The sequence below is a fragment of the Nothobranchius furzeri genome, chromosome 2 (genome assembly GCF_043380555.1).
Source record: "Nothobranchius furzeri strain GRZ-AD chromosome 2, NfurGRZ-RIMD1, whole genome shotgun sequence".
Lineage (NCBI taxonomy): Eukaryota > Metazoa > Chordata > Actinopteri > Cyprinodontiformes > Nothobranchiidae > Nothobranchius > Nothobranchius furzeri.
Window position 1 is genome coordinate 94,388,515 of NC_091742.1, and position 288,358 is coordinate 94,676,872.

Consider the following 288,358-nt stretch of genomic DNA (forward strand, 5'->3'; position numbering starts at 1 on the left):
TTTTTTATATGTGCCTTTAATCAGTGCAGCCTAATGATTCTCACATATCAGTTAGGATTTTATTTCTTTTATTTGTGTTTTCTCTGCATCATGTTTTCACATGACATGTAGAACAGGGTGCAGAACATTTCTCCTTTAGATAATTCACAAAATGCCTTCACATTTTCCCAGAGGTACCCATAGATAGGTTTTTGATCATTTCTTTGATTTGCATAAAGCGCAATCTATCGTATGGGCTGTCTCACTGTCTCCTTCTCCGAGCTCGTCCGGCCTTCGATGTCTGCTTCCATTCCATGGGGGTCTCCGCCATCAGAGGGTCGTCTTCACCTTACTCCACCTGGGTTCCTGTCGCATGGGGCTTCGGTCGTGGTTCGAGAGGAATCAAGGTCGTCCCTGGACTTCACCTGGACTACGCCCGGGGATTACATCACCTGCCCAGCTCCGTGTGGACACACGGGCTACCTTATCCTTTGAATATACCTTTACATTATTGCTGATGAAAATTAACTGCTAGTGAAATAGCTTTGCTTTCAAGATTTCCTAAGTGGATTACTTTACAATGATTTGCAACAGTTTTGGCCTTAATCATCTGATCAGGATATACTCCTTTCTACACGAGACCTGTGGAGACACTTCATCGCTCCTGCCTTCATCTGGAACATGCATGTCTACCTTCATGAGTTCATCACGTTAATGAGGTCACGACGTCAGGTGGTTTGTGCTTGACCACCATGTCGTCGCGAAAGGGGGGAATGTAACGTGAGGAAATATGGGTTTTCTGTGCCAAAGGTCATTTGACTCGGCTGGGTCAAGTGCTGGGTCGCTGAGAACTTTCACCCACAGATTGAGACCTTTGCAGACATGAAGTCTGCAAGAGTCTGCTGGAAACCATAACTGTCATGAAGTGAGGGTGGAGATGGTGGACCAAGTGTGGTGGAGGGTTCCAGGAGGCAGAAGAGCAGGCACGGATGAAATAAAAATGGATTTAATAGCAGGCTACGGCACGAACAACACGACAAACAACAATGATCCGACACCGACACATACAAGACGGGAGGTATAAATACACAGGGGAAAATCAGGAACACATGGGCAGGTTAACAAGGGGCAGGTGAGACCAATAAACAACTAATCAGGGGCAGGAGAGAGTAGGAGTCAGCGGGAGGTAGGAGCAGATCGTGACAGTACCCCCCAACCCCCCCCCCCCCCCAAGGGGTGGATACCAGACGCCCACAAAACCCACATAACTCGGAAGACCAGGGGACCAGGGATCCGGAACATGGAGGCACAGGGACCTCGGAATGCAGACACAGGAACACTGGAGACTCGTGACGTAGACTCGGGGAAGCTCGGGGAAGCACTGAAGACTCGGGACCTAGGGGGCACTCTGCAGACAAAGAGACTCTGGAGACTCGGGGGGGGTGGGGGTGGGGGGGGGGGGGACTCTGGAACACAGACTTTGAACTTTGAAACCTTAGCCTTGAACTTTAGAAACGTGTTTTTTTTCGCTAGCGATCTTTTGCTCAGATTTTTGTTCTCGTTTTGTCTCAGGCTCAGTCATCTTTCCATACACCACCTCCTCGCTGAGACCTTTTGGATTTACTACTCGACCATACTACGTCTGGACTTCACTCCCGGTTCCCGTCCTCCTCACGGCACTAACTGCTCCCAGCACTACAGGCTCTCTCTCTCCTTCCCTCCGGTTGTAAAACCTCGCCGATCTTCATCACCCCGGAATACTCATTCACTCTCCCAGCTCACCCCTCCCTGGAGGTCCTCCACCACGCTACGTCTGTAAGTCCTCCTACCAAACTCATCCTCTACCACACTACAGTATCAATCAAGGACTCACCTCTGTTTCCCTTCCCTCAGACGCTGCTCCCGTTTACCCATTCACTGGATTTCCAGTGCACCCTAAGTTCTAGTTACCAAATAAATCTTTATTTTTTCACATCCTGCTCCAGTGTGTTGATTCTGCATGTCTTGGGTTAAATCATTACCTCAGACCATGACAATAACATCTGCCACCTGCAGCGCCAGACGATGTGTTCTCATGGAAAAGTAGTCATAACATAACAAACTTTCTTCCCTTTATTTTAAGTTGTTAAAAGAATCATTATTATCACTTTGCTCATTATAAATGTGTCTTAATCAAATGAATGATTATTATGCTTTGGGTAATCATAATAACTAATGAATCACTGCTTAATTAAATAATGTTCTGAGGATGTTTTAGTGGTGACCTTCACACACTCACACACACACATCTGCTCTCACAGTAAACTCCAAAACACATTTGCTGACGCACACGTTTTGCTTTGAGAAGAGAAAGGCTTTTGGTAAGTTTTCAGTTCATGATTCAGTTCGTGCTGGACAACGAAAGAGAGAAGACCTGAATAAACGCAAAAGGGGGGACAGAGCCGATCGCCTCATTTCTCCCCCCCCCATCACGCTATTCCTAGGAATAGCTGAATTGCAACAACTAACGCGGACTCGCCTCGAGTCCTTTGATTTCTGAGTAAACTAAGCTTAAGAAAACGCATCTGCAAACGTTTTTCCATCAACGTGTACCGCGGGCATCTCCGTCTCCTCTGCCAGCCGCTGGTGTCACCTGGATGCAGAGGTGGAAAGAGTACTAAAATGTTGTACTTAAGTACAAGTATAATTACTTTCATGAAATTTTACTCAATTACAAGTAAAATTACCTGCCTCAAAATGTACTCAAGTAAAAGTAAAAAGTAGCTTATTTCAAATGTAGTCAGAGTAAAAGTTACTTAGTTACTTTTTTGACTGTGCAAGGACGGGCTCTTCTGAATAGTTAAAAAAAGACAATGGGGTATAAATGTCAAAGTGGCCATTTTTTTATTAAATGAACAAATATGCATATTGAAGTGCAAAGGCAGTTACACTGCAAACTAGTAACATAAATTAGGTTATAGTCACAAGCCCATGACTTTTCCCTGAATGCTTACTTAGAGCAGCTGATTTTTAAAGTTAGCAGAGTTCATCCTTGGTAGTGGGTTCACTCACTCATTTAAAGATATCGGCCAGAGGCAAAATTAGTTTGAACAGCATGTGTAAATGTGTATTCAAACCTTAGATGAAAAAGGTTTTTGGATTTTGACGGCTGGAATTGTAAGAAAATATGATGTTTGTGACTGGCGCAGGAAAAACAGGAACTAACTTCCAGTCTAAGCCCTGCAGTTGACGTTTCACATGGAGCTCTGCTGAAACAGCTGTAGTAAACAACGCCTGGCTCCGGTGTTTCTGCGTTAGCGTTATAGCAGAGAACAATGTGTCATCAATCAGATGTAGCTTCTGAAGCCTCTACTAGTCCATCAGATTTGTTTTTTCTCTGGGATACGGCGACGAGAACGGATATTAGATTACTGGAGAAGTTCAACCGAACTCCGACCCCGCCAGCTGGATATCACTACCAGAGGTGCAGACATGTTTTAGACCGTTGACTCAGAATACCTGCGACCTGATTTGGACATAGAGGAGGATTCTGTTCATCTTCAGAACCAAAATCGGTACAGTTTGTTTACTTTTCTTAAATATTTCATTTCTGTGCTCCACTGGGAGCTCTAAGCTGGTCTTAGCTCCATCATGTGTCCCAATATAGTTCAGTAATCTACAGTTTTACTGCTGTGTGTATTTATTGACATAACTCTGGAAAATATTTAACCATCAATTTACCAGAATAAATCTTCCTGATGCTGGAGTAACTCCTTAGCTCAACTCGTTGTTTGCACTAATCCAGGATGTCATGGAGGTTTTAATGTTGAAATATAGAGATCATCTTTTAGATTATATCTGTGTGTGTGTGTGTGTGTGTGTGTGTGTGTGTGTGTGTGTGCGTGCGTGCGTGCGCGTGTGTGTGTGTGTGTGTCGTAGCTTTCCCAAAGGACTTGTTCTTTCCTTACCGGAGCGAACACGGTTAGTTTTGCTGCAGTCATGCTAACGGGACTCGTCTGGAGTCCAGAAGTAGCGGTGCGGTTCTAGATGGATTTATAGATGTATGTTATTATTTTCGATCAGACCTGTTATTTAAAAATGCGTGTAGGACACAGACACATGGCTCAGACCTTTTGCTGCAGCTGTAAACGCAATTTTACGTAATAATTAGGAGCATGAAAGTAAACAAATAACAGTGATTCACAATATCACAATATCAGCAGCTAGCTTGTTTTACGTGCTGGAGTGACATAAGCGAAACACAGTTCTTCACTGTCTGGGGGAGAGGATTTGGATTTTCTGTAATGATTTATGACAAAAGTCCTTAATAAAATAAAAAACTGGACCCAGTACATGTTTATATGGATAATAAAGTGTAGTTATTTTGCATTTCTACAATTTTAATGCCGAGACAATACCTTTAACCCTTCACCACTGAAACCAGTTTGTTCATCCCAATTCTCCTAAATAATCCTCCAATCATCCAACTGGAATCCTTAAGGGTCCCGTAACGTACATCCTGTCAGAATAGGCCTTGGGAGCCCAGGTGTTACTAGAACTATCGGTGTCTCCTCACCAGCGTGAGCCTCCAAACTGTGAAGGTTGGTCTCCAAACAGTGGCGGCTGGCCAGTAGAGGGCGATAGGCCGCCGCCCTCCCAGTTTCCCCTGTGTTTTTAATTTTTATTTAAAAAAATAAATAAATAAAATTAACAATAATCACATATTCTAAGTTAATTGTGTGTTTTGTAACAAAAATAAATCATATATGTATATATATATATATATATATATCTATATTGGTCTCTGCCGGTCTCTGCCGAGCGGTGGAGGCTGTGTGCTGTTTTTCAATCGCCCAAACAGGACGGGACCAGTTGTCCAATTGCTGACAAGAAAATCAAAGGGTAGGAATGGGAATGCATCCAATCAACGTCGATGTTGTTTCAGAACGTTTCAGAAGCATGATGGGCGATAGAGCTACCGCCAAGGCTTTCGTTGATGTTCGGTAGAACTCGGAGAGTCTCGACTCCAGCACGTTTTGACGGTCATGAAGCAGATGTAGACAGTGCGCCTACAACATGGATACCGGATCTCAGCAGCCACTGAATTCAGTTCGGTCTCCTCCAGTATCCGTTCGAGAGGAGAACTATGGTGGAAAAACTTAATGTCAAAGAGCTTGGACCAGATCAGCCCGACGTAAAGATAAGCCAGCAGGAGAAGGAGAAGGGTAAACTGTACACACGAGGCTTCTCCCGAAATTGGTACACCAGGAAGCAGTGGCTAGCTGGATGCAATCACGCTAATGCGTTATTTTGCTTTCTGTGTTTGTTATTCAAAACGACTGGGATCCACAGAAGGTGGATGTGGAACTTGTGTCTCATTGGGGACTCCATTCATTCTCTGACTGAGGAATGCAGCGCATCAGTGCAGCAGCCAACACAGAAACGGAGGACGTTTGGACAGGGAGAACAGCAGCTGGGTGCAGAGGTAAGCTGTACATTACATTTCTGTAAACAAGACAATCAGAATCAGAAATCCTTGGTTGTCCCACAAACCGGGACATTTGTTTAATAACATGTACATTGTTTAATGTGCAATAACTGTAAAAACTAATTTCAACACACATACCTATTATACATATTTAATCATGTAAATGTGTATTTCAAGTAAATTTGTACATACATCAATCTGATTCCATTTTACTTGTTACACTTCTGCTGCAGCAAACAAATTTCCCAGCTTGGGAAGTGGGAAATATGACATTTGTAAGAGGATACTGATGACATTATTTCCTATGAAAGTGTTTCCACTTTCCATAAGTCCTAACAGTGTAAATTTCTGGCATTTTGTCTAAGTAGTGTTTACTACCATTACTGTAACAGCTCATAATTTTTCGTGTTCACTCAAATGTTGAAATTAAACAAAATGTTTTTGTTACTTGCCTCTTGCATTGCCTATTTACCATTTATGGTCATGTTATTTTATGTGCAATTTAATGCAGTATTTTTCAATCTTGGTCCGCAAGGCAGCGTGCCAATAGTCAGACACACCTGGATTAATCAGTTTGTCCAATGATGTAAGACAGGAAATAAAAGAGCTGTGTTTAATTCAGGAAATAGTGAAGTTGTGCACAAAGATCAGAAAGCACAAGTTTATTTAAAAAAAAATAGCACAGCCCCACCAAAAATATTTTTCACCAGCCGCCACTGTCTCCAAATATGAACTTCAAATTCATGCATTTATCACCTCCCAGACCAAAAATAGGTCCAATATAAGATAAAACATTATCATAAACAATGCAGAGACGTCATTGTTTATTAAATACAAGTTATTTTCCTGAGCCATTACTTCAGCCAAGATATAGGATGCATGGATTTGATGAAGCCATGCTGTCTTATGCAGTCACACACACGCACACACACACACACACACACGTTAGAATCATTTGATTGACTAATTTAACTACACTGAACTGCTTTTGTAATAATTGAATCTCTTATTCTGGAGTAAAAAAAAGAAACAAGCTAAATCATCACATATCTGCGGCATCAAGAAGCATCTTCTGAGTTCAAACACAGGGATGGAGCACAATGTTTACAACTGAACAGTATCAGGATTAACTCACAGAGGCCTGCAGGTCTTCTGTTATATGAGCAGAGCGCTGATAATCGGCTTCTTAGGAGCGCTAAACGTAATTTTGCCGCTTCCGTACGCGGTAAGGAAACACATTTCAAACACGGAACCGAGTGGTTGCCGAACCTAGCAGAATTCTGATGACGTCACACCGGTGCGCGAAGGTGCGGGATCCAACCCACAGGAGAGGAGGGACAGAGGAGGTAAACAGCGAGTGAATCACAGAACTTTTGTTTTTGAGCAAAACTGCGGTAAAAATGGCTGTTTGTCCTCATCATAAAGCGTGTAGCCCCCCACCCCCCCACCCCGGTTTAGACGTGGAGCTCATGCAGGTGTCTTTCTGTTCCGACGCTGCTACACGTAATATTTTTAATTTATTAAGCCTACAATTTATTTTTACTCAGTAACGGATATGATTTAAAATGTAGCGAATTACAATTCTTTTTTAAAAACTTACTCAAGTAAAAGTAAAAGTACAGATTTTAAAAACGACTTAAAAAGTATAAATTTACAAAAAAGCTACTCAATTACAGTAACGTGAGTAAATGTAATTCGTTACTTTCCACCTCTGCCTGGATGAAACATCACCATCCTCTGGCGTCCCGGATCTAAAGAGGGTCCGACTTTAGGTGAGGCAGTCCACGGCAGATAACGTTTGATGCGTCTTTTCCAATAAGACCTAAGTTTATCCAAAACATCACGTTCACTCAGACACCTGTTTCTTCCTGAAGCAAAATCTAACGCACACACACGCACTCAGCTCACCTCATGTTCAATCTTCACACATTCACCACAAGGTCTATTTGAGTACAATATCAGCTGTTAAAGATTGTCCAACAAAGTTGCCAATGTTGATTGTCATTTCCATGTTTGTGATTTCAAAATCATTAGTTTAATTTGAAGAATTAAAACTTTTAACTTTCAAACTTGTTTCTTCATTGAACTGAAACACAGACACACGGATATTATCGTCAGTTTATCGATGAAAACAATCTTTGAGTCTTCTTAAAACTATACAATTTGGTTATTAATTTAATAAAATTAATATCACAAATTAATATGTATAATGGTTCCTCTTTCATAAAAGAGCATAAACCATAACGCTACAGGGGTAACACTTATAAAACATCTATTGCGCCCTTGTCTATCATACAGAAAAGAGCCCTGAGAGTCATTCACAATGTTAGATTTAGAGAACACGCTAATCCGTTATTTATATATTCTAAAATACTAAAATTAAAAGATTTACTTCAACTATATACAGCGGCGTTCATGTTTAAAGTGCATAGGGAATTATTACCAAGCAAATTATTAATGCTATTTATAAAACCAGATAACCTATATAATTTCAGATACAAACTTCATTTTAGGCATACATATTTTAGATCAACATTGAAGTCATTTTGTATTTCTGTTACGGGTGTAAGAGTTTGGAATAAGCTAAGTGAGGATCTAAAGCAAAGTCCCTCATTGCATAAGTTTAAAAAGAAGTATAAAAAATTATACCAATTAATTACATGGAGGAGGAGGAAAAGTTGTGAGGGTGCTGCATTCGATTATAATTGTCTATTGTTGGTGAACTGGGAGCTGTGAACATGGGGGGGGGGGGGGGCATAAGAAAATGTACATTTTGTTTGTGTGATTGAGGATAAAACATGTTATAGGAAAATGGCAATGACACAGTGTAGGGAAAATTTTTTTTTTTTTGCTTTATCCTTCTTGAAATTTGATTTGGGGGGGATTATATAAGCTACCAGAGCTTCGTTCCCTTCCCATTGAACATGTTCTACACACACACACACACACACATATATATATGTGTATATATATATATATATATATATATATATATATATGTGTGTGTGTGTGTGTGTGGGTTTCTTTTTGGATACTTTTTGAATGCTATGGGTTGTCTATTGATTTGCATGTTCAATAAAGAAAGAAAAAAAAACAATTGAGATGTTCATTCATGAATTCTGAATACAAATAAATATTACTTAAAGATTAAGAAAAAACTGTTATACCCTCCTGTATTTAAGAAATAGACAAGGTAACAGGCATGATGGTTGTAGTACATAACCCACTGCAATTTAAAGCTGTTAGATCCCGGTGGCGTCTGCTTTAAACAATTTATATGAATATAAAATAATAGCATACAATGTTGTAATAACTGCAACTTAAAAAGAATGTGTCTTTATTCATTTGGAGCCCCTAAGTAGAAATCCCACCTTAAAGGCTGTGGAGAGACAGCTGGGACTAGAGCCCTGCACTGAAGCCCTAGGCCCTCGGGTCGGCTTCGGGCCAACTACTGTGTAATTACCTCGGACACGGGCCGGGCCGGGCGCCTTTTTTTTTTTTGATCGAATTCATAAAAAATTGAAACACTTAAACCAGGGGTCGGCAACCTGTTCCCATCAAAGAGCCATTATAACACTGGGAGCCACAGCAGCCGCGGCGTTGTGGGCGGGGCCTACCCTCAGACAGCAGAGAGCTGCTCACAACAGGTGACAGCAGCCAGTACCGGTCGCTCGTGTACGTCAAAGTTATCTCTCATAAAAAGATAATCAATAAAATGATTTATATAAAGTGGATCCAGAAGTTGTAGCCCGTCTCTGCTGACAATATTTTGATATTTTTCACCCTGTTGGTGGTTTTACTGAGCAGATGCCACTTTTGTCATACGTTTCTTTCTAAAACATGTTTAGACTGTTCAGAATACAAATCCAGGCTCTGTCACGTTTGATTGTTGTAATTAAACTTTGTAGGTGGGGAAGGATCCGATCATTTTGTTTTTCCCTCATTTACAGTGACGGAGATAACGGCGCAGTGAGCCTGGCTCTGGTGTTAATCAAGTTTAATCTCTTTGCAGCAATTTTCACAAGAAAACAGAACAGTTAAAAGCAGGGCTTGTGTTGACCGGACAGTCGCAGAACCAGAGCGCATGCGGGAAGATTCCTCCGACTGAATTCAGTCGGAGGAATCTTCCCGCTGATCTGAATCTGATGCGGCTCTCTGTGCTTGTAAAATAATGAATGGATATTTAAATAAAATGCTTTATATTTTACTGAATTAATTTTATATCTGTAAGTCAATTCTATGTAAAGATTGTCTGCGTAAACCTGAACAGGCCCAACCCGGTCTCACTGTGAGACCGAGACCGGGTTGACGCGTCACGCTTGTGCGTAATCATGTGCGCTTCCTGAGCTGAAGAGGATGTGAGATTCTGGGATTCTCCTCAGACGGCTCCTGGATGTGTCGCCACATTGGAGACAGGAACAAGCACTATTCAGCCAAAGTTTCGTAATCAGGGAACATTTTCTAAGTGACAAGTCTCTCTGAGAGACAGGCAGGCCCGGAGTGGCTAATCGGGAGGGTCTGGAGAATTCCCGGTGGGCCGCGCGATGTTTGGGCCGCATGGGCCGGTGCTCTCGTTTTTGTTTTTTATCATTTTTATTTTTTTTGTGCCGGTGTTCAGTCATGGCACTGAGGCCGCCGGGCTGATCTCATACGCTCCTCCCGGCTGTCTCTGGCTGGCTCTACCTGCAGGCTGCTGCTCTTTTTTTTTTTCCCTGTATGCGCCTGTGCGCACCACGTGACCATGCAGTTGCTGGAAAGATGGAAAGTAGAAAGAGCAAGGGTGGCGCGGAGAAGGCAAGAATTAAAAAGAGGAAAGCGTTGGAAACAGATGCAGCTAAATGTGCAAAAATGAGCACCTTTTTTCCTCAAACAAGCTTGCGGTCTTTAACTTCAAATGAAGATAAAACGGGTAAGGCAAGTCAAGATGTTAAACTTTACCGGCTGCAAATCACCATTCTAGTTAATTAAGCATCAATAATGAATTATATGGCGTCATGACATAACGTTATGTAATATAATTAACAGTATGATGTGACTGATGCCACCAAACTGTCTTGTCAGAGTCAAACACAAGATCCAGTAGGCCTAATAAGCACCAGGCAGAAACCCACCATTCCAGAGCGGACATGTACAGGTAGGATTACTTATTGAGTCAGTAAACTGAATATTATTAAAATTTATATGATGAAAACTATCCTGGCTCTATATGAAAGTGTTCTAAAATGCTAGATGATTCAGCATTGATCAGAAAGCGTGTAAAAAAGGAAAATGAATGCTGAATTGTGACAATTTTCACACAATGTAGTGTCAGAAGAAGAGCCAGGAGCCAGCAGTGAGGGTATTGCTCCTGTTGGGATAGAAGGAATAGGTGAGCCAACTCATGTGCAAACATCAGTTTCATTATAATAATTTTAATGTCCAAATAATAGTAGTGACCTGATGTATTTTTATTAGTAAATGCACAAAGCCCACAACAGATCGCTATTAGAATGAAAGTAAAATTAAATAAGCCTGCATATTTTGCCATAGAAAATATTTTAATTGGTTACAAAAAATGTGTTTTCCATATCAAATGTGCTAAAGCTTTACAGATGATTATTTTAATTGTGTGCAGGTGAGTCTAGGGAAACTGGAAAAAGTGTGAAAGGGAGTGCTGAGTCATTTCATTTTAAAGGTTTGAAAATCTCAGAACAGCTGTTTGAACAGAAGGTAGATTGTTATATTGTTAGAGAATGTGTTGTAAAGAACAATGTTGGAGATGTGCACTGATGTTCAAATAAACCTACATTGTAAAGCAACTCTTTCTTGCACTGAATTACAAGGCTTTACCGAGTAGTGTGCTTTAGTAGACTATACATATAAAGTTCTAACATGACTTTAATAATAATTCGTTAAGTGGGCCGGTCTGGGGTCTGAAACTCCAGGGCTGAAAATGTGTCCCACTCCGGCCCTGGAGACAGGGTTTGGAAAACACTCGCTTCAGTGGGAGGAACCTTCCCGCATGCGCTCTTCTGCAACGCGCTCCAAGCCAATCTCCACAACTTCAGCTCGCTGTGCACATATGCGCTGACAGTGAGCTGCGCTGAGCAATGTCCAGCTCAGATGTTCAGATGGGAATCTTTTCTTGGGTGATTTAGCTACATCTGCGATGTGCGTATGTCAGTTCTTCTGCATGCGTCGGGGTAATTCTTTCTATTCTTTCTCCGTCAAATTAAACTGTCAAATACGGGAACTATCCGGTCAACACAACACAAGCCCTGCTTTTGACTGTTTTGTTTTCTTGTGAAAATTGTTGGAAAGAGATAAAATTTAACTTGATTACCACCAGAGCCAGTGCGCCGTTATCTCCGTGACGGTAAATGAGGGAAAAACAAATTGATCAGATCCTGCACGTCTTTTAACACATTGGTCGGGATTGTCACACTTTGTTTTCATTTAGTTGGTTAAAAAAAGTTGGACTCGGGTCGAGCCAGAGAATCCTGAAAACCTTTTCGGGCCGGGTCGGGCTGGAGCTCCACCCCCTCGGGCCGGGCCGGACACGGGCTCAGATTTTAGGCCCGTGCAGGGCTCCATTTCTCCTACAATAGCATTTTGCTATTCTAAGCAGGCTTAGGAATGTGCCTGTACCAGAGTTTTTAGGGAGGCTGTTGTGGAGTTATAAGCAGTGGACAGATGCTGGAAAGACAGAACCACTGTTGGGCTGCATGGTTCTCCACCGGTGTACCGATGCTTGTATTAACATGGACTAGATTGTAATAAACTGATTATCTTTTTTTAACTCAAACTTTGCCATGATTGAGTCATAGAACGCCAAGAAACAGCTCAGCATGAAAATTAACCACATTGCCTTTATTTCTGATGACACAACTAATCACTGCTGGTGGACAATTAATCACAGACACTTAGCACTTCTTCATGCGTTCTGTATTCAGTGTGAACAAGGCTTCACGCCCTCTCTCAGTAGTGCAGCATCGTGCGGTTTTCCTGTTCTGATTTTTTTCATGTAGTTTTGGTTTATAAACGTGGTTGCGCGGGCAGCATCCCAACTAGGGTGCTCCAGACCGTCCTCTCTGGCCATCTCCACCAGCTCCTCCGGCAGGAGCCCAATGCGTTCATAGACCAGATTGGAGATGTAACCTCTCTAACGTGTCCTGGGTCGACCCGGGGACCTCCTGTCAGAAGGAAATGCCCGAAACACCTCCCCAGGGAGGCGTCTGGGAGGCATCCTGACCAGGTGCCCAAACCACCTCAACTGACTCCTTTCGATCCGGAGGAGCAGCGGTTCTACTCCGAGTCCCTCCCGAATGTCCAAGCTCCTCACCCTATCTCTAAGGCTCAGCCCGGCCACCCTACGGAGGAAACTCATTTTGGCCGCTTGTATCCACGATCTCGTTCTTTCGGTCATTACCCAAAGCTCATGACCATTGGTGAGGATTGGGACGTAGATTGACCGGTAAATCGAGAGCCTGGCTTTCTGGCTCAGCTCCCTCTTCACCACGACAGATCGGCTCAGCGTCCGCATCACTGGAGACCCTCCTACCCTCACTCGTGAACAAGACCCCAAGATACTTAAACTTCTCCACTTGAGGTAGGACCTCTCTCCAGAGCCAGAGTTGGCAAGCCACCCTTTTCCGGTCGAGCACCATGGTCTCAGATTTGGAGGTGCTGATCCTCATCCCAGCCGCTTCACACTCAGCCGCGAACCTACCCAGCCAGAGCTGAAGGTCAGAGCTGGATGAAGCTAGGAGGACAACATCATCTGCAAAAAGCAGAGATGAGATTCTCCTGCCACCAAACTTGACACACTCCACACCATGGCTGCGCCTAGAAATTCTGTCCATAAAGGTAATGAACAGAACTGGTGACAACGGGCAGCCCTGGCAGAGTCCAACCCTCACCAGGAACAGGTCCGACTTACTACCAGCTATGCGGACCAAACTCACGCTCCTCTGGTAAAGGGACTGAATGGCCCTTAACAGAAAGCCACCCACCCCATACTCCTCGAGCGTCCCCCACAGGGTGCCCCTGGGGACACGGTCATAAGCCTTCTTCAAATCCACAATGCACATGTGGATTGGTTGGGCAAACTCCCATGCCCCCTCCATCACCCTTGCAAGGGTATAGAGCTGATCCACAGTTCCACGGCCAGGACAGAAAACACATTGCTTCTCCTCAATCTGAGATTCAACTATTGATCGGACCCTCCTCTCCAGTACCTTGGAGTAGACCTTTCCAGGGAGGCTGAGGAGTGTGATCCCCCTATAGTTGGAACACACCCTCAGGTCACCCTTCTTAAAGATGGGGACCACCACCCCAGTCTGCCACTCCACAGGAACTGCCCCCGATGACCACGCAATGTTGCAGAGACGTGTCAACCAAAACAACCCTACAGTATCCATAGCCTTGAGATACCCAGGACGAATCTCATCCGCCCCCGGGGCTCTGCCGCGGTGTAGTTGTTTCACTACCTCAGCAACTTCTGCCCCCGAGATTGGACAGTCCATCCCCAGGTCTCCCGGCTCTGGTTCCTCCTCGGAATGTGTGTTGGTGGGATTGAGGAGCTCCTCAATCCCACCATCCGACTATAGCCCCAGTTGACGTCAGTAGCTCCCCATCCCCACTGTAAACAGTGTGAGCGAGTTGCTGCCTTCCTCTCCTGAGGTGCCGGACAGTTTGCCAGAACCTCTTTGGAGCCGATTAATAGTCTTTCTCCATGGCCTCACCAAACTCCTCCCACGCCCGAGATTTTGCCTCGGCAACTGCCACTGCTGCACCCCGCTTGGCTATCCGGTACCTGTCTGCTGCCTCCGGAGACCCACAGAGCAGCCACGCCCTGTAGGCCTCCTTTTTCAGCCTGACAGCTCCCCAAACCTCTGGTGTCCACCAGCGGGTACGGGGGTTGCCACCACAAATGGTGCCGGCCATCTTGTGACCACTGCTAGCAACAGCCGCCTCATCAATCGTAGAGTGGAACAAGGCCCATTCAGAGTCAATGTCCCCCACTGCTCTCAGGACGTGGTCAATGCTCTGCCAGAGGTGGGAGTTGAAGACCGTCTTGACAGGTTCTTCTGCCAGGCGTTCCCAGCAGACCCTCACTATGCGTTTGGGTCTGCCAGGTCTGCGAGGCATCTTCCCCTGCCATCTGATCCAACTCACCACCAGGTGGTGATCAGTTGACAGCTCTTCTCCTCTCTTCACTCAGGTGTCCAAAACATATGGCCGCAGGTCAGATTATACGACTACAAAGTCTATCATCGACCTGCGACCTAGGCTGCCCTGGCACCAAATGTACCGATGGGCATCCTTATGTTCGAACATGGTGTTCGTTATGGCCAAACTGCGGCTTGCACAGAAGTCCAATAATGAAACACCACTCGAGTTCAGATCAGGCGGGCCGTTCCTCCCAATCACACTCCTCCAGGTCATGCTGTCATTGCCCACATGAGCATTGAAGTCCCCCAGCAGCAGTCCCCTGATGGAGCACTATCTAGCACTTGTCCCAGGGACTCCAAAAAGGGTGGGTACTCTGGACTGATATTTGGCCCATTAGAACAAACAACAGTCAGGACCCGTTTCCCAACCCGAAGGCGCAGGGAAGCTACCCTCTCATTCCCCAGGGTAAACCCCAACACGCAGGCAGAGTCTTGGGGCTAACAAAAAGCCAACCCCAGCCCTACACCTCTCACCCAGAGCAACTCCAGCAAAGGAGAGGTTCCAACCCCTCTCAAGGACTCGGGTTCCAGATCCAATGCTATATGTTGAGGTGAGTCCGACTATATATAGCCGGGACCGCTCAACCTCTGCCACAAGCTCCTGCTCCTTCTCCGCAAGAGAGGTGACATTCCATGTCCCAAAAACCAGTTTCCTTGTCCGGGGATTGGACCGCCAAGGCTCCCGCCTCTGTCTGCTACCCGATCCACACTGCACCAGACCCTTCATGTTCTTCCTGTGGGTGGTGGGTCCACAGTTGGATGAGCCCATGTATCCGGTTCAGGCTGGGCCTGGCTGGGTCCCATGGGCGACATCCTGGCCACCAGGTGCTCACTCACGGGCCCCAACCCCAGGCCTGGCTCCAGGGTGGTACCCCGGTAACATTCCGAGCCAGGTACTCTGACTCTTTGATTGTAAATCCATGAAAGATCCTCTGAACCGTTCTTTGTCTCACCCTTCACCTAAGACCAATTTGTCATGGCAGACCTTACCAGGAGCACAAAGTGCCCCAGACAACATAGCTCCTAGGATCAATGAAGGCAACTCCAGGACTCTGTTCTCAATAATGCGCAATATTTTTCATCCCCCGGACTTTCTACTCTAATCTGCTGATTCATGTAACTCTTTAATAACCTTCTTTACTCAGAAAATTGCTTCCATACACCAACAATTAATTCCAAGCTCTTCCCCTCCCCCTGGGATTTTTTAACCCCGCCAGTCATTTTGTTCCTTTCTTCTTCCCACCTCATCCGAAATATCTGATCTTATCTGTAAATCCAAGCCCACCACCTGCTCTCTCGACCCACTCCCTACAGTTTTGGTTAAAACATGTCTCACCTCCCTTCTCCCTCTCATAACCGCCATAATCCACTCCTCCCTCTCTACCGGTATTGTTCCCTCACTTTTCCAAACTGCATCTATTACTCCAATATTAAAGAAACCCGGCACTGATCCCAATAATTTCAATAATCTTCGTCCCATCTCAAATCTTCCCTTTCTTTCAAAAATCCTAGAAAAAATAATCTCTGTTCAACTTCATGCTCATCTCACGCTCAATAGCCTCTATGAGCCCTTCCAGTCTCGATTTCGACCTGGCCACAGTACAGAAACTGCACTCATAAAAATCACTAATGACCTCCTCACTGCTGCCGATACTGGACTGCTCTCCATTCTCATCCTCCTTGACTTGAGTTCAGCCTTCGATACCATCTCTCACACCATCCTCCTCCATAGATTGTCTTCCCTTGGCATTTCTCATACCCCGCTTGATTGGTTCCGTTCATATCTCTCTGGCCGTACTCAGTTTATTCAACTCAAATCCTTCACTTCACGTCCCTTCCCTGTCACTACTGGCGTCCCCCAAGCCTCTGTTCTCGGTCCACTCCTTTTCATCACTTACTTTCTTCCCCTGGGAAATATTTTCCGTAAATTTGACATCCATTTTCATTGTTACGCGGATGACACCCAGCTCTATGTATCCTCCAAACCCTCCTCTTCACTCCCTCCTTCCTCCCTCACCAATTGTTTATCTGAAATCAAAGACTGGTTCACATCAAACTTTCTCAAACTTAACAGTGATAAAACAGAATTGTTACTTGTCGGCACTAAATCTTTACTATCCAAAATCCACAGCTTTACACTTACTGTCGACAACTCCTTAGTTTCCCCCTCTTCTCAGGTCAAGAGTCTGGGTGTCATCCTCGACTCCTCACTATCCTTCCAGTCCCACATAAACAATATTACCCGGTCTGCCTACTTCCATCTACGTAACATTAACCGCCTACGCCCCTCCCTCACTACTCACTCGGTCGCCATCCTTGTCCACAGCCTCATCACTTCCCGTATTGACTACTGCAACTCTCTTCTCTTCGGTCTTCCTCACAAATCCCTCCATAAACTCCAACTTCTCCAGAACTCGGCAGCCCGCATCATTTCCAGAACTCCCTCCTTCCACCACATCACCCCTGTTCTTCAGCAGCTCCACTGGCTCCCAGTCACTTCCAGAATCCAATTCAAAATTCTGCTATATACACTCTAAGCCATCCATAACCTAGCTCCCCCGTATCTCTCAGACCTCCTTCATCCTTCAACCTCCACTCGTTCCCTCTGGTCCTCCTCCTCCATCCACCTCTCTGTCCCACCTTTCCGTCTGGTCACTATGGGGAGCAGGGCCTTCAGTCGCTCTGCTCCCCAGCTCTGGAACTCACTCCCTTCTGACCTCCATAACATTCATTCCCTCACTCTCTTTAAAACCAGACTCAAAACCCACCTGTTCCGTCTAGCATTCCAATAGTTACTCTCTCTGCTCCAATCTGTCTGTTTGTTTTATGCTGTTCTATCTTTTATTGTTGTGTATTTTATCTCTGTCTGTAAAGTGTCCTTGAGTGTTTAGAAAGGCGCTGTTGTAATAAAATGTATTATTATTAGGGCACTAGAACTCCTCCACCACGACAAGGTGACAGTTCAAGGAGGAGATCTCATTATCTGAATTTTCAAACTTGTTGGATTGTAAATCTGTTTAAAAAAATTTGCTCTATTGTCACAAGGGGCAGTAACCCAATCGCAGGAATAACAGTCATTAACCTGAGTTCAAAAAGTGTTTTAATAACTAAACTTCCTCCACTGACTGTGGGAACCAAAAACAGAAACCAAAATCATTCCATAAACAGACAACTAGGTAAGACAACTCCACGCTGAGGACTGGCAGCAGTGGCCTGAAATAGGGTGAGGGCAATCATGGTCAGTCAGCTGCAGCACTCCAGGAGGTTCACAGGGAAGGGGAGGGCTCCTGAGAGGAGCTGCAGCTGACCTGAACAAAATAACAGAAACACGGTTAAACAAACACAAAAAGGGGCGAATCATATCTATATGTGCCCTTTTTTTTTTACTTTGACCACCTGCCCCTTCAAATGTCTTTGCACGGCCCTGCTCACGAGGCGCTTTATAAGAACAACAAAACTAAAAAAAAGGATGAACAAAGACCATAATAAAATTACAAAAAAGGGAAATTTTTAGACTATAAATGAATCCTGAAAAAGACGAACCTGACAGAGCCAGTAGTGTGAAAAAAGCTCCTGAGGAAGAATCATGAACAATGTGTGTTTAGATGGTAAATGACAGAGTTCGGAGCGGTTCTGGTTCAGCCCGCTGTTGGATCATCAACACTTGACAGGAGACATGATCGTCTTTTATACAGAATGTCTCGTGTCTTCATCTGTCTAGGGCTGTTATGATGGTTTAATTTTTGAATCATTTGAACATTAAAGGTTCTCTGCAGACCTGTTAGAGTGTCCTCCATCATTCAGGTGTTATGAGTGTGTTCTGTTCTTCGGTTCCAGAATGATTTGTAGTCGGTCAGATGATTTCCTCATCAGGTTGCAGCTTTCATGTCATTTCTTGTTGATTCTTGATCTTCAGTCTCTCCCTGTTCAGATCAGAACCCATCAAATGTCAAATCAATCAAATTTTATTCATATAGCGCCTTCCACCAACCTTGCGGGGGACCAAGGCGCTGAACACGACAGAATAAAATCACAAAAGAGCAGTAAGGATAGTCAAAATGTAGGGTATTACTACATACTAGAATCACACTGTTTGCTATCAGTTGTAGATTCTGAGAAAAGATCCAAACGAGTTAACAATGAAGCTTCTGTTATATATAAATATCTAGGATATTATATATATATATAGATAGAAGTTCATACGCCAACCTCTTTGGTCTATTTTTAATCCAAAGATTAACGTTTAATTTAAGATAATTAAATTTAATAGCAAAAGTTTATTTTTGAATCAGAAGTTAGGAATCTTTGCTTTTTCAATAACCAGAAATATTTATACCGTTCTGTGTTTCATTTAAAAGAATGAGGCAAAGTTTTTAAATGCAGAATTTATTACTAACAATTTTAAACTTGACTATATGAAATGACAATTTATGACAATTAAAAATGACAATTCATGGATGACAGTTTACCAGCTTTGATATTAAACTTGTTTAAAAGCTTTACCTGTGTTGGGATGGAAAGTTAAAATGAAACGAGAGTTTTGGATGCGTGGATGTTCTCAGAAGGTTTCTTTCAGAGAGAGAAGCGCGTTCTGGGTTGGAAATGATGGTTTTGCAGCTAACTGTTGTTTACATAGAGAGAAACACATCAAACACAATCTGTCAGAATGTCTACCTCACCCAGTATAGAAGACCCTCTTTTGGATCCGAAGTGTCAGGTGGAGATGGTTTCCTCCAGGCACGAGGTTGGTTGATGGACCTCTGGTGCGACCAAATCGGTTTTGAGATGTCTCCTTGGGTCACTCGACTGGTGGAACTATTTGCGTCTCAAGTCAATAACTCTGAAGGAGTTTTGGCGTCAGCTGGTTACAGTTGTGTTTATTCGTAGCTATTCTTTTCGGCATGACAGAACAGCAGGTGGAGGTTAGGGACGGCCGTTCCCGTATGCTCAGTGATGAAGGTTGGTTCACGAACTGAAGTTTCTCTGCTGGAAAATTAGTTTAACAAACTCCCCAGAACACGCCCACTCTCAGAGCAAGAAAGCTTTGGTCATGAGTCAAGACACGTGACGGCAGTTACCCTTAATCTTGATAAACTCTGTGTTAGATGGATAAGTGGAAGTTGACCTTCTGATTTGCTGAACACACATTACTAACCATCAACCATAATCATAATTATACCCAAAGCATAATAATTCATTTCAGTAATTAAAAATACATTTATACTGAACCAAGTGATTATTTATGATGATTATAATAAACCTCAATAAAGTCAGAGTTTATTAAAATTATTATTTAAATTATTATCGTGAAACTTGAAGTGTCCTTCTTGTACCCTACAGGGTACTGCTGTAGATCATTTTTTACTGTATATCTTGTATATCATATTTTTATTTCACCTGTTCCTTTGTCTCTCCTACTGCTTTGAGCATGTACATGACACAAGAATTTCCCTCGGGATAAATAATGTTGTTCTTATCTTATCTTCTGGGATGGAACAGCAGCAGATGAAGGATGGTATTCTTCAGACATCAGGGCTCCTGGGTTAATCTGTGGAACTAAAAGTCACACTCTGACCAAGCTTGACCCAGCTGGGAAAATGTGACCTTTGTCACCAATTAGAGGCCCTTCATGACGCTGCAAAAACAACATTAAAACAAATAGATAAAAAGGTCATAACACAAGTTATTAAGATAAAAACCCATCACAGAAAACCAGACGATAAAAACGAGTCTTCTCTTAAAAACCTGCAGCGATGGTGACGGTTGAATAATGAGCGGCAGCTCATTCCAGAGAGACAGATGTGTGTTTCTCTGTAAGTGGGTCACTCTGAACATCAGAGCCTGATTTCGTCAATCGTAGATTATGTTAGATGTTTGTAGCATTTAAAACATTAATTATGACCAATAAGATGTGATATTCCATACAAATATGAAATATCAATCTGATCTTTGAATGTTTAATCAGAAGATTCTAGGCTTCTGTGCTTATTCAGGGATCATAAACACACGTCGTATTAATTCAGACAGAGTCAGTATATAGTTTATAAAATGAATTTAGTTATTTTTCCTAAACTAATGATACATGACAAGATATGAATAATGGGAGGTGGTGTGGTGGAAGCTAGATGTTGTAGCAACCGTTCTTTGTATCTGAGAGAAATTGTGAAATCTGAGCTCCAATTCTAAAAGTTCAATAAATAACAGTAAATAACAGTGTTAAAAAGGCTCGTGGTTACATGTTTAAAATGGGGATTCTCAATTAAAACACATCTCAAAAGCTCTCAAACATTCCAACACAAAGGTCCACTGACCATACGGAGCTAAGAGGGAGCCAGCACTCGGGTCCCTCGTCTGTTTTAAAAGCCTACAAGTACTCTTGCTTTCACCTATTAAAACGTCTGGACTAAAACCCTTAAAACAGTAATGGAGCCAACAGTGAGACGTGGCATGGATCCGGCCTCCTCTGTTGTGTTCTACTTGAACTAGAAGACATGGGACAACTGTGTGCCGTGAACTGGAGCTCAACTTTGTATTCACACTTCCCTCTCCCACACACTAACACACCCCACAGTCCTGACGTGTCCACTGGCAGCAACCAAACAACATCAGCTGAGGCAAGATGACTCAGGTAAGGGCAAAGGAATCAAATGCAAACGAGTCCCTGTGGCAAGTCCACCCTATAAGACCTGAGTGAGAAATGTTTTTGGTTCAGAATACCTGGTGTCTTCACATCTGTCACACACACCCGATCATCACGCAACACTTCACTTAGCAGCTTTGCCCGATGGCGTCTGTTGTAGTTCTGTGCATTGTACGTCCTCTTGTCCTCCTCTCTTTGCACAAGCATTGGCTGGTCAGGCAGCGCAGGATCCAACAGTGAAGAAATACTACTTGGTATGTATACTGTATGTTGTGTGTGTGTGTCTGCTCTGTCTTCTCCAGGATCCTCTGGAGGTTTCTTCCTGTTAAAAGGGAGTTTTCCTCTCCACAGTCGCTACATGCTTGCTTAGTATGAGGATGATGCAACCTGCTGGAGACATCTCAAGACTGGACGGGTCGTATCGGAGTTAATCTATGAAATCCCGGTGCCGTGAGGTCCACCCGACTTCATTCCATCACCTCACATGGGGTGAGCTCACATTTCTGTGCCATTGTTTTTTTTTGCTCATTATTCATATCTTGTCATGTATAATCATTAGTTTAGAAAAAAATAAAATTCCTTTTTAACTAAATACCTGACTCTGTCTGAATTAATACAAAGTGTGTTCATGATCCCTGAACAAGTAAAAGTAACTAGAATCTTCTGATTAAACATTCAAAGATCAATCGGGTTTATATTTCATATTTATATGGAATCATCACATCTTATTGGTCATAATTAATTTGCAGTCGTCACGCTATAATGTGTGACCGCTACAAAGGGAGCCCAAAGTCATGCCCATCTATTTCCAGAAGTGTCATTTAGAATCGAGGGATTAAATAAATAAATAAATAAATAAAACATTTGAATAATTTTAGGATGATGTCCCAAGAAGGTCCCAGATATTTCATTTAGCAGCAAAGCGCCTCGAGATTTTTATCTTGACAGGCACTTTATGAAAGATTGTTTTCTTTCTGTCTTTAAGGTAAATGTGGTGCAATAACATTTGTCTTGTAGAAAACAACAGCTACACTTACTCAAAATCGTAGGTACAAGTACTCAAATTTGCAAAATATCCTACAGTTACAGTTTTGCCCCAGTTTATCCAAAAGATATGGTACAAAAATATTTGTGTCTCGAATCTGGGAACTTGAAATCACAGAGAAAATTTTTATCTTTCACAGATACAAAACAACAGCTGCACTTGATCAAAATCTTTGGTAAAAGTAGAAAAATTGGATTAGTTGAGTCACACGTCAAAAAATTGCTACAGTTACACTTTTGCCCCAGTTGATCAACAATATATGGTGCAAATAGAGTTGTGTTTCGTCACTGTGAGCTTGAAATCAATGAGACAAATCTAGAAAAATCCTGTTTCACAGATACAAAACGACTCCTTCACCTATTCAAAATTTTTGGTACAAGTACACAAATTGTATTCGCTGACTGAGTCCCTTATCTTTTTGGTGAAGAGGGAGCGTTTGTGAGGAGAGCGATTCAACCGAAACAGCATTCAGGATTTTATGTTGAAACCTATCCCGGCCACTCGTTAATTCATTTAGAAAAATTACAGCCGTAAGCATGTTAAATGACAGCTACATATGAGCTATAGAGAAATAATTAATGATTTTACGCAATATTTTATACTGAAACCTATCAATTACAAACGTAAGTATGGTTGCCGTTTTATTTTGTAATGTATCCCGTGCATTTCCCGTCCTGACAGTGGAGCCTCCACCGGAAGCAGCCTGACAGTGGAGGTCTGCAGCCAGGTGCTTTTGGAGAGAGGAACAAAAAACATTACGACAATTATTTTGTCTGAAAAACCACCAGCGGAAGTTATGTATGAGAGCCAGGTGTGTTTTATTCTATTCCAACAGGTGGCGGTAGTGCACCTTTACGCTGGTCATTGACCACCAGAAGAAGCAGAAACCGGAAGCTGCTAGCAGAGCTAGCTTGTTGTTCTGGTGTGTGAGGAGAATATTTGAGGCTCTGCAGTAAAAACGTCTTCACTTCAGTCTCTGGGAGAGTTGATCAGCTAAAGCGACTAACTGCTGCTGCTGCAGAAATCTTCTCACCAGGCTGTGGAAACTTTCTTCTCCTCCTCAACAACTTGGTGGAGTTCTTTCCAGAACCAGAGAAGATATTCTGCGGTCTTCGTGACGATCGGAGCTCCAGAATCAGGTTGTGGGTGAGAAAAGCTTTTCTCTAGACTTCCTGCCCTCTGGATCTGCTGCTGTTCCTTTGGCCAGAACCAAAGCGTTGGATCTTTAATCTCCTGCGTTGTTCTGAAGCAGCATCTTAATCAGCTCTCCTGCTTTGTTTCTATTGCAGCTGTTAGCTAAACACGGCTAAAGAAAACCTGCTACCACTTCAGGATCATCCATCAGCTGGGACTGATTCATCGTGTGTTCTTCACCACCTGGACCTGGACAGCATGGACACAGGTACTGGTGGATGATTGAATATATTGTCAGTCTATTGTAACCCTGGCGTCAGATGAAGTTACCACTTATTCAAAAAATAATAATAAATAGGCCAGACTCTAGGTCCAACAGGATTACCTTACAAATTACCAGTGAGTGGGAAATGGAATAGCTGGATCCAAAGAATGAGCAAAAGAACACAGTTGCACCAGATTTGTAATTTTATATAGAAATATGAAAATAGAACAAAAATACTGCAGCTGCAATAGACATATAATTAAACAATTAGGCATTTCCCCCTATATCAGTAAACCTAGTCAGGTTGAGCTCAAAGTCAGTCTTCTATTTGGTCGTAGTCTAGTCAAAAAGAAAGTCTCCTCGGTCTTGTAAAACTCAGGTTCAGTGGTCTGAGTGGTTACCACTGGAATGTTGGCTCAGTATAGAAGAATGATGTTCTCCTGATCGGGATTCAGTTCAGTTCGGGCACAGGCTCGCCATCTCCATCCGGAGAGAATCCAGGACTCCAATCCACTTCATTGGTATTTAATTTTTCTTGGCGTCTGGAAAAACATCTCCTTCTGCCCCCTTTATTTAGGTCCAAGATCATTACTGGGCTGGCCCTATTAAACACCTTCTACACCCCTGCTTAGTAGACTTAATGAAGGATTTTTAAGCCAGTATAAAAATGACTGAAACACAAATCTACATATTTGGCATTATTGATCAATATCTTTGATTTAACTTATTGTTAAGAACATCAAGATGCATTACAGTGAACATTATAATAAAGTACATGTTTCTAGTGCAGAGAGGAGACAACCCATAGAAGCACTGATTTGATCTCATTTCAGAGAAAAATAGAACAGGTGTTCTAAAATAAAATGTTTTATTTTATTTTAATTACCTTAAAAGACTCAAAGTCTCTTTTTACACTTTATATTTATTTAATCAGGATCGTTGTCAAGTCGACGCCAGAAACAATGAAACACAACTTGAATATTAGAGGAACAACAAGGCTTTATTCAACCAGCATTCATACAAGTTATCAATCATGAACAAAACATTTCTCTTACCGTTGCTTATGGGTGGAGAGCTGAACACCCCAGTTAGAAAACGTAATCCATGAACCTCGTCAAATAGAATCCTTCAAACAGCTCTAACCGCTCTGAGCTCTGCTCTGCTCCTTATACATTCCCTGATGTGCGTGCAAAGCTGCACACCTCCACCAGGATTACCTTGATTACATCCTCATGATCACATTATGTTCGGCTCTCCTTGATTACATCCTCATGATAAGTGTGATTGACAAACAGTAGTGATCAATAACTTGTATAAAGCAATTATACAACAGATGACAAGTTCATTTTTATTACATTCCACTCTTGAACTTTTCATCTAATTTATGTAACATATCCATCACCATTTCCCCATCAAAACCAACGTCATTTATAACATACCTTGTAGTTCCACTTTAATTTTCATCGTAGTCTTTGCATTATTACCCAATTTATTTCTCTTCTTAATCGAATAACATACCAACAAATAATAAGATTACACAATGTTAGAATGCTGATTATAATTAATGCTGCAATCATAGGTGGAATTAGCACTTTATTAGCGGTACTCGACATGCCTGTAAATATATCCCACCAATGATGAGCGGAAGCCTGTTCAATCAATGTAGCAACATGTTTTATTTCCCCTTGTGCCACAAGAGTAGACACCATAAGCCTGGAAAGGTTGGACCTATGAGAGTCAATCAATTTTGCCACTTCAGTGGAACCATCCAATGCGCATTTGAATCGTTCCAGTGAGAGTGTCCAAGGGGCCCATTGTATCTTAGTCAGCCGACTAGATACAGTGTAATTACTCAACCAATAGGTCACGTTATTCCATTCCCACATATGTATACCCTTGAGACAACCTGAAAAGGGAACTGAAGGTACCTGTGGGGAATTGGTCATTGTAGCCACGCATAAGGTGTTAGGACCCACCTGCCAAAACTGTTCCTCTGGGGGTGTGACCGTCCAATCACAGAGTACGACCCTTGAATCAGTGAAACATGGATTGCTATGTCCTTTTACCAATGGGCAGGCTAAACCCTTATCAGTCTCATCACAGTGTTTTACTTCATATGTTCGATTTGTTTTAACATCCCACCACTCTCCACTAACATGGAGATACCAAAACCCTTTAGTGGTTATCACCGGCAGTATCTGATATCTACACACAGTCATTACTGATGTCATATTATACTGATCCCAGTATCCAGTACACATAGATTTATTACAAATCGTCATTTCTGCATGTAGCTGTAGCCATAATGAACTACTGATGTTCCATAATGTTCGCCATGCATGATAGTTATTACTCATTACCTGTATTTGAAACCTATTTCTCTGTGTCTCAGCATGAATAGTCTGCAAGGAACAGACTGTCCAATTACCTATGTGTGACAAATTATGCAATGCATCATAAGTTTCATTCCAAAGCTTTAGATTCCATTTAAATACACTTTTCCACACATCACTTCCTTCTAACTGACTAGATACAGTCGAAGGCATCCATTTTGCAGTCTTGGTGACAGCTTGTGCGGTGTATTCTCCAGTGTTGGTCAGCATAGTTCGTGTCACCTCATTGTCTGCTGTGTTAGCCAGACCATACAAAGTTCCAGTTCCTCCTAGCACGGTGTCATACCATGCTCGCCTCCTCCTGTTACAAGGCAGAATAGGAGGGAATTTCACAGTCCATCGCACATATTCGGCTACCCTTATTTGTCCCATTTGTTGACAAGTGTGAACCAGGGGAGCTACAGCTGTCTGCGTAGCTCTAGCTGTGTCGGGCAGCACCCAGAATATGTACAAATAGGCGTATCCTCCTGTGATTACAGTTCCATTCCTGATCCGGAAATCGCGATCAACCTTCATACTCCAATTTGTGCCATTTTGTATGCAAGTACCATTCCCCTGATGGTATGCACAGATGCGCGCTGCAGAATTAAAGGTTACTGTTGATCCTTGAACCAACACCCCCGGGCTGATCACCCTTCCTCGGATTTTAAGACATCCTCTGCACCGGTACATCTTACCGGTAGATGTTAGGTTTCCCAAGTAGCAAGCGTCATTTGCTCTGCATGTGAATGTGCCTTGAGTGCGGTTGGACATACTGCTAACCAATTCCAGATGGCCCATGACCCCTTCTTCCAACACTTGTCCTTCCGTGAGCCCCCAACAGAAATGTGCCCTCAGTGCGATGACAGCGAGGACATGGAGGACGATGACCAAACATCCGACACCACCAGGTCCGTGGAGCCCATCCATCGCCTCGACAAGGGTTCAATCCTTTTGTAGGGGAAGGGGACCCAGTCAACCACCGTCACTCAGACACCCGCCTATGGGATACATACAAAACTGCAGATAGAATGACAAGCATTAATTTTCTCTCCTGTAACATTTGTTTATCGGAATATTAATCCATTTTTCCTCTCCGGGGAACAATACACTTACCACAGCATCTTTTCCCTGTGCAATAATCTCTCCAGCTCTGGGAGGACCATTGAGCTGCTCCACCCACACTTTTGCCCCCGCAGTAAAGTCTGATGATCCAAACCCAGTTTCACCCCTCTGAGTGATAGTGGTAGGTTTAGTAATCTCTTCAACTTTGGACATTACACACCGTTTGATTACTAACTGAGCTATCTTGTCTCCTTTTTCCAGTACCAACGGTTCTTTACCTGTATGCTGACACACCACACCTATTTCCCCTTGATAGTCTGAGTCTATTACCCCAGCTAAAATGGTTAGACCCCTCAAAGCTAAACCACTTCTTGGACACACATGAGCATAAGTTCCTGGTGGACATTGAATTCCCAATCCTGTTTTTACCACTGTCACTTTATTGGTTACTAAAGTGATGCTTTCCAAGATTTTAAGATCTAATCCCACAGAGCCCGCAGTTGCTCTAACAGGGAGTTCTGCCTCAGAAGTTAGTTTCCACATTCGTATAGGAGGGTCAGTAGAAGTTGTTTCCCTTCCTGCCCTGGCAACCATTAGCATCAGTGGAGTAACTCCATCCCCCACGGGTCTGTTATTTAACTGATGTACTGCCCTAGTCAGATTTTCTCTCCATTTGTCCAAAGAATTAGTAACCGATAGTTTCCTTAGTTTCTCTTTCAGTAACCCATTCATTCTCTCAATGAGTCCACTAGCTTTCGGGTGATATGCTACATGATAGATCCATTCTACCGCGTTGTTCTCTGCCCATTCTTTGATCTTATTTCCAGTGAAATGGGTACCATTATCAGTCTGAACCTGCAAAGGTAGTCCATAATAGGTCTCTATTAATGACAGACATTTCAATGTAGCCTCCTGATTGGCGTTATGACACGGATGCACCACCAGTACCCCTGACACCGTATCCACGGCTGTACATGCATACTTACAGTTTTTACTTTTTGGCAATGGTCCAATGAAATCAATCTGCCAACACTGTCCCGCTTGTTTACCTCGATGTATCTGTCCCTGTATATGTCGAGGGATTCTCTTTTTCTGATGTTGACAAGGTTCACAATCTTCTATGGCAGTTTTAATATCATCAATGATGAGATCTATTCCTCTGTCCCTCGCCCATTTCAATGTTCCCTGCACACCCCAATGTCCAGCAGTAACGTGAGCCCATTTGGCTAATCCAGGACTTGATTGTCTTACAGCCTGAATTTTCACTATCTTATCTACAGTCTGATTATGCAGGGATTCAGGATCATTGTTATTAGTATGAGCATCCACATGTAATACTGACACAGGAATATTTTGGCATTTCTCCCAAATGTCCTTCCATAGGTCAGCTCCCCAAACCTCTTTTGAATGTATCTTCCATTGTGTAGCATGCCAAGTTGGCATCCAAGTTAACATTCCTTGGGCTACTGACCAGGAGTCAGTATAAATACTTACTCCCTGCACCCCAGCCGCCATTATTACCATGTGTACTGCTTTCAACTCCGCCCATTGACTACTCTTTCCTGTCCCTGTGAGTTCCATAACTTGTTGTGTACCAGGGTTAAATGCCCCAGCCTTCCATTTCCTGGTTCCTGCCACATATTGACAGGAACCATCAGTGAACCAGGCTCGCTCCTGCTGCTCTGGGGTGAGTTCGCTCCATCTTACCCCCAGTTTCACAGGAGAATCCTGGATTGGTTTTACCTCAAAAGGCACTTCATCCATTTCTGGAACGTCTGCCACTTGCTCGTGGAGCATTGATACTCCTTTTTCTACAATGTTTCCCTTTATTTTATCAGGATTGCCATGAATTACCGAGGCCTCCGCCCCAGTGTCAACCAATGCCATTACTGTCTGTACTGATTTTTTCCAATAAATCTGTAATTCCACATGTGGTCTGATATCATTTATTGACCATCCTGAGGCACTGGCAACAACCTGAGCTTGACCTTCATCCTATTCATCATCATGTTCCCTTCGGTGCTGTTTTTTCTTTCTACGCTTCACTGCCGCCACCTGATAACACTCATCTGAACTCTCCTCCTCTGAAGATTCCTTGGGAGGGGCGGAAGGTTCAGCAGGCTTCGACGCCACCTCCCTGATCACATTCTGCAACATTCCAACCAATTCTGACACAGACATCCTGTCGTCCTTTTCAGGACAATGTCTGAACTGACAATGGACCTTCAGTCCCATTTGGCTGCATTTCTCCATCAATGCATTAGTGGGCAATCCATCAATCTCCTCAAACGGCACTCCCGCTTGTCGCAGTGCCCTCCACAGATCTGTTCTAGAGGGGCCCATTGCCCCCCCTTTACGACCCCTTGAATGTGGATCAATCCTGGGTTTATTTTCAGTTCTAGCTCCCTCTCTCCTCGTCTCAGACCAATCACCCAGCGTGGTGAGTTCGCCAAGACGATCTTTTATCGCGGCAAAAGTCTGGTCTGCCGCGCCAAACAACAAGCTGGTCACCATGGGTTTATAATGTGGTGGGGCATGTCTGATGAGGTGATCTCTAGTTGCCTTAGAGATGTTACAGTCCACCACTCCAGCTCCCCCGTTTCGAGCCACTTGCTCTCTAATAGTGAGTCTGGTGAGCCGCTGAATGGCATCTCTCACTGTCTGCCATTGCCCTTTAATCTCAGACCAGTCCGCCGTGGTAGGATAGATTACATGACATGCCAGAGCATATGCATCCCCCACATTGAAATCTTCATCAGCTGGCAATGCCCGGACTGTAGCCCTGTATTCAGCATTTATCTGTGCATCAGTACTTAATCCTGAAAATCTCATGGCATCACCGGCATCTATGGCTATATCACACGCGCCATCCTCCATAAGGCGATTAAGCCAGGAGTCAGTTGGTTCGCCTGGGCGCTGTTTCAGCTTCCCATTCATGTGATTTAACTCATCTTGTGAATAATCCTCTAGCGTTGTTAGCAGCCTAGGGGCGGGTTGTGGCTGCTGTTGTAACATCCTTCTTATATTACCCGCCTCATCGAGTTCCGGCCGTCCCTGATCATCCACCATATCTACCAGTATTGGTGGAATAATTTGCTGTTCTCGCCGACGCCTAGTAATAGGTCTTTGTTCTGACATCTTTATCCTCTGTAATGATGGATACAAGGGCTGAGGTGGTGGGTCAGGTTTAATCACCCACTCCTCCTCCTCATCATCCCCCCAAAGATCCCCGTTCCATTTCTGTGGGTCCCAATCTTCACCAACATTCTTTACAAACGCCCGGATCTGAGCAGGACCTGTTCTACGAGGTCGCTTCTTTTCCTTCCTTTGCGCTCGAGACACAAAAGTCAGCGTTTTATCCAAAACATTCTGAGCATGCTTTAGCTCTTTCCCCATCACACACACTCTCTGCTCAAACTCTGAGCATGATTTCTCAACTTCTTCAGCATGGATTTTCTCCTGCGCCGCTCGCTCTCTACAACTGCTCAATTCTAACTCCTGTTTTTTCCATGCTTCTGCAAAAAGCCACATCATATCTCTCACTCCTGCCAGCGGCGCTTTTTTTTTAACTTCTATCCGCGTCAAACGGTCCAGCACCACGGCGGGGCTGACCACTCCATTTAACTCTCCCCACGGCCCAGGGCGTCCACCGCGCTGCCTTAACATATCACCAATGGATCGGAACTCCTCCGTTTCCCAGCCGGGAATCGGCACGGGAATCGGCGTTCCCTCCCCAGAAGCACTCGGCTCCTTTTTGCTTCTCCAAAAACACTTCATTGTTGCTGGAATAGCTTGACTGATCCTGTTCGTGACGCCAAAAATGTTCTAAAATAAAATGTTTTATTTTATTTTAATTACCTTAAAAGACTCAAAGTCTCTTTTTACACTTTATATTTATTTAATCAGGATCGTTGTCAAGTCGACGCCAGAAACAATGAAACACAACTTGAATATTAGAGGAACAACAAGGCTTTATTCAACCAGCATTCATACAAGTTATCAATCATGAACAAAACATTTCTCTTACCGTTGCTTATGGGTGGAGAGCTGAACACCCCAGTTAGAAAACGTAATCCATGAACCTCGTCAAATAGAATCCTTCAAACAGCTCTAACCGCTCTGAGCTCTGCTCTGCTCCTTATACATTCCCTGATGTGCGTGCAAAGCTGCACACCTCCACCAGGATTACCTTGATTACATCCTCATGATCACATTATGTTCGGCTCTCCTTGATTACATCCTCATGATAAGTGTGATTGACAAACAGTAGTGATCAATAACTTGTATGAAGCAATTATACAACAGATGACAAGTTCATTTTTATTACAACAGGTCAGATACACCTAATAAATAAAATTACTAACATAAACTCAGGAATCTGTTTCTTTGCTTCATTGTTCTGGTGCTGAAAATATCACTAATGCGGATCAAAGGAGATACACAGATGAATGCACCTCTTATTTATTATTTGGAAATTAGTGGGTGTGGTTTACATCAATACATTATTTTAAATGTGAAATTGATAAGGATTGATCAGAAGTTGCTATGTGTTTTGTTTATTTGAAAACTATTTACAGAGCAGCCTCAGAATTTAGATTAAATATTTTTGATCACAATAGTAAAGGAACTATTACAGAATAGGGTTGTCACGGTAACCGGTGTAGCGGTAAACCCCGGTAAAAAAGTTGACAATAATGATAACCGTCTTGTTTTTAAAAATAAACATTATCTTGGTGGATTACCGTGGCTGCGGTGTAGGCGCGGTGACCCTTACCAGCCACCGTATCATCTGCTGAAGTTGCCGGCGGCACATGCGCGCTTTGATGTTTACGACCAAAACTTTCTTGAAGCCAAAGCTGAAATAATGGTGAAAGGAGGAGACGGCAGCGCTCAGGACATTTGTCATCCCTCAAAGAAGACAAAGTGGGAAGTACGGGCATCTTTTGGATATTTGAGGAATGCCGAGGGACAGCTGATAGAAGACGGCTATCCTGTTTGCAGCACGTGCAGAAAAAGTGTCTGTGAAAGGCAGCAACGCTTCAAATCTCATGACACATCTGCGTGACCATCACCCACAACTCTACAGTCAACGCAAGGCAAGCTAACGTTAGCGCTTTAGCTAAAATGCGTGATCCGAGGATTTGGGTTGAGGGAGAACGCAACGAGTCGCTATATAAAGCAGCCGCAGCGCCGCTACCTGCATATAAACCGTGTCGCGGACACCCCCATGTTGAAATGACGCTATGCATTACGGGGCTCCCAGAGGCAGATAAGAGTTGGTCTCTCTCCGAGAATAATTATGAATTTAACAACGATTACTGCCTGATGACATTTTCCCACATCTGCAAAGCTCACTGGAAGGACACAAACCGAGGACAATATTTTCCTGATATAGGGTTTATTACTCAAGTAAGGGTAAAAAAGTATCTGATTAGAAGGCTACTTGAGTACTGAGTATCATCTGATCTAATATTGTTAAAATGATGACATCAAACAGACAAAAAATAAGAAGTTATGGGCAAATATTGGTATTTTAAAGACTAAAGGAAAAAAATGTAAACAAATAAACAATATAATTACTAAATAACTAATTTTAGGCTAAATTTAGACACAAACTGAGGACAATATTTCCTGACATACAGGGTTTATTTAATTGTGTGAAAGTGTAACACGTTTAAAAAAAAAATACCGCGATAATACCGAAAACCGTGGTAATTTTGGTCACAATAACCGTGAGGTAAAATTTTCACACCGTGACAACCGAACAAGTTTTCAGTAAAATCAGAACATTAATATTTAAGTTTATGAATTAATACATCTGAACTCATGCAGTAGGAACAAGGAAATATGAAATACTAGAACCATTTTAATTTGATTAAACTGATTTTTTTCCTAACATTGTTGGAATTTTCCCCACACACAGTTAAACAAAACAATGTTGATTGAGGTGTGTGTGTGAGAGAGAGGGGGAGAGAGAGTTAAAATAATAAATAAATAAAAAAACCGACCGGAGTGGAGGCAGTGACCGACGCAGCACGAGCCGTTTTCAGCTCTGTCTTGTCAAATGCACCACGTACGTTACGAAAAAAGTAACTTTAAACTAGGGCTGCACGATATTAGGAAACCCTACGATAATCAATAACAGTGCTTAATATTGCGATATCGATATTACTCACGATAAATGAACAAATACTAAAGTATGCAGTGTTGATGTCGTCTGGCGTGTGACGTCTGCTCTGGGTTCAAAGCAAACAAAAACTAATGCATGAATTCCATTACAACATATATTTTTATTGTAAAAATATGCAGCTGCACCTGCTACTGTATTAGCAGCTGCACCTGCTACTGTATTAGCGGCTGCACCTGCTACTGTATTAGCGGCTGCACCCGCTACTGTATTAGCGGCTGCACCCGCTACTGTATTAGCGGCTGCACCCGCTACTGTATTAGCGGCTGCACCCGCTACTGTCTTAGCGGCTGCACCCGCTACTGTGTTAGCGGCTGCACCCGCTACTGTGTTAGCGGCTGCACCCGCTACTGTGTTAGCGGCTGCACCCGCTACTGTATTAGCGGCTGCACCCGCTACTGTATTAGCGGCTGCACCCGCTACTGTATTAGCGGCTGCACCCGCTACTGTATTAGCGGCTGCACCCGCTACTGTATTAGCGGCTGCACCCGCTACTGTATTAGCGGCTGCACCCGCTACTGTATTAGCGGCTGCACCCGCTACTGTATTAGCGGCTGCACCCGCTACTGTATTAGCGGCTGCACCCGCTACTGTATTAGCGGCTGCACCCGCTACTGTATTAGCGGCTGCACCCGCTACTGTATTAGCGGCTGCACCCGCTACTGTATTAGCGGCTGCACCCGCTACTGTATTAGCAGCTGCACCTGCTACTGTATTAGCAGCTGCACCTGCTACTGTATTAGCAGCAAAACAACAAACTGCACGCATGCAGTTTCTCGGTGACTTTAAAACATCACCTCCACCATAAAACTTTTTCTGATGCTCCAATACAGAAAAACATCCCTTACCAGGGTTTTTGAATAAATAAAAAAAATCAGAAAATAAGTTTAAATGTTAAATAATAGTTAACATCACTTAAATGCAACAGCAAATTCTCTCATTGCTACTGAACATTTTCTCCACTTATGTGGTTATGATATAAGGCTGTTGCTGTAATTGGGAAGTGAACTGTGCTGGGCCAAACTAGGAGAATATTAAGATTTTCTGAGGGAAAGAGAAAAACAATTGTCTACCTTTCAGAAGAGGAACTGGCAAAAAAACTACATGGAAAATGTGAAAACGTTTGTTTTTAACCCCAAATTGAACAAGTTTACCTAGATCTTAAAAAGCAGCTCAGATGATGAAACTGCAACTTTGATTCTGATAACAAGCTAACAAATTGAACTAGCTCCTCTAAGATAACCGGCTAGCAGAGCTTCTGACTGACAGTTTATGTGCAGCAGCAAATCAACTATCCTGATTAACAAGGTTATAAAAGCTCATAAATGAAAAATCACTTTGGTGTGTGGGGGAACTTTTCCAGGCCCTCTTTAGCAGCTCAGGGTGGGACTGGGAGGAGAGAGCTGTAGCCTTTTAGCTGGAATCTAACCGGAGCCAGAAACCTCAGCACAAAGTGCGTTCGTTAATCTGAGCCAGCATGACGAACAAGGGAAGCGAGCGGCAGCGGGGGCGGAGCGGAGATAGTGGAATTTTGGGGATACAGTCTGTGCTGGAGCGGGTGAACCAGGCGGCGGCACGGCGGCCCAAAGTAAGCGCAGCCCGGGAAGCTCCGCTCGGCAGCACCGTCTCCGACGCTCCGATGTCGGCGTGTGGAGGAAGTGGTGGTGCCGAAAACGAGCGGTGGCTGGCAATAAACATCTCGACCTGCGGATGGAGACAGCCGAGCAGCGCGGGGCAACTCGTAGGGGGCGGGCATATTACGTGAACGGACCCATCTGATTGGCCGCATATCAGAAGGACTACATTTGATTGGTCAAATAATACTTCATTTTAACAAACAGAGCTGGTTTACAAAAAGTTGATGTATGACACGGATGGAAATGTTTGAACCAAACATTTATCGCCGTTTTTGACGTGCTTTGCGATGGGCCTATCACACGTCCTGTTATCCCGATGACGATAATTTTTCGATATATTGTGCAGCCCTACTTTAAACCTTAAACTGAAAAAGATGCGAGCTGAAGAAAACCTAGGGAGTTCTGAAGAAACATGAGCAACAGTGAAGCAAGCACAGAGAGATCCGTTACTGTGTGTGTGTGTGTGTGTGTGTGTGTGTGTGTGTGTGTGTGTGTGTGTGTGTGTGTGTGTGTGTGTGTGTGTGTGTGTGTGTGTGTGTGTGTGTGTGTGTGTGTGTGTGTGTGTGTGTGTGTGTGTGTGTGTGTGTGTGGCCGGACGGACTGAGCTCCTGGCTGCAGTTTTGTGTGTAGGGAGGGGCGGGCGCTCTATGTGACTGGCCAATCACAGAGCGTGAAGACAGTCAGTTACCCAATGAGGATTTTCCTTCTGCTTTATCCGATACTCGTCTGAAATGAGTATCCGGCTCATCCCTAGCTGTAACCACCCTGCCTCCTCCTCCTTGCTGCCTGCCGGCTGTGATCATAAGCAACAACAGAGTAGTTCCCGCTGCTTCTTGGGGAAACAGCACGAAAGAAAAAAAAATCAATAAAACTTGGGATCTTGTAGGCGTGGCGCTGGGATTTCAGCCGTGGTGGGCCGCCACGGCTACGCCAATGTAAGGGAAACACTGTTTTTTACCTCAGAGAAATCTCAACACCCACACTTTTAAACACTGTGTGTGTGAACGGGTTATTCCAAATGTTTCAGTAACAAGAATACTGACCTTAAAACCAATCAAAACCCGAATAGTGGCTGTGTGTAAACAATGTGAGGCCCCCCCCCACCACACACACACACACACACAATAATTTTCAGTCAGATGAGAATTTTTTGCTTTAATCCCTGATCAAGAGTTAAACTACGAGCAAACTACTGAATTGGCTGACTGAGTGGAGGTGGTTCATAGATGTCGCAACCATTATGTCAGAAGGGAATGCCCCTCCCACTTTTTAAAAGCATGCATTTGGGCCACACACACACACACACATTCAGTTCACCTTTTGCTCTTTCGATTGTTCTCAAAGAATTCCACTTGATTCATTAGAAATGACTCCGTCTGCTGAAGTCCGTTCCACGTTTTCCTGGTTGCTCTGCTGCACGCATGGTGGACGTGACCGACATGGTTGTCAACAAAGTTAGAAAATAAAAGACCGAACGAACCAAAGTGAAACTACAGGCTTGTCGAAGCTGGAGGAGGAGTCAGTGCCATTACTATCCCATAATAAGCAGTGTCCATGTCTGATCCCTCCACAGACATGGGGACATGAGGACATTTCTCACAAAGAAGCATAAATAAGTAAAACTGTCCAGAATGAATGCTGACAGATGCTTCTGGTTAGAACTGGGTTTGCCCGCGGGTGATCTGGGTGAGGCCACAGAACCTGCAAAGACTCTCAAAAGGTCTGGAAAACGACCGGTTCGGCTGGCTCCGGTGAAGTGGAGACGGTCATACTGGGAAGTTTCGGTAATGGAAACACACCAGTTAGTGCCTGGCTGGTTTATAAAAGACACCCGTTCCTCCTTTTGGTGTGAGGATGCCAGCTGGTCCTGTTCCACTGCAGATAGCTCATCAGTACTTAATACAAGTTGTTTATTGTGTATCTACGTTGGTGTTAGTTTGGGATGTTCTGATCATACCAGCAACCAGGGACGAAATTTTGATTTCAGAAGTGGGGGGGACACAGCAGGCTTGTGCGGATTTGGGGTGGGGGGTGTTATGTAAAGACCCCTTGACACGTCACGTGCCCATCTCAATAATTTTCCATCCTCAATATATTTATATATATATATGTGTATATGTATATATATATATATATATATATATATATATATATATATATATATATATATATATATATATCAAAGTTAAAAAATGTACAACTCTATTATTATTTTTATTTATTATCATTATTGAAGTGCAGTTTTGGCTGTTGACAATGGATAGGCCATTGTATTTATTGTTTTGGGTCTTTTTTATTGTTTTTGGTGCAACATTTTCTAACAGGGAGTGAGATTCCTTTTTTATTTAATTTTTGTTTGTTATTTTTATTCATTTAGAAGTTCTGGTTCTGGACATTTCAATGTTAAATGAAGGTTTATTTGTTGCATTTTAAAGGGTGTACTTGCATTATTATGATATATTAACATTATATTAGTGGTTATTTTGGTCTAGATAATGTTGACAATGATATCGTTTATCATCAACAATTTGTTGGACAAAATATCGTCCAGCAAAATGTGTTACTTTCCCAGGCCTAGTCAAAAGTATAAAAATTATTTATACAAAAACGGTCCCTCCTGAGATCTGGCCGTTTGTTCATTTGCTGTGTTAGAGGACATGCTGAACTAATGTTTTACACATGATCATCACCCTAACATTTGAGTGTATAAAACATTAAATATGTTTTTTCCCTTAAAAGTGTTTAAACAGTTGTTGCATTTCAACACACAAAAAATAAATGGAAAAAATAAGATAAATCTAATAAAAAGTGTACATCTTTGACATTAAGCTTAAAAAAATCTGTTGAAATCTGTTGACGATGATGATACTGTTCATTTTTCAGAGCTTTTTAATGTGAAAATATACATTGCAATAGATAAGTTTACAATAAAGTTAAATGATAAAAGTTTTGAAGTTACACTTCTACCACTACTACTAGTAATAATAATTATGATGATAATAGTAATAATAATAAAACAATAATTATAATAATACAAATAAATTGTGTCTGAGGAGTCAGTTATGTGGAGGAGATGAGTTTGTAAAAGTTAGTTTTGAGTATGTTTGTGAAGGAGGAGGTGAGTCTGAGCTTAATGCAGGGGTGTCACATGTCCAACTTACGTTTTGACTTTGAAAGAAGTCTCTTCTATCCACTTTTCGTTTTCTTGACATGCTGCCTCCTGGCTGTGCCTAACTACCAAAGACTCACAAATGAACACTTATTCAAATGTTATATAATGGAAGCTGAGCTGAGCTCTGATATTACACAGCGTCTAGTTGACGATGTGACTCAGTACCGGTGTTCCCTAGCGGCTCCAAACTAGCAAAACAACGTGAGCACGTTCTGACTGTTTACAACTTGAGTGACAGCAGCAACAGCCAATAATACGTTAGCAAGTATCAGCAGAGCCAATAGATTAGCTTTTGGGCGGGTCTAATAGGAAACCGGTTTCCGTTTCGGTCCTAGTGCTCAACCAAATCCATTTAATGGAGCATAACATTGTTTTTGGACGGAAAAAAGTGCAGGGGACCAAAACTGCCTTTTGAAAAAGTGGGGGGGACATGTCCCACCCGTCCCCCCCCAAAATTACGTCCCAGCCAGCAACACCTGTGTGAACCCTGTGTGCAGCACTTGGGGTTCTTCCCCTTTTCCTTCATGCTGTGCAGGACAGCAGCAACAATGTAAAACAACATGTCTGCCTAACTTTAACTCCGTCTGCGAGAGTGATGTAAGCTTTGAGTCCTGCAATGAAAAGCTTCAGCTCCTGGGGAAGCTGATTACAGCTGGTTTAATACGACATAAAGAACAAAGTCTGGGTGGAGTGAGGTGAGTTTCCAGGGATGGCTGCAGAGATCAACACCTCCCAGTCAGACGCAGCTACGCTCACCAACACCCGTCTGTATGAGCGTCAGAAGGCTCAGCTAATAACCGGACCATAAGGAAGTTCATGATGCTGGAAGAGCAGCCTTTCTCTGTGGTGGAAGAAGAACCAAGTTTATTCATACAGCACGTGTCCCAGACCGAGGTCACGAAAGGAATCACAATAAAACGCTGAAAAATAATACAATGAGTAGAAAACAACAGGCTCCGCCCACTGCTCAGTCACTAAGTAACCCACTACTAATAATAGTAATAACAATAAATCTCCCAAAATGCTAATTAGTAAGATTCCTTTGCTTTGTAGTGCTCTAGCCTGCTGAGAGCTTAAAAGTGAAAGATTGTTACTGACAGCAGCTACATCTAAGTGTTTATTCATTTTCCTTTTGACTGAATAGTTGCTGATTTTATCTTGGAGACGTTTCTCCTCACATCAGCTTCAGATCTAAAGCTTGGGTTGTGAGTAGGAGGCTTAGAAGTTCTGGTCAGAAACAAACACGCTGATTGTGATGGAAGTTTTTATTGTTCCTAAAGTAGAAATCTGTTTTTATCTAAATGAAGTTCATGTTCTTGTTCCTTTTTCCCACATCATGTCGCCAGTATCACTCATGGTGTAAATATAAAGGTATGGTGGCTCTGATTGGCTGCACCTGGCGGTAAGGCGTTTCCGGTTTCCTGTTTTCAGTGTTGCACTTTGTGAAGCTGTTTGGTGTTTGGGGCTCGCTAAAACCGATTTAATTTCTCTGTACAAGGATATCTCTGAGTTACTGTAGCACAAAAGCACGCTAAAACACACATTTTCTGTTGTTCCACCTAGCTTTTAGGGAACATTTGAGTTCGCACGCAGTTTATTTGGTGTTGAACAGTTTGCTCGTCCAGTTAGCTTAGCCTCAGCACGGCTATGGCTACTTCTGTCTCTGCTTCTCCGTCTCCTATCTCTTGCTCTCTGTGTCAGATGTTTAGTTACTCCTCTGCCTCCTTTAGCGATAATGGTACGTGTAATAAATGTAGCATTTTTGTAGCTTTGGAGGGGAGGGTGTCGGAATTGGAGTCCCGGCTCCGCGCTGTTGAAAACCCCGTAAACAGCCGTAGCTACTTAGCTAGCGTGGGGCTAACTAGCTCAGAACCTCCCCATAGCGATCCTCCAGCAGAACCCTAGCAGCCGGGACCTCAGGCCGGCTGGGTGACGGTACGCAGGAAGCATAGAACCCAGCCCGTGGGCCACCACCAACCCGTCCACGTTTCTAATAGATTTTCCCCGCTCAGTGACGCACCCACTGACAAGCCGACTCTGATCATTGGCAGCTCCATAGTCAGAAACGTGGCATTAGAGACTCCAGCAACCATAGTTAAATGTTTACCTGGGGCCAGAGTGGGCGACATTAAATCTTATCTGAAACTGCTGGCTAAGGGTAAGCGTAAATACAGTAAGATTGTTATTCACGCTGGCGGCAACGACACCCAGTTACGACAATCGGAGGTCACTAAAATTAATGTTGCTTCGGTGTGTAAGTTTGCCAAAACAATGTCGGACTCCGTAATTGTCTCTGGCCCCCTGCCTGATCGGACCAGTGACGACATGTTTTGCCGCATGCTGTCCTTCAACCGCTGGTTGTCTAGGTGGTGTCCTGAAAACAATGTGGGCTACATTGATAATTGGAAAACTTTTTGGGGAAAACCTGGTCTGATGCGGAGAGACGGCATCCATCCCTCTTTGGATGGAGCAGCTCTTCTTTCTAGGAATATGGCCAGTTTTATTAGTCCTCCATGACAACCCAGGGTCCAGACCAGGAAGCAGAGTCGTAGTTTAACACACCCCTCTACAGCTTCTGTACTGTTACCCACCCACTACCCCATAGAGACAGTGTCCTGCCCACGGCCAAAATCACACAGATTAAATATCAGGCTTAATAAAGCAAACCATGGAAATCTCGTAAATATTAGAACAAATTCAAATGAGCAGAAAACTAGAAAAATTAAATGTGGGTTATTGAACATTAGATCCATTTTTTCTAAGACTTTGTTAGTTAATGACTTGATTTGTGATAATCAGATCTCTTTGCTCTCTCTCACAGAATCCTGGCTGCAGCAAGAGGACTATGTTAGCTTGAACGAGTCGACTCCTTCAAATTATTTAAATCACCATATTGCTCGAAGTACAGGGCGAGGAGGAGGAGTGGCAACCATTTTTCATTCGGACTTATTGATCAGTCCCTTACCAATTAATAGCTACAGTTCGTTCGAACATCTTATTCTTAGTTTTCCTAATCCAGAGTGCAAAACTGTAAAACCACTCTTGTTTGTAGTTTTATATCGTCCACCAGGCCCTTACTCTGAGTTTTTGGATCAGATCTCTGATTTTTTATCAGATTTGGTGCTAAATACTGATAAGGTCATTGTAGTGGGGGATTTTAACATTCATGTGGACATTGAAAATGATAGCCTCAATGTAGACTTTAGTAATATCTTGGACTCAATTGGTTTTACTCAAAGAATACATAGCTCCACCCACTCCTGCCATCATACATTGGACCTTGTGCTGACTTATGGCATAGAGTGAGGAAATAACGATCTTTCCACATAATCCGGTCCTCTCGGACCACTTTCTGATAACCTTTGAGTTTTTTATAACTGAGTTCTCGAGACATGAAAGTAAATTTCACTATAGTCGGTCTCTATCTGACAATGCAGTTGCATCTTTTAAATCAACTGTTCCATCTTTACTGTCCTCAGCATCTCAGAGGAACGTAGCAGAGGGCAATATTTTCAGTTCTAACCCCTCACAAATTGATGCCTTAGTTCATCATGTTAATTCCTCTTTACATGTGGCATTAGATGATATTGCCCCTTTAAAAAAGAAGATAATTAGGGACAGGAAGTTGGATCCCTGGTTTAATTCTCATTTACCAACCTTAAAACAAAACTCTAGGAAATTGGAGAGAACATGGCGCTCTACGCACCATGAGGAGGCCTACCTATCCTGGAAAAATAGTCTTGTGCTTTATAAAAATAAGCTTCGACAAACTAGAACTGCTTATTTCTCAGCATTAATTGAGGAGAATAAGCATAATCCTAAATTTCTTTTCAGTACAGTTGCCAAACTTACACGGAATCATAGCTCTGAGCCATCTGTAGCGCCAGTGCCCTATACACTGGCACTACCTGGTAGCTGTTGCGGGTGGTCTTTACGTGTGCTTTAAGAAATGCAGCTTGAGTTTATTTCTGATGATGTTTATTACTTGTCTTGTTCCAGAATGTCCAGGATCCATTTACAGCAGTTAAATTGGTTTGCAGTGAATGCGTTACTTGCCCCAATGACAGTCCGCAGAGTCCTTTACACACAGCCACAGTACTCGCCACACAGTAAAAAACTGTTTGTCCCATCCAGCCACACCTGAGTCCAATCTGTGTAGGCTTAAGTAGGCTGGTGCTTCCACAAGCAATTAACCAATAACATGAGGCCAAGCCTCCTCTCAAGTGCACAAAAAGAAATGACACATATGCAGTGATCCCTCGCTACTTCGCGGTTCGTTCATCGCGGATTCGCTGCTTCGCGGATTTTTTCTTTGGAGCATTTTTCAGGGGGAATTCGCAGATTCTCGGTATTTTTCACTGATTCGCGGTATTTTTCTATGCGAAATATCGAGAAATTCTTGTTTTTTTCATCAATTTCATCATAAAATGCACTTTTTGTAATAAAACTAAAAAAAAACAAGTAAAAAAATTTTTTTCTTGAGTTTTACCCACAAAAAGTATGTGATCATACGATAATTCAATAGGGAGCGTGGTTTCACAGACGCGGAAGTGATAGCGTCGGTGAAACGCCGGCTGATCTAGGAAGCCCCCGAGCGTTCGAGCGTCAACGAAGTGACACGGAAATGCCGGGCTTTCCAGAAGTAAGTAAGATAACTTACTATGAGCTGATAGTTCGTTGGATTGATCGGTAGGTTGGAAACTCTGATCATGAATCTGAAGAAACGATGACTGAGTGGTGAGCTGGAAAGGCGACTTCCGTTTATAGCCGCGGTTTGTGACGTAGATGCAACGTGGAGGGAATCCCCGCGAGGGGCATGCTGGGAGTCCCTACTTCGCAGATTTTCACCTATCGCGGCCAGGTCTGGAACGCATCTACCGCGATAAACGAGGGATTACTGTGGCTCCTACACCATCTATTCCCTTAGCCCTCAGCAGTAATGACTTCATGGGATTTTTTACAAGTAAAATTAATTCTATTAGAAACAAAATCTTTAACATTCTCCCTAATGAGATTTCTTCTTCCACCGTAAGTGAGGCAGCATCAGAGGTGACTTTAGAACCTCATCTGTGCGTGAACCGTTTTGATCTAGTTGAGCTTTCAGAGTTATCAAAAATATTAGCTTCATCTAAACCTTCAACTTGCATTTTGGATCCAATCCCAACCAAATTATTTAAAGAAGCATTTCCTTTGGTTACTGCCCCCATTCTAGATATAATCAATCTATCCTTAGTACAGGGTATCTGCAGGTCCTTAAAAAGTCTTAAATTAGCTTTTCCAAATTTAAGGCCTTAAAAATGACAAATAATCCTTAAATAGTTTCCAAAGGTCTTAAATTACCAAAGGCCCAATAAACAAGATTCTTTTATTTCTGTAAAATTTTCATGAATTTCTAGTTAGTTTGGCATTTTTTGTGTATGATATTGGCGTAAGTGGAACCGTACACATTCGGTTGGTTGTGAAAGGGGGCTATTTTTAGATGAGCATGCTAGTGGGAGCTTGCGCTATGGGGAATTGCAACATTAATGGTAACTGGATGGCTAATCCCACGTTCACGACGTGGTTAGCACCGGTTCCAGGCAATAGCTGGAAATTATAGCTTAAATTAATTTAAAAAAATACCTTAAATTTGGTCAAAGTGGCCTCAAAAAAGGTCTTAAAAAGTCTTAAATTTGGTTCCCTTAAACCTGCAGATACCCTGTTAGTAAATGGGTATGTACCACAGGATTTTAAGGTTGCTGTAATCAAACCTTCACTTAAGAAGCCTTCTCTGGATCCAGATGACCCAATGAATTATAGACCAATATCTAACCTTCCATTTTTATCCAAAGTCCTGGAGAAAATAGTGGCCATCCAAGTATGTGAGCATTTAAACACTAATGCTCTGTTTGAGGAATTTCAGTCTGGTTTTAGAGAGTATCACAGCACTGAAACTGCATTAGTGAGAGTTACAAATGATATTCTCATGGCCTCAGATAAGAATCTTGTGTCTGTTCTAGTCTTGTTAGATCTTAGTGCTGCCTTTGACACAGCTGATCACAATGTTTTTTTAGAAAGACTTGAACATGTTGTAGGGATCAAAGGAACAGCGTTAGGCTGGTTTAAGTCCTACCTGTCTGACAGATTTCATTTTGTAAATGTACATGACAAAGTGTCTTCATACTCCAGGGTTACTTGTGGAGTGCCACAGGGTTCAGTGCTTGGACCAATTCTTTTTACTATATATATGCTCCCAATTGGTAAAATCATTAGACAGCATGTGATAAACTTCCACTGTTATGCTGAGGATACTCAGCTATATTTATCCATTAACCCTGATGAACCTAATCGTTTGGGTAGACTACAGGCTTGTCTTGAGGACATAAAACATTGGATGACTCTAAACTTTTTGCTTTTAAATCAAGACAAGATGGAAGTTCTCATCTTTGGACCAGAAATCCAGAAAAGGAAATTGCCTAGCCAATCGCCTGACCTGAATGGCATTACATTAATCTCTGAGAACAAAGTAAGGAACCTTGGTGTTATCTTTGATCAGGACATGTCTTTCAAATCCCAGGTTAAACAGGTTTGTAGGATTTCCTTTTTCCACCTTCGGAATATTGCTAAGATTAGAAGCATCCTTTCCAGGAGTGATGCTGAAAAACTAGTTCATGCATTTATTACATCAAGACTGGATTACTGTAATTCATTACTCTCAGGAAGTCCACAGAATGTTGTTAAGTCTTCAGCTTGTCCAAAATGCTGCAGCTAAAGTTCTGATGAGAATTAAAAAGAGAGATCATATCTCTCCTGTCTTAGCTTCCCTACATTGGCTACCTGTTAAATTCAGAATAGATTTTAAGATCCTTCTTCTCACATACAAAGCTCTTAATAATCAAGGTCCATCATACATCAGTAATCTGATTGTTCCATATGTTCCTAACCGAGCACTTCGCTCTCAGACTGCAGGTCTACTGGTGTTCCCAGAATATCTAAAATTAGGATGGGAGGCAGATCTTTTAGTTATCAGGCTCCTCTCCTGTGGAACCAGCTCCCAGCTTTAGTCCGTGAGGCAGACACTTTGTCTACTTTTAAGACTAGGCTTAAAACATTTTTATTTGATAGGGCCTATGGTTAAAATCTGATGTTAGCCTAAATCTGGACAAGTGGGGGAGTAGAGGGAGGTGGAGTGTATAGTCGGTAAAGACGACTCTCCCTCGCTGTGCCTCCAACATGCCTCCATCTAAATAGGATAGGTTATCCAGAGTTATCTCTGTAGTTATGCTGCTATAGGCTTAGACTGCTGGAGGATACACTGACCACTTTCTACACTCTACTACTTTCTTCTACTATCTGCTCTTTAACTGTATTACTTTCTGCAATTTCAGCTGTTAACTTTATTTTCTCTCTAAGTGTTTTTCTCCCCAGAAGAAGCTACAACGACGTTCTGCTGAGCTGTGGTGGCCTCATTGAGGGGGCCAACGTCTAACACACTGCTGCTAACCACTTAAACATTCTCCCTCTCCTGATAATAACTTTTTGCTTTCCTTGACATTGGACGTGTTACTGCTAGTTTACCTCTTTAATCATAGATCCACTAGGATAAATACAATAAAGTTTATCTCACCAAATAGAATATTTACTAAGACATCACAATAGAACTGTAGACACATTATTGTGTGTGTGTGTGTGTGTGTGTGTGTGTGTGTGTGTGTGTGTGTGTGTGTGTGTGTGTGTGTGTGTGTGTGTGTGTGTGTGTGTGTGTGTGTGTGCGTGCGTGCGTGCGTGCGTGCGTGCGTGTGTGCTCTGTCTTCTCCATCCCCAGTGAGTCGTGGAGGATGGCTGCTTATACTGAGCCAGGATTCTCTGGAGGTTTCTTCCTGTTAAAAGGGAGTTTTCCTCTCCACTGTCGCTGCATGCTTGCTTAGTATGATGATTGCTGTATAGTCACTGACACTAGTCAGTGACTTGATGCAATTTGCTGGGTTCCTTATATAGGAAACATTATTCCTGATTGGCTTAATGAACTGTGAATTGGAATGTTTATTATGTGAAGTGCCTTGAGACGACTCTTGTCGCTATATAAATAAACTTGAATTGCACTGAATTGTAACATCATGTGTCTGTGTTTCCTACAGATGTTCCACAGCTGGCGCTGGTTAAAGAAGAAGCTCCTGAAGAACAGAGTGCTGGTGTGGACCAGCAGGACCCAGAACACCTCCACATAAAGGAGGAACAGGAGGAGCTCTGGACCAGTCTGGAGGGAGAGCACCTCTGTTTGAAGGAGGAGACTGAAGCTGTCGGGTTTCCTGTTACTGCTGTTTCTATAAAGAGTGAGGATGATGAAGAGAAACCTCTGGTCTCACAGCTTCATCAGCAGCAAATAGAAGACAGAGATGTTCCAACCAGCAGCTCAGCTGACCAGATGGCAGCAGAAACTGGTGGAGGAGCAGGAACTAGCAGGAACCCAGATCTGAACCCTCATGAACAAACATCTGATTCTTCAGAGACTGAAGTTAGTGGAGATGATGAAGATGGTGATGATGATGGTGTGAATCTGGACTCTGAGCTGTCAGACTCTGGGTCTGAAACTGGAGATGAAGATGATGACTGGAATGAGAGCAGGTCTTCTGAGTCAGATGGTAAGTCTGTCAACAAGTTCTTCACAAGTGGTCTCTCCAGAGACACGTGAGGGAGACAAGTCATCCAGCAATAAGGTCTTCAGGCTGTTTGGTTCATAAGAAATGTGTTAGAGTGAAGCAACATGTAGACTCGTGCAGGAAAGTCCAGAAGAAACCTAAATCATTTAGTCATGATGAGTGTGGAGAAAGGTTTACTACAAATGTAAATAAACAAATCACATGAGAGTCCACACATAGCAGCTGCTGTTCCAGAGTATGGGCCAGCCTCATCCCACCCATACTCTGCTTCTGGCCGCTAACAAGATGGCGCCTGTGTTTGGAATAGCCACAGGTCCGTTTCCACATTCCCGCCTGGCCACGGGGCAGCGCTGTGTCTCCGTCCATGTTTCCTCGGGTCTGTTTATCCTGGTTCTTCAGTGGTTTCCCTTCCTGTTCCCTCCATGAGTGGACTTTACACACCGTGGATCTGACCTGCTAACTCCAGCTGTTTCTGCTTCTGGCAGGATCCTGGTGTAGGTACCCAGGAGTCCAGATGCTGCAGGATGAAGTGTAGAGCCATGCTGATGGTGTAACGTGATGGAAGTGGTTACTTTTACTGAATGATCAATAAGATGTGATATTCCATCTAATTATAAATGATCAATCTTATTGGTCTTTGAATATTTGATTTAATACGACCTTAGGAACACACACTTCATATTAATTCAGACAGAGTCAAGAATATAGTTTATAAAAATTAGTTTAATTCTATATTTCTAAACTAATGATTACATGACTGTTAGGGATTTTATCAATAACCCAATACCTGCAGCTGGAGAGAGAGGAGAGACAACAAGCAGACAAGTCACCAAACTGCAATCAGGGGCAGAAGCTCAAGGCAACTGCCCCGAGTTTCTGCTCTCAGAGTTTATTTATAACAAAGATAAGACTGTGTGTGTGTGTGTGTGTGTGTGTGTGTGTGTGTGTGTGTGTGTGTGTGTGTGTGTGTGCTTTCAGGCATAGAATAATACATTCAGTTAATAATAAACATAACATTTCCATAACATAATCCCTCCTGTTTATCGTAAAGAACAACGGGAGGGGGACATTGTAGTTGTCACCTTTTTCCACACCCCGAGTTTGCAGGTATGTTACCACCAGCGTAATTAGCAGTCTTACTGTATTTACGCTTATCCTTAGCCAGCAGTTTCAGGTAGGATTTAATGTCGCCCGCTCTGGCCCCAGGTAAACATTTGACTATGGTTGCTGGAGTCTCTGCCACGTTTCTGACTATGGAGCTGCCAATTACCAGAGTTGGGTTGTCAGTGGGTGCATCACTGAGTGACCCCAGCAGGGTCTAAAAAATCCTGTCACAATCTATTTTTATCTGTCAATGTTTTTTTTTTTTTTTTTTTTAACATTATGTTTATTGAAGTTTATAATACAGAACACTCAAGAATAATAGTACAGTTAACATGGGATTTATATTAAAGAACATAGTCCTCAAAATAAACAACTATATATAAAAAAAAACAAAAAAAAAACCAACAGTAATAAACAACAAAAGAAAGAAAAGGGGAAAAAAAAAATATATATATATATATAATCAGCACCAAGTATCACTTTCCAGATTAATTCACTTCATAATGTCTCAGAAACTCAATTAGAGGTAACCATATTTCTTCAAAATATGCCCCCTTTCCCCTGACAATATAAGTAAGTCGTTCCAATGCAATACATGATGCCATCTCCTTGACCCACATATGGCTTGAGGGTACATCCATTTTCTTCCAATACAAAGATATTAAGCGCCTCGCTTGCAGGAGTCCAAAATCAATTAACTTTATCTGTCTGATGCTAAAGTCACAGTTCTTTGGATATATACCCAACACACACAATTTTGCTTCAACAGGTATACTTGCTCCAACAATCTTCGATAAATTTTGCGTGATTGATACCCAGTACTGTTGTAATTTTGGACAGCTCCATACACAGTGAAGCAGAGTGCCCTTCCCATCTAAACATTTACTGCAGCTATCTGGAATGACAGGTGACCAGCGATTCAGTTTGACTGGGGTTATGTAAGTTCTCATCAACCACTTATATTGTAGAAGTTTCATCCTCGTATTAATTGATTGTCTTTGGGCTTTTAAACATGCAGTTTCCCAGTCCACCTCCTGTATCTCCTCTTGGATGTCAGCTCTCCATGCGTCCAACTTGTCAATGGCAGATTCCTTATCATGTGTTAATAGAGCTGTATAATCTGAGGAGATATGACCTCTACCCACTGGCATTTGAAGTATAACATTCTCCAAGTGTGATAATGGTGGCTCAGAAACAATCTGTTTATATTTTGACATAATGAAATGTTTAACTTGTAAATATTTAAAAAAATGTTTTTTGGGGATGCCGTATATTCGGCATAGCTGATCAAATGTAAGAAAACTGCCATCCTTATAAAGATCTGCCACCTTCTGTACACCTTTATCTGCCCAGATTTTGAAACCCCCATCCGCTCTTCCTGCTTTAAAACATATGTTGCCCCAAATAGGTGTGAAACGAGAGATAGAAGACTTATCTCCCATATACTGATGGGCCTTATACCAAATATCTATTGTGTTTTTTAAAAAGGGGTTATTTGTCATTTTTTTAAAATTGTTTAAGCTTGCAGAATATAAATACAAATTCAACTGAAGATTTGTTACTGATGTTTGCTCAATTTGTAACCAGGCCGGGGGTGTCTCAGTGGAAAAGTAAAACATGGCTGAGCGCAGTTGTGCAGCCCAGTAATACAGTCTAAGATTAGGGAATTGTAATCCCCCTCTGTCATACGGCAGGTACAACAAGCGAAGTCTTAGTCTAGGTTTTTTGTTATTCCAAATAAATCTATTAAAGATACCATTTAGCTTATCAAAGAATTCTTTTGGAAGAGGCAGAGGAAGTGACTGGAAGAGATATAAAAATTTTGGCAATATATTCATTTTAATCATGTTAATACGGCCAATCACTGATATGGGCATTGTCATCCATTTATTTAAAGATTCCTCCACTTCACTTATCAGTGGATCATAGTTTGTTGCTACAATGGTATCAATGTTCGGGGTGATTTTAACTCCAAGATACACAAATCCTTCTTTTGCATTAATAAACGGGGTCTGCATAATAGGATTTAGCCTTTCATCCTTATTCAGAAATAGAATTGAGGATTTTGAATCATTTATGTTATAGCCAGAGAATTGTCCGAATACCTCCATTTGTTGAATTAATTTGGGTATACTAATGGACAGCCTAGTCATAAACACTATCAAGTCATCAGCATACAGAGCCAATCTATGCTCCTGATCTCCTAACTGGACACCAAATATATCAGTTCTCATTCTAATTGTCATCGCCAGGGGTTCTATAGCTAAGATAAATAGCATTGGAGATAATGGGCACCCCTGGCGAGTGGAACGCTCCAGTGTGATGGGGTTAGAAACTATGTTATTTGTTAAAACATTAGCTTTAGGATTTGTATACAAAAGTTTAACCCATCTGAGAAAATTGTTTCCTAATCCATATCTTGGGAGAACAGTAAATAAATATGACCACTCTATTCTATCAAAAGCTTGACGAGCGTCAAGTGATAATAATGCTGTATCTTTAGCATCAAATTTCTCGTGAATTATATTTAGAACCCTTCTTATATTGTGAAACCCTTGACGTTTTGGCACAAAGCCATTTTGATCGTTATGAACTAAATGTGATATATAGGGGTCTAATCTTCTTGCTAAAACTTTACAAAGTATTTTAGTATCAACACTCATCAAACTTATTGGTCTATATGATGAACGCTCTGCAGGGGGTTTACCAGGTTTCAGTATCAAAGTAATCATTGCCTGCCTCAGAGTGGGTGGGAGAGCCCCATTTTGATACGCTTCTTCATACATGTTAAAAAGTGGAATTAATAATTTGTCTTGGAAAGTTTTATAAAATTCAATCGGGAAGCCATCTGGCCCAGGCGTTTTACCACTGTTAATGCTTTTGATAGCTTGAGATATTTCCTCAATAGTTAGACGTCTGTCTAATTCCTGCTTTGTGTTTTCTGTTAGCGTCTGAAACTGAAGTTGATCTAAGAATATGTCCTGTTCTTCTGAGGTTTGAGCGCATTCTGATTTATACAATTTTTCATAAAATTCTCTAAAGCTGTCATTAATTTCCAATGGATCTACCGTTACATTCCCTGAGGAGGTCTTTATACTATTAATTGCTCTTTCACTCTGCATTTTCTTAATTCTCCATGCCAAAAGTCTACCTGCTTTCTCTCCTTGGTCATAGTAAGATTGCTTCAGCCACATTAGACTTTTTGCTGCTGCATCAGATGATAATTTATTATATTCAGTTCTCAAACTTAGCAACTCACTTTGTTTTGTTGAGTCATCGCTAACGTTTAATTCTAATTCCAAAGATTTAATCCGTTTATCCAGGGTTTCCATTCGCTTTCTTTGCTGTTTATTCTTTGTACTCGTAAAGCTAAGAATTTCACCTCTAATATATGCTTTGAATCCTTCCCATCTCACTGAGGCAGAGGTTTGATCTGTGTTTAACTCAAAGTAGTTTTCTATATTCACCTCTATAAATTTAACAAATTCCGGATTTTGCAGCCATTTTGTCTGAAGACGCCAGTGGGGGGGGGGGGGTTATGAATAAACTTTCCTAGATGGATACTCAATGAGACAGCCGCATGATCACTGATCACTATGCTATCATACTGACACTGTTTGATCCTTGATAAAAGTTCCCTTGAGACAAGAAAGTAATCTATACGCGAGCGGGATTTATGTATACTTGAATGACAGGAGAATTCTATTTTATCAGGATTTAGTTCCCTCCACACTTCTACCAAATTGATATCTAATATAAATTGATTTATTAGTCGTCTGGTTTGCGCTTTATATGCATCTGAGCCTGTTGAGCGATCTATACTCGGATTAAGAGTACAGTTAAAGTCTCCACCAATTCTATACAGTCCTTGCAAAGCAGATATAGTAAGAAACAGATCTTCAAAAAATTTGGGCTTATTTTCGTTTGGGCCATAGAGACTCACCAAGTTTAAAGTAATAGAAAGGATGGTACCCTGAGTGATTATATATTTACCAGCAGGGTCTTTTATTATTTTCATCAGTTGGAATGGTATGCTTCTATGAATCAAAATAATTACACCTCTCGCATAATTATTATATGATGCATGGATCACCTGACCAGGCCATCTGTTCCTCACAGACTTTAATTCACAGTCTGTCAAATGTGTTTCTTGAAGAAAAACTATTTTTGATTTCAATTGCTTGATCCTGCTTAGAGTCTGCTTCAGTTTGATTAATTTCCTGAGACCCCTGACATTCCAACTAGTAACTTTTATATCAGAGAGATTACAGGTATATGGTTGGTCCATACTTGGAAGTTTTGTTCTGTAATATTAAGATAACAACACGTGATGCTGGTGTCGAGTAAACGAAAATAACAAGTGAACTTTGAACAAAATAAAATAGAGAAGAGAAAATAAAATAAAAAATAAATAAATAATAAAAAAAAAAAAAAAAAAAAACTGGGATTGACCCATAACACAAGTCCCCCCCCCTCCCTTATTCAGAATAGTAAACTAGGGGCTGTGCTATTCCACTACTAAGGGGGAATAGCTGAACTATGAGCACCCAACCCAGCGCAAGCAACAGTGGTGTCCGTCAACCATGCACACACCATATGCAAAGACATAAACATAACAAGCCCACATGTGTTAACATATCAGATCCACGGCCGTGTCCTTTTAGTGACTTACAGAATCCCTCTTGAAAAAATAAAAATTAGACCAAAGTAGATAACATTGTTGCAGTCAAGATGAATTTAACTGAGCGAAAGTACAGATTTCTTACAGCCCGTCTATCAGCTACGAGCAGTTGGTTTTGCAGTTCAAGGAGTGAAACACTCACCGCTACAGTTAGTCCTGTCCAGTGTGTCTATAGTGAAAATCCCTGGCCTCCTTTGGAGATGAAAACAGGTGGATCTTCCCATCGTGGAGGATCCTCATCTTGCATGGATTATATTGAAACCCGCGGAACATTCCTTTATCGGCGAACAACTTTCTGATCGCGTTGAACTCGGTTCGCTGCCGGATGGTCTCAGCTGAGAAATCCTCGGCAAAGAAGAGTGCGTTTCCATCGTGTTTGATGTTACTGTGTTTTGTGAAGCGGAAAACAAACTCCCGATCTTGGAAGTTCAGAAATCGGATGAGGACAGCTCTGTGTTGGTTTGGCTTTGGAGGTGCTAGGGTACGGTGAGCCCTCTCAATAATGAACGATCTGTCGGTCTCAAGCCAGCGCGGTAACATCTTCCTTATAAACTCCAACAGTGGTAGCTGACCCTCGGCGCCCTCCCGGAGGCCAATTAGCCGCAGGTTCTTCCTTCGGCCCCGGTTCTCCAGGTCGTCGGTCTTTGCCTCCAGGTAGGATATCCGTTTCATGGCCTTGCTGAGATCAGCCACGCTCTTTCCCATGAGCTCCTCCGCCGACATTATTCTGTTTTCAGCTTCCTCCAGTCGTGTAGCGTTTGCAGCAACATTTTGCTTTAACTCCGTCATGTTTTTCTCCAAAGCAGCAACTGACTTCGTCATTTCGCCCATACGGTTATCTATGCTGTCCAGTTTAGTTCCGAAAACACTGAACTCGGAGCGCAATGAGCGAAGTTCAGCTAACACCGTGCTAAGCTCACTCATGCTACTAACGCTAGCAGCTCCCTCGTCGTCGTCAGGCGTTGCCAAAGTATCGGTTTTAACTGGTTTTTGGGAACCACGTTTTCGGGTGAAAATATCACAGTCCTTGAGATTAGTCGTTTTTGACATTTTCCAATGACAGTTAAGTTTCTAGTTTTGGGTTGTTCTAAGTCTTTAGTGCAGGTTACACGGAGCAGCCACTTTATGCTGCCATCTTGGTCCACGGCTCCATAGCGCCCCCACCTTTCACCATCTGCCAATTTTTACTGCAGTTACGTTAATCACTTCAGACAAAAAGTTGGGTTGGGCATCGTTTGAATTTGAACGATTCCCCTGTTTCGATTCCAGTTCCTAACGATTCCTGATTCTTTCAAGGTCAAAAACATTACATTTTTCAAATGAGCCAACTAACCACAGGTCTTACTTGGACTTGAATTTTTATTCTATGAACAATAACATCACCTTTGTTTAGACTAAAACGTTTTCAAAAGAGAAACTAAAGAAAGACCGTCAGTGTGTTTATTTCTGACCATAACTCACAGCCTTCTACTCACAACCAATGTGAAGAAGCCTCTAGGATGAGAAGAAAAACGTCTTCAAGATAACCAGAAATGTCCAGCTGTTTTTATATTAAAGCTCAGGATGATCATGTCCAGGATGACAGAGAATCTTCACCTAATGCAGGAAATGTGAGCAGAAGTGGAAGAAATCTAGGTCACAGCCCTCATTTGAAGACGTGAGGTCTGCATGGTGTTCCTATCAAATGGCTGTAAAAAAGGCAAAATCCACGTTTTTATCTGATATTATTAGCTCTAATGAGCATAGCCTAAGAGTACTATTTTCTACCGTGGATGAGATTTGAAATCCTTCGTGTGCAGGTGGACTTAAAGTCTCCTCGACTACTGCTGAGAGGTTTCTGACATAATTTATAGGCAAAACTGAAACTATTCAAGCTCAAATTCCCCAGCAATTTAGTTTTATTGATGAAGAAATCTGTTTTGATTCAACTACTTTAAATTCTTTTGACTCTGTATCCCCAGATATGTTGGATGAAATTGTTGGAAGGATGAAACCATCCAGCTCTGCACTCGACATCATTCCATCCTCTATTGTTAAAAATGTTTGGCCAGCTATTTCAAATATGGTTCATAATGTAATCAACTCTAGTCTGCAGTGTGGGCAAGTTCCAAAGAGTCTGAAAGGAGCTGTAATCAAACCCCTTCTAAGGCTGGCCGATAACCGTATTTTCACGACCATAAGGCGCACCTAAAAGTCTTAAATTTTCTCCAAAATGTACACCGCGCCCTATGGTGCGGAGCACCTATTGTGTTGTTGTGAGAAGCGAACGTAGTAGAAGACTAGGGGCGTGGCGTGAACGTGAGCGAAGACAAACCTGTGGATCTGCCACATCGTCATCAACATCCTCGCTATTTGCCTCAGACTCCGCCTGTGAGTCTCCGTCCACTTCCTCTGCTTCCAGTTCAAAAAACAGCCGTACTATCTGAACTGCCTGGTGGACATTTATCCTTCTCATCATCCTTTATATAAGCCTAATAAAAGCCTGCTAAACTGCAGAGACAATATATCTGTCCGGATCGCTCCAAAATATGAAGTTTACCGTCATTATCAGTCTAATTGTTTGTTGTTACTCCATTTGCGCCACTCCTTTCCCCGCGCAGCGGCTCCTTTTTGCACACATCTCGTTACTCGTGTGGCCTTCCTCTCTCTCTCAGCTACATAATGATACTTTTTATCAATTGAATATGTGAGACTTCCACCAACAGCAAAAGGATCTCATGTTTTTGTGGGTTTTTTATGTTCACAAGCACGTTCCCTCTCACAGATTACTAAACTGCTGTTTTGACAAGTTATCAGATTGTCTAAAAATAGGTCGTTTTTTAGTTTAGTATTACTCCGCTTTTACGTTGCCTGTTAACAAAATTTAAAAACTTGGGTGTAGTTTATAATCTCCTTTTTAAAGCTGAATTGAAACCGAAATTCAGGGAGGCGGAGTCTTGCTGCTACAGCGTCCCAAGTCAGACCTGTTCAAAAGAAGCGGATACGCGTCCATGGACCCCAGAGGGTTCATTAAACACAATTCAAATCACACTATTTTCTTAGGCCTATTAATAACACACATATGATTTTGTTCATCTGGAAAGTTTATGTGGTTAAATCCACCAACTACCGGTAAACACATTCTGAACTTCAACACAGCGCATTAGCGCTTGAAGCGGCGCTGCGAGCAGCTGCGACCCAAAAAGTACCAGAACCGCTCACGGCGCATGCGCAATCATGCATCAACGCCGCTCGCCCGGTATTTCCCTAATAACACACGCTGTTCGTTTTTATTTCTACACGTTTTTTTACTCACAAAGATTGTCAAGAAAGCGTGTTTGTCGTGTTCATGTCAAATTAAACTGATCACAAAACACAGATTTACTTTCTTTATTTCGTTTTCCTCATCCAACCCCCATAAATCCCTGTGTGTCCTCCTGCAGCACTCCCGGTGTACACCCGGCTTTAGTAAGAGGGAGACCCGCGATTATCGCCTTGTCGCGCATGATTCATTGAAAATGAATGGAGGAGAGGGGAAGTTGCCTCCCGTGTGTCGAGCCCATTAGAAGAGCACGAGCCGTCAGCGCACGCAATGAGGAAGTGCACGTGCGCTCTAAACCAGGTCTGAACCAGGACTAGACCAGTAAAGTGAAGCATGCTTTTGGCTGTTTATAATTTTCACAATGTCTGGTTTGCACTGATATGTTCCGAGTCCCGAGCCCGCACAGATGTTTTACCGGTACGTTTTTCCGTGCCCGCGCCTGCGCCCGATAACCCGGTGCGCCTTTTGTATGTGTTAAATACCAAAAAGACACCCTTAACTGAAGCTGCGCCCTATAACATGGTGCGCCCTATGGTCGTGAAAATACGGTTATTGAATTTTAATCTCAATTACGATATGGATTTTTAACGATCATGAAAAGAAAAAAAATCAGATTTTTTTGTTCTGTTCATTTGTGTCCCCCGTGCTGCTTTGTGTGTAGCACAGCGCAGCACCGCATGTAAGGCTGTGACGACACACTCACATTAGCCACATTGTGTGAGGCACAACACAGCACAGCGCCGGTAGCCCAGGAGACTCTCTGTCAGACTGCTCTCCCCACAGCCACCCCCATGTGTGCTCGTCTTCAGCAGCGGTGCTAAAGTTTCAAGCAAGGCTAGTGTGTTAGCAGTCACGCAGAAAAGATGAGGGGGAGATAATGGCTGAAGAAAGACAACCGCTGGTGGAGAAAAAAGGAAAAATTGCTTCCTTCTGTGGTGTGGAAACACTTCGGGTTCGAGGAAGCAGATGTGTGTCAGCAAACAATAATATGTAAATATTTCCGTGCTTGCGCCACAAAGCAACACGACAAATCTTTTTAACCACTTAAAGTCATCACACAAAGTGATATACGATCATGCAATGAAAGAACAAATAGAGAAGAAAACCGTCCGACAGCTTCCACTTCCCAATCATCCATTGAGGACACCCTCTACAACACAAGAAAATACCCCACAAGCTCTCGAAGACACAAAGAAATAACAAACGCCATTGTTTTTTTTCCTTGCCAAAGACCAGTGCTCCATTAACACCGTAGCTAATGTGGGATTCAAGAAACTTGTCGAGACTTTAGATAAAAGGTACGACTTGCCATCCCGAAATCATTTCAGTCGAGTGTGTCTCCCAGCTCTTTATGATGAGTGTCGCCAGGGCGTTCTAAAGGACCTTGCTAATGCTAAATATTTCGCCACCACTACCGACCTGTGGTCAAGCCAAACAATGGAACCGTATATGAACCTCACGGTTCATTCTATAGATGCTGATTTCAACATGGAAACTAGATGTCTACAGACGTCTTATTTCCCAGAGGATCACACAGGGCAGAACATCGCTGCTGGACTGAGACAAGCGATAGCTGCTTGGAACCTAGATGAGGGGAAACTCATCTGCATGACCACAGACAACGAACACCCGCAACGTAACACTGGCTGCTCAACTCAACGGCTGGATGAGGCTTCAGTGCTTCGGACACAGACTCCATTTGGCCATAGGTAAGCTGGATATGATTTACGGATGTAATTATTAGAATTGAATGAAAAAAATTACCATACAGTGTTTACAACCTCAGGCTATGCATGTCTAAAAAAACCTTTATGAAAATGCAGAGGCCATCACATTTTTATTGTTTAATTGTTTACAGTCATTACCTACCTTTGTTGATTTTTCCCACATAAGTGTGATATTTGAGCTTTTGATTCATGAGTGATATAACTTGCTTTGACATTTGATTCATTCTTTAACTAAAGGCCAGTAGTAGTTTAAAGGAGCATGGGGCAGGATGAAGAAATGAAACTCATTAGCGACGCACTCTGCGCTGAGTAACTGCGGCCCGGCACGAGAGCGCGCACAAACTCTTCGTCACTAGAAAAAAAAGTTTCAGTGATGTACAGTCAGAGCGTGGCTCGAACAAGGCACCGTGTCGAGCGATGAAGTAAGTAACATTGTTACTTACTTTAGTCTAATATTTGTAAAATTCCATGACAACATTAGCATTTTAATTTAGCCATGACACTCGTGATGTAAAGCAAGTGCTCCTTCCTATGAAATATTCATAAGCCAGTTTTGTGACTGGCGAGCAAGACAGTAACATGATGCTACTTTATCAGCATAAGGCTTTGTGGCTGCAGGTGATTTCTGATGTTTTTAGACAAATTACAGTTATTATTTTGCACTAAGCTTACTAACAAGCTAATGTTATTGTTTATACATCATGTAAGAACATCCAATTTCAAGTCACTGACATCATTTGTGAAACCAATTTCATTACAGGACAGGCATCACAACAATGTAAATGTTTAGTTCAAAAAAATGCATCAAATAAAATCATAATATCAAGAAGACCTACAGGGTAATACAGTAATTTTTATCATTACTGTCATTGATTTTCAGGAATTCACATTGGAAGGAGTGATGGAAAACAGTTCGGATGAGGAGTATGTGCCCGAGCCTGCCACAGACTTTGATGTGTCGTGGGAAAGTCTGAGACCAGGGGGTAAAGGAAAGGGCAGTACTGGAAAGGGGAGAGGAAAAGGTCGCTCCGAGGGTCGGGGAAGGACACGCTCAAGGGGTGAGGGCAGCAGGTTGAGGTCCAGAGCTCCTTCAAGAGGACCAGGGCGCCGGGGCAGGCAGCGAACATCAGCTTTCAGAGAAGAGGACCGAGACCGGCTTGCACAGCTGAGAGCTGCCAGTATAGTGGAGATGCAGGTTGGTTGTAGCCAAATGTGTAAAAAATAAATAAATAAAAAATAGAGAGATGCCAAAAACTATAACATCACTCACTGGAGATATGAATCTAGTCATGTAAACATATGCTCTTTAATTTCTAGACAGCTTTACAACACCTGAGCCAGGAGGAGAGAGATTATATTCTCGAGAGAGTGGTGACCCGTCTTCCAGGGGTGATGCTGGATATCCTGGAGTTTCGGCAAGAGACGCCAGGACACCATCTTCCTGATCAAGGGCAGCCTGCGTGGTGCACTTGCCAGAACTGCCGACGCATGCCTACACAGATTGAAAATCTGTGCTGTAGGCAGGTTCCAGAGCTCTGTCTAAGCAGAAGTGCTCACCTGGAGCTATACTGCTTGGATGAGGGCACACTGCGTCTAGTGAGGATGACCTGGAACGACATCTTCGCCTTAGAGGACAACCAAGATGTGGGCACAGACAACCGAGAGTTTCGTTTTGCTGCGTATCGTCAGTTTACAGTCTGGCAACATGGGCGTCTGGGAAGAGGAAGTCGGAGACCAATTCCAAGCTGCTGTGTTCTACGTATACGGGAAAAATTCCCTGATCCATTTGGGAATTACACTGGCTACAAAGAAGCACCTTTTAGGGTTGCAGACTAGAAATCCAAACCGTTTATCTACAACTACAGTAGTTCCAAAACAGCATAATACCTCAAAATAACATTAGCTGAAGACAGCATTTTCACCCAAAAATAAACAAACTGTTTGTTCAATATATTTATTTGTGTACAAAAAAGTTCTGTTATTTGCATTTGTACATAGTTTTTTTTTTCTCTTAATTTCTAATAAATCAGTGTGCATGAAAGAAGTCATTCCTGTCTTTTGATGCTTCACGTAGCTGGGGCCTTTATGGGGAGAGGAGAACAGCAGCATTAGATCATATAGCAAGGCTCCATCCAATCTGGTAACTGTCATTTTCAACTTGACCTTGGCACAACAGAAAAGTGATGTGTTGTGCAGGTAGTGTGAACATTACAAACAGTTCCAGACTTATAAATTAATTACTGGTGTTCTTCTGTATATTCTTACTTTGTGACTCATAATTGTCTTCTTTTTTCTTATGTAACAGTTTGGGTAGATGTTTTTTTCTATTTATATGCAGGCAGCAGAGGGACGATGTCGCCATCTGCTGCCTGCATATAAATGGAAGCGACGTCTCGAACAGCTGGCGACTCTGACGAAGACGTAAGTGATCCGACTGAAACATGACAGGTAAAAATACATCTACCCAAACTATGTTAAATAGGAAAAAAGAAGACAATTACTGGTGTATTATAATTGGTGATACATCCAAAACTTCACAAAGGTGCAGCAGATGGCTTGTGAGACTGAATATTTTATGCTGAGGTATTTTTTCTTTTAACCAGTACAACAATAAACATAATTAGAATTGAGCTGACAAGAAATGTGGGATTTTGTTGAATGACACACCTGTCCTCTGCGAATTTGTGTCTGGACCAGTTAAATTCCCAAGATTTCTTGGGTCATCGGGGTTGCGTTTTGCCTTTCTTGGGGGCGCCCCTCCATCCATACGTTTTCTGAGGATGCAACGCTGAAGTTCAGGGATGTAGCTGTAGTCTTTGGCAACCTTGACCACTTGTACGCGGTAATTTTGTGACTTTTTGCTGTAGAGTCGCTTGTATCTAAAAGAAAAGCATTACAGGATTTACTGAAGGTCCACCTTTCTACATTTTCATTCAATGACACAAATATTTTACAGTAACAAATCCAACAACTTATTTTGAAGTACAGATCATATTCAGTTGCCTTGAAGATGAACAAAACTGTTAGACTTCCTACTTCTAATTTTTCCGGGTTATATAATCTGGTCGGTGGTTGTGGTGGTTGTAATCCAACGCAGCAAGAAGGCACCTGGCTTCGTAGACAAGAGGAGAGCAGGCAAACCTGTTTTGCATGGAGAGGGGGGACAAGATTTATAAAAATTGAACCACATAATTTTCAAGGGACTTATTTTGTTAGAACATAACACATGCTAGATATTTCTATTTGTAATTCATAACCTGGAAAATGTAGTAATTTTAGTTAGTAATTATAACAAATAATGTACAAATCACTTTTAAATCAAATTACCTTTTTCCAGCATACATGAGAATGTAATTCTGGAAACTCTCCAGTTCCGAAGTTGACCTGTAAAATAAAACAAAAGCTACAACTTTATAGATTATTAGGAATCACACTTTTGATTGCCTTTTCAGCCACAATTGTCATTTCTATATGTAAATTGTCAGCTTTGATATTGACACTAGTTTTTGCTTATGAAAATGTTATTAATATACCTAAAGGTCAGATACTTGGTGACATCCTTCAACCAGCGTCTGTTGAACATGATTCATTGAAGAGCCTCGTGTGGTGGTGATCCTGGCACCATGAGCTCTTTATCACAGACCACCCACATGTCCTAACAGAAAAAATAAGTTTTATTTGAAAACTTTACATTTTTTTAACCAACATTCACATTGCCATTAAAATACATAAATTCCACGCACTTTCTATATTGGGCCAGAATTTGGTGACTTTTTGGATATGCTAAGACCCCCTAAAGGCCCTTCAAAGACGCGGAAGAAAAAGAAAAAAAAAATAAATAAAAATAATAATAATTAAAGCTGCAAGCAGCATCGTTCGGCCCTCGCAGCTCCGCGCCGCTCCGGCCTGGCCAGCAGCCCGGGGCACCAGGGCACGTCTGGCAGAAGAGAAACGTCAACCACCCCGACACTAGAAACCGCTAATGGCCTCCTAGTCCGCACCTCACCCTGACTCAGCATCCCCTCTGAGCTCACCATTAAATTGAATTGTAAGGTTACGGCGTTACGCCAGAATTCGCCATGGCATCAAAGCCCCTCCCTTTCTGGAAAGCTATCAGATCTGAATGGTCAATACAGCATCATGAAGACAGTGCATGACCTTGGTGTCATGTTGACTAAATTAGAGGGGACAAATATGGGCATTTCAGCATAGAAAATAGACTTCCTGTAGTCAGGGGGCGGGGCTTAGGTGATGTCAGCTGTCCACATTGTCATTTTTTACAGATATGGTCAATGATCACACAGACAAAGTTTGAAAAAGATCTGATCATGCACATGGGAGTTATTAAGTCAAGTAAAGTAATGGCGAAAGGTCAAAGTTTGGGGCTTAGCCACGCCCACACCTTTCAACTTTTGAAAAATCCGACGGTTGAATTTTTCCCCCTACGTCTTAAGAGTATATAGTAGAAGTTTGAAATGGATTGGTGAAAAGGGCGACGGAGCATCACTCTCCAAACAACGTGTGCGAAAACCACTAAATTGCGTACTTGGACCAAAATGGCCGACTTCCTGTGCGTTTTTGCCCTTGGCTCCAAGAGACTTTTTTGTAGGTCCTGAGACACCACATTAGTGTACCAAATTTCGTAATCCTCAGTCAAAGCATGGCTTGGGGCTGACAGTTTTAATGGTCCTAGGGGGCGCTATTTCAGAAAATTGGCCACGCCCACAAATTTTAGCTGTCCATTTCTATTGGGGGTCAGACTAGGATCACTCACAACAAATTTCGAGGTGATATCTCGATAACTTAAGAAATGAGAGGCAAACGTATTTCCATGGCGTGATGGCGATTTTCGCCATGCTCCCAAAGCCCCGCCTTTTTTCGAAACCTGCCAGTACTGGAGACAAAGTAACCTCAACTTGTCTACTGCTGTTTGCCACAGAATCCTGGTGTTTGGGTAAAAGGAGTCCAGTAGGGAGCTGTGAAAAAAAGAGTGGCGTGGCGACAGGTCAAAGTTTGAGGCTTAGCCACGCCCACATCTTTCAACTTTTGAAAAATCCGACGGTTGAATTTTTTCCCCTATGTCTTAAGAGTATATAGCAGAAGTTTGAAGGAGATTGGTGAAAAGGGCGACGGAGCATCACTCTCCAAACAACGTGTGCGAAAACCACTAAATCGCGCACTTGGACCAAAATGGCCGACTTCCTGTGCGACTTTGCACTTGGCTCCAAGAGACTTTTTTGTAGGTCCTGAGATACCACATTAGTGTACAAAATTTCGTAATCCTCAGTCAAAGCATGGCTTGGGGCTGACAGTTTTAATGGTCCTAGGGGGCGCTATTTCAGAAAATAGGCCACGCCCACCGGATGTTGACATCAGATTGTTTGAGGGGCCAGACTAGGATCACTCACAAGAAGTTTCGTGACGATATCTTTAGAAATGACGAAATGGGAGGCAAACGTAAGGCCACGTCAGTACGCCTGACTTCGCCGCGCCGCCACAGCCCCGCCCTCTGCCGAAAACTCCCATAAAGTGACGCCAAGCAACCCCAACTTGTCTTGAGTTACCAGCTACAAATTTGTGGTGATTAAGTGTAATGGGGCAATTTGGGACCTTTCACAGTAAAACTTGACCTTTTTGCTCCTGAGGGGGCGGGGCTTGTGTGATGTCATCATCCGACCACTCAATTTCCTTTGTCGGCCAATGACGAATGACCACAGCACTTTTTGTAACTCTGTTACATTCAGTTATGAAGTTATAACAATTTATATTTTTTTGGCGAGTAGTCAAACTTTGAGGCCTGGCCCCGCCCCTTCAACATATACAAAAAGTCAGAATCCTTGTCTCATTTTGTTCGCCCATCCCTTCTGAGCAATTTTACACAAGTTTTGAGTCGATCGTGCGAAAAATGATCGAGCAATCCAATCAGAAACGGACCCTAAAAACGGCTAAAAATTGCCATTTCAACCCAAAATGGCCGACTTCCTGTTTGATATTGACCATGCCTGCAAGAGACTTTTCTGTGCGGACTGTTGAGTTCTACAAGTGTACCAAATTTCATAACTGTACGACAAACTAAGCTTTATGGAGAGGGTTTTTTTTCACTTTCTAGGGGGCGCTGTTCAGCCATTTTCTTTGCGATTTTTTTGGGACCTTTAAAATATCAAAATTTTCACCAGGCCTGACAAGTGTGCAAAATATTGTGAGTTTTGGGGTATGATAAGGTCCCCAAAAAGCCGTTCAAAGCGGGCTAAGAATAATAAATAATTAAAGCTGCAAGCAGCGTCGTTCGGCCCTCGCAGCTCTGCGCCGCTCCGGCCTCGCTGGCAGCCCGGGGCACCAGGGCACGTCCGCGGAACAGAAACGTCGACCACCCCAAAACCAGAAACCGCAAGCGATCACCTCATCCGCATCTCACCCTGACTCAGCATCCCCTCTGAGCACACCATTATATTACACGTCTCACAACTAGGGCATACTCTACCTTTACGACTCTGGTGGTGTGATGACACAGACCAACTGTAATGCTTTTCTGACCACGCTGTTTGAAGTTATTGTAGGTTAAACTTATCTTGGTGCACTGGAAAGCTTTCAGATCTTGACAAATATGGGCATTTCACCATAAAACAATAGACTTCCTGTAGTAGGGGGCGGGACTTAGGGGATGTCAGCTGTCCACATTGTCATTATCTTTAGATGTGGTCAGTGATCACACAGACAAAGTTTGATATAGATCTGATCATGCACATGGGAGTTATTGTCAAGAAATGTAATGGCGAAAGGTCAAAGTTTGAGGCTTAGCCACGCCCACACCTTTCAACTTTTGAAAAATCAGACGGTTGAATTTTTTTCCCTATGTCTTAAGAGGATATAGCAGAAGTTTGAAGGCAATTGGTGAAAAGGACGATGGGGCATAATACTCCAAACAATGCCTGCGAAAACCACTAAATCGAGTACTTGGACCAAAACGGCCGACTTCCTGTACGACTTTGCACTTGGCTCCAAGAGACTTTTTTGTAGGTCCTGAGACACCACATTAGTGTACCAAATTTCGTAATCCTCAGTCAAAGCATAGCTTGGGGCTATTAGTTTAAATGGTCCTAGGGGGCGCTATTTCAGAAGTTAGGCCATGCCCACAAATTTCAGATGTCTATGTCGCTTGGGGGTCAGACTAGGATAACGCACCAGAAGTTTCGTAGCAATATCACGATAACTGAAGAAATGAGAGGCAAACATACTTCCATGGTGTGATGGCGATTTTCGCCATGCTCCTGAAGCCCCGCCTTTTTTTGAAACCTGCCAGTACTGGATACCAAGTGACCTCAAGTTGTCTACTGCTGTTTGCCAGAGATTCCTGCTGATTGGGTAAAAGGAGTCCAGTAGGGAGCTGTGAAAAAAAGAGTGGCGTGGCGACAGGTCAAAGTTTGAGGCTTAGCCACGCCCACACCGTTAAACTTTTGAAAAATCCGACGGTTGAATTTTTTCCTCTTTGTCTTAAGAGTATATAGCAGACGTTTCAAGGAGATTGGTGAAAAGGGCGACGGAGCATCACTCTCCAAACAACGTGTGCGAAAACCACTAATTCGAGTACTTGGACCAAAATGGCCGACTTCCTGTGCGACTTTGTGCTTGGCTCCAAGAGACTTTTTTGTAGGTCCTGAGACACCACATTAGTGTACCAAATTTCGTAATCCTCAGTCAAAGCATGGCTTGGGGCTGACAGTTTTAATGGCTCTAGGGGGCGCTATTTAAGAAAATAGGCCACGCCCACAAACTTCAGCTGTCTATTTCTCTTGGGGCTCAGACTAGGATCTCTCACCAGAAGTTTCGTAGCGATATCACCAAAACTGAAGAAATGAGAGGCAAACGTATTTCCTTGGCGTGATGGCGATTTTCGCCATGCTCCCAAAGCCCCGCCTTTTTTCGAAACCTAACTGTACTGGATACCAAGTGACCTCAACTTGTCTACTGCTATTTGCCAGAGATTCCTATTGATTGGGTAAAAGGAGTCCAATAGGGAGATGTGAAAAAAAAGAGTGGCGTGGCGAAAGGTCAAAGTTTGAGGCTTAGCCACGCCCACACCTTTCAACTTTTGAAAAATCCGACGGTTGAATTTTTTCCCCTTCGTCTTAAGAGTATATAGCAGAAGTGTGAAAGTGATTGGTGAAAAAAGCAACGGAGCATCACTCTCCAAACAACGTGTGCGAAAACCACTAAATTGCGTACTTGGACCAAAATGGCCGACTTCCTGTGCGACTTTGCGCTTGGCTCCAAGAGACTTTTTTGTAGGTCCTGAGACACCACATTAGTGTACCAAATTTCGTAATCCTCAGTCAAAGCATAGCTTGGGGCTATTAGTTTAAATGGTCCTAGGGGGCGCTATTTAAGAAAATAGGCCACGCCCACAAATTTCAGATATCTATGTCGCTTGGGGGTCAGACTAGGATCACGCACCAGAAGTTTCGTAGCAATATCACGATAACTGAAGAAATGAGAGGCAAACATACTTCCATGGCGTGATGGCGATTTTCGCCATGCTCCTGAAGCCCCGCCTTTTTTTGAAACCTGCCAGTACTGGATACCAAGTGACCTCAAGTTGTCTACTGCTGTTTACCAGAGATCCCTGCTGATTGGGTAAAAGGAGTCCAGTAGGGAGCTGTGAAAAAATGAGTGGCGTGGCGACAGGTCAAAGTTTGAGGCTTAGCCACGCCCACACCGTTAAACTTTTGAAAAATCCGACGGTTGAATTTTTTCCTCTTTGTCTTAAGAGTATATAGCAGACGTTTCAAGGAGATTGGTGAAAAGGGCGACGGAGCATCACTCTCCAAACAAGGTGTGCGAAAACCAGTAAATCGCGTACTTGGACCAAAATGGCCGACTTCCTGTGCGACTTTGCACTTGGGTCCAAGAGACTTTTTTGTAGGTCCTGAGACACCACATTAGTGTACCAAATTTCGTAATCCTCAGTCAAAGCATGGCTTGGGGCTGACAGTTTTAATCGTCCTAGGGGGCGCTATTTCAGAAAATAGGCCACGCCCACCGGATGTTCACATCAGATCTTTTAGGGGGCCAGACTAGGATCACTCACAAGAAGTTTCGTGATGATATCTTTAGAAATGACGAAATGGGAGGCAAACGTAAGGCCACGGCGGTACGCCTGACTTCGCCGCGCCGCCACAGCCCCGCCCTCTGCCGAAAACTCACATAATGTGACACCAAGCAACCCCCACTTGTCTTGAGTTACCAGCTACAAATTTGTGGTGATTTAGTGAAATGGGGCAATTTGGGACCTTTCACAGTAAAACTTAACCTTTTTGGTCCTGAGGGGGCGGGGCTTGTGTGATGTCATCATGTGACCATTCAATTTACTTTGTGAGGTGATGACGAATGACCACAGAAAGTTTGGTAACTCTATTCCATTCAGTCATGAAGTTATAGCAATTTAAAAATTTTTGGCGAGTAGTCAAACTTCGAGGCCTGGCCCCGCCCCTTCAGTATTTACGAAAAGTCAATTTTATTGTCTCATTTTGTTCGCCCATCTCTTCTGAGCAATTTTACAGAATTTTTGAGATGATCGTGCAAAAAATGATCGAGCAATCCAATCAGAAACGGACCCTAAAAACGGCCAAAACGGCAAAAAATCGCCATTTCAACCCAAAATGGCCGACTTCCTGTTTGATATTGACCATGCTTGCAAGAGACTTTTCTGTGCGGACTATTGAGTACTATAAGTGTACCAAATTTCATAACGGTACGATAAACTAAGCTTTATGGAGAGGGGTTTTTTTCATTTTCTAGGGGGCGCTGTTCAGCCATTTTCTTTGCGATTTTTTTGGGACCTTTAAAATATCAAATTTTTCACCAGGCCTGACAAGTATGCAAAATATTGTGAGTTTTGGGGTATGTTAAGGTCCCCAAAAAGCCAGTCAAAGCGGCACCGGAATAATAAATAAAAAAAATAATTAAAGCTGCAAGCAGCGTCGTTCGGCCCTCGCAGCGAAGCTGCTCGCCCTCCTTCCGCACCCCCTCCGCTCCATCCCCGACGCTGTCCAAACCCAGCTCCGCGCTTCTCCATCCTGGCAGGCAGTCGGGGGCACCAGGGCAAGTCTGGCGGAACAGAAAGTCAACCACCCCGACACCAGAAACCGTGAACGGTCTCCTCGTCCACACCTCACCCTGACTCAGCATCCCATCTGAGCCCACCATTACATGTCTCACCACTAGGAGATACTCTATCTTTACCACACTGGTGATGTGATGTTCAGTCTCGGGCAAATCGGAGGCTGTTTGTGGAAGGTACAGTCAAACGTAAGGTCACAGCGTCACGCCAGAAATTGCCATGGCATCAAAGCCCCTCCCTTTCTGAAAAGCTATCAGATCTGAATGGTCATTACAACATCATGAAGACAGTGCATGACCTTAGTGTCATCTTGACTAAATTAGAGGGGACAAATATGGGCATTTCACCATAAAACAGTAGACTTCCTGTAGTCAGGGGGCGGGGCTTAGGTGATGTCAGCTGTCCACATTGTCACTGTCTTCAGATGTGGTCAGTGATCACACAGACAAAGTTTTTTAATTGATCTGATCATGCACATGGGAGTATTTAAGTCAAGTAACGTAATGGCGACTGGTCAAAGTTTGAGGCTTAGCCACGCCCACACCTTTATACTTATGTAAAATCCGACGGTTGATGTTTTTCCTCTATGTCTTAAGAGTATATAGCAGGAGTTTGAAGGTGATCAGTGGGAAGGACGACGAGACATCATTCTCCTAATAATGTGTGCGAAAACCACTAAATTGCGTACTTGGACCAAAATGGCCGACCTCCTGTGCGATATTGCACTTGGCTCCAAGAGACTTTTTTGTAGGTCCTGAGACACCACATTAGTGTGCCAAATTTCGTGATCCTCAGTCAAAGCAAGGCTTGGGGCTGACAGTTTTAATGGTCCTAAGGGGCGCTATTTCAGAAAATAGGCCACGCCCACAAACTTCAGCTGTCCAATTATATTAGGGGTCAGAGTAAGATCACTCATCAGAAATTGTGTGGTGATGTCACAATGACTGAAGAAATGAGAGACAAACGTATTTCCATGGCGTGATGGCGAATTTTGCCATGCTCCCAAAGCCCCGCCTTTATTCGAAACCTGCCAGTACTATAGATCAAGTGACCTGAACTTGTCTGCTGCTATTTGCCAGTGATAGCTGGTGATTGGTTAAAAGGACTCCAATAGGGAGCTGTGAAAAAAAGAGTGGCGTGGCAACAGGTCAAAGTTTGAGGCTTAGCCACGCCCACACCTTTATACTTATTTAAAATCCGACGGTTGAATTTTTTCATCTATGTCTTAAGAGTGTATAGCAGAAGTTAGAAGGTGATTGGTGAAAAGGGCGATGGTGCAACACTCTCCAAACAACGTGTGCAAAAACCACTAAATCGAGTACTTGGACCAAAATGGCCGACTTCCTGTGCAACTTTGCACTTGGCTCCAAGAGACTTTTTTGTAGGTCCTGAGATACCACATTGGTGTACCAAATTTCGTAATCCTCAGTCAAAGCATGGCTTGGGGCTGACAGTTGTTATGGTCCTAGGGGGCGCTATTTCAGAAAATAGGCCACGCCCACCCGATGTTCACATCAAATTTTTTGGGGGGCCGGACTAGGATCACTCACAAGAAGTTTCGTGGCGATATCTTTAGAATTGACGAAATGGGAGGTAAACGTAAGGCCACGTCAGTACGCCTGACTTCGCCGCGCCGCCACAGCCCCGCCTTCTGCAGAAAACTCCCATAAAGTGACGCCAAGCAACCCCAACTTGTCTTCAGTTACCTGCTACAAATTTGGGAAGATTATTTGAAAGGGCAAATTTTTGAAAATTTCCCAGTAAAACTTGAACTTTTAAGTACTGAGGGGGCGGGGCTTATGTGACATCATCAAACGACGATTCATTTGTCTTCGGGGGGCGATGACGATTGTCCATAGAAAGTTAAGTTACCTGTGATTCTTTCATTTATGAAATTATAGCAATTTGAATTTTTTTGGCGAGTGCCGAACTTTGAGGCCTGGTCCCGCCCCTTCAGTACTTACGAAAAGTCAATTTTATTGTCTCATTTTAATCGACCATCGCTTCTGTTCGATCGCACACTATATTTGAGATGATCGTGCGAAAAATAACCAAACTGTTCAACCAAATATAGACCCTAGAAATGGCCAAAACGGGGTCAAAATGGCCACTTTAGTCCAAAATGGCCGACTTCCTGTTTGATATTGACCATGGGTGCAAGAGGCTTTTCTGTGCGTATTGTTGAGTTCTACAAGTGTACCAAATTTCATAACTCTACTATGAAAAAAGGTCAAAGCGGAGGGGTATTTTTAATTTTCCAGGGGGCGCTGTCGAAACATTTTTTTACCAAATTTCACGTTGCCAGTGAAATACGTAAATTTCACGCACTTTCTATATTGGGCCAGAATTTGGTGAGTTTTTGGATATGCTAAGACCCCCTAAAGGCCACCCAAAGACGCGGAAGAAAAAGAAAAAATAATTAAAGCTGCAAGCAGCGTCGTTCGGCCCTCGCAGCTCCGCGCCGCTCCGGCCTGGCCGGCAGCCCGGGGCACCAGGGCACGTCCGCGGAACAGAAACGTCGACCACCCTGACACCAGAAACCGCAAATGGCCTCCTAGTCCGCACCTCACCCTGACTCAGCATCCCCTTTGAGCTCACCATTAAATTGAATTGTAAGGTCATGGCGTCATGCCAGAATTCGCCATGGCATGAAAGCCCCTCCCTATCTGGAAAGCTATCAGATCTGAATGGTCATCACAACATCATGAAGACAGGGCATGTCCTTAGTATCATGTTGACTAAATTAGAGGGGACAAATATGGGCATTTCCCCATAAAACAATAGACTTCCTATTATCAGGGGGCGGGGCTTAGGTGATGTCAGCTGTCCACAATGACGTTGCCTTGAGATGTGGTCAGTGATCACACAGACAAAGTTTGATATAGTTCTGATTGTGCACATGGGAGTTATTAAGTCAAGTAATGTAATGGCGAAAGGTCAAAGTTTGAGGCTTAGCCACGCCCACACCTTTATACTTATTTAAAATCCGACGGTTGAATTTTTTCCACTATATCTTAAGATTATCTAGCAGAAGTTACAAGGCGATTGCTGAAAAGGGCGATGGAGCATCACTCTCCAAACAACGTGTGCGAAAACCACTAAATCGAGTACTTGGACCAAAATGGCCGACTTCCTGTGCGACTTTGCACTTGGCTCCAAGAGACTTTTTTGTAGGTCCTGAGACACCACATTGGTGTACCAAATTTCGTAATCCTCAGTCAAAGCATGGCTTGGGGCTGACAGTTTTAATGGACCTAGGGGGCGCTAATTCAAAAAATAGGCCACGCCCACAAACTTAAGCTGACCATTTCTATTGGGGGTCAGACTAGGATCACCCACAACAAATTTCGAGGTGATATCACGATAAAAGAAGAAATGAGAGGCAAACGTATTTCCATGGCGTGATGGCGAATTTCGCCATGCTCCCAAAGCCCCGCCTTTTTTCAAAACCTTCCAGTACTGGAGACCAAGTGACCTCAACTTGTCTGCTGCTATTTACCAGAGATTCCTGGTGATTGGGTAAAAGGCGTCCAATAGGGAGCTGTGAAAAAAAGAGTGGTGTGGTGAAAGGTCAAAGTTTGAGGCTTAGCCACGCCCACACCTTTTTACTTATTTAAAATCCGACGGTTGAATTTTTTCCTCTATGTCTTAAGAGCATATAGGAGAAGTTTGAAGGCGATTGGTGAAAAGGGCGACGGAGCATCACTCTCCAAACAACGTGTGTGAAAACCACTAAATCGCGCACTTGGACCAAAATGGCCGACTTCCTGTGCGACTTTGCACTTGGCTTCAAGAGACTTTTTTGTAGGTCCTGAGAGACCACATTAGTGTACCAAATTTCGTAATCCTCAGTCAAAGCATGGCTTGGGGCTGACAGTTTTAATGGTCCTAGGGGGCGCTATTTCAGAAAATAGGCCACGCCCACCGGATGTTCACATCAGATCTTTTGGGGGGGCGGACTAGGATCACTCACAATAAGTTTCGTGGCGATATCTTTAGAAATGACGAAATGGGAGGCAAACGTAAGGCCTCAGCGGTACGCCTGACTTCGCCGCGCCGCCACAGCCCCGCCCTCTGCCGAAAACTCCCATAAAGTGACGCAAAGCAACCCCCACTTGTCTTGAGTTACCAGCTACAAATTTGTGGTGATTGAGTGAAATGGGGCCATTTGGGACCTTTCAAAGTAAAACTTGACCTTTTTGGTCCTGAGGGGGCGGGGCTTCTGTGATGTCATCATCCGACCATTCAATTTACTTTGTGGGTGGATGACAAATGACCACACAAAGTTTGGTAACTCTATTCCATACAGATATGAAGTTATAGCAATTTAAATTTTTTTGGCGAGTAGTCAAACTTCGAGGCCTGGCCCCGCCCCTTCAGTATTTACGAAAAGTCAATTTTATTGTCTCATTTTGTTGGCCCATCTCTTCTGAGCAATTTTACACCAGTTTTGAGACGATCGTGCGAAAATTGATTGAGCAATCCAATCAGAGATGTACCCTAAAAACGGCCAAAACGCCAAAAAATCGCCATTTAAACCCAAAATGGCCGACTTCCTGTTTGATATTGACCATGCTTGCAAGAGACTTTTCTGTGCGGACTGCTGAGTACTACAAGTGTACCAAATTTCATAACTGTACGATAAACTAAGCTTTATGGAGAGGGTTTTTTTTCACTTTGTAGGGGGCGCTGTTCAGCCATTTTCTGTGCGATTTTTTTGGGACCTTTAAAATATCAAATTTTTCACCAGGCCTGACAAGTATGCAAAATATTGTGAGTTTTGGGGTATGTTAAGGTCCCCAAAAAGCCGTTCAAAGCGGACACGGAATAATAAAAAATAATAAACAGAGCAAAAACAAGAGGCCTTCGCAGCGCTTTCGCTGCTCGGGCCTAATAAACGGAGCAGATACAATAGGCCTTCGCAGCCTCACTGCTCGGGCCTAATAAACAGAGCAAAAACAAGAGGCCTTCGCAGCGCTTTCGCTGCTCGGGCCTAATAAACAGAGCAAAAACAAGAGGCCTTCGCAGCGCTTTCGCTGCTCGGGCCTAATAATAAACGGAGCAGATACAATAGGCCTTCGCAGCTTCGCTGCTTGGGCCTAATTATGTCAAAGTGCATTGTTGTCTTGTTGTCAAAAAGATGTCACAATACTTACATTAAACATATCACGATGTTGTGCTTTCTGGCAAATGTACCAAAATTGGTTGACGATGTCCTTCAGCCACACAAGTAGGATGGAATTTCCCTTTAGAATCCCAGCCTGTGAACAAGGATAAAACAACAATTCCATCTTTTAGTTCTTTTTACAACACAGAAAGGTTTGATTTACCTGAAATGTTTCGTTTGCGGCTGCAAACTTTTTGGCAAGTAAAATGCCATTTTAGTTGTCTACAATTAAATCATCAATAAAGAATTTAAAGATATTTTGAGGCGTTTCTTATAGGTAAACAGGAGGGTGCAGTCTCTATTTGGCAAGTGACAATCTTAATTTTATGTGCTGAAGTGATTTTATCTTGTTACTTTTAAATAAAGCAACGTAATGAATAGATAGTAACCTACACAGTGTCATTAAAGCCAAAGCTTGATCAGTTTAAATACTATTTTTCAAGTAAAAATGTGCCCCAAACTAGTTAACCGTGGCTCCATGTCAAGTGGACTAAAGAAGGAAGGGGGGATAAATCAAATCGCTGGAGAATTGTTTATTTCCATTTATACAGCGTTTACATTCAATACAGGGCGCCATTTTACATTTTTTTTATTTATTTTTTAGTATCAAGGCTGTAACATAAAGAAAGCCAGTTCTTATCACAATCCGTCTTTCAATCGCAAATATTGCAAAAAGGATTAATATATCCTCATTGTGAACGTTTAAGACAATAGCAACACTTAAAACAACTTCCCAACTGGAAAAACTAATATCCGCGATAAACATCTGTTTAAGTACCGGAAGAGGTTACCTCTGCTTTCTGAATGTCCATATTGCTAGATATGCCGAGTTTTAGGGCGAAATCCTGGGGAATTTCGTCTAGAAATGCAATTGCCCTAACCGTGCGCGATCCCGCGGTGGCTAATCATTTTTTGGCAGCGAGTCGATTTATGGCATAACACCGGCAGCAGGCGCAGAAAAAACACAAAGGAGGGGGCTTCGTCGGCTCCACGCTGACGCCGCAAAGCATCATGGGAGTTGAAGTCTTTGCGGTAAAATCGGCCAGCGGGCCAGGTTTAATATATTTTTGATATTTATCTCGCGGGCCACATAAAAATGCTCCGCGGGCCGCATCTGGCCCGCGGGCCTTGACTCTGACATATGTAATCTAATGCCACACGTAAAGAGGAATTAACTAAGGCATCAATTTGTGAGGGGCTAGAACTGAAAATATTGCCCTCTGTTACATGCCTCTGAGATGCTGAGGACAGTAAAGATGGAACAGTTGATTTAAAAGATGCAACTGCGTTGTCAGATAGAGACCGACTATAGTGAAATTTACTTTCGTGTCTCGAGAACTCAGTTATAAAAAACTCAAAGGTTATCAGAAAGTGGTCCGAGATGACTGGATTATGTGGAAAGATTGTTATTTCCTCACACTCAATGCCATAAGTCAGCACAAGGTCCAATGTATGATGGCAGGAGTGGGTGGACCTATGTATTCTTTGAGTAAAACCAATTGAGTCTAAGATATTACTAAAGGCTACATTGAGGCTATCATTTTCAATGTCCACATGAATATTAAAATCCCCCACTACAATGACCTTATCAGTATTTAGCACCAAATCAGATAAAAAATCAGAGATCTGATCCAAAAACTCAGAGTAAGGGCCTGGTGGACGATAAAAAACTACAAAGAAGAGTGGTTTTACAGTTTTGCAATTTGGATTAGATTCAAACGAACTGTAACTATTAATCTGTAAGGGACTGATTAATAAGTCCGAATGAAAAATGGTTGCCACTCCTCCTCCTCACCCTGTACTTCGAGCAATATGATGATTTAAATAATTTGAAGGAGTCGACTCGTTTAAGCTAACATAGTCCTCTTGCTGCAGCCAGGATTCTGTGAGAGAGAGCAAAGAGTTCTGATTATCACAAATCAACTCATTAACTAACAAAGTCGTAGAAAAAATGGATCTAATGTTCAACAACCCACATTTAATTTTTCTAGTTTTTTGCTCAGTTGAATTTGTTCTAATATTTATGAGATTTCCATGATTTGCTTTATTAAGCCTGATATTTAATCTGTGTGATTTTGGCCGTGGGCAGGACACTGTCTCTATGGGGTAGTGCGTGGGTAACAGTACAGAAGCTACAGAGAGGTGGGTTAAACTACGACTCTGCTTCCTGGTCTGGACCCTGGGTTGTCATAAAGAAAGTGTAAAAGTAAAGAACTTGAGCATGCACATTTGTTTTCTATTTTAGTTTTTAAAGATCAGTAGTTTAAGTCATGGAGTTAATTTCATGGCTAAATGTTTTTTCTATTTTTTCTATTTTCATACACTGTGCACTTTTCAGTTGTTGTTGCACTTTATATTTTATATTTCAAGACAAAGTTACTATTTGAGTCCTTTTTTATGTATACAGTATTGTTTACAATCAGTGGTGCCTTACTGGATTTTTTTTTTCCAGGTACCACACACTAAGATTTACATACCTCAAAATAACGTGTGATGTTTGACCTTGATAAATGAAGGATGATTGAAAATAAATAGCTTTTACATTTCTTTTTTTTTTTTTACTATTGAAAGTAGTTTGAGTAGGTTGTGGAAGTTCATGGCAAAATGTTCTTTATATATATTCTATTTTAATACAGTGTGTTTTTGTACATTTCAGTTGTTGTTGCACTTTACACAAAGTTACACATTTAGTTTGGGAGAATTAAGTCAGTTTTGCTAAATGTCTGTAAAGCTACAGATGATAAATGTTAAAAAGTCAATGTTATGTTCAATAAATGACTTTAATCAAAGTTACTGAATAATCGTGTTAAATAATCGAGATATCAGTTTCGTTAAAAATAATCGTGGTTATCATTTTTGCCATAATTGTGCAGCCTAACCCCTTCTTAAGAAACCCGGTCTTGAAAGGGTCAAACTCTGGTTATCGGTGATGGTTGTACCCAATGTGCAGCAGTACCGGGACCAGAGTGAATAGGGTGTGTATGGGGAGCATGAGTGGGTGTCCGGCATGCATTTTTGTAAGTCTTGGGTTGTATGTGCATGTGTGAGCATGAGGGAGGGAGCGTGTGACTGTGTTTGTGTATGACTGTATATGTCAGGTGGGGCCTTTGGGTCCTCCCCTCTCCTGGAACTTCTCTTGATGATATAGATCTCTGTCCCCCCTCCCCCTGCCACACCTGGTGTGGGGGCTTGTGCCTTGGTCTGCCTGAGTGTTCGTGGCAACCGGGTCTGGGGGTTTAAGATTTTGGCATCTGCCTGTTAGATCCCGGTGGCTGCCTGGTGGGGTCTGGGTCCCTGGGCTCTGCTGGGTCCCCGGCGGGGGTGGTCGCCCCTGGGTCCCGGGTCGCTGGGTCCCGGGCTCGGCCGGCTAGGGGGTGGGAGGCTGCGGGCGGGCCTGTGGGCTTTCCGCTGATATCTCCAGGGACTCTGCCGGCTGCTGGTTGTGGCCTCCCGGGGCGATCCTCTGTGCCTCTCGAGGGGGGCGGGGGCCTTCCTGGTTGCAGTCTCCTTGGGGTTCCTGCGTTCTGGGGCAGCGCCTGGATCTCTGGGACTTGGAGCTCCCCCATCTCCTGCGCATCTTTGGGGGGCGGATCTGTGGTCCCTCACACACTGTTGGACGCTCCTATAGAGAAACCTTACATAAACAAGCGCGTGTACACACACAGGTGCTCACATGGTGCTCTCAAACGTATGGGCTTGGGCACGTTAAACACAGGTCTTAAGACTATGGTGGGCACTTAATGCACTGTGATTTATTATCGTGATTCTTCAGTTAAGCAATGTTGATTATATATATATATATATATATTTTTTTTTCTTTTCATCAAGTTGACGCAGTGATAGGTAGATCTTGTTGTATTATTGTTGTGTCCCTTTGTTTGTTTTTTTTTTTGTCTTTTTTTCTGCAGGTCTAGAAGCAGACTCTTGTTCATTTTTGTGTATTTTTGTGGACCCCCCCTCTCCCCACCTTTTCTTTTCCTTTCTCTTTCACCTCTGTCTCCGTGTCTGGTCGGAATTACAAAGCATTCAACAACAATAACAATAAAGTTTTAAGTATCAGGCGTGACATTAAAAGCAAACGCTTTGATGCTCCACCTGAGAATAAATCTGTAAGGCTTGTCACCAGCATTCAGACATCAATTCTGCTTGCTTCACAGCCAGACAGGGCACGGTAATTAAAAAAAAAAAACCCGGTCTTGATGTCTCGGTATTATCCAGTCATCAACCTATTTCTACGCTGCTATTTCTTTCTAAGGTTTTTGAGAAAGTCGTTTTTAAGCTATTGTCAGACCATTTAGATCAGTGGTTCCCAAACTTATTTAGCCGCGCACCCCCTTCTATGTCCCGACCATGTCGACGCACCCCCCAGCCCCCACATCAGGGCATGGATATATATATATATATATATATATATATATATATATATATATATATATATGTGTGTGTGTGTGTGTATATATATATATATATATATATATATATATACATATATACATACATATATATACATATATATACAGTATGTGCAGCTATGTATACAGTATTGTTTACATACATACATATATATATATATATATATATATATATATATATATATAGATATATAGATATATATATATATATTATATCAGGCGTCAAGCTAAACAGACAGGGTTAAAAAAATATGATCGACCTTTTTCCCCATCACTTTCATTTTTTAAATAGTAATTAAAAAGCATTCGATACCATTACAATTTCCTTTGATTTAATTTTAAATAAATATTTAGAGTGCCCAGGTAGCACATCAAAAATGCAATTTAACGGTTTTCTTAAAGTAGGAACGTTTAAACGTTTAACCTGTGCGGCCAGAGCGCTCTCCTTCCTTCTGCTCTGCGTAAACCTGAGCTGATCACCTACTTGTGCGTAATCAAATGTCTATAGGGGAAAAGATGGCAAAGATATTTTGCCTCAGACCGACTTATTGCTGTTTTATGGTGTGGCTGAATCTGCGATCCGCTGCCACGCGGACTGGAATAACAAATGCTGCAGTAACATGAGATGTGGTCAGGTTCGGAGTCACTGGCTGGAGCGGACCTGACTTTAATACGTGATCTAAAAATAGAAGCTAATATCTTAATTTGACCTTGAATGAAAAATGTTATAAAACCTCTTAAAAGTTTTTATCACAGAGGAGGCAGAGCTCATTTCTGCCTTCAGTCTGACGGCGCGCCAGAGTTTGCCCAGCGTGCACGCTTATTGAATCTGTGTGTGTGTGTGTGTGTGTGTGTGTGTGTGTATGTGCGCGTGCGCGGCACAGCTCCATGAGCCGCTCAAGTCACCGCGTCTCGTTATTGGCGCTATTTAAACCAATGTTGTAAAATTACTTCTGCCCAGCACTGATGTGCTCACTTGTGCACCCGTGAGCCGTGGTTCTGCTGGAACTCGTCTGACCTCTGACAGACGCACTCTGAACTTCAGATCTTCAGCGCGCTGTTAATAGCCTGAATGGGAATCATTTCTTGATTTATTTAGTTACATCCACAATGTTCTGTGTGTGAGGTTTACAATGTCAGAACACCTGCCTGAGACAGGGTCTTAAATCTGCCAGAATGACTCGCCACCTTCAGATTCCTCCAAAACCGTTAAAAATGATCAAATACGAAACATATCGGCATGCGCAGGCCAGAGTGCTGAAGCTCGGCGCATTGTTATTATGAAGCTAGGGCACATGCGGAGGACACACGCGCAAAAATATACTTGTTTTCAATTACATTTATTGGGCCCACTTACTTTTTCTTAGGCCCACCCACAAATGAGTTTCTTGCTACGCTAATGGTGACATATGACAGACTTCTCTGAGCTCCGCAGCCATTACACTTTTCACCTCGCGCACCCCCTAGTGGCAGCTCGCGCACCCCCGGGGGTGCGCGCACCACACTTTGGGAATCCCTGATTTAGATAATAACAAATTTAAGAAGTTTTTCAATCAGCTTTTAGAGCAAAGCATAGTACGGAAACTGCGCTTGTGAGAGTGTTCAATGATATTTACCAATATACTGATGTGGGTGACAGTCATTTTATTACTCTTAGATCTGACCACTACTTTTGATACTCTTGATCATGTTATACTTCTCAATCGACTGGAGAATTTTTTTGGTCTCTGGTTCAGCGCTCTTCTGGATGAGTTCATACCTGGCTGACAGGTATGTGACTGTTAAGATTGGTAGCTTCTGCTCAAGGTATGCTCCCCTGAAATATGGGGTCCCACAAAGCTCTGTAGTAGGTCCTCTGCTTTTCATTTTATATTTGCTCCCTCTTGGGGCTATCTTTAGGAAATATGAGCTTGACTTCCATCTTTATGCTGATGACTGTCAGGTCTATGCTTCTGTTAAAGCTAAGGATTTAGATCTGAGTTGTCTTCGTGAGGTTAATAATTGTGGATGGGTTGTAATTTTCTCCAGATTAGTGAGTCTAAGACTGAGTTGATTATGTTTGCACCAAGTGGTGCTCCTGTAGTTACTCAGTCTCATATGATGCAAAGGATGTTGTGTCTAATTTGGGTGTTAATGATTCTCAGCTTAAATTTGATGTTCAAGTCAATAATGTGGTTCAAGTATGCTTTTTTCACCTAAAAAATCTTTATAAGTCTTTTTGATGAGGAATCGTTTTGAGAAGCTTATTCATGCATTTAATGCATTTTGTTTAGACTACTGCAATTGTCTTTACTTGGGTGTTGATCAAGGATGTATTGCTAGGCTGCAGCCCGTCTTTAGACTGGCACTGGTCGATTTGATCCTATCACTCCAGTTGTTGCCTCTCTGCATTGGATCCCAGTTCAGTTCTGTGTTCAATTTAAGATTTTGGTTCTGGCCTACAAATGTTTAAATGGCCTTGCTCCTAACTCTGTTTCTGGAATTCTAGTGCCATATGTCCCATCTTGTGGATTAAGGTCAGCTGACCTATTGAGCAGAACTAACTGTCATCACAAGCTGCTGATCTAGCAGCATGATGCTCATTATTATTTTATGGGTTACAGACGAGTGTTGATGCTCTGTGTTTTTATTTCTGCAGCGAGCCTTATAATCTCACCTCTTTCCACCCACAGTTTCTTCTTAAAACACGTATTACATTTACTGTTTTGACGCATTTTAATGAGCTTCCTCCACGCAGTGATTTCATTGTAGGATACAAACTTTACAGCACTCTCACGGAGTAAAGGTTTGGCAGATATGTTTGTTTACATTTTTGCCCCTGCGCGTCTACAGTGTTCGGGAAAGGAAGGGAGGGGCTGACGCGATGCTGCTGTCAGGGTATCTCTAGGCTCCACAGTAGCAGCAACGGACGGCTGGTTTGACCGGCTCTGAGAGGCGCTAATCAGAATTTGCAGATAGCGTTTTTTCCTTCTAACAATCGCATAGTGATGTCTGGACTTAAAAGCAACTCATTAGATTCATAGTTATTTGTTAAAGTAATGCATTACCACAAATAGTAATGTGTTTACCAACATTGGTTATGTATATTACTGATTGCAAAAACACCCCTAGGTCTTTTGTCTTCTCTTTTTACTGAATATTTTTCTTTTATATATTTCTGCTTGGTTCACTGCAGTTTCAAGGAAGAGAGAAGAGACGGATGAGAAACCTCTGCTCTTACATTTCCACAACCATCAAATGAAAGACGGATGTGTCCCAACCAGCAGCTTGGCTGGGCAGATGACAGCAAAAGTTGGTGGAGGAGCAAAAACTATCGAGAACCTAGATCTGGATCCTAATGAAAAGACATCTGATTCTTCAGATATTGAAGTTAGTGGAGAAGATGAAGATGATGTGAATCTAGACTCTGAGCGTTCAGACTCTGGGCCTGAAACTGGAAACGGAGACCATAGCTGTAATGAGAACAAGTCTTCGAAGTCAGATATTAAGACCGTCAACAAATCATTTAGCTGCCCTGTGTGTGGTATACGGTTCCTCCACAAGTGGTCTCTTCAGGAACATGTGAGAGTGACAAGTCATTCAGCAGTAAATTCTTCAGAGTGTTCGGGTAATACAAAATGTGTAAAAGAGAAGAAACATGGAGGCTCATGTAGAAAAGTCCAGAAAGAACCAAAATCATTTAGTTGTGATGACTGTGGAAAAATATTTATTCAAAAGTCCAATTTAACCCGTCATATGAGAGTCCACACCGGGCAGAAGCCTTTTGCCTGTGAGCTCTGTGGGAAAAGATTTAGCCATAAACATAATTTAAACACACACATGAGAGTCCACACAGGAGAGAAGCCTTTTGCTTGTGAGGTCTGTGGACAAAGATTTAGTCATAAAAATTGTTTAAACTGTCACATGAAAGTCCACACAGGAGAAAAGCCTTTTGCCTGTGAGCTCTGTGGATACAGATGTACCCAAAAGTCACATTTAAATGATCACATGAAAGTCCATACAGGAGAGAAGCCTTTTGCTTGTGAGCTCTGTGGATACAGATTTAGCCATAAAAATAGTTTAAACACACACATGAGAGTCCACACAGGAGAGAAGCCTTTTGCCTGTGAGCTCTGTGGATACAGATGTACCAATAAGGCAAGTTTAAACTATCATATGAAAGTCCACTCAGGAGAGAAGCCTTTTACCTGTGAGCTCTGTGGATACAGAAGTACCCAAAAGGCAAGGTTAAACACACACATTAGAGTCCACACAGGAGATAAGCCTTTTGCCTGTGAGCTTTGTGGATACAGATGTACCCAAAAGTCAAGTTTAAAGGATCACATGAAAGTCCACACAGGAGAGAAGCCTTTTGCCTGTGAGCTTTGTGGATACAGATGTACCCAAAAGTCACGTTTAAACACACACATGAGAGTCCACACAGGAGAGAAGCCTTTTGCCTGTGAGCTCTGTGGATACAGATGTACCCATAAGTCAAGTTTAATCGCACACATGAGAGTCCACACAGGAGAGAAGCCGTTTGCATGTGAGCTCTGTGGATACAGATGTACCCAAAAGTCACATTTAAATCATCACATGAAAGTCCACACAGGAGAGAAGCCTTTTGCCTGTAAGCTTTGTGGATACAGATGTACCCAAAAGGCAAGTTTAAACAAACACATGAGAGTCCACACAGGAGATAAGCCGTTTGCCTGTGAGCTCTGTGGATACAGATGTACCCAAAAGGCAAGTTTAAATGCACACATGAGAGTCCACACAGGAGAGAAGCCTTTGCCTTAGAGCCCTGCACTGAAGCCCTAGGCCCTCGGGTCGGGCCGGGCTTCGGTTCAACGACTGTGTAATTACCACGGACACGGGCTGGGCCGGGCACCTTTATTTTTAATCGAATTCATAAAAAAAATTGAAACACTTAAACCAGGGGTCGGCAACCTGTTCCCATCAAAGAACCATTATTACCCGTTTCCCACAGTAAAGAAAACACTGGGAGCCGCGGCGTTGTGGGCGGGGCCTACCCTTAGACAGCAGAGAGCTGCTCACAACAGGTGACAGCAGCCAGTACTGGTCGCTAGTGTACGTCAAAGTTATCTTTCATAAAAAGATAATCAATAAAACGATTTATATAAAATGGATCCAGAAGTTGTAGCCCGTCTCTGCCTACAATATTTTGATATTTTTCACCCTGTTAGTGGTTTTACTGAGCAGGTGCCATTTTTGTCATGCGTTTCTTTTTAAAACATGTTTAGACTGTTCAGAATAAAAATCCAGGCTCTGTCACGTTTGATTGTTGTAATTAAACTTTGTAGGTGGGGAAGGTCAGAAAAGGATCCGATCATTTTGTTTTTCCCTCGTTTACAGTGACGGATATTGTGGAAATGAGCTATGAGACCAGGATTTGATTATAAGAGCTTTTACTGGTTACTCTCAGCAACTTACACAGCCATGTTAACCGGGTAGCTCGAACGCGTGGTACATACGAACACCTCCCACGTCACAACTACGGTGTCTGTTAATGTCAAGTTTTCCCCTGTCCAGCTTCTGTCCAAACTTGAAAAGGACTGGTTCCACCACAAAAATTGAGCTAGGAAACAACTCATTCTTTTCTCAGTTTATTTGAGGTAAATCAGGTACCAAGGTAATCAGGTTGAAAACCTTCAAACAGAAACAGATTTATATGATTACAAACCAAAAAGAATAAATTATCTTGTCTAATCTAAGCAGGTAATGTCATGTAACTTTATTTAACAGTAGAATGTTGTCAGATCCATACCAGTAGCCTCTTTGTGGTTTCCCCCAAGCTGAACAGTCTTTTCTTTTCTTTTTGCTGCATCCGCTTCCCTTCTGAGGTGCAGACTGAATTTGTTTGAATGAATGAATTGATTTATTGTCATTTCTACCACATGTGCAGGACATACAGAGAAACGAAATTGAGTTTCAGTACACGCAATTCAAAGATCAGACATACATGGGTAAGACACATGACAAGAATTGGTGCCTGCGGTCATTCGCAACATGAGTCGCGCTACCTAATAGATAGATGAAAGGGGTGTTACATGAGGATAAGTGGGGGTAGGTAAAAAAAGGCATAGCAGAGTTAGACCCAGCGGGGAGTAACTCTATTATACAAAAAAAACTCCTTCAACATGTAAGCACAAACAGCACAGATACAACAACAGAGTCCGATGGGGAGGCAGGGATGGGCGGGAACCTGGAGCCTCCAACGGGAGCTGCCACTCACGGCGCATCGACCAGCTGCAGACCAACAGGTGGGAGGGAGAGATCATGGGGAAGAACAGAGAGCAGTGAGTCCTTCAGCTCGTTGACCTCGGTGGAGACCTCAATCTGAAGGCGGGGCTGGGTGGATAGAGATTCACAGCATTTGTCTGCATTCCTTCCAGCGTGGGGGTTTGCATGCAGCTCCAAGGCTGCTTGTGGCGTCAGATTCGATAAGCTTTGTTTGGGTCAGACGGAGATAATTTTTTCTCTCTGCCTTAAAGTCTGTATTGATCATTCAAAGTCCTCCAGTGAAGCCAATTCAGTGATTAAACATCTCCACACCGTCCGGTGACCCTCTCCGAGATGTTATCAATCCTGCGCGCTAACACCGGTAACACAGCTAAGACATTGTCCAGCTTGCGATTCACCTCGAGCAACGTCCCAGTCTGTGAGGTATCCACCCGGACTGTGCCGTCCATGGTTGCGGGTCGCCTTCCAATCGCTCCCGTCATCCCGGATTTTCGGAAAGCCAGATATCCTCCCACTCCAATCAGAAGAAATCCAACGATCATCAGGCCAAATATCCACATGTCTTCGACGTCCTCAATGGACAGCTGAGAGAGACATATGATGTTCCTGCAGACAAGTGCTCTCACTCAGCTGATGAGCTGATCAGACAGGAACTGGTCAGACAGGAATGGTGGTGGTGTTACTCGGCCTCCAGGGGGTGCAATTACTGACTGGCTGACTGATCTGACTTTGAGCCTGACAGTTAAAGTCCATCTGCAGCATAACTCAATCATTGGATCAACTGATCTACAGAGATAACGGCGCAGTGCGCCTGGCTCTGGTGTTAATCAAGTTTAATTTGATCTATTTTCACAAGAAAACAGAACAGTTAAAGGCAGGGCTTGTGTTGACCGGACAGTTCCCGTATTTGACCGTTTATTTTGACGGAGAAAGAATAGAAAGAATTACCCCGACGCATGCAGACGAACTGACATTTTATTCTACGCACATCGCAGATGTTGCTAAATCGCTCACGAAAAGATTCCCATCTGAACATCTGAGCTGGACACTGCTCAGCGCAGCTCGCTGTCAGCGCATATGTGTACAGCGAGCTGAAGCTGTGGAGATTGGCTTGGAGCGCGTCGCAGAACCAGAGCGCATGCGGGAAGATTCCTCCGAATTCCTCCAAATTGTTGGAAAGAGATCAAATTTAACTTGATTACCATCAGAGTCAGTGCGCCGTCATCTCCGTGACGGTGAATGAGGGAAAAACAAAGTGATCGGATCCTGCACGTCTTTCAACACATTGGTCAGGATTGACACATTTGTTTTCATTTAGTTGGTTAAAAAAAAGTTGGGCTCGGGTCGGGCCAGAGAATCCTGAAAACCTTTTCGGGCCGGGTCAGGCTGGGGCTCCACCCCCTCGGGCCGGGCCGGACACTGGCTCACATATTAGGCCCGTGCAGGGCTCTACTTTGCCTGTGAGCTGTGTGGACAAAGATTTAGCCGAAAGACACATTTAAAGAGACATATGAGCATCCACAAAATGTTCGAGGGATTTATTTAACAACAGTACTTCCAAATGTACTATTTAGTTTTTTTTACAACCTTAATATTAGTCTTGTACCTCTGCTCAACTATCGTTGATCAAGTCCGTACTCGGCCCTTGAGCCACCTCTTCTTTTGATTTTCATTTTCAAATCTCCTTTGTTTTTTAAACTCAGACATTAACCAAACATTTGAGATGTTCATTCATGAATTCTGAATACAAAAAAAGAAATTACTTAAAGATTAAGAAAAAACTGTTATACCCTCCTGTATTTAAGAAACAGACAAGATAACAGACACATGATGGTTGTAGTACATAACTCACTGCAATTTAAAGCTGTTTGATCACGGTGGCGTCGGCTTTAAAAAATTTATCTGTATATAAAGTAATAGCATACAATGTTGTAATAACTGCAGCTTAAAATTAATGTGTCTTTATTCATTTGGAGCCCCTAAGAAGAAATCCCACCTTAAAGGCTGTGGAGAGACAGCTGGGACTGTTGTCAAGAAGTCATAAATTACAAGGCGGCTCTGGAGACTCCATTCTCCTACAATAGCATTTTGCTGTTATAAGCAGGCTTAGGAATGTGCCTGTACCAGAGTTTTTAGAGATGCTGTTGCAGAGTTATAATTAGTGGACAGATGCCGGAAAGACAGAACCACTTTTGGGCTGCATGGTTCTCCACCAGTCTACTGATGCTTGTATTAACATGGACTAGATTGTAATAAACCGGTTATCTTTTTTAACTCAAACTTTGCCATAATTGAGTCATAGTACTCCAAGAAAAAGCACAGCATGAAAATTAACCACATTCCATTTATTTCTGATGACACAACTAAGCACTGCTGGTGGACAATTAATCGCAAATACTTAGATCTTGGATCTTCCGCTTCCGGTTGGCAACAAGATGGCGCCTGTGCTTGGCTTAGCCGCAGTCACCGGCCACTTTTTCAAACATTTCTCCACTAACCTCCTCTTTTCCACCTTGCTCCTGTCTGCGATCCTCTTCAGTAGTGTCCTTGCTACCATCTCCTATGATCGCCAGACTCTTTTGTCCTTCCGTTTGTTCACGATCGCCCAAGATGCACCGAGGATGTACCATCCTGTTTGTTTAACTGAGTGGCGCACTGGCCCGGAGCCAAACGACGGTCCCGGTCTGCGCGCCTCCAGCGATGTTTGTCCGGTCCCGGGAAAACGTTGGAGGCAAAGAGGTAAACGAGCAGAAATCCAGGTGATAATAAGATTTATCTTAAAGCATGGTTTATCTAGTAAACATCGGCGCGATCTTCTAGCTTCTCTTCCTTTGTTTGGTGACATGAGCGCCACTTCCGCATTCACGCCAGGCCGCTTTGCAGCGCGTTTTCTACGTCCAAGTTTTTTACGGTCGGCTTATCCTCATTCCTCAGTGGTTTCTCCTCCTGTTCCCTCCATAAATGTTTTTTATAAACACCGTGGATCTAACCCTCCTAATTTACGTCCACTAACTCCAGCTGTTTCTGTAGTTTCTGATTCCTCCACCTCACTCAGCATGGCTCTATTAAATACCCGCTCTGTTAACAATAAATCCTTCCTGCTCAATGATCTAATTCTCTCTAAAAACCTGGATTTTCTGTTTCTGACTGAAGTTTGGCAGCAAACATCTGATTATTCTGGTCTGATTGAACTCTGCCCGAGTGGTTATTCTTTTCTTAGCCAGCCCTTGGGTTCTGGTCGTGGTGGAGGCCTAGCTGCTGTTTTCAGAGACCATCTTCCATGTAGCTCTACAACCTCTGGTCACTTTGCTTCCTTTGAACTGCAGCTGATTAAAGTCGGGCGTAAGTGTCATACGGGCAAAGTCGGTGTTTATTGTGTTTTTCCTTCCATTGTGTATTTTTATTGTGTATTCTTTTTACTTAGTTTTAGTACATGGGATGCTTTTATTTTGGAGAACCCAGGAAACTGGGAGGATGTGTGATTTTATTTTGACAAGCTTGGACAGATGACATCCGGACCGGGGCAATTATCTGCACTGGTGGCAGATTAGGAGCATCTTCGGTGGAGATGGCGGCAGAAAGCGGACAATCGCCGGGTGAAAGGACACCTCTGTGACGAGGCTTCATGGAGATGTGGGCAGGTTATTCCTCTGCCTTGGCGTGTGTTGGATAAAAATAGTGTCATTCTGTCAAACAGAGTTCATTAACCTTATCCACATTTATAATGGTAAATAATTGGATGCATAAATGATGATTTTGTCTGGGAAAACATCTGGTGTTGTTTTGCTCCTGCCGGAGGGAAAAGTCGACCTTGTAAGTCTGCTTATTCTGTTATCACAAAAAGCTCCCTAGTGAAGTCCAAAGGGATTGTTTCTCTGAACCTGGGAAAGTTTGCTGTCTGTGAAGGGATGGGTGTGGTCATCTTTAATGTGTACGTTTCATGTCATCTGATGAATAAAACCTTTTGACACGCTCCGTGTTGTCGAGAGACTAAACCGACCTCCCACGACTGGTGTGCTACTTTAATCTCTCCGGTTTTGCAAAATCTGATTATTGATTATTTTTGTTTATTGGTAAATGGTTTTAATAACAATATTATCTCTAACCCCCCTTGTGTGTTTTTGACTTTCTTTGAGGTACGCCTGGATTAAATAAATAAAAATACCCAACAGCGTGTGAGTAGTGGCCTGTGACAAGGTGTGACCTGCGGTGTGCGATCGAGCAGTGACTGCCGTTAAAAATTCACTGACAGGTGGACCCGCAACGGAGGAGGACGACGGCGTGGTACGGTGACGCGGCCGAGCCAGTAACTGATCTACAGGAGGAAGCAGGCTACAGGATTGAGGGAAACGGCGGTGCGGCAGACACGCGTCTTGAAGGAGGAGGCGAGCTATCGAGGGAAGAGGAAAACGGCGGCGTGGCGGACAAGCGTCCTGAAGGAGGATTAATCTGCCCCGCAGCGTCCAGATAAGGCCTCAGACTCTCACCGGGCCCAGTTCCGGCAACCTTTCTAGTGACTGGCCTAAGGCTTTTTAGTGATGTTTTAATTAGTACTTTGAATAAACCCTGGTGTGGTGGTTAACGGCTGATTCCTTTGATCGCTGGCAGTCGCTCTCAACTTTACCTGGTGTAACCCTTGGGTGGGATTTTGTATCCTGTAGATATATAGTATAGCCCACCTACCAGGTAGGAAGGTGCCACATAAGGACCCGTTCTACTGTGCTGTGGTTTATCGTCCACCTGGTCCAAACAGTTCTTTCCTTCAGGAGTTTAGTGACTTTATCCTCCACTGTGAAGCTGTCCAAACTGGTGATGGTGACTTTAACATCCACGTTGATGATCCCTCTGATCACTTTGCCATGAATTTCTCCAGCCTTATGGACTCCTTTGGCTTTACCCAGCATGTTTCTGGCCCCACACACACACCAGGGGGCACACTCTAGACCTTGTTTGTACCCTGAGTCTAATTGCTGACAGTGTTTGTCCTGAGGACGTTTATATTTCAGATGACCATTGCATTTTCTTTAACTTGTCAGTTTCTGCGTCCCCACTTGCTGCTCGCCGTATGGTTAGTTCTCGTTTTCTTAATGAGAGCACAGCTAGCAATTTCTCCTCTGCTTTTGATCCACTCTGCTCTTCTGATAACGACCCAGATTCTTAACTTCTCAGTTTAACGAGCACTGCCTCTCCATTCTGGACAACATCTGTCCTGTCAGAACCAGATCAGTTCCTGCAGTGAACCCTACTCCCTGGTTTACTGACAGCCTTCGCAGCCTGAAGCGCCAATGCAGAAAAATTGAGCGTTTGTGGAAGAAAACCCATCTCCACGTCCATCTGCTGCACCTAAAGGATCTTCTGACATCCTTTAACTCTGCAGTCAGAGACACTAGGGTTTCCTATTTCTCCAACCTGGTGTCCCAGAGCAAAGGGAACCCCAAGGTGCTGTTTAACACCATCAGCAGCAATGTCTCTCCTGCCTCTCCTACAGCCTCCATCCACTCTGTTACAGACTGTGAGAACTTTCTGTCTTTCTTTGTGGACAAAGTCAATGAGGTTAGATCTAGCATCTCTCCTTCAGCCTTATCGCTGCCTCTCCCGACTCAACCAGGCCCGTCATCCTAGATAGCTTGGCTCCTGTTTCTTTGCCTGAGTTAACCAAACTAGTTAACTCTATGAAGACCTCTGCATGCCCCTTCGACATCTTACCCTCATCTTTGTTTAAAAGTGCTTTTCAGTCCATCGGTCCCAGAATGCTCTCTATAATTAATACTTCTCTGGTCTCTCGTCAGGTCCCTGCTTACTTTAAGAACGCTGTAATCCAGCCGCTTCTTAAAAAACCGAGGCTTGACCCCTCTCTCCATAGCAGCTTCAGACCCATCTCTAAACTTCCGTTCATCTCCAAGATCTTGGAAAAGGTTGTGGCTAAACAACTCACAGCTGCTCTTGATGAACATAACATCAATGATAGCTTCCAGTCAGGTTTTCGTAGAGCTCATTCTACTGAAACAGCTCTTCTTAGGGTCTCTAATGACCTTCTGACCCACCGTGATGCAGGGGACTGTTCTGTTCTGGTTCTGCTGGACCTGACAGCAACCTTTGACACTGTTGACCTTCACCTGCTACTGGAGAGGCTGATAGACTGGGTAAGCCTATCGGGATCTGCTCTGGAGTGGTTCTCCTCTTATCTCTCTGAGCGCTCCTTTTCTGTGGCCGTCTCCAAGTTTAGGTCCTCCACCACCTCCCTTACCCATTGTAGCGTTATGAATATCCTATTGTCTGCCCTTAACAGCGGCCCCTTCACACAGTAACAGGGTGCATGAATGAACAAGGTCGGGTGCCTGTTTCTAAATGTTTACATTCCAGGAAAAAAGACAGAAGAAGGAAGAAGAACGCTTTTCATTAATTAATCAAAGACCTTTATTTGTAATAAAGCTAATCAAAACAAATGTTGATCAATAGTAATCAGGTGACTGATCTGTGAAATCAAAATGTCATGATTTATGTGTTTATTGAATAACAGGACTAACTATGCCAGACATTCTTATTCACATAAGGTAAACACGTGACACATTGTTCGCTCATTCCAATCAGAACCTCCTTCTGTTGCGGGGCAGAGTTCTGGAGTGTTTACTTAAATTGTCCACTCCGATTTGCTAAGATTTATAAACAACTAAGTTAATAAAAACAGAGCAACGCCATTTTAAGAGCAGTTCCACCTCAGCCTCATCTGAGTTACATCATAGACTCAACGTAGTTTCAACCAGCTCTCGAATCATCATCGCTAAAGGAGATTACAGCCCGGCCAGCTGTATTTTTCTACTTAAGCTGAGAACTGTCAAGCTGGAAATTCTGTCGTTTGAACAACAACGGTTCCTTCAAAATAAAAGCTGAATGCGCTGAGACCTGCCACTACTACCGGGACTATCCGTAGACGGGTTTTTGTCATGCTGCCACACTGTTTCATCAGTCCAGTACCACGGAGGTCCGGAGACCTGACATTCCCGATCTGACCACGGGAGTTCCTACACGGTACAAGATGGCGTTTCATGTCATGAGCTTCTGAAGCCTCGTGGTTCCTAGTCAAAACATCTGACACTAGATCTGCCTGCCTCAGCCTGGAGGTCCTGAACACACACCCACACACCAACACTTTAACATTCAAATCCATATGCCTCCATCATAGAGGGTTAGTCCTGGTAGATTGTTTGAATTTATAATTATAGAAATTAAAGATTCTTAAACGATCCCAACTCTCTCTTTTCTTGTCTCTAAGTCAATACAAAGTGTTTAAATAAAACTCCCTGAAGTAAAAACAACCTCTTCTGATTATAATATCTGGACCTAATAAATGTGTAAGAATATACAACTATATTCCACTACACCATGGTGTCCCACAAGGTTCTTTGCTGGGGCCTCTGCTCTTCCTCCTCTATTTGCTTCCTCTTCAGCACATCCTGAGCTCCTTCAAAGGAATCTTCTACCATCTTTATGCAGATGACATCCAACTGTACATCTCCTTTAAGCCCCATGAGATGTCTAAGCTGCAGCTGTTACACACCTGCTTAGACTCTATGAAAACCTGGATGGCTGGGAACACACCCACATCACCTGTCTGGCTTGACAGGAATAGCGTGGGGGGGGGGGGGGGGGAGAAAAGAGCCGGCGGGCTCCGTTCCCCATTGGCGTTTGTTCAGCACGTCCGCTCTCTCTCTCGTTGTCAATCTCGTTCTGACTAACTTACCAAAACCCACTTCTCTTCCCAACGCAAACTTGTGCGTCGGAGCAAATGTGTTTTGGAGTTACTGTGAATGCAGACCTGTGTGAGCGAGTGTGAAGGTCATCACTAAACATCTTCAAACACTATTAATTAAGTATACTGATTCATTATAGTTATTATGATTACCCAAAGCATAATAATAATTCATTTGATTAAAATACATTTATAATGAGCACAGTGATAAAAAGATTATTTAGCATTAATAAACAAAGGAAGCGTAAGACTCTTAATTATGACTAGACTTCCTGTGAGAACTCCTTCTTCTGGTGATGCAGGTGTTAGATGTTGTTGATTCCTGGTAGACTTGCTGGTGGCTCAGGTCTTAATCTGTGGGTGAAAGTGCTGGTGACCCAGCTTTGACCCAGCCGGGCAAATACAACCTCTGGCACAGAAAAACCCATACTTCCTCACGCTACACTTGTATTACACTTAATCGTAGTTTTGTTGTTATTATTTCATTCTGCTACTCATAGAAGGTGACCTATGTTTCGTCAGGGAGGATTGTTAAAGTTATTAAACTCTCCTGATTGTTTAGCTTCTTAATTGTGGTTCAGTTGATAATGATAGTTAGTTGAGATTAACTCCGTTTGCAACAGGGAGGAATGTTAGGTAGAAACTGATTTTCACCTTCTCTTGTTAATAATGTTCTTTCAAACAGAGTTCTTTAGCCTTATTCACATTTAAAGTGGTAAACACAGTATTAGATGCATGGAAAATGATTTTGTCTGGGTACCATCTGGTGTTTTTAATTAAAATGAAGATTCATTCCTTGTTTATATTTTATTATTATTATGTGCCTCCAGCAGGGAAAGTAGGCCTTGTAAGTCTGCAGTTCTGTTATCACAAAAAGCTCCCTAGTGTAGTCCAGATGGAGCGTTTCTCTGTTATACCAAGAACCTGGGAAAGTTTGCTTTCTGTGAAGGGGTGGGTGTGTTTATCTTTAATGTGTGTGTGCTGTTACTTTTGAATAAAACCTTTTGAGAGCTTCGGCTCGATGAGAGACTAAACAGATATCCCATTGGTGTGTATCTTCTTTTCTCTCCGGTTTTGCAAAATCTGATTGTTGATTATTGGTTGTTTATTGATAATTGATATTGATAACCTAATATTTCTAACCCCTTTGCATGTGATGGACTTTCTTTGAGGTACGCCTGGATTGATTAAATAAAAATACCAAACAGACACCATGACCTCATCACAGCCGTCCCGTGGACCATGTTGGACAGGACTGATGGTGTTGTGGTCCAGAGGACACTTCGTCTCATTGTTGTCCCAGACAGTCCCTGAAGATCCTTCAGACCAACAAACACACAACAGTCATCAGATGAGTGAGAACAGAGGACTCCTGGAGGCTTCTTTAATTTGCTATTTAGTACCAGTATTTTGTGTACCAGTGGTTGGTACACATGAAGGACACATAACAAAGAGGCATGTGCAGGTTGGTGAAATTGAAACTGTTTTTATCATAAATACAGATTTTAAAAAACAATGCTCCAATTCTAAAAGTTCAATAAATAACAGTAAATAACAGTGTTAAAAAGGCTCGTGGTTACATGTTTAAAATGGGGATTCTCAATTAAAACACATCTCAAAAGCTCTCAAACATACCAACACAAAGGTCCACTGACCATACGGAGCTAAGAGGGAGCCAGCACTCGGGTCCCTCGTCTGTTTTAAAAGCCTACAAGTACTCTTGCTTTCACCTATTAAAACGTCTGGACTAAAACCCTTAAAACAGTAATGGAGCCAACAGTGAGACGTGGCATGGATCCGGCCTCCTCTGTTGTGTTCTACTTGAACTAGAAGACACGGGACAACTGTGTGCCGTGAACTGGAGCTCAACTTTGTGTTCACACTCCCCTCTCCCACACACTAACACACCCCACAGTCCTGACGTGTCCACTGGCAGCAACCAAACAACATCAGCTGAGGCAAGATAACTCAGGTAAGGGCAAAGGAATCAAATGCAAATGAGTCCCTGTGGCAAGTCCACCCTATAAGACCTGAGTGAGTAATGCTTTTGGTTCAAAATACCTGGTGTCTTCACATCTGTCACGCACACGCGATCATCACGCAATACTTCACTTAGCAGCTTTACCCGATGGCGTCTGTTGTAGTTCTGTGCATTGTACGTCCTTTTGTCCTCCTCTCTTTGCACAAGCATTGGCTGGTCAGGCAGCGCAGGATCCAACAGTGAAGAAACACTACTTGGTATGTATACTGTATGTTGTGTGTGTGTGTCTGCTCTGTCTTCTCCAGGATCCTCTGGAGGTTTCTTCCTGTTAAAAGGGAGTTTTCCTCTCCGCTGTCGCTACATGCTTGCTCAGTATGAGGATTGCTGTAAAGACTCTGACTCTAGTCAGTGACTCGATGCAACCTGCTGGAGACATCTCAAGACTGGACGGGTCGTATCGGAGTTAATCTATGAAATCCCGGTGCCGTGAGGTCCACCCGACATCTGACAGTCTGGATCTGCTGGGGGTCTCCGCCAGGGTTTGTAGACATAACAGATTGCGTCTGATGCTGTTTTATTAATAATCAACTCTCTAGTTTATAGCAGACAACAAATTATTTTACACCCAGATGTCACAATTTCTTTCAGATACAAAGATTCTGATAAACATCTAGTTTACATCACACCACCTACACATCACATTCCATCACCGCATATCCACTTCTTTCTTTCTCCGTCTTTATTTCAAACAAAGAAAACATACATCATTTTTCAAAATCTGAAAATATATATAAAATCATCATCCTTTTTTTTCCTTCTTCTCTGTCTGAAAAGGAGTAGGCTGAAGTCGAAACTTATATGTCCCTACCCCTTTTATGCATATTATTCTTTACTTATACTTAGTATTACTATACCAAATGTAACACAAAACCACATTAAAACAACAGATAGTACAAATCACCCAAACAACCAAACCATATGGGAAAAAACAAAATAAAAACACATCTTTTTACAATTCATACTGAAACTTACCTTTCTTTAGAATAAAGGACAAACACATAAATCATCTATTTTCTTCTCTATACTTATTTAGCCCTTTGATGCATAATGGTCACTACAGTGGACAGGTACTCAAAATTGTTATTTGTTTTTGCTACTAAGCACAACTGTTGAAGACTTTATTGCATTTGAGCCCCTCCATTTCGACTTCAGTAAGTCAAGACAACATATTTCATGTTCAGAATGCACACTGTCCACTGAGATGGACATGTAATAAACTATGTGTAAATTAAATGTTACAAAAAATATGTAAATACGAAATTTGATTCATTCACACCTAAAGATGAATGAAAAAAATTGTTTAAAAAATCATGGTTGAAGATTTCATAATTCATGCATCAAAGGGTTAATTATACAGACTTTTAGGCTTTTAATACACTTAAACAGAAGAGTGAGAAAAAATTCACCCCCCTCAGAGTTGTCATGAGTGTAAACTAGATCATTTAAACAAAAACATGTTTTGGTACCAGACTGTAAACATGTTTATTTCTGCTGTGAAATTGGTATTTTTAACATGGGAGTCAATGAGGATTTGCTCGCTTCTGACTCCAGCCCCTAGTGGATGAGGGTGGAACTGCAATTTTTGGTACTTCCGGGGTTGACTCAATTTTAGAGCTCCATTGTGGGGGCTTGGGAAATACGTACAAAAGTCATTTACAAACGATAACGACAATGCAGAAAAAGGCTATCAGATTAATAACAAATGCAGGATATTGGGATCACACAAATGAACTTTTTATTAATGAGCATCAGACCCACGTGACCACAGAGCTAGCTCCGTGGAAAGGCCTCAGTAGAGCCTCGGTCTGGCTTGGAAACTGCTCCGGCATTTTGAGTCTCTGTGTTTGTGTATTCTTTCTTGGATATTTTTGTGCAATTGTTCTCACACAAGAGAGAGGATCGTTATTATTTCCATAAGTTCATTATTGTTTCTCCTGGAAGTGCTCAGTCAGACAGAGTGCTGTGATGTCAGGAGATCCGGTCTTGGGGAGGGAGCGGTGTCTGTGATGGCGGCTGCAGCGTAATCATCTGTCTCTTTTATTTAGGGACACGGAGAAGTTAAAAGGAGAGAGAAATAGAAGACAGAAGTTCTTGTTCCACTTTATTCTTTTGTTTCATGATGATACACTGATGTTAAATTCAGCTTAAATAGAAACTGGGAGGAAGCTTTGGTTCATTTTAAGTTACAGGAGATCTTGTTTCCTATCTGCTCCTCCAGAGACAGCATAGACATGAGGGTTACATGGTGAGGGTCACACAGGACAGGTTAGTGCAGTCACACAGCTGAGCTGGAGGGGGACAGGTGCTGTTCTTTATATTGCAAGCTTGTGTGTTATGTGCGTTACAGCCAGCGATCCAAACAGTAGCAGCAGCAGCAGCAGCCACAATATGGGGCTTGCAGGACATGAAGAGGTGGCTCATGGTGTTACGAACCCTGAGTTCCCCGGCACTCAGCTTCTACTCCGCACCGTTTCCTGCACCATTTCCAGGACCATGGAGAGCGTCCGGCTCCCTTGCTTCACTCACGCAGCTGACTCTCATCAGAAATCACCCAGCTGGAGCAGATAAAGATCAGCGCTGCTCGGAGAAAAAAGAAAGCAGAGCGAGAGGAGAACGCACAGAGAGAGGACGCAGAGAGAGAGAGAGAGAGAGGAGTGAGAGACTGAGCAAAAGACAGTTTGAGGGGACTGGAGAGGAGAGGATTAAAAAGAGAGACTTGTGTGAGAACTCTAGAGTTGCCCCCGGATGGTTAATTTCCACCTGCTTGGGAAAACATTCAGGCTGATGTTCGTTTTCCCCTTTGCTCTTAACAGAGCTGTCGGTTGTGTGGGTGAGTTAGTCACCAGTGGACTTTTGGTAAGGCGTCCGGGCAAGCTTCTGTTGTTCCTGGTTTCACTTTTGGAACCAGTGAGTTTTAGTTCTTATTTTATCGCTCTATTAAGTTACTTGGTCCTCGGTTTTGGTTACTGCAGCATACTTTAAACTCCCCTTTTAATTAAACCGGTTTTTCTCCCGTTGGAACGCTTTTTGTTAATAAAAGGACTTTCTTTGATTGTGACTTGGTGTCAGATCGTTTCCTTTTATTTCTCACATTTCTGTGTTAGACCTCCCTGGCTCCTAGACCAGGTTGGGGTCGTAACACATGGTCAGGAAGAGACCCTGATCTAGGGTACAGGACAACAACCAGGGTTGCAATACTATCCAGGATCTAGATACTACAATGATAATTTTGGTAGTTGTATAGTTAAATGAGTTCATTGTGCCTTGCATGGACACTCATGTGTCTGTTTAAACCTGTCTTTTGGCGAAATCTTCAACCACAGAGTTTATAGGCAAAAGGCTTCTGTCCTGTGTGGACTCTCATGTGATAATTTATTGATGCCGTATGGATGAATCTTTGGCCACTTTGAAACTACATGTGGACGCTACCATGTTCATATGAGACCGAACTGACACTATCGCCTCTCAACTGTACTGGCCCTAATGTGTAAGCGCCATTAGTGATGGAAGACCATAGCCATTATAGGCTGTACAAATGTTTTGAAAAGAAAAACAAAACAAAAGGTGGGAAAAAAGCAACAAGGGAGTCTGCAGCTCCATCAGCTCAAAAACTGGAATGGTCTCCTAAAACCCCTTAAGAAGAAGAAGAAGAAGAAAATATCATTTCTATAGCGCCTCTCAAGATAAAAATCACGAGGCGCTTCACAAAAACAAAAAATATCAAAATTGTAAAAATAGAAAAAAAGCATTTCGAAAATGTTTAAAAATTAACCCCTCCTATTACCATCGCTGTAACACCTTAAAAACCAGAGAAAAACCTGGATGTCTAAAGTAGTTAATAGATCCTGTGTCAGTAAGTTGCACTACAAAAAAATGCAGTTTTCAAAATTCAAGATTGTTTTATTGTCATTGCACAGGTGTTCAACGAAATTGACTTTGTGCTCACTAAAAACAGCTCGTGTAAAGTGGTAGAAAATGTGTGACCGTGCTGTTTGAAATCACAGTTTCAATCAGAAAACAATAGTTCATTCAGTTCTAGTGGATGCTCTGGTGATTGTTTAAAGCTTTCTTTCGGCTAAATCTTTTTCCACAAAGTTCACAAGCAAAAGGCTTCTGTCCTGTGTGGACTCTCATGTGACTGTTTAAATTTGACTTCAAGCTAAATCGTTGTCCACAGAGTTCACACGCAAAAGGCTTCTGTCCTGTGTGAACTCCCACGTGACTGTTTAAAGATCCCTTATAGCTAAATCTTTGTCCGCAGAGCTCACAGGCAAACGGCTTCTGTCCTGTGTGGATCCTCGTGTGACTGCTTAAAGTTGACTTCAGGCTAAATCGTTGTCCACAGAACTCACAGATAAAAGGCTTCTGTCCTGTGTGGACACTCATGTGACTGTTTAAATTTGTTTTCTGGCTAAAACTTTTTCCACAGAGCTCACAGATAAAAGGCTTCTGTCCTGTGTGGACACTCATGTGTCTGTTTAAATGTGTCTTTTGGCTAAATCTTTTTCCACAGTGCTCACAGGTAAAAGATTTCTGTCCTGTGTGGACTTTCATGTGTCTGATCAAATGTGTCTTATGGCTAAATCTTTTTTCACAGAGCTCACAGGCAAAAGGCTTCTGTCCTGTGTGGACTCTCATGTGTCTATTTGTAAGTGTCTTATCACCAAATGTTTTTCCACAGACCTCACAAGCAAAAGGCTTCTGTCCTGTGTGGACTCTCATGTGTCTGTTTAAACTTGATTTTACACTAAAACATTTTCCACAGTCGTCACAACTTACTGATTTTAGTTCTTCCTGGACTTTCCCACATGAGTCTACATGTTTCTTAACTCTGGCACATTTCTTGTTAACCAGAAATTCTGAGGACCTTATTGCCGAATGACTTGTCACTCTCACATGTTTCTGGAGAGACCACTTGTGGACAAACTGTTTACCACCCTCATGGCAGCTAAAAGATTTGTTGACAGTCTTGACATCTGATTCGGAAGACCTGTTCTCAATCCAGTCATTGTTTCTGTCTCCAGTTTCAGGCCTCGAGTCTGACAGCTCAGAGTCTAGAGTCACATCATCAACATCCTCCACACCATCTTCACTAACTTCAGTCTCTGAAGAATCAGATGTCTGTTCATGGGGTTTCCTGCTAGTTTCTGCTCCGCCACCAGTTTCTGCTGTCACCTGGTCAGCTGAGCTGATGGTTGGAACATCTCTGTCTTCTATTTGCTTCTGATGAAGCTGTGAGACCAGAGGTTTCTGTTCATCATCCTCATTTTTAATAGAAACAACAGTGAATGGAAACCTGGCAGCATCAGTGTCCTCCTTCAAATGGAGATGCTCTCCTTCCTGACTGGTCCAGAGTTGCTCCTTTTCCTCCTTTATGTGGAGGTGTTCTGGGTCCTGCTGAATGTCACCAGCACTCTGTTCTTCAGGAGCTTCTTCTTTAACCAGCAACACCTGTTGAACATCTGTAGGCAACACATTGTGCGAATTACCAACTGATGTATCTTTTGGCAATTACACATACACCCCACCCCCGCCCATTCTTCTCGCAGATCGGAGGCGGTAGGCGTAATTTCAGCCGGCCAATCAGTCCATAGTGTCGCCTCTGTCCCAGTCTGACCGCTGGGGAGAAGATCTGAGAAAAACAGTCGCCTCAGCACCGAAAAAGCTAATCGAACCTGTGTATGAAACCACATTCCGGTGCCGTTCGGTACCGTATGTGCCCATGCCGACGCTAATGTGTAAGCGCCATTTACAATCACGCATGTAACAGTTGTATATAGCAGTGGTTCTCAATTCAGATTATTTATATAGTGTCAAATCACAACAAGAGTCGTCTCAAGGGACTTCTCAAAGTAAACATTCCAATACAGGTCAGTTCATTAAGCCAATCAGTAAAAAGTTTCCTATAAAAGGAACCCAGCAGGTTGCATCGAGTCACTGACTAGTGTCAGAGTCTTTACAGCAATCCTCATACTAAGCAAGCATGCAGCGACAGTGGAGAGGAAAACTCCCTTAATTATCATTTTTTATTATGCATTACATAATAATTGTAATTTTTTGCTTCTAAAATATTCTTTTTAAATAATTCATACTATTTTCTGCAGGTTAAACGTCACATTTGTTACATACATTAATAAAAGAATGTCCTCAATGCTGCAAAGTAACATTTATTTACAAAGTGCTTTTCTCAGGTAAAAACCACAAAGTGCTTTACAACAAAGTGAAAGAATTTCAAGCCCAGAAATAGGAGAAAATGATCAAACTAAAGTAAAGATGAGGTATAACTAACAAAGAAAGTAAACAAACAAAAAATAACAGTTTAAAAACACAGAAAGGTTACAGCGTTAAGCCTGATTCATGCTTCTCCGTCTGCGTCAGTGCGGAGACACGCAACGTCCTTACGTGCCTGCTGGGGAGCTCCGCAAGGACGGACGGAGTCGAGCTCTCTTTTCTAAACATCCATCAGTCAAGACAGACAACGCAAGCTTGTGATTGGTCAGGACGCAGCTGTCGTCTACACCGCCACCATTGCGCCCTCAAAAACATAAAGAGAGCCGAGGATAACGAGCGACAGACACGGAGAAGCTTGAAGAATACCTCGCGATAAAACTCTAAAAACATGAACATTTAATTCCCCAGTGACTGGAGGAGTGAAAAGATCTGCAGCAAGCGTTTTATTTGTGGAAGGAAATGACAGGAAACGTGGGTTTAGAGGTGGCGAGCGCATCAAGAGGTGGCGGAGGATGAGAGACAAATTTATCTGTGTTAAAAAGTCTCTTATATACAAAAAAAAAAACATAATATAAACACACTATCTTGGACCGATACATGACAGGATACCACAGAACAGCGCCCTCTGTTGTCCTGCTGGGGAATTGTTTTGCAACACTCTCCAGGAGACGGAGATGTATGAGAGCAAAATGCTTCCGTCAATCCATGCGTGTCTGTCCCTTGCGGAGCTGACGGAGAAGCATGAATCAGGCTTTAGCCCTTATTGGTCATGCTTGTTAAACACAGGCCAGGTGACCCCTGACAGGATGGATGAGCCAATCACTGCTGAGAGTGGGTGGAGCCTTCAAGCAGCACTTGGACTTCCTACTGTTGATTAGGGAGCTGACTAGACCAGTAATTCTCTTCCTCACTGCTCATCATCATCAAGTACTCTGATACACACGATCACGCTCTAAGGTGAGTGGCACTCCTAACTGCTCTCCTGGGCATCTGAGTGCAGGTGGGCGGTTCCCGGTTCAGCGAGCCTGATCACATAGTGTTGCTACTTAAGGAGCTGGGAGACAACCACAACTCGCCATATGGTTGCTCACTTGGATACAACGAAATCCGAGCGGCTCTTGCCTTCTAACTTTTGAGTTTGATACCTCTTGTTAGGGCTGCTCGATTATGGCAAAAATAATAATCATGATTATGGTGACTGAAATTGAGATCACGATTATTTAGGACGATTTTTCAATTTAAGTTGATTTTATTTGTTTTTATTCAGTCATAAAACTGCTCAGGGCACAATCAGGACAAAAATAAGAAACAAGATGATCACTAAAAGAACTCCTGATTCCCAGTATAAAAAGACCAATATACTTATAGCTCATAGTTTATGACCCAAGGGCTATAGACCTTGGTTTAACTCATTTAAGTCTAACCAGTACAGACCCAAATACCAATATCTTGCAAATACTGACAGCAAGAATTATACAGTGGCATTTATAACAAATAAATGCAAATAAATTGATGTTCACAAAATGTTGTATAACATTTATTGAAGTTGTGTCAAGGTGCTGTAGCACTGTGTCCTCAGAGAGATTAGTTATCAGTAGGGCTGCAACAACGAATCGATAAATTCGATGAAAATCGATTACTAAAAGCGTTGGCAACGAATTGCGTCATCGATTCGTTGTGTCGCACAACTCTTCCAAAAGCGCCCCCCCATCCCGCCCGCCGTTGCGCACAGACAGATCAGCGCGAGGGAGAGCCGGCAGGTGTTTGGAAGAGGAACATGGCAGAAGCAGCGAGAGTCAAAAAAGTAAAAGCTTTTTAAGTTTGGGAGCATTTTCAGTTAAATCAGGCGAAGACATGCGTTACCTGCAACGTTTAGGTCAGACTTAGCATGGCACGGGATGATGCAGCGTCTTAAACGCAAGCATGTTGGGATCATCAGCGAGGAAGGAGAGAACTCTGTGTCCGGGTAAATTAAAAACTTTTCAAAAGTGATTCATCCAAGTCCCGGATTATTACACAGGCTAGACATGCCCTAAACTCGTAAAAAAGAGTCTAAAGTCGTGAGCGCGACGCTTATTAGATGAGCGGGGGGACTCGCGCTGCTGCAAACCGGTTCCGCCCAAGGCCGGATTAACTGGGCAATTGCCCAGGGCCCACGAACTCTAAAGGGCCCAGGGCACGAGCAAAATACTGTATCTATAATTTCCCGCTTTATGAGGACTAGGGTGACCGTACGTTCCGTTTTCCCCGGACATGTCCACTTTTCACTCTTTGTCCGGCACGTCCGGACTGCGGGTTCTTGTATTGATGAAAATGTCCGGCTTTTCATCCAGGAGCAGGGATCGAATTATGGGGGAGCTGTATATCCTACACATCCGGGGAGCCGGAAAAAAGTTTTCTATCATTTTTGGACTCTTTTGAGCAGAGAGCGGCACAGCGCATTGTTGCGCAGCGATCCAGGCAGCTGCTTCCAGCGCACGGTCCATTCTCAAAGTGGCGCAACCAAAAAACTATAATTAGCACACGATCGTTCATGTCTGCACATGTTGTCTATTTTCTGTCTTATTTGTGCCTGCAGCGCTCTGCCACTGCGGAGCTCATCACCTGTGCTGCGGTGATTTCACCTCACGCAGCATCGAAAACGCGCTCTGCGCTTTGCAGTCAGGAGATCCCTTTGATCTGCTCAGAAGTAACTGATGAGGTGAAAAAGTAAGAATCCAGGCAGCAGTTTTTCTGGAGAGTTTAGAGGAGACGCAGGAAGATGAGAGACAGACAGGACAGGGAAATAGTTCAATAAAAACAAGAAAACAAAACAAAGTGTTGAAAAGCAAAATGTAGATAGATTTATCTCCACTACACGTTTTTACCTATAAAACAATAAGTTACACACATGTCATATTTATAAATTTGATACAGATCAGATCACCTTCAACACTCAGTCACACACCCAGGGCCGTTTCAAGACATTTTGGGGGCCAAGGCAAAATGCCCCCCCCCAATAACTGGGCTCCCCAGAAGCCTCTGTGCAATTCATGCCCTCTCCAGTAGTGTTAGTTATACAGTGTTTATAAAAGCCCCTCAGGCATTACTGACATGTTCTAATATTATCAGATGAAAAACTAAATGATCAGACATGCTGTCTCATCTGCTTTTTTTCTAAACTTGCAGAAAGTAACAAAACCATTTGAAAGCCACTATTTGTGGATTCTCTGAAAGTTTCCATGGAGTGTGTGACAACTTATTTTTTCAGTCATTTTTGGAAATAGTGATAAATTTTGATTAATTCACAGCCTATGTTTAATTACATTTAAAAATTAGTTGTTTGACATCCCCAGTTATAATAAATGTCTACAGATGAGATCAAACAAAACAGATGAGAATTGCCCTTAAGCTGTTTAACTTGGACCAAGCATTTTAGGTCACAGATAGATGTAGCTTAGGGTCTCTGTCTATACACCTTATAAGACAATTTAGGTGATGGCATGTTGTTTTTCTGCTATTGAACTGTTTTCTAATAATGTTGTGTTAAATAAAGTGAAGGAAGGAGAGAAATAACGTTTCCCTAGCAGTTTTTAAAAATTTCCCCATGTAATCCGATTAATCGATTAATCGTGTCGAGACCCCATCCGATTCATCGATTATCCAAATAATCGTTTGTTGCAGCCCTAGTTATCAGCGTGAGGAACTTATTTCTACCTTATTTATAAACTATTTATTTACAGGCCCATCAGTTACTGTAATAATTGTCCCAACCACAGCTGCCCCCCACCCCCCCACCCCGGTCTCACAGCAATCGGGCAAGCTGCACGTGTGTTTAGCACGCTGCACGCGCACATTTAGCTGCTCAGGAGACCGCAGGTGCGGTGTGTGTGTCACTCACTCTGGTTACTCCAACAAGGAGCCGGCTCCGAGAGCTGTCTTTAGCGACCGACACATCACTGCATCATTCCCTTTCCTAATGTTGTGAAGAACGGTCCAGAGCACAGGCGGAGTGTTTAGCTAACTTGCAGGAAATGTCGACGACAGTTATCCAGAAAGTAGCTAAGGGTTACCAGAGATGTTTCTGAGATGTTCGCTAGGTACTTTTAGGATTAAAAAGTCAAGAAGGGGGTCTGAAAAGCTGCTAGAAATAGCGTCAAAGTCGCTAAGTTGGCAACACTGTGGAGGAGCGCTTCATTTGCAACTCAGGGCAGCGCAAGCGGGAGGAGCAAATAATCGGCTTGTTTTGTTTTTTATAATCGTTCAAAACTCAGATCGTAATCGTGATTAAAATTCGATTAATTGAGCAGCCCTACTTCTTGTTGCTTCTAGTCTCACGATTGTCTCTTCAAATCAAATCAAAGCTTTATTTATAAAGCGCCTTCCTGTCGGGAAGCCCAAAGCGCTGAACATGGTACGTGAGAAAATGTGAAACATGATGAATAAATCGATAATAAAAGCAATTCAACTAGTGCAAAAAACATTAAAGTAGAAGACAAATGGGTAAAACAAGGGATAAAGAGACCAATGGAAACAGGGAAATACAATCAACATAAAAGAGGGCCAAATTCAAACACGCTCAGGGAACGCCAAGCGGAGGAGGTGGGTTTTTAGGCGACTCTTATCCTGCCTTCAAAATAAAACAGCCACTTTAAACTCTCTAGCCACAATCCTGGGTCAGGATGTTAAACCGCAATATGACACACACACACACACACACACACACACACACACACACACACACACACACACACACACACACACACACACACACACACCAGCTAATATTTCTGTTGGCCATTCATGTTTGATCACTACCCTGACTTCCCAATAACCACATGGACTTCTGAGTGTGATTCAGTTGTTTTTGATGATGATGATGATGTCATTGTGTGTCCTGAACTTACATAGATCTGTGAACCCTGATAACCCTACGTAGTGCATCTTAGTTGTTTGGACTGCTGCAGCAGTGTCATTCCTTATTATTCACTATGGTTCTGTAACAAACGTAACGATGTAGGGTCCATTCGTTTAAAGGTGTGGATGACTGATGTTTGATGTTTTCTAATTCTGCTCTTCTCCACATATCTTCTGATAGAACATAGACTTTGAAACTCTAGGATTAGAAAATCCTGACAGATCTACGGCACTATGAAATAACATTCATGAACTCATCCATCTGGACTCACAGTGAGGAAGGCTGTTGTTTTAATGTCAAACAGTGTTGGGAGTAATGCGGTACAAAAGTAATTAATTACTGTAATGCATTGCTTTTTGCTGTAATGTGCTAATGTAAGGCATTACAGGGAAAGAAAGTGGTAATATTTACTCGGTACAATTGTCAGTAACGCGGTAATTACAATGCATTTTAAACCCAGAATCAAGATGTGTTCCTTAAAAATTCAAATTGCGGGAAACCCGAAGAAAGATCCAGTGTCTGCATATATTACGTCATTTATGGACTCAGCTTTGCGGGCAGAGAGGACGCCGCGGTAACGGCTCAACTACTCCAGCTGCGTCCTGCACGCGGCCGCTGTAACATTCACAAAATCGCTCCACTAAAACAAAATAATTCACTTGCGATCATTCATATCAGTGCATATTCTCTGGTATTCTGTACTTTTCTGACGTGCTTTGCCTCAGCTGAGTTAATCTGGGCCCCGGTGATTTCAACTCATTACTGCTGGAGCGCCGCGCATGTGAAGATCCCTTTGGCTGATCGTTAGAAAGTAGGAAGTCTAGGAAACACTTTTTTCTGGAAGACGGAGAAAACATGCAGCATGCAGGAAGGTTAGAGAGAGAAAGGGCCGGAAATTATTCAAATGAAATCAAGAAAAAAGGAAAAAAGTAGGTAGATTTATCCCCAATACACACTTTTACCAGTGAAAAGCAATAATATATAAGCATTTAATATTTATACATGTGATAGAATCAGATCACCCCAGAAGTCAGTCCCACATCCAGGGCCGTATCAAGGCATTTGGGGACCAAGGCAAATATAGGCTTGGAGCCCCCACCACCTCACTCCCTGCTCAGTTAATCTAAGATGGCAGCATGCTGAGAGTACAGTTTGTTGTTGCTTTTATTTAATAAACAATCATTTTAAAGCACTGTTATTATATCTGACTGTTTTTAACAGCAGTCCTAGCTCAGACACCACATCACCTTCCACATATATGTCATGAGCTCACTGAGCGTCAGATTACCAGATTCATACTGAAGTTGTATTGGTGAAAGTAACTTAAAGTAATGCAAAAGTAGTGTAATGCCTTACAATTTAAAATCAGTAATATTGTAATTAGGGCTGGGCGATATGACAATTTTAGACCGTTTTACGATCTACACATCTGACGGTCTGTCATTTTTGAGAGACCTTTTTATCACGATTCACAGCTCTGCTGTTGAATTTCTGCCTCTGAATGAAAAGGGAACTTACCTCAGGTGAATGACACACCTTTGTTTGACCCTTAACCAATCAGAGTGAGTCATAGTAATATATTAGTGCCCCGCTTGTTTTCACTTGTGTGTGAACAAACATGGCTTCGCCGCGGCTGAGCGACAACGAGGTTTTCGTTCCGAAGAGGAACGCAGGGTTTCCTTAGCGCGCGGCGCTAACAACTTAGTGACGTGACATGTCTCGGAGAAAGCGTAAAAACACGTTGGACGCTTCTTCTGAAGCAGGAAAATAACACCGCTTCTTAAGTAGAGCACGACGCCGCCTCGGCTCGTCCACCCTCTGCCGAGCCGGTGTCGGTACCGGACTGAGCTCGGTCACTGGGTCGTTGGAGCTGCCCCGTGACTGCCTGATGGAAAACCAGCGGGTTTCATCAGACTCATAGTTTCTTGTTTTTACCGCTCCCTCCTGCAGTCTTCCCCTATTAACATTTAAAATGATTCTGTAAACTCCGTGTATCAATAGAAACAATCTCTGCCTCTGCCAGCTGCAGTAAATGTAGTCTCCAAATAATAAGAGGTGCATTCATCCATGTATCTCCTTTGATCCGCATTAGTGATATTTTCAGCACCAGAACAGTGAAGCAAAGAAAGATTCCTGAGTTTGTTAGTAATTTTATTTATTAGGTGCATCTAACCTGTTCTATTTTTCTCTGAAATGAGATCAAATCAGTGCTTCTATGGGTTGTCTCCAATCTGCACTGGAAAATTTTACTTTATTTAGAGACTTGTTGCAGAAAATATTCAGAATGTGCAGTTTTTTGCTACCACAAGCGATCTCTGGTCCAGCTGCACATCAGAGCCGTATTTGAGCTTAACTATCCACTACATGAGCAACTGGGAGCTACATAGTATTTTGAACAAGTTAAAGTTTGCACAATACGTTTGCAATTGACATGTTTGCACTTTAAATATGTTTACGATTTTAATTTATGTTAAGTTACTTGAAAAACGAGAAAAACTGATTTTTGTAATTGTTTCTCTCAGGGCTTTTATCATCTCTGGTGTGAGTTTAAAATATAAGTGTGTTAGCACTGTGCTGATTATCCCTAATATGAATAAATGTTTATTCAATGTTTCTCTTCTTTAATATGCAATTGAAGTTCTGCTATTCATGGATAAAAAATCGTGATAAAATCGAAATTGTGATAAAATATTGGAAATATTGTGATATTCTATTTTTGCCATATCGCCCAGCCCTAATTGTAATGAATTACTTTAAAATGAGGGTAACAAGTAATAAATAATGCATTACAGTTTTGAAGTAACTTGCCCAACACTGATGTCAAAGAATCAGCAGAAGACTTCACAGCTAGTTTAAGCTGACCGTTAGCATTAGCAACACCACCACACAGCAGAAGCTCCTCCAGACTAGTGTTATTTGTGGAGATAAAACATCCACATTGCAAGTCAGTGGTAGAGTCACTTTGCTGTTATCCAATCTGGGGCGAGATGTCCAAGTATCAGGAAATAAAGACTCAAAACCTGCCATCTGAAGCTCAGCTGTGATGATTTAAAGTTCATATTTGGTCATGGCCCCGAGAAGCTGTGGTGGAGTCCTTATTTACATATCTGAAAGGTGGCAGCCCTACCTGTGTCCATGCTGTCCAGGTCCAGGTGGTGAAGAACACACGATGAAGCAGTCCCAGCTGATGGATGATCCTGAAGTGGTAGCAGGTTTTCTTTAGCCGTGTTTAGCTAACAGCTGCAATAGAAACAAAGCAGGAGATTAAATATCCAACGCTTTGGTTCTGGCCAAAGGAACAGCAGCAGATCCAGAGGGCAGGAAGTCTAGAGAAAAGCTTTTCTCACCCACAACCTGATTCTGGAGCTCCGGTTGTCACGAAGACCGCAGAATATCTTCTCTGGTTCTGGAAAGAACTCCACCAAGTTGTTGAGGAGGAGAAGAAAGTTTCCACAGCCTGGTGAGAAGATTTCTGCAGCAGCAGCAGTTAGTCGCTTTAGCTGATCAACTCTCCCAGAGACTGAAGTGAAGACATTTTTACTGCGGAGCCTCAAATATTCTCCTCACACACCAGAACAACGAGCTAGCTCTGCTAGTAGCTTCCGGTTTCTGCTTTTTCCGGTGGTCGGTGACCAGCGTAAAGGTGCACTACCGCCACCTGCTGGAGCAGAATAAAACACACCTGGCTCTCATACATGACTTCCGCTGGTGGTTTTTTAGACAAAATAGTTGTAATGTTTTTTGTTATGACCTCGTCAAGTTAACATACTAAAACGTATCATTGAACACAGGTTAGTGAACATTTTATTATTTATAATTACTATCAATAGCAATAACAAAAGTTCATTCAATGATTCTTTTTTAACCCTTTGATGCATAATGGTCACTACAGTGGACAGGTACTCAAAATTGTTATTTATTTATTTTTGCTATTAAGCACAGCTGTTGAAGACTTTATTGCATTTGAGCCCCTCCATTTGGACTTCAGTAAGTCAAGCCAACATATTTCATGTTCATAATGCACGCTGTCCACTGAGGTGGACATGTAATAAATCATTTGTAAATTAAATGTCACAAAAACTATGTAAATATGAAATTTGTTTCATTCACACCTAAAGATGAATGAAAAAAATTGTTTAAAAAAATCATGGTTTAAGATTTCATAATTCATGCATCAGAGGGTTAATTGTAAAAAGCTTCTTCTTCCATCTGGGAATTAAGGAGTTTATTTGAGAGAGTTCTTGTGATGGACCTTGGAGGAGAAAATTATTTTTTATTTCTTTATTACCTCTGCAGTCCAGCTGGTGTGAGGAAGTAGGCTCTGATTAAAGGGCCTACATGCAGACTTCAAGACTCCTGTGAGGGGAAAAGATAATGCAGGATGTCATAGCCAGGGTAAGTTGACCTGGCTGTGCATTTGACCTGTGGGATCTCAAAATCAGGCCATTTTGTGACGTTACAAGGGATTCATCCCGATTTTGATCAGAAAAACTGATTTTGGTTTCTTTTGTCAGATTGACAGCCCTCACTTCTTTTACCGATCCGTTAAGCGTAGAATAGAATAGACTTTAATTTCCACAGTGGGGAAATTCACACGTTACAGTGAATCCTAGACCCACTGGAACACCTGAAGAGATTTGTAGTTGCAGTGCTCAGCATGAATGAGTACACCCCATTTAAAAAGAACAAATCTAATCAGTAGCTGAATGAACAAAAGAACAATTTCCTGAATTTTCACAAGGCTGGGTTTTATTGAACGCTTTTAACTCCATAACACGAAATTAAGGTAAATAATATAACTTAGATCACAAAATCTTCAGTTTTACTAAAATTGGTTGAAGCAAAAATGAATACACCCCACAGCAAAAACGACTGGATCTAGTAATATGTATGACCACCGTGATTTTTAAGGACAGCAAGTCTTCTAAGCATGGAATGAACAAGATGGCAACATATTGCAACATTTATCTTCTTCCGTTCTTCGAGAATAACCTCTTCTAGAGTCAACATGTTGTACACATTGTGGATTGCCCATAATGAACACCATGTTCAGGGATAAGGGTGTCCATATGTGCTCTTGGCACCAGGATACCTTAACCCGCAGCTTGATCATAGACTTTGTTGTCGTTTTAGCCGATCTGCGGCTGCATGTCTCGAACACTTGAGTGAAGAGAGGGGTAGAGCTGTCAACTGACCACTACCTGGTGGTGAGTAGGCTCCGATGGTGGAGGAGGATGCAATGCAGACCTGGCAGGTCCAAATGTATTTTGAGGGTATGCTGGAACGTCTGGCAGTCTCTTGTCAAAAGTTCAACTCCCACCTACGTCAGAATCTCCAAAACGGTCTGGAGAAGCGGGGGATATTGGGTCTGATTAGGCCGTTCCGTGCCTCTATTGTTGAGGTGGCCGATCAGAGCTGTGGCCGCTGGGTCGTTGGAGCCTGTCGTGGCGGCACCCCCAAACCTGCTGGTGGACACCGGCGGTTAGGGATGCTGTCAAGCTGAAGAGTCCTATCTGGTCTTTCTGGCCTGTAGAACTCCAGAGGCAGCTGATGGGTACCGGCAGTCCAAGCGGAATGCGGCTCAGGTGGTCTGGGAGACAAAAACCCAGGTGTGGGAGGAGTTCAGTGAGACCATGGAGCAAGATTTCCATATGGCTTTGCGGAGATTCTGGATCAATGTGGTGTGTCCTGGCTGTGGAACACTGGACCAGCTCTATACCCTCAGGGGGTCCTGGAGGGTGCATAGCAGTTTGCCCTACCAATCTACATGTGTTTTGTGGATTTGGAGAAGGCATTCGTCCACATCCCATGTGTGTGAATTCCATCCAACCATTCACACACTGGTGGGCATGAGCTATGATGTAGCAACAGCTGCCCTGGGGTGCTCTGACAGAGGTGAGGCCTGCCAAACACTGGTGGCGTCAGTCCCTCTAACCACCACCAGCAGGCAAGGTGGGTTAAGTGTCTTGCCCAAGGACACAACAGCAGCATTCTTTGGTCGGAGCCAGGATTAAATCTGCAAACTTCTGATTATTGGACAAGCCACTCTTCCTTCTGAGAAACTGCTGTCCCATGAACTAATGAACTGAACTGTACTGGAATGTTTACTTTGTGAAGTGCTTTGAGACGACTTTTTTTGTGATTTGACGCTAATATGAATAAACTGAATTGAACTGAACTGCTTGTGAGGCGGACCATAGCAGACTGTGGTCAGATATGAAGTGACCATTTAGAGCAAAGCTAATGCTGGTAAGTCCTATTTGCCAAGATTTTTTTTTTTTTACAAATTTCAACTATATAATGGGGCGACAGTGGCACAGGAGTTAAGTGCTCGCCCCATAATCGGAAGGTTGCAGGTTCAAGTCCCGCTCAGTCTGTCGCTGTTGTTGTGTCCTTGGGCAAGACACTTAACCCACGTTGCCTGCTGGTGGTGGTCGGAGGGACTGGTGGCGCCAGTGCTCGGCAGCCTCGCCTCTGTCAGTGCGCCCCAGGGCAGCTGTGGCTACATTGTAGCTCATCCCCACCAGTGTGTAAATGGATGAATGACTGATTGTGTTGTAAAGCACCTTGAGGGGTTACATGACTCTAGAAGGCGTTAAATCAAATACAGGCCATTTACCATAATCATCTGTAACTGTAACACTCTTCCTGAACTCGTGCCAAGATCAACAAGTCTTGTTAGTGTGACTGCAGCAGTATGGCTACCTGTGTTAGCTCCAGTAAAGAGAAAATAAGTCATTTGGGAAAGCTACGACATGCTCAATGGTTGGATCTAAAAGATAATCCACATATTCCAACAATATATCCTCCCGAGACTGGCAGAACCTCAGTAACCTCCTGATTTACTACCATAGCAACATGCTCAACTAGCGGACAACTGCAGCACTACTGCGGTCAAAAAGCATATGGGTAGCACTCATACTGGAAGCTATCTTTTTTGGTTGTGCTATTTCATAACATCGAAATTTTTAAAAATCCACCTTTGGAAAGCCAATTTTTTAGCTATGGTTATAGAATTATTATTACTATTATTATTATTATTATTTTACAATTTCTTTCAAAGTAAATTTCCCTCTGACCAGTTAATTAAAAAAAGGGAAGTTGCGCTTTCAAGTCCACTCATTGTTGTTACGTTTAATCATGGTCCACTTTGGCAGAAAGCTGTATAATAAGTCTCTTTGTCTTACACTCACGAATGGAGCTGAGTGGGGGGCAGAAAACGGAAGCCCATAGACATTATTTTCAGATGTACCAGTGTTTAATTAATAAATAAAAACACCAAATGTGCTATTTCATCAGCTCAAGAATTGGGATTAGCTCCCAAAACTCCCCACTCTCACTCATTATCACTGTAACACCTTAAAAACCATGGAAAAACCTGGATGTCTAAAATAGTAAACATAGCAGGTCCTGGGTCAGAAGTAGCACTACAAAAAAATGCAGTTCTAACAATCACGTGTCCGTGTTGTTTGAAATCACAATTTGAATCAGAACATAATATATCGTGTAGCCCTAGTGGATGCTAAGGTGATTGTTTAAAGTTTTCTGTCGACTAAATCTTTTTCCACATAACTCACAAGCAAAAGGCTTCTGTCCTGTGTGGACTCTCATGTGACTGTTTAAAGTCGCCTTATAGCTAAATCTTTGTCCACAGAGCTCACAAGCAAAAGGCTTCTGTCCAGTGTGGACTCTCATGTGACTGTTTAAAGTTGACTTCAGGCTAAATCTGTGTCCACAAAGCTCACAGGTAAAAGGCTTCTGTCCTGTGTGGACACTCATATGACTGTTTAAATTAGTCTTGTGGCTAAATTTCTTTCCACAAAGCTCACAGGAAAAAGGCTTCTGTCCTGTGTGGACACTCATATGACTGTTTAAATTAGTCTTCTGGCTAAATTTCTTTCCACAAAGCTCACAGGCAAAAGGCTTCTGTCCTGTGTGGACTCTCATGTGACTGTTTAAAGTTGACTTCAGGCTAAATCTTTGTCCACAGAGCTCACAGGCAAAAGGCTTCTGTCCTGTGTGGACTCTCATGTGACTGTTTAAAGTTGCCTTATAGCTAAATCTTTGTCCACAGAGCTCACAAGCAAAAGGCTTCTGTTCAGTGTGGACTCTCATGTGTCTGTTTAGAAGTGTCTTTTGGCTAAATCTTTTTCCACAGAGCTCACAAGCAAAAGGCTTCTGTCCTGTGTGGACACTCATGTGACTGTTTAAAGTTGACTTCAGGCTAAACCTTTGTCCACAGAGCTCACAGGCAAAAGGCTTCTGTCCTGTGTGGACACTCATGTGACTGTTTAAATTAGTCTTCTGGCTAAATTTCTTTCCACAAAGCTCACAGGCAAAAGGCTTCTGTCCTGTGTGGACACTCATGTGTCTGTTTAAATGCGTCTTTTGGCTAAATCTTTTTCCACAGTGCTCACAGGTAAAGGGTTTCTGTCCTGTGTGGACTATTTTGTGTCTGTTTAAATGTGTCTTATGGCTAAATCTTTTTTCACATAACTCACAAGCAAAAGGCTTCTGTCCAGTGTGGACTCTCATGTGTCTGTTTAAAAGGGTCTTTTGGCTAAATCTTTTTCCACAGAGCTCACAAGCAAAAGGCTTCTGTCCTGTGTGGACTCTCAGGTGAATGTTAAAACTTGATATTTTTCTAAACATCTTTCCACAGTCATCACAACTAAATGATGTACGCTCTTTATAGACTTCCCTACACAAGTCTACATGCTTCTTCATTCTAACACACTTCTTACTAACCAAACATTCTGAAGACCTTATTTCTGAATGACTCACTCTCACATGCCTCTGGAGAGACCACTTGTGGACAAATTGTTTACCACACTCAGGGCAACTAAACAATTGGTTGACAGTCTTGACATCTGACTCAGAACAACTGTTTGGAATCCAGTTATTGCCTCCGTCTCCAGTTTCATGTCTAGAGTCTGACAGCTCAGAGTCTAGAGTCACATCATCATCATCATCATCTCCACTAACTTCAGTTTCTGAAGAATCAGATGTCTGTTCAAGAGGGTTCAGATCAGGGTTCCTGCTAGTTTCTGCTCCCCCGTCAGTCTCTGCGTCCACCTGGTCGGCTGTGCTGCTGGTTGGAACATCTCTGTCTTCTATTTGCTGTTGATGAAGCTGTGAGACCAGAGGTTTCTCTTCATCATCCTCACTCTTTATAGAAACAGCAGTAACAGGAAACCCGACAGCTTCAGTCTCCTCCTTCAAACAGAGATGCTCTCCCTCCAGACGGGTCCAGAGCTCCTCCTGTTCCTCCTTTATTTGGAGGTGTTCTGGGTCCTGCAGGTCCACACCAGCACTCTGTTCTTCAGGAGCTTCTTCTTTAACTTGCACCCCCTGTTGAACATCTGTAGAAAACACATTAAATGTATTACAGATTGATGTAACTTAATATTTACACATACAATTTAACAGTTGTATTATTTTACATCACGTCTCCCTTTAGGGAAAATAATTTTTTTGTACTCACCTCCCTACTCTGTGTTAGTTACATGCGCATGAATGCTCTCTCTCTCTCACACACACACACACACACACACACACACACACACACACACACACACACACACACACACACACACACACACACACACACACATCAAGTAATGTTTCTATGGTTACATTGAGATTTCTTAGTAAATATTCTATTTGGGGAGAGATAAAGTTTATTGTATTTATCTTAGTGAATCTATAATTAAACGGGTAAACTAGTAGTAGCACATTCAATGTCAAAGAACGTTCATGTTATTATCTGGAGAGGGAGAATGATTAAATGGTTAGCAACAGTGTTCAAGACGATGGCCCCCTCCATGAGGGCACCACAGCTCAGCAGAACATCATTGTAGCTTCTTCTGGGGAGAAAAACACTTAGAGAATAAATAAAGTTAACAGCTGAAATAGCAGGAAATAATACAGTTAAAGAGCAGATTGTAGAAGAAAGTAGTCGAGTGTGAAAAGTGGTCAGTGTGTCCTCCAGCAGTCTAAGCCTATAGCAGCATAACTACAGAGATAACTATGGATAACCTAGCCTTTTAGATGGAGGCATGTTGGAGGCAGGGCAGGGGAGAGCCATCTTTACAGACTGTTCACTCCACCTCCGTCTACTCCCCCACCTGTCCAGATCTAGGCTAACATTAGATTTTAATAGGCCCCATCAAATAAAAATGTTTTAAGCATTTTCTTAAAAGTAGATAAGGTGTCTGCCTCATGGACTAAAGCTGGGATTTGGTTCCACAAGAGAGGAGCCTGATAACTAAAAGATCTGCCTCCCATCCTATTTTTAGATATTCTGGGAACCACCAGTAAACCTACAGTTTGAGAGTGAAGTGCTCGGTTAGGAACGTATGGAACAATCAGATCACTGATGTATGATGGAGCTTGATTATTAAGAGCTTTATATGCGAGAAGAAGGATCTTAAAATCTTTTCTGAATTTAACAGACAGCTAATGTAGGGAAGCTAAGACAGGAGAGATATGATCTCTCATTTTAATTCTCTTCCGAACTCTAGCTGAAGCATTTTGGACAAGCTGAATACTTTTAACTACATTCTGTGGACTTCCTGAGAGTAATGAATTACAGTAATCCAGTCTTGATGTAATAAATGCATGAACTAGTTTTTCAGAATCACTCCTGGAAAGGATGCATCTAATCTTAGCAATATTCCGAAGGTGGAAAAAGGAAATCCTACAAACCTGTTTAACCTGGGATTTGAATTACATGTCCTGGTCAAAGATAACACCAAGGTTCCTTACTTTGTTCTCAGAGATTAATGTAATGCCATTCAGGTCAGACGATTGGCTAAGCAATTTCCTTTTCTGGATTTCTGGTCCAAAGATGAGAACTTCAGTCTTGTCTTGATTTAAAAGCAAAAAGTTTAGAGTCATCCATTTTTTTATGTCCTCAAGACAAGCCTGTAATCTAACTAACAGATTAGGTTCATCAGGGTTAATGGATAGATATAACTGAGTATAGTCAGCATAACAGTGGAAGTTTATCCCATGCTATCTAATGATTTTACCAATTGGGAGCATATATATATAGTAAAAAGAATTGTTCCAAGCACTGAACCCTGTGGTACTCCACAAGTTACCCTGGAGTATGAAGAAGATTTCTCATGTACATTTACAAAACAATATCTATCAGACAGGTAGGATTTAAACCAGCCTAGTGCTGTTCCTTTGATCCCTACAACATGTTCAAGTCTTTCTAAAAGAACATTGTGATCAACTGTGTCAAAGGCAGCACTGAGATCTAACAAGACTAGAACAGACACAAGATTCTTATCTGAGGCCATGAGAATATCATTTGTAACTCTCACTAATGCAGTTTCAGTGCTGTGATACTCTCTAAAACCAGACTGAAATTCCTCAAATAAATCATTAGTGTTTAAATGCTCACATACTTGGATGGCCACTATTTTCTCCAGGACTTTGGATAAAAATGGAAGGTTAGATATTGGTCTATAATTCATTGGGTCATCTGGATCCAGAGAAGGCGTCTTAAGTAAAGGTTTGATTACAGCAACCTTAAAATCCTGTGGTACATATCCATTTACTAAGGATAGATTGATTAGATCTAGAATGGGGGCAGTAACGAAAGGAATGCATCTTTAAAGGGACTTTACGGAGTTTTGAATTTTTATGCTCGCGATTGCCCCCTCAGGCCAAAAGCGTAACGGCAGCTTCAATAGTAGGCTCGTGCACGAGGCATGCATGCTGTACGTGCACACCCCTTAACGAAAATAACAGCTGAGACAGTCAGCTCCGTGTGTGTGTGTGTGTGGCCCGGAGGACAGAGGACAGTAGAACGCGCAGCTAATTAATTAAATAATTTGGTTCTGTACATTTATCTTCAGCACAGCCAACAAAGGTTTAAGATGGGTCAGTCCGTCAGCTTCACATTGCGTCCCTTCCCTTGCTTGAAAAATTGTTCCAAAATGAAAGTTGAACCCACATCTTTTTTATCTGTGAATTCAATGCCGTTCGGCGAGTCTCAAATAAAAATTTGGACATCTTACTGTAAAAAATATACCATTAATGCAAAAAATAAGCACTAAATAAATTTTGTTCACATCAAGATTCGAATCCAGATCTCCCGCATGGAAGTCCATCGTCTCACTAAGTGAGCTAAAGCACCCATAACGTCTTTCGTATCTGTAGCTTTCATATCCTTGATGACAGCTGAAACAACGTTCAAAGAACGGTTCAGAGTGAAAATGGCTATTTTGTTGCTAATTTGCAGGAAATATCTAGAAGAAAGTAGCTAAGGGTCCTCAGAAATGCATCTAGGTTCATCACTAGTCGCTGAGTTGGCACTACCTCACTCTCTGCTGCTAAAGCTACTGATAGCAAATGCTACGGGTAGGGCTGGGCGATATGGACGAAAACGTATATCTCGATATCTTTTTGCTGAATTCCGATATACGATATATATCGATATTTTTCCTCCTGTAAAATATTTACAAGTTAACTCACTTCAAGCTGTCTTGAGAAATTACATACATGAATCAGTAGATAAAATGCATAAAAATGTATTGACTCTTGTCAAACTTTAACCTTAGTGCCTATTCTCTACCAGTTTGAGCTTTAGAAACACTGGTACAGCTGTCTGTTAACACATACACAGTTGGGAGCTAGAGGTGTATCAAATGTCCCATAGGCACTTTTTATTTATATATTTATAATTAATGTACAATTATTTAAATTTCATCTAGAGGTGGCCCATATCGTATATTTATTGTCCAGAGAAATAAAATATATCATGTTAAGCTAAATTTATGATGATGTAATTGCATCTACGATCACGTGGGTCATGCACAGTGGAGTTAATAGTAATCAGGGCAAACCTGGCTGGAATCTAACCGTACTGATTTATATCAGCGATTATACTGTAATGACTCAGAGTCTCTGGTTGCTCTTTTATGGGGATTATTTTTGGGCTTCTGTCGCCGTAACCCATGCCTTACAAACTCTTAACTTTTTCAACAGAATCGCTCGTAATGGAGTATTTACTAGCATAGCTAACCAGAGCGGAAAAAACGGAACCGGAATAACATTTCTCACCCGTTGAGCTCGCCTTCAAAATAAAACGTTAACCCTCTAGTTTACTATTAAACTGTTACAATACGTTTGAGGTAATTTGGCCACTCTGACTATCCGTAGATGTTTCCCGATTACACAGGGGAGGGAGGGGTTTGGTTCGTCTCCGCACGAGCAGAATGGATAAACAGAACTCCGTTGGTGTTGAACGTCCCCAAATAATTAAAAACCAGGACGCTAAATGCAAAGTTTAGAGCAGCACATTCACCCAGAGGCTCTCAGATAGAGAAAACTTGTGAGAATACACGTAATAACCGCTTAGAGACGGAGCAACATGTCGCTAGCATTGCGGCTAATAGCTAGCATAGCAGTTTGACCAGTTATATCGATATAAAGATATAAAGTCATCTTATATCTTGTTTAAAAATTATACCGATATTTTAAAAATATCGATATATCGCCCAGCCCTAGCTACGGGCAATGCCTGAGCGTGAATGTGCATGAAGCAGCCTGCTCGACCCGAGCAGCTCAGCTCAACTCTCTTTTTCTGTGATTTTACAGAAAAACCGAGATAAACAGGCAATTACAGTAAAAATGCCAGGGCTCACTCTACAGGACCAGGGCATTGCAGGAGAATGTATGAAGAAGAAATGTATTATTTCTATACATGTTTTGGCTGTCAAACTTCCATATTGCCCCTTTAAATAATTTGGTTGGGATTGGATCTAAGTTGAAGGTTTAGAAGAAGCTAATATTTTTGATAACTCTTAAAGCTCAACTAGTTCAAAATGGTTCAAACACAGATGAGGTTCTACAGTTACCTCAAATGCTGCCTCACTTACTGAGGAAGAAGAAATCACATTAGGGAGGATGCTAATGATTTTGTTTCTAATAGAATTGATTTTACTCGTGAAAAATCCCATAAAGTCGTTGCTGCTGAGGGCTAAGGGAATATATGGTTCAGAGCTATGATTCTGTGTAAGTTTGGCAACAGTACTGAAAAGAAATTTTGGATTATTCTTATTCTCCTTAATAAGCGATGAAAAATAAGCAGTTCTAGCTTGTCGAAGCTTATTTTTATAAAGAACACGACTATTTTTCCAGGATAAGCAGGACTCCTCATGGTGCGTAGAGCGCCATGTTCTCCAATTTTCTAGAGTTTTGTTTTAAAGTTTGTAAATGAGAATTAAACCAGGGAGCCGCCTTCCTGTCTCTAATTACCTTCTTTTTTTAAAGGGGCAACATCATCTAATGCCACACGTAAAGAGGAAGTAACATGATGAACTAATGCATCAATTTGTGAGGGGCTAGAAATGAAAATATTGCCCTCTGCCCTCAGAGGACAGTAAAGATGGAACAGTTGATTTAAAAGATGCAACAGCGTTGTCAGATAGAGACCGACTATAGTGAAATTTACTTTCATGTCTCGAGAACTCAGTTATAAAACAACTCAATGGTTATCAAGGTCTGATCAATCAGGAAACCTGTGGGTCAATGTTCTGCCCTGAACTTTGCATGTGGCTCCTGGTTTTGTTATTAGGAAGTTCGTGTTTCAGCGAGCCTTTTCACTGTGGCTGCCATTGAGTTCTGCTTATCCTGCTTGTGTGGAGAGACGGGCCAAACCCTTCCCCCATGTAATCAGGAAAATGCTATAGAGAGCCTCAAACATATTGTAACATATTTGAATAGTTAACGTTAGTGTTTTATTTTGAAAGTGAGTTTGGCGGGCGGGTTAGGTTGTTCTGGTTCCAGTTTTCGCTGCTTTGTTATTCTAGGAAATGCTCCGATGAGAACAATTGTGTTGAAAAAGTTACGTTAAAACCCAAAAAAAACAAAAACAAAGTTAAGTTTCTAGAAACTCTTTCAATCGCAGTTCAACAACCCAATATTAAAAGTATTATTTTGCAGCCTAAATGTGATTTCTCTCATCTTAGGGGCTCGACACACGGGAGGCGACAAACGACCGCGATCAGCGAAATTCGTCGCTGTCGCTTTTATTACCTGACACATGGGAGGCGACCCGCAGTAGCGACAAAGCCGTTTACGCGTTCAGTTCCATGGCGAAATTGAAACTTCCGTTGTTTTGTTTGGCTGTGTCAGGTTGGAGGGAATTAAGGTTATTTAAGCGGTTCAGAGTTAATAAAGCGGTAGATATGATGTTTCACAAGGTGCTGCTAGAGTTATGTGAAATCTTACTTCTGATGTTACTATATAAAACATAATAATAATCAACTTCTCCTTCATGTTTGCTCGGAGATGTACGGAGCATCCTGCCCGCTCATTGGTCAGTGAATGAAATCTCCGTTGATTGGTCCTCGTCCGAGCGACAGCGATGAAAAGTTGAAAATATTTCAACTCTCTGGGATCGCGTCGCTGGGTCCCCTGTGCACGACAAGTGCACAAGCACAAAATTTCACACGCGCGTTTTTCGCATTTCGCTTAGTAGGACGGAGACTATCGCTTTGTCGCGCATGTCTCATTGAAAATGAATGGAGGAGAGGCGATGTCGCCTCCCGTGTGTCGAGCCCATTAGACTGAAAATGATATGAAGCCATCCTTTCTTTTAAGGATCATTTCTTTTGTGACTGTTTTCACAAATACGATTACAAAATCTTCTCAAAGATGATTGATAACCCGATTTTATTACATTTTATCAAACTTTGGGCTGCACGGTGGTTCAAAACACTAAGCTCCAGCTGAAATGTTGCTTTTTATTCTTATTATGTGCTATGTTTACCTGTGGAGTTTCCATCCGAAGACTCAGACACTTTTTGTGGGTTCACGTCTAAAAATAAATACGTTGACAATCATGCAGTGATGTTTTTGCCATTATGCAACATTGCTTTGGGATAAGTGGTCTTTTACATATTTAGAATGAGAATATTACAGTCACTTTAACAGAATTGGCATCTTAATTTTATAAAATATCTACAAATAAATATTAACAGTAGAATCAAGTTGTTTCGTTCTTACAGAGTATTCGAATCTAATCGTTTTGAATCTAACGGGTCTTTAATAAAAGGATATAGTTTGTAAAATGGAATCATAACCTGTGAATCTAGATTCATATCGAACCTTTGATCACAGAAAGATGTGCAACCCTTCTGCCTTTCTCCTGTTTTAGAGCCAACATAAAAATAAAATCAATCCAACAATGTGATTTAGTACTAGTTCACTTTTACTGGTTATTTTGTAACAGAAACAGAAGCTGCTGAAGAGGACAGAACAGGTTTTACAGCAGAAAGTTCATATTTGGTCATGGCCCCGAGAAGCTGTGGTGAAGTCCTTATTTACATATCTGAAAGGTGGCAGCCCTACCTGTGTCCATGCTGTCCAGGTCCAGGTGGTGAAGAACACACGATGAATCAGTCCCAGCTGATGGATGATCCTGAAGTGGTAGCAGGTTTTCTTTAGCCGTGTTTAGCTAACAGCTGCAATAGAAACAAAGCAGGAGAGCTGATTAAGATGCTGCTTCAGAACAACGCAGGAGATTAAAGATCCAACGCTTTGGTTCTGGCCAAAGGAACAGCAGCAGATCCAGAGGGCAGGAAGTCTAGAGAAAAGCTTTTCTGACCCACAACCTGATTCTGGAGCTCCGATTGTCACGAAGACCGCAGAATATCTTCTCTGGTTCTGGAAAGAACTCCACCAAGTTGTTGAGGAGGAGAAGACAGTTTCCACAGCCTGGTGAGAAGATTTCTGCAGCAGCAGCAGTTAGTCGCTTTAGCTGATCAACTCTCCCAGAGACTGAAGTGAAGACATTTTTACTGCAGAGCCTCAAATATTCTCCTCACACACCAGAACAACAAGCTAGCTCTGTTAGCAGCTTTCGGTTTCTGCTTTTTCCGGTGGTCGGTGACCAGCGTAAAGGTGCACTACCGCCACCTGCTGGAACAGAATAAAACACACCTGGCTCTCATACATAACTTCCGCTGGTGGTTTTTTAGACAAAATATTTGTCGTAATGTTTTTTGTTCCTCTCTCCAAAAGCACCTGGCTGCAGACCTCCACTGTCAGGCTGCTTCCGGTGGAGGCTTCACTGTCAGGACGGGAAATGCACGGGATACATTACAAAATAAAACGGCAAACATACTTACGTTTGTAATTGATAGGTTTCAATATAAAATATTACGTAAAATCTATTAATTATTTCTCTATAGTTCATATGTAGCTGTCATTTAACTTGCTTACGGTTGTAATTTTTCTAAATGAATTAACGAATGGCCGGGATAGGTTTCAACATAAAACGCTAACATACTTCCGGTCGTCATATTTCTAAATAAAATACTGCTCGCTGTTTCGGTTGAATCGCTCTCCTCACAAACACGTTTATTTTTTAATATTACGTCTTAGATTCTGACAGAATTTATCATAATGACCACGTTGTGCAACAGTAAAGGAAAACTGACAACACACAACAAAAATGACAAACAAAACTAAGGTTTACTAAATGAATGACAACTATATATGACTATAGAGAAATTACTGATAGATTTTACGTAAGATTAAAAAATAGATGTGTTTGTGAGGAGAGCGATTCAACCCAAACAGCATTCGGGATTTTATTTTAGAAATATGACGACCAGAAGTATGTTAGCGTTTTATGTTGAAACCTATCCTGGCCATTTGTTAATTCATTTAGAAAAATTACAACCGTAAGCATGTTAAATGACAACTACATATGAACTATAGAGAAATAATTGATAGATTTTACATAATATTTTATATTGAAACCTATCAATTACAAGTGTAAGTATGTTTGCTGTTTTCCGAAAGTATGTTTGCCATTTTATTTTGTAATGTATCCCGTGCATTTCCCATCCTAACCGTCCTGACAGTGGAGCCTGCACCAGAAGCAGCCTGACAGCGGAGGTCTGCAGCCAGGTTTCTCTCGTTTTTTTAACGGTTTCGTCAAAAGCCCCGAAAAAACAAGTACACTACATTTTCTTATACTTCTGACCCATAACCTAATTGTTTAAGTGAAGGTATAGAACAGATTGCTGCGCTCAAAAGGAACAGGAAGTGCATCCTAAGATGATTTGGTCATGATAAAATTCATTTCAGTTTATTTATAAAGCGCCAAATCACGACAAGAGTCGACTCAAGGCACTTCACACAGTAAATATTCCAATACAGGTCAGTGCATTAAGCCAATCAGTAAAAAGTTTCCTGTATAAGGAACCCAACAGGTTGCATCAAGTCACTGACTACACACACACACACGCACGTGCACGCACGCGCATGCACGCACACACACACACACAAACATACCGTAAATCCTCTAATACAGGCCCGGGCCTGTATTTGACTCAAGCTCATCAAGCTCCAGGCCTTTATTGGAAGGAGGGCCAGTATTAGAGGCAGGCCTCTATTTCTATTTTAGCAAAATGAACTAATGGTTCGCTGGAGTGTTTGACAATTAAAATTGCGCCCACATTTTCAAAGTTAAACACATTTCTTTTAACAACGGTAGTTTCTACTTCAGCCCTCCCCCCCTCCCCCTTCGCAGCGGCCGCAAATTCACTGATGCGCCTGCAGCCTCTCGGAGTTCCTGCTGCTCTAAACATTAAAATAATTATTTCATTTTCTGTTCCTCACTTCTGATGACCTTCAATGGTGTCTGTTTGTTGCAACAGCAGGTACAAAAACTAACTTGTTTTTATTTGACTATTTTTCTGTCCTGTCTGTTTATTATCTTCCTGCATCTCCTCTCAATCCTAAAGAAAAACTGCTACCTGGGTTCATATATATTCACCTCATGAGTTACCTTTGAACTGCAGTTCTAAAAGATCTACCGACCACAAAAACAGTGGAGCGCTCCCTGTTTGGCGGCCGTATCAGTGATCAGTGCGTCGGAGGAAGGTGATGCGCGCAGCGCCCCGCTCCACAGCATGCAGCGAAACGCATCAGGCGCAAATAAAAGACAGAAAACATTAAAGGAAATGAACTGACATGAACGATCGCGTGTTAAATTAGTTTTTGAGATGGCGACACCTGATTGTTACTGTGGCCGTGCGCAGGAGGCAGATCTACCGACCGCGAAAACAGCGGAGCGCTCCCTGCTTGGAGGTCGCATCAGTGATCTGTGCGTCGGAGGACAAGTTGATGCGCCCCGCTCCACAGCAGCGATACACATCAGGCGCAAATAAAAGACAGAAAACATTAAAGGAAATGAACCGACATGAACGATCGTGTGTCAGTACCTACGGTCTGGCACAGCGCGTTGCCCCCCCACCCCCCCGAGCGCAGGAGCTTGTCACCTGCTGACAGCAGGCTGCTGTCTTTTCCGAGGGCTGCATCTTGCCGGTCATTATCACGTGACAGCGACTAGTTGACGACAGGCATAAAAAGTCACTATAGTGAAGTTGACTAGTTCATACACCCCCTACTGCTGCTCTCCAGTGTTCTGCAGCATAATCAGCACGTTCTCTTTGAACTTGATAGTGTAATGACCTGGCTGGGGTTGTAAGCCAGGTGCATTCTGGGTATTGTGTTATATGTGTTTCCTATCGTTCTGCTAGTTACTATGTGCTGATTTGTGTGTTGTGTGAGTGTTATGTTAATGTAAGCCACAGGGAAGGTGATGTGTGTTATGTGGAGCGGGTTGAATTAGCATGGTTAACTGACACCGTGACTCTGTGTGGTAGGAGCGTGATAGAGGATGTGTCTGTAGCATTGAAGAAAAAGCCAAATAAAGGACTGTGTGAACCTCTATTGCCTCCTGCTGGTTGATTTGGGGACTATAACCCTGCCGCTGAGACGCTCATGCTTGCTTGTTATCACATTCCACCCGGTCACAATAAGAGACCGGCCATTATTCACCTCCGCTGACTCTGACACCGGCCAAAATTGGAGACCCGGCCTTTATTTGAATGCCGGCCTGTATTAGAGGATTTACGGTAAATACCAAGTAGTGTTTCTATGGTTACATTGTGACTCCTTAGTAAATATTTTATTTGGTGAGATATAAACTATTGTATTTATCCTAGTGAATCTATAATTAAACAGATAAACTAATGGTACCAAATTCAATGTCAAAGAAAGTACACACACTCACACACACACACACACACACACCAACAATGGGTTTCTTTTGGGTACACACAGCCACATGCCCAAAGCCCTGACACCTAAAGCACATAAAAGGAGGTTCCTCAAATGCCCTAACTGAGTAGTTGAGCAAGCCCAACATGACACCAGCAGGGAGCTCCACCGTGTCAAAAGTTATCAACAGTGAAGTGGATCCATGGGAGTCAAACTCCAGACGCTGAACAGCCACCACTGCTGGCCCACTCAGGAAGACAAACATATCAGGCTCAGAAACATTGTTTGATATACTGTATACCACCTCCTTAACCAAAGCACCAGAACACAATTCAGTAACAGTCCCCCCCCACCCCCATAAACACCTCCAGTTTCAGTGCTTTGAGGCACTGGGCCTTTGTCCAACATACCACTGTCAAAAGCCCACTAAACATAACCATAGCATCAAGAACATCCTCTATCACTGCACACAGCTCCCTGGTCACAGCGAATGGGTTAGAGGTTGCAAAACGCACACCTGCCTCCGCCCTGATGAAGACCTCAAAGCTGACCTCCTGAAGCCTGTGCATCTTCACCTGCGCATCCCAATCTCTGTCCAAAGCATCACTGCTTCACCCACGGTCTCTCTTACCAGCCCCCGACCCAGCCGAATGAACGGTCACACTGGTCTTTCCCGCTCCCTTCTTCCCCATCCATCGCCACAAATGAGGCCGATGCAGAGTGAAGTCGGGCCACCGTCTTACCGGGCCCATACAGACCGTCGGCCGACCACCCGAACAACCCCCTCAGCCAACGCATATCCGGAGCACAAGCCACAACCCGATGTTCACTCTGCCGGGATCCTCCTCCGGCTCTCTGTCTCTGTTTGCTCGGGTTTCTTGCTGCATTTGTGACTCACATCAGCAGTTTTGTGCAATTGCATTTTCTCATTTGTGCATGTGGTAAGGACAAACAAACAAACAAACAAAGGTTTGAATTAGTTATTCTCTAAATGAGCTGAATTAAATCAAATCAATCAATCAAAGATACTTTATAAATCCCAGAGGGAAATTAGAGTTTCAGTACACACAATTCAGAGATCAGACATACATGGGCAAGACACATGACAAGAATTGGTGACTGTGGTCATTCGCAACCCTGAGTCACGCCACCTTAATAGAGATAAGAGGGTAACATGAGGATTGGTTCAGGTGGAGGGAAAAAAAGGCACTTCAAAGTTACCCTCCCACCAGGACGGCAGCTTCGCCCTGCAAAAAAACACCTCAGACAGAGATATGCAACAGACTTCAGACAACACAACATAAGTGTCCACTAGGAGGGGTGGTGGGGTGGGACTATCCCAACTTCAGTTCCTGCAGCCACGATGAAGCAGCGCATGTCACCTCAGTTTGGATAGGGGGGGAGCATTGAGGGTTGGAGGGTTGCAGTGACCCTGGACGCTTCGGCGGCCTTCCCGCAGTCCCGCCCAGGCTGGGAAAGGAGGCAGAGTAGAGTTGCCATAGCAATGGCACATTCCACATATCTTCTGAGGGGGGAGTTTTCGTTGTAGCCTTGCAGGCTCAAGGACGCCAGATTCCGATTAGAAATTGTTTTGGGGCCAGACAGAGATAATTTCCTCTCTGTCTTTGGTCCTCTCAGTTTGTTGGTCCTCAACCTCTCAGAATCCCAATAATGGGCGTTAATCTATCCCAATCCGTCCTGATTCGTCCACTCTCTCTTTGATGGCATCCATCTTTTGTGCCAAAGAATGAATCTCCACCAAAGTCCAAAGCTAACGTTTCATCTTGAAAATGATTTGAGTCTGTGAATCCACAGCGCGGTGCAAACCATCTCTGAGCTCCGGGATCAGGCCAATATTCCTCGACAGCTCGTAAATTTTCCGGTAAGCCAGGGAGCCTCCAAGGCCAATGAGCAGGAAACCTGACACCAACACCACGAATATCCACACGTCTTCAGAGTCCTCCACAGACAGCTGAGATAAACAGATCAAGTTCCACTGTTTCCAGGAGTCCATGATGTGTCCAACTGGGTCTGTACCAGCGGGACATCTGGGAGCCCCTTCTCCCGTTCTCATCGTTGAAAAATTTTTATCAATCGCGTTGAGAGACCAGCTGACGAGATCCATTTAAATGTATTTCAGTTTCCAGAAAAATGCAGAAGCAGCCGTGCACCCAGCACCCAGGGACAGACAAAGGCCTTGAGGACAAGATATGGAGGAGAGGAGGAAAAAAGCGTCTGCACTCACCAAGAGCCGAAAGAAGAATGGTGCAAAATCATTAGAGCAGAAATTCCACATTTTGTAACTTGCTGTAAATCATTTATGTAACTGCAATGAAGAATGTGTGAAGTGTAATAGTAGTTTTGCGTCTGTGAGTGACAGTAAAATAGGCACAAGTTATTTTTTTCATACACAAGTATGCAGACGTGTCTTGCAAAATTTGTTCTGGATCAACTGGGCCAAAACTGTAACAGTAAGAATTTTTTTATGTGTGACTCAGCGAATACAATTTGTGTACTTGTACCAAAAATTCTGAATAGGTGAAGCAGTCGTTTTGTATCTGTGAAAGATAGAAATTTTCTCTGTGATTTCAAGTTCTCAGATTCGAGACACAAATATTTTTGCACCATATCTTTTGGATATACTGGAGCAAAACTGTAACTGTAGGTTTTTTTTATGTGTGGCTGAAAATATGCAAATTTGTGTACTTGTACCCACGATTTTGAGTAAGTGTAGCTGTTGTTTTCTACCTGTGATAAAAAGACAAATGTTATTGCATCACACTTACCTTAAAGACAGAAAGAAAACAATCTTTTATATAGTGCCTCTCAAGAAAAAAAATCACGAGGCGCTTTGCTGCTAAATGAAATATCCGGGACCTTCCTTGGACATCATCCTAAAATTATTCTTTTATTTATTTTTTATTTTGTTTTATTATTATTTTTTCATCCTACGATTCTAAATGACACTTCTGGAAACAGATGGGTGTGACTTTAGGCTCAGCTCAGTAGCCTAGTGGTAGAGTGTCCGCCCTCAGACTGGGAGATCAGGGGTTCGATTCCTGGTCGGGTCATACCAAATACTTTGGAAAAAATGAGACCCAATGCCTCCCTGCTTGACACTCAGCATTAAGGGGGTTGGATTGGGGGGATAAACCACCAAATGATTCCCGAGCGCGGCCGTGTCTGCAGCTCACCGCTCCCCCAGGGGATGGGTCAAATGCGGAGATCAAATGTCGCACACACATCAGTGTGTGTGACAACTAATGGGACTTTAACTTTGTAGCGGTCACACATTATAGCATGACGACTGCAAATTAATTATGACCAATAAGATGTGATGATTCCATATAAATAAGAAATATCAACCTGATTGATCTTTGAATGTTTAATCAGAAGATTATAGTTACTTTTACTTGTTCAGGGATCATGAACACACTTTGTATTAATTCAGACAGAGTCAGGTACATAGTTAAAAAGGAATTTTATTTTTTTCTAAACTAATGATTATACATGACAAGATATGAATAATGAGCAAAAAAGGCAGCAGCACAGAAATGTGAGCTCACCCCAACTACACTGAGAGAGTCGGAGGAGGACAGAAAGACCCAGCTTACCTGGACCCAGCAGCCAGGTCCAGGTGGACAGAGCAGAACCGGACCGGACCAGTCCACCTGAGGCAAGCAGCAGCTTACGAGCTACCACCAGGCAATTCTAGGATACACCATCGGCCACTAGGCCCGGAAGCCCAGGATCTACTAAACACTAACAACTAAAAAGGAAAAAATACCAGCAACCAGCATCTGGGTAAGCCACAGGCTACAGGCAGCAACTCAAGCAACTGGGCTACAGGCAGCAACTCAAGCTACCAGCTACAAGGAAACAGGTTGAGCTATTGTGTAGAGGTCTGGGGAAATACCATCGACATTAATATACGGACATCTCCTTTCCATAGGCTACAATATCACTTTTTTGAGGCCAAATGGGAGGTGGCCACCACCGCCATTTTGTCCGTGTCACAGGTTCTGTCAAGCCCAGACAATTCCATAAAAGGGAAGAGAGGAGGAGCTGAGGGTGGGGCTGTAATGCTGGGATCAACTGACGACACCTGGTCGAACTAGCTACAAGCTAACCTGAAGCTAACCCTCGCTAACCCAAAGCTAACGCGGAGGTGGGAGCTAAGCTAACGGAGGTAGCAACCTAGCTACAACCGGAGTTAACTGTGCACAACACCAGAGCTTCTGAGTCAGAATTACGCCGGGCTGAATGCTGGGTAAAACCGGGTGGAACACAGAGGTCTCCGAGACCTCCACAAGCTGTCAGCCGCAGAGCAGACAAGCGCCGCTGCGGTCTGAGATGCGCAGAGTTGCCGCTGGGGAGAACGGGTGGAAAGGTTTCCATCCCAGAGCTCCACAAGCCGGCAGCCCGGGCAGCAAACAGAAGCCGCGATCAGACAGAGATGCGCTGAGCTGCCGGGAGACCCAGCCGGCAACCCGGCGCATCAAACAGAAGCCGCGATCAGACAGAGATGCACCGAGCTGCGGGGAGGGGAGAAATGGGTGGAAAACATCGGTCTCCCGAGAGCTCCACAAGCCGATAGTCGGAACCCAGCTCCACCAACATCTTATATTTCAACCCATTTTCTAAAGTGCAGCATTATGTTAAATGCTCTGGGTTTTACCCTATTACATTTAAATTTCATGGTTAAACAGTACATGTTAAAATCTAAGCTCAGCTCGGCAGTGACCTAAAATACATAAATATAATATTACTTACCGAAAAAAATGAAGTGGAGACTCCTTGGACGCTCTATTAGTGCAATTAATACCACAGCAAGTCATTTTGTCCAACATTTGCACTAAAAATATCCAAAAAAGAATACACAAACACAGAGACTCAAAATCCCAGAGCAGTTTCCAAGCCAGACCAAGGCTCTACTGAGGCCTTTCCACAGAGCTAGCTCTGTGGTCACGTGGGTCTGATGCTCATTAAACTCATAAATTCACCCCCCTCAGAGTTGTCATGAGTGTAAACTAGATAATTTAAACAAAAACATGTTTTGGTACCAGGCCGTAAACATGTTTATTTCTGCTGTGAAATTGGTATTTTTAACATGGGAGTCAATGAGGATTTGCTCGCTTCTGACACCAGCCCCTAGCGGATGAGGGTGGAACTGCAATTTTGGGTTCTTCCGGGTTTGACTCAGTTTTAGAGCTCCATTGTGGGGGCTTGGGAAATACGTACAAAAGTCATTTACAAACAGTAACGACAATGCAGAAAAGGACTATCAGATTAATAACAAATGCAGGATATTGGGATCACACAAATGAACTTTTTATTAAAACACGGACAATGAAGTTCCAGGACTTGGTTCAATACAAAACAGCACAAATAGTAAATAAAGTAAGAAATAAATGAATACCTGATAAAATACAGAAACTGTTCACAGAGAGAGAAGGAGAATACAACTTGAGAGGGATACTAAATTTAAAGATACATAATGTTAGAACAATATTAAAAAGTATGTGTATCACAATAATAGGGCTTAAATTATGGAACAGTTTAGAAGAAGAAATTAAAGTAAGTACAAATGTAAACCTGTTTAAAATGAATTATGAAAAACATATCCTAAATAAGTATAGAGAGGAAAATAGATGATTTATGTGTTTGTCCTTTATTCTAAAGAAAGATAAGTTTCAGTATGAATTGTAAAAAGATGTGTTTTTATTTTGTTTTTTCCCATATGGTTTGGTTGTTTGGGTGATTTGTACTATCTGTTGTTTTAATGTGGTTTTGTGTTACATTTGGTATAGTAATACTAAGTATAAGTAAAGAATAATATGCATAAAAGGGGTAGGGACATATAAGTTTCGACTTCAGCCTACTCCTTTTCAGACAGAGAAGAAGAAAAAAAATGATGATGATTTTATATATATTTTCAGATTTTGAAAAATGATGTATGTTTTCTTTGTTTGAAATAAAGATGGAGAAAGAAAGAAGTGGATATGCGGTGATGGAATGTGATGTGTAGGTGGTGTGATGTAAACTAGATGTTTATAGCATCTTTGTATCTGAAAGAAATTGTGACATCTGGGTGTAAAATAATTTGTTGTCTGCTATAAACTAGAGAGTTGATTATTAATAAAACAGCATCAGACGCAATCTGTTGTGTCTACAAACCCTGGCGGAGACCCCCAGCAGATCCAGACTGTCAGATGTCGGGTGGACCTCACGGCACCGGGATTTCATAGATTAACTCCGATACGACCCGTCCAGTCTTGAGATGTCTCCAGCAGGTTGCATCGAGTCACTGACTAGAGTCAGAGTCTTTACAGCAATCCTCATACTGAGCAAGCATGTAGCGACAGCGGAGAGGAAAACTCCCTTTTAACAGGAAGAAACCTCCAGAGGATCCTGGAGAAGACAGAGCAGACACACACACACAACATACAGTATACATACCAAGTAGTGTTTCTTCACTGTTGGATCCTGCGCTGCCTGACCAGCCAATGCTTGTGCAAAGAGAGGAGGACAAGAGGACGTACAATGCACAGAACTACAACAGACGCCATCGGGCAAAGCTGCTAAGTGAAGTGTTGCGTGATGATCGGGTGTGCGTGACAGATGTGAAGACACCAGGTATTTTGAACCAAAAACATTACTCACTCAGGTTTTATAGGGTGGACTTGCCACAGGGACTCGTTTGCATTTGATTCCTTTGCCCTTACCTGAGTTATCTTGCCTCAGCTGATGTTTGGTTGCTGCCAGTGGGCACGTCAGGACTGTGGGGTGTGTTAGTGTGTGGGAGAGGGGAGTGTGAATACAAGGTTGAACTCCAGTTCACGGCACACAGTTGTCCCGTGTCTTCTAGTTCAAGTAGAACACAACAGAGGAGGCCGGATCCATGCCACGTCTCACCGTTGGCTCCATTACTGTTTTAAGGGTTTTAGTCCAGACGTTTTAATAGGTGAAAGCAAGAGTACTTGTAGGCTTTTAAAACAGACGAGGGACCCGAGTGCTGGCTCCCTCTTAGCTCCGTATGGTCAGTGGACCTTTGTGTTGGTATGTTTGAGAGCTTTTGAGATGTGTTTTAATTGAGAATCCCCATTTGAAACATGTAACCACGAGCCTTTTTAACACTGTTATTTACTGAACTTTTATAATTGGAGCTTTGTTTTTTAAAATCTGTATTTATAATAAAAACTGTTTGAATTTCACCAACCTGCACATGCCTCTGTGTTATGTGTCCTTCATGTTTACCAACCGCTGGTCGTAACAGCGTGTGATAAACGAGTCACAATGAAATGAAAAACTAAAAGTCTTTTTGAAGAATCACCGATTATTTCATGACACACTGCTCAATCATTTCACCACTTGTAATGCAATATTCATAATAATTATATTTAGGATTTTCCCTAAAGGTCAGTGTGGGATTTTCTGCTGAAACCTGACTGAATCAACTGAAATCCGCCAACAAGATATCAGAGAGGCAGGCACCGGAAATTAAATCAGGAATACAAGACATTCTTGATTACCATCCAGGGAAAACTGCAGTACATTACCCACACCATCATACTGGCCGCAGGGTTTAAAGTGTGGGGAAAAATGACGATTTTCACCCCACGTGTTAGTGATGGTGTTACTAATTTTAGCGTTAGTGTTAAAGGGTTAAGAGTCTGTTCTCCTGGTTCTGACTGAAGATGCTGATCTATTGTAAAGCAGCGTTTTATATGAGCCTGAAAGGTTTTGGTGAGAAGAATGACATCAATTCTTGCTTTTGCCATCATTTATTAAAAATTATCTTTTAAAAGTGATCTGAACACAACAAAGTTCACCTGATGCATTTATTTACTGATGACATAATCCAGGGCAGGCCTAAGCCTTTGTGGGGCCCTAAGCAGGGTTTCTATTGGGGCCCCCCATATCAACAAGTCAACACCATTCCTAGGCTACACCATTTGTGTAACATGACCACCATCGTTAGCATCTTTCGTAATTAGCTCAAACATCATTAAGTTATTATTGTGGATGTTGATTTTAACTTTACTGGAGCAAAAAAAAAAAACAAAAAAAAAACTAATTGTTAGTTTAAGTGTGGTATATTAATTCAACTATTTGAAAGAAACATCAGCAGACAAACACTGAATTTACAATAAAAAAAAATTTAGGATTACTATTTTTTGTTCTTAAAATTTGAAACTTGTAAAATTCACTTCAAAATACAACCAATTGTCACTACAGAAAGTAATATAGAAAAATGTTTTTTTTTTCACGTGAAATATTAGTTTTTCTCATGTCATCTTGGTGCTCTTGGGGGCCCCCTGGTGGTGTGGGGGCCCAAAACAGTCAGTTAAGTCTTATATGCCTTGAGCTGCCTCTGACATCATCACACAAATAGCAAATTAAAGAAGCCTCCAGGAGTCCTCTGTTCTCACTCATCTGATGACTGTTGTGTGTTTGTTGGTCTGAAGGATCTTCAGGGACTGTCTGGGACAACAGTGAGACAGAGTGTCCTCTGGACCACAACACCATCAGTCCTGTCCAACATGGTCCAGAGCACGGCTGTGATGAGGTCATGGTGTCATAACAACAATAACATGTCACCATGACAACTATTACAGCATCTTTGTGCCAACATAGCAACAGTTGCTAAGGTCTGTCAGCATCATCACATTTACATGTTGTTAAGAGTTGATCTTCACAAACATGTAACGTACCAAAAGGGTCAACTTTTCACCTTCTACAATGACCAGCATAGTGACCTTTCGTCTACAGCATAAATCCACTTTCTATTTGGACTTCCAGAACCAGAAGGTTCTGTTCAGTAAGTGTTTACATACAGAAGACAAAACATCCAGACACACATTCTCTCCCAAGGTTCCTGCACTCTCTGTGAAAGACGATCATGTCTCCTGTTAAGTGTTAATGATCCAACGGCGGACTGAACCAGAACCGCTCTGAACTCCTGTCATTTACCATCTAAACACATTGTTCATGATTCTTTCTCAGTAGCTTTTTTTCACACTACTGGCTCTGTCAGGTCCGTCTTTTCAGGATTCATTTATAGTCTAAAAATTTCCCTTTTTTGTAATTTTATTATGGTCTTTGTTTGTCTTTTCTTTTTTAATTTTGTCGTTCTTATAAAGCGCCTTGTGAGCTTATCTTGAGAGACACTATATACAAATATTTTTTCTGCCTAGTGGTACGCAAGCACATTACAGCGATACTTGGAAACAGTTCATATTTCACTTCCCAGATGATGGCTATCAGTGATTCGACCGCATTTGCTGAACCTTACTTAAAAATCAAAACAAAACAAAAACATTGGACTGCGATCTGTATTGCTTAATTAATTCACAAATGAATAAACCCAAAGCTTTTATCAGTGATAACGGCAAAAAAAAAGCCTAAACCACAACTACATGAAAAAAATCAGAACAGGACAACCGCACGATGCTGCGCTATTGAGAGGGTGTGAAGCCTCGTTCACACTGAATACAGAACGCATGCAGAAGTGCTAAGAAGAAGAAGAAAGTATCATGTCTATAGCGCCTCTCAAGATAAAAATCACGAGGCACGTCACAAAAACAAAAAATGTAAAAATATAAAAAAGCATTTAGAAAATGTTGAAAAATATATTTAAAATGAGCAAAAATAGGCAATTGTGATTAAAAAATGTTAAGAAAGAGAGAAAGTGAACAGGAAAGAGGGAAATCAGTGGATCCTGAGGAAGGTGGAATAGGTGGGGAGAGCAGAACAAAGAGAGTGGTGAAGAACGTCATACAAAAGCCAGCTTGAACAAGTGAGTCTTCAGCTACTTTTAAAAGGAGACCACTGAGTCCACTGGGGAGTCAGGGGGAGAGAGGTCCAGAGTCTGGGGGCCACAGCAGAAAATTATCTGTCACCTTTGGTCTTTAGCCTGGTGCTGCACAACCAGTAGGCTTTGATCACTGGACCTCAGGGACCTGCTGGGGGTGTAGGGACTAAGAAGATCACCAATGTAAGATGGTGCTTGTCCATGTAAGGCCCTATAGACCAGAACCAGGATCTTGAAATGAACCCTGAAGTTGACTGGCAGCCAGGGAAGCTGCAGGAGAAGCGGGGTGATGTGGGTGTGTTTGGAGGACTTGGCCAGAAGTCGAACACCGGCATTCTGAACCACCTGTAGATGGTTCAGGGAGGTTCTGCTCAGACACGTGAAGAGAGTTACAGTAGTCTAAGCGTGAGGAGATGAAGGTGTGGATAACTGTCTCAAGTTCAGAGCGGGACAGAATGGGACTCAGCTTAGCAAAGTTCCTGAGATGGAAGAAGGAAGAGCGAACAAGAGAACTGACATGAGAATCCAGGGTGAGAGCTGGGTCAAAGGTCACGCCAAGATTCCGACAGAAGGTTTGGTGTGAGAAGCAAGCTGACCAAGAGAGTCTCTGACTTTGGGAACCAGCTTGTCTGGGGCACAGATGAGAATCTCAGTCTTATCTTCATTCAGCTGAAGAAAGCTCACAGCCATCCAGGTTTTGATAGAGTCTAAGCAGGTGTGTAACAGCTGCAGCTTAGACATCTCATGGGGCTTAAAGGAGAAGTACAGTTGGATGTAATCTGCATAAAGATGGTAGGAGATTCCTTTGAAGGAGCTCAGGATGTGCTGAAGAGGAAGCAGATAGAGGAGGAAGAGATGAGGCCCCAGCACAGAACCTTGTGGGACACCATGGGTAAGGGAGGTGGTGGAGGACCTAAACTTGGAGACGGCCACAGAAAAGGAGCGCTCAGAGAGATAAGAGGAGAACCACTCCAGAGCAGATCCTGATAGGCCTACTCAGTCTCTCAGCCTCTCCAGTAGCAGGTGATGGTCAACAGTGTCAAAGGCTGCAGTCAGTTCCAGCAGGACCAGAACAGAACAGTCCCCTGCATCACTGTGAGTCAGAAGGTAATTAGAGACCCTAAGAAGAGCTGTTTCAGTAGAATGAGCTCTACGAAAACCTGACTGGAAGCTATCATGGATGTTATGTTCATCAAGAGCAGCTGTGAGTTGTTTAGCCACAACCTTTTCCAAGATCTTGAAGATGAACGGAAGTTTAGAGATGGGTCTGAAGCTGCTATGGAGAGAGGGGTCAAGACTCGGTTTTTTAAGAAGTGGGTTGATTACAGCGTTCTTAAAGTAAGCAGGGACCTGACCAGAGACCAGAGAAGCATTAATTATAGAGAGCACGCTGGGACAGATGGACTGAAAATCACTTTTAAACAAAGATGAGGGTAAGATGTCGAGGGGGCATGCAGAGGTCTTCATAGAGTTAACTAGTTTGGGTAACTCAGGCAAAAAAACAGGAACAAAGCTATCTAGGATGATGGGTCTGGTTGGAGTCGGGAGAGGCAGCGATAAGGCTGAAGGAGAGATGCTAGATCTAACCTTATTGACTTAGTCCACAAAGAAAGACAGAAAGTTCTCACAGTCTGTAACAGAGTGGATGTGGGCTGTAAGAGAGGCAGGAGAGACATTGCTGCTGATGGTGTTAAACAGCACCTTGGGGTTCCCTTTGCTCTGGGACACCAGGTTGGAGAAATAGGAAACCCTAGCGTCTCTGACTGCAGAGTTAAAGGACGTCAGAAGATCCTTTAGGTGCAGCAGATGGAAACTGACAAGTTAAAGAAAATGCAATGGTGATCTGAAATATAAACGTCCTCAGGACAAACACTGTCAGCAAATAGACTCAGGGTAAAAACAAGGTCTAGGGTGTGCCCCTGGTGTGTGTGGGGCCAGAAACATGCCGGGTAAAGCTAAAGGAGTCCATAAGGCTGGAGAAATTCATGGCAAAGTGACCAGAGGGATCATCAACTTGGATGTTAAAGTCACCAACAATCACCAGTCTGGACAGCTTCACAGTGGAGGACAGAAAGTCACTATACTCCTGAAGGAAAGAACTGTTTGGACCAGGTGGACGATAAACCGCAGCACAGTAGAACGGGTCCTTACGCCCGACTTTAATCAGCTGCAGTTCAAAGGAAGCAAAGTGACCAGAGGTTGTAGAGCTACATGGAAGACGGTCACTGAAAACAACAGCTAGGCCTCCACCACGACCAGAACCCCGGGGCTGGCTAAGAAAAGAATAACCACTCGGGCAGAGTTCAATCAGACCAGAATAATCAGATGTTTGCTGCCAAACTTCAGTCAGAAACAGAAAATCCAAGTTTTTAGAGAGAATTAGATCATTGAGCAGGAAGGATTTATTGTTAACAGAGCGGGTATTTAATAGAGCCATGCTGAGTTAGTAGTAGGAATCAGAAACTACAGAAACAGCTGGGAGTTAGTGGATGTAAATTAGGAGGGTTAGATCCACGGTGTTTATAAAAACCACTTATGGAGGAAACAGGAGGAGAAACCACTGAGGAATGAGGAGAAGCCGACCGTAAAAAACTTGGGACGGATGTACCGCTCTGCAAAGAGGCCTGGCGGGAATGCGGAAGTGGCGCTCAGGTCACCAAACAAAGGAAGAGAAGCTAGAAGATCGCGCCGATGTTTACTAGATAAACCACGCTTCAAGAGAAGTCTTATTCTCACCTGGATTCCTGCTCGATTACCTCTTTTCCTCCGACGTTTTCCCGGGACCGGACAAACATCGCTGGAGGCGCGCAGATCGGGACCATTGTTTGGCTCCGGGCCAGTGCGCCACTCAGGTAAACAAACAGGATGGTACATCCTTGGTGCATCATGGGCTATCGTGAACGAACGGAAGGACAAAAGAGTCTGGCGATCATAGGAGATGGTAGCAGGGACACTACTGAAGAGGATCGCAGAGAGGAACAAGGTGGAAAAGAGGAGGTTAGTGGAGAAAAGTCTGAAAAAGTGGCCGGGGACTGCGGCTAAGCCAAGCACAGGCGCCATCTTGTTGCCAACCGGAAGCGGAAGATCCAATATCTAAGTGTCTGTGATTAATTGTCCACCAGCAGTGATTAGTTGTGTCATCAGAAATAAAGGGAATTGTTGAATAAAAGCTGAATATCAAGCAGAGTTCATCTCAATCCATATATGTTTAGATGTTTTTAGGAAAAGTACTGACCCAAATACTTTGAATGTTTTCAGAACCTCCTTTCTGCTTTAGGCATTTTGTTCCATTCTTTGAAGCCAAACTAGTCAGACGGGGAGTTTCACGCTATCAGAAGGATCCCTTTTGTTTTCTGAGGCAAAGGAGGGTGTTTGAGGAATTTGTGAGTGTGTGTATGTTTTCAAATAAAAGCTCTCCACAAGCTTTGGCTCTTTGTGAGAGGAAACTAGCCCTTGTCTGGTGTGTTTGATTCTCACCCTTTGCAAAGTACCACGCTTTGCAACGTATGTTTATTGTCTGTTTAAAGGTTGTTTACAATTTACCAAATTATGAATCTAATCCCTCTGTGTGTGCTCTGACTTTCTTTGAGGTAATATAAGAACAATATTAGAAATTACCCAACAGGAATGTGGTTAATCTTCATGCTGAGCTGTTTCTTGGAGTGCTATGACTCAATCATGGCAAAGTTTGAGTTAAAAAAAGATAACCGGTTTATTACAATCTAGTCCATGTTAATACAAGCATCGGGTTTACCGGTGGAAAACCATGCAGCCCAAAAGTGGTTCTGTCCAGCATCTCTCCACTGCTTATAACTCTGCAACAACCTCCCTAAAAACTCTGGTACAGGCACATTCCTAAGCCTGCTTAGAATAGCAAAATGCTATTGTAGGAGAATTGGAGTCTCCACAGAGCCACCTTGTTCTTGGCAACAGTCCCAGCTGTCTCTCCACAGCCTTTAAGGTGGGATTTCTTCTTAGGGGCTCTAAATGAATAAAGACACATTCTTTTTAAGCTGCAGTTGTTACAACAGTGACTACGTTTACATGCAGCCAATATCCGGGTTATGATCGGGTTAAGGTCGGTATTCAGGTTTCTGAGTTGATCAGAATAACCCGTTTACAAGCATAAATAGAAAGAGTTACCTCTAACTTGCATAACCCGATTTAAATGCGGACGTTGAGGTAGCGTCAGGACGTATGGACTACGTCCAGATGCAATATGCGTCATTTCCGGCTCTTCTTGTTCCGGTATCCGTGAAAACAACAAGTTTCCCAGTTCGGAAGAGATAGCGACCGCGTTTGTTTAAGCTTTAGTTTCCTCATCATTCCAAAAGTGTGGTATTGTGCCACGACTCGCCATGTTGCACCCAACTTGTTGTTTACATCCGGTGTTCTGGCGCATACAAGACGTCTCGCTACTCAAAAGACCAAGATTCCTTGCGAACAGAGCACGCGCAGAACACACGCTTTGATGGGGATATCCCGATGTGCGTTTACATGACCAAACATTCGGGTTAGAAAAGGGTTACCCCATGTGTAGTAACCGGGTTTTTAAAAACCCGGTTATGAGCATATCCGGGTTTTTGGCGGTGTTTACATGGACCTGCGGAACCGGGTAATTGTGAATATTCGGGTTTTGAAAGGGTTACTGGCTGCATGTAAACGCACTGATTGTATGCTATTACTTTATATACAGATAAATTGTTTAAAGCAGACGCCACCGGTATCTAACAGCCTTAACTTGCAGTGGGTTATGTACTACAACCATCATGTGTCTGTTATCTTGTCTGTTTCTTAAATACAGGAGGGTATAACAGTTTTTTCTTAATCTTTAAGTAATATTTTTTTGTATTCAGAATTCATGAATGAACATCTCAAATGTTTGGTTAAGGTCTGAGTTTAAAAAACAAAGGAGATTTGAAAATGAAAATTAAAAGAAGAGTTGGCTCAAGGGCCGAGTACGGACTTGATCAACGATAGTTGAGCAGAGGTACAAGACTAATATTAAGGTTGTGAAAAAAACTAAATAGTATATTTGGAAATACTGTTGTTAAATAAATCCCTCGAGCCTCATGTGGATGCTCGTATGTCTCTTTAAATGTGTCTTTCTGCTAAATCTTTGTCCACGCAGCTCACAGGCAAAAAGCTTATCTCCTGTGTGGACTTTCATGTGTGCGTTTACACGTGCCTTTTTCTAGCTTTTGGGTACATCTGTATCCACAGAGCTCACAAGCAAAAGGCTTCTGCCCGGTGTGGACTTTCATGTGATCATTTAAATGTGACTTTTGGGAGCATCTGTATCCACAGAACTCACAGGCAAAAGGCTTATCTCCTGTGTGGACTCTCATGTGTGTGTTTAAACTTGACTTATGGTTACATCTGTATCCACAGAGCTCACATGCAAATGGCTTCTCTCCTGTGTGGACTCTCATGTGTCTGTTTAAACCTGGCTTTTGGGTACATCTGTATCCACAGAGCTCACAAGCAAAAGGCTTCTGCCCGGTGTGGACTTTTATGTGATCATTTAAATGTGATTTTTGGGTACATTTGTATCCACAGAGCTCACAGGCAAAAGGCTTATCTCCTGTGTGGACTCTGATGTGTATGTTTAAACTTGCCTTATGGGTACATCTGTATCCACAGAGCTCACAGGCAAAAGGCTTCTCTCCTGTGTGGACTCTCACGTGTGTGTTTAAATTTGCCTTTCGATTACATCTGTATCCACAGAGCTCACAGGCAAACGGCTTCTCTCCTGTGTGGACTCTCACGTGTGTGTTTAAACTTGCCTTTTGGGTGCATCTGTATCCACAGAGCTCACAGGCAAAAGGCTTCTCTCCTGTGTGGACTTTCATGTGTGCTTTTAAACTTGCCTTTTGGGTACATCTGTATCCACAGAGCTCACAGGCAAACGGCTTCTCTCCTGTGTGGACTCTCATGTGTGCGTTTAAACGTGCCTTTTGGGTACATCTGTATCCACAAAGCTCACAGGCAAAAGACTTCTCTCCTGTGTGGACTTTCATGTGATAATTTAAATGTGATTTTTGGGTACATCTGTATCCACAAAGCTCACAAGCAAAAGGCTTCTCTCCTGTGTGGACTCTCATGTGTGCGTTTAAACGTGCCTTTTGGGTACATCTGTATCCACAAAGCTCACAGGCAAAAGACTTCTCTCCTGTGTGGACTTTCATGTGATAGTTTAAATGTGATTTTTGGGTACATTTGTATCCACAGAGCTCACAGGCAAAAGGCTTCTCTCCTGTGTGGACTTTCATGTGTTTGGTTAAATTAGCCTTTTGGGTACATCTGTATCCACAGAGCTCACAGGCAAAAGGCTTCTGCCCGGTGTGGACTCTCATATGACGGGTTAAACTTGACTTTTGGCTAAATCCTTTCCCACAGTCATCACAACTAAATGATTTTGGTTGTTTCTGGACTTTTCTACATGATCCTCCATGTTGCCTCTCTTCCTCACATTTTATGTTAACCGAACACTCTGAAGACTTTACTGCTGAATGACTTGTCACTCTCACATGTTCCTGAAGAGACCACTTGTGGAGGAACCGTATCCCACACACAGGGCAGCTAAATGATTTGTTGACGGTCTTAATATCTGACTCCAAAGACTTGTTCTCATTACAGCCATGGTCTCCGTTTCCAGTTTCAGGCCCAGAGTCTGAACGCTCAGAGTCTAGATTCACATCATCTTCATCTTCTCCACTAACTTCAATCTCTGAAGAATCAGATGTCTTTACATTAGGGTCCAGATCTAGGTTCTTGATAGTTCCTGCTCCTCCAACAACTTTTGCTGTCATCTGCCCAGCCAAGCTGCTGGTTGGGACACCTCCGTCTTTCATTTGATGGTTGTGGAAATGTAAGAGCAGAGGTTTCTCATCCGTCTCTTCTCTCTTCCTTGAAACTGCAGTGAACCAAGCAGAAATATATAAAAGAAAAATATTCAGTAAAAAGACAAGACAAAATACCTACGGGTGTTTTTGCAATCAGTAATATACATAACCAATGTTGGTAAACACGGTACGATTTATGGTAATGCATTACTTTGACAAATAACTATGAATCTAATGAGTTGCTTTTAAGTCCAGACATCACTATGCGATTGGTTGAAGGAAAGAAACGCTATCTGCAAATTCTGATTAACGCCTCTCAGAGCCGGTCAAGCCAGCCGTCCGTCGCTGCTACTGTGGAGCCTAGAGATACCCTGACAGCAGCATCACGTCGGCCCCTCCCTTCCTTTCCCTAACACTGTAGATGCGCAGCGGCAAAAATGTAAACAAACATATCTGCTGAACCTTTACTCCGTGAGAGTGCTGTAAAGTTTGTATCCTACAATGAAATCACGGCGCGGAGGAAGCTCGTTAAAATGCGTAAAAACAGTAAATGTAATATGTGTTTTAAGAAGAAACTGTGGGTGGAAAGAAGTGAGATTGTGAGGCTCATTGCAAAAATACAAACACAGAGCATCAACACTCGTCTGTAACCCATAAAATAATAATGAGCATCATGCTGCTAGATCAGCAGCTTGTGATGACAGTTAGTTCTGCTCACTAGGTCAGCTGACCTTAATCCACAAGATGGGACATATGGCACTAGAATTCCAGATAAAGAGCTAGGGGCAAGGCCATTTAAACATTTGTAGGCCAGAACCAAAATCTTAAATTCAACACAGAACTGAACTGGGATCCAATGCAGAGAGGCAACAACTGGAGTGATATGATCAAATCAACCAGTGCCAGTCTAAAGACGGGCTGCAGTATTTTTAACTAGCTGCAGCCTAGCAATACATCCATGATCAACACCCAAGTAAAGACTATTGCAGTTGTGTAAACAAAATGCATTAAATGCATGAATAAGCTTCTCAAAACGATTCCTCATCAAAAAGACTTATAAAGATTCTTTAGGTGAAAAAAGCATACTTGAACCACATTATTGACTTGAACATCAAATTTAAGCTGAGAATCAATCTTAACACCCAAATTAGACACAACATCCTTTGCATCATATGAGACTGCGTAACTACAGGAGCACCACTTGGTGCAAACATAATAAACTCAGTCTTAGACTCACTAATCTGGAGAAAATTACAACCCATCCACAATTATTAACCTCACGAAGACAACTTAGAGCTAAATCCTTAGCTTTAACAGGAGCATAGACCTGACAGTCATCAGCATAAAGATGAAAGTCAAACTCATATTTTCTAAAGATGGCCCCAAGAGGGAGCAAATATAAAATGAAAAGCAGAGAATCAAGTACTGAGCCCTGTGGGACCCCATATTTCAGGGGAGCATCACTTCAATTAAATTCAAGTTTATTTATATAGCGCCAAATCACGACAAGAGTCATCTCAAGGCACTTCACACGATAAACACTCCAATTCAGGTCAGTTCATTAAGCCAATCAGAAATAATGTTTCCTATATAAGGAACCCAGCAAATTGCATCAAGTCACTGACTAGTGTCAGTGACTATACAGCAATCCTCATACTAAGCAAGCATAAAGCGACAGTGGAGAGGAAAACTCCCTTTTAACAGGAAGAAACCTCCAGAGAATCCTGGCTCAGTATAAGCAGCCATCCTCCACGACTCACTGGGGATCGAGAAGACAGAGCAGGTGCGCGCGCGCACACACACACACACACACACACACACACACAAGCACACGCGCACGCACACACAAAGACAAGTAATGTGTCTATAGTTATATTGTGATGTCTTAGTAAATATTCTATTTGGTGAAAGATAAACTTTATTGTATTTATCCTAGTGAATCGATAATTAAACAGATAAACTAGCAGTAGCACATTCAATGTCAAGGAAAGCAAAAAGTTATTATCAGGAGAGGGATAATGTTTTAGTGGTTAGCAGCAGTGTGCTAGACGATGGCCCCCTCCATGAGGCCACCACAGCTCAGCAGAACATCGTTGTAGCTTCTTCTGGGGAGAAAAACACTTACAGAGAAAATAAAGTTAACAGCTGAAATTGCAGAAAATAGTACAGTTAACGAGCAGACTGTAGAACAGACCTCGGCATTTTACGGCCCGCGGGCCACATACGGCCCTTTGGCTGACTTTGACCGGCCCGCGTAAGGTTAATTGGAAATTACAAAATAAATGTATTTTCTCATTTTACCTCATGCATGGGCTAAGGCTGCATTGCTTTTATTTTGAAGTTGTTTTTTACGTGCACAATGACGCAATACGTATAGAAACAAGTGCCCGCGGTTGACATGGTGATTGTAGCCCCAGAAACGTCCGCTCATTCAAAAAAAAAAAAAAAAAAAAAGAAAGAAAGAAAGATGCCAAATGCAGGATTTTCAACAAAAATTGGACAGCTAAGTATTTTTTTTTACTGAAGTCGGAGGCAAAGCCGTGTGTTTGGTTTGCGGGGAGGAGATTGCCGTGTTTAAGGACTACAATTTGAGTCGGCATTACGACAAGACACACTCGGAAAAATACAAGAACTCATCTGATGCTGAGAGGGCACGGACATCCGAAGCTTTGCTAGCAAAGTTGCAAAAGCAGCAAGGCTGTTTTACTAAGCTTCACACATCCAGGGATGCAGCAACCAGGAGCAGCTTTGTGATATCCCACAAAATAGCTAAAAACAGCAAGCCGTTTTCGGAGGGAGAGTTTGTCAAAGAGTGCATGGTGGACTCTGCCGCACTAATATGCCCTGAAAAAAGGCGCATTTGAGCAAATCCCGCTGTCCAGGCGAACCGTGACCAGGAGGATCCAGGACATTGCGGGGAACCTGGAGCTTCAGCTGCAACGTGAAGTGGCAAGTTTTGACTTTTTCTCATTGGCCTTAGACGAGAGCTGTGATGTCCGGGACACAGCCCAGCTGCTCGTATTTGTCCGGGGGATAACGGAGCTCACAGAGGAGCTGACAGCAATGCGGTCGATGAAAGGGACAACGACAGGGAGTGATGTTTTTACAGAGGTAAATGCGTGCACGGGCACTCTGGGATTGAAATGGGAGAGACTGTCAGGTGTCACAACAGACGGTTGTCCAAATCTTACAGGGAAAAATGTCGGACTTTTGAAACGCATGCAAGATAAAAGTGACAGAAATCGATGCAGATCAAAAATAGGTGTTTTTGCATTGTATTATACACCAACATGTGTTGTGCAAGTCAGTGCTAAAAATCAACCATGTTACTGATGTTGTTACTAAAATAATAAACTTCATCAGGGCAATGAATCACAGACAGTTTGTCGCTCTTTTGGAGGACTCCACACAGCTGTCATATGGCTCAGCCTGGGGAAAGTGCTGAAGAGGGTTTGGGACTTGAAAGCAGCGATTCAGGATCTCTGCTGGATTTCTACTCTTCTCTTAAGGAGGAGAACTTTCCAAACCTGAGGAGACATGCTCAGAAGATGTTGGTTTTCTTCGGCTCTACCTACATTTGTGAACAAACATTTTCAATGATGAAGTTTACAAAATCCAGGTATAGATTCTCTCTCACTGATGATCATTTGTCAGCTGTGCTTCGCATCTCCACCTCAGACATTCAACCTGACTTTGATGCACTCGTTAAAGCCCAGCAGAGAGATTTCTCTCACTGAATAAGAAAAAAAATCGCTTAAAAACACAAAATAAGGTGTTTGGACCACAAATGAAGGGAACTAGCAGTGAACTGGGACACTTTTTTTTAAACCTCTTTCTCAAGATCACAGTTCATTGATTTTATTTTACAGACAATACTTTGTGTCTGTAGAATGCTAAGAACCTCTTTCCAACAATATTTGAAACTCAGAATGTGTTTTGGAGTGAATGTGACTGAAACTGTTAACTAATATAAGTCACAAATGTTTAACAAAAACCAAATGCGCACTTTGTTTACCATTGCCTTGGGAAATTTGAATAAATCACATTTTTGTAAGCCAACCTCACTTTTTCCTTTTTGCTCATTTATAACATATAGTCTACTCTTACCAGCTTGAAAAAACGATGGTATTTACTGCTTTTTATAAAGAAATACCATTAATATTATGCATAATTGACTTCAGCCTTTTGGCCTGGCCCTCCACAACATTTTCTATTCCTCATGTGGCCCCATGGAAAAAATAATTGCCCACCCCTGCTGTAGAAGAAACCAGTAGAGTGTGAAAAGTGGTCAGTGTATCCTCCAGCAGTCTAAGCCTATAGCAGCATAACTACAGAGATAACTCTGGATAATCTATCCTATTTAGATGGAGGAATGTTGGAGTCAGGGCAAGGGAGAGCAGTCTTTACCGACTGTACACTCCACCTCCATTTACTCCCCCACTTGTCCAGATTTAGGCTAACATCAGATTTTAACCATAGGCCCTATCAAATAAAAATGTTTTAAGCCTATTCTTAAAAGTAGACAAAGTGTCTGCCTCATGGACTAAAGCTGGGAGCTGGTTCCACAGGAGAGGAGCCTGATAACTAAAAGATCTGCCTCCCATCCTAATTTTAGATATTCTGGGAACCACCAGTAGACCTGCAGTCTGACCCCGGCTTTCCACAGCAGCCGTCAGCAGCACGTTACTGCAGCAGCACGTCATAGCTGCTGATAGGAACGGCTGTGGTCAACAGAACCTTTTCCACAGGAGCCGTCAGCAGCCGTCAGCAGCGCGAGTCGGCCGCGTCTCAGGAGCAGCATGTCGCGGCCTTTACGCGCCGGTTCTATTTCCTACGCGCGACGCCTCTGAAACGGGTCAAGTTCGACATTTTTGGGGAAGGAAAGACAGGAAATCGGACGCGGAAATGGAGAGAAGCTCCCGAGATTTTCAGAATAAAGAACGTACTGCCTTCCGGTCGCTTTACTTTAAAAAAGGTTACTAACTGTGCGGCCCCGTGAGAAGTTATCACCTAGCTAGCGGTCTCCTTTGTTTTTCAGGTCCGTATTGGCGATTATAAAACGGACAGAATATAAAAACACAAACATTTTGGAGCCATGTTGTAGTTTTCTCCTGCTTGTTGTTGTGTTTACTGACGAAGTCGCTCGTGTGACTTCGTGCCCTGTCGGTGACAGCTGCTCCTCTGCTGCATCGCGTCTTGTGGGAAGGGCCAAGCAGCAGCTAGACGTGCTGCTGCAGTAACGTGCTGCTGACGGCTCCCGTGGAAACCCGGGGTGAGAGTGAAGTGCTCAGTTAGGAACATATGGAACAATCAGATCACTGATGTATGATGGAGCTTGATTATTAAGAGCTTTATATGTGAGAAGAAGGATCTTAAAATCTATTCTGAATTTAACAGGTAGCCAAAGTAAGGAAGCTAAGACAGGAGAGATATGATCTCTCTTTTTAATTCTCATTAGCTGCAGCATTTTGGACAAGCTGAAGACTTAACTACATTCTATGGACTTCCTGAGAGTAATGAATTACAGTAATCCAGTCTTGATGTAATAAATGCATGAACTAGTTTTTCAGCATCACTCCTGGAAAGGATGCTTCTAATCTTAGCAATGTTCCGAAGGTGGAAAAAGGAAATCCTACAAACCTGTTTAACCTGGGATTTGAATGACATGTCCTGGTCAAAGATAACACCAAGGTTCCTTACTTTGTTCTCGGAGATTAATGTAATGCCATTAATGTAAATCAATTTCCTTTTCTGGATTTCTGGTCCAAAGATGAGAACTTCCGTCTTGTCTTGATTTAAAAGCAAAAAGTTTAGAGTCATCCAATTTTTTATGTCCTCAAGACAAGCCTGTAATCTACCCAACCGATTAGGTTCATCAGGGTTAATGGATAGATATAACTGAGTATCGTCAGCATAACGGTGGAAGTTTATCCCATGCTGTCTAATGATTTTACCAATTGGGAGCATATATATAGTAAAAAGAATTGGTCCAAGCACTGAACCCTGTGGTACTCCGCAAGTAACCCTGGAGTATGAAGACGCTTTGTCATGTACATTTACAAAATGAAATCTGTCAGACAGGTAGGATTTAAACTAGGGATGCACCGATCAGGTTTTTTGCTGCCGATCACCGATACCGATATCAAAGAATGCTGATCACCGATACCGATCACCGATACCGATCACGTGGATTGGCCAGAAATTTTCTACAACATTATAATGAGTGGTACAAACTACATAATATGGGAATAAAGGAAATGTAACCTAATCTAAAATGGTCTGTATTAGGGTTGTCACGGTGTGAAAATTTAACCTCACGGTTATTGTGACCAAAATTACCATGGTTTTCGGTATTATCGCGGTATTTTTTTAAATGTGCTACATTTTCACACAATTAAATAAACCCTGTATGCAGGGTCCGAAATTAACACTCGCCACTCGCCAAATGCGAGTAAATTGCTCCATTTGGTGAGTAAATTTTTGAGCTCTACCTGCCACCTGGCGAGTAAATGTTTGCACCAAATTAGTTATGTTTATCAGTCATCTTCCATGGATTTCTGATACTCCTCCCGCCTGCACGCAACATACACAAATGTACGCGAAACGTGAACGCCGCATCCAACATCATTTCCACCTAGCCCATTCAATCAGTTTATCAAGTTAGCAGTTAGCTTCGTGTTAAAACTAGCGGTGAAATGTGGCGGTTTTTAACTGGAGTCAGCCAGCCTTCCAAAAGAAAACTTGTCGAACTGGAAGAAAAACCACCAGGACCAGTGGCAACCAGAAGATTTTGTGAAAAGTGGCGAACTGGAGATGGCGGAGTCTTGAGACAATGGCTGCATTATGATAGCCACGTAGCGTTGCTGCCTTTCACAGACAACTGTCCCTCGGCATTCTTCAAACATCCAAAAAATGCCCATACTTCCGACTTTGTCTTCTTTGAGAGATAATAAATGTCCTGAGTGCCGTCTCCTTTGGCCATTATTTCAGCTTTAGCTTAAAGAAAGTTTTGGTCGTAAACAAAGTGCGCATGTGCCGCCGGCAACTTCCAGCAGATGATACGGTGGCTGGTAAGGGTCACCGCACCTACACCGCAGACACGGTAATCTACCGAGATAATATTTTTTAAAAACAAGACTGTTATTATTATTGTCTACTTTTTTACCGGGGTTTACTGCTACACCGATTACCGTGACAACCCTAGCCCTGACACACTTTCAGATAGTCTCATGGTGCAGCTGTGTTCTCCAGAGATCAAGGACTATGACCCAAATGAGGCTGTAATGCTTTGGCACAAAGACGGTGTCAGAAGCAGGAGGCCAGACTTCATGGACAGAGAAAACAAGGAGTCTGACTAGATTTCAATGAAAGAGTTCATAAAAGCATCTCTAAAAATAAATAAATAAATAGTAAAAATGACAAAAGAATTGTTTTTCTTATTAATTGATGTTTTAATTATTTTGTCACTCTGTTTGGAATCAACATAATATAGAATAACATGCTTTAGGTAGATCTAAATCATTTAGAATTTTGGCCGGTAAAAGATATGCTTGGCCGATAGATTTTCATCATCTACCAGCCAACTTGGCCGGTGAGTAAAAAATTTAATTTCGGACCCTGCCTGTATGTCTAAATGTCTAAATTTTGCCTAAAATGTGTTATTTTGTAATTATGTTGTTTATTCGTTTACATTTTTTCCCTTTAGTCTTTAAAATACCAATATTTGCCCATAACTTCTTATTTTTTGTCTGTTTGATGTCATCATTTAAAAATATTAGATCAGATGATACTTAGTACTCAAGCAGCCTTCTAATCATACACTTTTTTTTTTACCCTTACTTTAGTTTAGTAATAAACCGTATATCAGGAAAATATTGTCCTCGGTTTGTGTCCTTCCAGTGAGCTTTGCAGATGTGGGAAAATGTCATCAGGCAGTAATCATTGTTAAATTCATAATTATTCTCAGAGAGAGACCAACTCTTATCTGCCCCTGGAAGCCCCGTAATGCATAGCGTCATTTCAACATGGGGGTGTCCGTGACACGGTTTATATGCAGGTAGCGGCGCTGCGGCTGCTTTATATAGCGACTCCTTCCATTCTCCCTCAACCCAAATCCTCGGATCACGCATTTTAGCTAAAACGCTAACGTTAGCTTGCCTTGCGTTGACTGTAGAGTTGTGGGTGATGGTCACGCAGATGTGTCATGAGATTTGAAGCGGTGCTGCCTTTCACAGACTCTTTTCTGCACGTGCTGCAAACAGGATAGCCGTCCTCTATCAACTGTCCCTCGGCATTCTTCAAATATCTAAAATATGCCCGTACTTCCGACTTTGTCTTCTTTGAGGGATAATAAATGTCCTCCTGAGCGCTGCCATCTACTCCTTTGACCATTATTTCAGCTTTAGCTTCAAGAACATTTTGGTTGTAAACAACAAAGCGTGCATGTGTCGCCGGCAACTTCAGCCGATGATACGGTGGCTGGTAAGGGTCACCGCGTCAACACCGCAGCCACGGTAAACCCACCAAGATAATATAGCTTTTTAAAAAACAAGACGGTTATTATTATTGTCAACTTTTTTTTTACCGGGGTTTACCGCTACACTGGTTACCGTGACAACCCTACCTGATCGGTCTGCTTTGATCTATTTTGAAAATTCCAATCAAAACCGATAGGGGCGCTATCGGCCGATTACGATCAAATGCCGATCCATCGGTGCATCCCTAATTTAAACCAGCCTAGCGCTGTTCCTTTGATCCCTACAACATGTTCAAGTCTTTCTAAAAGAACATTGTGATCAACTGTGTCAAAGGCAGCACTGAGATCTAACAAGACTAGAACAGACACAAGATTCTTATCTGAGGCCATGAGAATATCATTTGTAACTCTCACTAATGCAGTTTCAGTGCTGTGATACTCTCTAAAACCAGACTGAAATTCCTCAAACAGAGCATTAGTGTTTAAATGCTCACATACTTGGATGGCCACTATTTTCTCCAGGACTTTGGATAAAAATGGAAGGTTAGATATTGGTCTATAATTCATTGGGTCATCTGGATCCAGAGAAGGCTTCTTAAGTGAAGGTTTGATTACAGCAACCTTAAAATCCTGTGGTACATACCCATTTACTAAGGATAGATTGATTATATTTAGAATGGGGGCAGTAACCAAAGGAAATGCTTCTTTAAATAATTTGGTTGGGATTGGATCCAAAATGCAAGTTGAAGGTTTAGATTAGGGCTGCACGATATTAGGAAAACCTACGATATTCGATAACAGTGCTTAATATTGCGATATCGATATTACTCACGATAAATGAACAAATACTAAAGTATGCAGTGTTGCTGTCGTCTGGCGTGTGACGTCTGCTCTGGGTTCAAAGCAAACAAAAACTAATGCATGAATTCCATTACAACATACCATTTTTATTGCAAAAATATGCAGCTGCACCTGCTACTGTATTAGCAGCTGCACCCGCTACTGTATTAGCAGCTGCACCTGCTACTGTATTAGCAGCAAAACAACAAACTGCATGCATGCAGTTTCTCGGTGACTTTAAAACATCACCTCCACCATAAAACTTTTTCTGATGCTCCAAATACAGAAAAACATCCCTTACCAGGGATTTTTGAATAAATAAAAAAATCAGAAAATAAGTTTAAATGTTAAATAATAGTTAACATCACTTAAATGCAACAGCAAATTCTCTCATTGCTACTGAACATTTTCTCCACTTATGTGGTTATGATATAGGGCTGTTGCTGTAATTGGGAAGTGAACTGTGCTGGGCCAAACTAGGAGAATATTAAGATTTTCTGAGGGAAAGAGAAAAACAATTGTCTACCTTTCAGAAGAGGAACTGGCAAAAAAAAACTACATGGAAAATATGTGAAAACGTTTGTTTTTAACCCCAAATTGAACATGTTTACCTAGATCTTAAAAAGCAGCTCAGATGATGAAACTGCAACTATGATTCTGATAACAAGCTAACAAATTGAACTAGCTCCTCTAAGATAACCAGCTAGCAGAGCTTCTGACTGACAGTTTATGTGCAGCAACAAATCAACTATCCTGATTAACAAGGTTATAAAAGCTCATAAATGAAAAATCACTTTGATGTGTGGGAGAACATTTCCAGACCCTCTTTAGCAGCTCAGGGTGGGACTGGGAGGAGAGTGCTGCTGTAGCCTTTTAGCTGGAAGCTAACCAGAGACAGTAACCTCAGCACAAAGTGCGTTCGTTAATCTGAGCCAGCATGACGAACAAGGGAAGCGAGCGGCAGCGGGGGCGGAGCGGAGATAGTGGAATTTTGGGGATACAGTCTGTGCTGGAGCGGGTGAACCAGGCGGCGGCACAGCGGCCCAAAGTAAGCGCAGCCCGGGAAGCTCCGCTCGGCAGCACTGTCTCCGACGCTCCGGTGTCGGCGTGCGGAGGAAGTGGTGGTGCCGAAAACAAGAGCGGTTATGTAAGGCTGGCAAACATCTCAACCTTCAGATGGAGACAGCCGAGCAGCGCGGGGCAGCTCGTGGGGGCGGGCGTATTACGTGAACGGACCCATCTGATTGGCCGCATATCAGAAGGGCTACATTTGATTGGCCAAATAATACTTCCGCGTAAAAAACAGAGCTGGTTTACAAAAAGTTGATGTATGACACGGATGGAAATGTTTGAACCAAACATTTATCGCCGTTTTTGACGTGCTTTAGGATGGGCCTATCGCATGTCCTGTTATCGCGATGATGATAATTTTTCAATATATTGTGTAGCCCTAGTTTAGATGAAGCTAATATTTTTGATAACTCTGAAAGCTCAACTGGATCAAAACGGTTCAAGCACAGATGAGGTTCTACAGTCACCTCTGATGCTGCCTCACTTACTGAGGAAGAAGAAATCGCATTAGGGAGGATGTTAAAGATTTTGTTTCTAATAGAATTAATTTTACTTGTAATAAATCCCATGAAGTCATTGCTGCTGAGGGCTAAGGGAATAGATGGCTCAGAGCTATGATTCTGTGTAAGTTTAGCAACTGTACTGAAAAGAAATTTGGGATTATGCTTATTCCCCTCGATTAGTGCTGAGAAATAAGCAGTTCTAGTTTGTCGAAGCTTATTTTTATAAAGCACAAGACCATTTTTCCAGGATAGGTAGGCCTCCTCATGGTGCGTAGAGCGCCATGTTCTCTCCAATTTCCTAGAGTTTTGTTTTAAGGCTCGTAAATGAGAATTAAACCAGGGAGCCAACTTCCTGTCCCTAATTACCTTCTTTTTTAAAGGGGCAACATCATCTAATGCCACACGTAAAGAGGAATTAACATGATGAACTAAGGCATCAATTTGTGAGGGGCTAGAACTGAAAATATTGCCCTCTGCTACATGCCTCTGAGATGCTGAGGACAGTAAAGATGGAACAGTTGATTTAAAAGATGCAACTGCGTTGTCAGATAGCGACCGACTATAGTACTATACTTGAGCAGAAGCTACCAATCTTAACAGTCACATACCTGTCAGACAGGTAGGATCTCATCCAGAAGAGCGCTGAACCAGAGACCAAAAAAATTCTCCAGTCGATTGAGAAATATAACATGATCAAGAGTATCAAAAGCAGCAGTCAGATCTAAGAGAAATCAGTATATTGGTAAATATCATTGAACACTCTCACAAGTGCAGTTTCAGTACTCTGCTTTGCTCTAAAAGCTGATTGAAAAACTTCTTAAATTTGTTATTATCTAAATGGTCTGACAATAGCTAAAAAACAACTTTCTCAAGAACCTTAGAAAGAAATAGCAGCGTAGAAATAGGTCGATGATTGGATAATACCGAGACATCAAGACCGGGTTTCTTAAGAAGGGGTTTGATTACAGCTCTTTTCAGACTCTTTGGAACTTGCCCACACTGCAGACTAGAGTTGATTACATTATGAACCATATTTGGGATATTGCCACCAAGATGGCGCCGAGGATGGTCGCCCTGGTGCTAACGTGCAACGTGTTTTTTTTGTTTATGTCTGTAAATTGTGTGTCAGCGTGCTCTTACACCCGTGAAGAGCTTCTAAACGTCAGATCATCAATGCCGACGGACCTATTTCCAGTTTTTTTAGTGGGTGTGGCGGATTTGGTCCACTTTTTTATTAAGAAAGTGAGACGCCGTAGAAGAGGAAAACGTGCAGGAGTGCTCGTGCGTCTACGAAGACGCGGCTCATGCACGCCCTTACCTGGGATTTTCCTCTCCAATGTCCGCTCACTTAGTAACAAGACGGATGAACTGGCGTTGCTGATGAGACAGAACAGAGACTTTTCTTCCTCCTCTGTCATATGTTTCACGGAAACATGGCTCAGTGAGCAGATTCCGGACGGCGCGCTCCATTTGGAGGGATTCCAGCTCTTCCGCACAGACAGACAGCGGGTCTTATCCGGAGGAAAGGCAAAAGGTGGAGGTGTCTGCTTCTACATCAACAATGCCTGGTGTTCGGATGTGACTGTGATTTCCCAGTACTGTTCTCCTGCTCTGGAATTCCTCTTCATAAACTGTAAGCCGTTCTACTCCCCACGTGAGTTCGCTTCATTCATTCTGGCCGCTGTTTACATCCCGCCGTGCGCGGACGTGCACGAAGCGCAACGTGCGCTCGCGGAGCAGATCCTAAGTGTGGAACAGACCTTTCCGGACTCTCTAGTTATTATCCTCGGCGACTTTAACAAGTGAAATCTTAGCCAGGAATTGCCTAAGTACAGACAGTTTGTTAAATGCCTGACAAGAGAGCAGAACACGCTCGACAACTGCTACACCACAGTTAGTGGAGCTTATCGGGCCATGCAGCGTGCTGCTCTCGGTTTCTCAGACCATGCCATGATTCACCTCATCCCCTCATATAGGCAGAGGCTGAAGCTCTCCAAACCTGCAGTGAGAACTTCTAAGAAGTGGACCTGCGAGGCTGTGGAGGAGCTTCGCGTGTGTCTGAACTCAACAGACTGGAACGTGTTTGGATCTGCCACAGACAACTTGGATGAATATACAGACACTGTGACGTCATACATAAAATTCTGTGAGGACAGCATTATTCCAACTAAAACCAGGGTCATTTTTAACAACGATAAGCCCTGGTTCACACCCAAACTGAGACAGCTGAGGAGGGAGAAAGAAGCAGCCCACAGAGCTAAGGACAGAGAGAGCTATAAGGGCGCTAAGTACAGGTTCTCAAAAGAGTTGAAGAAGGCGAGATCCCAGTACAATATGCGTCTAAAGGAGCAGTTCTCTAACAATTACACCACCTCTGTCTGGAGAGGGCTCAGGCAAATCACAAACTACAAGCCCAGAGCCCAACATGCTGCTGACGATCTACAACTGGCTGAACAACTCAACTCCTTTTATGCAAGGTTTGAAATGCAACACCCATCCCCCACACCCCCTACTGCACAGGCTTCTTCAGCCACTCTGGTGTCACATGCCACCCCCACCATCTTCACCACTGTGAATAGTTCAGTCCCCACTGACCACCCCTCCCCCTCCATTACCATCTCAGTGACAGAAGAGGAAGTGCTCAGGGTTTTCCGTAAAAAAAATCCTCGGAAATCCCCGGGCCCGGACGGTGTCTCCCCCGCAACCCTGAGACACTGCGCAGAGGTACTGTCTCCAATCTTCACGGACATCTTTACCATCTCCTTGGAGACCTGCCATGTTCCAGCCTGCTTTAAGCTGTCCACCATTGTTCCTGTGCCTAAGAAACCCCATGTAACTGAACTGAATGATTATAGGCCTGTGGCGGTGACGTCTGTAGTCATGAAGTCTTTTGAGCGCCTGGTCCTCCCCCATCTCAAGTCCTTCACCTCCCCCCACCTGGACCCTCTGCAGTTCGCATACAGAGCCAATAGGTCTGTAGACGACGCCATCAACCTGGCCCTCCACTTCATCCTGCAGCACCTGGACTCCACGGGAACCTACGCTAGGATCCTGTTTGTGGACTTCAGCTCTGCGTTCAACACCATCCTCCCTGCTCTGCTCCAGGACAAGCTCTCCATGCTCAACGTAGCCAATTCCACCTGCAGGTGGATCACTGACTTCCTGACGGACCGAAGGCAATGCGTGCGGCTGGGGATGAATGTTTCCACCATTCAGACAATTAGCACAGGATCTCCACAGGGCTGTGTACTTTCTCCTCTGCTCTTCTCCCTGTACACAAACTGCTGCACCTCGAGCCATGACTCTGTTAAACTGATCAAGTTTGCGGACGACACCACCCTCATCGGGCTCATTTCTGACGGTGATGAGTCCGCCTACAGGAGAGAGGTGGAACGGCTGGTGTACTGGTGCAGCAGCAACAACCTGGAGCTCAATGCTCAAAAGACAGTGGAGATGATTGTGGACTTCAGGAAAGTCACAGCCCCATCTCTCCCCCTCGTCCTGACGGACACCCCCGTCACCACTGTGGACTCCTTCCGCTTCCTCGGAACCACCATCTCACATGACCTTAGGTGGGAGCCATCCATCAGCTCCCTGATCAAAAAGGCCCAGCAGAGGATGTACTTTCTGCAGCAGTTGAAAAAGGCCAAGCTGCCGGCCCAGATGATGGTGCAGTTTTACACGGCCGCCATTGAGTCCATCCTCACCTCCTCCATCGCTGTGTGGTACGCTGGAGCCACGGTGAGGGACAAACACAGACTGCAGCGCATTGTGCGCTCTGCTGAGAAGGTGATTGGCTGCAGCCTTCCATCTCTCCAGGAACTGTACGTCTCCAGAACTCGTGGGCGTGCAGGTCGGATAGTAGCTGACCCTTCTCACCCGGGTCACAGACTTTTTGAGCCGCTTCCCTCAGGCAGGAGGTTACGGTCCGTCCGGACCAGAACCTCTCGCCATAAGAACAGCTTCTTTCCATCTGCCGTTAGACTTGTGAATAGATTATAAACACACAACCATGCTAGTCTTCTGTACTCGACACAAAGTCACGTTATCGGCCATGTTACCATTACCTGCCATTTTTTATAGCAAAGTTTTATGCTGGTTTATTATATTTTATTTTACTTTATTCTATTTTTTAATTATATTATTCATGTTATATGTAGCACGTTAGTACCGAAGCAAGTTCCTAGTTTGTGAATCGTTTGTTCACTAACAATGGCAATAAACCTTTTCTGATTCTGATTCTGATTCTGATTTGAAATAGCTGGCCAAACATTTTTAAGAATAGAGGATGGAATGATGTCGAGTGCAGAGCTGGATGGTTTCATCCTTCCAACAATTTCATCCAACATATCTGGGGATACAGAGTCAAAAGAATTTAAAGTAGTTGAATCAAAACAGATTTCTTCATCAATAAAACTAAATTGCTGGGGAATTTGAGCTTGAATAGTTTCAGTTTTGCCTATAAATTATGTCAGAAACCTCTCAGCAGTAGTCGAGGAGGCTTTAAGTCCACCTGCACACGAAGGATTTCAAATCTCATCCATGGTAGAAAATAGTACTCTTAGGTTATGCTCATTAGAGCTAATATTACCAGATAAAAAAGTGGATTTTGCCTTTTTTACAGCCATTTGATAGGAACACCATGCAGACCTCATGTCTTCAAATGAGGGCTGTGACCTAGATTTCTTCCACTTCTGCTCACATTTCCTGCATTAGGTGAAGATTCTCTGTCATCCTGGACATGATCATCCTGAGCTTTAATATAAAAACAGCTGGACATTTCTGGTCATCTTGAAGATGTTTTTCTTCTCATCCTAGAGGCTTCTTCACATTGGTTGTGAGTAGAAGGCTGTGAGTTATGGTCAGAAATAAACACACTGACGGTCTTTCTTTAGTTTCTCTTTTGAAAACGTTTTAGTCTAAACAAAGGTGATGTTATTGTTCATAGAATTAAAATTCAAGTCCAAGTAGGACCTGTGGTTAGTTGGCTCATTTGAAAAATGTAATGTTTTTGACCTTGAAAGAATCAGGAATCGTTAGGAACTGGAATCGAAACAGGGGAATCGTTCAGATTCAAACGATGCCCAACCCAACTTTTTGTCTGAAGTGATTAACGTAACTGCAGTAAACGTTGACAGATAAAAATAGATTGTGACCGGATTTTTTTAGACCCTGCTGGGGTCACTCAGTGACGCACCCATTGACAACCCAACTCTGGTAATTGGCAGCTCCATAGTCAGAAACGTGGCAGAGACTCCAGCAACCATAGTCAAATGTTTACCTGGGGCCAGAGCGGGCGACATTAAATCCTACCTGAAACTGCTGGCTAAGGATAAGCGTAAATACAGTAAGACTGCTAATTACGCTGGTGGTAACATACCTGCAAACTCGGGCTGTGGAAAAAGGTGACAACTACAATGCCCCCCTCCCGTCTGTGGGGTCTGTAGTGACCTGCTCTGGCATTTACATACTTCTTGTTGGAATAATTAAAATAAACTCATCAACATGATTTTTTGCAAAATGCAAACTATTTTCTACCATGACGTTTAGACAGTCTCTGCTCAGAGAAACGAAAAAATATGCCTGACAAAAATGATTAGGGATCATCATATATTTTTAAACATTTTATGAGACTAATTCACACTCATGTTACAGCCCCCTGTATTTGGGCTGATGAGTTTATCTCCCTCTGTTCATCCTGTGAGGTGAACCCAAGCCCCCACAATGCTGCTCTAAAATTGAGCCCAACCCAGAAGTGATAAAAATTGCAGTTCCACCCTCATCCGCTAGGGGCTGGTGTCAGAAGCGAGCAAATCCTCATTGACTCCCATGTTAAAAATACCAATTTCACAGCAGAAATAAACATGTTTACAGCCTGGTACCAAAACATGTTTTTTGTTTAAATGATCTAGTTTACACTCAAGACAACTCTGAGGTTTTTTTCTCACTCTTCTGTTTAAGTGTATTAAAAGCCTAAAATTCTGTATAATTAATGAGCATCAGACCCACGTGACCGCAGAGCTAGCTCCGTGGAAAGGCCTCAGTAGAGCCTCGGTCTGGCTTGGAAACTGCTCCGGGATTTTGAGTCTCTGTGTTTGTGTATTCTTTTTGGATATTTTTAGTGCAAATGTTGGACAAAATGACTTGCTGTGGCATTAATTGCACTAATAGAGCATCCAAGGAGTCTCCACTTCATTTTTTTCGGTAAGTAAAATTATATTTATGTATTTTAGGTCACTGCCGAGCTGAGCTTAGATTTTAACATGTACTGTTTAACCATGAAATTTAAATGTAATAGGGTAAAACCCAGTGCATTTAACATAATGCTGCACTTTAGAAAATGGGTTGAAATATAACATGTTGGTGGAGCTGGGTTCCGACTATCGGCTTGTGGAGCTCTCGGGAGACCTTTGTTTTCCATCCGTTTCTCCCCTCCCCGCAGCTCGACGCATCTCTGTTTGATCGCGGCTTCTGTTTGCTGCGCCAGGCTGCCGGCTTGTGGAGCTCTGGGATGGAAGCCTTTCCACCCGGTTCTCCCCAGCGGCAGCTCTGCGCATCTCAGATCGCAGCGGCGCCTGTCTGCTGTGCGGCTGCCGGCTTGTGGAGGTCTCGGAGACCTCTGTGTTCCACCCGGTTTTACCCAGCGGTCAGCCCGGCGTATCTCTGACTCAGACGCTCTGGTGTTGTGCACAGTTAACTCCGGTTGTAGCTAGGTTGCTACCTCCGTTAGCTTAGCTCCCACCTCCGCGTTAGCTTTGGGTTAGCTTCAGGTTAGCTTGTAGCTAGTTCGACTGGGTGTCGTCAGTTGATCCCAGCTCCTCCTCTCTTCCCTTTTATGGAATTGTCTGGGCTTGATGGAACCTGAGACACGGTCAAAATGGCGGTGGTGGCCACCTCCCATTTGGCCTCAAAAAAGTGATATTGGAGTCTATGGAAACCCATTGTCCATACATTAATGTCGATGGGTGAACCCCATGATCCAGCTAAATTCCCCCACCAGAGGGAGCCATTATCTGGAACCCTTTGGCCTGCTGCTGCTCCCCACAGGGCAGCTGGTGCACATCAGCTGATTTAGAGGTCTGCACCAACAGTTGAAAAGCCAGACTGAGGCCTAGTCCACACAGAGCCGGGTTTTTTTAAAAACGAATATCCGCCCCTCCAAAAACTTGCATCCACACCACCTCGTTTTAAAAAAAAACTCTGTCCACACTAGGGTTGTCACGGTAACCGGTATAGCGGTAAACCCTGGTAAAAAAGTTGACAATAAAAATAACCGTCCAGTTTTTAAAAAACTAAATTATCTCGGTGGGTTTACCGTGGCCGCGGTTTCGGTGCGGAGACCCTTACCAGCCACCGTCGCTTCAGCTGAAGTTCCCGCGGCGCGCACTTTTTAGTTTGCAACGGCACCAAAACTTTGAAGCTGAAATAATGGCCGATTTAATTTGTTAAAGTGGCTATTTATTTTAAATACATATTTTTTAAGGTTGACTTGTACAGTGCTCAAGTCAAGTGTGGACTGGAGTTTTAGATTTTCATTTTGATAATGAAGAAAACAAGTATATGAGAAAACAAGTGGTGTTTCTTTGATTTGTTTACATATTGTTTATGTTTTGAATGTTTGGATTTGTATAATTTAAACCTGCACTGACTACTGTAACATGCTCCAGAAAAAGAAGCTATTTGTTCCTTTACTTGTGAAAAGTTGCACTTTTGCTAAAGCTTTGTGTTATTTTAGGTTTAATAAACACTGGTAAACCTTTTCAGAACTATTTCAGTTTGTGTAGAACAGGACTATCAATGCTTTCTGAACATATGCAACACCGTTTAAAAAATACCGCGATAATACCGAAAACCGTGATAATTTTGGTCACAATAACCGTGAGGTTAAATTTTCATACCGTGACAACCCTAGTCCACACGTACCCGGATAAATACGTTGTTAAGGACATGCCAGACCTGTAGGCGGCAGTACTTCCCCCGTTCTTAACCTCATCCTTCGTCTGTGGTCTTCCGCAAGGAGCAGTAATTCCGCTTGCAAAAACAAACAAGCAAAAAGCGCTTGGACAATTGATAAAGCGAGCGCAGCTCTGAGGGCATCCATGCTGTCGGCAAGTCGCACACTTGATGTCAGCATTTTTTTGTCACGGAAAGTGACGTTGCGGACCTTAAAACTCCGGTTTTGTCTGTCCACACGCAGACACCCAAAATGGAGAAAACACAGATCTTCACTTTGGCCGGAGTTTTTAAAAAGATCCGTTTTCGTGTGGATGACAGGCCAAAACGTAGAAAAATATCTACGTTTTGGCAGATCCCCGGCTACGTGTGGACTAGGCCCGAGAGCAGCTGGAGAGAGAAGCGCAGTGAATCGAGAGGTTTTGAAGGTTTTGATTACTTTATTTGTTCTTGTTTTCTTTTTGTTTGGTTATCCTATTCGGATAAACAGGAGGGATTATGTTATGGAAATGTTATGTTTATTATTAACTGAATGTATTATTCTATGTCTAAAAGCACACACACACACACACACACACACACACACACACACACACACACACACACACACACACACACACACACACACACACACACACACACACACACACACACCTTTGTTATAAATAAACTCTGAGAGCAGAAACTCGGGGCCGTTGCCTTGAGCTTCTGCCCCTGATTGCAGTTTGGTGACTTGTCTGCTTGTTGTCTCTCCTCTCTCTCCAGCTGCAGGTATTGGGTTATTGATTAAATCCCTAACAGTCATGTAATCATTAGTTTAGAAATATAGAATTAAACTAATTTTTATAAACTATATTCTTGACTCTGTCTGAATTAATATGAAGTGTGTGTTCCTAAGGTCGTATTAAATCAAATATTCAAAGACCAATAAGATTGATCATTTATAATTAGATGGAATATCACATCTTATTGATCATTCAGTAAAAGTAACCACTTCCATCACGTTACACCATCAGCATGGCTCTACACTTCATCCTGCAGCATCTGGACTCCTGGGTACCTACACCAGGATCCTGCCAGAAGCAGAAACAGCTGGAGTTAGCAGGTCAGATCCACGGTGTGTAAAGTCCACTCATGGAGGGAACAGGAAGGGAAACCACTGAAGAACCAGGATAAACAGACCCGAGGAAACATGGACGGAGACACAGCGCTGCCCCGTGGCCAGGCGGGAATGTGGAAACGGACCTGTGGCTATTCCAAACACAGGCGCCATCTTGTTAGCGGCCAGAAGCAGAGTATGGGTGGGATGAGGCTGGCCCATACTCTGGAACAGCAGCTGCTATGTGTGGACTCTCATGTGATTTGTTTATTTACATTTGTAGTAAACCTTTCTCCACACTCATCATGACTAAATGATTTAGGTTTCTTCTGGACTTTCCTGCACGAGTCTACATGTTGCTTCACTCTAACACATTTCTGATGAACCAAACAGCCTGAAGACCTTATTGCTGGATGACTTGTCTCCCTCACGTGTCTCTGGAGAGACCACTTGTGAAGAACTTGTTGACAGACTTACCATCTGACTCAGAAGACCTGCTCTCATTCCAGTCATCATCTTCATCTCCAGTTTCAGACCCAGAGTCTGACAGCTCAGAGTCCAGATTCACATCATCATCATCATCATCATCATCTTCATCATCATCATCATCTTCATCATCTCCACTAACTTCAGTCTCTGAAGAATCAGATGTTTGTTCATGAGGGTTCAGATCTGGGTTCCTGCTAGTTCCTGCTCCTCCACCAGTTTCTGCTGCCATCTGGTCAGCTGAGCTGCTGGTTGGAACATCTCTGTCTTCTATTTGCTGCTGATGAAGCTGTGAGACCAGAGGTTTCTCTTCATCATCCTCACTCTTTATAGAAACAGCAGTAACAGGAAACCCGACAGCTTCAGTCTCCTCCTTCAAACAGAGATGCTCTCCCTCCAGACTGGTCCAGAGCTCCTCCTGTTCCTCCTTTATGTGGAGGTGTTCTGGGTCCTGCTGGTCCACACCAGCACTCTGTTCTTCAGGAGCTTCTTCTTTAACCAGCACCAGCTGTGGAACATCTGTAGGAAACACAGACACAGATCAGGGATTGAAGCAAAAAATCTCATCTGACTGAAAATGATTGTGTGTGTGTGAGTGTGTGTGTGTGTGTGTGTGGGGGGGGGGGGGGCTCACATTATTTACACACAGCCGCTATTCGGGTTTTGATTGGTTTCAAGGTCAGTATTCTTGTTTCTGAAACATTTGGAATAACCCGTTCACACACACAGTGTTTAAAAGTGTGGGTGTTGAGATTTCTCTGAGGTAAAAAACAGTGTTTCCCTTACATAGGCGTAGCCGTGGCGGCCCACCACAGCTGAAATCCCAGCGCCACGCCTACACGATCCCAAGTTTTATTGATTTTTTTTCTTTCGCGCTGTTTCCGAAAGAAGCAGCGGGAACTACTCTGTTGTTGCTTATGATCACAGCCGGCAGGCAGCAAGGAGGAGGAGGCAGGGCACGGTGGTTACAGCTAGGGATGAGCCGGATACTCGTCTGAAATGAGTACGGACAAAGCAGAAGGAAAATCCTCATTGGGTAACTGACTGTCTTCAGGCTCTGTGATTGGCCAGTCACATAGAGCAGGGGTTCCCATTTCCGGGGTCGCGACCCCCCGGGGGTCGCAATACGCCCCTGCTGGGTCGCGAAACAAGGCTCTTTACGGCAGTTCAATTTGCGACCGACGGGTTACTTTGCAGCGCCGCGGTAAACACGTTTCTTCTGAACAACTGAAATATTCAAAAAGTTGTACGGTAATATGGTTTATATGCAATATGAAGCGCTGGTTAACACAGATTAGAGACAACGACCAGAAGCCAACTGATCAAGCAGCAGCAGCAGACTCAGAGAACAGCGGGGGTCCGCCTTCCACATCTGAGGCGGGAGGAGGAGCCCATAAGCTGCTGCGTAAGGCGCAGCTGAATCAGCCTTCGCCTAAATTTCGCAGGTATCGAGAGGAATATATCCAGTATGGATTTACGTGTACTGTTATAAACGAAATACAACACCCCCAACCAGAAAACAATCTCTGCAAAAGCTCAAAAGGCATCATATGAGGTGGCATATTTAATTGCACAGGCAAAAAAAAAAACGCACACAATCGGAGAGATCCTAATAAAACCTGCTGCCATCGCAATGAGCCAAATAATGCATGGAGATAAACAAGCCCAGGAGCTGAAAGCGGTCCCGCTGTCTGATGGGACAATATCCCGGCGCATCACAGAGATGGCGCAGGACATCAAGTCTCAGTTGATTGACAGAGTCAAGAGAGGAAAATACGCTTTGCAGTTAGATGAATCCATAGATGTCGCACACTCTGCACAGCTGCTTGTTTTTGTCAGATACAGTTTTGATGGAAAACTTCACGAGGACATGCTGTTTTGCACCACACTGTCAGCAAAGTGCACAGGTGAGGACATTTTCACAGAAATTGATAAAAAACTGAAAGAGGAGGGGCTGTCTTGGGATGAATGCATCAGTGTGTGCACAGATGGTGCTGCAGCAATGCTGGGGAAACATAAAGGACTTAAAGCAAGAGTTGTACAAGTGGCCCCACACATAAACTTTACACACTGCATTATCCACAGAGAAGTTCTGGCGAGTAAATCGCTAGACACAGAGCTTAAAACGGTGCTTGAGAGTGCAACAAAAATTGTCAACCACATAAAAACCCGTCCTCTGAACACAAGACTGTTTGCTGCTCTCTGCAACGAAATGGGATCAGAGCATCAAAGTCTGCTTTTCCACACAGAAGTCAGGTGGCTGTCACGGGGAAACGTTCTCAGGCGCTTGTTTGAGCTGCGGGACGAGGTGCACCTACTTTTGTTGGAGCACGGATCTCACCTTGCTGCCCATCTGACTGATCCTGACTGGTTAACTAGGCTAGCATACTTGGCTTGCATATTTGACAAGCTGAATGGGTTAAACACATCAGTACAAGTTGAAAACGCAAACATCATGTCACTGAATGACAAAATCAATGCATTCAAAAGGAAACTGGATCGGTGGTGTGCACGAGTAAAAACGGGCTGTTTTGACATGTTTCCTGAACTGGAGGAGTTCATGGAGGAAAATGATTTGTGTGTTAACACCGTTAAGGGGTATATCACCATGCACCTTCAAACCCTCTTGGAACACTTTATCAAGTTTTTTCCTGAGGAAACAGCTCCAGAAAAATATGACTGGATAAGATCCCCATTCACCGTAACAAGCACACATCATTTGTCATCCGACACTGAGGACGCACTGGTTGAACTGTCAAGCGACCGCACCTTAAAGAGCGCTTTTAACTCAAAGATGCTTGCCGAGTTCTGGATTTCAGTTGAGAGAGAATATCCACAGCTTTCTAAGGCTGCGATTGACATTCTGATGCCGTTTGGCTCCACAAACCTGTGTGAAAAGACTTTCTCAACCCTCACATATATTAAAAATAAATACAGATCACGTCTTAACGTGCAGGATGATCAAGAGGTGCAGGGTGAGGAGACCTGCAGGACTGCAGGACAATCCTCTGGTCGGGTGGAGAGAAGATGAAAAAGAGTATCCTCTTTTGGCTCGCATGGCTAAGCGATATCTCCGTGTCCCTGGGACCAGTGTCGCGTCTGAGAGGGTTTTTTCAACTGCAGGTGATGTAATCACTGCAAAAAGAAGCTGTCTCACCCCTGGTCATGTGGATCAGCCACTTTTCCTGCAGAAGAATCTTACTGTTCCCAAGTGATGTTCATAAGAGGACAGTTTACACAGTCTGTCTTTAGTCAAGTTTCATTTCCTGTTCAGTTTTGTTGGTACATTAATATGGAATACCTTTCAGTTCTCACTTTTCACAAGTTTACATTTTTGTACTTTAACTGCATTTGAATGTTTCTGGATACTTGAAGTGTTTAAGTTTTTGCACAAGACTGTGAAACAGTTGTTTAAGGTTCTGTACCTTTTAATTTCTATTTGCACAAAGTAAAACGAAAGCAACTAATTTTAAGCTTTCTGTCTCTGTTTACATTTGCACTGGCAAATAATATCTTTTTTCATATGGTTAAACTTCTTAGAATAAAAATGGCATTTGCTTTCAACAGCAATAGCTTTTGGCTGAATTCCTAACGTCTGAATTTAATGATGTCCTAGAAAACACTGGAAACACCTGACATTCTGGGAGAGGGACTGGTCCCAATAGCCATTTTTAATAGCCAATATTTGATTAATTGACACTGAATGTCAATATTATCAATATACTGCACAACTATGTGAATCGATATCGGATCGGAATCGATCGGATTACATAGTGATACTCGATTCTAAATCTCAAGAATCGGAATCGATTCTGGAAATTTGTATCGATACCCAGCACTAATCAGGAGAACATCATTCTTCTATACTGAGCCAACATTCCAGTGGTAACCACTCAGACCACTGAACCTGAGTTTTACAAGACCGAGGAGACTTTCGTTTTGACTAGACTACGACCAAATAGAAGACTGACTTTGAGCTCAACCTGACTAGGTTTACTGATATAGGGGGAAAGGCCTAATTGTTTAATTATATGTCTATTGCAGCTGCTGTATTTTTTGTTCTATTTTCATATATCTATATAAAATTACAAATCTGGTGCAACTGTGTTCTTTTGCTCATTCTTTGGATCCAGCTATTCCATTTCCCACTCACTGGTCATTTGTAAGGTAATCCTGTTGGACCTAGAGTCTGGCCTATTTATTATTATATTTTGAATAAGTGGTAACTTAATCTGACGCCAGGGTTACAATAGACTGACAATATATTCATTCATCCACCAGTACCTGTGTCCATGCTGTCCAGGTCCAGGTGGTGAAGAACACACGATGAATCAGTCCCAGCTGATGGATGATCCTGAAGTGGTAGCAGGTTTTCTTTAGCCGTGTTTAGCTAACAGCTGCAATAGAAACAAAGCAGGAGAGCTGATTAAGATGCTGCTTCAGAACAACGCAGGAGATTAAAGATCCAACGCTTTGGTTCTGGCCAAAGGAACAGCAGCAGATCCAGAGGGCAGGAAGTCTAGAGAAAAGCTTTTCTCACCCACAACCTGATTCTGGAGCTCCGGTTGTCACGAAGACCGCAGAATATCTTCTCTGGTTCTGGAAAGAACTCCACCAAGTTGTTGAGGAGGAGAAGAAAGTTTCCACAGCCTGGTGAGAAGATTTCTGCAGCAGCAGCAGTTAGTCGCTTTAGCTGATCAACTCTCCCAGAGACTGAAGTGAAGACATTTTTACTGCAGAGCCTCAAATATTCTCCTCGCACACCAGAACAACAAGCTAGCTCTGCTAGCAGCTTCCGGTTTCTGCTTCTTCTGGTGGTCGGTGACCGGCGTAAATGTGCACTACCGCCACCTGCTGGAGCAGAATAAAACACACCTGGCTCTAATACATAACTTCCGCTGGTGGTTTTTTAGACAAAATATTTGTCGTAATGTTTTTTGTTCCTCTCTCCAAAAGCACCTGGCTGCAGACCTCCACTGTCAGGCTGCTTCCGGTGGAGGCTCCACTGTCAGGACGGGAAATGCACGGGACACATTACAAAATAAAACGGCAACCATACTTACGTTTGTAATTGATAGGTTTCAATATAAAATATTACTTAAAATCATTAATTATTTCTCTATAGTTCATATGTAGCTGTCATTTAACATGCTTACGGCTGTAATTTTTCTAAATGAATTAACGAATGGCCGGGATAGGTTTCAACATAAAATCCCGAATGCTGTTTCGGTTGAATCGCTCTCCTCACAAACGCTCCCTCTTCACCAAAAAGATAAGTGACTCAGTCAGCGAATACAATTTGTGTACTTGTACCAAAAATTTTGAATAGGTGAAGGAGTCGTTTTGTATCTGTGAAACAGGATTTTTCTAGATTTGTCTCATTGATTTCAAGCTCACAGTGACGAAACACAAATCTATTTGCACCATATATTGTTGATCAACTGGGGCAAAAGTGTAACTGTAGCAATTTTTGGATGTGTGACTCAACTAATGATATTTTTCTACTTTTACCAAAGATTTTGATCAAGTGCAGCTGTTGTTTTGTATCTGTGAAAGATAGAAATTTTCTCTGTGATTTCAAGTTTCCAGATTCGAGACACGAATATTTTTGTACCATATCTTTTGGATAAACTGGGGCAAAACTGTAACCGTAGGATATTTTGCAAATTTGAGTACTTGTACTTACAATTTAGAGTAAGTGTAGCTGTTGTTTTCTACAAGACAAATGTTATTGCACCACATTTACCTTAAAGACAGAAAGAAACCAATTTTTCATATAGTGCCTCTCAAGATAAAAATCTCGAGGCGCTTTGCTGCTAAATGAAATATCTGGGACCTTCCTGGGACATCATCCTAAAATTATTCTTTTATTTATTTATTTATTTTCAACCTATGATTCTAAATGACACTTCTGGAAATAGATGGGCGTGACTTTAGGCTCCCTTTGTAGCGTTCACACATTATAGTGTGACGACTGCAAATTAATTATGACCAATAAGATGTGATAATTCCATATAAATATGAAATATAAACCCGATTGATCTTTGAATGTTTAATCAGAAGATTCTAGTTACTTTTACTTGTTCAGGGATCATGAACACACTTTGTATTAATTCAGACAAGAGTCAGGTATATAGTTAAAAAGGATTTTTTTTTCTAAACTAATGATTATACATGACAAGATATGAATAATGAGCAAAAAAAGCAGCAGCACAGAAATGTGAGCTCACCCCATGTGAGGTGATGGAATGAAGTCGGGTGGACCTCACGGCACCGGGATTTCATAGATTAACTCCGATACGACCCGTCCAGTCTTGAGATGTCTCCAGCAGGTTGCATCGAGTAGAGTCAGAGTCTTTACAGCAATCCTCATACTAAGCAAGCATGTAGCGACAGTGGAGAGGAAAACTCCCTTTTAACAGGAAGAGACCTCCAGAGGATCCTGGAGAAGACAGAGCAGACACACACACAACATACAGTATACATACCAAGTAGTATTTCTTCACTGTTGGATCCTGCGCTGCCTGACCAGCCAATGCTTGTGCAAAGAGAGGAGGACAAGAGGACGTACAATGCACAGAACTACAACAGACGCCATCGGGCAAAGCTGCTAAGTGATGTGTTGCGTGATGATCGGGTGTGCGTGACAGATGTGAAGACACCAGGTATTCTGAACCAAAAACATTACTCACTCAGGTCTTATAGGGTGGACTTGCCACAGGGACTCGTTTGCATTTGATTCCTTTGCCCTTACCTGAGTTATCTTGCCTCAGCTGATGTTGTTTGGTTGCTGCCAGTGGGCACGTCAGGACTGTGGGGTGTGTTAGTGTGTGGGAGAGGGGAGTGTGAATACAAGGTTTAGCTTCAGTTCACGGCACACAGTTGTCCCGTGTCTTCTAGTTCAAGTAGAACACAACAGAGGAGGCCGGATCCATGCCACGTCTCACTGTTGGCTCCATTACTGTTTTAAGGGTTTTAGTCCAGACGTTTTAATAGGTGAAAGCAAGAGTACTTGTAGGCTTTTAAAACAGACGAGGGACCCGAGTGCTGGCTCCCTCTTAGCTCCGTATGGTCAGTGGACCTTTGTGTTGGTATGTTTGAGAGCTTTTGAGATGTGTTTTAATTGAGAATCCCCATTTTAAACATGTAACCACGAGCCTTTTTAACACTGTTATTTATTGAACTTTTAGAATTGGAGCTTTGTTTTTTAAAATCTGTATTTATAATTAAAACTGTTTGAATTTCACCAACCTGCACATGCCTCTGTGTTATGTGTCCTTCATGTTTACCAACCACTGGTCGTAACAGCGTGTGATAAACGAGTCACAATGAAATGAAAAACTAAAAGTCTTTTTGAAGAATCACCGATTATTTCATGACACACTGCTCAATCATTTCACCACTTGTAATGCAATTTTCATAATAATTATATTTAGGCTTTTCCCTAAAGGTCAGTGTGGGATTTTCTGCTGAAATCCGTCTGAATCAACTGAAATCCACCAACAAGATATCAGAGAGGCAGGCACCGGAAATTAAATCAGGAATACAAGACATTCTTGATTACCATCCAGGGAAAACTGTGGCGCGGTATGGGGGCCAAAATTAAGCCTACTGCCCAGCAGCAGGAGACTATATAAATTCTGAAGCAAACTACCGACCTTATTAATGATAAGCTGGCACCGGTAACTGAGAGGCTGGCGCTGCTTACTGAGAAATAGCACCTTTACCGGTGTTACTACTAGATACGCTAGGGACTAGCAGCCCTCGGCTGGTCATTGACTGGTTCACACACTCCCTCTGCTGTCTATTAGCATGGATAGGCTAGCGTTAGCCTGGACGGGCTGGTGCTAGCATTGGAGAGGCTAGTCATTAGCGTGCCTAGGCTGGCCACTAGCTGAATATCCTACCACCTCGATGGACCATTAGCATGGATAGGCTGGCATTAGCATCGGAGAGGCTAGCCATTAGCATGTCTCGGAGAGTCACTCTTCGTCTCTGCACCTGCCACGGTTAAAGTTACCCTCGCGGTCTATCACTGGCAAATCAAAAGTGAGACGGATGACACAACCGCCCCCCTGTGGTACTTGCTTGTTTCCACATTCAACCCGGCCACAATAAAAAAAAGGCCATTATTCAACTCCGCCGACTCCAACACCGGCCAAAATGTGATACCCGGCCGTTAATTGAATACAGGCCAATATTAGAGGATTTACGGTATATTAATTCAACTATTTCAAAGAAACATCAGCAGACAAACACTGAATTTACAGTAAAAAAGTTAGGATTACTATTTTTTGTTCTTAAAATGTGAAACGTGTAAAATGTGCTGCACTTCAAAATAAAACCAATTGACACTACAGAAAGTAATATAGAAAAATGTTATTTTTCACATGAAATATTAGTTTTTATTAGTTAGTTATTAAAACCTTTTTTTCTCATGTCATCTTGGTGCTCTTGAGGGCCCCCTGGTGCTGTGGGGGCCCAAAGCAGTCAGTTAAGTCTTATATGCCTTGGGCGGCCTCTGACATCATCACACAAATAGCAAATTAAAGAAGCCTCCAGGAGTCCTCTGTTCTCACTCATCTGATGACTGTTGTGTGTTTGTTGGTCTGAAGGATCTTCAGGGACTGTCTGGGACAACAGTGAGACAGAGTGTCCTCTGGACCACAACACCATCGGTCCTGTCCAACATGGTCCAGAGCACGGCTGTGATGAGGTCATGGTGTCATAACAACAATAACATGTCACCATGATGACTATTACACTATCTTTGTGCCAACATAGCAACACTCTAACAGGTCTGCAGAGAACCTTTAATGTTCAAATGATTCAAAAATTAAACCATCATAACAGCCCTAGACAGATGAAGACACGAGACATTCTGTATAAAAGACGATCATGTCTCCTGTCAAGTGTTGATGATCCAACAGCGGGCTGAACCAGAACCGCTCCGAACTCTTGTCCTTTACCATCTAAACACACATTGTTCATGATTCTTCCTCAGGAGCTTTTTTCACACTACTGGCTCTGTCAGGTTCGTCTTTTTCAGGATTCATTTATAGTCTAAAAATTTCCCTTTTTTGTAATTTTATTATGGTCTTTGTTCATCCTTTTTTTTAGTTTTGTTGTTCTTATAAAGCGCCTCGTGAGCAGGGCCGTGCAAAGACATTTGAAGGGGCAGGTGGTCAAAGTAAAAAAAAAAAGGGCACATACAGATATGATTTGCCCCTTTTTGTGTTTGTTTAACCGTGTTTCTGTTATTTTGTTCAGGTCAGCTGCAGCTCCTCTCAGGAGCCCTCCCCTTCCCTGTGAACCTTCTGGAGTGCTGCAGCTGACTGACCATGATTGCCCTCACCCTATTTCAGGCCACTGCTGCCAGTCCTCAGCGTGGAGTTGTCTTACCTAGTTGTCTGTTTATGGAATGATTTTGGTTTCTGTTTTTGGTTCCCACAGTCAGTGGAGGAAGTTTAGTTATTAAAACACTTTTTGAACTCAGGTTAATGACTGTTATTCCTGCGATTGGGTTACTGCCCCTTGTGACAATAGAGCAAATTTTTTTAAACAGATTTACAATCCAACAAGTTTGAAAATTCAGATAATGAGATCTCCTCCTTGAACTGTCACCTTGTCGTGGTGGAGGAGTTCTAGTGCCCTAATAATAATACATTTTATTACAACAGCGCCTTTCTAAACACTCAAGGACACTTTACAGACAGAGATAAAATACACAACAATAAAAGATAGAACAGCATAAAACAAACAGACAGATTGGAGCAGAGAGAGTAACTATTGGAATGCTAGACGGAACAGGTGGGTTTTGAGTCTGGTTTTAAAGAGAGTGAGGGAATGAATGTTATGGAGGTCAGAAGGGAGTGAGTTCCAGAGCTGGGGAGCAGAGCGACTGAAGGCCCTGCTCCCCATAGTGACCAGACGGAAAGGTGGGACAGAGAGGTGGATGGAGGAGGAGGACCAGAGGGAACGAGTGGAGGTTGAAGGATGAAGGAGGTCTGAGAGATACGGGGGAGCTAGGTTATGGATGGCTTAGAGTGTATATAGCAGAATTTTGAATTGGATTCTGGAAGTGACTGGGAGCCAGTGGAGCTGCTGAAGAACAGGGGTGATGTGGTGGAAGGAGGGAGTTCTGAAAATGATGCGGGCTGCTGAGTTCTGGAGAAGTTGGAGTTTATGGAGGGATTTGTGAGGAAGACCGAAGAGAAGAGCGTTGCAGTAGTCAATACGGGAAGTGATGAGGCTGTGGACAAGGATGGCGACCGAGTGAGTAGTGAGGGAGGGGCGTAGGCGGTTAATGTTACGTAGATGGAAGTAGGTAGACCGGGTAATATTGTTTATGTGGGACTGGAAGGATAGTGAGGAGTCGAGGATGACACCCAGACTCTTGACCTGAGGGGAGGGGGAAACTAAGGAGTTGTCGACAGTAAGTGTAAAGCTGTGGATTTTGGATAGTAAAGATTTAGTGCCGACAAGTAACAATTCTGTTTTATCACTGTTAAGTTTGAGAAAGTTTGATGTGAACCAGTCTTTGATTTCAGATAAACAATTGGTGAGGGAGGAAGGAGGGAGTGAAGAGGAGGGTTTGGAGGATACATAGAGCTGGGTGCCATCCGCGTAACAATGAAAATGGATGTCAAATTTACGGAAAATATTTCCCAGGGGAAGAAAGTAAGTGATGAAAAGGAGTGGACCGAGAACAGAGGCTTGGGGACGCCAGTAGTGACAGGGAAGGGACGTGAAGTGAAGGATTTGAGTTGAATAAACTGAATACGGCCAGAGAGATATGAACGGAACCAATCAAGCGGGGTATGAGAAATGCCAAGGGAAGACAATCTATGGAGGAGGATGGTGTGAGAGATGGTATCGAAGGCTGAACTCAAGTCAAGGAGGATGAGAATGGAGAGCAGTCCAGTATCGGCAGCAGTGAGGAGGTCATTAGTGATTTTTATGAGTGCAGTTTCTGTACTGTGGCCAGGTCGAAAACCAGACTGGAAGGGCTCATAGAGGCTATTGAGCATGAGATGAGCATGAAGTTGAACAGAGATTATTTTTTCTAGGATTTTTGAAAGAAAGGGAAGATTTGAGATGGGACGAAGATTATTGAAATTATTGGGATCAGTGCCGGGTTTCTTTATTATTGGAGTAATAGATGCAGTTTGGAAAAGTGAGGGAACAATACCGGTAGAGAGGGAGGAGTGGATTATGGCGGTTATGAGAGGGAGAAGGGAGGTGAGACATGTTTTAACCAAAACTGTAGGGAGTGGGTCGAGAGAGCAGGTGGTGGGCTTGGATTTACAGATAAGATCAGATATTTCGGATGAGGTGGGAAGAAGAAAGGAACAAAATGACTGGCGGGGTGAAAAAATCCCAGGGGGAGGGGAAGAGCTTGGAATTAATTGTTGGTGTATGGAAGCAATTTTCTGAGTAAAGAAGGTTATTAAAGAGTTACATGAATCAGCAGATTAGAGTAGAGAGTCCGGGGGATGAAAAATATTGCGCATTATTGAGAACAGAGTCCTGGAGTTGCCTTCATTGATCCTAGGAGCTATGTTGTCTGGGGCACTTTGTGCCCCTGGTAAGGTCTGCCATGACAAATTGGTCTTAGGTGAAGGGTGAAACAAAGAACGGTTCAGAGGATCTTTCATGGATTTACAATCAAAGAGTCGGAGTACCTGGCTCGGAATGTTACCGGGGTACCACCCTGGAGCCAGGCCTGGGGTTGGGGCCCGTGAGCGAGCACCTGGTGGCCAGGCTGTGGCCCATGGGACCCAGCCAGAACTGGATACATGGGCTCATCCAACTGTGGACCCACCACCCACAGGAAGAACATGAAGGGTCTGGTGCAGTGTGGATCGGGTAGCAGACCGAAGCGTGGGCAATGACAGCATGACCTGGAGGGGTGTGATTGGGAGGAACGGCCCGCCTGATCTGAACTCGAGTGGTGTTTCATTATTGGACTTCTGTGCAAGCCGCAGTTTGGCCATAACGAACACCATGTTCGAACATAAGGATGCCCATCGGTACATTTGGTGCCAGGGCAGCCTAGGTCGCAGGTCGATGATAGACTATGTAGTCGTATAATCTGACCTGCGGCCGTATGTTTTGGACACCTGAGTGAAGAGAGGAGAAGAGCTGCCAAATGATCACCACCTGGTGGTGAGTTGGATCAGATGGCAGGGGAAGATGCCTCGCAGACCTGGCAGACCCAAACGCATAGTGAGGGTCTGCTGGGAACGCCTGGCAGAAGAACCTGTCAAGACGGTCTTCAACTCCCACCTCTGGCAGAGCATTGACCACGTCCCGAGAGCAGTGGGGGACATTGACTCTGAATGGGCCTTGTTCCACTCTACGATTGATGAGGCGGCTGTTGCTAGCAGTGGTCACAAGATGGCCGGCGCCATTTGTGGTGGCAACCCCCGTACCCGCTGGTGGACACCAGAGGTTTGGGGAATTGTCAGGCTGAATAAGGAGGCCTACAGGGCGTGGCTGCTCTGTGGGTCTCCGGAGGCAGCAGACAGGTACCGGATAGCCAAGCGGGGTGCAGCAGTGGCAGTTGCCGAGGCAAAATCTCGGGCGTGGGAGGAGTTTGGTGAGGCCATGGAGAAAGACTATTAATCGGCTCCAAAGAGGTTCTGGCAAACTGTCCGGCACTTCAGGAGAGGAAGGCAGCAACTCGCTCACACTGTTTACAGTGGGGATGGGGAGCTACTGACGTCAACTGGGGCTATAGTCGGACGGTGGGATTGAGGAGCTCCTCAATCCCACCAACGCACATTCCGAGGAGGAACCAGAGCCTGGAGACCTGGGGATGGACTGTCCAATCTCGGGGGCAGAAGTTGCTGAGGTAGTGAAACAACTACACCGCGGCGGAGCCCCAGGGGCGGATGAGATTCGTCCTGGGTATCTTAAGGCTATGGATACTGTAGGGTTGTCGTGGTTGACACCTTTCTGCAACATTGCGTGGTCATCGGGGGCAGTTCCTGTGGAGTGGCAGACTGGGGTGGTGGTCCCCATCTTTAAGAAGGGTGACCTGAGGGTGTGTTCCAACTATAGGGGGATCACACTCCTCAGCCTCCCTGGAAAGGTCTACTCCAAGGTACTGGAGAGGAGGGTCCGATCAATAGTTGAATCTCAGATTGAGGAGAAGCAATGTGGTTTCTGTCCTGGCCGTGGAACTGTGGACCAGCTCTATACCCTTGCAAGGGTGATGGAGGGGGCATGGGAATTTGCCCAACCAATCCACATGTGCATTGTGGATTTGAAGAAGGCTTATGATCGTGTCCCCAGGGGCACCCTGTGGGGGACGCTCCAGGAGTATGGGCTGGGTGGCTTTCTGTTAAGGGCCATTCAGTCCCTTTACCAGAGGAGCGTGAGTTTGGTCCGCATAGCTGGTAGTAAGTCGGACCTGTTCCTGGTGAGGGCTGGACTCTGCCAGGGCTGCCCGTTGTCACCAGTTCTGTTCATTACCTTTATGGACAGAATTTCTAGGCGGAGCCATGGTGTGGAGTGTGTCGGGTTTGGTGGCAGGAGAATCTCGTCTCTGCTTTTTGCGGATGATGTTGTCCTCCTAGCTTCATCCAGCTCTGATCTTCAGCTCTGGCTGGGTAGGTTCGCGGCTGAGTGTGAAGCGGCTGGGATGAGGATCAGCACCTCCAAATCTGAGACCATGGTGCTCGACCGGAAAAGGGTGGCTTAACAACTCTGGGTCTGGAGAGAGGTCCTACCTCAAGTGGAGAAGTTTAAGTATCTTGGGGTCTTGTTCACGAGTGAGGGTAGGAGAGTCTCCAGTGATGCGGACGCTGAGCCAATCAGTCGTGGTGAAGAGGGAGCTGAGCCAGAAAGCCAGGCTCTCGATTTACCGGTCAATCTACGTCCCAATCCTCACCTATGGTAATGAGCTTTGGGTAATGACCGAAAGAACGAGATCGCGGATACAAGCGGCCGAAATTAGTTTCCTCCGTAGGGTGGCCGGGCTCAGCCTTAGAGATAGGGTGAGGAGCTCGGACATTCGGGAGGGACTCGGAGTAGAACCGCTGCTCCTCCGGATCGAAAGGAGGCAGTTGAGGTGGTTTGGGCATCTGGTCAGGATGCCTCCCAATCGCCTCCCTGGGGAGGTGTTTCGGGCATTTCCTTCTGACAGGAGGCCCCCGGGTCGACCCAGGACACGTTAGAGAGGTTACATCTCCAATCTGGTCCATGAACACATTGGGCTCCTGCCGGAGGAGCTGGTGGAGATGGCCGGAGAGGACGGTCTGGAGCTCCCTAGTTGGGATGCTGCCCGCGCAACCACGTTTATAAACCAAAACTACATGAAAAAAATCAGAACAGGAAAACCGCACGATGCTGCACTACTGAGAGAGGGCGTGAAGCCTTGTTCACACTGAATACATAACGCATGCAGAAGTGCTAAGTGTCTGTGATTAATTGTCCACCAGCAGTGATTAGTTGTGTCATCAGAAATAAAGGGAATGTGGTTAATTTTCATGCTGAGCTGTTTCTTGGAGTTCTATGACTCAATCATGGCAAAGTTTGATTTAAAAAAAGATAACCAGTTTATTACAATCTAGTACATGTTAATACAAGCATCGGTACACTGGTGGAGAACCATGCAGCCCAAAAGTGGTTCTGTCTTTCCAGCATCTGTCCACTGCTTATAACTCTGCAACAGCCTCCCTAAAACCTCTGGTACAGGCACATTCCTAAGCCTGCTTAGAATAGCAAAATGCTATTGTAGGAGAAATGGAGTCTCCACAGAGCCGCCTTGTAATTTATGACTTCTTGACAACAGTCCCAGCTAGAGCCCTGCACGGGCCTAAAATCTGAGCCCGTGTCCAGCCCGGCCCGAGGGGGTGGAGCTCCAGCCCGACCCGGCCCGAAAAGGTTTTCAGGATTCTCTGGCTCGACCCGAGCCCGACTTTTTTTAACCAACTAAATGAAAACAAAGTGCGTCAATCCCGACCAATGTGTTAAAAGACGTGCAGGATCTGATCAATTTGTTTTTCCCTCATTTACCGTCACGGAGATAACGGCGCACTGGCTCTGGTGGTAATCAAGTTAAATTTTATCTCTTTCCAACAATTTTCACAAGAAAACAAAACAGTCAAAAGCAGGGCTTGTGTTGTGTTGACCGGATAGTTCCCGTGTTGGACAGTTTATTTTGACGGAGTAAGAATAGAAAGAATTACCCCGACGCATGCAGACGAACTGACATACGCACATCGCAGATGTAGCTAAATCAACCAAGAAAAGATTCCCATCTGAACATCTGAGCTGGACATTGCTCAGCGCAGCTCGCTGTCAGCGCATATGTGAACAGTGAGCTGAAGTTGTGGAGATTGGCTTGGAGCGCGTTGCAGAAGAGCGCATGCGGGAAGGTTCCTCCCACTGAAGCGAGTGTTTCCAAACCCTGTCTCTCAGAGATACTTGTCACTTAGAAATGTTCCCTGATTATGAAACTTTGGCTGAATAGTGCTTGTTCCTGTCTCCAATGTGGCGACACATCCAGGAGCCGTCTGAGGAGAATCCCAGAATCTCACATCCTCTTCAGCTCAGGAAGCGCACATGTATACGCACAAGCGTGACGCGTCAACCCGGTCTCACAGTAAGACCGGGTTGGACCTGTTCAGGTTTACGCAGACAATCTTTACATAGAATTGACTTACAGATATAAAATTAATTCAGTAAAATATAAAGCATTTTATTTAAATATCCATTCATTATTTTACAAGCACAGAGAGCCGCATGAGATTCAGATCAGCGGGAAAATTCCTCCGACTGAATTCAGTCGGAGGAATCTTCCCGCATGCGCTCTGGTTCTGCGACTGTCCAGACAACACAAGCCCTGCTTTTAACTGTTCTGTTTTCTTGTGAAAATTGCTGCAAAGAGATTAAACTTGATTAACACCAGAGCCAGGCGCACTGCGCCGTTATCTCCGTCACTGTAAATGAGGGAAAAACAAAATGATCGGATCCTTTTCTGAACTTCCCCACCTACAAAGTTTAATTACAACAATCAAACGTGACAGAGCCTGGATTTGTATTCTGAACAGTCTAAACATGTTTTAAAAAGAAACGTATGACAAAAGTGGCATCTGCTCAGTAAAACCACCAACAGGGTGAAAAATATCTAAATATTATAGACAGAGACGGGCTACAACTTCTGGATCCATTTTATATAAATCGTTTTATTGATTATCTTCTCATGAAAGATAACTTTGACGTACACGAGCGACCGGTACTGGCTGCTGTCACCTGTTGTGAGCAGCTCTCTGCTGTCTGAGGGTAGGCCCCGCCCACAACGCCGTGGCTGCTGTGGCTCCCAGTGTTTTCTTTACTGTGGGAAACGGGTAATAATGGCTCTTTGATGGGAACAGGTTGCCGACCCCTGGTTTAAGTGTTTCAATTTTTTTATGAATTCGATTAAAAATAAAGGCGCCCGGCCCGTATCCGAGGTAATTACACAGTAGTTGGCCCGAAGCCCGACCCGAGGGCCTAGGGCTTCAGTGCAGGGCTCTAGTCCCAGCTGTCTCTCCACAGCCTTTAAGGTGGGATTTCTACTTAGGGGCTCCAAAAGAATAAAGACACATTCTTTTTAAGCTGCAGTTATTACAACATTGTATGCTATTATTTTATATACATATAAATTGTTTAAAGCAGACGACACCGGGATCTAACAGCTTTAAATTGCAGTGGGTTATGTACTACAACCATCATGTGCCTGTTACCTTGTCTATTTCTTAAATACAGGAGGGTATAACAGTTTTTTCTTAATCTTTAAGTAATATTTTTTTGTATTCAGAATTCATGAATGAACATCTCAATTGTTTTTTTTTCTTTCTTTATTGAACATGCAAATCAATAGACAACCCATAGCATTCAAAAAGTATCCAAAAAGAAACCCACACATATGTATATGCATATATATATATATATATATATATATATATATATATATATATATGTGTGTGTGTGTGTGTGTGTGTGTGTGTGTGTGTGTGTGTGTGTGTGTGTGTGTGTAGAACATGTTCAATGGGAAGGGAACGAAGCTTTGGTAGCTTATATAATCCCCCCCAAATCAAATTTCAAGAAGGATAAAGCAAAAAATATATATATTTTCCCTACACTGTCATTGCCATTTTCCTATAACATGTTTTATCCTCAATCACACAAACAAAATTTACATTTTCTTATGTGTCTTCCCCCCCCCCCCCCCCCATGTTCACAGCTCCCAGTTCACCAACAATAGACAATTACAATCAAATGCTACACCCTCACAACTTTTCCTCCTCCTCCATGTAATTAATTGGTATAATTTTTTATACTTCTTTTTAAACTTATGCAATGAGGGACTTTGCTTTAGATCCTCACTTAGCTTATTCCAAACTCTTACACCCGTAACAGAAATACAAAATGACTTCAATGTTGTTCTAAAATATGTATGCCTAAAATGAAGTTTGTATCTGAAATTATATAGGTTATCTGGTTTTATAAATAGCATTAATAATTTGCTTGGTAATAATTCCCTATGCACTTTAAACATGAATGCCGCTGTATATAGTTGAAGTAAATCTTTAAATTTTAGTATTTTAGAATATATAAATAACAGATTAGTGTGTTCTCTAAATCTAACATTGTGAACGACTCTCAGGGCTCTTTTCTGTATGATAGACAAGGGCGCAATAGATGTTTTATAAGGGTTACCCCATACCTCTACACAGTAAATAAGATAGGGATAAATCAATGAATAATAAAGGACATGGAGTGATTTATATTCCAAGTACTGCCGAGCTTTATTCATAATGTAGATGATTCTCGCAACCTTATTATATACATGTTTCATTTGTGGTTTCCAACTTAATTTATTATCAATTACTATTCCAAGGAACTTATGTTCTGTTACTTGCTCAATTTCACATCCATCTATTTGCAGCTTAACCTCAGTTTTATCAGCCATACCAAACAACATACATTTTGTTTTTGCTATAATTAATGTAAGCTTAATTTCAATAAACCACTCTTTAATGACGCACATTTCAATTTGGACCATCCTTTCTAAGTCGATAATATTATCTCCTGCACAGAAAATAGTGGTATCATCAGCAAACAAAACAAATGTCAGTGTATTTGTTACATTACTCAAATCATTAATATATAATAAAAATAATTTTGGACCCAACACAGACCCCTGTGGTACTCCACAAACAATGTCCAACCATGAAGATGAACATTCTCCAAATTTCACAAACTGTCTCCTCTGTTGTAGATAGCTTGTCAACCTGCTCAACACTACACCTCTAATCCCATACCTCTCTACCTTTTCAAGTAACATTTTATGATTAACTGTATCAAAAGCCTTTTTTAAATCAATAAATATCCCTAGAACATGTTTCTTCTGATCAATTGACATGGTGTTTGGTTAAGGTCCAAGTTTAAAAAACAAAGGAGATTTGAAAATGAAAATCAAAAGAAGAGGTGACTAAAGGCCGAGTACGGACTTGATCAACGATAGTTGAGCAGAGTTACAAGACTAATATTAAGGTTGAAAAAGAACTAAATAGTACATTTGGAAGTACTGTTGTTAAATAAATCCCTCGAGCCTTGTGTGGATGCCCGCATCTCTTTAAATTTGTCTTTTGGCTAAATCTTTGTCCACACAGCTCACACGCAAAGGCTTCTCTCCTGTGTGGACTCTCATGCGTCTGTTTAAACTTGCCTTTTGAGTACATCTGTATCCACAGAGCTCACGTGCACAAGGCTTCTCTCCTGTGTGGACTCTCACGTGTGCATTTAAACTTGTCTTTTGGGTACATCTGTATCCACAGAGCTCACAGGCAAAAGGTTTCTCTCCTGTGTGGACTCTCATGTGTGTGTTGGGTACATCTGTATCCACAGAGCTCACAGGCAAAAGGCTTCTCTCCTGTGTGGACTCTGTTGACTTTATTTAAATCTGGTCTTATCTGTAACCTCACAGTCCCCTCTTCAACTCCACTAACTTTTGAGCTAAGCGCCTTTGAACTGGGTCAATCGCCTCACATGATGTGCGCACTTATTTACCGTCCTCCACAATATAATAAGGACATTTTAGATGAATTTGCGACGTTTCTAGCTCAAATCTTCTGTAAATATGACCGTCTCCTCCTGTTGGGGGATTTTAATATTCATGTCTGTTGTCCCGACAGACCTATGGTGAAGGACTTTTTGGATCTTGTCGATTCGTTTGGCCTGTCCCAACTCGTGAATGGGCCCACGCGTGGCCATGTTCACACACTGGACCTGGTTCTGTCTCATGGCTGAGTAACAGTGACTTGGTTATTCTCCCTGCTACTTTCTCTGATCATTCACCAGTTCTGTTTAACCTGGACGTGGCTTCCACTTCTCGTACTGACCATGTGCACACTCGTCTCTCTCGAGTTATTACCCCCTCTACTGCTGGAGATTTTGTAAATGTTTTTGCTCTGATATCAGCCCCCTGTGATTTTACTGTTGTTGATAGTTATTTGCATCTTCTTAATTCATCCTGTCTAGCTGCTATGGATTCTGTAGCTCCATTAAAATCCAGACTGACCAAGATTAAGCCTGACCCTTGGCTGAACGAGTGCACTCGTTCAATTAGGCAAAACTGCAGAAGACTGGAGCGTCAATGGAGTAAAGATGGGCTTATGGTCTCCTTTGAAGCCATGAGAGAAGCGTGGTCGCAGTATCAAAAAGCTGTTAGAGGCGCTAGAAATCGTTTCTTTGCTGGGATTGTTTCTGCTAATTCTAATAATCAAGCTGTTTTGTATAAAACCATGAACGCTATGCTCTCACCTGTTAAAACACTATTTTCCCGTTTCTGCTGGCTTGTGCAACCAAATCCTTCAGTTATTTTAGATAAGGTTGATAAAATCAGAGCTCAGATTGGCTCAGAGGTATTTCCGTTGATTGGGCAATATGTGCTGGATATTATTAATGGTAGCTTGACCTTGGCTGTGGTTCCTCGTGACTTTAAACACGCTGTTGTGCAGCCAATTCTGAAAAAACCTGGTCTGGATCCTGCCAAATTCTATAATCTCCGTCCAATCTCTAAATTACCATTTTTATCTAAAGTACTTGAGAAAGTAGTGTACGAACAGTTACTTATACATCTTAATGACCATCAGGTAATGGACATGTTTCAGTCTGGGTTCAGAAACAGCACGGCACTGAAACTGCTCTTGTTCGGGTGTTTAATGACATCTTTCTGGCATTAGATTCGGGGTTCCATGTGGTTATGGTGCTTCTGGATCTATCTGCAGCCTTCTATACGGTTGATCACAACATCTTGATCTCTACACTACGGACTTGGGCTGGCATCTCAGGTTCGGCCCTGGACTGGTTTAGGTCTTACTTCCATGACAGGTCCCTTAGGGTCATGCTGGATGATTATTCATCCAAAACACTCTCCCTTCCCTGGGGGGTTCCTCAAGGTTCCATCCTCGGCCCATTACTGTTCTGTATTTATATTCTGCCCTTGGGAGCTGTTTTCAAACAGCATGCAGTGTCTTACCATCTATATGCAGATGATTGTCAAATTTATTTTTCAATGAAACCCAAAGACTCCACTAAACTTCTGTTCAATTGTCTTCACAAAGTCAAGCAATGGTTGGCTGACAACTTCCTACATCTGAACGACTCCAAAACAGAGTTAATCGTTTTTAGTCCAACTAGTGTTAGAGCAGCCCAGCAACTAGACTTCAACTATCTGTCACCTAATGTCACTTCTGTTGTTTCCAACCTTGGAATAAGAATAGATTCTGCTCTGAAGATGGATGCTCAGGTCAATAGCACGGTCAGGTCCTGCTTTTACCATCTTAGACGTATTTCAAAATTAAAGTCCATCCTGAGTGTCCGTCTTCTAAAATCTGTGATTCATGCATTCATCACTTCTCGGTTGGATTATTAAAACTCCTGTTTGTACGGTATCAGTGAGGCGGCTTTGTCTAGGCTTCAGCTTGTTCAGAATTCTGCAGCAAGGTTCTTGACTGGAGCTGAAAGAAGACACCACATCTCACCTATTCTTAAAACGCTTCACTGGTTGCCCGTTAAATTCAGGATCAATTATAAAATTTTACTTCTCACGTTCAAATCCTTGAACGGTCAAGCGCCTCCCTATCTGTGTGATCTCCTTCATTACTACCACCCTCCTCGTGCTCTTAGGTCTGAAGATCAACTCCTCTTAACTGTCCCTAAGGCACGTTTGAAGACTCGTGGGGAAAGGGCTTTTTCAGTCTGTGCCCCAAAGTTATGGAACTCATTACCACTGCAGGTTAGGCAAGCTTCCTCTATCGCCGTCTTTAAATCTCGTCTGAAGACCCTCTACTTCACTTGCGCATTCGATCCTTAATTCCATAACTCCTTAGCTCATCCATTGTCCCACCTAGTAAATTCAATTTTAATTTTGTGTTTTTATATTCTGGTTTTATTTGCTTTTACTGTTAATAGTCTGTTGTTTATATTTCTTTTGCTCCTTTTTACATTTTCCATCTACCTATTTTAACTTGTGTTTTCTTGCTTGTTTTTTGTGCAGCGCTTTGTATGGTTGTAATGCCGTGTTGAAAGCGTTATATAAATAAAATGGTATGGTATGGTATGGTTAAATTTGCCTTTTGGGTACATCTGTATCTCGAGAGCTCACAGGCAAAATGCTTCTATCCTGTGTGGACTCTCATGTGTGTGTTTAAACTTGCCTTATGGGTATATCTGTATCCACAGAGCTCACAGGCAAAAGGCTTCTCCTGTGTGAACTCTCATGTGTTTGGTTAAATTTGCCTTTTGGGTACATCTGTATCCACAGAGCTCACAGGCAAAAGGCTTCTCTCCTGTGTGGACTTTCATGTGTGTGTTTAAACTTGCCTTATGGGTGTATCTGTATCCACAGAGCTCACAGGCAAAAGGCTTCTCTACTGTGTGAACTCTCATGTGTGCGTTTAAACTTGCCTTATGGGTATATCTGTATTCACAAAGCTCACAGGCAAAAGGCTTCTCTCCTGTGTGGACTCTCATGTGTCTGGTTAAACTTGCCTTTTGGGTACATCTGTATCCACAGAGCTCACAGGCAAAAGGCTTCTCTCCTGTGTGGACTCTCATGTGTTTGGTTAAACTTGCCTTTTCGGTACATCTGTATCCACAGAGCTCACAGGCAAAAGGCTTCTCTCCTGTGTGGACTCTCATGTGTTTGGTTAAACTTGCCTTTTGGGTACATCTGAATCCACAGAGCTCACATACAAAAGGCTTCTCTCCTGTGTGGACTCTCATGTGTTTGGTTAAACTTGCCTTTTGAGTACATCTGAATCCACAGAGCTCACATACAAAAGGCTTCTCTCCTGTGTGGACTCTCATGTGTTTGGTTAAACTTGCCTTTTGGGTACATCTGTATCCACAGAGCTCACAGGCAAAAGGCTTCTCTCCTGTGTGGACTTTTATGTGATCATTTAAATGTGACTTTTGGGTATATCTGAATCCACAGAGCTCACAGACAAAAGGCTTCTCATCTGTGTGGACACTCATGTGTGTGTTTAAACTTGCCTTATGGATACATCTGTATTCACAGAGCTCACAGGCAAAAGGCTTATCTCCTGTGTGGACTCTCATGTGTGTGTTTAAACTTGCCTTTTGGGTACATCTGTATCCACAGAGCTCACAGGCAAAAGGCTTCTCTCCTGTGTGGACTCTCATGTGTGCGTTTAAATTTCCCTTATGGATACATCTGTATTCACAGAGCTCACAGGCAAAAGGCTTCTCTCCTGTGTGGACTCTCATGTGTTTGGTTAAACTTGCCTTTTGGGTACATCTGAATCCACAGAGCTCACAGACAAAAGGCTTCTCTCCTGTGTGGACTCTCATGTGTCTGTTTAAACTTGCCTTATGGGTACATCTGTATCCAAAGAGATCACAGGCAAAAGGCTTCTCTCCTGTGTGGACTTTCATGTGTGTGTTTAAACTTGCCTTATGGATACATCTGTATTCACAGAGCTCACAGGCAAAAGGCTTCTCTCCTGTGTGGCCTCTCATGTGTTTGGTTAAATATGCCTTTTGGGTACATCTGTATCCACAGAGCTCACAGGCAAAAGGCTTCTCTCCTGTGTGGACTTTCACGTGATCATTTAAATTTGACTTTCGGGTACATCTGTATCCACAAAGCTCACAGGCAAAAGACTTCTGCCCAGTGTGGACTCTCATATGACGGGTTAAATTGGACTTTAGGCTAAATCTTTTACCACAGTCATCACAACTAAATGATTTCGGTTGTTTCTGGACTTTTCTACATGAGCCTCCATGTTGCTTCTCTTTCACACATTTTGTATTAACCGAACACTCTGAAGACTTTACTGCTGAATGACTTGTCACTCTCACATGTTCCTGAAGAGACCACTTGTGGAGGAACCGTATACCACACACAGGGCAGCTAAATGATTTGTTGACGGTCTTAATATCTGACTCCGAAGACTTGTTCTCATTACAGCCATGATCTCCGTTTCCAGTTTCAGGCCCTGAGTCTGAACGCTCAGAGTCTAGATTCACATCATCTTCATCTTCTCCACTAACTTCAATCTCTGAAGAATCGGATGTCTTTTCATTAGGGTCCAGATCTAGGTTCTTGATAGTTTCTGCTCCTCCACCAACATTTGCTGTCATCTGCCCAGCCAAGCTGCTGGTTGGGACACCTCCGTCTTTCATTTGATGGTTGTGGAAATGTAAGAGCAGAGGTTTCTTATCCGTCTCTTCTCTCTTCCTTGAAACTGCAGCGAACCAAGCAGAAATATATAAAAGAAAAATATTCAGTAAAAAGAGAAGACAAAATACCTAGGCGTGTTTTTGCAATCAGTAATATACATAACCAATGTTGGTAAACACATTACTATTTATGGTAATGCGTTACTTTAACAAAAAACTATGAATCTAATGAGTTGCTTTTAAGTCCAGACATCACTATGCGATTGGTAGAAGGAAAGAAACGCTATCTGCAAATTCTGATTAGCGTGTCTCAGAGCCGGTCAAACCAGCCGTCCGTCGCTGCTACTGTGGAGCCTAGAGATACTCTGACAGCAGCATCGCGTCAGCCCCTCCCTTCCTTTCCCTAACACTGTAGACGTGCAGGGGCAAAAATGTAAACAAACATATCTGCTGAACCATTACTCCGTGAGAGTGCTGTAAAGTTTGTATCCTACTGTAGTGGGATGAGTCACCTGCCACCAAGTAATTGGACGACCTATCATTGAGGGAAGGCGCTAATATAAATAGGGCCTGAGGTGGCGCTACAGCGATCTTTTACTTTGGCTTAACTTCCGCTTCCTGTGTGAAGAGCCGTTGTGTACGGGACTCCGGCGTGTCGGACTGAATTGTTGTATGTGGTCCTCCCAGAGTAACGGAAAGCTTCTTTTATCCTATGTGCTTCAAAGAAGTGATCCAGGAAGGGGTGTGTCTTCACAGGAGACTCTGTTGTTCTGTTGCTTTTCTGCACGGTTGCATGGGATCTCTGTTTACCGGTTGTTGACCCGGTACTGGACCATCATCCGGCTCCAAGACCTCTCCACCCTGCTGCTCGGACTGGTTGACGGGATCAGCGGAGACCATCGGGAGCGGCTTTTGTCACTCGCGCCTCTGTACTGAATACCAGCGGAGGGCGTACACCCGCTGTGGGGTTGGGTATTCTAACGAGGGGCTGCGGACCATACCGGCAGTTGTCGTCGGCCCGGGAGCTCATAAGGACGGCTGAGGCGCAGGCTAATAGGCTCGTGTGCAGGCGAGCTGTATGCTCGCTCATTTCCTGACGGCCTGCCTGCTCAGTCGTGGCTGTGTTTTAGTGTGTGTGTGTGTATGTGTGTGTGGATTTGGATTTTTACTGTGTTTTCTGTTTTCTTTTCATTTAGGCTGTGAGCTGACAGTGGTGGTCGAGCCCTGGTGGTGGTCCCTCTGATGGTGTACGTGTGCTCCAGAGTCACTTCACCCCCCGAATGCATGCACGTGTGATTGGGGTGAAATTACTTGTGGTTGGTATTTAGTTCCGGGCTCTCTTAGGCAGCCCCATTAGTCAGCCTCAGCCTAAGTTGATTTGGTTTTAAGCAGTGTTGGTCTGCAGGTGCATGGTGTGTTTTAGATTATTTTAAACTCATTTTATTCTTTTAATAAAATCCCTGTTTGTGTGGAATGGAACTCCGTCTCAAGCTTGATTTGTAAAAATGAACTAATGTGCCTTTAGTTTCAGTCGTTTTGGTTCCTGATAATCAGGTGGCGTTGTTTCTAAATTGATAAGTGGCCCCGCTCGACACACTACAATGAAATCAAGGCGTGGAGGAAGCTCGTTAACATGCGTCAAAACAGTAAATGTAATACGTGTTTTAAGAAGAAACTGTGGGTGGAAAGAAGTGAGATTGTGAGGCTCACTGCAAAAATACAAACACAGAGCATCAACACTCGTCTGTAACCCATAAAAAAATAATGAGCATCATGCTGCTAGATCAGCAGCTTGTGATGACAGTTAGTTCTGCTCACTAGGTGTCAAGTGTTTCTTCTTTCTGTGAGGTGTCTACACTTGAAAAGACCAGACTTTGGCTTCACTCAGATATGTCTTTATTTGACCAGTTTCAGGATCATCAGTATCAGTATCAGCATCAGAATCAGGTGAAAACCTTTAAATACAAAAATAGAACTTTTTAAAGATCACACAGAAAACAAACTAAATGCATTTTTTACAGGTAACACAAACTAAAAAGCATTTCAACCAACATCTGTAATTGAAATAGAAGGTAAGTACTTAAGTTCTAAGTAAAAGTATACTTTAAGGTTAAACATATTCTGGTCTTTAAATTAAACAAGAAAAGTTTTATTTTCTCAGATTTTACTACCTTATACATTTTTACTTTCACAGTTACTTTTTCAGTATTTAACCTGTGCTTTTAAACATTTTAATTAAGGTTTTAACTAAGGATTGTTACAAAGAATCTTATTTACATTTTAACTAAATTCACTAATTTCAGGACTTAAACAAAGAATCTTGGGTTACCATTTTTAAATATTAAATTCCTATAAATTGGGATGGAAACCCATATTTTCTGATAAACTTAAAGAAAACCCAAAACTTCCTCCTAACAGTTGTTTGCCACAAAACTTAGCTCAGAAAAAAGTCCATGTGAATCATCCCAAGAGCTTACCGATAGCCTGTCAAGATCAAAGTCCTCCACAGCTGAATTGTTTGCTTACCATCTCAGTTTTGTCACACCCTGGTTGAATGACTGCTGCATGCATGAAGAAGCCACTAGTGGGGAGCTCTTGATTTCCTGATTTGGCTCACCTGGAGGCGCACACACCAGAGTTCACAAGGCCCCTCTGGCCAGTGTGAAGATTGCATGCACAGCTCATGTGCAGACACTGTGCAGCAGAGTCAGCATGAGGAGGAGACAGTTGACCTCTGCCAAGTCAGCATGACACCTCCCACTCGATCTTTGTGTGGCCATGCCCATAAAGATCGTTTTCAGGTGAGCTCTCCGACTTGATCTTCTACTGGTAATAGGACCACAAGCCGTCGGACATCCCGATGCAGAATGGTGCTTGACTCAGGATCTCTGGTAACGGATTTTGGACTCTTCACTGAAATGTTGGAACTTGGAGAGACCTTCACGTGCACGTCTCGAACAACACCTCTGGAATCAGGATTCACGCTGGTGACCTTTCCAAGTCTGAACTGCCCTCTCAGTGCATTTTGGTCACAGATCCAAACAATGTCTCCAACGGCAACGTTTCTTTCAGCAGTAAGCCACTTACTTCGGATGAACAGATTTGGACCAGCAAGTTGGCTCCAAGATTTCCAGAAGTTGGTGACTGTTGTTTGCACCTCCTTGAGCCGTTTGAAAGGGTAGGTGGTGTAGTCAACAGTTTTAAAGTCCCCACTTTGTGTGGCTCGACCAAGCAACAGGTTGTTCGGCGTGATGTACTGGATGCGTTCTTCTCTGCTCTGAATTCTGACATCGATGGGTCTCTCATTTGCAAGGTTGGCAGCTAGCTGGAGCACTGTCAGGAACTCACTGAATGTAAGGCCTTCTACATTTCCAAGACTTTGAAGGGCTCTCTTGGTAACTTTAACAGCAGCTTCAGCAGTTCCATTACGGTGAGGTGAGTCGGCGGGAAGGATCTTCCACATCCAGGTGGTCTCATTCTTGGCAGCATAATCTTCAAGGGATTCTTGATTTTGTTGTCTCAGGTAAGCATACATCTCTTTCAATACAGGTTTTGCGCCGACAAAGTTTGTGCCAGGATCTGACCAGATTCTTTGGGGATGCCCTCGGACAGCGGTGAACCTCATATAGGCAAACAGGAAGCTCTCTGTTGATAGTGTGTTTGCTAGTTCAACATAGATGGCTCGGCTAGCCATACAACAAAACACAACTCCCCATACTTTCATGTTTACCCTCTTTTTGACATCATCCTTCACATGATAAGGTCCAAACAGGTCAACGGATGTGAACTTGAATGGTGCAGCAGGATTAGACCTCTCTTCAGGTAAGTTTCCCATTATTTGCTTGCAGGTTCTTGCCTTTGTTTTCGTACACACAATGCACTTGTCAACAACTTTTTGAGCAATAATCCTTCCTTTAATGAGCCACGCTTTCTCTCTCATCCGCAGTAAAGTCCCTGCTACTCCATCATGTCCCTCACTGTGTGCTTCTCTGGCAAGGAGGGTGGATAACCAGGCATGAAATGGTAAAAGGTCTGGATTCTGCCCCCACAAACTAGAAGTCCACTTGTTTGATCTCTGTAGACAACTAACCTGTCTGTTGTAGTGCTTGGGAAGTTAAAGCCCTCTTGTGCTGCTTGGCAAAGGTCTCACCCCCTCTGGCCAGTGTGAAGATTGCATGCACAGCTCATGTGCAGACACTGTGCAGCAGAGTCAGCATGAGGAGGAGACAGTTGACCTCTGCCAAGTCAGCATGACACTAGGTCAGCTGACCTTAATCCACAAGATGGCTCATATGGCACAAGAATTCCAGATAAAGAGCTAGGAGCAAGGCCATTTAAACATTTGTAGGCCTGAACCAAAATCTTAAATTCAACACAGAACTAAACTAGGATCCAATGCAGAGAGGCACCAACTGGAGTGATATGATCAAATCGACCAGTGCCAGTCTAAAGACGGGCTGCAGCATTTTGAACTAGCTGCAGCCTAGCAATACATCCATGATCAACACCCAAGTAAAGACTATTGCAGTAGTCTAAACAAAATGCATTAAATGCATGAATAAGCTTCTCAAAACAATTCCTCATCAAAAAGACTTATAAAGATTCTTTAGGTGAAAAAAAGCATACTTGAACCACATTATTGACTTGAACATCAAATTTAAGCTGAGAATCATTCTTAACACCCAAATTAGACACAACATCCTTTGCATCATATGAGACTGAGTAACTACAGGAGCACCACTTGGTGCAAACATAATAAACTCAGTCTTAGACTCACTAATCTGGAGAAAATTACAACCCATCCACAATTATTAACCTCACGAAGACAACTCAGAGCTAAATCCTTAGCTTTAACAGGAGCATAGACCTGACAGTCATCAGCATAAAGATGAAAGTCAAACTCATATTTTCTAAAGATGGCCCCAAGAGGGAGCAAATATAAAATGAAAAGCAGAGGACCAAGTACAGAGCCCTGTGGGACCCCATATTTCAGGGAAGCATCATTGCGCAGAAGTATTGTGTCCAATCTTCACGGACATCTTTAACATCTTCTTGGAGTCCTGCCATGTTCCAGCCTGCTTTAAGCTGTCCACCATTGTCCCTGTCCCAGCCACTCTTGGTTGAAACCAAGATGGCGCAGAGGAAGGATGCCCTGGTGCTAACGTGCGTCGTGTTTTGTTTGTTTTTGTCTGCAAATTGTGTGTCAGTGTGCTCTTACACCCGTGAAGAGCTTCTAAACATCAGGAAATCAACGCTGACGGACCTACTTCCAGTTTTTTTAGTGGGTGTGGCGGATTTGGTCCACTTTTTAATTAAGAAAGTGAGACGCCGTAGGAGAGGGAAACATGCGGGAGTGCTCGTGCGTCTACGAAGAAGCGGCTCAAGTACGCCCTTACCTGGGATCTTCCTCTCCAATGTCCGCTCACTTAGAAACAAGACGGATGAACTGGCGTTGCTGATGAGACAAAAGAGAGACTTTTCTTCGTCTTCTGTCTTATGCTTCACGGAGACGTGGCTCAACGAGCAGACCCCGGATTGCGCGCTCCATTTGGAGGGATTCCAGCTCCTCCGCGCAGACAGACAGCGGGTCTTATCCGGAGGAAAGACAAAAGGTGGAGGTGTCTGCTTCAACATCAACAATGCCTGGTGTTCGGATGTGACTGTGATCTCCCAGTACTGCTCTCCTGCTCTGGAATTCCTCTTCATAAACTGTAAGCCATTCTACTCCCCACGTGAGTTCGCTTCATTTATTCTGGCCGCTGTTTACATCCCGCCTGGCGCAGACGTGCACGAGGCTCAACGTGCGCTCGCGGAGCAGATCCTAAGTGTGGAACAGACCTTTCCGGACTCTCTAGTTATTATCCTCGGTGACTTTAACAAGTGAAATCTTAGCCAGGAATTGCCTAAGTACAGACAGTTTGTTAAATGCCTGACAAGAGAGCAGAACACGCTGGACCACTGCTGCACCACAGTCAGTGGAGCTTATCGAGCCGTGCAGCGAGCTGCTCTTGGCTTCTCAGACCACGCCATGATTCACCTCATCCCCTCATATAGGCAGAGGCTGAAGCTCTCCAAACCTGCAGTGAGAACTACTAAGAAGTGGACCTGCGAGGCTGTGGAGGAGCTTCGCATGTGTCTGGACTCAACAGACTGGAACATGTTTGGATCTGCCACAGACAACTTGGATGAATATATAGACACTGTGACGTCATACCTAAAATTCTGTGAGGACAGCATTAATCCAACAAAAACCAGGGTCACTTTTAACGATAAGCCCTGGTTCACACCCAAACTGAGACAGCTGAGGAGGGGGAAAGAAGCAGCCCACAGAGCCAAGGACAGAGAAAGCTACAAGGGCGCTAAGTACCAGTTCTCAAAAGAGTTGAAAAAGGCGAGATCCCGGTACAATATGCGTCTAAAGGAGCAGTTCTCTGACAATGACACCGCCTCTGTCTGGAGAGGGCTCAGGCAAATCACTAACTAGGGCCCAACATGCTGCTGACGATCTACAACTGGCTGAACAACTTAACTCCTTTTATGCAAGGTTTGAAATGCAACACCCATCCCCCACACCTCCTACTGCACAGGTTTCTTCAGCCACTCTGGTGTCACATGCCTCCCCCACCACCTTCACCACTGTGAATAGTACAGTCCCCGCTGACCACCCCTCCCCCTCCACTGCCTTCTCAGTGACAGAAGAGGATGTGCTCAGGGTTTTCCGTAAGCAAAACCCACGGAACTCCTCCTTGAACCGTCACCTTATCGTGGTGGAGGAGTTTGAGTGCCCTAATGATCCTAGGAGCTATGTTGTCTGGGGCACTTAGTGCCCCTGGTAGGGTCTCCCATGACAAATTGGTCTTAGGTGAAGGGTGAGACAAAGAACGGTTCGAAGGATCTTTCATGGCGGTTAAAACGAAGAGTCGGAGTACCCGGCCCGGAGGGTTACCGGGGTCCTACCCTGGAGCCAGGCCTGGGGTTGGGGCCCGTGAGCGAGCGCCTGGTGGCCGGGCTTTCACCCATGGGGCCCGGCCGGGCCCAGCCCGAACCGGATACATGGGCTCGTCCAACTGTGGACCCATCACCCGCAGGAGGAACATGAAGGGTCCGGTGCAATGGGAATCGGGTGGCAGACCAAGGCGAGAGCCTTGGCGGTCCAATCCCCGGACAAGAAAACAAGTTTTTGGGACATGGAACGTCACCTCGCTGGCGGAGAAGGAGCCGGAGCTTGTGGCAGAGGTTGAGCGGTACCGGCTAGATATAGTCGGACTCACCTCGACACATTGCATTGGCTCTGGAACCCGAGACCTGGAGAGGGGTTGGACACTCTACTTTGCTGGAGTTGCTCCGGGTGAGAGGCGGAGGGCTGGGGTTGGCTTTTTGTTAGCCCCGAGACTCTCTGCCTGTGTGTTGGGGTTTACCCCGGGGGACAAGAGGGTAGCTTCCTTGCGCCTTCGGGTCGGGGAACGGGTCCTGACTGTTGTTTGTGCTTATGGGCCAAATATCAGTTCAGAGTACCCACCCTTTTTGGAGTCCCTGGGACGAGTGCTAGATAGTGCTCCATCAGGGGACTCCATTGTCCTGCTGGGGGACTTCAATGCTCACTTGGGCAATGACAGCTTGACCTGGAGGGGTGTGATTGGGAGGAACGGCCCACCTGATCAGAACTCGAGCGGTGTTTTGTTATTGGACTTCTGTGCAAGCCGCAGTTTGGCCATAACGAACACCATGTTCGAACATAAGGATGCCCACCGGTACACTTGGTACCAGGGCAGCCTAGGTCACAGGTCGATGATAGATTTTGTAGTCGTATCATCTGACCTGCGGCCGTATGTTTTGGACACCCGAGTGAAGAGAGGGGCGGAGCTGTCAACTGATCACCACCTGGTGGTGAGTTGGATCAGATGGCAAGGGAACATGCCGCGTAGACCTGGCAGACCCAAACGCATAGTGAGGGTCTGCTGGGAACGCCTGGCAGAAGAACCTGTCAAGACGGTCTTCAACTCCCACCTCCGGCAGAGCTTTGACCACGTCCCGAGAGCAGTGGGGGACATTGAGTCCGAGTGGGCCTTGTTCCACTCTGCGATTGTCGAGGCGGCTGTTGCTAGCTGTGGTCGTAAGGTGGCCGGTGCCAGTCGTGGTGGCAACCCCCGTACCCGCTGGTGGACACCAGAGGTTCGGGGAGCCGTCAGGCTGAAGAAGGAGGCCTACAGGGCGTGGCTGGTCTGTGGGTCTCCGGAGGCAGCAGACAGGTACCGGATAGCCAAGCGGGGTGCAGCAGTGGCAGTTGCTGAGGCAAAATCTCGGGCGTGGGAGGAGTTTGGTGAGGCCATGGAGAAAGACTATCGATCGGCTCCAAAGAGGTTCTGGCAAACTGTCCGGCGCCTCAGGAGAGGAAGGCAGCAACTCGCTCACACTGTTTACAGTGGGGATGGGGAGCTGCTGACGTCAACTGAGGCTATAGTCGGACGGTGGAAGGAATACTTTGAGGAGCTCCTCAATCCCACCAATGCGCATTCCGAGGAGGAACCAGAGCTGGGAGGACTGGGGATGGACTGTCCGATCTCGGGGGCAGAAGTTGCTGAGGTAGTCAAACAACTACACAGCGGCGGAGCCCCGGGGGCGGATGAGGTTCGTCCTGGGTATCTCAAGGCTATGGATGTTGTAGGGCTGTCATGGTTGACACGTCTCTACAACATTGCGTGGTCATCGGGGGCAGTTCCTAGGGAGTGGCAGACCGGGGTGGTGGTCCCCATCTTTAAGAAGGGTGACCTGAGGGTGTGTTCCAACTATAGGGGGATCACACTCCTCAGCCTCCCTGGAAAGGTCTACTCCAAGGTACTGGAGAGGAGGGTCCGATCGATAGTTGAATCTCAGATAGAGGAGGAGCAATGTGGTTTTCGGCCTGGCCGTGGAACTGTGGACCAGCTCTATACCCTTGCAAGGGTGATGGAGGGGGCATGGGAGTTTGCCCAACCAATCCACATGTGCTTTGTGGATTTGGAGAAGGCTTATGACCGTGTCCCCAGGGGCACCCTGTGGGGGACGCTCCAGGAGTATGGGGTGGGTGGCTTTCTGTTAAGGGCCATTCAGTCCCTTTACCAGAGGAGCGTGAGTTTGGTCCGCATAGCCGGTAGTAAGTCGGACCTGTTCCCAGTGAGGGTTGGACTCCGCCAGGGCTGCCCTTTGTCACCGGTTCTGTTCATCACTTTTATGGACAGAATTTCTAGACGCAGCCGTGGTGTGGAGTGTGTCGAGTTTGGTGGCAGGAGAATCTCGTCTCTGCTTTTTGCGGATGATGTGGTCCTCCTAGCTTCATCCAGCTCTGACCTTCAGCTCTTGCTGGGTAGGTTCGCGGGCGAATGTGAAGCGGCTGGGATGAGGATCAGCACCTCCAAATCTGAGACCATGGTTCTCGACCGGAAAAGGGTGGCCCCCCACCTCCGGGTCGGGGGAGAGGTCCTACCTCAAGTGGAGGAGTTTAAGTATCTCGGGGTCTTGTTCACGAGTGAGGGTAGGAGGGATCGGGAGATCGACAGGCGGATTGGTTCGGCGTCTGCAGTGATGCGGACGCTGAGCCGATCTGTCGTGGGGAAGAGGGAGCTGAGCCAGAAAGCCAGGCTCTCGATTTACCGGTCGATCTACGTCCCAATCCTCACCTATGGTCATGAGCTTTGGGTAATGACCGAAAGAACGAGATCGCGGATACAAGCGGCCGAAATGAGTTTCCTCCGTAGGGTGGCCGGGCTCAGCCTTAGAGATAGGGTGAGGAGCTCGGACATTCGGGAGGGACTCGGAGTAGAACCGCTGCTCCTCCGGATCGAAAGGAGCCAGTTGAGGTGGTTTGGGCATCTGGTCAGGATGCCTCCTGGACGCCTCCCCGGGGAGGTGTTTCGGGCATGTCCTGCCGGCAGAAGGCCCCCGGGTCGACCCAGGACACGTTGGAGAGGTTACATCTCCAATCTGGTCCGGGAACGCCTTGGGGTCCTGCCGGAGGAGCTGGTGGACAAGGCCGGGGAGAGGACGGCCTGGAGCTCCCTAGTTGGGATGCTGCCCCCGCGACCCGGACCCGGATAAGCGGAGGAAGACGAGACGAGACAAAACCCACGGAAATCCCCGGGCCCGGACAGCGTCTCCCCCGCTACCCTGAGACACTGCGCAGAGGTATTGTGTCCAATCTTCACAAACATCTTTAACATCTCCTTGGAGTCCTGCCATGTTCCAGCCTGCTTTAAGCTGTCCACCATTGTCCCTGTCCCTAAGAAGCCCCGTATCACTAGACTGAATGATTACAGGCCTGTCGCGCTGACGTCTGTAGTCATGAAGTCTTTTGAGCGCCTGGTCCTCCCTCATCTCAAGTCCTTCACCTCCCCCCTCCTGGACCCTCTGCAGTTCGCATACAGAGCTAATAGGTCTGTAGACGACGCCATCAACCTGGCCCTCCACTTCATCCTGCAGCACCTGGACTCCCTGGGCACCTACGCTAGGATCCTGTTTGTGGACTTCAGCTCTGCGTTCAACACCATCCTCCCTGCTCTGCTCCAGGACAAGCTCTCCATGCTCAACGTACCCAACTCCACCTGTAGGTGGATCACTGACTTCCTGACAGACCGTAGGCAGTGCGTGCGGCTGGGGAAGAATGTTTCCACCACTAAGACAATTAGCACAGGATCTCCACAGGGCTGTGTACTTTCTCCTCTGCTCTTCTCCCTGTACACAAACTGCTGCACCTCGAGCCAGGACTCCATTAAACTGATCAAGTTTGCGGACGACACCACCCTCATCGGGCTCATCTCTGACGGTGATGAGTCCGCCTACAGGAGGGAGGTGGAACGGCTGGTGTACTGGTGCAGCAGCAACAACCTGGAGTTCAATGCTCAGAAGACAGTGGAGATGATTGTGGACTTCAGGAAAGTCACAGCCCCATCTCTCCCCCTCGTCCTGACGGACACCCCCGTCACCACTGTGGACTCCTTCCGCTTCCTCGGAACCACCATCACACATGACCTTAGGTGGGAGCCATCCATCAGCTCCCTGCTCAAAAAGGCCCAGCAGAGGATGTACTTTCTGCGGCAGTTGAAAAAGGCCAAGCTGCCGGCCCAGATGATGGTGCAGTATTACACGTCCGCCATTGAGTCCATCCTCACTTCCTCCATCGCTGTGTGGTACGCTGGAGCCACAGTGAAGGACAAACATAGACTGCAGCACATTGTGCGCTCTGCTGAGAAGGTGATTGGCTGCAGCCTTCCATCTCTCCAGGACCTGTACGTCTCCAGAACTCGGGGGCGTGCAGGTCGGATAGCAGCTGACCCTTCGCACCCGGGTCACAGACTTTTTGAGCCGCTTCCCTCAGGCAGGAGGTTACGGTCCATCCAGACCAGAACCTCTCGCCATAAGAACAGCTTCTTTCCATCTGCCGTTAGACTTGTGAATATATTATAAACACACAACCATGCTCGTCTTCTGTACTCGACACAACGTCACGTTATCGGCCATGTTACCATTACCTGCCATTTTTTATAGCTGAAAGTTTTATTCTAGTTTTTTTTATTCTATTTTATTCTATTTTTAATCTTATTATTCATGTTATATGTAGCACATTAGTACCGAAGCAAGTTCCTAGTTTGTGAATTGTTTGTTCACTGACAATGGCAATAAACCTATTCTGATTCTGATTCTGACTTGAGCAGAAGCTACCAATCTTAACAGTCACATACCTGTCAGACAGGTAGGAACTCATCCAGAAGAGCGCTGAACCAGAGACCAAAAAAATTCTCCAGTCAACTGAGAAGTATAACATGATCAAGAGTATCAAAATCAGCGGTCAGATCTAAGAGTAATAAAACGACTGTCACCCACATCAGTATATTGGTAAATATCATTGAACACTCTCACAAGCGCAATTTCAGTACTATGCTTTGCTCTAAAAGCTGATTGAAAAACTTCTTAAATTTGTTATTATCTAAATGGTCTGACAATAGCTTAAAAAATACTTTCTCAAGAACCTTAGAAAGAAATAGCAGCGTAGAAATAGGTCAATGATTGGATAATATCGAGACATCAAGACCGGGTTTCTTAAGAAGGGGTTTGATTACAGCTCTTTTCTGACTCTTTGGAACTTCTCCACTGTCACAATGCAAGTTAGGAGGTTAGTATGGCGTCAGAGGCGTGCCACAACCCGTGCACGCGGATTGGGTCCACATCACGCGTGTGAACGGGACTCGCGAGTGAAAATATACATGGCGAGAGGTCATTTGTCACTGAGAGGGAGCAAACTGTGTCTGTGAGCGCACAAGGACGTGCACAAGTGACAAACCTGTGTGCGCTCGTTGCCAACGAGCACACGGCAGAGGAAAACGTGCACGCTCGGCAGCCTCTCTGCGCACTCGGTTTCTGACTCTGCTCTCTCGGCTGTGAAGGGGTTTTGGCACTGTGGAGGCGTGGCCTGTGGCAGATCTTCTCTGTCCTCTGATTGGTTAGTTTACCCCGCACTTTACCCTCTACCTATCTATATAAAAAAATCCGATATTCAGTAGTTGCTTTCATAGCTCAACTGGGAGAGCGGGTGACTCTCCCCCTGGAGGATCCAGATTCGAGTCCGGGCAAGGAAAATAGAGTAGATGTCATGTTACTTTTTCCTAATTCCTGTGATATTATTTTACAGTTGTGACCGTTCAACTGTCATTAAACGTCCGAATGTTTGCTGGGCAGTGTTTTAAAAAGTGCACATAAGCTAGATGGTTTTAACCATATAAAATTATATTTTTTGTGATACTGGAAAAATACATACTGAAATAAAACTACTGATTGAAAACATTATGACTGTGGTTGTACAATATATGACTCACTAATACACTGCAAAGGCCCTTATAGTGGGGCTTCCAGAGAGAGAGAGAGAGCGAGAGCGAGAGCGAGAGCGAGAGCGAGAGAGAGAGAGAGAGAGAGAGAGAGAATTTGTATTCTGTCAAAGTTGTAATATTACTTCAGCCACTCTTGAGAGGAGACTCCAGGTAAAAATAGACTTGTGGGTGTAAGTATGTTCAAGTTTAAGAAGTTCTTGCCTCATTAATGTATTGTTTATTTTTTTCATCATTTAATTGACAAATTATCCTTTCAAATAATTAATTGATGAGTTACATAATTGTCCATTTAGAATTGTTGAATGGACTGAGTCAAGTTTGGTGCACTTTATATATTTCAAAACATGTTTTTTTTTTATTTTAATGATTCATATAAATAATTTAAATGTTAATTTAATGAAATATTTCTATTTTTTCATTACCTCACCCTTGTTTTGACAAAAACGGGACCTTGCTGGATAATATCACGGAGAAACTATTTGTTCACAGTACTTGGCTCAGTGAGGATCTGTGTAAAGGAGGAGATACTCAGAAATCTGTCTGCAGATTGTTACAACCCAGACTGGAAGTGGTGGGCTGTAATAAGAAAGGAGACCAAACAGAGGAGTGGGGGTTCAATAACTGATTTATTTAACCAAAGTAAAACTTAATTGCTGGGGAATTTGAGCTTGAATAGTTTCAGTTTTGCCTATAAATTATGTCAGAAACCTCTCAGCAGCAGTCGAGGAGACTTCAAGTCCACCTGCACACGAAGGATTTCAAATCTCATCCACGGTAGAAAATAGTACTCTTAGGTTATGTTCATTAGAGCTAATAATATCAGATAAAAAAGTGGATTTTGCCTTTTTTACAGCCATTTGATAGGGACACCATGCAGACCTCATGTCTTCAAATGAGGGCTGTGACCTAGATTTCTTCCACTTCTGCTCACATTTCCTGCATTAGGTGAAGATTCTCAGTCATCCTGGACATGATCATCCTGAGCTTTAATATAAAAACAGCTGGACATTTCTGGTTATCGTGAAGATGTTTTTCTTCTCATCCTAGAGGCTTCTTCACATAGGCGTCATTTTAACCGGGGACACCGGGGACATGTCCCCGGCAAAATTTGTGATTGGCAGCTGTGTCCCCCCCCCCCACTTTCAAAAATGCCTGCTGATGAGGATTTTTGTTTTACCAGCTCAGATCTTATACCAGGGGTCGGCAACCTGTTCCCATTAAAGAGCCATTATTACCCATTTCCCACGGTAGTTTTGGACGGACCTTAATAAGCAGTGACTTAAGTGAAGCAGGCAGGTCACGCTAGAAATTTTAGTTTAAATAGACGTCATAAATGTGTTCCCCCGTCATTTTTATTTATAAAATATGAAGTAAAAACTCACAATTTAATTGTCATTCATTTGTCATTAATATGTAGTCTACACCCGTGCGTTAAGTGGACCATCTTCCAGTAAACGCACAGCATCCAGCCCACCTCTCCAAATGCATAAAATGTGCATCAGCCGCTAGTTAGGCGCGCCGCGCGCACCGTCAGCTACGTCAGCCCAGACAAGAGCAGAGCAACTAGAGAAAGAATAGAGGATAATTGTGTCTGGATGTGGATGGAGATTACATTTTACAGCAGCCTGATCATCATTTAAATACGTAACCCATCACCTGTCTTCTAGTCCACGCTATCAGCATATATTTTAATTGGTGTGTGTGTGTGTGTGTGTGTGTGTGTTTTCCACTTCAAACACTGGTCTAACCAACCAGACCAGCGTGTCCAGTAACATATTAATGTTATAATTAAACAGTTTCACTTCATGTAGGCTAGGAACATTTCACCTGCCGTGGCCCGACCGCTTCTGCTCCACATAAACTTTGTGCGTGATCAAATGTCTCTACGCATCATGCGTGTCCATATTAGAGACGGGAACAAGCGCTGTTCAGCCAAAGTTTCATAATTTCATAAAAAGAACATTTTTCCAGGTGACACATCCCTCAGAGAGACCGGGTTTCCAGACCGCTTCAGTGGGAGGAAATCTTATCGCATGCACCGTGGTTCTGCACTGCGCTGCGAACCCCAGATCTTCAGCTCACTGTCCACTGTGGGCGCTCCGAGCCGCGCTGAACACAGTGTCCAGTATAAAGCTCTGATGTTCTGATGGGAATATTTTACCTCCGCGATGTGCGTTAACGATTAAAATGTCAGCTCATCCATAGGCATCAGTGTGCGTGGGGGTAATTCTTTCAAACCAAGCAACATCCTTGAGTTTATCTGTCAAAATAAACAGTCAAATGGAAATATACGTCACCTGCCGTTTAACTGTTTTGCCTTCCTGTGAAGATTGTTGCAAAGAGAAACAACTAAACTTGATTAACCCCAGAGCCACCCAGAGCGCATGCGGAAGGTTCCTCCCACTGAAGCGAGTGTTTTCCAAACCCTGTCTCTCAGAGAGACTTGTCACTTAGAAAATGTTCCCTGATGATGAAACTTTGGCTGAATAGTGCTTGTTCCTGTCTCCAATGTGGCGACACATCCAGGAGCCGTCTGAGGAGAATCCCAGAATCTCACATTGTCTTCAGCTCAGAAAGCGCCTATGATTACGCACAAGCGTGACGCGTCAACCCGGTCTCACAGTAAGACCGGGTTGGACCTGTTCAGGTTTACGCAGACAATCTTTCCATTTAGAATTGGCATACAGATGTAAAATTAATGCAATAAAATATAAAGAATTTTATTTAAATATCCATTCATTATTTTACAAGCACAGAGAGCCGCATCAGATGGATGGAAGAGCCGCATGCGGCTCCAGAGCCGCGGGGTGCTGACACCTGTGCTAGCCTACTTTATTGTACCCAGCAATTTTTAAACCCCACTCAAGTGTATGGTTATTGTCCCCAGCAATTCTGAAAACAAACTGATGCCCTTGCTTCTTCACATTGGTTGTGAGTAGAAGGCTGTGAGTTATGGTCAGAAATAAACACACTGACGGTCTTTCTTTAGTTTCTCTTTTGAAAACATTTTAGTCTAAACAAAGGTGATGTTATTGTTCATAGAATTAAAATTCAAGTCCAAGTAGGACCTGTGGTTAGTTGGCTCATTTGAAAAATAAAATGTTTTTGACCTTGAAAGAACCAGGAATCGTTAAGAACTGGAATCGAAACAGGGGAATCGTTCAAATTCAAACGATGCCCAACCCAACTTTTTGTCTGAAGTGATTAACGTAACTGCAGTAAACGTTGGCAGATAAAAATAGATTGTGACTGGATTTTTTAGACCGTGCTGGGGTCACTCAGTGACGCACCCATTGACAACCCAACTCTGGTAATTGGCAGCTCCATAGTCAGAAACGTGGCAGAGACTCCAGCAACCATAGTCAAATGTTTACCTGGGGCCAGAGCGGGCGACATTAAATCCTACCTGAAACTGCTGGCTAAGGATAAGCGTAAATACAGTAAGACTGCTAATTACGCTGGTGGTAACATACCTGCAAACTCGGGGTGTGGAAAAAGGTGACGACTACAATGCCCCCTCCCGTCTGTGGGGTTTGTAGTGACCTGCTCTGGCATTTACATACTTCTTGTTGGAATAATTAAAATAAACTCATCAACATGCTTTTTTGCAAAATGCAAACTATTTTCTACCATGACGTTTAGACAGTCTCTGTTCAGAGAAACGAAAAAATATGACTGACAAAAATGATCAGGGATCATCATATATTTTTAAACATTTTATGAGACTAATTCACACTCATGTTACAGCCCCCTGTATTTGGGCTGATGAGTTTATCGCCCTCTGTTCATCCTGTGAGGTGAACCCTTCGATCCAGCTAAATTCCCCCACCAGACGGATCCATTATCTGGAACCCTTTGGCCTGCTGCTGCTCCCCACAGGGCAGCTGGTGCACATCAGCTGATTAAGAGGTCTGCACAAACAGTTGAAAAGCCAGACTGAGAGGAGCTGGAGAGAGAAGCGCAGTGAATCGAGAGGTTTTGAAGGTTTTGATTACTTTATTTGTTCTTGTTTTCTTTTTGTTTGGTTATCCTATTCGGATAAACAGGAGGGATTATGTTATGGAAATGTTATGTTTATTATTAACTGAATGTATTATTCTATGTCTAAAAGCACACACACACACACACACACACACACACACACACACACACACACACACACACACACACACACACACACACACACACACACACACACACACACACACACACACACACACACACACAGTCTTATCTTTGTTATAAATGAACTCTGAGAGCAGAAACTCGGGGCCGTTGCCTTGAGCTTCTGCCCCTGATTGCAGTTTGGTGACTTGTCTGCTTGTTGTCTCTCCTCTCTCTCCAGCTGCAGGTATTGGGTTATTGATAAAATCCCTAACAGTCATGTAATCATTAGTTTAGAAATATAGAATTAAACTAATTTTTATAAACTATATTCTTGACTCTGTCTGAATTAATATGAAGTGTGTGTTCCTAAGGTCGTATTAAATCAAATATTCAAAGACCAATAAGATTGATCATTTATAATTAGATGGAATATCACATCTTATTGATCATTCAGTAAAAGTAACCACTTCCATCACGTTACACCATCAGCATGGCTCTACACTTCATCCTGCAGCATCTGGACTCCTGGGTACCTACACCAGGATCCTGCCAGAAGCAGAAACAGCTGGAGTTAGCAGGTCAGATCCACGGTGTGTAAAGTCCACTCATGGAGGGAACAGGAAGGGAAACCACTGAAGAACCAGGATAAACAGACCCGAGGAAACATGGACGGAGACACAGCGCTGCCCCGTGGCCAGGCGGGAATGTGGAAACGGACCTGTGGCTATTCCAAACACAGGCGCCATCTTGTTAGCGGCCAGAAGCAGAGTATGGGTGGGATGAGGCTGGCCCATACTCTGGAACAGCAGCTGCTATGTGTGGACTCTCATGTGATTTGTTTATTTACATTTGTAGTAAACCTTTCTCCACACTCATCATGACTAAATGATTTAGGTTTCTTCTGGACTTTCCTGCACGAGTCTACATGTTGCTTCACTCTAACACATTTCTTATGAACCAAACAGCCTGAAGACCTTATTGCTGGATGACTTGTCTCCCTCACGTGTCTCTGGAGAGACCACTTGTGAAGAACTTGTTGACAGACTTACCATCTGACTCAGAAGACCTGCTCTCATTCCAGTCATCATCTTCATCTCCAGTTTCAGACCCAGAGTCTGACAGCTCAGAGTCCAGATTCACACCATCATCATCATCATCATCATCTTCATCATCTCCGCTAACTTCAGTCTCTGAAGAATCAGATGTTTGTTCATGAGGGTTCAGATCTGGGTTCCTGCTAGTTCCTGCTCCTCCACCAGTTTCTGCTGCCATCTGGTCAGCTGAGCTGCTGGTTGGAACATCTCTGTCTTCTATTTGCTGCTGATGAAGCTGTGAGACCAGAGGTTTCTCTTCATCATCCTCACTCTTTATAGAAACAGCAGTAACAGGAAACCCGACAGCTTCAGTCTCCTCCTTCAAACAGAGATGCTCTCCCTCCAGACTGGTCCAGAGCTCCTCCTGTTCCTCCTTTATGTGGAGGTGTTCTGGGTCCTGCTGGTCCACACCAGCACTCTGTTCTTCAGGAGCTTCTTCTTTAACCAGCACCAGCTGTGGAACATCTGTAGGAAACACAGACACATGATGTTACAGACCACCATACCTTTATATTTACACCATGAGTGATACTGGCTACATGATGATAGGTAATTTTTCATTTATCCCATATTACCTTAAAGGACGACACACACAGAGAGAGAGAGTAGATTATTCGTAATGTCCATGAATCGTCATGCGAGAGCTGGGCGCAGCAACCCCCTCCATGGAGCTAACCAGCCCCCCTCTGTTCCTGGGGAAAGCCTTCAGCTCACCAGCTCTGCATGCCCGCATTCTCCACCAAAATGTTAGGTAATGAAATGTGGGAAATATTTAATCTCCATAACCCTGAAACCTGAAATTAACACACATGACAAAAGGGAGACATTTTACCCTGAGAACCCAAAACAATGGAGAGTCAACGCAGAGGAATCCTTCTCCGAGGCTTCCCCACGTCACTCCCATGTGTTCTCAGTTCGTCAGGGGCTTTATTCAAAGGATGGGGGAGAAGGCGGGGCCTTCTCAGGTTACAGAGGTACAGAGTTTTCACAATCAACATCCTTGCTCAACCTTTCATGAACAGCCACAGTTAGCAAACACAGAGATTCATGAAGTGTTAACACATTGTATGTGGCCAGCGTTTTATTGTGATTCCTTTCGTGACCTCGGTCTGGGACACGTGCTGTATGAATAAACTTGGTTCTTCTTCCACCACAGAGAAAGGCTGCTCTTCCAGCATCATGAACTTCATTATGGTCCAGTTATTAGCTGAGCCTTCTGACGCTCATACAGACGGGTGTTGGTGAGCGTAGCTGCGTCTGACTGGGAGGTGTTTATCTCTGCAGCCATCCCTGGAAACTCACCTCACTCCACCCAGACTGTGTTCTATACGTCGTATTAAACCAGCTGTAATCAGCTTCCCCAGGAGCTGAAGCTGTTCATTGCAGGACTCTCATCACTCTCGCAGATGGAGTTAAAGTTAGGCGGACATGTTGTTTGCCGGTGACTGCGGCTAAGCCAAGCACAGGCAGACAAGATGGCGCCTGTGCTTGGCTTAGCCGCAGTCACCGACCACTTTTTCAAACTTTTCTCCACTAACCTCCTCTTTTCCACCTTGCTCCTGCCTGCGATCCTCTTCAGTAGTGTCCCTGCTACAATCTTCTATGATCGCCAGACTCTTTTATCCTTCCATTCGTTCACAATCGCCCAAGATGCACCGAGGACATACCTCCCTCTTTGTTTACCTGAGTGGCGCACTGGCCCGGAGCCAAACGACGGTCCCGAGCTGCGTGCCTCCAGCGATGTTTATCCGGTCCCGGGAAAACGTCGGAGGAAAAGAGGTAAACGAGCAGGAATCCAGGTGAGAATAAGACTTCTCTTAAAGCGTGGTTTATCTAGTAAACATCGGCGTGATCTTCTAGCTTCTTGTCCTTTGTTTGGCGACTTGAGCGCCACTTCCGCATTCCCGCCAGGCCGTGTTGCAGCGCGGTTCATCCGTCCAAGTTTTTTAAGGTCGGCTTCTCCTCATTCCTCAGTGGTTTCTCCTCCTGTTCCCTCCATAAGTGGTTTTTATAAACACCGTGGACCTAACCCTGTTAATTTACATCCACTAACTCCAGCTGTTTCTGTAGTTTCTGATTCCTCCACCTCACTCAGTATGGCTCTATTAAATACCTGCTCTGTTAACAATAAGTCCTTCCTGCTCAATGATCTAATTCTCTCTAAAAACCTGGATTTTCTGTTTCTGACTGAAGTTTGGCAGCAAACATCTGATTATTCTGGTCTGATTGAACTCTGCCCGAGTGGTTATTCTTTTCTTAGCCAGCCCCTTGGGTTCTGGTCATGGTGGAAGCCTAGCTGTTGTTTTCAGAGACCAGCTTCCATGTAGCTCCATGTAGCTCTACAACCTCTTCCTTTGAACTGCAGCTGATTAAAGTCGGGCGTAAGGACCCGTTCTACTGTGCTGTGGTCTATCGTCCACCTGGTCCAAACAGTTCTTTCCTTCAGGAGTTTAGTGACTTTCTATCCTCCACTGTGAAGCTGTCCAGACTGGTGATTGTTGGTGACTTTAACATCCATGTTGATGATCCCTCTGATCACTTTGCCATGAATTTCTCCAGCCTTATGGACTCCTTCAGCTTTACCCGACATGTTTCTGGCCCCACACAACTGTTATACACCTGCAGCTTAGACATCTCATGGGGCTTAAAGGAGATGTACAGTTGATGTCATCTGCATAAAGATGGTAGGAGATTCCTTTGAAGGAGCTCAGGATGTGCTGAAGAGAAAGCAGATAGAGGAGAAAGAGCAGAGGCCCCAGCACAGAACCTTGTGGAACACCATGGGTATGGGAGGTGGTGGAGGACCTAAACTTGGAGACGGCCACAGAAAAGGAGCGCTCAGAGAGATAAGAGGAGATCAAAGTCGTAACCCCGAATGACCTCCAGCCAGAGGGCCACCTGACCCTCTGGGTGTTTGAAGTTCAGGAGCCAAGTCAGAGATGCATGGTCAGTGCGCAGGAGGAACCGGCAGCCGTGTAGATATGGCCGGAAGTGCCGCACTGCTAGCACAACGGCCAGCAGCTCCCGCTGGGTCACACAGTAGTTCCTCTCAGCTCGCCCCAGAGCTCGGCTGAAGTATGCCACCACTCGTTCTCCAGCATCGTCCTGCTGAAGAAGGACCGCCCCGACTCCTACATTGCTAGCGTCAGTGTCCACAATGAATGGTTGCCGGGCGTCGGGGTAGGCCAGGACTGGGGCTCTGGTGAGGGCCTCCTTCAGCTGTGTGAAAGCCACAGCGCAGGCATCACTCCAGCCAAACGGCTGGCCCTTGTCGGTTAAGCGGTGGAGGGGGCTGGCTGTCGTCGCGAACCCCTTAATGAACCGACGGTAGTAGGAGGCTAGGCCCAGGAAGCTCCGCAGTTCTTTGACGTTCGAGGGGGTCGGCCAATCCCGGACCGCCGCCACCTTAGCAGGATCGGTGGCGATACCCTGAGCGCTGATCACATGGCCTAAGAACATAGTCTCTCTCATCAACAGCCGACACTTCGCAGGGTTGAGCCGCAGCTTGGCTCGACGGATGGCACCGAAGACCTCGCTCAGGTGGGACAGTGCACTGTCGAAGTCGCCACCGTGTACCAACAGGTAATCCAGGTACACAACACAGCGGCTGCGAGGGACGTTCACAAGCACCCTCTCCATAAGCCTCTCAAACGTCGCTGGCGCACTGCAGAGCCCAAAGGGCATGGCCAGGCGGACGTGTTGGCGCAGTCGCTCTGGATAAAGTCCTCGCAGGAAAGCATGCAGGCTAAGCTCCTCCCGGGCTGCTGCTGGGAACTCCGGGTAGCCATGACGAGCATACAGCAACACATCCGCTGCAAAGGTGCCCAGGCTCTCCCCCGGCCTACTGCTCCGGTTGGTCAGCCGCTCCCTGACGCTGCCCAAATCGCCTCTCGAGTGCTGTGGTGAGGGCCTGGAGCTCATGCTGCTCTGACGCGGCTAGGTCGAGGAGTACCTGCAGTGCATCTCCTTCTAATGCTAGCGTTAGGTGTGTAGCAGCCTCGCCGTCGCTCCAGCCATTATGTCTCGCGGCTAGCCGTACTTGTGAGAGGTATGGCTCTAACGGGGTTAGCCCATTATACTTCGGTACTTTAGCTGGCGTTGCAGGCATCACTGCTCGCTGTCGGGGGCCCCGTGTGTCGGCCAACTGAGGTTAGCCCATCAAGCATCGCCCTAACGTCGGTTGCGAAGGGCCGCCGCCTCGGTGCGCTCACGCCATCGGGGAAATTACATGGCTGCTCACATCCTCTCTCTTCAATCGCCAGCTTTCCAGGCGGGTAATGTTCTCCTCGATAGCTTGCTCCAGCCTCCGAATGTCTCTCTCCATTATGGCGAGGGTGAGTATCCCACTTCTGACACCAATGTGGTGAGCTCAGTCACGGAGGAGACAGAGGATTCTTTGGGAGCACCCGTTTAATCTTACACTCCTCAGCGCAGCCACAGCAACAACAACAACAAAAAAAGGGCGCGCTCTCACCGGAAAAACAGTCGCCGAGAGAGCGCGTCACCCGTCACCATAACAGCAAGCACATAACTGTAATAACAGAACAAACCCCGAACAGCCCTGGCCTGCTACAATACTTTTAAAAAGTGGGAGGGGAGTTCACTTCTGACATAATGGTTGCGACATCTATGAACCACCTCCACCCAGTCAGCCAATTCAGTAGTTTAACTCTTGATCAGGGATTGAAGCAAAAAATTCTCATCCGACTGAAAATTATTGTGGAGGGGGAGGGGCTCACATTGTTTACACACAGCCACTATTCGGGTTTTGATTGGTTTTAAGGTCAGTATTCTTGTTTCGGAGAAAATTGGAATAACCCATTCACATACGCAGTGTTTAAAAGTGTGGGTGTTGAGATTTCTCTGAGGTAAAAAAGATGATAAGTATTAAAGTACTCTAAGGGGGTCGGGGGCATGCCCCCCCAGAAATAAATTATTGGACATTTTATATTTAAACGCATCAGTCTGGTGCATTTTTTGGGGGGAAAGTAGAGTTACAGGCTGGTAGGTATGTTTGATGAAGTATCTACAGTGATCCCTCGTTTATCGCAGTAGATGTGTTCAAGACTTGGCCGCGATAGGTGAAAATCCGCAAAGTAGGGACACCATATTTACAGTACAGTGTCAGAACACAAGTTCCCAGGCCAGCCTCTTCCAGCTAGCCGGCCTCCATAATGGACCACAACTCCCAGCATGCCTCTCGCAGGGATTCCCTCCATGTCGCACCTACGTCACAGACCGCGGCTATAAACGTAAGTCGCCTTCCCATCTCACCACTCAGTCATGGTTTCTTCAGATTCATGATCAGAGTTTCCAACCTACCGATCAATCCCACGAACTATCAGCTCATAGTAAGTTATCTTACTTACTTCTGGAAAGCCCAGCATTTCCGTGTCACTTCGTTGACGCTCGAACGCTCGGAGGGTTCCTAGATTAAACCGTGAGCCGGCGTTTCACCGACGCCCTCACTTCCACGTCTGTGAAACCATGCTCCCTACAAGCTCATCTCCCGAATCCAGCCGACCAGTCTGACATACAGTACTATATTGAATTATCGTATGATCACATTCTCTTTTTGTGGGTAAAACTCAAGAAAAAAAATTACTTGTTTTTTTTTATAGTTTTATTACAAAAAGTGCATTTTATGATGAAATTGATGAAAAAAACAGGAATTTCTTGATATTTCGCACAGAAAAATACAACGAATCGGTGAAAAATACCGCGAATCGGCGAAATTCCCTTGAATAAGGCTCCAAAGAAAAAATCTGCGAAGTCGTGAATCCGCGATAAACGAACCGCGAAGTAGCGAGGGATCACTGTATACGTATTCATTATAATGATATATTTGAGTTAACAATGTTTTCCTGTCCTTTCTTAATCCATTATGAACACAGACTACAGTGAAATCCACTGATGCATCCATGCTGCTCAGCACCAGAACTGCACTAGGTACCAAAAGAACCAATCAGCTGGCAGAAGAGCTCCCTGGTGAACGTGTGAGCTGCAGAACTTGCAAAACTACGTGACTCAATTTAAGGAACAAAGTAGAATCCAGCTGCTGTTGTTTATTTGTTGTTGGTGTTTATAGAAACTAAATCTATCTGCAGGGCTTTAGGCCCAGGGCAGAGTTTAATACCTCAGACCAGCTTTAGATCATGACCTGTTATTAATAATATCATGTTCTTTACACCAGTCTGAATATTCTGCAATGTTCACAGACATCCACACCTTAGAAATGAAATATAATAAATATTAAAATAAAAATTATTAATATAATTATTTCATTAAGATGAGTTATCTGTTATACTTATTTACATTTGATAGTAATATGATTAATAATATTTAATCTTATCTTCTATCATTTGTGGGTTTAGTGCATTCACTTAATATTAATTATAAAATTATAAATAACAGGTCACTACAGTCTGGGCATAGAAAGTGTTTCTAGGAACTAACGCTTGTTCAGCAGCTCACCTGTTCCACTGACAGGAGAAATCCTCTCATCAGCAGGTGATCAGCAGAGCGTCATGACTGAACACCGGCCCGAAAAAAAAAAACAAAGAGACGACTAAAATCACCGACCTCAGATCGGCCCACTGGGAATTTGGGTCCTGGTTCCGCTCATCACAGTGCCTGGTGCGCGTGCTGTTTGTGTTTGTGCGCACCGAAGGGAGCGAGCAATGAGCATGCGCGTTTTTGCAACTTGGGCGGTGCAGAACGGTGGAGAAACTCGTTCCAACACCGGTGCGCGTTTCAATTAGCAACAGGAGAGAGCGAGCGAGAGAGAGAGATTTTGACGGAACTTTTTTCTGATCAATGTTTGATTCGGCCCTCTTTTACGTTGAATTTATTTCACAGTTTTCATTGGTTCACTCTATCCTTTGTTTTACCCATCTGTCCTGTACTAGAATGTTTCACCTTTTTTTGTAATTTGTATTTTGTAATTTGAATTGCTTTTATTTTTGAATAGCTTTTATTTTTGATTTATTCACTATATTTGTATTTCTACTGTACCATGTTCAGCGCCTTGGGCTTCCTGACAGGGTTGCGGAAGGCGCTTTATAAATAAAGCTTTGATTGATTGATTGAATTTGTGCTGCGCATCAATAAAATAATCCATTTTTAGACTTCTGTGTTCACAAATCAGTCAGTGAATCATACCTTAATCAGTCACATGCACAAACCACGGCCAATCGTCATTTATTGGACTAATGGTGGGCGAATGGAAAAACAGCCCAACCCTAGTGTGGGCTACCGAAGCTGCAATACTTACTCTGAACTGTGTGGCGCTAAAGAGTCAAATGTTTTACACACTGGGCCTTTAAGCTCTAAACCACAGTGACATGCTGAAGCAACAGCAGTCATACGTGCTGTCAGCACCGCTGACGTCGTGTCTGCAACATGCTGTCTCCCCAACTGTTATTGGTCAAATGATGATGTGTGACTGACACTACAACAAAGGTAGGTTGTGAACAAGATGAAAACCTCTCATCCCTGACTGATTCTCGTAGTGACTGAAACCCGACAGAAGACCAAATAGTTCCCACAGCTAGCGATGGGTACCGAATTCAGTACTTTTGAAGGTACCAACCGAATTCCACAGTACCGACTGAGCACTGATTCACGTTACTTGAAACGGTGCCTCGTTTCGGTACCCATCCTTCATAACGACAACATGCCTACACAGCTGCGCATGCGCAAGAGCGTTATGTCATCGGTCGCTGCGAGCCAGTTGTAAACAGAGGAGCATGGTAGAAAGAACGCACGCTAAAGCTTGGGTCCACTTCACTAAATGTGATGGGTAACTGGGTGATGATGAAACCAGCGACAACGATCTAAGTGAGACATCCTCATCTTAATCTGCTCCGGTAGGTAAATAAAATGTTTAAGATAATGTTAGCTTGATTTGTTAGCTTCCGTTCTGCTAATGGTGCGTTCGCGTTCTCCTCGGAACTCCGAATTTCCGACTAGAAGAACATGAACGCGCTCTAAAGTTTGGCATCACTTTACTAAATGCGACGGGTGATTGGGTGAAGATGAAACCAGCGACAACAATCTAAGTGTGAGGCATCATCGTTTTAATCTGCTCCAGCAGTTAAACTGTTTAAGATAACGTTAGCTTGATATGTTAGCTTCCATTGCCACCATTGTTATCAGCTAATGGTGCGTTCGCTTTCTCCTCGGAAATTCTAACTTCCCAGTAGGAAAAATCAATTGAAAAAAGACGGCAAAAAAAATGAAGATACACAGTAAATTTAGTTCACAGTAAAGATGTTAGCTTCAGTTTAATTATCAGCTTATAAAACTACAAGGACAATGTTAAAATACAAACAGTTGAATGTTATTAATCGTGATATTTATCAAATATGGTTATGTATTGAGAAAAATATATTTAATTAAAAAAGAGAATTAAAATATTAAACACTCAAAAGTTTAAAAAATTGGTACCGTTAAGTACCGGTATCGATTCCTAGGTACCGGGAATTAGTACCGGATCGATTCAAATGTCAAAGGTACCCATCCCTACCCACAGCTTAATCTCACCGCTCCCCATGGGGACAGGTCAAATGCAGGATGTAACTTCAACAGTGTGTGACAATGACTTTGGGACTTTAAAGCTTGGTTTATGCTTGACGCCTTATTTTCCGCTTGGTGATGCGGCTCACGGATGGAACGCGCTTCACAACTCGCATGCGGCTTGTCTCTGCGGTGAGCAAAATATTCTCCCAAACTGAATGGGGCAGCATGGAGCTCTAAGGCATGCATCCAACACTACACCATAGTAGAAGTAAAAATTACTGTTGTTTACAACATGGCATTCCAGCATTTTTTAACAGCGTGCTCGTCTTTTCCGACAGTGCGAGCGATTTCTCTCCAAGAATTATTAACAACAAGTTGATCACGGTGATCTCTGAGAGCTGAATCATACAAATGTCTGTATTTACGAACCTCTGCCATACTAGTTCTTGCCAGTCCGCCATGTTTTTCCGCGTCCGACCATCCGCGTGGTTAGAAAATTTCCTAGGTGCGCGGTGCGGAAAGTTTGGGCCGTGCGGAGGCGCGGTAGAGGGGCGTGGTTGTTAAAATGACGCAATTTTGCCGCGCGCAGCCGTGCGAACCTCGCGGACGCGTCAAGCATAAACCAACCCTTACTCCCATCAAAACAAAAAACTATTTGGATCAAAACAAGTCACATGACCACTATACTTGGCTTCAAAAATCATTCAGTGGAGAGATCTATTCACTCTAAAACTTCAAGGTTCTACAACAGTCTGTGAACGAGTTTGCTTTGGGGGTTTTAGAACCCCAGTAGTGCTAAACATATACAGATCATTATTTTAAAGATTGAACCTCATTCTCGTAATTTCACTGTAATGTCCCACCATAATGTAACCCAGTAGATAAAACACCTTAATTTTATTTTAATTTTTTGTATCAGTGTAGCACCCAACTCAAGTAGCTTTGGATTAACCCTCGGTTAAGATGGTGATAGTACTATGAGCGGGGTCCTGGGTACATTAATTAATCTTATTGGTAAACAGGAGAAACAATGACTAACCAGTTTTAACCTTTTTTCCTTAGAAACCTTATGTTGACGGTGCCTCCACTTAGTGAAAATAATATGAATTTTGTTTAATCTTCACCAAGAATAATGAATTTATCTAACATGTTAAACCTCCTTTTTACATTTTTAGTAACCCTTATTACTTATAAACTCTGTAACTAATAACGACACAACACAAACTTTAAATCCAAGATGTGAAATTTAGTCAAACAAAATATGATTTAAACAGTGGCGGGCGGTGCATTCCACCCCTGCGCCTTCAGTGATTTCCTATTCAGTCCAATCTAAATTAACACACCTTAAAATACCATCAATAGGACATCACAGCTGGAGAAACCTCTCTCTCTCTCTCTCACACACACACACACACACACACACACACACACACACACACACACACACACACACACACACACACACACATACACACACACACACACACACACCAGTGGCTGGGCAAGACGTCATTTCCGGAGCCTTTAAAATCAAACTTGCATTCCCAATTGAGAGTAGGAAGCTAAGACCACGGGTACTGTCAAATCTCAAAAATGAAAGACGGGTTTAAGAGATGAGACAATAAAATAAATAAGTAAAGCAAACGCATTATTTGCATTTGTTTTGGAGAAAATTGCACCGCGAAACAATGGAACATGTTGGCGCAGCTGCACACACCACGTTATAAATTGCATAGAAACAGAACACAGAATAATTTCATTTAGACATTTTATTTTGTTACCATTTATTATTAACAAAATGAAATGAAAAAACATTAAAAAATACTAATAAAATGTATCTACTCACCAACAGAAATGTCCAGCATGAATCTCCTCCTCTTCTGCTCATTAGAAAATAAAATCCATCCTTCTTTCTTTCCTCAGGAAAACCTCAGTGGCTCTGTACAGTTTATCTGTGCGCTTCAGGTCCATGAGTGGATCCTTTTCTACGGACATGGAGGCTAAAGCTGAAAGACGTGTCTGCCCGGTCGTGTTTCTGGCGTACGTTTTAACGCGCTTTAATGCTACCAAATCCATCTGATGCGAGCAACGGGCGTTCCCAGCAGAATAACCTGCAGCGGTTCTCTGAAGCTGTTAGCCATGGGTACCGTTCATAGTTGCTTGCCTGAAAATGACGAACAAATCCTTTCTCCTGCTGGGACAAGCCAGCTAGCGTTGGAGTCGGACGACCTGTTCTCACAAGATCCATTTTTTCTTGAAAGGTCCGTCTTGAAAATGGTGTGGCAAATAAATCTGCAACCAAGTCTGTCTCTTCTCCTCTTTCAGCCATCATGTGTTCAAAAATACACCGATAGCTGCCTATAGATACAAATCTCCGTGTTTAGTTTTGATATTTTGCTTACTGCCGCTAGAAAAGTTCTAACTACTGCTTATCCAATCACAGGATGCGTTCATGTCAACTTTTGCGTGAGGCCAGCTAGCTGGCCTGGGCCACGCTGACTCGTGAGCTGATTGGCTATCGCAACTAGATCGTCTGTTCACTTACAGCGGACAGCGGGCTTCTCGATTGATTCTGAAGGCCTAGAGAAGACTTAATCTGCCTGAAAACACAAGCTAGCTTAAATCTGATTGGATAACACCCAGCCTTGGTATTTTAACACTGGAAGCAGCGCAGCCAAGTGGGTATAATAGGATATAAAGAAAATAGACCAGTAAACATTTTTTTTATTTAAAAATATTTACCAAAGGAAAAAAAATACATTTATGTTTTTGAGTACGTTTAGGCCAGCAGAGAAGGCTTTGCTGGCCCTGACTGCCCACCACTGGATTTAAAATAAAAAATACAATATTCCAAGTTTTGAAATGTTTCCTTACAATCCAATGGAAGGTTTTTCCCTCTTCACAATTCACAGTCAAGATTTAGAAACAACACTTTTATCCAAAATATTCCCTTTTAAGTTCAGTTCAATTTCTGTAACCTTTGTGAGCTCATTCACTGAAACCGTTGCAGGCCTGATCGTTGCTTGGGCTCGTTGGGCCAGAAAACACACAAATGGCCGCTTCACTTGATAAACAGTAGAAAACAAAACGCACGTGCTCAGGTCTACTCACAAATCCTTTGGGCTAAGTGCAAGGCAAGCGGAGGGGCAGCCTTGGTTTGTGACCATGCGGCCTCCACTCGGCAAGGTAGTCGGAATTAGCGGCATACCCGGGCTGCTGAGTACACTGGAACAACCACTCTGAACTCCTATCCACAGCAGAAGAGTCCAGAGAATTCCTCTCGGTCCTTCATCACAGGGTAAAACAGTCCATAACAGGAACGTAGATTCTGAATCCACGGCTATTATTTTACGATTCTCCCGTTAGCTCTGGTACACAACCTCCTCCCGCAACGTGCTGCTGCCGACTCTCACTAGCTTAGCTGTTTTTTTTTTCTTTTGCCTCACTTAGCTCCTGCCTCCCTTACGTCTGATTGGACAGTAGGTTTACATCAACCAATGGGATAAAAGAAAATACAAGATTGACAACCCAAAATGAACTTGTAAAACAACTTGAAACAATACAAAGTTTTCCTTGTTCCACTTTAGATAAACCTTTAGTTTTCTGGTAACTTATAACTCCATGAACACTCAAATTATGATTGACTTCTATTTATTGTGATTTTAAACACATTTTTAACCATTTGAACTCCTTGTTTTTTCAAATATATGAAATATTTACAATAAAGGCTTTACACAATATTTAAATCCTTTTAACCTGTAGGGTCTAGAATAGATATTTGAGACCAGGCTACATCAGCTTACTTCCATGCTTTAATTTTGGAAAATAATTTTAGTTTGAAAAGACGGAAGTGTAAATCCATGGCACTCACGTCGAGTTAAACTTGCCCTCTCATTTGTTGAGAGTGGCGTTAGTCCCGCCTTCCTACAAGGTGAGCGACTCAGGCGCCGTTTTTTGTTCTTTGGAGAGCTGGAGGAAGATTGCAGAGGAGCCGCACTGAACCATATTTCAGGGGATTGAGTCGAGCCGTATATACCTTTTATTGGGTGAGTCGCTATACAGAACAGAAGTTTGAGTATTTGAGTTTTCTAGACGGCTAATTTAGGTTATGTGTTATAGTGGGTTGTGTGGAGCCCACGCTAGAGAGACCAGGTGGCTGTGCTGACGCTTCAAGCACGCTAATACCTCATCTTGGTGAGTTAACGCCATGTGCTCGCTAAGCTCTGCTAGCAACCTGCTAACTAAAGCTAATTGACTTTGGCTAGCCACATGAGTTCACTTTAATGGATGTTAATGGTAATTCTGCTAAAAGAAGGGACCAAATAATTATTTTTTTTTATTTTTCAGAATGAATGTGAATAATGTGGATCTTAAACATCAGTTTTGTTGATTATCATGTTGTTATTGTGTAATTTTTGTATTACTCTATGGTTACATGCTAATCATAATCCTTGTTAAAAAAATGATTAAAAACTGGGAAAAAAAAGATTCAAACTATTAGTTACGCGAGTTAAAAACATGTTTCATGTATTGCCAAAAAAACAAATGTACATGCATGTAAATGGTTACTATGGTAATTTGAAGGATGAAGAAAGAAAAGACTGTAAAAGCTATAGCTGTGAGAATAAGAGATGAGAATTTTATTTAGCTGTAAACAATAATTGCATTATTGTTGTGCAGGCTAGGTTTTTATGCTCGGTACGGGACTGAAGTGGATTGGAGTCCTGGATTCTCTCCGGATGGAGATGGCGAGCCTGTGCCCGAACTGAACTGAATCCCGATCAGGAGAACATCATTCTTCTATACTGAGCCAACATTCCAGTGGTAACCACTCAGACCACTGAACCTGAGTTTTACAAGACCGAGGAGACTTTCTTTTTGACTAGACTACGACCAAATAGAAGACTGACTTTGAGCTCAACCTGATTAGGTTTACTGATATAGGGGGAAATGCCTAATTGTTTAATTATATGTCTATTGCAGCTGCAGTATTTTTGTTCTATTTTCATATTTCTATATAAAATTACAAATCTGGTGAAACTGTGTTTTTTTGCTCATTCTTTGGATCCAGCTATTCCATTTCCCACTCACTGGTAATTTGTAAGGTAATCCTGTTGGACCTAGAGTCTGGACTATTTATTATTATTTTTTGAATAAGTGGTAACTTAATCTGACGCCAGGGTTACAATAGACTGACAATATATTCATTCATCCACCAGTACCTGTGTCCATGCTGTCCAGGTCCAGGTGGTGAAGAACACACGATGAATCAGTCCCAGCTGATGGATGATCCTGAAGTGGTAGCAGGTTTTCTTTAGCCGTGTTTAGCTAACAGCTGCAATAGAAACAAAGCAGGAGAGCTGAATAAGATGCTGCTTCAGAACAACGCAGGAGATTAAAGATCCAACGCTTTGGTTCTGACCAAAGGAACAGCAGCAGATCCAGAGGGCAGGAAGTCTAGAGAAAAGCTTTTCTCACCCACAACCTGATTCTGGAGCTCCGATTGTCACGAAGACCGCAGAATATCTTCTCTGGTTCTGGAAAGAACTCCACCAAGTTGTTGAGGAGGAGAAGAAAGTTTCCACAGCCTGGTGAGAAGATTTCTGCAGCAGCAGCAGTTAGTCGCTTTAGCTGATCAACTCTCCCAGAGACTGAAGTGAAGACATTTTTACTGCAGAGCCTCAAATATTCTCCTCACACACCAGAACAACAAGCTAGCTCTGCTAGCAGCTTCCGGTTTCTACTTCTTCTGGTGGTCGATGACCAGCGTAAAGGTGCACTACCGCCACCTGTTGGAGCAGAATAAAACCCACCTGACTCTCATACATAACTTCCGCTGGTGGTTTTTAGACAAAATAGTTGTCGTAATGTTTTTTGTCCCTCTCTCCAAAAGCACCTGGCTGCTTACAGGCTTACATAAGAATCAATATTTACAGTTGAATTCTGAGCATGTCAAAAAAAGCAGGTGTACAAACAGAAACAATAATATTAAAGGCAGGGTCCGTAAGATGACACTGTCAGGGTGAGGAGGAGAGATTTTTAAATTCGAACGGCTGTTGCTCACTCCCCCGCCCTTCCTGAAAGAGCTGAAAGCCACACCTCCTAATGTGCACGTGCAGGAAAAGCCGAGTCAACGGGTGTGTCCGAGTCCACAGGAAGGATGCTTATGAGTACGGCCTCGCCGGTCTAGCAAGACCAGGGGTGTGTCCGAATCCATGGGAAAGATGCTTGTAAGAGTGCGATGACGTCACAGCGCAGCGACGAGTACTGTCCGAATTCCAAGAATACTCATTCTCACGTCCTCAAACGCGGCCTCGCTCCGCCCACATTTCACGGACGGGTCTGTTGTATCCTCACAGAACAAGGCTATCCCAGCATGCTTTGCGCGCCGGCTGTGGATTTTCAACAGGCAGAGAAAGTGGGGAGAGCTACGAAGTTTTATTTATTTATTTATTTATTTATTTATTTTTTTTACCGTGTCCTGTCTGGCTGTGAAGCAAGCAGAATTGATGTCTGAATGCTGGTGACAAGCCTTACAGATTTACTCTCAGGTGGAGCATCAAAGCGTTTGCTTTTAATGTCACGCCTGATACCTAAAACTTTATTGTTATTGTTGTTGAATGCTTTGTAATTCTGACCAGACACGGAGACAGAGGTGAAAGAGAAAGGAAAAGAAAAGTTGGGGAGAGAGGGGGGGGGGGGGGGGGGTCCACAAAAATAAACAATGAGCAAGAGTCTGCTTCTAGACCTGCAGAAAAAGACAAAAAAAAAGCAAAAGGACAAAAAAAAGGGACACAACAACAACACAACAAGATCTAGCTATCACTGCGTCAACTTGATGAAAAAAAAATATAATCAACATTGCTTAACTGAAGAATCACGATAATTAATCACAGTGCATTAAGTGCCCACCATAGTCTTAAGACCTGTGTTTAACGTGCCCAAGCCCATACTTTTGAGAGCACCATGTGAGCACCTGTGTGAGTACACGCGCTTGTTTAAGGTTTCTCTATAGGAGCGTCCAACAGAGAGTGTGAGGGACCACAGATCCGCCCCCCAAAGATGCGCAGGAGACGGGGGAGCTCCAAGTCCCAGAGATCCAGGCGCTGCCCCAGAACACAGGAACCCCAAGGAGACTGGAACCAGAAAGGCCCCCGCCCCCCTCGAGAGGCACAGAGGATCTCCCCGGGGGGTCACAACCAGCAGCCGGCAGAGTCCTGGGAGATATCAGCGGCAAGCCCACAGGCCCGCCCGCAGCCTCCCACCCCCTAGCCGGCCGAGCCCGGGACCCAGCGACCCGGGACCCAGGGGCGACCACCCCCGCTGGGGACCCAGCAGATTCCAGGGATCCAGACCCCACCAGGCAGCCACCGGGATTGACCAGGCAGGCGCCAAAGATCTTAAACCATGGCACAACCCCTCACACCAGGTGTGGCAGGGGGAGGGGGGACAAAGATCTATATCATCAAGAGAAGTTCCAGGAGAGGGGAGGAGTCAAAGGCCCCACCTGACATAAACAGTCATACACAAACACAGTCACACACTCCCTCCCTCATGCTCACACATACACATACAACCCAAGACTTACAAAAATGCACGCCGGACACCCACTCATGCTCCCCATACACACCCTATTCACTCTGGTCCCGGTACTGTTGCATATTGGGTACAACCATCACCGGTAACCAGTGTTTGACCCTTTCTGCTGGGGTGGTGATGAGCAGGCTCCCCCGCCCAACGCTGAGCACAGCAACCCACCACCCCAGACCCCAACCAGACGGCCAGATCTCCCTCCTAGCCTCCAGCCCCAGGAAGCCTAGCGACAACAGAGGTGGCTAAGACCCCTAGTCTCCCTCTGCCTGCTCCAATATAGTGTTGTGTGATCATGAGGTGTATTCCATGGCTGTGGTGAGTGGGCAGTGCGGGCATCATCCGACCTATGCCAGCTGATGCCACCGCACCATCCCACTTACACCCTCAGCCAGCAGTGTCTAAGTGCGGTTTAAAATTGGAAGTGGGCACCGGCACTCGGGAGGAGGCTGAAATATCCCCCTGCCAAATGCCGTTGAATGTGCTCACTCCCAAGGCCCTAAGTGTGTGTTTGTGTGGAATGTCGTCGGTGGAAGTGTATAAGGTGCAAATAAAATTGGGGGGCAGGTTGCCACAGGAATGCGGAAATGGGGTCCATACCCGCACTCCCTGACTTGCCCACCCCCCAAGGTCCTATGTGTATGTTTGTGTGATGATGTGAGGGAGCAGGAGGAGAGAAATATGCGGGGATGGGGAGGAGTTTGTTAAGAGCTAGCCATAGAAACCTTAAAAGCTTAAAGCGGTTCAGTTCATAGATATTTTTTGTTTGTATATTTGTTTTTAAAATTACATTTTAGGCAGAAATCAGCCAGAAAGAGTTTGTATCAAAGGTCCCAGTTATTCCTGTGTGTGTGTGTGTGTGTGTGTGTGTGTGTGTGTGTGTGTGTGTGTGTGTGTGTGTGTGTGTGTGTGTGTGTGTGTGTGTGTGTGTGTGTGTGTGTGTGGGGCGAATTAAACTTGTCATTTGTTTTAAGGACAACGGAGCAAAGAAGCGTTTTTATTAAGCTTAGAGGTGAAGAGTGAAGCTGTTTACACACAACCACACAAGTTCTTCTGTGAAAAGTAGTTTGTAGACGTGTCTTGCACCATTTAATCTGGATCAACTGGGCCAAAAATGTAACTATAAGAATTTTTTTATGTGTGACTCAGCGAATACAATTTGTGTACTTGTACCAAAAATTCTGAATAGGTGAAGCAGTCGTTTTGTATCTGTGAATGATAGAAATTTTCTCTGTGATTTGAAGTTCCCAGATTTGAGACACAAATATTTTTGCACCATATCTTTTGGATATACTGGGGCGAAACTGTAACTGTAGATTTTTTTTATGTGTGGCTCAAAATGTGCAAATTTGTGTACTTGTACCTATGATTTTGAGTAAGTGTAGCTTTTGTTTTCTACCTGTGATAAAAAGACAAATGTTATTGCACCACATTTACCTTAAAGATAGAAAAAAAACAAACTTTTATATAGTTGTAAGGTTATGAAGTTCATTGTTTTCAACTACATACAGCTGCCCCTGGGCACAATAACACCGTGTAGAAAAACCAAGGTCGGGTGTTCCTCAGACTGTTTACATTCCAGTAGAAAAGTCCGAAGGAGAAGAAGAAACTTTACTTAATCAAAGTACTTTATTTGTGATTAAAATTATTAAGCAAAACAGATGTTGATCAACAATAATCAAGTGAATGATCTGTGAAATAAATATGTCATGAATTATGTTTAATGAAACCAGGACTACGGTGCAGACATACTGATCCTCATCTCCATAGAAACGCATGACACATTGTTCCAACCAATCAGAGCTTTCGGCTGCCGCAGGAGAATCTGGTGTTGACTTCAAGTGTCCAATCCATTTTACTCCAACTTATCAACAATTCAGAGATATAAAACAAGGCAACGCCATTTTAAGTCAGTTCCATTTTGACTTCAGTTCTGTTCACCATCATCCTAAAGACAAGCGCAGCCTGGCCGGATGCGTTTTCTTTAAACTAAGAACTGTGAAACGGGAGATTTTCGTCGTTTAACAACCAGACGACGTCCTTTCAAAATAAGAGCACCTGCTGACGCCGCTGAACGGTACCGGGTCGACCCTCCAGACGGGCTTTGAAACGTTGTGACCGCTGCACCGACAGCTCCACCGTACATCCGAGGTTTCCAGACCTGGCATTTCCTGATCTACCTGGGAGACCCCCACTGGGTACGTACACGGCAAAATAGCGGCTCATGTCATCACTTTATAAGCCTCATTATATCTAGTCATAACAAAGACGACCAGATTCGATTACGTCATCCTAGAGAATCTGAACCAGACACACACACACACACACACACGCACCAACACAACATCCGAATCCATTCTCATCCATCACAGAGTAGTCCTGGTAGATTGTTTAGAATTTATAATTCAGAAATTAAAGATTCTCAAACGATCCCATATCTCTCTCTTTTCTTGTCTCAAAGTCAATACAGAGTGTTTAATTAAACTCCCTGATGATAAAAACAGCCTATTCTTCTGTTCATAAAAAGTGAACTACTAACAGTGTATTAAAATACAACTTTAGTTAGTTACATCACTTTGATTCCGTTACAATATGGCGAGCCAAGCTTGATATCTGCACAGTTTATTACACTTTGTGCCGACTCTGAGACATTTTATTTGGGATTTTTAGTTCACTGTCTGGGTTAGAGAAAAGGAAAAAGGCGAGCGCTTCCTCCTTCAGCTCTCAGAAAGGGGGGGTGCACATTCATCACCCTCCAACAGGAGGCGCTGTTTCATCAAAACACCTTAAGTGCTGACGTGTGCTGGTGGCCATTTTGGGGCCTACATCGAAGGGTAAACATTTCCCCTTTGTTATTGCATTGGAACCGTCTGTTTATTGTTTGTCGCGGTGTTTGTGACGCTGTATGCATCCATTTGTGTAATCGGAGACAGAAGACTCCGTCGGAAATTTATTTCCGTTCGATGAGCGCAGAATCCGCGCTGTTCTTAGTCGGAATTCTCGTTAGCACCTGCCGTAGCTTGATTTGCTCGGTAAACGCTGTCAGCCGAGAACAACCGCAGAGCGATACTGCATCCAGATTGCGTACGCTATTGAGACCCTTTCAATCACGGCGCGAGATGCCCGTTGGTTGATCGAGGCAATTTTGAGACCCTGGTCGCAACAGGGCGTTCGCTAGCATTAGCCGACGAGCTAACTAGCCACTCTTCTCGGTGAGAAGGCTCGGGAACGCGTCCCGCGCAGCTTTCTAGCCGTTCCGACGCAGCGGAACTGCGTCCTTTAATCCGCTAAACCTTCCGGTACGGAGTACTTTAAGGTAACGTTAGCGGCGGTTCTGAAACGCTGCAGTGTTCAGAATCGTGTGATTGCTACAGGGATCCAAGCCGGGTGTCGGACGACGCATGCGCGGCGGTCCGCCATCTTAGGTGCCCGACACGTAGCTCGACCCGCCATCTTGGGCAGGTCAAATGACAATGATATTTTTGGCATTATTGAACAATTTTGCCCAAAGTAATCATTCACCAGCCAAGCTTCCCTGTGACTACTTCTTTTAAAAAATCTACAGGTAAGGTTGTTTCTAAATAAACATCTAATTAGAAGGCAAATTTAAAGAGTACATTAGTAAATAAAACGGGAAAAGACTATTTACTATTTTGGAAAATGGACTCAGAGGTAACGATGCAATTATCATCTCAACTTCAGGCGATGCAAAACACTTTCCTTCCAATGATGACTAACATGATGAACATGATCTGCAATCTTCAGAAAGACGTCGAGGGCGTCAAACAATTCATGCGTGATTCTCAGGCGACACGGGCGGCAGCTCCGGGTTTGCCTGAGAAGCCACAAAATGAGACTGGAATGCTGCAGGTTGATGTTTTCACAGGTTCTGATTCACAGGAAAACAACAACACCTCAAAGGAAGGCGACAACACCTCACCGGTCGTTCCATCCGTGGCGATGTCAGGCGACGAACCCGCAGATGCCGACCCCAGTACCACTACTGCTGCCGCCGCGACTGAGAAAATTTTGCTTGCACCTCTGGTCGTGAGAAAGGGATCTAATAGGCCCGCAGTGGAGGTCACTGTAAATCAGAGACATCGCTGTGTCGCATTATTAGACACAGGAGCGGACATCTCGCTCATCAGCGGAGCTCTTTACAGCAGCATGTGCGAACAAAGGGGGGAGGACATCTCACCCCCCACACTCATTTCGGGCCCAAAGTATTTTGACGAGTTCTATGGCGCTCCCTCGCCCGCGGCTGCGACGACTGAGGTCAACATCTCGATAGGAGGCATGTCCTTTAAACACCTTGTGTACATCACCGAGGAGATGCCGATGCCCATGCTCTTAGGGTTGGACTGTCTCCAACGCCTTGACGCTAGAATCAGCGGTGCGTCCGGACGACTGTTTGCACGTGTGCGGGAGCCAAAGCTGTACAAACCGTGGCCTGACACAGGCGGACGCCCTTCGGTGGCATGTCTTTCGCGGGGGGACGCGATTTCGACCTCACCACCACTCTCGAAGCCACCGGGTAGACCCCCGGAACTTCTGTTACAGATTGAGAAGGTCATAGACCACTTCTACGACCAGAACCTGCGAACTCACCTGCTTGCAGCATTCTCGTTCGCACAGGCATCTCTGGGAAAGTCAGCTGAAGGCAGAAAAACTTATTACGATAAGAAAGCCTCACATTCCGAACTCGATGTAGGTGACCAGGCCTGGTACTACATTTTCGCTCCCAAAACGGGTAACAACAATGCGACCTCGGGGAAGCTGGCTAAGAAACTTTTGGCCAGATGGTCTGGTCCATACCTGGTTACAGATAAGATCTCTCCGGTCGTGTATCAGATCATGATCGCCGACAAAAACAAGGCGCCCGTCTACAAATGGGTACACAGGGACCATATCAAACTGCACCAGGGTCCCACAGATTTGGCCGATACCAACAACAACAATCCACCGACTTCAAAAGGGGGGTGATAAATACGTCCCGTTGGTTCCACAGATTTCTATCTCTGATTACACAAATTTGTTTGTTTGTGAGTGTACATGGTTGTCTTTCCTGTTATACGTCACGTGCAGACTTAAGGTGTGTTGAGACGGACGTGCTGTGGGCTCCTGGAGTCAGGTAAAAGGCCAGGTAACAGTGAGTGGGTTAGGCCACATAGTACTGTTGTCCAAAATTTTGTTTTTTTAATCTTTACTAATCAAAATTCCTTAGGGGTACATTAACATGAACATGATTACTAACCACTGATTTACATTTTAGTGCTGATTTACATTTCCGTTTTTTTTATAGTACCTTTGACCAGTTGATTTTAACAGTGAAAATTATGTTTGTGATTATCAATTCTTTGATTTATCCTACTGGGCTATAACCAATTTTGCCCCTGTCCTGACACGAGTATTTACAGTGAGGATTCACTGATACCAGTTAGGGTTTCTTTCATTTTTCTGCTTCTCGCATCATCCCTTTTTGCATCTTACACAGTCAGGGCTGCATCCATTTCTTCACTTAATGGGTAATTACACTTAAAACTAACACATAGTACAAAAGGCACTCATAGAGTTAGGTTTTTATTATTTTTATTTCTTTGATGACATGAAATGCACTTTTGTCGTGTCTACATTGAAGTGCCTACAATGTGCTCTCTCTCCTCTGTTGAGCTTGTGAGGATCCTGCGTCCTGGGGGTGGATCCGTGACTCGTCATCTGCATCGACTACTCCTGAGGGTGCTCCGGCTCGTTAGCCTTGGACGACTGTGGTTCCGGCGTGGCTGCTGGGACACCTCATTCGTTGGGTTTACTGTCACCCGCTCTTCCCTTTTTGTGGATTACGATAAGTACTCTTTCAAAGTTCAATTTTTATTTGGAATATTGCCCTGCCTGCGGATACAACAATCGATTTTTAATTGGAATACTACCCTGTTCGTGGATACGTTCAATATTTGCTCCTGCTTTGCTTTATTGCCCGTGAGGATATGAAGTTGCTGTTGCTTCGTTTATGGCTTCCATGGGGAATAATTAATAACCTGCTGACTTGTGTTCTTCCTGAGGAGTATGCGAGACTGTTCTCCGGCGTGGGGTTCGTACCTCACCACAGATGGCTGTTCCCTTGGGATCGCATCCGGTTCTGTTGTCAAGATTCTTCATAACTTGGGTTGGTTCAACGAACAAGTGGTCTCTTGAAGGACCACATTGACCTTGAAAAGGGGGGATATGTAAGGTTATGAAGTTCATTGTTTTCAACTACATACAGCTGCCCCTGGGCACAATAACACCGTGTAGAAAAACCAAGGTCGGGTGTTCCTCAGACTGTTTACATTCCAGTAGAAGAGTCCGAAGGAGAAGAAGAAACTTTACTTAATCAAAGTACTTTATTTGTGATTAAAATTATTAAGCAAAACAGATGTTGATCAACAATAATCAAGTGAATGATCTGTGAAATAAATATGTCATGAATTATGTTTAATGAAACCAGGACTACGGAACAGACATACTGATCCTCATCTCCATAGAAACGCATGCCACATTGTTCCAACCAATCAGAGCTTTCGGCTGCCGCAGGAGAATCTGGTGTTGACTTCAAGTGTCCAATCCATTTTACTCCAACTTATCAACAATTCAGAGATATAAAACAAGGCAACGCCATTTTAAGTCAGTTCCATTTTGACTTCAGTTCTATTCACCATCATCCTAAAGACAAGCGCAGCCTGGCCGGATGTGTTTTCTTTAAACTAAGAACTGTGAAACGGGAGATTTTCGTCTTTTAACAACCAGACGACGTCCTTTCAAAATAAGAGCACCTGCTGACGCCGCTGAACGGTACCGGGTCGACCCTCCAGACGGGCTTTGAAACGTTGTGCTCGCTGCACCGACAGCTCCACCGTACATCCGAGGTTTCCAGACCTGGCATTTCCTGATCTACCTGGGAGACCCCAACTGGGTACGTACACGGCAAAATAGCGGCTCATGTCATCACTTTATAAGCCTCGTGATATCTAGTCATAACAAAGACGACCAGATTCAATTACGTCATCCTAGAGAATCTGAACCAGACACACACACACACACACACGCACCAACACAACATCCGAATCCATTCTCATCCATCACAGAGTAGTCCTGGTAGATTGTTTAGAATTTATAATTCAGAAATTAAAGATTCTCAAACGATCCCATATCTCTCTCTTTTCTTGTCTCAAAGTCAATACAGAGTGTTTAATTAAACTCCCTGATGATAAAAACAGCCTATTCTTCTGTTTATAAAAAGTGAACTACTAACAGTGTATTAAAATACAACTTTAGATAGTTACATCACTTTGATTCCGTTACATAGTACCTCAAGAAAAAAATCACGAGGCGCTTTGCTGCTAAATGAAATGTCCGGGACCTTCCTTGGACATCATCCTAAAATTATTCTTTTATTTTATTTTTATTACTTGTTTTATTAGTATTTTTTTTTTCATCCTACGATTCTAAATGACACTTCTGGAAATAGATGGGCGTGACTTTAGGCTCCCTTTGTAGTGGTCACACATTATAGCGTGACGACTGCAAATTAATTATGACCAATAAGATGTGATGATTCCATATAAATATGAAATATAAACCTGATTGATCTTTGAAAGTTTAATCAGAAGATTATAGTTACTTTTACTTGTTCAGGGATCATGAAAACACTTTGTATTAATTCAGACAGAGTCAGGTACATAGTTAAAAAGGAATTTTATTTTTTTCTGGAGTTGCTCTGGGTGAGAGGCGGAGGGCTGGGGTTGGCTTTTTGTTAGCCCCAAGACTCTCTGCCTGTGTGTTGGGGTTTACCCCGGGGGACGAGAGGGTAGCTTCCCTGCGCCTTCGGGTCAGGTAACGGGTCCTAACTGTTGTTTGTGCTTATGGGCCAAATATCATTTCAGAGTACCCACCTTTTTGGAGTCCCTGGGACGAGTGCTAGATAGTGCTCCATCAGGGGACTCCACTGTCCTGCTGGGGGACTTCAATGCTCAAGTGGGCAATGACAGCATGACCTGGAGGGGTGTGATTGGGAGGAACGGCCCGCCTGATCTGAACTCGAGTGGTGTTTCATTATTGGACTTGTGTGCAAGCCGCAGTTTGGCCATAACAAACACCATGTTCGAACATAAGGATGCCCATCGGTACACTTGGTACAAGGGCAGCCTAGGTCGCGGGTCGATGATAGACTTTGTAGTCATATCATCTGACCTGCGGCCGTATGTTTTGGACACCCGAGTGAAGAGAGGAGCGGAGCTGTCAACTGATCACCACCTGGTGGTGAGTTGAATCAGATGGCAGGGGAAGATGCCACGTAGACCTGGCAGACCCAAATGCATAGTGAGGGTCTGCTGGGAAGGCCTGGCAGAAGAACCTGTCAAGACGGTTTTCAACTCCCACCTCCGGCAGAGCTTTGACCGCATCCCGAGAGCAGTGGGGGACATTTCGTTCTGGCCGTGGAACTGTGGACCAGCTCTATACCCTTGCAAGGGTGATGGAGGGGGCATGGGAGTTTGCCCAACCAATCCACATGTGTTTTGTGGATTTGGAGAAGGCTTATGACCGTGTCCCCAGGGGCACCCTGTGGGGGACGCTCCAGGAGTATGGGGTGGGTGGCTTTCTAGGGGCCATTCAGTCCCTTTACCAGAGGAGCGTGAGTTTGGTCCGCATAGCCGGTAGTAAGTTGGACCTGTTCCCGGTGAGGGATGGACTCCGCCAGGGCTGCCCTTTGTCACTGGTTCTGTTCATTACCTTTATGGACAGAATTTCTAGGCGCAGCCGTGGTGTGGAGTGTGTCGAGTATGGTGGCAGGAGAATCCCGTCTCTGCTTTTTGCGGATAATGTGGTCCTCCTAGCTTCATCCAGCTCTGACCTTCAGCTCTTGCTGGGTAGGTTCGCGGCTGGGATGAGGATCAGCACCTCCAAATCTGGTACCATGGTTCTCGACCGGAAAAGGGTGGCTTGCCAACTCCGGGTCGGGAGAGAGGTCCTACCTCAAGTGGAGGAGTTTAAGTATCTTGGGGTCTTGTTCACGAGTGAGGGTAGGAGGGATCGGGAGATCGACAGGCGGATTGGTTCGGCGTCTGCAGTGATGCGGACGCTGAGCCGATCTGTCGTGGTGAAGAGGGAGCTGAGCCAGAAAACCAAGCTCTCGATTTACCGGTCGATCTACGTCCCACTCCTCACCTATGGTCATGAGCTTTGGGTAATGACCGAAAGAACGAGATTGCGGATACAAACGGCCAAAATGAGTTTCAATCAATCAATCAAAGCTTTATTTATAAAGCGCCTTCTGCAACCCTGTCAGGAAGCCCAAAGCGCTGAACATGGTTCAGTTGAAGGTAAATATAATGAATAAATCAAACATAAAAGCAATTCAAATTACAAAATACAAACTACAAAATAGGTGAAACATTCTGGTACAGGACAAATGTGTAAAACAATGGATTGAGTGAACCAATGAAAACTGTGAAATAAATTCAACATAAAAGAGGGCCAAAATCAAACATGTTCTGGAAACGCCAAGCAGAGGAGGTGTGTTTTTAGGCGACTCTTAAAGGCTGGCAGAGATGGGGACAGCCTAACTGAGGGTGGCAACTGGTTCCAGAGTGACGGTGCTAGGACTGAGAAAGCCCGGTCCCCGCGAGTACGACACCTAGAACGAGGGACAGCGAGCAGGCCTTGGTCAGAGGAGCGCAGAGCGCGTGATGGGGAGTGTCTGTTCAGGAGTGTGGCTAGATAGGGGGGACCACCACCCTGGAAGAAATGATAAACAAAGACGAGGATTTTGAATTGTGAGCGATAGCAAACCGGAAGCCAGTGCAGGGAGGCCAGAACCAGACTGATGAGGTCCCGTTTCCTGGTCCCAGTCAGGAACCTGGCTGCGCTGTTCTGCACAACCTGTAGGCGACGCAGTGATGACTGACACAACCCTGCATAGAGAGAGTTGCAGTAGTCAAGCCTAGAAATTACAAAGGCATGCAGTACCCGCTCCAGGTGGGGTCTCGACAGCATATGCTTGATTTTTGCAAGGCGTCTCAGGTGAAAGAAACTGGACCGGATCACAGAATTGATGTGAGCATCAAATTTAAGTCCAGCATCAAGTTTTACCCCCAAACTGTAACAACTGGTTTTAAGTAGGGAGAAAGAGGGCCAAGATCAACATAACGATCCACATTCCTGCTGTTGGGGTGAAAAAAAATGAGCTCTGTCTTTTCCTCATTCAGATGTAGAACACTGGCCATTAGCCAAGACTTCACCTCGTTAAGACAGGACACAAAGGACTGGATAGAGTGACCTTTCTCCTGACACAATGGAGAGTAAATCTGGCAATCGTCAGCATAGAGATGGAATGATAGGCCATGTTTACGAAAGATTGACCCCAGAGGTAGCAGATAAATGGCAAACAAAAGAGGACCAAGGATCGATCCCTGCGGGACCCCCAGCAGAGCCCCTCCCAAGATGAAAAAACATCACCCACTTTAACGCAGAATGTCCTGTTGTGGAGATACGATCTAAACCAGTCCAGAGCAGACCCTTTGATCCCAACCCATCGTTCCAAGCGATCGAGTAGAATCGCGTGGTCAACTGTGTCGAAGGCTGCTGTCAGGTCTAACAACAGAAGCACCACAGATGTACCCCGATCAAGTGACAGATAGATGTCATTTAGGACCCTCAGTAGAGCTGACTCTGTGCTATGGCCAGACCTGAACCCTGATTGAAAAATCTCGAACAGATCAGAGTCAGCTAAATGTGAGACCAGCTGCTGATAAACGACTTTCTCAAGCAGTTTTGATGTAAAAGGCAGGGTAGAGATAGGCCTGTAATTTGCGATCACAGAGACATCAGCACCGGGTTTCTTCAGGGTTGGTCGAATAACTGCTGCTTTCAAAGCAGCTGGGACAACACCTGTGCTGAGGCTCCCATTGATAATCTGACCAAGTGATGGGCCAAGACACGTAAAGGCAGCCTTCCAGAGACGAGGCGGCAGAACGTCAAGGGGAGAGCCAGATGGCTTCTGCCTCGCAAAAAGCATACTCAGCTCAGAGTATGAAACAGTATTGAGGGAGCTCAGGGTGGGCGGTGATGGAGGAACTGGAACAGGGTCAATAGAGTTACCAGAAATTGCTGCTCTAATGCCTGATACTTTATGAACAAAGTATCTGTGAAAAGCTTCAGTTTCCAGCAGCTGTAGGAGACATGGAGCTAGGCTCTTGATACACCAGAACATAATTAAGTGTTTTGTAGAGAATCCTGGGATTCTTGGAGTTAGTTTTGATGATGTCTGCAAAATAGGCCGTTCGGGCAGCCCTCACAGCATCCTGATAAGCAACCAGTGATGTTTTGAACAACTCACGCGAGATCTGTAGGCCATCCTTTTTCCACTTTCTCTCAGAGGCTCTACAAGCCCACCTACAAGCCTGTGTGACATCAGAGAGCCAAGGCTCCCTCCTAGGCCTAGACTTGCAAAGCTTGAGAGAGGCAACCACGTACAGGACCTGATTACACAGTACATCAAAGTGTTGTGAATAGTGATCAATGTTAGATGGATCTGGGTTAAAGGTCTCTAACCTTACGGACATACAGTCCACAAACTTTGAAATAGTTTCTGCATCCAGGGCTCTGAACCTAGTAGCTGGAGTTTCACACACAGGGACAGGACATGGCAACGTAACATCACTGAGTATAGGAGAGTGGTCAGAGAACACAGGAGGCAAAGTCACAAGGTTCATGACAGGGAGACCAAAAGAGAGAACCAGGTCCAGGGTGTGACCCTTGGCATGAGTTGGGGACGATACCCATTGAGTCAAATTGAATGACTCTAGCAACTTCAAAAAACCTTTAGCAAGCACATTGTCAGGACAGCAGATATGGATGTTAAAATCACCAAAAAAATAGGACATAGTCATATTTTAGGATGCAGTCTGCCACAAGATCACAGAAATCATTAAGGAAGTTAGAGTCAGTCTTTGGAGGGCAATAAATCAGCACAACGAGCAGGCGGGGGAGATGCACAGTTCAAATAAGCACAGTTCAAAGGAAGAAAATGACATGGTGGTTGTAAGCTGTTTACAAGGAAAGCTGGATTTAAAAACAGCAACTTTATGGGTACATCTGTATCCACAGAGCTTACAGAAGGCTTCTGCCTGGTGTGGACTCTCATATGTGTGTTTAAACTTGCCTTATGGGTACATCTGTATTCGCAGAGCTCACAGGCAAAAGGCTTCTCTCCTGTGTGGACTTTCATGTGATAGTTTAAACTATATTTATGACTAAATCTTTGTCCACAGACCTCACAAGCAAAAGGCTTCCCTCCTGTGTGGACTCTCATGTGCGTGTTTAAATTACTTTTTTGGCGAAATCTTTGTCTACAGAGCTCACAGGCAAAAGGCTTCTGCCCGGTGTGGACTCTCATGTGTGTGTTTAAACTTGCCTTTTGGGTACATCTGTATCCACAGAGCTCACAGGCAAACGGCTTCTCTCCTGTATGGACTCTCATGTGTGCGTTTAAACTTGACTTATGGGTACATCTGTATTCACAGAGCTCACAGGCAAAAGGCTTCTCTCCTGTGTGGACTCTCATGTGATCATTTAAATGTGACTTATGGGTACATCTGTATCCACAGAGCTCACAGGCAAAAGGCTTCTCTCCTGTGTGGACTCTCATGTGATCATTTAAATGTGACTTTTGGGTACATCTGTATCCACAGAGCTCACAGGCAAAAGGCTTCTCTCCTGTGTGGACTTTCATGTGACGGGATAAACTGGACTTTTGGCAAAATCTTTTCCCACAGTCATCACAACTAAATGATTTTGGTTCTTTCTGGACTTTTCTACAAGAGCCTCCATGTTGCTTCTCTTTCACACATTTTGTATTAACCAAACACTCTGAAGACTTTACTGCTGAATGACTTGTCACTCTCACATGTTCCTGAAGAGACCACTTGTGGAGGAACCGTATACCACAAACCGGGCAGCTAAATGATTTGTTGATGGTCTTAATATCTGACTCCGAAGACGTGTTCTCATTACAGCCATGGTCTCCGTTTCCAGTTTCAGGCCCAGAGTCTGAAGGCTCAGAGTCTAGATTCACATCATCTTCATCTTCTCCACTAACTTCAATCTCTGAAGAATCGGATGTCTTTTCATTAGGATCCAGATCTAGGTTCTTGATAGTTTCTGCTCCTCCACCAACTTTTGCTGTCGTCTGCCCAGCCAAGCTGCTGGTTGGGACACCTCCGTCTTTCATTTGATGGTTGTGGAAATGTAAGAGCAGAGGTTTCTCATCCATCTCTTCTCTCTTCCTTGAAACTGCAGTGAACCAAGCAGAAATATATAAAAGAAAAATATTCAGTAAAAAGGGAAGACAAAAGACCTAGGGGTGTTTTTACAATCAGTAATATACATAACCAATGTTGGTAAACACATTACTTTTTATGGTAATGCATTACTTTAACAAATAACTATGAATCTAATGAGTTGGTTTTAAGTCCAGACATCACTATGCGATTGGTAGAAGGAAAAAACGCTATCTGCAAATTCTGATTAACGCCTGTCAGAGCCGGTCAAACCAGCCGTCCGTCGCTGCTACTGTGGAGCCTGGAGATACTCTGACAGCAGCATCGCGTCGGCCTCTCCCTTCCGTTCCCTAACACTGTAGGCACGCAGCAGCAAAAATGTAAACAAACATATCTGCCAAATCTTTACTCCGTGAGAGTGCTGTAAAGTTTGTATCCTACAACGAAATCACGGCGCGAAGCATCAACACTCGTCTGTAACCCATAAAATAATAATGAGCATCATGCTTCTAGATCAGCAGCTTGTGATGACAGTTAGTTCTGCTCACTGGGTCAGCTGACCTTAATCCACAAGATGGCTCATATGGCACTAGAATTCCAGATAAAGAGCTAGAAGTAAGGCCATTTAAACATTTGTAGGCCAGAACCAAAATCTTAAATTCAACACAGACCTGAACTGGGATCCAATGCAGAGAGGCAACAACTGGAATGATATGATCAAATCGACCAGTGCCAGCTTAAAGATGGGCTGCAGCATTTTGAACTAGCTACAGCCTAGCAATACATCCATGATCAACATTAGGGCGGCACGATATTCTTAAAACCTGCGATATTCGATAACAGTGCTTAATATTGCGATATCGATATTACTCACGATAAATGAACAAATACTAAAGTATGCAGTGTTGTCGTCTGGCGTGTGACGTCTGCTCTGGGTTCAAAGCAAACAAAAAGTAATGCATGAATCCCATTACAACATAACATTTTCATTGCAAAAATATGCAGCTGCACCTGCTACTGTATTAGCAGCTGCACCTGCTACTGTATTAGCAGCAAAACAACACACTGCATGCATGCAGTTTCTCAGTGACTTTAAAACATCACCTCCACCATAAAACTTTTTCTGATGCTCCAAATACAGAAAAACATCCCTTACCAGGGTTTTTGAATAAATAAAAAAATCAGAAAATAAGTTTAAATGTTAAATAATAGTTAACATCACTTAAATGCAACAGCAAATTCTCTCATTGCTACGGAACATTTTCTCCACTTATGTGGTTATGATATAAGGCTGTTGCTGCAATTGGAATGTGAATGGTGTTGGGCCAAACTAGGAGAAAATTAAGATTTTCTGAGGGAAAGAGAAAAACAATTGTCTATCTTTCAGAAGAGGAACTGACAAAAAAAAAACCTACATGGAAAATATGTGAAAACGTTTGTTTTTATCCCCAAATTGAACGAGTTTACCTAGATCTTAAAAAGCAGCTCAGATGATGAAACTGCAACTATGATTCTGATAACAAGCTAACAAATCGAACTAGCTCCTCTTAAGATAACCGGCTAGCAGAGCTTCTGACTGACAGTTTATATGCAGCAGCAAATCAAATATCCTGATTAACAAGGTTATAAAAGCTCATAAATGAAAAATCACTTTGATGTGTGGGGGAACTTTTCCAGGCCCTCTTTAGCACGGTGGGACTGTGAGGAGAGTAGTGGTGTGCATCTCTACCTGCCTCAGGATTCGATCCAATTCCGATTATCTGCCTAACGATTCGATTTGAGTCTGAAATGCATCACGACTCTTCACACAAAAATTTTCATTACTTAATAAAAGCAGTAGAATAGTTTTCAATTTCTTTTTTGCTTTCGAAACCCCTGAAAAACAGAACATTCATCTATTCACTAGTGAGCAATAATGTTTAAAGTGTGCTGCCTATAATTACTTAAATAATATAAGAAATAATGTTTTCAGTAGAGCAGCTTTAAGAATATTACTGAACTTAAAAATAGTAAACAAATACTGTGTTAAGTGATTCTTTCACATCCAGGATCCCAAAACCGAAATTAGCCCAGACATCCGATTTAAATGTAACGGGTACATCTTTGATTACTGGTAATGTTGGCCCTGTATCCCTGTCCGCCTTTTCTGTTTTAAATTGGCACTATAGGACAACGCAGTGCGCATGTCATTGCAACTCTGCCCCCAGAAGTAATTGTAAAACCTCAAAACTTTATTGTCCTCGCATAGACATAGACCAGGGGTCGGCAACCTGTTCCCATCAAAGAGCCATTATTACCCGTTTCCCACAGTAAAGAAAACACTGGGAGCCGCAGCAGCCGTAGCGTTGTGGGCGGGGCCTACCCTCAGACAGCAGAGAGCTGCTCACAAAAGGTGACAGCAGCCAGTACCGGTCGCTCGTGTACGTCAAAGTTATCTTTCATAAGAAGATAATCAATAAAACAATTTATATAAAATGGATCCAGAAGTTGTAGCCCGTCTCTGTCTACAATATTTTGATATTTTTCACCCTGTTGGTGGTTTTACTGAGCAGGTGCCACTTTTGTCATACGTTTCTTTTTAAAACATGTTTAGACTGTTCAGAATACAAATCCAGGCTCTGTCACGTTTGATTGTTGTAATTAAACTTTGTAGGTGGGGAAGGATCCGATCATTTTGTTTTTCCCTCCTTTACAGTGACGGAGATAACGGTGTTAATCTGGCTCTGGTGTTAATCAAGTTAAATTTTATCTCTTTGCAACAATTTTCACAAGAAAACAGAACAGTTAAAAGCAGGGCTTGTGTTGACCGGACAGGTCCCGTATTTGACAGTTTATTTTGACGGAGAAAGAATAGAAATCATTACCCCGACGCAAGCAGACGAACTGACACTTTATTCGTTACGCACATCGCAGATGTAGCTAAATCACTCAAGAAATGATTCCCATCTGAACATCTGAGCTGGACATTGCTCAGCGCAGCTCACTGTCAGTGCGTACGGTGCACAGCGAGCTGAAGATGTGGAGAGGGGCTTGGAGCGTGTTGCAGAACCAGAGCGCATGCAGGAAGATTCCTCCGACTGAAGCGAGACTTGTCACTTAGAAAATGTTGGCTGATTATGAAACTTTGGCTGAATAGCGCTTGTTCCTGTCTCCAATGTGGCGACACATCCTGGAGCCTGTCTGAGGAGAATCCCAGAATCTGACATCCTCTTCAGCTCAGAATGCGCCTATGATTACGCACAAGCGTGACGCGTCAACCCGGTCTCACAGTAAGACCGGGTTGGAACTGTTCAGGTTTACGCAGATAATCTTTACATAGAATTGACTTACAGATGTAAAATTAATGCAGTAACATATAAAGCATTTTATTTAAATATCCATTCATTATTTTACAAGCACAGAGAGCTGCATCAGATGGATGGAAGAGCCGCATGTGGCTCCAGAGCCATGGATTGCCGACCCCCGACATAGATATAGGGAGAGAATCTCATTATGTCACGTTGCTGCATCGATGCGGAATCATGCATGGCTGAATCGCGATGCATCTTAGAATCGATAATTTTTCCCACCTCTAGAGGAGAGTGCTGTAGCCTTTTAGCTGGAAGCTAACCGGAGCCTGGGGCTAACATCACCACCCGGTGGAACACTAGCGATATGAAGGTGGGTTGGTTCACCGGCACGTGTCGGAGTCAGCCCGGTAAAAATGATTAACGACACCGAGCGGACTCACGTTCACATTTGAAAGCAGCGCTGATTCCAGAAACTTCAGCACAAAGTGCGTTCATTGCTCTGAGCCAGCATGACGAACAAGGGAACGGCGCTGCTAACTCAGTTCGGGTGTTGCTTTCCATCCTAAAGGGCTATGTAGGGGGCGGGCGTATTACGTGAACGGACCCATCTGATTGGCCGCATCTCAGAAGGGCTACATTTGATTGGTCAAATAATACTTCCGCGTAAAAAAAAAGAGCTGGTTTACAAAAAGCTGATGTATGACACGGATGGAAATGTTGAACCAAGCATTTATCGCCTTTTTTGACATGCTTTGCGATGGGCCTATTGCACGTCCTGTTATCCTGATGACGATAATTTTTCGATATATTGTGCAGCCCTAATCAACACTCAAGTAAAGACTATTGCTGTAGTCTAAACAAAATGCATTAAATGCATGAATACGCTTCTCAAAACGATTCCTCATCAAAAAGGACATAAAGATTCTTTAGGTGAAAAAAATATACTTGAACCACATTATTGACTTGAACATCAAATTTAAGCTGAGAATCAATCTTAAGACCCAAATTAGACACAACATCCGTTGCATCATATGAGACTGAGTAACTACAGGAGCACCACTTGGTGCAAACATAATCAACTCCGTCTTAGACTAATTAATCTGGAGAAAATTACAACGCATCCACAATTATTAACCTCACGAAGACAACTCAGAGCTAAATCCTTAGCTTTAGCAGAAGCATAGACCTGACAGTCATCAGCATAAAGATGGAAGTCAAGCTCATATTTCCAAAAGATGGCCCCAAGAGGGAGCAAATATAAATTGAAAAGTAGAGGACTAAGTACAGAGCCCTGTGGGACCCCATATTTCAGGGGAGCATCACTTGAGCTGAAGCTACCAATCTTAACAGTCATATACCTGTCAGACAGGTAGGAACTCATCCAGAAGAGCGCTGAACCAGAGACCAAAAAAATTCTCCAGTCGTTTGAGAAGTATAACATGATTAGGGCTGCAACTAACGATTATTTTCATAATCGATTAATCTGTCGATTATTTTTTTCGATTAATCGGTTTGTTATTGTTTAGCTATTTAACCTATAAAAGTGATGAATACATTTCAGTTAAGAAAAAGAGAAACATAAGAGAATTGTGCAGTTGACTGCAATCTATTTTATTGCACATGAACACAGTCAGCGGTGTAAAATGAGCTAAACAGTGCAAAATATCAGTCCAGAATAATTTTTTGGCATCAAAATATAAGAGGCAAATTCCATAAAAAATAATGCAGAATCTAGAATAGAGTTTGTAAGTGGTTTGCATTGCTGGGGGGTGAGTGTCTTGTTCCCCATGTAGTTGTCCATCGTTGCTTGTTTTTTTCTGCATAAGAAACACAAATAAACTGAAATAAGTACACATATAAAATAAAGCAGCACACACACTACAACACTAAATCAATATTACATTATTTGAATTAATTAACAATATACAGTGATCATTTATTTTGATAAAAATGCGTTGTGAGGCGTTTTACAGCATTAGATAGTAAAACAGCCTTTGAATAGTAAAAAAAGGACTTTCTGAATTTCTCCTGTATTTAAAAATTGAAAGCGTACAACTATGCCGCGTTATATTCGCCTGGACACAGCTTGTCTGTATAGTTTTCTCCGCGGAGTTGTCCTTTTTTGAATGAGGAACATAGTTATGGTTTTGTGTCGTTTTTCTCTTAACGAGAACATTCTTATAAACAGACGTACTAAATTTGCCAAGCGCATTATTCCCAACACGGAGGAGAGTCACGATTGCATCTAGTCAATCAGAAGTAGAACACGGTAGACTGACGCGGCAAAAAAACATGTTTAACATCCACTATAATGAACTCAGCTCCCAAATTTGATCTGCGTTAGCTTGTTTATTTTCTGTTACCGGATTCACCGGACTTTCCTCTGCTGCATCAGCCCCCCACATGTTTTCGTCTCAAATCTTCACTTAGGGACGTCGTGCTTCCGTGCCATGCTAGATGGTTTTTGCATATTTTGCAGGTCACCCGTCTTTTAAAAGCATCTAGAGTGAAGTGCTCCCATACTCGTGAGGTTTTTGTCCGGGGTTTCTCATTTTGTCGCTTCTATTTTTCTTCCGTATTTCTTCTTGTTCCGCCATCTCTCACAGCAAGATGAGCGTCAGTAACGTGTTACGTCATGAAAACCGAGGGCACTTATTGGCTCATTTCTTCTTCTATGGCTCCACTGGTAGATCAGTGGCTCATTACTGCCACACACTGGCGGCAAATTTAACAGATTGTAACTGATGTCAGATTGTGGTAAAAAATAGACTTTATGCGGTAAAATATGATTATTAAACAACTAATCGATGACTAAAAAAGTTGTTAACTATTTTAATAATCGATTATAATCGATTAAATCGATTAGTTGTTTCAGCTCTAAACATGATCAAGAGTATCAAAAGCAGCGGTCAGATCTAAGAGTAATAAAACGACTGTCACCCACATCAGTATATTGGTAAACATCATTGAACACTCTCACAAGCGCAGTTTCCGTACTATGCTTTGCTCTAAAAGCTGATTGAAAAACTTCTTAAATTTTTTTATCTAACTGGTCTGACAATAGCTTAAAACATTGACAGATAAAAACTGATTGGGCCCGGACTTTTTTAGACCCTGCTGGGGTCACTCAGTGATGCCCCCATTGACAACCCAACTCTGGTAATTGGCAGCTCCATAGTCAGAAACGTGGCAGAGACTCCAGCAACCATAGTCAAATGTTTACCTGGGGCCACAGCGGGCGACATTAAATCCTACCTGAAACTGCTGGCTAAGGATAAGCATAAATGCAGTAAGACTGCTAATTACGCTAATGGTAACATCCCTGCAAACTCGGGGTGTGGAAAAAGGTGACAACTACAATGCCCCTAGGGCTGCAACAAACGATTATTTGGATAATCGATTAATCGGATGGGGTCTCGACACGATTAATCGATTAATCGGATTACATAGGGACATTTTTAAAAACTGCTAGGGAAACGTTATTTTTCTCCTTCCTTCACTTTATTAAACACAACATTATTAGAAAACAGTTCAATAGCAGAAAAACAACATGCCATCACCTAAATTGTCTTATAAGGTGTATAGACAGAGACCCTAAGCTACACCTATCTGTGACCTAAAATGCTTGGTCCAAGTTAAACAGCTTAAAGAGCAAGTCAACCCCTACCAGAGTCTAACTCCACTCCTGCTTTATGTTTGAAAAATGCAACACATGCTGTTGCCTGGCAGACCGAGAGGGCGGAGCCGCTAACAAATACACACACACTCAGGCTCACGACAGCATTGTGACATCATAATGTACCAGTTTACATCATAGCATACTTCTTAGCCAATAGCGGTGGCAGATTTAAATTCAAATACAGTGCAGAGTTTTTACCTGACAACGGCACAACACTGCCAGTTTTAGGCAGAATATTTAAATTTGAACTAAGATGCACTGAAGTGCCAAATTATTGACGACACGTGTCTGCAGCACGATTAGACACTCGTTTATTTAGTTTATCAGCAAAAAAAAGTTTATTTGACTTGCTCTTTAAGGGCAATTCTCATCTGTTTTGTTTGATCTCATCCGTAGACATTTATTATAACTGGGGATGTCAAACAACTAATTTTTAAATGTAATTAAACATAGGCTGTGAATTAATTAAAATTAATCACTACCGTATTTCCAAAAATGACTGAAAAATACCAACTAAAACAAAAGTAAATGAATGCCACCCTCCTTGTGATGATGCCCTGGGCAACTGCCATAAAGTCACATCAAGAAATCCTGCTGATCATTCCAATGATCCCAAATAGACTCACATTAGGCCACATGAAAGCAACTGAACCCAAAAATATATTAACCAGTATATAACTGCACTCTCACACAACACGCCTGCAGCAACAGTTAGGACTCCTCCCTCCCTTTTAAAAGCGTTTTTGCTTCCGAGGACATTGTGGTTGTAAAGCCACATGCTAGTAGTCTGGCCCCGGTGTGATCAACCAGTTTCTGCGGGAATGTGACGGCGGAACCGGTTCGCAGCGGCGCGAGTCCCCCCCCCCCCGCCTATCTAATAGCGTCGCGCTTACAATTTTATGGACTTTTTTATACGAGCTTAGGGCATGTCTAGCCTGTGTAATAATCCGGGGCTTGGGTGAATCACTTTTGAAAAGTTTTTAACTTACCCGGACACAGAGCTCTCTCCCTCCTCGCTGATGATTCTGACATGCTTGCGTTTAAGACGCTGCATCATCACCGTAGTATCCCCGCGCCATGCTGTCTGACCTACAAACGTTGAATGTCTTCGCCTGATTTAACTGAAAATGCTCGCAAACTTTAGAAGTTTTTACTTTTTTGGAGTCTCGCTGCTTCTGCCATGTTCCTCTTACAAACACCTGCCGGCTCTCCACCGGTCTGCGCGCAACGGCGGGCGGGAGGGGAGGGGGCTTTTGGAAGAGTTGCGCAACACAACGAATCGATGACGCAATTCGTTGCCAACGCTTTTAGTAATCGATTTTCATCGAATTTATCGATTCGTTGTTGCAGCCCTAAATGCCCCCCTCCCGTCTGTGGGGTTAGTAGTGACCTGCTCTGGCATTTACATACTTCTTGTTGGAATAATTAAAATAAACTCATCAACATGCTTTTTTGCAAAATGCAAACTATTTTCTACCATGACATTTAGACAGTCTCTGCTCAGAGAAACGAAAAAATATGCCTGACAAAAATGATCAGGGATCATCATATATTTTTAAACATTTTATGAGACTATTTCACACTCATGTTACAGCCCCCTGTATTTGGGCTGATGAGTTTATCTCCCTCTGTTCATCCTGTGAGGTGAACCCCATGATCCAGCTAAACTCCCCCACCAGAGGGAGCCATTATCTGGAACCCTTTGGCCTGCTGCTGCTCCCCACAGGGCAGCTGGTGCACATCAGCTGATTAAGAGGTCTGCACAAACAGTTGAAAAGCCAGACTGAGGCCTAGTCCACACGTAGCCGGGGTTTTTTTTTAAACGAATATCCGCCCCTCCAAAAACTTGCATCCACACCACCGCATTTTAAAAACAAAGTCTGTCCACATGTACCCGGATAAATATGCTGTTAAGGACATGCCAGACCTGCAGTACTTCCCCCGTTCTTAACCTCGTCCTTCGTCTGTGGTCTTCCGCAAGGAGCAGTAATTCCGCTTGCAAAAACGAACAAGCAAAAAGCGCTTGGACAATTGATAAAGCGAGCGCAGCTCTGAGGGCATCCATGCTGTCGGCTAGTGTAAACACAGGTCACACGTGTGATGTCAGCATTTTTTTGTCGCGGAAAGTGACGTTGCGGACCTTAAAACTCCGGTTTTGTCCGTCCACACGCAGACACCCAAAACGGAGAAAACGCAGATCTTCACTTGAACCGAGAGGTTTTGATTACTTTATTTGTTCTTGTTTTCTTTTCGTTTGGTTATCCTATTCGGATAAACAGGAGGATTATGTTATGGAAATGTTATGTTTATTATTAACTGAATGTATTATTCTATGTCTGAAAGCACACACACACACACACACACACACACACACACACACACACACACAGTCTTATCTTTGTTATAAATGAACTCTGAGAGCAGAAACTCGGGGCCGTTGCCTTGAGCTTCTGCCCCTGATTGCAGTTTGGTGACTTGTCTGCTTGTTGTCTCTCCTCTCTCTCCAGCTGCAGGTATTGGGTTATTGATAAAATCCCTAACAGTCATGTAATCATTAGTTTAGAAATATAGAATTAAACTAATTTTTATAAACTATATTCTTGACTCTGTCTGAATTAATATGAAGTGTGTGTTCCTAAGGTCGTATTAAATCAAATATTCAAAGACCAATAAGATTGATCATTTATAATTAGATGGAATATCACATCTTATTGATCATTCAGTAAAAGTAACCACTTCCATCACGTTACACCATCAGCATGGCTCTACACTTCATCCTGCAGCATCTGGACTCCTGGGTACCTACATCAGGATCCTGCCAGAAGCAGAAACAGCTGGAGTTAGCAGGTCAGATCCACGGTGTGTAAAGTCCACTCATGGAGGGAACAGGAAGGGAAACCACTGAAGAACCAGGATAAACAGACCCGAGGAAACATGGACGGAGACACAGCGCTGCCCCGTGGCCAGGCGGGAATGTGGAAACGGACCTGTGGCTATTCCAAACACAGGCGCCATCTTGTTAGCGGCCAGAAGCAGAGTATGGGTGGGATGAGGCTGGCCCATACTCTGGAACAGCAGCTGCTATGTGTGGACTCTCATGTGATTTGTTTATTTACATTTGTAGTAAACCTTTCTCCACACTCATCATGACTAAATGATTTAGGTTTCTTCTGGACTTTCCTGCACGAGTCTACATGTTGCTTCACTCTAACACATTTCTTATGAACCAAACAGCCTGAAGACCTTATTGCTGGATGACTTGTCTCCCTCACGTGTCTCTGGAGAGACCACTTGTGAAGAACTTGTTGACAGACTTACCATCTGACTCAGAAGACCTGCTCTCATTCCAGTCATCATCTTCATCTCCAGTTTCAGACCCAGAGTCTGACAGCTCAGAGTCCAGATTCACACCATCATCATCATCATCATCATCATCATCATCATCATCTTCATCATCTCCACTAACTTCAGTCTCTGAAGAATCAGATGTTTGTTCATGAGGGTTCAGATCTGGGTTCCTGCTAGTTCCTGCTCCTCCACCAGTTTCTGCTGCCATCTGGTCAGCTGAGCTGCTGGTTGGAACATCTCTGTCTTCTATTTGCTGCTGATGAAGCTGTGAGACCAGAGGTTTCTCTTCATCATCCTCACTCTTTATAGAAACAGCAGTAACAGGAAACCCGACAGCTTCAGTCTCCTCCTTCAAACAGAGATGCTCTCCCTCCAGACTGGTCCAGAGCTCCTCCTGTTCCTCCTTTATGTGGAGGTGTTCTGGGTCCTGCTGGTCCACACCAGCACTCTGTTCTTCAGGAGCTTCTTCTTTAACCAGCACCAGCTGTGGAACATCTGTAGGACACACAGACACATGATGTTACAGACCACCATACCTTTATATTTACACCATGAGTGATACTGGCTACATGATGTGGGAAAAAGGAACAAGAACATGAACTTCATTTAGATAAAAACAGATTTCTACTTTAGGAACAATAAAAACTTCCATCACAATCAGCGTGTTTGTTTCTGACCAGAACTTCTAAGCCTCCTACTCACACCCCAAGCTTTAGATCTGAAGCTGATGTGAGGAGAAACGTCTCCAAGATAAAATCAGCAACTATTCAGTCAAAAGGAAAATGAATAAACACTTAGATGTAGCTGCTGTCAGTAACTATCTTTCACTTTTAAGCTCTCAGCAGGCTAGAGCACTACAAAGCAAAGGAATCTTACTAATTAGCATTTTGGGAGATTTAGTGTTGTTAATATTATTATTATTATTAGTAGTAGTAGTGGGTTACTTAGTGACTGAGCAGTGGGCGGAGCCTGTTGTTTTCTACTCATTGTATTATTTTTCAGCGTTTTATTGTGATTCCTTTCGTGACCTCGGTCTGGGACACGTGCTGTATGAATAAACTTGGTTCTTCTTCCACCACAGAGAAAGGCTGCTCTTCCAGCATCATGAACTTCCTTATGGTCCGGTTATTAGCTGAGCCTTCTGACGCTCATACAGACGGGTGTTGGTGAGCGTAGCTGCGTCTGACTGGGAGGTGTTTATCTCTGCAGCCATCCCTGGAAACTCACCTCACTCCACCCAGACTTTGTTCTTTACGTCGTATTAAACCAGCTGTAATCAGCTTCCCCAGGAGCTGAAGCTTTTCATTGCAGGACTCAAAGCTTACATCACTCTCGCAGACGGAGTTAAAGTTAGGCGGACATGTTGTTTTACATTGTTGCTGCTGTCCTGCACAGCATGAAGGAAAAGGGGAAGAACCCCAAGTGCTGCACACAGGGTTCACACAGGTGTTGCTGGTATGATCAGAACATCCCAAACTAACACCAACGTAGATACACAATAAACAACTTGTATTAAGTACTGATGAGCTATCTGCAGTGGAACAGGACCAGCTGGCATCCTCACACCAAAAGGAGGAACGGGTGTCTTTTATAAACCAGCCAGGCACTAACTGGTGTGTTTCCATTACCGAAACTTCCCAGTATGACCGTCTCCACTTCACCGGAGCCAGCCGAACCGGTCGTTTGCCAGACCTTTTGAGAGTCTTTGCAGGTTCTGTGGCCTCACCCAGATCACCCGCGGGCAAACCGAGTTCTAACCAGAAGCATCTGTCAGCATTCATTCTGGACAGTTTTACTTATTTATGCTTCTTTGTGAGAAATGTCCTCATGTCCCCATGTCTGTGGAGGGATCAGACATGGACACTGCTTATTATGGGATAGTAATGGCACTGACTCCTCCTCCAGCTTCGACAAGCCTGTAGTTTCACTTTGGTTCGTTCGGTCTTTTATTTTCTAACTTTGTTGACAACCATGTCGGTCACGTCCAGCATGCGTGCAGCAGAGCAACCAGGAAAACGTGGAACGGACTTCAGCAGACGGAGTCATTGCTAATGAATCAAGTGGAATTCTTTGAGAACAATCGAAAGAGCAAAAGGTGAACTAAATGTGTGTGTGTGTGTGTGTGTGTGGCCCAAATGCATGCTTTTAAAAAGTGGGAGGGGCATTCCCTTCTGACATAATGGTTGCGACATCTATGAACCACCTCCAATCAGTCAGCCAATTCAGTAGTTTGCTCGTAGTTTAACTCTTGATCAGGGATTGAAGCAAAAAATTCTCATCTGACTGAAAATTATTTTGTGTGTGTGTGTGTGTGGGGGGCTCACATTGTTTACACACAGCCACTATTCGGGTTTTGATTGGTTTAAAGGTCAGTATTCTTGTTTCTGAAACATTTGGAATAACCCGTTCACACACACAGTGTTTAAAAGTATGGGTGTTGAGATTTCTCTGATGTTCTGATTTTATTGAAAAACTGGTTCTGTAATAGTTCCTTTACTATTGTGATCAAAAATATTTAATCTCAATTCTGAGGCTGCTCTGTAAATAGTTTTCAAATAAACAACACACACAGCAACTTCTGATCAATCCATATCAATTTCAGATTTAAAATAATGTATTAATGTAAACTAGGGGTGCTCCGATTGATCGGCCACAGATAATTATCGGCCGATTTTCCTGCTAAAGTGTGTGATCTGTGATCGCCGATCACTGCCTTTCATTTCCGATCTGGCACTGGCGCTTACTCTTCCCGGCCGGTAGTTCACCCTTCCGCTTCTCCCCGCTTAGTGCGCATGCGCGTGGCGGCAGACCCGCAAAGACAAACATGTCTGCCGTGTGGAACTTCTTAACGGTGTGCGAGAGTGATATTAAGTTTGCGTCTTGCAACACTTGCAACGAAAACATACCCCGCGGAGGAAGCACTTCAAAAAAATTCAACACAACGAATTTGATCCGACATTTAAAGACTAAACACTTGGCGGAGCATGGTGAGTTTTTGAGGCTCACCGCAGACAAGGAAAAGAAGCCTGCTAATGCAGCCACAGTCAGACGGCAGCTAACGCAGCCGACGCTTGGAAACACTCGCCCATATGAGCGTGACAGTCAAAAGGCTAAGCAAATTACCCGTAAAATCATCGAGTTTATTGGACTAGACGACCAGCCTTTTTCAGTTGTGGAAGATGCCGGATTCCGCCGACTACTAACCCACTTGGAACCTCGCTACATGCTACCGGGACGTAAATATTTCGCCAACGTAGCCTTTCCAGAGCTCCACCAGACAGTGTATTCTTTCATCGAGGGACTCCTTAAAGAAAGCGTCTCATCCTCTGTGAGTTTCACAAGTGACATTTGGAGCTCAGATGTCAGTCCTGTGTCAGTGCTGAGCTTAACAGCTCACTGGATGTATCTGAATGTATCCTTGGTTACTTAATTTGATTTAGGCGGTGATGTGAGATACTGACTTTTTTGCACTATTTGTAGCCCAAAGAGAGCCTTAAAGTTTTCAATTTCTTATAAATTGTTACTGATATTACATAATTTGAAGTGAAGTAAAACCATGTTTTTTCTGAATTAATATGTAACACATGCATTAGAACTCACCATAGCTAAATGAACAATTTACAGCCAATCTATGTAACTGGTATCGGTAATCGGCTGATCGGCATCGGTGATCGGCAGATTAAAACCTGATCGGAGCATCCCTAATGTAAACCACACCCACTAATTCCCAAATAATAAATAAGAGGTGCATTCATCTGTGTATCTCCTTTGATCCGCATTAGTGATGTTTTCAGCACCAGAACAATGAAGCAAAGAAACAGATTCCTGAGTTTATGTTAGTAATTTTATTTATTAGATGCATCTGACCTGTTCTATTTTTCTCTGAAATGAGATCAAATCAGTGCTTCTATGGGTTGTCTCCTCTCTGCACTAGAAACATGTACTTTATTATAATGTTCACTGTAATGCATCTTGATGTTCTTAATGTAGCATTATGAAACGCATGCTCCAATTTTATTGGTTTAGAGCAGTACGCCCTCCGTACATAGGAGGGCGCTGCTGCTATAAAAGGGGAGCTCTTCCGGTAAGGAAGGAGGTTCTGGAAACAGCTGGTGCCATTATGCCGCTGCGCTTTGGTGCTGCCAGCCCGTGTCCTCAGGCTGCGTTTATGGTGCGATCGGCTCTGCTTCAACCGTGGTATGTACCTGGATGGCTACTCTGTTTAGCGCTAGGGCTACTGTGTCTCAGTCTGTGTTGTGCGCTTTGCAGCTTGGGCATTTGGGTCAGTGTTGGGTGTGATGTCATCGCTTGCCTACTGAATCCTCGTTGCTTCTGGGCAGAGGTCCCTTCTGTTCAGGCGTTACTAGCGGGAGGACCGGTAGGTGTGTGCTGCTCCGTCCCCACACTTGGCCATTTGTTTGTTGGGTAATTTTCTGCCTCTTCCATGTCCTTTTAGATACTTCCGTGGTCCGGCCGGAGGCGCCGCTGTTTCGTCTTGTTTCTCTTTACCACATTTTAAATCAGCTGGTTGAAGGAAGTTCCCCTGGCTCCTGGCTGGAGTCCAGGAGGAGGAACAGCTGATCAACGTCGTACAGATTTTATACAGTTCTCTTTTAATATTGTTTTCTTTGTGCAGGCTGAGGCAGGAGGTGTGGGGTGTGGCCTCGGAGGTGGTGGTCCCGTGTGAGAGTGTGGTGGTGCTGGGTTCTCACGTTGGTATGAACGCTCACTGCCGGGGGTGAATTCTTGATATTTATTTTTTATTTTTGCTGGTTGGGGCTTCTCTGCCCCGAGTCACCTGCCTCCATCACTAGCCTCAGTCCTGCTTGTCAACATATTTTTGTTTGGTTTAAATTCATTTGGTTCTGTCCTTGTTGTCAATAATTTTAGCATTTTTATATTTTACATGGCCAGTTTTTAAAATGTCTTTTAAACTGTTTCTTCTATAAAATAAAATAAATTCATTGTAACTTCTGAAACCACGTCTACTGTCAAGTGGAATGAATCTACATGCTTTAATTCCTTGGGTGAAAGTCCCAAGGTGGCGTTGTTAACTAAATTACACTCGAGCAGATACAATTGCCATCCTTGGCGTCAACAGGTCATAGACCACTCCCGTATTGCCACATTAACAATAAATTGAATCAAAGATATTGGTCAATAATGTCAAATATATAAATTTGTGTTTCAGTCATTTTTATACTGGCTTAAAAATACTTCATTAAGTCTACTAAGCAGGGGTGTAGAACGTGTTTAATAGGGCCAGCCCAGTAATGATCTTGGACCTAAATAAAGGGGGCAGAAGGAGATGTTTTTCCACACGCCAAGAAAAATTAAATACCAATGAAGTGGATTGGAGTCCTGGATTCTCTCCGGATGGAGATGGCGAGCCTGTGCCCGAACTGAACTGAATCCCGATCAGGAGAACATCATTCTTCTATACTGAGCCAACATTCCAGTGGTAACCACTCAGACCACTGAACCTGAGTTTTACAAGACCGAGGAGACTTTCTTTTTGACTAGACTACGACCAAATAGAAGACTGACTTTGAGCTCAACCTGACTAGGTTTACTGATATAGGGGGAAAGGCCTAATTGTTTAATTATATGTCTATTGCAGCTGCTGTATTGTTAGTTCTATTTTCATATATCTATATAAAATTACAAATCTGGTGCAACTGTGTTCTTTTGCTCATTCTTTGGATCCAGCTATTCCATTTCCCACTCACTGGTAATTTGTAAGGTAATCCTGTTGGACCTAGAGTCTGGCCTATTTATTATTATTTTTTGAATAAGTGGTAACTTCATCTGACGCCAGGGTTACAATAGACTGACAATATATTCATTCATCCACCAGTACCTGTGTCCATGCTGTCCAGGTCCAGGTGGTGAAGAACACACGATGAATCAGTCCCAGCTGATGGATGATCCTGAAGTGGTAGCAGGTTTTCTTTAGCCGTGTTTAGCTAACAGCTGCAATAGAAACAAAGCAGGAGAGCTGATTAAGATGCTGCTTCAGAACAACGCAGGAGATTAAAGATCCAACGCTTTGGTTCTGGCCAAAGGAACAGCAGCAGATCCAGAGGGCAGGAAGTCTAGAGAAAAGCTTTTCTCACCCACAACCTGATTCTGGAGCTCCGATTGTCACGAAGACCGCAGAATATCTTCTCTGGTTCTGGAAAGAACTCCACCAAGTTGTTGAGGAGGAGAAGAAAGTTTCCACAGCCTGGTGAGAAGATTTCTGCAGCAGCAGCAGTTAGTCGCTTTAGCTGATCAACTCTCCCAGAGACTGAAGTGAAGACATTTTTACTGCAGAGCCTCAAATATTCTCCTCACACGCCAGAACAACAAGCTAGCTCTGCTAGCAGCTTCCGGTTTCTGCTTCTTCTGGTGGTCAATGACCAGCGTAAAGGTGCACTACCGCCACCTGCTGGAACAGAATAAAACACACCTGGCTCTCATACAACTTCCGCTGGTGGTTTTTTTAGACAAAATATTTGTTGTAATGTTTTTTGTTCCTCTCTCCAAAAGCACCTGGCTGCAGACCTCCACTGTCAGGCTGCTTCCGGTGGAGGCTCCACTGTCAGGACGGGAAATGCACGGGATACATTACAAAATAAAACGGCAACCGTACTTACGTTTGTAATTGATAGGTTTCAGTATAAAATATTCCGTAAAATCATTAATTATTTCTCTATAGTTCATATGTAGCTGTCATTTAACATGCTTATGGTTGTAATTTTTCTAGATGAATTAACGAATGGCCGGGATAGGTTTCAACATAAAACGCTAACATACTTCTGGTCGTCATATTTCTAAATAAAATCCCGAATGCTGTTTCGGTTCAATCGCTCTCCTCACAAACGCTCCCTCTTCACCAAAAAGATAAGTGACTCAGCGAATACAATTTGTGTACTTGTACTAAAAATTTTGAATAGGTGAAGGAGTCGTTTTGTATCAGTGAAACAGGATTTTTCTAGCTTTGTCTCATTGATTTCAAGCTCACAGTGACGAAACACAAATCTATTTGCACCATATATTGTTGATCAACTGGGGCAAAAGTGTAACTGTAGCAATTTTTCATGTGTGACTCAACTAATGCAATTTTTCTACTTTTACCAAAGATTTTGATCAAGTGCAGCTGTTGTTTTGTATCTGTGAAAGATAGAAATTTTCTCTGTGATTTCAAGTTCCCATATTTGAGACACAAATATAGCCTGGCAAGCCAGACTAAATAAATGTATTATTTAGTCTGGCCATGCTCCATTGACGGCTCTCGGTTGTGGGGCGGGTTCTACCGTTGTCTTTCAAATGATCTCCGCATTCCACTGGACAATGAATGTGACATACTCTTGTTTCACTCTGTTGCATCATCCCACCCACCAGGCATATAGAGTGCCCTGATTGGCCCACAAAGCGGATAAATCTCTGTGATTTGTTCACTAAGCAGATAGAGCACTATGATTGGTCCACCATTATGGGCCAATCACAGCTCTTTATGTGTTTGAAACCCCTCTAGAGAGCTGTGATTGGCTAGCCAGAGTCCTGGTAGGAGCTGCAGAGGTTCCAGTGGAGCATGCCTAGACCATTCTTTGCAAAGCAAGAATTTGGTCTAGTTCACTAGGCTAACACACAGTGGCGGCTGGCCAGTAGAGGGCGATAGGGCGCCGCCCTCCCACTTTTCCCCAGTGTTTTTAATTTAAAAAATAAATAAATAAATAAATAAAATTATCAATAATCACACATTCTAAGTTAATTGTGTGTTTTGTAACAAAAATAAATCATATATATATATATATACATCTATATTGGTCTCTGCCGGTCTCTGCCGAGCGGTGGAGGCTGTGGGCTGTGTTTCAATCGCCCAAACAGGACGGGACCAGCCGTCCAATTGCTGACAAGCAAATCAAAGGGTAGGAATGGGAATGTATCCAATCAGCGTCGACGTTGTTTCAGAAGCATGATGGGCGATAGAGCTACCGCCAAAGGCTTTCGTTGGTGTTCGGTAGAACTCGGAGAGTCTCGACTCCAGCACGGTTTTGGTCGTGGCTCGTGACGGTCGTGACACAGACGTAATAGACATGGACGCCAGTGCTCCTACAACCAGCAGCATGGATACCGGATCTCAGCAGCCCCTGAATTCAGTTCGGTCTCTTCTCCAGTATCCGTTCGAGAGGAGAACTATGGTGGAAAAACTTAATGTCAAAGAGCTTGGACCAGATCAGCCCGACGTAAAGATAAGCCAGCAGGACAAGGAGAAGGGTAAACTGTACACACAACGCTTCTCCTGAAATTGGTACACCAGGAAGGCTTGGCTAGCTGGATGCAATCACGCTAAAATGCGTTATTTTGCTTTCCGTGTTTGTTATTCAAAACGACTGGGACAGATAAGGCATGGGTTGAGTCAGGAGTTACGGACATGAAACATTTTTCTGAGAAGGTGAAGAAACATGAGTTATCCCGGGCGCACATGGACAGCACGGTGAAGCTAGCCATGCTAGGCAGAGCTAACATTGCCATGCAGCTCGACGAGGGGCACAGGCTTGCAGCGAAGAAACACAATGAAGAAGTGGATCGGAACCGGCACATTTTGTCCAAGACAATTGACTGTGTTAAATTTTGTGGAGCATTTGAGCTGGCTTTGCGTGGCCATGATGAGACTGAAACCTCAGAAAACCCGGGCGTCTTCAGGGGCCTAGTGGATCTGGTTGCTTCACTTGATAATGTGTTGGAGGATCATCTGAAGACGGCGACAGACACCTCAAAGACCGTGCAGAACGAGCTGTTGGACTGTATGTTGTCAGTTATTAAAACCCACATTCTTGGAGAGGTGAACAATGCAGATTATCTTGCTATTCAGGCAGATGAGACTACAGACATTTCCACCCGCTGCCAGTTGGTGCTTGTGTTACAGTATCACTACAGTCAGAACAGCATTCAAGAGTGTTTTCTTGAGTTCATCCCTCTTCAGAATGCAACCGCTGACACGATTTCCACAGCACTGTTGGAGAGGCTGAGCAAGATCATCCCTGCTGGAAAAGAGGGAAAACTGATTGCCCAGGCCTATGATGGGGCTGCAGTGATGAGGGGAGCCACAGGTGGAGTGCAGTGTAAGGTGAATGATGTGTACACAAGTGCACACTACATCCACTGCTATGCCCATCAGCTGAACCTCATCATGCAACAGGCAACTTCACACATCCGCAGGATCAGAACTTTCTTTTCAGACCTTGGTGGATTTGCTGCTTTCTTCTCCCGGTCATTCAAGCGAACCGCTGTGCTTGATCAAGTGGTGGCGCACAGACTTCCAGCAACTTCAGTAACCAGGTGGAACTTCCACAGTCGTGCTGTCAACACAGTGTATGAGCACAAGGATGACCTCCTCAGATGTTTCCAGATGATCAGAGACTCGGATGACTTTGATCCAATCACTGAGAGAGAGGCAGGAGGCTTTGTGAGAATGCTGGAGGAAGAAGATCTCTGCTTTCTGCTGGCATTGTTTCACAAGATCATGCCACATGTGGACATGCTCTTCAACCAGCTGCAGAAGAGGAACATTGACTCAGTCTACATCACAGGGGTCATCCAGAGCTTCACCAACAGCATGCAAAAGATCAGGTACTTGTTTATTTAATATTATTGTGATGAAATTCTCCAGTATGTTAGTTTCACAAACAGTAATGTGGATGTGGACCTTGTGTCTCATTAGGGACTCCATTCATTCTCTGACTGAGGAATGCAGCGCATCAATGCAGCAGCAGCCAACAAAGAAACGGAGGACGTTTGGACAGGGAGAACAACAGCAGCTGGGTGCAGAGGTAAGCTGTACATTACATTTCTGTGAACAAGACAATCAGAATCAGAAATCCTTGGTTGTCCCACAAACCGGGACATTTGTTTAATAACATGTACATTGTTTAATGTGCAATAACTGTAAAAACTCATTTCAACACACATACTTATTATACATATTTAATCACGTAAATGTGTATTTCATGTAAATTTGTACATACGTCAATCTGATTCCATTTTACTTGTTACACTTCTGCTGCAGCAAACAAATTTCCCAGCTTTTGGGACAATAAAACATTTCTGATTCTCAATGAGATGTTTTTACATTTGAAGTAAAAACATCTCATTGAGAATCAGAAATGTTTTATTGTCCCAAAAACTGGGAAATATGACATTTGTAAGAGGATACTGATGACATTATTTCCTATGAAAGTGTTTCCTATGTACTTATCTGTTGTTTTTGATTTATCATATGACAGGTTTGTGACACCATCCTGAGCCATGCAAAAGAGCGATTCTTTTTTACCAAGCACCTCGTTGCTGCCACTCTGCTACAAAGTGACTTGTTTGTGCAACACACAGCACAGTTCCCAGATGCAGCACTGGCGACCGCTGTAGAGGCCTACCCCATGCTGAACAAAGCTAAGCTCAGAACAGAGCTATCCCGCATCTATGAGAACCATGAGTTCAGGACTTGCACTGGTGTACTGACTCTCTTCCAGTTTTTCATGGAGAACAATCTTCAAAGCACGTTCACAGAGACTGTCACTCTTTTGAAGATCCTTGTCACCACACCCATGACCACAGCCGAATCAGAGAGGTGCTTTTCTACTTTAAAGAGGATTAAGACTTTCCTGAGGAACACCATGATACAGGATCGGCTGAATGCTCTTGCCATGCTCTCCATGGAAAAAAAGCTTGTCACAAACATTCCTGACTTCAATAAAAAGGTCATCGAGAGCTTTGCCACTAAGAAGGACAGAAGGGCAAAAGTTCTTTACAAATGAGGTATCACACACACACACACACACACACACACACACAGCTCTTTTAACTTCCATTCATTTTAGTGACTCCACTATGCCTAACTCATACCCTAACCCTAACTAATGGAGTTCTACTCATAACCCTAAATTAAACTAATCTAAACTAAAGGTAAATTCACAACATACCTCTAAAACACGTTTTAGGATAGTCAGCATTGTGTGGACCAGCAAAATATCCCCACAATGTAAAATTTTCCACATGTTACAGTTAATATGTGTCCACTTAAGCATATAAAGACAAGTACACACACACACACACACACACACACACATTCACACAGAGTGACCATTTCCAGAATACTGCTTATACTATGACCACAGGTTTTCTTCATGGTGCTCATTTCCCTCATTATTTATTTCTAGTGTTATAATAACAACGTAAAAGTTAATAATTAAAATACATAATAAAGTAATAAAACATATGTATTTATTCACTAATTCACTTTGAACCATGTCTTTGTGGGCGGGAGAACATTCATCACATAATTAACCCTCTATGACCAGAATTATAACTGGGCCACCTTGGTTTTTTTTTGTTCTATGGCTGTAAAATTGTAATAAAAAGTGCTAAATGTTTGTAACTCTGTAAAAATGCAGCTTAAACATATAAAAAATAATAATTGAATGGATGTGAAATTTTTACATTTATTACTAAATGGGAACTTCAAAAGGACTCATTTCAAATGAACAATTTAAATTCTGAATGGTGTTGCAAAGCGTGAACCCTGCCTCATGTTGACCAGTTTATGACTGTTTCTATTTTCTAAATTCCTGACTGCAGCCCTGTCAGTGACCACAGGTGGGTCTACGCTCTGGTTCAGAGAACGGCATGGAGTAAAATAAAAATGAGGTAACATATGTAGCGTAGTTAACTACATACTAGAATCAACACTGTTTGCTATCAGCTTTGTTAGATTCTGAGAAAAGATCCAAACAAGTTAACAATGAAGCTTCTATTCTATATAAATATCTAGGATATTATATATTCAATAGAAGTTCATATGCCAACGAGCTTGGTCTACTTTTAATCCAAAGATTAATGTTTAATTTAAGATAATTAAATTTAATAGCAAAAGTTTGTTTATTTAATCAGAAGTTTAAAGGAATCTTTGCTTTTTCAGTAACCAGAAATATACACCATTCTGTGTTCCATTTCAAAGAAGAGCCAAGTGTTTAAAGTTAAGAATTTATTACTAACACTTTAAAAAAATTACAATTTGAAATGACAGTTTAGAAATGTTAATTTTTAACAGACAATTTGATATTAAAACTTGTTTTAAAAAGCAAACCTGTGACTGAATGGAAGCTAAAATGAAAATGCGAGTTTTTGGATGTGTGAATGAATATCAGAAGGTTTCTTTCAGCGAGAGAAGCGTTTCTGGGTGGAAAGTTGTTTTGCAGCTAACTGATGTTTATTAGAAGAAACAGCATACAGACGCAATCTGTCAAGAGTGTCTACCTCACCCATATCAGGAGACCCTCTTCTGGATCCAAGATGTCAGGTGGAGATGGTGTCCTCCAGGCACGAGGTTGGTAGAAGGGCCTTAGTGCGACCAAATCGGTCCTGAGATGTCTCCGTGGGTCACTCGACTGGTGAAACTATTTGCGTCTCAAAATCAATAACTCTGAAGGAATTTTGCGTCAGCTGGAAACAGGTGCTTTTATTCGGAGCAATTCTATCGGCGTGACAGAATGCTTAGTAGAGATTTGGGGGCCCGTCCCTCTTCTCCTGGTATGTTTCACGAACTGAACTTTTTGCTGCGGGATTTGGTTTTAACAAAACCCTCAGAACACGCCCTCTCAGCGTCAGAAAGCTTGGTCATGAAGTAAAGACACGTGATGGTTTTACCCTTTACCCTTCCCTGTCTGTTCCTCGCACTCGACTTAGTACTATGGGAGCCAGAGCTTTCAGCCACTCAGCTCCATAACTCTGGAACACTCTACCGCCCGACCTCCGCAATATAAACTCCTTCTCAACCTTCAAGTCTCAACTCAAAACTCACATGTTCCGCCTGGCTTACTCACTGTAACTGTCCTCCATCCATCTACTCTTTTTAGTCTATTATCCATCGCACTGCTCCGACTCTACCTTTGGGAATTACTTTTAGCATTTATTCCTTGTTGTTTGTATTGCTTGCTTGTTATATTTTGTCCTGTACAGTGACCTTGAGAGCTTTGAAAGGCGCTTGAAATAAAATGTATTATTATTATTATTTACCCTGGATCCCTTCTGAATGAGGCTGGCTAACGTGCAAGATGACCTTCTGGTTTACTGAACACACATTAGGATTATCAACCATAATCATTATTACACCCAAGCATAAGTCATTCCAGTAATTAAAATACATTTATACTGAATCAAGAGATTATTTATGATGGTTGTAATAACAGTAATAAAGTCAAGAGTTTATTAAAATTATTATTTAAAATAATTATTGTGAAACTTGAAGTGTCCTTCATCTTGGGACGGAACAGCAGCAGATAAAGATGGTTTCAGCAGACATCACGGCTCCTGGCGGGTTAATCTGTGGGGCAAAGTTACAGTCGACCCAGCTTGACCCAGCTGGGAAAATGTGACCTTTGTCACAAATTAGAGGCCATTCATGGCGCTACACATAAGATAACACTCATTCATTCAGGACTGCAGATGGAATTAGCTTCACGTTAAATCTGGTACAATGCATCAAATTTCAATATGTATGTTTAATATTGTACACGGTCCTTAAATAAACAAACATTCATCACAACTGTAGCTACATTCCTACCAGCATTATAAAGATCAATAAGCCACATAAAAGGTAATAACATGTGAAAGTTAAACATTTCATGACATAAACTTAACTAATAAAAATCTGCACTGATATAAATTTCTATTTTCAGCTAAATAAATATTTACTGTAAGTATAAATAATGCTGGAATGAAGCTGAATCATTTAGTAAATAGTTGAGTGTTCAAATAAAAACAAGTGTGATTGTAATTTGTCCATCGTGTCACCAGCTACAGAAACTTCTGGGACACCTGACCAACCAGGTGGATTTTCTGTGTGACGTTTCCATAACGTTATAAAAGCTGATGCAGATGATCAGATGATCTCCTCCAGGTCGTTCCGCTCTCCCGTCACGGTTCGCTCCGTTTCTGTCTGTGACGCTGCAAAGCCGGTTTCCCTCTAATAACGATTTTTGGAGTAACGTGAATTACAGCGTTGGAAAGCTCGTTTTCTGTCCTTTTTGAAACCGTTGGAATTATTTTAATTCGATCAGTCATTAAGAAGTTATGACGCGGAGAATCTAGAGTGAGAAATAACGTGGTTCTTGTGTTTCTCTAGTTTCACTTCAGAAGAAGTCTCTCATGTTCACTTTTCTGTCTGATATGCTAACTCTGCTCCACACACACACACACACACACACACACACACACACACACACACACACACACACACACACACACACAAATGTTAATGTAAACAAAAGCTCTGAGGTTAAAATCCATCCAGCTGACGTGATGCAGGCTGAATAAAAACTTACAGGTAGATGAACGCAGACTCCTGCCGACAAGCAAAACACCGGTCTGTCGTCTCCATGGCAGCGAGTTAGAGGGACAGCCAATCATACGTTAGCCTGACATAGCAGAGCCAATCAGTGAGTGAGACTCTAAATACAAATATTTTTTCTTCTGCCTAGTGGTATGCAAGCACATTACAGCGGTACTTGGAAACAGTTCATATTTCACTTCCCAGATGATGGCTATCAGTGATTCGACAGCATTTGCTGAACCTTACTTAAAAATCAAAACAAAACAAAAACATTGGACTGTGATCTGTATTGCTTAATTCATTCACAAATGAATAAACCCACAGCTTTTATCAGTGATAATGGCAAAAAAAAAGCCTAAACCACAACTAAATGAAAAAAATCAGAACAGGACAACCGCACTGATGGATATAACTGATTTTGACGTCACAGGGTTATTGATGTAACAGTGTAGGTGTTTGTTTAAACGGAGGGTCATCAATTTTATTTTAAATTTTAGAGTGATGAAGAATGACCTATCTGATCACCCTCCTGTTATCTGTAACTTCCTGAGACAAGATGATTACAATTTACCAAATTATCAATCTAATTAATCCCTTTGTCTGTGCTCTAAACTTTCTTTGAGGTAATATGGGAGTAATATAAAAATTACCCAACACGCACGTTGCGCTACTGAGAGAGGGCGTGAAGCCTCGTTCACACAGAATACAGAACGCATGCAGAAGTGCTGAATGTCTGTGATTAATCGTCCACCAGCAGTGATTAGTTGTGTCATCAGAAATAAAGGGAATGTGGTTAATTTTCATGCTGAGCTGTTTCTTGGAGTGCTATGACTCAATCATGACAAAGTTTAAGTTAAAAAAAGATAACCGGTTTATTACAATCTAGTCCATGTTAATACAAGCATCGGTACACCGGTGGAGAACCATGCAGCCCAGAAGTGGTTCTGTCTTTCCGGCATCTGTCCACTGCTTATAACTCTGCAACAGCATCCCTAAAAACTCTGGTACAGGCACATTCCTAAGCCTGCTTATAATAGCAAAATGTTATTGTAGGAGAATGGAGTCTCCACAGAGCCGCCTTGTAATTTATGACTTCTTGACAACAGTCCCAGCTGTCTCTCCACAGCCTTTAAGGTGGGATTTCTTCTTAGGGGCTCCAACTGAGTAAAGACACATTATTTTTCAGCTGCAGTTATTACAACATTGTATGCTATTATTTTATATACAGATAAATTGTTTAAAGCAGACGCCACCGGTATCTAACAGCTTTAAATTGCAGTGAGTTATGTACTACAACCAATGATCTTGTCTGTTTCTTAAATACAGGAGGGAATAACAGTTTTTTCTTAATCTTTAAGTAATATTTTTTGTATTCAGAATTCATGAATGAACATCTCAAATGTTTGGTTAAGGTCTGAGTTTAAAAAACAAAGGAGGTTTGAAAATGAAAATCAAAAGAAGAGGTGGCTCAAGGGCCGATCAACGATAGTTGAGCAGAGGTTGAGAGTTGAGCTTCTGACCCGATGGTTCCGAGATGTCTCCTGGATTACTCGGTGCCCTGCCCAGGGAACTCGGCCGGCTCTGAGTGTGAACCGGCACCGCGCCACGGCCGATCGTTCGAAGATCTCGCCAGACTGGGGTTTGCTGGGAGAATCTGCGCTCGGTTACGGGCACTGAGTTAAAGGAGTCTGGGCCCGTGCGCGATCTTGGTGCTGCAGCCCCGCTGCAGACCCGGTTTGGTCTGGTCAATGCCAGGTCTGTGCTGAACAAAACTTTTATTCTTCGTGACTTTTTTATTCAGCATGACTTGGGTTTTCTCTGCATCTGTGAGTCCTGGATCCCGTTTGGTGACACAAGTGCCCTACTCGAGCTCATACCACCTGGCTGCTCGTGTTTTAATACCCCCAGATCACGGGGCAGAGGTGGAGGGCTGGTTGTGGTATTTAAATGCAGCTTTCCTTGTAAACAGCTTACACCCACCATGTCATTTTCTTCCTTTGAACTGTGCTTATTTGAACTGTGTATCTCCCCCCGCCTGCTCGTTGTGCTGATTTATCGCCCTCCAAAGACTGACTCTAACTTCCTTAATGATTTCAGTGATCTTGTGGCAGACTGCATCCTAAAATATGACTATGTCCTATTTTTGGTTGTTTTAACATCCGTATCTGCTGTCCTGACAATGTGCTTGCTAAAGTTTTTTTTAATTTGCTAGATTAATTTAATCTAACTCAATGGGTATCATCCCCAACTCATGCCAGGGGTCACACTCTGGACCTGGTTCTCTCTTTTGGTCTACCCGTCATGAACCTTGTGACTTTGCCTCCTGTGTTCTCTGACCACTCTCCTATACTCTGTGATGTTACGTTGCCATGTCCTGTCCCTGTGTGTGAAACTCCAGCTACTAGGTTTAGAGCCCTGGATGCAGAAACAATTTCAAAGTTTGTGAACTGTATGTCTGTAAGGTTAGAGACCTTTAACCCTGATCAGGGGCGTAGCACCAAATTCTGGGCCCTAGGTACAAGTCTTCTAGATGGGCCCCCATGCTCAATTACTTAATATCTCTCTTACACATTTTTTGTGATGCTATAAGACAAGATACTAAATATGATCTTAGTTTAACCTCTATATTGAGCAAATACAAATGCAAGCATAATAAAAGTGAAATGCCCAGACTTCACATATAATTATTTTTATTTGCCAACAATGTGTTCAAACAAAAATCCTGGAATTTATTTTCCAGTAAATGCCCACTGACGGGTCTTCATGTTAGCAAAATCACTTATATCTTTAAAGTCCAATCCTTTGACTAATTGGCTTTCAATAGAAAGAAGAGCTAGGCTGTTCAGTCTATCCTGGGACATTGTTGATCTCAAATAATTTTTCACCAGTTTCAGTTTGCTAAAAGCCCGTTCACCCCCAGCAACAGTCACAGGTAGTGTGCAAAATATCCTCAGTCCAATACAAACTGCTCCAAAAATGCTCTGTAATTGCATCCTGTAGATGGCATTAAGCAGCTCAAGAGGAGACCGAATGTGTGGAAATGTGCCACCATATATTGTTCTCAGGTGTAGCATCTCATTCTCAAATTCAGCTGTGAGATCCTTGTAATATTTTCTCATCAGTGCCTGGCATGATATCTTCATCTGCTCTTCAGTCATGTCTGTCATGGCTCATGATGTTAAGCTTTGCTAATACTGATATATATTGATATATTAAATACATATGACATGAAATAAACCAGGTTCTCTCTGTGAATGTAATGTACTCTAAATTTTATAATCCCTGCATTATCAGCCAAATTATAAGATTGTCCGTTTTCAAGATCAAATATAAAGAAATTTAAAATAGGCTTAAAATATCTAACCAAGTCAATACAATCCTCTAACACCAGTGTCATCATGCTATACGAAACAAAGTGGCAGCTTCACATTCCTGAGATTACCACGAATCCATCGATACCAAGTTTGTCCTGGTCCATAACTGGGAAGGAGCTGAAATATCCACACAGAGTAAACCTGTTTTTACTGCGAGGTCCGTGAACTAATTGGCGGCGGCCGCCCGCGATAATAATTCTGATTAATATATATATACAGTATATATATTAATTAGTGTTTTCACTGATAACACTAATTAGGCCCGAGCAGCGAAAGCGCTGCGAAGGCCTCTTGTTTTTGCTCTGTTTATTCTTTCTTTCTTTTTTATTATTCTCGTGCCCCTTTGAACGGCTTTTTGGGGACCTTAACATACCCCAAAACTCACAATATTTTGCACACTTGTCAGGCCTGGTGAAAAATTTGATATTTTAAAGGTCCCAAAAAAATCGCAAAGAAAATGGCTGAACAGCGCCCCCTAGAAGGTGAAAAATACCCCTCTCCATAAAGCTTAGTTTATCGTACAGTTATGAAATTTGGTACACTTGTAGTACTCAACAGTCCGCACAGAAAAGTCTCTTGCAAGCATGGTCAATATCAAACAGGAAGTCGGCCATTTTGGGTTGAAATGGCGATTTTTAGCCGTTTTTGCCGTTTTTAGGGTCCGTTTCTGATTGGATTGCTCGATCATTTTTCGCACGATCGACTCAAAACTTGTGTAAAATTGCTCAGAAGGGATGGGCGAACAAAATGAGACAAGGATTCTGACTTTTCGTATATGATGAAGGGGCGGGGCCAGGCCTCAAAGTTTGACTACTCGCCAAAAAAATATAAATTGCTATAACTTCATAACTGAATGTAACAGAGTTACAAAAAATGCTGTGGTCATTCGTCATTGGCCGACAAAGGAAATTGAGTGGTCGGATGATGACATCACACAAGCCCCGCCCCCTCAGGAGCAAAAAGGTCAAGTTTTACTGTGAAAGGTCCCAAATTGCCAAATTTAACTTAATCACCACAAATTTGTAGCTGGTAACTCAAGACAAGTTGGGGTTGCTTGGCGTCACTTTATGGGAGTTTTCGGCAAAGGTCGGGGCTGTGGCGGCACGGCGAAGTCAGGCGTACCGCCGTGGCCTTACGTTTGCCTCCCATTTCGTCATTTCTAAAGATATCGTCACGAAACCTCTTGTGAGTGATCCTAGTCTTGCCCCTCAAACAATCTGATGTGAACATCAGGTGGGCGTGGCCTATTTTCTGAAATAGCGCCCCCTAGGACCATTAAAACTGTCAGCCCCAAGCCATGCTTTGACTGAGGATTACGAAATTTGGTACACTAATGTGGTGTCTCAGGACCTACAAAAAAGTCTCTTGGAGCCAAGTGCAAAGTCGCACAGGAAGTCGGCCATTTTGGTCCAAGTGCGCGATTTAGTGGTTTTCGCACACGTTGTTTGGAGAGTGATGCTCCGTCGCCTTTTTCACCAATCTCCTTCAAACTCTTAAGTCATAGGGGAAAAAATTCAACCGTCGGATTTTTCAAAAGTTGAAAGGTATGGGCGTGGCTAAGCCTCAAACTTTGACCTGTCGCCACGCCACTCTTTTTTTCACAGCTCCCTACTGGACTCCTTTTACCCAAACACCAGGATTCTGTGGCAAACAGCAGTAGACAACTTGAGGTTACTTCGTCTCCAGTACTGGCAGGTTTTGAAAAAAGGCGGGGCTTTGGGAGTATGGCGAAAATCGCCATCACGCCATGGAAATACGTTTGCCTCTCATTTCTTAAGTTATCGAGATATCACCTCGAAATTTGTTGTGAGTGATCCTAGTCTGACCCCCAATAGAAATGGACAGCTAAAATTTGTGGGCGTGGCCAATTTTCTGAAATAGCGCCCCCTAGGAACATTAAAACTGTCAGCCCCAAGCCATGCTTTGACTGAGGATAACGAAATTTGGTACACTAATGTGGTGTCTCAGGACCTACAAAAAACTCTCTTGGAGCCAAGTGCAAAGTCGCACAGGAAGTCGGCCATTTTGGTCCAAGTGCGCGATTTAGTTGTTTTCGCACACGTTGTTTGGAGAGTGATGCTCCGTCGCCCTTTTCACCAATCTCCTTCAAACTTCTGCTATATACTCTTAAGACATAGGGGAAAAAATTCAACCGTCGGATTTTTCAAAAGTTGAAAGGTGTGGGCGTGGCTAAGCCTCAAACTTTGAACTGTCGCCACGCCACTCTTTGTTTCACAGCTCCCTACTGGACTCCTTTTACCCAAACACCAGGATTCTGTGGCAAACAGCAGTAGACAACTTGAGGTTACTTGGTCTCCAGTACTGGCAGGTTTTGAAAAAAGGCGGGGCTTTGGGAGCATGGCGAAAATCGCCATCACGCCATGGAAATACGTTTGCCTCTCATTCCTTAAGTTATCGAGATATCATCTCGAAATTTGTTGTGAGTGATCCTAGTCTGACCCCCAATAGAAATGGACAGCTAAAATTTGTGGGCGTGGCCAATTTCTTGAAATAGCGCCCTCTAGGACCATTAAAACTGCCAGCCCCTAGCCATGCTTTGACTGAGGATTACGAAATTTGGTACACTAATGTGGAGTCTCAGGACCTACAAAAAAGTCTCCTGGAGCCAAGTCCAAAGTCGCACAGGAAGTCGGCCATTTTGGTCCAAGTACGCGATTTAGTTGTTTTGGTACACGTTGTTTGGAGAGTGATGCTCCGTTGCTCTTTTCACCAATCGCTTTCACACTTCTGCTATATACTCTTAAGACGTAGGGGAAAAAATTCAACCGTCGGATTTTTCAAAAGTTGAAAGGTGTGGGCGTGGCTAAGCCTCAAACTTTGACCTGTCGCCACGCCACTCTTTTTTTCACAGCTCCCTACTGGACTCCTTTTACCCAATCAGCAGGAATCTCTGGCAAATAGCAGTAGACAACGTGAGGTCACTTGTTCTCCAGTACTGGCAGGTTTCAAAAAAAGGCGGGGCTTTGGGAGCATGGCGAAAATCGCCATCACGCCATGGAAATACGTTTGCCTCTCATTTCTTCAGTTATCGTGATATCACTACGAAACTTCTGGTGAGTGATCCTAGTCTGACCCCAAGAGAAATAGACAGCTGAAGTTTGTGGGCGTGGCCTATTTCCTTAAATAGCACCCCCTAGGACCTTTTAAACTAATAGCCCCAAGCCATGCTTTGACTGAGGATTACGAAATTTGGAACACTAATGTGTTGTCTCAGGAAAAAAAGTCTCTTGGAGCCAAGTGCAAAGTCGTACAGGAAGTCGGCCATTTTGGTCCAAGTACTCAATTTAGTGGTCTTCGCAGACATTGTTTGGAGTATTATGCCCCATCGTCCTTTTCACCAATTGCCTTCAAACTCCTGCTATATCCTCTTAAGACATAGGGGAAAAAATTCAACTGTCAGATTTTTCAAAAGTTGAAAGGTGTGGGCGTGGCTAACCCTCAAACTTTGACCTTTCGCCATTACATTTCTTGGCTTAATAACTCCCATGTGCATGATCTAATCTATATCAAACTTTGTCTGTGTGATCACTGACCACATCTGAAGACAATGACAATGTGGACAGCTGACATCCCGTAAGTTCAGCCCTCTACTACAGGAAGTCTATTGTTTTATGGTGAAATGCCCATATTTGTCATGATCTGAAAGCTTTCCAGCGGCCCTAGATAAGTTTAACCTACAATAACTTCAAACAACGTGGTCAGAAATGCATTACAGTTGGTCTGTGTCATCAGATCCACGAGAGTCGTAAAGGTAGAGTATGCCCTAGTTGTGAGACTTGTAATATAATGGTGTCCTCAGAGGGGATGCTGAGTCAGGGTGAGGTGCGGACGAGTTGATCGTTTGCGGTTTCCTGTGTCGGGGTGGTCGACGTTTCTGTTCCGCGGACGTGCCCTAGTTCCCCGGGCTGCCGGCCAGGCCGGAGCGGCGAGGGCCGAACGACGCTGCTTGCAGCTTTAATTAGGCCCGAGCAGTGAAGCTGCGAAGGCCTATTTTATCTGCTCCGTTTATTAGGCCCGAGCAGCGAAAGCGCTGCGAAGGCCTCTTGTTTTTGCTCTGTTTATTATTAGGCCCGAGCAGCGAAGCGCTGCGAAGGCCTATTGTATCTGCTCCGTTTCTTTTTAGGCCCGAGCAGTGAAGCTGCGAAGGCCTATTGTATCTGCTCCGTTTATTAGGCCCGAGCAGTGAAGCTGCGAAGGCCTATTGTATCTGCTCCGTTTATTATTAGGCCCGAGCAGCGAAAGCGCTGCGAAGGCCTCTTGTTTTTGCTCCGATTATTATTCTTTCTTTTTTTGTTATTCCGTGCCCCCTTTGAATGGCTTTTTGGGGACCTTAACATACCCCAAAACTCACAATATTTTGCAAACTTGTCAGGCCTGGTGAAAAATTTTATATTTTAAAGGTCCCAAAAAAATCGCAAAGAAAATGGCTGAACAGCGCCCCCTACAATGTGAAAAAAACCCCTCTCCATAAAGCTTAGTTTATCGTACAGTTATGAAATTTGGTACACTTGTAGTACTCAACAGTCCACACAGAAAAGTCTCTTGCAAGCATGGTCAATATCAAACAGGAAGTCGGCCATTTTGGGTTGAAATGGCGATTTTTAGCCGTTTTTGCAGTTTTTAGGGTCCGTTTCTGATTGGATTGCTCGATCATTTTTCGCACGATCGTCTCAAAAATTGTGTAAAAATGCTCAGAAGGGATGGGCAAACAAAATGAGATGAGGATTCTGAGTTTTCGTATATGTTGAAGGGGCGGGGCCAGGCCTTGAAGTTTGACTACTCGCCAATTTTTTTTTAATTGCTATAACTTCATAACTGAATAGAATAAAGTTACCAAACTTTCTGTGGTCATTCATCATCCACCCACAAAGTAATATGAATGGTTGGATGATGACATCACACAAGCCCCGCCCGCTCAGGACCAAAAAGGTCAAGTTTTACTGTGAAAGGTCCCAAATATCCCCATTTCACTTAATCACCACACATTTGTAGCTGGTAACTCAAGACAAGTTGGGGTTGCTTGGCGTCACTTTATGGGAGTTTTCGGCAGAGGGCGGGGCTGTGGCGGCGCGGCGAAGTCAGACGTACCGCCGTGGCCTTACGTTTGCCTCCCATTTCGTCATTTCTAAAGATATCGTCACAAAACTTTTTGTGAGTAATCCTAGTCTGGCCCCTCAAACAATCTGATGTCAACATCCGGTGGGCGTGGCCTATTTTCTGAAATAGCGCCCCCTAGGACCATTAAAACTGTCAGCCCCAAGCCATGCTTTGACTGAGGATTACGAAATTTGGTACACTAATGTGGTGTCTCAGGACCTACAAAAAAGTCTCTTGGAGCCTAGTGCAAAGTCGCACAGGAAGTCGGCCATTTTGGTCCAAGTACGCGATTTAGTGGTTTTCGCACACGTTGTTTGGAGAGTGATGCTCCGTCGCCCTTTTCACCATTCTCCTTCAAACTTCTGCTATGTACTCGTAAGACATAGGGAAAAAAATTCAACCGTCGGATTTTTCAAAAGTTGAAAGGTGTGGGCGTGGCTAAGCCTCAAACTTTGACCTGCCGCCACGCCACTCTTTTTTTCACAGCTCCCTACTGGACTCCTTTTACCCAATCACCAGGATTCTGTGGGAAACAGCAGTAGACAACTTGAGGTTACTTGGTCTCCAGTACTGGCAGGTTTTGAAAAAAGGCGGGGCTTTGGGAGCATGGCGAAAATCGCCATCACGCCATGGAAATACGTTTGCCTCTCATTTCTTCAGTTATCGTGATATCGCTCCGACACTTCTGGTGAGTGATCCTAGTCTGACCCCCAAGAGAAATAGACAGCTGAAGTTTGTGGGCGTGGCCTATTCTCTTAAATAGCGCCCCCTAGGACCATTTAAACTAATAGCCCCAAGCCAAGCTTTGACTGAGGATTGCGAAATTTGGTACACTAATGTGGTGTCTCAGGACCTACAAAAAAGTCTCTTGGAGCCAAGTGCAAAGTCGCACAGGAAGTCGGCCATTTTGGTCCAAGTACGCGATTTAGTGGTTTTCGCACACGTTGTTTGGAGAGTGATGCTCCGTCGCCCTTTTCACCAATCTCCTTCAAACTTCTGCTATATACTCTTAATACATAGGGGAAAAAATTCAACCGTCGGATTTTTCAAAAGTTGAAAGGTGTGGGCGTGGCTAAGCCTCAAAATTTGACCTGTCGCCACGCCACTCTTTTTTTCACAGCTCCCTACTGGACTCCTTTTACCCAATCACCAGGATTCTGTGGGAAACAGCAGTAGACAACTTGAGGTTACTTAGTCTCCAGTACTGGCAGGTTTTGAAAAAAGGCGGGGCTTTGGGAGCATGGCGAAAATCGCCATTCACGCCATGGAAATACGTTTGCCTCTCATTTCTTCAGTTATCGTGATATCGCTACGAAACTTCTGGTGAGTGATCCTAGTCTGACCCCCAAGAGAAATAGACAGCTGAAGTTTGTGGGCGTGGCCTATTCTCTTAAATAGCGCCCCCTAGGACCATTTAAACTAATAGCCCCAAGCCATGCTTTGACTGAGGATTACGAAATTTGGTACACTAATGTGGTGTCTCAGGACCTACAAAAAAGTCTCTTGGAGCCAAGGACAAAGTCGCACAGGAAGTCGGCCATTTTGGTCCAAGTACGCGATTTAGTGGTTTTCGCACACGTTGTTTGGAGAGTGATGCTCCGTCGCCCTTTTCACCAATCACTTTCAAACTTCTGCTGTATACTCTTACGACGTAGGGGAAAAAATTCAACCGTCGGATTTTTCAAAAGTTGAAAGGTGTGGGCGTGGCTAAGCCTCAAACTTTGACCTTTCGCCATTACTTTACTTGACTTAATAACTCCCATGTGCATGATCAGATCTTTTTCAAACTTTGTCTGTGTGATCATTGACCATATCTGTAAAAAATGACAATGTGGACAGCTGACATCACCTAAGCCCCGCCCCCTGACTACAGGAAGTCTATTTTTATGCTGAAATACCCATATTTGTCCCCTCTAATTTAGTGAACATGACACTAAGGTCATACACTGTCTTCATGATGTTGTAATGACCATTCAGATCTGATAGCTTTCCAGAAAGGGAGGGGCTTTTATGCCATGGCGAATTCTGGCGTAACGCCGTAACCTTACAATTCAATTTAATGGTGAGCTCAGAGGGGATGCTGAGTCAGGGTGAGGTGCGGACTAGGAGGCCATTTGCGGATTCTGGCGTCGGGGTGGTTGACGATTCTGTTCTGCCAGACGTGCCCTGGTGCCCCGGGCTGCTGGCCAGGCCGGAGCGGCGCAGAGCTGCGAGGGCCGAACGACGCTGCTTGCAGCTTTAATTATTTTTTTTCTTTCTTTCTTTCTTTCTTTCTTTTTTTTTCTTCCGCGTCTTTGGATGGCCTTTAGGGGGTCTTAGCATATCCAAAAAGTCACCAAATTCTGGCCCAATATAGAAAGTGCGTGAAATTTACGTATTTCACTGGCAACGTGAAAGTTGGTAAAAAAATGTTTCAACAGCGCCCCCTGGAAAATTAAAAATACCCCTCCGCTTTGACCTTTTTTCATAGTAGAGTGATGAAATTTGGTACACTTGTAGAACTCAACAATACGCACAGAAAAGCCTCTTGCACCCATGGTCAATATCAAACAGGAAGTCGGCCATTTTGGACTAAAGTGGCCATTTTGACCCCGTTTTGGCCATTTCTAGGGTCTATATTTGGTTGAACAGTTTGGTCATTTTTCGCACGATCGTCTCAAAAATAGTGTGCGATCGAACAGAAGCGATGGACGATTAAAATGAGACAATAAAATTGACTTTTCGTAAATACTGAAGGGGCGGGACCAGGCCTCAAAGTTCGAGCACTCGCCAAAAAAATTCAAATTGCTATAGATTCATAAATGAAAGAATTACAGTTAAAGAAATGTTCTAAGGACAATCGTCGTCGTCCTCCGAAGACAAATGAATGGTCGATTGATGATGTCACATAAGCCCCGCCCCCTCAGGACTTAAAAGGTCAAGATTTACTGGGAAATTTTCCAAAATTCGCCCTTTCCAATAATCACCCCAAATTTGTAGCGGGTAACTGAAGACAAGTTGGGGTTGCTTGGCGTCACTTTATGGGAGTTTTCTCCAGAAGGCGGGGCTGTGGCGGCGCGGCGAAGTCAGGCGTACCGCTTAGGTCTTACGTTTGCCTCCCATTTCGTCATTTCTAGAGATATCGCCACAAAACCTCTTGGGAGTGATCCTAAATCAGCCCCCCACAAAATGTGATGTGAACATCCGGTGGGCGTGGCCTATTTTCTGAAATAGCGCCCCCTAGGACCATTAAAACTGTCAGCCCCAAGTCATGCTTTGACTGAGGATTATGAAATTTGGCACACTAATGTGGTGTCTCAGGACCTACAAAAAAGTCTCTTGGAGCCAAGTGCAAAGTCGCACAGGAAGTCGGCCATTTTGGTCCAAGTACTCGATTTAGTGGTTTTCGCACACGTTGTTTGGAGAGTGATGCTCCATCGCCCTTTTCACCAATCGCCTTCAAACTTCTGCTATAGACTCTTAAGACATAAAGGAAAAAATTCAACTGTCGGATTTTAAATAAGTATAAAGGTGTGGGCGTGGCTAAGCCTCAAACTTTGACCTGTCACCACGCCACTCTTTTTTTCACAGCTACCTATTGGACTCCTTTTACCCAATCGCCAGCAATCTCTGGCGAATAGCAGCTGACAAGTTGAGGTCACTTAGTCTCCAGTACTGGCAGGTTTTGAAAAAAGGCGGGGCTTTGGGAGCATGGCAAAATTCACCATCACGCCATGGCAATACGTTTGCCTCTCATTTCTTCAATTATCGTGCCATCACCACAAAATGTCTGGTGAGTGATCCTAGTCTGACCCCCAATAGATTTGGACAGCTGTAGTTTGTGGGCGTGGCCTATTTTCTGAAATGGCGCCCTCTAGGACCATTAAAACTGTCAGCCCCTAGCCATGCTTTGACTGAGGAGTACGAAATCTGGTACACTAATGTGGTGTCTCCGGTCCTACAAAAAAGTCTCTTGGAGCCAAGTGCAAAGTCGCACAGGAAGTCGGCCATTTTGGTCCAAGTAGTCGATTTAGTGGTTTTCGCACACGTTGTTTGGAGAGTGTTACACCATTGCCCTTTTCACCAATCACCTTCAAACTTCTGCTATAGACTCTTAAGACAAAGGGGAAAAAATTCAACCTACGGATTTTAAATAAGTATAAAGGTGTGGGCGTGGCTAAGCCTCAAACTTTGACCTGTCGCCACGCCACTCTTTTTTTCACAGCTCCCTATTGGACTCCTTTTAACCAATCACCAGCAATCACTGGCAAATAGCAGCAGACAAGTTGAGGTCACTTGGTCTATAGTACTGGCAGGTTTCGAATAAAGGCGGGGCTTTGGGAGCATGGCGAAATTCGCCATCACGCCATGGAAATACGTTTGTCTCTCATTTCTTCAATCATTGTGACATCGCCACACAATTTCTGATGAGTGATCCTACTCTGACCCCTAATAGAATTGGACAGCTGAAGTTTGTGGGCGTGGCCTATTTTCTGAAATAGCGCCCCCTAGGACCATTAAAACTGTCAGCCCCAAGCCGTGCTTTGACTGAGGATCACGAAATTTGGCACACTAATGTAGTGTCTCAGGACCTACAAAAAAGTCTCTTGGAGCCAAGCGCAATGTCGCACAGGAGGTCGGCCATTTTGGTCCAAGTACTCGATTTAGTGGTTTTCGCACACGTTATTAGGAGAATGATGTCTCGTCGCCCTTTCCACCGATCACCTTCAAACTCTTGCTATATACTCTTAAGACCTTAAGACATAGAGGAAAAGATTCAACCGTCGGATTTTAAATAAGTATAAAGGTGTGGGCGTGGCTAAGCCTCAAACTTTGACCAGTCGCCATTACGTTACTTGACTCAATAACTCCCTTGTGCATGATCAGATCAATTTCAAACTTTGTCCGTGTGATCACTGACCACATCTGAAGACAGTGACAATGTGGACAGCTAACATCACCTAAGCCCCGCCCCCTGACTACAGGAAGTCTTCTGTTTTATGGTGAAATGCCCATATTTGTCCCCTCTAATTTAGTCAACATGACACTAAGGTCATGCACTGTCTTCATGATGTTGTAATGACTATTCAGATCTGATAGCTTTTCAGAAAGGGAGGAGCTTTGATGCCATGGCGATTTATGGCGTGACGCTGTGACCTTACGTTTGACTGTAACTTCCACAAACAGCCTCCGATTTGCCAGGGACTGAACATCACATCACCAGTGTGGTAAAGATAGAGTATCTCCTAGTGGTGAGACGTGTAATGCTGGGCTCAGAGGGGATGCTGAATCAGGGTGAGGTGTGTACGAGGAGGCCGTTCACGGTTTCTGGTGTCGGGGTGGTTGACTTTCTGTTCTGCCAGACGTGCCCTGGTGCCCCCGGCTGCCAGCCAGGATGGACAAGCGCGGAGCTGGGTTTGGAGAGCGTCGGGGATGGAGCGGAGGGGGTGCGGAAGGAGGGCGAGCAGCTTCGCTGCGAGGGCCGAACGACGCTGCTTGCAGCTTTAATTTTTCTTTTTTTTTTCTTTTTTTTTCTTCCGCGTCTTTGGGTGGCCTTTAGGGGGTCTTAGCATATCCAAAAAGTCACCAAATTCTGGCCCAATATAGAAAGTGCGTGAAATTTACGTATTTCACTGTCAACATGAAAGTTGGTATAAAAATGTTTCAACAGCGCCCCCTGGAAAATTAAAAATACCCCTCCGCATTGACCTTTTTTCATAGTAGAGTGATGAAATTTGGTACACCTGTAGAACTCAACAATACGCACAGAAAAGCCTCTTGCACCCATGGTCAATATCAAACAGGAAGTCGGCCATTTTGGACTAAAGTGGCCATTTTTACCCCGTTTTGGCCATTTCTAGGCTCTATATTTGGTTGAACAGTTTGGTCATTTTTCGCACGATTGTCTCAAAAATAGTGTGCGATCGAACAGAAGCGATGGACGATTAAAATGAGAAAATAAAACTGACTTTTCGTAAATACTGAAGGGGCGGGACCAGGCCTCAAAGTTCGAGCACTCGCCAAAAAAATTCAAATATCTTTAATTTCATAAATAAAAGAATTACATTTAAAGTAATTTTCTATGGACAATCGTCATCGCCCCCCGAAGACAAATGAATGGTTGATTGATGATGTCACATAAGCCCCGCCCCCTCAGGCCTTAAAAGGTCAAGTTTTACTGGGAAATTGTCCAAAATTCGCCCTTTCAACTAATCACCCCATATTTGTAGCAGGTAACTGTAGACAAGTTGGGATTGCTTGGCGTCACTTTATGGGAGTTTTCTCCAGAAGGCGGGGCTGTGGCGGCGCGGCGAAGTCAGGCGTACCGACGTGGCCTTACGTTTGCCTCCCATTTCGTCATTTCTAAAGATATCGCCACAAAACCTCTTGTGAGTGATCCTAGTCCAGCCCCCCAAAAAATTTGATGTGAACATCCGGTGGGCGTGGCCTATTTTATGAAATAGCGCCCCCTAGGACCATTAAAACTGTCAGCCCCAAGCCATGCTTTGACTGAGGATTTCGAAATTTGGTACACTAATGTGGTGTCTCAGGACCTACAAAAAAGTCTCTTGGAGCCAAGTGCAAAGTTGCACAGGAAGTCAGCCATTTTGGTCCAAGTACGTGATTTACTGGTTTTCGCACACGTTGTTTGGAGAGTGATGCTCCATCGCCCTTTTCACCAATCGCCTTCAAACATCTGCTATATACTCTTAAGACATAAAGTAAAAAATTCAACCGTCGGATTTTAAATAAGTATAAAGGTGTGGGCGTGGCTAAGCCTCAAACTTTGACCTGTCGCCACGCCACTCTTTTTTTCACAGCTCCCTATTGGACTCCTTTTACGCAATCACCAGCAATCTCTGGCAAATAAAAGCTGACAAGTTGAGGTCACTTGGTCTACAGTACTGGCAGGTTTTGAAAAAAGGCGGGGCTTTGGGAGCATGGCGAAATTCGCCATCACGCCATGGCAATACGTTTGCCTCTCATTTCTTCAATTATCGTGACATCGCCACAAAATGTCTGGTGAGTGATCCTAGTCTGACCCCCAATAGAATTGGGCAGCTGAGATTTGTGGGCGTGGCCTATATTCTGACATATCGCCCCCCTAGGACCTTTAAAACTGTCAGCCCCAAGACAAGGTTTGACTGAGGATTACGAAAATTGGTACACTCATGTAGGGTCTCTGGACCTACAAAAAAGTCTCTTGGAGCCAAGCGAAATTTCGCACAGGAGGTCGGCCATTTTGGTCCAAGTACTCGATTTAGTGGTTTTCGCACACGTTGTTTGGACATTGATGGCCCGTCGCCCTTTACACAGATCACCTTCAAACTTATGCTATGTACTTTTAAGTCAAAGGGGAAAAAATTCAACCGTCGGATTTTAAATAAGTATAAAGGTGTGGGCGTGGCTAAGCCTCAAACTTTGACCTTTCGCCATGACATTACTTGACTTAATAACTCCCATGTGCATGATCAGATCTAATTCAAACTTTGTCTGTGTGATCACTGACCACATCTCAAGACAACGACAATGTGGACAGCTGACATCACCTAAGCCCCGCCCCCTGACAACAGGAAGTCTATTGTTTTATGGTGAAATGGCCATATTTGTCCCCTCTAATTTAGTGAAAATGACACTCAGGTCATACATTGTCTTCATGATGTTTTAATGACCATTCAGATCTGATAGCTTTCCAGAAAGGGAGGGGCTTTGATGCCATGGTGAATGCTGGCGTGACGCCATGACCTTACATTTGACTGTAACTTCCACAAACGGCCTCCGATTTGCCCGAAACTGAATATGGCAATGAACAATCATGCCCTTTAGCCAATGAGGCACAAACGGTTGGTGAATGTTATATAATGTCACCAAAGCTGACCTCAATGGGACTTTTCTGTAGTTGGTCACAGCGCCACCTAGATAACGTTATCCTTCGATAACTTTAAAAAACATGGTCAGAATAGCATTAAAGTTGGTCACTGTCATCACACCACCAGTGTGGTAAAGATAGAGGATTCCCTAGTGGTGAGACATAAAATGTAATGGTGAGCTCAAAGGGGATGCTGAGTCAGGGTGAGGTGCGGACAAGGTGGCCGTTAGCCGTTTCTGGTGTTGGGGTGGTCGACGTTTGTGTTCTGCGGACGTGCCCTGGTGCCCAGGGCTGCCGGCCAGGCCGGAGCGGCGCGGAGCTGCGAGGGCCGAACGACGCTGCTTGCAGCTTTAATTATTATTACGCTTTCTTTTTTTCTTCCGCGTCTTTGGCTGGCCTTTAGGGGGTCTTAGCATATCCAAAAAGTCACCAAATTCTGGCCCAATATAGAAAGTGCGTGAAATTTACGTATTTCACTGGCAATGCGAAAGTTCATAAAAAAGTGGCTGAACAGCGCCCCCTAGAAAGTGAAAAATACCCCTCTCCATAAAGCTTAGTTTATCGTACAGTTATGAAATTTGGTATACTTGTAGTACTCAACAGTCCACACGGAAAAGTCTCTTGCAACCATGGTCAATATCAAACAGGAAGTCGGCCATTTTAGGTTGAAATGGCGATTTTTAGCCATTTTGGCCATTTCTAGGGTCTATATTTGGTTGAACAGTTTGGTCATTTTTCGCACGATCGTCTCAAAAATAGTGTGCGATCGAACAGAAGCGATGGATGATTCAAATGAGAAAATAAAATTGACTTTTCGTAAATACTGAAGGGGCGGGGCCAGGCCTCAAAGTTTGAGCACTCGCCAAGAAAATTCAAATTGCTATAATTTCATAAATGAAAGAATTACAGTTAAAGTAATGTTCTATGGACAATCGTCATCGCCCCCCGAAGCCAAATGAATGGTCGATTGATGATGTCACATAAGCTCCGCCCCCTCAGGACTTAAAAGGTCAAGTTTTACTGGGAAATTTTCCAAAATTCACCCTTTCAAATAATCATCCCAAATTTGTAGCAGCTAACTGAAGACAAGTTGGGGTTTCTTGGCGTCACTTTATGGGAGTTTTCTGCAGAAGGCGGGGCTGTGGCGGCGCAGCGAAATCAGGCGTACCGACGTGGCCTTACGTTTGCCTCCCATTTCGTCATTTCTAGAGATATCGCCACGACACTTCTTGGGAGTGATCCTAGTCCGGCCCCCAAAAGAATCTGATGTGAACATCCGGTGGGCGTGGCCTATTTTCTGAAATAGCGCCCCCTAGGACCATTAAAACTGTCAGCCCCAAGCCTTGCTTTGACTGAGGAGTACGAAATTTGGTACACTAATGTGGTGTCTCAGGACCTACAAAAAAGTCTCTTGGAGTTAAGTGCGAAGTCGCACAGGAAGTCGGCCATTTTGGTCCAAGTACTCGATTTAGTGGTTTTTGCACACGTTGTTTGGAGAAGGATGCTCCATCACCCTTTTCACCAATCACCTTCAAACATCTGTTATACACTCTTAAGACATAGATGAAAAAATTCAACCGTCGGATTTTAAATAAGTATAAAGGTGTGGGCGTGGCTAAGCCTCAAACTTTGACCTGTCGCCACGCCACTCTTTTTTTCACAGCTCCCTATTGGGCTCCTTTTAACCAATCACCAGCAATCACTGGCTAATAGCAGCAGACAAGTTGAGGTCACTTGGTCTATAGTACTGGCAGGTTTCGAGTAAAGGCGGGGCTTTGGGAGCATGGCGAAATTCGCCATCATGCCATGGATATATGTTTGTCTCTCATTTCTTCAATTATTGTGACATCGCCACACACTTTCTGATGAGTGATCCTACTCTGACCCCTAATAGAATTGGACAGCTGAAGTTTGTGGGTGTGGCCTATTTTCTGAAATAGCGCCCCCTAGGACCATTAAAACTGTCAGCCCCAAGCCATGCTTTGACTGAGGATCACGAAATTTGGCACACTAATGTAGTGTCTCAGGACCTACAAAAAAGTCTCTTGGAGCCAAGCGCAATGTCGCACAGGAGGTCGGCCATTTTGGTCCAAGTACGCGATTTAGTGGTTTTCGCACACGTTATTAGGAGAATGATATCTCGTCGCCCTTTCCACCGATCACCTTCAAACTCCTGCTATATACTCTTAAGACATAGAGGAAAACATTCAACCGTCGGATTTTAAATAAGTATAAAGGTGTGGGCGTGGCTAAGCCTCAAACTTTGACCAGTCGCCATTACGTTACTTGACTTAATAACTCCCATGTGCATGATCAGATCAATTTCAAACTTTGTGTGATCACTGACCACATCTCAAGACAGTGACAATGTGGACAGCTGGCATCACCTAAGCCCCGCCCCCTGACTACAGGAAGTCTACTGTTTTATGGTGAAATGCCCATATTTGTCCCCTCTAATTTAGTCAACATGACACTAAGGTCATGCACTGTCTTCATGATGTTGTAATGACCATTCAGATCTGATAGCTTTTCAGAAAGGGAGGGGCTTTGATGCCATGGTGAATTCTGGCGTGATGCTGTGACCTTACGTTTGACTGTAACTTCCACTAACAGTCTCCGATCTGCCCGAGACTGAACATGGCAATCAACAATCATGCCCTTTATTCAACGAGGCACACACGGTTGGTGAAAGTTGTGTAATGTCACCACAGCGCCCCCTACACACCATTAAAACTGTAATAACTCCTACAGATGAGGTCGTAACTGCACCAAACTTGCTATGTGTACTCACACAATGGCACCCACCACAATCCTGTGGTAAGTTGTTGATATCGCTTTAGCTCCGCCCCCTGACAGATATTAGGCCCTGAATAACACATGCATGATGCAATTCACACCAAACTGCACACAAATGACTGTCATCAACCTACAAACTTCTTCATGGAATATTTCCTAAATTTGGGACAGCGCCCCCTAGATACAAAAAACCTTTGTAACTTCTGCAAAAAAGCTGCAAACTACATCAAACTTTGTGGGAGTAATCACACAACTGCAATCAACACATGTATGTGATCAATTGTTCAATTCACTTTAACTCCGCCCACTTACAGCTTTTTGTCTCTAGATGACCCATGCAACGTTTGATTGATGCCAAATTAACAGAAAACCATCTTTGATGACCAAAGATGACCTCTATGGCATTTAGTTGTAAATGATCACAACGCCCCCTAGAAGGGTTCAAACTTTATTAACTTCTAAAGTCAAAGTCAGAATGGCATTATACTTGGCTTGTGACATCACGTGACTGCACCAAGCACATTGATGTGGTTGTTGGTTCAAATCCCTGTAGCTCCGCCCCTTTCAGCTCACTGGCTTTAGATAACACACACAACGTCCGTTTGATGCCAAAATAACAGAAAACTGTCTTTGTCAACCAAAGCTGACCTCAATGGGATTTTTCTGGACTTGATCACAGCGCCCCCTAGATAACTTTAACTTTCGATAACTTTAATAAACATGGGGAGAAAAGCACTAAAGTTGGTCTGTGTCATCACACCAACAGTGTGGTAAAGATAGAGTATGCCCTAGTGGTGAGACATGTAATATAATGGTAGGCTCAGAGGGGATGCTGAGTCAAGGTGAGGTGTGGACGAGGTGAACTTTAGCTGTTCTTGGTGTCGGTGTGGTGGACGTTTCAGTCTGTGGACGTGCCCTGGTGCCCCGGGCTGCCGGCCAGGACGGAGCGGCGGGGAGCTGGGTTTGGAGAGCGTCGGGGATGGAGCGGAGGGGGTGCGGACGGAGGGCGAGCAGCTTCGCTGCGAGGGCCGAACGACGCTGCTTGCAGCTTTAATTTTTCTTTCTTTCTTCTTTTTTTTTCTTTTTTTTTCTTCCGCGTCTTTGGACGGCCTTTAGGGGGTCTTAGCATATCCAAAAACTCACCAAATTCTGGCCCAATATAGAAAGTGCGTGAAATTTACGTATTTCACTGGCAATGTGAAAGTTGGTATAAAAGTGTTTCAACAGCGCCCCCTGGAAAATTAAAAATACCCCTCCGCATTGACCTTTTTTCATAGTAGAGTGATAAAATTTGGTACACCTGTAGAATTCAACAATACGCACAGAAAAGCCTCTTGCACCCATGGTCAATATCAAACAGGAAGTCGGCCATTTTGGACTAAAGTGGCCATTTTTACCCCATTTTGGCCATTTCTAGGCTCTATATTTGGTTAAACAGTTTGGTCATTTTTCGCACGATTGTCTCAAAAATAATGTGCGATCGAACAGAAGCGATGGACGAATCAAATGAGAAAATAAAACTGACTTTTCGTAAATACTGAAGAGGCGGGGCCAGGCCTCAAAGTTCGAGCACTCGCCAAAAAAATTCAAATTGCTATAATTTCATAAATGAAAGAATTACAGTTAAAGTAATTTTCTATGGACAATCGTCATCGCCCCCCGAAGACAAATGAATGGTTGATTGATGATGTCACATAAGCCCCGCCCCCTCACGCCTTAAAAGGTCAAGTTTTACTGGGAAATTGTCCAAAATTCGCCCTTTCAACTAATCACCCCATATTTCTAGCAGGAAACTGAAGACAAGTTGGGGTTGCTTGGCGTCACTTTATGGGAGTTTTCTCCAGAAGGCGGGGCTGTGGCGGCGCGGCGAAGTCAGGCGTACCGACGTGGCCTTACGTTTGCCTACCATTTCGTCATTTCTAGAGATATCGCCACAAAACCTCTTGTGAGTGATCCTAGTCCAGCCTCCAAAAAAATTTGATGTGAACATCCGGTGGGCGTGGCCTATTTTCTGAAATAGCGCCCCCTAGGACCATTAAAACTGTCAGCCCCAAGCCATGCTTTGACTGAGGATTTCGAAATTTGGTACACTAATGTGGTGTCTCAGGACCTACAAAAAAGTCTCTTGGAGCCAAGTGCAAAGTTGCACAGGAAGTCAGCCATTTTGGTCCAAGTACTCGATTTACTGGTTTTCGCACACGTTGTTTGGAGAGTGATGCTCCATCGCCCTTTTCACCAATCGCCTTCAAGCTTCTGCTATATACTCTTAAGACATAAAGGAAAATTTTCAACCGTCGGATTTTAAATAAGTATAAAGGTGTGGGCGTGGCTAAGCCTCAAACTTTGACCTGTCGCCACGCCACTCTTTTTTTCACAGCTCCCTATTGGATTCCTTTTACCCAATCAACAGCAATCTCTGGCAAATAGCAGCTGACAAGTTGAGGTCACTTGGTCTGCAGTACTGGCAGGTTTCGAAAAAAGGCAGGGCTTTGGGAGCATGGCGAAATTTGCCATCACGCCATGGCAATACGTTTGCCTCTCATTTCTTCAATTATCGTAACATCGCCACAAAATGTCTGGTGAGTGATCTGAGTCTGACCCCCAATAGAACTGGACAGCTGAAGTTTGTGGGCGTGGCCTATTTTCTGAAATAGCGCCCCCTAGGACCATTAAAACTGTCAGCCCCAAGCCAAGCTTTGACTGAGGATCACGAAATTTGGTACACTAATGTAGTGTCTCAGGACCTACAAAAAAGTCTCTTGGAGCCAAGTGCAAAGTCGCACAGGAGGTCGGCCATTTTGGTCCAAGTACTTGATTTAGTGGTTTTCGCACATGTTGTTTGGACCTTGATGCCCCGTCGCCCTTTTCACCGATCACCTTCAAACATCTGCTATGTGCTCTTAAGACAAAGGGGAAAAAATTCAACCGTCGGATTTTAAATAAGTATCAAGGTGTGGGCGTGGCTAAGCCTCAAACTTTGACCTTTCGCCATTACATTACTTGACTTAACTCCCATGTGCATGATCAGATCGTATATCAAACGTTGTCTGTGTGATCACTGACCACATCTGAAGACAATGATAATGTGGACAGCTGACATCACCTATGCCCCGCCCCCTGACTATTGGAAGTCTAGTTTTATGGTGAAATGCCCATATTTGTCCCCTCTAATTTAGTCAACATGACACTAAGGTCATGCACTGTCTTCATGATGTTGTAATGACCATTCAGATCTGCTAGCTTTTCAGAAAGGGAGGGGCTTTGATGCCATGGCGAATTCTGGCATGACGCCGTGACCTTACAATTCAATTTAATGGTGAGCTCAGAGGGGATGCTGAGTCAGGGTGAGGTGCGGACTAGGAGGCCATTTGCGGTTTCTGGTGTCGGGGTGGTTGACGTTTCTGTTCTGCCAGACGTGCCCTGGTGCCCCGGGCTGCCGGCCAGGCCGGAGCGGCGCGGAGCTGCGAGGGCCGAACGACGCTGCTTGCAGCTTTAATTTTTCTTTATTATTAGGCCCGAGCAGTGAAGCTGCGAAGGCCTATTGTATCTGCTCCGTTTATTATTATTATTTATTATTATTATTAGGCCCGAGCAGCGAAGCGCTGCGAAGGCCTATTGTATCTGCTCCGTTTATTTTTTTCTGCTCCGTTTATTTTTTTTTTTCTTTTTTTTTCTTTTTTTTTCTTCCGCGTCTTTGGATGGCCTTTAGGGGGTCTTAGCATATCCAAAAACTCACCAAATTCTGGCCCAATATAGAAAGCGCGTGAAATTTACGTATTTCGCTGGCAATGTGAAAGTTGGCAAAAAAGTGTTTCGACAGCGCCCCCTGGAAAATTAAAAATACCCCTCCGCTTTGACCTTTTTTCATAGTAGAATGATGAAATTTGGTACACTTGTAGAACTCAACAATACGCACAGAAAAGCCTCTTGCACCCATGATCAATATCAAACAGGAAGTCGGCCATTTTGGACTAAAGTGGCCATTTTGACCCTGTTTTGGCCATTTCTAGGGTCTATATTTGGTTGAACAGTTTGGTCATTTTTTGCACGATTGTCTCAAAAATAGTGTGCGATCGAACAGAAGCGATGGACGAATCAAAAGAGAAAATAAAATTGACTTTTTGTAAATACTGAAGGGGCGGGGCCAGACCTCAAAGTTCGAGCACTCGCCAAAAAAAATCAAATTGCTATAATTTCATAAATGAAAGAATTAGAGTTAAAGTAACTTTCTATGGATAATTGTCATCGCCCCCCGAAGACAAATGAATGGTCGATTGATGATGTCACATAAGCCCCGCCCCCTCAGGCCTTAAAAGGTCAAGTTTTACTGGGAAATTGTCCAAAATTCGCCCTTTCAAATAATCAGCCCAAATTTGTAGCAGGTAACTGAAGACAAGTGGGGGTTGCTTGGCGTCACTTTATATGAGTTTTCTGCAGAAGGCGGGGCTGTGGCAGCGCGGCGAAGTCAGGCATACCGACGTGGCCTTACGTTTGCCTCCCATTTCGTCATTTCTAGAGATATCGCCACGAAATCTCTTGGGAGTGATCCTAGTTCGGCCCCCCAAAAAATGTGATGTGAACATCCGGTGGGCGTGGCCTATTTTCTGAAATAGCGCCCCCTAGGGCCATTAAAACTGTCAGCCCCAAGTCATGCTTTGACTGAGGATTACGGAATTTGGTACACTAATGTGGTGTCTCAGGACCTACAAAAAAGTCTCTTGGAGCCAAGCGCAAAGTCGCACAGGAAGTCGGCCATTTTGGTCCAAGTACTCGATTTAGTGGTTTTTGCACACGTTGTTTGGAGAAGGATTCTCCATCACCCTTTTCAACAATCATCTTCAAACATCTGCTATACACTCTTAAGACATAGATGAAAAAATTCAACCGTCGGATTTTAAATAAGTATAAAGGTGTGGGCGTGGCTAAGTCTCAAACTTTCACCTGTCGCCACGCCACTCTTTTTTTCACAGCTCCCTATTGGACTCCTTTTAACCAATCACCAGCAATCACTGGCAAATAGCAGCAGACAAGTTGAGGTCACTTGGTCTATAGTACTGGCAGGTTTCGAATAAAGGCGGGGCTTTGGGAGAATGGCGAAATTCGCCATCACGCCATGGAAATACGTTTGTCTCTCATTTCTTCAATCATTGTGACATCGCCACACAATTTCTGACGAGTGATCCTACTCTGACCCCTAATAGAATTGGACAGCTGAAGTTTGTGGGCGTGGCCTATTTTCTGAAATAGCGCCCCCTAGGACCATTAAAACTGTCAGCCCCAAGCCGTGCTTTGACTGAGGATCACGAAATTTGGCACACTAATGTAGTGTCTCAGGACCTACAAAAAAGTCTCTTGGAGCCAAGCGCAATGTCGCACAGGAGGTCGGCCATTTTGGTCCAAGTACTCGATTTAGTGGTTTTCGCACACGTTATTAGGAGAATGATGTCTCGTCGCCCTTTCCACCGATCACCTTCAAACTCTTGCTATATACTCTTAAGACATAGAGGAAAAGATTCAACCGTCGGATTTTAAATAAGTATAAAGGTGTGGGCGTGGCTAAGCCTCAAACTTTGACCAGTCGCCATTACGTTACTTGACTCAATAACTCCCTTGTGCATGATCAGATCAATTTCAAACTTTGTCCGTGTGATCACTGACCACATCTGAAGACAGTGACAATGTGGACAGCTGGCATCACCTAAGCCCCGCCCCCTGACTACAGGAAGTCTTCTGTTTTATGGTGAAATGCCCATATTTGTCCCCTCTAATTTAGTCAACATGACACTAAGGTCATGCACTGTCTTCATGATGTTCTAATGACTATTCAGATCTGATAGCTTTTCAGAAAGGGAGGAGCTTTGATGCCATGGCGATTTCTGGCGTGACCTTACGTTTGACTGTAACTTCCACAAACAGCCTCCGATTTGCCAGAGACTGAACATCACATCACCAGTGTGGTAAAGATAGAGTATCTCCTAGTGGTGAGACGTGTAATGCTGGGCTCAGAGGGGATGCTGAATCAGGGTGAGGTGTGGACGAGGAGGCCGTTCACGGTTTCTGGTGTCGGGGTGGTTGACTTTCTGTTCTGCCAGACGTGCCCTGGTGCCCCCGGCTGCCGGCCAGGATGGACAAGCGCGGAGCTGGGTTTGGAGAGCGTCGGGGATGGAGCGGAGGGGGTGCGGAAGGAGGGCGAGCAGCTTCGCTGCGAGGGCCGAACGACGCTGCTTGCAGCTTTAATTAGGCCCGAGCAGTGAAGCTGCGAAGGCCTATTGTATCTGCTCCGTTTATTAGGCCCGAGCAGCGAAGCGCTGCGAAGGCCTATTGTATCTGCTCCGTTTATTATTATTACGCTTTCTTTTTTCTTCCGCGTCTTTGGGTGGCCTTTAGGGGGTCTTAGCATATCCAAAAAGTCACCAAATTCTGGCCCAATATAGAAAGTGCGTGAAATTTACGTATTTCACTGGCGATGTGAAAGTTGATAAAAAAGTGGCTCGACAGCGCCCCCTAAAGAGTGAAAAATACCCCTCTCCATAAAGCTTAGTTTATCGTACAGTTATGAAATTTGGTATACTGGTACTACTCAACAGTCCGCACAAAAAAGCCTCTTGCAACCATGGTCAATATAAAACAGGAAGTCGGCCATTTTGGGTTGAAATGGCGATTTTTAGCCGTTTTGGCCATTTCTAGGGTCTATATTTGGTTGAACAGTTTCGTCATTTTTCGTACCATAGTCTCAAAAATAGTGTGCCATCGAACAGAAGCGATGGACGCTTCAAATGAGAAAATAAAATTGACTTTTCGTAAATACTGAAGGGGCGGGGCCAGGCCTCAAAGTTCGAGCACTCGCCAAAAAAATTCAAATTGCTATAATTTCACAAATGAAAGAATTACAGTTAAAGTAACTTTCTATGGATAATCGTCATCGCCCCCCGAAGACAAATGAATGGTCGCTGGATGATGTCACACAAGCCCCGCCCCCTCAGGACTTAAAACGTCAAGTTTTACTGGGAAATTTTCCAAAATTCGCCCTGTCGAATAATCAGCCCGAATTTGTAGCAGGTAACTGAAGAGAAGTTGGCGTTGCTTGACGTCACTTTATGGGTGTTTTCTGCAGAAGGCGGGGCTGTGGCGACGCGGCGAAGTCAGGCGTACCGCCGTGACCATACATGTGCCTCCCATGTCGTCATTTCTATAGATACAGTCACGAAACGTCTTGTGAGTGATCCTAGTCCGGCCCCCCAAAAGATCTCATGTGAACATCAAATGGGCGTGGCCTATTTTCTGAAATAGCGCCCCCTAGGTCCATTAAAACTGTCAGCCCCAAGCCATGCTTTGACTGAGGAGTACGAAATTTGGTACACTAATGTGGGGTCTCAGGACCTACAAAAAAGTCTCTTTGAGCCAAGTGCAAAGTCGCACAGGAAGTCGGCCATTTTGGTCCAATTACTCGATTTAGTGGTTTTCACACACGTTATTAGGAGAATGATGTCTCGTCGTCCTTTCCACCTATCACCTTCAAACTCCTGCTATATAATCTTAAGACATAGAGGAAAAAATTCAACCGTCGGATTTTATACAAGTATAAAGGTGTGGGCGTGGCTAAGCCTCAAACTTTGACCTTTCGCCATTACATTACTTGACTTAACAACTCCCATGTGCATGATCAGATCTATATCAAACTCCGTCTGTGTGATCATTGACCACATCTCAAGACAATGACAATGTGGACAGCTGACATCACCTATGCCCCGCCCCCTGACTACAGGAAGTCTATTTTTTAATGGTGAAATGCCCATATTTGTCCCCTCTACTTTAGTCAACATGACACTAAGGTCATGCACTGTCTTCATGATGTTGTAATGACCATTCAGATCTGATAGCTTTTCAGAAAGGGAAGGGCTTTGATGCCACGGCGAATTCTGGCGTGACGCCGTGACCTTACGTTTGACTGTAACTTCCACTAACAACCTCCGATCTGCCCGAGACTGAACATGGCAATCAACAATCATGCCCTTTATTCAACGAGGCACACACCGTTGGTGAAAGTTGTGTAATGTCACCACAGCGCCCCCTACACACCATTAAAACTGTAATAACTCCTACAGACGAGGTCGTAACTGCACCAAACTTGCTATGTGTACTCACACAATGGCACCCACCACAGTCCTGTGGTAAGTTGTTGATATTGCTTTAGCTCCGCCCCCTGACAGATATTAGGCCCTTAATAACACATGCATGATGCAATTCACACCAAACTGCACACAAATGACTGTCATCAACCTACAAACTTCTTCATGGAATAATTCTTAAATTTGGGACAGCGCCCCCTAGATACAAAAAACCTTTGTAACTTCTGCAAAAAAGTTCCAAACTACATCAAACATTGTGGGAGTCATCACACATCTGCAATCAACACATGTATGTGATCACTTGTTCAATTCACTTTAACTCCACCCACTTACAGCTTTTTGTCTCTAGATGACCCATGCAACGTTTGATTGATTCCAAATTAACAGAAAACCATCTTTGATGACCAAAGATGACCTCTATGGCATTTACTTGTAAATGGTCACAACGCCCCCTAGATGGGTTCAAACTTTATTAACTTCTAAAGTCAAAGTCAGAATGGCATTATACTTGGCTTGTGACATCACGTGACTGCACCAAACACATTGATGTGGTTGTTGATTCAAATCCCTGTAGCTCCGCCCCTTTCAGCTCACTGGCTTTAGATAACACACACAACGTCCGTTTGATGCCAAAATAACAGAAAACTGTCCTTGTCAACCAAACCTGACCTCAATGGGATTTTTCTATAATTGATCACAGCGCCCCCTAGATAACTTTAACTTTCGAAAACTTTAATAAATATGGGCAAAAAAGCACTAAAGTTGGTCTGTGTCATCACACCAACAGTGTGCTAAAGATAAAGTATGCCCTAGTGGTGAGACATGTAATATAATGGTAGGCTCGGAGGGGATGCTGATTCAGGGTGAGGTGTGGATGAGGTGACTGTTAGCTTTTCTTGGTGTCAGGGTGGTGGACGTTTCAGTCCGTGGACGTGCCCTGGTGCCCCGTGCTGCCGGCCAGGACGGAGCGGCGGGGAGTTGGGTTTGGAGAGCATCGGGGATGGAGCGGAGGGGGTGCGGAAGGAGGGTGAGCATCTTCGCTGCGAGGGCCGAACGACGCTGCTTGCAGCTTTAATTAGGCCCGAGCAGCGAAGCGCTGCGAAGGCCTATTGTATCTGCTCCGTTTATTATTATTACGCTTTCTTTTTTCTTCCGCGTCTTTGGGTGGCCTTTAGGGGGTCTTAGCATATCCAAAAAGTCACCAAATTCTGGCCCAATATAGAAAGTGCGTGAAATTTACGTATTTCACTGGCAATGTGAAAGTTGATAAAAAAGTGGCTCGACAGCGCCCCCTAAAGAGTGAAAAATACCCCTCTCCATAAAGCTTAGTTTATCGTACAGTTATGAAATTTGGTATACTGGTACTACTCAACAGTCCGCACAAAAAAGCCTCTTGCAACCATGGTCAATATAAAACAGGAAGTCGGCCATTTTGGGTTGAAATGGCGATTTTTAGCCGTTTTGGCCATTTCTAGGGTCTATATTTGGTTGAACAGTTTCGTCATTTTTCGTACCATAGTCTCAAAAATAGTGTGCCATCGAACAGAAGCGATGGACGCTTCAAATGAGAAAATAAAATTGACTTTTCGTAAATACTGAAGGGGCGGGGCCAGGCCTCAAAGTTCGAGCACTCGCCAAAAAAATTCAAATTGCTATAATTTCACAAATGAAAGAATTACAGTTAAAGTAACTTTCTATGGATAATCGTCATCGCCCCCCGAAGACAAATGAATGGTCGCTGGATGATGTCACACAAGCCCCGCCCCCTCAGGACTTAAAACGTCAAGTTTTACTGGGAAATTTTCCAAAATTCGCCCTGTCGAATAATCAGCCCGAATTTGTAGCAGGTAACTGAAGAGAAGTTGGCGTTGCTTGACGTCACTTTATGGGTGTTTTCTGCAGAAGGCGGGGCTGTGGCGACGCGGCGAAGTCAGGCGTACCGCCGTGACCATACATGTGCCTCCCATGTCGTCATTTCTATAGATACAGTCACGAAACGTCTTGTGAGTGATCCTAGTCCGGCCCCCCAAAAGATCTCATGTGAACATCAAATGGGCGTGGCCTATTTTCTGAAATAGCGCCCCCTAGGTCCATTAAAACTGTCAGCCCCAAGCCATGCTTTGACTGAGGAGTACGAAATTTGGTACACTAATGTGGGGTCTCAGGACCTACAAAAAAGTCTCTTTGAGCCAAGTGCAAAGTCGCACAGGAAGTCGGCCATTTTGGTCCAATTACTCGATTTAGTGGTTTTCACACACGTTATTAGGAGAATGATGTCTCGTCGTCCTTTCCACCTATCACCTTCAAACTCCTGCTATATAATCTTAAGACATAGAGGAAAAAATTCAACCGTCGGATTTTATACAAGTATAAAGGTGTGGGCGTGGCTAAGCCTCAAACTTTGACCTTTCGCCATTACATTACTTGACTTAACAACTCCCATGTGCATGATCAGATCTATATCAAACTCCGTCTGTGTGATCATTGACCACATCTCAAGACAATGACAATGTGGACAGCTGACATCACCTATGCCCCGCCCCCTGACTACAGGAAGTCTATTTTTTAATGGTGAAATGCCCATATTTGTCCCCTCTACTTTAGTCAACATGACACTAAGGTCATGCACTGTCTTCATGATGTTGTAATGACCATTCAGATCTGATAGCTTTTCAGAAAGGGAAGGGCTTTGATGCCACGGCGAATTCTGGCGTGACGCCGTGACCTTACGTTTGACTGTAACTTCCACTAACAACCTCCGATCTGCCCGAGACTGAACATGGCAATCAACAATCATGCCCTTTATTCAACGAGGCACACACCGTTGGTGAAAGTTGTGTAATGTCACCACAGCGCCCCCTACACACCATTAAAACTGTAATAACTCCTACAGACGAGGTCGTAACTGCACCAAACTTGCTATGTGTACTCACACAATGGCACCCACCACAGTCCTGTGGTAAGTTGTTGATATTGCTTTAGCTCCGCCCCCTGACAGATATTAGGCCCTTAATAACACATGCATGATGCAATTCACACCAAACTGCACACAAATGACTGTCATCAACCTACAAACTTCTTCATGGAATAATTCTTAAATTTGGGACAGCGCCCCCTAGATACAAAAAACCTTTGTAACTTCTGCAAAAAAGTTCCAAACTACATCAAACATTGTGGGAGTCATCACACATCTGCAATCAACACATGTATGTGATCACTTGTTCAATTCACTTTAACTCCACCCACTTACAGCTTTTTGTCTCTAGATGACCCATGCAACGTTTGATTGATTCCAAATTAACAGAAAACCATCTTTGATGACCAAAGATGACCTCTATGGCATTTACTTGTAAATGGTCACAACGCCCCCTAGATGGGTTCAAACTTTATTAACTTCTAAAGTCAAAGTCAGAATGGCATTATACTTGGCTTGTGACATCACGTGACTGCACCAAACACATTGATGTGGTTGTTGATTCAAATCCCTGTAGCTCCGCCCCTTTCAGCTCACTGGCTTTAGATAACACACACAACGTCCGTTTGATGCCAAA

The 288,358-nt window shown here is 43.6% G+C and overlaps 7 protein-coding genes and 1 long non-coding RNA gene across 10 annotated transcripts; 2 read left to right on the plus strand and 6 right to left on the minus strand.

Moving 5' to 3' along the window:
* Window positions 1–4,628: 4,628 nt before the first annotated feature.
* LOC129161843 (oocyte zinc finger protein XlCOF6-like) lies at window positions 4,629–90,810 on the plus strand. The gene is made up of 5 exons (XM_070548209.1): window positions 4,629–5,443; window positions 23,179–23,489; window positions 23,633–23,745; window positions 46,293–46,796; window positions 80,499–90,810. The coding sequence occupies exons 3-5, from the start codon at window positions 23,736–23,738 to the stop codon at window positions 82,100–82,102; spliced, it is 2,118 nt and encodes a 705-aa protein (XP_070404310.1). The 5' UTR covers window positions 4,629–5,443; window positions 23,179–23,489; window positions 23,633–23,735; the 3' UTR covers window positions 82,103–90,810.
* Window positions 56,473–60,786, plus strand: LOC129161840 (uncharacterized). Its single transcript, XM_054738321.2, has 2 exons — window positions 56,473–58,822; window positions 58,945–60,786. The coding sequence occupies exons 1-2, from the start codon at window positions 58,529–58,531 to the stop codon at window positions 59,461–59,463; spliced, it is 813 nt and encodes a 270-aa protein (XP_054594296.2). The 5' UTR covers window positions 56,473–58,528; the 3' UTR covers window positions 59,464–60,786.
* LOC129161841 (uncharacterized) lies at window positions 59,616–73,062 on the minus strand. Its single transcript, XR_008561929.2, has 6 exons — window positions 72,901–73,062; window positions 61,161–61,282; window positions 60,955–61,011; window positions 60,664–60,768; window positions 60,295–60,506; window positions 59,616–59,708 (listed from the first exon to the last, which is right to left on the minus strand). It is a non-coding gene; the product is annotated as an uncharacterized lncRNA (long non-coding RNA).
* Window positions 90,811–94,728: 3,918 nt separating the features above from the next.
* On the minus strand, window positions 94,729–108,487 carry LOC129161836 (gastrula zinc finger protein XlCGF57.1-like). The gene is made up of 3 exons (XM_054738316.2): window positions 107,833–108,487; window positions 107,613–107,725; window positions 94,729–98,819 (listed from the first exon to the last, which is right to left on the minus strand). The coding sequence occupies exons 2-3, from the start codon at window positions 107,620–107,622 to the stop codon at window positions 97,393–97,395; spliced, it is 1,437 nt and encodes a 478-aa protein (XP_054594291.1). The 5' UTR covers window positions 107,623–107,725; window positions 107,833–108,487; the 3' UTR covers window positions 94,729–97,392.
* Window positions 108,488–111,790: 3,303 nt separating this feature from the next.
* Window positions 111,791–121,334, minus strand: LOC107374615 (oocyte zinc finger protein XlCOF6-like). Of its 2 annotated transcripts, none has more exons than XM_054738329.2 (3): window positions 121,120–121,334; window positions 120,857–120,969; window positions 111,791–113,847 (listed from the first exon to the last, which is right to left on the minus strand). In XM_054738329.2, exons 2-3 carry the CDS (start codon window positions 120,864–120,866, stop codon window positions 111,998–112,000), a joined length of 1,860 nt encoding a protein of 619 aa, XP_054594304.2. In that variant the 5' UTR covers window positions 120,867–120,969; window positions 121,120–121,334; the 3' UTR covers window positions 111,791–111,997. The 2 variants fall into 2 exon arrangements, with proteins under 2 accessions (XP_054594304.2, XP_054594303.2); XM_054738328.2 differs by having other exon boundaries at window positions 121,113–121,298.
* Window positions 121,335–132,347: 11,013 nt separating this feature from the next.
* LOC129161829 (zinc finger protein 678-like) lies at window positions 132,348–177,412 on the minus strand. Its single transcript, XM_070548393.1, has 5 exons — window positions 167,900–177,412; window positions 166,210–166,520; window positions 165,954–166,066; window positions 161,661–162,188; window positions 132,348–141,312 (listed from the first exon to the last, which is right to left on the minus strand). The coding sequence occupies exons 3-5, from the start codon at window positions 165,961–165,963 to the stop codon at window positions 139,544–139,546; spliced, it is 2,307 nt and encodes a 768-aa protein (XP_070404494.1). The 5' UTR covers window positions 165,964–166,066; window positions 166,210–166,520; window positions 167,900–177,412; the 3' UTR covers window positions 132,348–139,543.
* A 25,691-nt stretch (window positions 177,413–203,103) lies between these two features.
* Window positions 203,104–217,648, minus strand: LOC139061555 (uncharacterized). Of its 2 annotated transcripts, none has more exons than XM_070548394.1 (3): window positions 217,429–217,648; window positions 217,173–217,285; window positions 203,104–203,895 (listed from the first exon to the last, which is right to left on the minus strand). In XM_070548394.1, the coding sequence occupies exons 2-3, from the start codon at window positions 217,180–217,182 to the stop codon at window positions 203,336–203,338; spliced, it is 570 nt and encodes a 189-aa protein (XP_070404495.1). In that variant the 5' UTR covers window positions 217,183–217,285; window positions 217,429–217,648; the 3' UTR covers window positions 203,104–203,335. The 2 variants fall into 2 exon arrangements, with proteins under 2 accessions (XP_070404495.1, XP_070404496.1); XM_070548395.1 differs by having other exon boundaries at window positions 217,436–217,634.
* Window positions 217,649–228,807: 11,159 nt separating this feature from the next.
* On the minus strand, window positions 228,808–250,785 carry LOC139066215 (zinc finger protein 613-like). The gene is made up of 4 exons (XM_070548396.1): window positions 249,287–250,785; window positions 249,031–249,143; window positions 243,141–243,665; window positions 228,808–232,866 (listed from the first exon to the last, which is right to left on the minus strand). The coding sequence occupies exons 2-4, from the start codon at window positions 249,038–249,040 to the stop codon at window positions 231,518–231,520; spliced, it is 1,884 nt and encodes a 627-aa protein (XP_070404497.1). The 5' UTR covers window positions 249,041–249,143; window positions 249,287–250,785; the 3' UTR covers window positions 228,808–231,517.
* Window positions 250,786–288,358: the final 37,573 nt, after the last annotated feature.

Excerpts from the sequence above, each read along its gene's own strand:
- LOC129161829 (XM_070548393.1), bottom strand. Across the intron at positions 141,313-161,660 it reads CAGGTCTTCTGAGTCAGATG|TTTCAAGGAAGAGAGAAGAG; the intron begins GTAAGTCTGTCA and ends GGTTCACTGCAG.
- LOC129161843 (XM_070548209.1), top strand. Across the intron at positions 46,797-80,498 it reads CAGGTCTTCTGAGTCAGATG|TTTCAAGGAAGAGAGAAGAG; the intron begins GTAAGTCTGTCA and ends GGTTCACTGCAG.
- LOC129161840 (XM_054738321.2), top strand. The coding sequence starts at position 58,529 with ATGGAAAACAGTTCGGATGAGGAGTATGTGCCCGAGCCTGCCACAGAC. Across the intron at positions 58,823-58,944 it reads CCAGTATAGTGGAGATGCAG|ACAGCTTTACAACACCTGAG; the intron begins GTTGGTTGTAGC and ends TTTAATTTCTAG.
- LOC139066215 (XM_070548396.1), bottom strand. Across the intron at positions 232,867-243,140 it reads CAGGTCTTCTGAGTCAGATG|TTTCAAGGAAGAGAGAAGAG; the intron begins GTAAGTCTGTCA and ends GGTTCACTGCAG.